This window comes from Apodemus sylvaticus, chromosome 9, assembly GCF_947179515.1.
Source record: "Apodemus sylvaticus chromosome 9, mApoSyl1.1, whole genome shotgun sequence".
Classification (NCBI taxonomy): domain Eukaryota; kingdom Metazoa; phylum Chordata; class Mammalia; order Rodentia; family Muridae; genus Apodemus; species Apodemus sylvaticus.
The window spans coordinates 68,574,200-68,844,295 of record NC_067480.1 but is presented as its reverse complement, the minus strand read 5'-3'; the positions used below and the strand labels follow the sequence as shown (position 1 = coordinate 68,844,295).

At 39.0% G+C, this 270,096-nt stretch overlaps 7 protein-coding genes, 1 non-coding gene and 1 pseudogene across 20 annotated transcripts; 4 read left to right on the top strand and 5 right to left on the bottom strand.

The window, feature by feature from the left end:
• Positions 1-5,021: 5,021 nt before the first annotated feature.
• LOC127692617 (protein-lysine methyltransferase METTL21C) lies at positions 5,022-12,687 on the bottom strand. Its single transcript, XM_052193172.1, has 4 exons — positions 12,603-12,687; positions 9,312-9,463; positions 6,001-6,118; positions 5,022-5,416 (listed from the first exon to the last, which is right to left on the bottom strand). The coding sequence occupies exons 1-4, from the start codon at positions 12,685-12,687 to the stop codon at positions 5,022-5,024; spliced, it is 750 nt and encodes a 249-aa protein (XP_052049132.1).
• A 15,978-nt stretch (positions 12,688-28,665) lies between these two features.
• Positions 28,666-56,669, bottom strand: Ccdc168 (coiled-coil domain containing 168). The gene is made up of 7 exons (XM_052191838.1): positions 56,567-56,669; positions 52,620-52,711; positions 52,459-52,495; positions 52,133-52,175; positions 31,748-48,368; positions 31,071-31,717; positions 28,666-30,953 (listed from the first exon to the last, which is right to left on the bottom strand). Exons 1-7 carry the CDS (start codon positions 56,667-56,669, stop codon positions 28,685-28,687), a joined length of 19,812 nt encoding a protein of 6,603 aa, XP_052047798.1. The 3' UTR covers positions 28,666-28,684.
• A 3,213-nt stretch (positions 56,670-59,882) lies between these two features.
• Tex30 (testis expressed 30) lies at positions 59,883-69,016 on the bottom strand. Of its 6 annotated transcripts, none has more exons than XM_052193031.1 (7): positions 68,845-69,016; positions 65,333-65,420; positions 64,655-64,885; positions 64,445-64,474; positions 61,922-61,973; positions 61,119-61,324; positions 59,883-60,323 (listed from the first exon to the last, which is right to left on the bottom strand). In XM_052193031.1, exons 2-7 carry the CDS (start codon positions 65,345-65,347, stop codon positions 60,150-60,152), a joined length of 708 nt encoding a protein of 235 aa, XP_052048991.1. In that variant the 5' UTR covers positions 65,348-65,420; positions 68,845-69,016; the 3' UTR covers positions 59,883-60,149. The 6 variants fall into 6 exon arrangements, with proteins under 6 accessions (XP_052048991.1, XP_052048990.1, XP_052048993.1 ...); XM_052193030.1 differs by having other exon boundaries at positions 65,333-65,406; XM_052193033.1 differs by having other exon boundaries at positions 65,333-65,352.
• A 3,585-nt stretch (positions 69,017-72,601) lies between these two features.
• On the bottom strand, positions 72,602-84,911 carry Poglut2 (protein O-glucosyltransferase 2). Of its 2 annotated transcripts, XM_052193192.1 has the most exons (10): positions 84,298-84,910; positions 82,954-83,159; positions 80,318-80,523; positions 80,065-80,142; positions 78,613-78,785; positions 78,255-78,492; positions 76,584-76,793; positions 75,822-75,911; positions 73,542-73,649; positions 72,602-72,819 (listed from the first exon to the last, which is right to left on the bottom strand). In XM_052193192.1, exons 1-10 carry the CDS (start codon positions 84,477-84,479, stop codon positions 72,802-72,804), a joined length of 1,509 nt encoding a protein of 502 aa, XP_052049152.1. In that variant the 5' UTR covers positions 84,480-84,910; the 3' UTR covers positions 72,602-72,801. The 2 variants fall into 2 exon arrangements, with proteins under 2 accessions (XP_052049152.1, XP_052049153.1); XM_052193193.1 differs by lacking the exon at positions 80,065-80,142 and having other exon boundaries at positions 84,298-84,911.
• A 419-nt stretch (positions 84,912-85,330) lies between these two features.
• On the top strand, positions 85,331-117,955 carry Bivm (basic, immunoglobulin-like variable motif containing). 6 transcript variants are annotated; one of them, XM_052193633.1, is made up of 11 exons: positions 85,334-85,725; positions 86,193-86,295; positions 92,423-93,015; positions 99,788-99,914; positions 100,903-100,998; positions 101,519-101,623; positions 101,840-101,934; positions 110,213-110,345; positions 111,774-111,860; positions 115,218-115,314; positions 116,309-117,955. In XM_052193633.1, the coding sequence occupies exons 3-11, from the start codon at positions 92,541-92,543 to the stop codon at positions 116,597-116,599; spliced, it is 1,506 nt and encodes a 501-aa protein (XP_052049593.1). In that variant the 5' UTR covers positions 85,334-85,725; positions 86,193-86,295; positions 92,423-92,540; the 3' UTR covers positions 116,600-117,955. The 6 variants fall into 6 exon arrangements, with proteins under 6 accessions (XP_052049595.1, XP_052049593.1, XP_052049591.1 ...); XM_052193631.1 differs by having other exon boundaries at positions 85,880-86,295; XM_052193632.1 differs by having other exon boundaries at positions 85,334-85,975.
• A 3,155-nt stretch (positions 117,956-121,110) lies between these two features.
• Positions 121,111-163,362, top strand: Ercc5 (ERCC excision repair 5, endonuclease). 2 transcript variants are annotated; one of them, XM_052193629.1, is made up of 16 exons: positions 121,111-121,307; positions 128,290-128,465; positions 129,823-129,938; positions 130,486-130,572; positions 132,696-132,756; positions 136,456-136,599; positions 138,576-138,783; positions 144,033-144,652; positions 144,716-145,136; positions 150,968-151,209; positions 151,545-151,664; positions 151,792-152,005; positions 153,431-153,575; positions 159,889-160,091; positions 160,883-160,965; positions 162,640-163,362. In XM_052193629.1, the coding sequence occupies exons 1-16, from the start codon at positions 121,220-121,222 to the stop codon at positions 163,186-163,188; spliced, it is 3,477 nt and encodes a 1,158-aa protein (XP_052049589.1). In that variant the 5' UTR covers positions 121,111-121,219; the 3' UTR covers positions 163,189-163,362. The 2 variants fall into 2 exon arrangements, with proteins under 2 accessions (XP_052049589.1, XP_052049588.1); XM_052193628.1 differs by having other exon boundaries at positions 144,033-145,136.
• A 20,426-nt stretch (positions 163,363-183,788) lies between these two features.
• Positions 183,789-183,847, top strand: LOC127693117 (U7 small nuclear RNA). The gene has a single exon (XR_007979593.1). It is a non-coding gene; the product is annotated as a U7 small nuclear RNA (small nuclear RNA).
• A 3,052-nt stretch (positions 183,848-186,899) lies between these two features.
• On the bottom strand, positions 186,900-203,546 carry LOC127692993 (protein-lysine methyltransferase METTL21E). Its single transcript, XM_052193638.1, has 4 exons — positions 203,436-203,546; positions 191,669-191,835; positions 190,635-190,752; positions 186,900-187,303 (listed from the first exon to the last, which is right to left on the bottom strand). Exons 1-4 carry the CDS (start codon positions 203,482-203,484, stop codon positions 186,900-186,902), a joined length of 738 nt encoding a protein of 245 aa, XP_052049598.1. The 5' UTR covers positions 203,485-203,546.
• On the top strand, positions 192,290-194,067 carry LOC127692990 (eukaryotic translation initiation factor 4B-like; annotated as a pseudogene).
• Positions 203,547-270,096: the final 66,550 nt, after the last annotated feature.

Below are 270,096 nucleotides of genomic sequence, written 5' to 3'. Positions count from 1 at the left end.
GTGTTGGATCTCATTACAGATGGTTGTGAGCCACCATGTGGTGACTGGGATTTGAAGTCAGGACCTTCGGAAGAGCAGTCAGTGCTCTTAACCCCTGAGCCATCTCTCTAGCCCGTGTTTAATTTGACAAGAACTTTAGAGCTTTGTGAAAAAATATTAATATGCTTTAAAATGTTTTGCATATAGTGTCTACAGGATCTAGAGTCTTAACATCCTTCTGTACATAGCTATCTGAGTGCATGAACTCTCATATATGTTTTCACCTGTACACATACAGGCGCATAATGTAGTCTTAGCTCAGAAAGATTATAGCAACTTAAGATCACTTCAGAGTGGCCTGTTAACTAATTTCAGAATCTGTTTTACCAGCCAGGTCTTGCCCCTTCATCTGAAGTACCTCAGGAAGGGTCAGTAAACCATGGCCATTGAACCATATGTAAATAGTTTGATTGGTACAGTTCTGTATTTGGGAGAGTCAGGATGCTACCATGTGTCATTTCTTGTCTGGATCATACTGTGCTTCTTGAGGACAGATGATCTCAAGTAAGCTCTACACTAGACCATATCCTCAAACCAAAAAAAAAAATTGTAGAAAGATGCATGGATGAGGTGGTGACTAAAAGTCATTGTGTCAAATGCCTACACTACTCACAATGAAAACAACTGAAGAACTAGAGAAAGATGACTTCCTAAAAGAAGCATTAGAGCTACAGAGTGTGCTTGCTTCCTGAGGACAGTCCCAGCTATAAGCAGTTGGTCATGGGATGTTCTACTCCTTCTTAATGCTGGTACCTACATCCTAGAATTACACATTCTTTACCTTAGAAAAGGCCAGTTCTATCCACACAAAACTCAAATCTCCCTTGTGGTGCCCATTGCCTTATTGCATTGACCAGAGACTGGATAACTTGACACTACCTACAATTGCAGGCTAATCTGTAAGCACTCAAAAGTGGCCCTTGAATTGACCACCATGTCCCATGAGAAAGTCATGGTGCATTCAGAGTGCTACTCATTTAAAAATTGCTTTATCTGGTTTAACTGCAGCTTTTGTTCCATGTTTTCTTCTCTGCTCTTTCAATAAGCCTATACTTGAAAATACCTGGATCTTCATCCTCTGGATATAAGGTGTGAAAAGCCTCCATGTAGGGAGGTGGGTAAGGGAGCATGCCAAAAATTCTTGAATGGAATTTCTTTTTGAAGAATAAGAAAGTAATAAATAAGCTAGACTTGAGTCCAACCATACTAAACAAAAATAGGAAGACATGAGTACTGCTCTACCAGGGAGGGTTGGTGGAAGACAACTCTCCCTGACAGAATTTCTAACTACCCTCCTAGCCCTCTGAATCCAGAGGGAGAATTGCTCTTACATAGTAATGGCTACTCACTGGCCTACAAAGGTGCTGGTTTAATTTCTTTTAGAACCTTCACTGTTGTAAGAAGGTCTTGAAAAGCTCAGTCATTACATGGTTTATTCAATAAGTCTTGTCCATACACCAATTAATATGTAATGACAGTTCTGCAGTGAGTACAGTATGTGTCTTCACAGCCATGCACACCAAATACATTCAGGAATCAGACTGCCAACTCTAAACAGAAATGTGTACAGAATATAGAGCAGGTTTATAATTCCCTTTGTTTTCATGTGTGACTTTACACGTTATTGCATCGCACATACTGGCAGTGATTCTATGACGTCAGCTGCTTCAAAACTCAGCTTATAGCAGGAAATTTTGTTACTGGCTGATTCCAAGTCTGAGTCAGGAGAATGTATGATTTACAGGAACAGGAGCATATAGACCAGTATGTAGAAATAGCCTAGCCCCTCCCCCCCCCAAAAAAAGAAAAGAATTTGGGAGTCTCTTGAGATACTATGGATACTATGTGGGACAATGTTATTTAATACACTATGTTTTTATTGACAAGTTATTTTATTTAAGAAAAAATATATGTTAGATCCAGGTACTGGTGGCATATGCCTTTAATTCCAGCACTCAGGTGGTAGAGACAGATGAGTTCAAGGCCAGCCTGGTCTACAGAGCAATTTGCAGTACAGCCAAGACTAGACATAAAAGCCCTGTCTTAAAGAAGGTTATATCTCATACTTTGAGACAAATTGAACTTGCAGAAGAAAAGATTTTTCTGTAATTTTCTTCAGATTTGTTACAGTGAAAAAGTAATTGGAGGTTTAGAGAGGAAAAAAAAAAGACTCAGTGAGTTGAAATCCTATGGGGATGAGAGGGCAGGAGGCTATTCTATGTCTAGTGTTATGGTGAGCTCTGTGATGAACTGGCGTTATTCATGTATCTGTGGTTTTTTATTTTCCCATTGAATGACAATAACTTTGTCAGCATTGGTTGGTTATGGGACTTCCTGAACTTTGTTTTATTCCATTGCGGTCGCCGTCACACCTGGCTGTGCCATGGCTCTTTCACACTAGGTACTGGAGTCACACTGAGAAACCAGTGATTTCCACTGACTCAGCAGGGAAACAACAAGGAAAACTATAGTTTTGTTGTAGAGTTCCCAGACAAATAACCCTGTGCTTACCATACATTGTGCAGTTACCAAAAATACTCTGTCCTTTCCTGTTTTTTCCTGTGAAGCTTGATCCTGTAATTTCTGTATCTTAAAGAATGGAACTGCAAAAAAGAAAATCTTCTTTTTGTTAAAAATAGATAAAAGTATAGCTATTGCACTGGCAAAGATTGTTTTTACCATTTTGGTAGAAGTAGAAAATATATTGTGTGTCTGTGTATGCGTGTATGGGGTCCTGGGGAATAGAATCCCCAGGAGGTTTTGTTTTTTTTTTTTTTTTTTGTCTGTGTTTTTTAAGATTTTCAGAATTTTGTGTGTATAAATATTTTCCTGCATATATGCATGTGCACTGTGTGTGTACCTTTGGCCCATGGAGACTAGAAGAATGTGTTGAATCCTCTGCAACTGCAACTACCCTTGTGAACTACCATATGGGTTCTGGGAACCAAACAAATACCAGTCCTCTGTATAAGCAGCAAGTTCTTTTAACCACTGAGTTGTCTTCCTAGCCTGGACACTTTTTGTTATTTTTATTCTTAGAATTTCATACAGTATATTTTGATCATATTATTTCTCTTCCTCCTAGATTCTACCTTCTTACCCAACTTCATATTCTTTCTCCCCTTAAACCTAATTGTGCACACACGTGTATATACACAGACACATACACACTCACACACTTCAGCTACGGAGTCTGATGTGTGTGTTGGTCATCTGCTAAACCCAGTGACTCCATTGAAGAAAAGTGAGTTTCCCCCTCTCAGTAGCTATCAGTTGCAAATCTTGGCTAAGGATAGGATGTTATTTGTGAAGTTTTTATAAAGGAAGCCTTCCCACCATATTCTTAAGGAGTATCCTGACACCTCTTGGTCTTTTCATTTTAGTGTAGTTTGAATTTACAGAACAAATAAATCTCACAGGAACATATATTGGGAATTTGACTGCAAGTGACTTCACATTATCTATTGATAAAACTTGGAAGACTGGGCAGTGGTGGTACATGCCTTTAATCCCAGCACTTAGGAGGCAGAGGCAGGTGGATTTCTGAGTTTAAGGTCAGCCTGGTCTACAGTGTGAGTTCCAGGACAGCCAGGACTACACAGAGAAACCCTGTCTTGAAAAACCAGGGGGAAAAAACTTGGAGAAATTAATCTTTGGAATGTCTTCTAGTATAGGAACTTGCTTTGTCATCCCATTTACTTACTGTCTTTAGTTTTTCTCAGTAATTCTGTAAAATTGGGTAGGATTCTAGCGTATCTGTTAATAGATCATCAAGTATTTGGCTGCTTTTGTAAGGGGAGTTGTAGTTCCTGAGATCTTCGGCTAGAATATATTCTGATGTTTATCTTGGCTAAACTATTAGAAATCCTAAAGTCCTGCTGCATATGACATATACATCCATGGGCTGTCAGGGTGCCCTGAAAGCCACATCTAGCTACATTTTCCTTTTACAAGCAAAAAAACAGTTACATTTTTATAAATGATGGTAAAACAAAAGAGTTTTATGTTTTACTGTTCTACAGAAGTAATATGTAGCATGCTAATTGAAAGTATTATCTGATTCTGACTTAGCGCCATCACATCAGGCATGAATATTGGGGTTTTTTTTGTTTGTATTTAAAGTTTGCTTTGCCACAGAAGCTAAAATCTATACAGACACAGTGCGTGCGTGCGTGCGTGCGTGCATGCGTGCGTGTGTGTGTGTGTGTGTGTGTGTGTGTGTGTGTGTGTGTGTGAATGTATAACCATGTATATATGAAATAATGGTAGAATTGTGTTCCCTTTCTCAAGCTCTGTTCTATAATTGCAATAATGCATGGGAGTAGTGTACATGTTCATGTATGTGCTCATGTGTGTGGAAGCTAGATGTCTTCCTTAATCACTACCTTTGTTTTGAGACAAGTCTCTAATCTTGAAGCTTACCAATTAAGATAGGACTGGCCATCAAGCACCAGGGATTCTTCTGTCCCTACCTTCCCAGCACTGGGAGTTCATGTGCGCAGCTTTTTATGTGTATGAGAATATATGCACCTGTGGTGCTCAGAATCCTGAAGAGACTATCAGATCCACCAGAGCTATAGAGTTCTTTGCTGAATACCAACTTGTTATATGGATATTGAGATCTGAACTCTAGTCACCATGATTGCATACCAGTTAATCTTAACTGCTAAACTATCTCTTCAACACCTCAATGGAGGTTCTTAAGACATCCGTTTTCTCATTCCATCAATTTCCACAGTTTGCACCTTTAGTCATTACCCTCTCCCTGTTATAATCCATATAAACAAACATTCTAGCTCCAGTAAGGCAATCACTGGCACATGGCTATAATCAGGCAGGTGCATATCTATTTCAGAGCTGCCGTGCACTACACAGAGTTGTGTATTGAATTGCATTTATTCATATCATTGCATTTATTTATGGGATGGTGTACCTTCTAATATCTTTACAACACACTGATTGTTTCAAAGGCTCTTTACATTTCAGTCCCATTTTAGTATTCCTTTAAACAACTTGACTGATGATTCTGAATGTTCAGCCAAGAGAGTGGTATCAAAAGCTTGCTTGAACTTATCTAAAAATTCATAATCAGTACTAAATCTGAATTTGTTTGCCCAGAGCACCACAGTGCCTGGGTGGGAAAGGTACACCATGGTAGCGAGCAGCTTATCCAGAAAGTAGTGGTGGTAAACAACATCAGAGGCTAGGACATAATCATAATAAAAGGTTGACTTAGGGAATTTCCGGTCCAGGTCTTCCCCCCATACCAATTCTTTCACTTCAGGTAGATGAGCTGTGCATTCTAGTGTGTTTTTTAAAAGATTGTATTGAAGATTTCCAAGAACATCAGGCAGGTCTGTTGCTGTGACTTGAGCTCCTATGAGAAAAAGAAATGGTGATGCTGCCGGGCAGTGTTGTCGCACGCCTTTAATCCCAGCACTTGGGAGGCAGAGGCAGGCGGATTTCTGAGTTCGAGGCCAGCATGGTCTACAGAGTGAGTTCCAGGACAGCTGGAGCTACACAGAGAAACCCTGTCTCGAAAAACAAACAAAAATAAAAGAAAGAAATGGTAATGTTGCCTCCAGATAAGAGCAGCCACAATTTCCTTTCCTAAGAGATAGACAAGAAACATCTACATGTCTTACTCCTGCCTCTGTTGGTATATATGAAATTAAAAATAGGCAGCTTCCTCCTACATTTGATCTCAGTAGCACCCCAACTTAAACCTCCACCCCACTCATGAATGTCAGCAGGGTTCAGTTTCATACCTTTGAACTCTTGCATGCATGAAAACCAGGTAAATTAAAGTAACTGCTTGAAGACTAATGTCTCCAAGACTATTTGAATAACTAATGATGCATGTCAAGTGACATTTAGAGGCAATTCAGTAAAAATGTGGCCAAGCCACACAAAGAGTTTTTGTTGTTGTTGTTTATTTTATGAGAACAAGAAAAAACAAACCTAAAAGACTGGACACAATGGAAACAAGGCCTGGTCCAGCACCAATTTCAAGTATTTTAGCATCTTGGAGATTTAATTCCTCTGTATGGTCTTCTAAATATCGACACAAAGCTGTAGCCTAAAAGACATTAACAACAATTTTTCTCTTTGAAGTTGGATCATTAGAAACCAGGAGCAAACCATTGTTGCTTGTAGTTGAACATTAAAGCATAACCCTAATTATTTTCCATTTAGTAAGTGTTCTATAAGAACCAATATAGCCAGATACAGTGGCTCCGACCTGTAAGCACTAGGAGCATGAGCAAGCCTGAGCTACTATGTGATTCTTACCCCTGGTTCAAAAACAAGCAAAACAGAAAGGAAAAACTTAATATAATACCCATCTCTATCATGAATGTCATAATTCTAACTAAAGACCTGGAGGATCAGTTCCACTCTTAAATCAGGAATGTGCACTGAAAAAGAGCAAATCTTGTCAGCTTTTTAATGTAAATTACGTAAATTTTAGCACTTTTCTCCCAGCTCCTTGATGAAACTATAGATTAATGAGGTTTGTTCCATTGGACAGCTGACCAGTTTGGATTTCTCCCCCACTTCCTCTCTCTTTCTCTCTCCTTCCTTCTCTTGGATGACAAACATTGCCAAAATAGTAGTTCTCAAGGTGTTTAGTTCATTAAAGATACACATCCTTAGCTTCTGTGGGTCTACATGTTTAGATCAGCCCTGATGATACCAGTCTGGACTACAATATGAATGAGCAAATTAGTTTTTATTCATGATATAAAATATCCTTTTTTTTCCATTTGTATTTTTCATAACTGTTCTTTAATAAGATACAACATTTCATTGATTCATAAAAATGTTATTTATGTTAGCTGGGCATAGTGGCATACACCTTTATTCCCAGCACTTGGGAGGGAAAGGGAAGAAGATTCCTGGGAGTTCAGTGCCAACTTCAGCTACATTGTAAGGCCCAGGACAGCCAGGACCTTGTTGCCAAAACAGTATTTGGTGGGGATGGAGGGCCACATATATACATGTGCAAATGAAATATCAGCAATGTCATGGGAAAGACTAAAAAGGTAAATATCCACAAAACCATACATACACAGACTAGGGTTTCAGTGAAGACATGGAGATGCAAAGCAGTTGAGTTCTCTAGTGCACTCCATTTTTTGTATGGGCTAGGCAGGAAGTTACTGGCCAGGGAATGCCTGAACTCCTCTCACCATTGCAGGTCATGGGGTGAATAGCACAGTAACCCTGTCCCAATCCATCCTGTGTTCTTGTTGAACAGATATCTTCAAGGGTAATAGCAGCTATCTATGCTTCAAGGTACTCTAGTGATAGGTAAGACATGTGAACCACTTATGAATTACTGTTTTGTAGCATAAATGAGGTATACAAGTGGGACTGGGCAGAATAGAGATCACTTGGAAGTCAGTACTGCCTTCCTGATGGAGGGAGAGGTGAGCCAGCTGAGGAAAGATGTATGTGGCCTGCCAGGTGGGAGTAGCAGATACCAGACAGCATCAAAACAAGGGAGGGGATTTTGGTTGGCAAGGAGAAGAAAGTTCTTGTGTGGACCTTCAATATTGAGTGTCGCCTACAGTGTTGCAGAGAACATACTCTGAGCAATCCTGTGAAGATGACTGAAGCCAGCCTCCCTCTGAGCTCTGGAACACCCTGTCCTCCAATAAGTGTCATGTGGAGTGTTATTTTGACATTTCAGTGCACCTACTCTATCCTTCAAAGCAAATTCTGAAGTAATCTCCATGGAGAGTTGCACCAGAAATCATATATTCACATTGTAGAGCTGGCTGCCTGAAACAAATCCCAAGATGCCATTTGGTACAAGACAGAATGAAACCTTAATTTTCTAATGTCTTACCATCACTGTAGTTATGTGTTTGCCTGGTATAATAGTAGGTTTGGTGTTTTCAAACTTCTGGTTAAACAAAAGACCATTGCTGCAAGGAAATCATACCTATATATAAATTACTAGAAGAGCACCGAGACCTAAAGCCCTGACTCCTTTTTTCCCACCTACTAAACAGTCCCCAAGACCACCTGGAGAGTCCAATAGGACTCTCATCATGACTACTCAGTGTTCCACAGTGCCAGCATCATGACTTTCTAGTTTAGAATCCTTTTACCATATATATGTATCAGACAGTTTTTAAGAAAGTCACCTCCTTGCCCTACACAATAATCAAAATACTTAAAGATCTCAATATAACTCCCAAACATCTGCAAACTTCTGCTCTGTACCCTTTCTAATGTGGAATTCCTTGCACTGGAGAAATTGGTAATATTGGGCCTCAGACTACTCAAGAATTGATGTTTCCCAAACCTATGAACCTTTCTGAGTTCTGGTATTCTCAGCTGTGAGGTGGGAATAATGTTGCACCAGTCACTACAGCTAATGTGGGCCTAGGAGTAGTGCCTCATTAATCTTCACAATCGTGTCAGCAACTAATTGTTACCAGTAATTCACATTTTAAATATGGACACAATAAATGGACAACTGCCCGTGATCACACAACCTGAAAATACAGAATTTTGTCTGTTTCAATACCGTCCTTACAAGCATAGGAATCAAGAGGTAGAGACATGACTCCTGAATGTTTCTTCTGAAGTATGTACTGTTTACCATGTGAAAGAGTCTGAAATTCCTGAAATGCCTGAGAATGAGGAGCCCAAAAGTGCCTAGTGCAATTTCTAAACTGTAATTTTTTAACTTTTTCCATATAGTAGTATCAGTTTTATATCCCATTCTACTTATGTCAGTTGAAAATATTTCAATAAATATTGATTAGGATTAGGGATGTGTGTGATGGACCACTTGTCTGTCATGAATGAGAAAGAAGGGAGAGGGCTGGCAAGGAGCAAGAGGAGGAAGATAATGGAATGAGAGAGGAGGATTGCACTTCGAAGTGCTACAGGAAGAAATGCCGTATGTCTGAAGAGCCCAAGTTCCTGGGAAAACAGGCAGTTACTCATTAGGTTCAAAAGCACAGAGGTGGGGCTGGAGAGATGGCTCAGTGGGTAAGAGCACCGACTGCTCTTCCAAAGGTCATGAGTTCAAATCCCAGCATCCACATGGTGGCTCACAACCATCTGTAAAGAGATCTGACACCCTATTCTGGTGTCTGAAGACAGCTACAGTGTACTTATATATAACAAATAAATAAATATTAAAAAAAAAAAAAGCACAGAGGTAAGAAGGTGCAGCCTGTTGTTGTAGGCAACACAGATGTACAAAATATTTTATCTCCAGAAAGCTGCACCACAAATGTAGCAGTTCTCACCCCTGGCCACACCACTGTGCCATAGTTCTCAATGGATTCTTGAATGATGATCTTCTTGCCTGCGAACTGATAATGCTCTTGTGTGTAGCTGGCATAGTCTGTCGGAACAAATTTCTGGATGCTACGAAGAGATGATTCTATCCTGTCAGACTCTGTGAAGCAGAAAAATCAGATGGATTTCAATAACATGGTAATAGTTGAAACTGTTTCTTTAACGGGAGGGCAACCATCAATAGCTATGACTGTACATAGAACATGAAACTGAATTACATAGAGTAATAGGGACATGGAATTCACATGTGACAAAATGACCCTGCTCTTTCCTTAAGAGGACAGAAGAGATGACACCCTACCCATTTTCTTGCCACCAAGAGAAAGTAATGTTATCTGGTTGTCTACAGTGACCTGGGTGAGCGTTCTGAACATGAAGGAGCTAGATAAAGATGCGTATGGCTATTTCTGGATCTTGGGGTGAGATGGCATTCCCACATGTTGGCACGAGCATGTTCTCTTAAATCCACAACTACCCCTCAAAAGGTCTAAGCTACCCACAGTCTAGCCAGCTTTCCAAGCCCCAGGAGGCTAGTCACCAAACTCCAGATATTAAATTACAACTGCTTTAAATACTACTTGAGCCCCATAAACCATAATAGCAGTTCTCACATGTCATAAAGTGGGAAGAGAGCACCTAACAGGGCTAGCATGCAGTGAAACAAATCTTTATAGGTTTGTCAATGTTTAAGAGGAGCAGTGAGGTGAAATGTCAGGGAGGCTGAGGATGCTGAGCACATGATCAGTTGGCTAAGAACTAAAACAGCACCAACAATGGGGATTCTGACTTGGAGCAGAAGGGTCAGGCATGGCCTTTGTATACTGGAATTTGATGGATTTTGACAGAGGAGTAAAATCTGGCCTCTAGAAAAGGAAAAGGGAAAGCAGTTAATGAGCATTTGCTGTCTCTCAGAAGAGCCACTCGCGGTGGAAAAGGAAGGAGGTGAGTTGGGAAAGACCCTCTATAGCTGTAGCTTCCTTCAGGGCAGGCCCTCCAGTGATTCAGGGGACATTGACTATTACATAGAATTTAAGAAAATAAACTGCGGCTCATAGTTTATGTGTCTATATATGTTTTCATTTTTATTTCCTAGAAGTTTGTTGCCTTTTAAGATTATATCAGTGTGGGACATATTAGAAACAGGTTTTTACCAATAGTAAGGGTGATTGAGTCATTTATAGATTAATCCAGGGGAAGCCTTGGTTCCATTGATGGATGGTATCATGGTTGTTAACAAGTAGCAGTTCTCATTTACACCACTCAAAAGAGAGAAACTTCTGTACTGACCCAAAGCTAAACTTCAATAAGCTGGTAGGAACTTGCTCATCAAGAGCCAGTGCAGTCGTTGGTTCACACTCTCCTCTGTAAAGCTATAGGGCACAGACTCACAGCCTTCACAGTGACCCTAGCAAATAAGCCCCATCTTTATAAATGACTAATAAGGTCCACAACCGTGGGGCTGTGAGCTGATACTAAATCTAGTTCAGACATATAGAAAGCCAAGGAACACAATGGAGAATGTCTTACTCCCAGGTTCTACAAGGAAGAAGAGACACTGATTCACAAGTATTTACAAGGACCCTGTATAAACATATTCACCATGAGTGGTGTGTGTTCCAGCAACAGAGAAAATGGAAGTAACATGGAAAGCATGTGTCACAGCGAGATGTGTAAAATTACTAACGGTGAGATTTGAGTATTTTTTTAAATTATTTTCATGCCTGAGTATTTTGCCTTCATTCAGGTATGTCTGTGTGCGATGTGGGTACAGTGTATGCTTCAGTGTCTGCAGAGGCCATAAGAAGATATCAGAGAGTTAAGATGGGTATAAGCCACCTGTGGGTACTGGTAATCAAACCTGGATTCTCTGTAAGAGTAAACCTGTGCTTTTAACCATTGAACGATCCCTCCAGCCTGAGATTTGAGTAGTTGTAATTTTGGTCTTTAATATAATCTAATTGTTAATTATATAACATCACATGTTTCTTAGCCACAAGTAACAACCAGATCCAAAGTTCATGAAATCCACAGCCAGAATAGGCTTATCTCCAACATGCCAGGCCGTCAGGAATTCCTGACAGCCCCATCAGGTTCCTCTGACCCTGCCACAGCCACTGTGTACCTCTATCCTTTTCTCCCAAGGACCACCACTGTGCCAACAGTTTTCTCTCAGTGTTACAAATTTGGTGGGATGATATTGCAAGTAAACAAGTATTAAGTAGTTAAACTATCCCTATCAATATTATTCATTATTATGTATTTACTTATTTTGAGATGTGTAAAACAAGTGGGTCTTGATTTCTTGATTCCTCTGTCTCAACCTCTCCTGTATTAGAAATACTGGTGTGCACCACTGTTCCTTGCTTCAATCAACATTACTTTAAAAATTGATTGCTACAGATTTTTCTCTGACATCTACATGCATACTGTAGCATGCAATACTTGCATACACATAATTAAAAATGTATTAAAAATAAAAACAGGCATTGGGTGCATGAGATAGCTCAGCAATTAAAGGTGGTTGCTTCTAAGCCTGAGGACCTACACTGACTCCTGAAACCTCACGGTAGAAGTAGAAAATGAACTCTGGCAAGTTATCTCCTGCCTTCCACGGGTAGGCCAGGACATGCACAACAAAACATAAATGTAATAGAATTTTAAACACAAGCGTATAAATAGTTTTATGTAAGAATGTGTGGAGGTCTATAAAGAGAAACTTGTGTATTACACTTTAAATAGTTTCACTTAGTAGATCAGAATTTTAGAAACAGTTATATTTTATGAAAACAATGTGGAAAAAATAAGTTAACACCCTCTTTAGCAGAGGTGAGACTTTTTTTTTAACCACTGTAAATGGTTATTTGAAATGGTTCTCAGGAAACCCATGTTTATGTCTTTAATTCTTTGCTTCCTGAATCCATTCCTAGACATAATTCTAAACTTTCACATGGCTCTAAGAGGAAATACCTCTGACAGGGAACCACTGTCAGAAAACGATACCAGGAATATATCTGAGTGAGAAGCAAAAAACAAATCTAAATTTCCTTTTGATGATTTTAAAAGTTGTTCAGATGTATAGCCCTCTTAGAACTGCACACATGATAAAACATTGCAGAAGTGATAATGAAAACTAGAAGGTAATTGATTTTGTTTTCTGCTCTTCTTTATTGTAGTTTTAAAAAATCCTAGAGTTTAAAAGAAACACATTATTGTGGCTGGGAAATGCTGTAAGAACTTACCTACTGAGGGTCCTGCAAAATCCTCGTCCTCCTGTGGAGTCCCTGAGCACAGGGGCGACTGGGCTGTGTGGAGCTGCTGGGCCATAGGCAGAGCCTATTGAGAGGGAAAAGACAATTCAGACTCAGCCATGCAAGGTTCCCAGGAGCACTGCTTACCATTTTATCATTTCCTGAGTCAAAACAAACAAACAAAAAAAACCCTCTTCTTGTCATCTTGGTTCCCCGGGGTGAGTAAGGCAGCCACCCATGGAGCTGGTTCAAGAGGAAATGCAATCCAGAGCAGGTGCACCTGAGAGCATATGTAGCTGCCCCTTGTCACGATCTAGGACTGTATCATTAAGTTCTGGAGCTAAAATTATTTCAAATAACTTTCAGAAGACAATTTCAGTGAAGAAAGCCTGTACAACACTGGGTGCCAGTGGGGACGGCTGTGGATTGTGGTTTATTGAACCATGGACAAGAGACCCAGCTTGGCTCAGACGCTGAGACTGTTGGAACACTCTAGCTAGGACACTGATCTGGTTCCCCACTTTCAGTACGCGGAGTCTCCTTAATCCCCCTCAGTCACATACAGGAAGACTGGTTTGCAACAAAAGATGTATCCAGCAACCACTGATAGGCAAAAGCCACAGGCTTGTTGGACCGGGAAGATCCAGGGCACTTGTATTTGCTGAGTATAAAAGCAGATACTGCCATTTGAAGGACAGTGAGATAAAATAGAAACAGAACCAGCACTAGGAATGTGTATCCACTCACTGTCTTCAAAATCACAGTAACCCCATCACTATCCCACCTACCTAGGAGGCTGAGGCAGATGATTCACAAGTTCAAGGGCAGCCCTGACAATATAAGAGTCCTGTCTCAAACTTAAGACAGCTCAGTGGTAGGTGAGGGGTAGACCACGTGGCTTATACCAAGCTAATGTTCAGTCAACTAAGAGGAGGGTTGGGGAGGAGAATCCCGGATAAAGATGAAGTTGATCAGTGACAGACCCAGTAGTCTAGGTGGACATACAGCTGCAACCCACTTTGCCCTGGGGTCTTCCTATTTCACCATGGCTTTCCTTAAATGACTCACAGTGCTTAGTCTATATTAAGGTCCACACTGTACATTGACATCTTTAATCTTTCTAGCAAGTTTTTCATAGATTTTGTCATCTGCATTTACTATCCTGATTTTATAGCCATGCTCAAGAGCTGCGCCATTCTACCGTTTTAGCTACTGAGGGCACCCCAGCCAAAAGCGCTGCTAGAGAACTTACTTAATTCCAATCACTCGGGTCTATTAATGAGAAATACATGCCAGAGGGACTCCAGCCATGAAGCATTTGTAACTCCACGTGTGCAGAGTATGTGTGCCCCTGAAGTCCCTGTGCATGTCAAATGAGATTGTGGTGGATGTGATGTGGCTGCATGTCCCTGGCATCTCTCGTGAAGGGAGTATCTAGGAAACTAGACTACAGTGGATGGGTGTCATGTGGCTTTTTAATCAGCTCAGGCACTCAAGCCCTCACATTAATTCTCCAGTTTACCAAGCTACCCAAGAGTGTTCCACTCATGTGCCTCACCGGAGCTGCTTTCCCCTTGCAGACACTTTCTTATCTTAGCTTTTAAATTTTCAGCTTTTCAATGACCTTGCAAGTTACTGATTCTGCCTCTAAAAAGTAGCAAACATTGTGAGGGTCAGAAACTATCCTTGATGTGATGAGAAGCTGTATTAGAATGTTGGCTCTAGAATCTGCTTTGAAACTGCTGTTAATTGTGAGGTTGGAGGATTGACAGCTATGATCCAGCAAAGCCTCTCACATGTGCAGTCCCCCACTGCTGTTACCACCTCCAGGGCAACAGAGTGAACGTTCAATATGAATACTTCCAGGGCTATGGAGTGGACATGCTCACTGTATAACCACATCCAGAATATGGAATAAGCATGCAATATAGCCCTGTAATAGCCTGTCTGTTACCATGGGATGCCACAAATGTAATCTAAGACACTTTTATTTCACATGCAAGGGAGGGAGAACATATTTCAGGTAAAGAATAGGTGACAGTTCTTGAGAAATCAAATAACCCCTCCCACCATTGCTCTTGATGTCAACAATTTTTCCCCCAAAGACAACTTGTGCATTGAAAAATCAATCTAGTACAATTACTGTTACATTTTTAGAGTCTTATATTAGTTTGACACATGTTAGTATTTACTGTTAAAGAATTTGATCTTTCTTAAAGCAACTCCTGGTCATCAGCTTCAAATACCTCAAAGTCTTTTCAAACTATCAGTTTAAACATGCCTTTACCTTATGAAGCAGAGATCACAGTTTGTGTGGCCTCAAGTCCCCAGTGTTTTCTATATAGGTCTGCATTTGAAATGATGAGCTCTTTATGACCAAAAGCCAGCTAGTTGGAGTTCAAGTTATTTATGGTAGCATTACCCAGAGTTCTCAGACATTACTAGACTGATACCTCTTTCTCCCTCCCTCCCTCCCTCTCTCCATCTCTCTCCTGCCCCAACCTGAAATGGAATGTACCCCAAAGATCCATAATGTATAAATAGAGACTAGTTCTCTAGTTACTGGTACCCTGTGGCTGGTGGCAGGGTACAATGGAAATTTCTGTTTCAGTTGTAGAAAGAAATGTGAGGTCAGTTGGGGAGGGAATGACTAGGATCAAAGTGTAGCAAATAAGTATGAAAATCCCATAATGAAATCCAGTACTTTGTAGCTAACCTAGAAGAAATTTAATTAAAAGTAAACAGGAAGTATAGCTTGGGTTGTTGGGGTTTCACACAGACCCGAGAACACTCCTGTGGTTCTGGAGGCATGCCTGCCAGGGGCACTGCCCAACGTGCTGAGCCTAGCAGCCAAGAACAACAAGAACCACTACCCAGAATAGAGGAAAGAGTTTCCAGGAGAGAGGACATCTGCTCATAAGAAGGGATGAAAGTTAAAGGTTTAAGCCTGTATTCAGGGTATTTGAAGTTGGGTCAGAGGGAAGAGAACTTTAGAAAGACTTCTGGAAAAAGTTATGGGGAGAAACTCAGGAAAAAGCTCAGGGAGGAAGCTCTGTAACTCTTAAAATAGAATCCAGGTCATGAAAATTAAAGCTGTATGCAGATGGGACTTAATGAAGTATCAAGAGTAAAAGTGATTAACTTGAGTACACATAAAAAAAGAAAAACAATGTTCACTTAAAACACATAAAAACACACTTAAAAAACATGCAACCTTAGTACTCGTTCTGCTATCATCATCATTATTGTACTTTGTCACATTCCCTCAACTTGGGATCTCTGATTGATTCCTAGGGTTCCATGCATGCTGGATCTTCTTTCCTGGAACTTGAGGGGACAAGGTGCCCTAATATTTTCCCAGCCTATGAGGTGGACATTCTCTTCCCCCCAAAAATGCCAGTTTTCTGACTACACCGTTGTTTCTAATACTTATTTTTACCAGTTTCCTTCATCTCCATGAAAATGGTATCAACATGATCACAATTTGGTTTAAAAAATATGGGAAATTTTGGAAAATGGATTGTGTGATGTCACACACCTGTAGTCTGGTTTAAAGAAAGAAGATCAAAAGTTAGAGGCCAGCCTGAGCAATTTAAGGCACTTTATTGAAAAATAAAAAAAGGATAAACGTGTTGCTCAGTGGTAAAGTACTTGCCTAGCTTGCAAACTTTAAAACTGACTACTGTGCATATGTTATAAATAATAAAACATTTATTTTAAAAGTTTCAATATGAAGAAAAGGGAATAAAAGGAAAATTAAAGATACTTAAGTCTAATATAAGAAAATATCAACCTAATTAGTATTTTATTTTTGAATCATCACTTCTATATACTTTTTTGCATAAAATTTTAAAACTACATTAAAAAGTGAGGGGGTTGTTTACTATTTTTGTTTATTTTTGTAAAACTGTAGAAAAACAACTGGATGGGAGTGTGTCTTTTATTTTAGGGTTTGTTTGTAATAATCTTTTTGAAAGCCTCTGGAGCTGCTTTTTTAAATTTATTTATTTATTCACCTTACATCCTGATCATAGGACCCCCTCCTTGCTCTCCTCTCAGTCCCCCTATTATCTATCCTCTTTCCTTTCCTCATCCTCTCCTACTGAGGTGTGACCAGGCAGTCCAGCTAGAAGACAGGCAACAATCAGAGACAACCCCCCCCCACACACACACCACTATTGTTAAGGGACCCACATGAAGACCAAGCTGCACATATAATACAAATCTGTAAGGCCTAGATCCAGCTAATACATGCTCTTTGGTTGGTAGTTCAGTCACTGTGAGCCCCATGGGCCCAAGTTAGTTGACTCTCTAGGTCTTGAGGTGTCTTTGACATCTCCAACTCATTCATTTTTATCCCGTTCTCTTTTCTACAACTTCCTAAGCTCCACCTGGTTTTGCTCTAAGTCTCTCCCTCTGTTTCTATCATTTGCTGGATGAAGTCTCTCAGGAGATAGTTATGCTAGGCTCCTGTCTGCAAGCATAACAGTGTCATTAATAGTGTCAGGGCTTGGTTCTCTCCCATGGGATGTCTGGTGCTAGGCTGGTCATTGTTTGGCTATTCCTTCCATCTGTGCTCTGTCTTTATCCCTGAACATCTTGTAGACATGACAGATTTTGAGGTGAAAGTTTTGTGGGTACTTGGTGAACCCCTTCCTCCACTGGACGTTTGTCTGGATACAGGAGGTGGCTACTTGAGTTTCCAAGTTCCCAGCTCGGGAGCCCCCCCCCCCCAGTTCCAGGTCTCCAACTAGTCCTAGAGATGCCCCCCCCCACTGATTCACATTCTCTTTCCCAACCCTCTCCCACCCCTCCTCTCAGCATCTGATCCCTAACCCTGTTCCCCTTCTCATCCACTGTCCCACCCAGTTCCTCCCTCCATCCACCTAAAATACAGTGAAAATGAAGGCACAGCATGCACTATAGGTGCTTTAAGAAGTAAATCACAACTATTTCCTGGATCTCAAATGACTTACATCAGAGTTTCTTAAACACAAGGCCTTTGGAAACTATGTCAGAAATCTGTGGAAGCTTTAAAATCCCTGGTAGGTCTTGCTCAGAGTCTTGGAAAGGAGCCTGGAGGCTTGACTTTTCCAACCAAGAATTAATCCACTGACCTCCAGGCAGGTGTAGTTGCTATTTTTGCTCTTGAACCTTGGAGTGCCAGGGGTCCACAATGATCTCAGGAGATGACAGGGACACACTATTTCAAGTGCCAACTCATGAAGGATTAGGACTCTGCGGAGCACACAGATGGAGTAAGATCCCTGAGTTGGCTTCAGGCTCAATAGGAAAGAACTTTCTAACAAGTACTGCTCAGAACAGCTGTTCGTGGGAAGCCCTACAAAATGGAAAGTGAGCCACCTCTAGAGTGAGCAGATACTGAAGGGTGACAGGCTTAGACGGGGCAGATAGGCACTGTCACTTGAATCTCTCCCTCAGCACAAACATGATTTTTATTTGTTTTTGTTGTTTTTTTTTTTGTTTTTTGTTTTTTTGTTTTACCTAACCTACCTCTATTACCCCTGGTGCTCCTAGGAATCCATTCTCACTTCCAACAGAGGACAAATGAACAATTTGTAGAGGTATGCTTAGTTGTCACATCACTAGACAGGTGTCCTATTAGCATTGAGTGCCTGGAATCCAGGATATGGCTCAAACTCCCACAACAAACAGGGAAGCACCTAGAACAGTTATCTGGCCCCAAATGTCAATAGGGCCAAATAAAAAAGCTCTACATGGGCCATGGATCAGAACTGGCATATGGGAAAATTGTAGTGGGCATCCTCAAAAAGCCATCTACTGTCTGGGTAAGCTTGGTATCCTACCTCCCCTGCCCCTCAGTATCTTCATGTATGAAATGGAGATGGGTTGGCATTCACAGAGCAGTTAGCATATGAATAGTTGTGAGCTGTCTTCCAAGTATCCAGCATCCCTGATATTCATGAGTTTTCATTCTCCAAGAAGCAAACACAGAGACAGTGAATCAAATGAAAGCATTTTATTTGTAAAATATAATTAACACAGTAAAGAAGGTGAAAATTAATACCATATGAGTGATCTGCAACCAATATAGAAAACAGTACCGAGAGTGGGGTTGTTGGTGTGATAAACCTGACCATTTCCCACCTGGCAGAACTTCCAACTTCTGTAACCAGGTCTAGGTGGAGACTGGTCTCCATGGACCACAGTTGCAGCAGCTTTTGTATGCAGTTGCCTTTTGTTAAGGTATTTTATCACACCAACAGAAAAATACAGTCTTTGCTCAAGATTGTTTTAGCTAACCTGGATCTTTTTCATTTCCCATACAATTGTTAAGATTACTTTTTCCATTTCTATAAAAAAATAGCATTGGGATTTTTAACTGATGTTGCTTTGGATCTGTAGATTATTTTGGTTAGGATGGTTATTTTCACAGTATGAATTCCTCTGATCTATGAACATGGGTTGCTCTAGTTCTTAAAACATACTTCTAGACTTTGTTATAACTATAATAGTAAAACAGCTTGAGTTGTGTATAAATCACAATTCGCAATCACCAGGTTGCATGTTACCCTAATAGCCAAAAATGCCCTGGGACTGAATTATAAGCCTGAGAATTAATTACAAGGAGGATGCCATGATTGAGAAACAGGTTTGAATGAGAAATTCTGACAGAAAATTTTTTCAGTGACCAGCAAGATGCACAAGTACATCCTGAAGACTGCAAATGACCTGAATTTGATCCCTGAAGTTAGAAGACGAGAACTAACTCCTGAAAGTTGTCATCTGACTCTCACACACATACTGTGACATACATACTTGTATGTTCATGCATGCACATGAGTGTGCATACACACATTTGTGTGTGAGCATCTATAATATATAATAATTTTTTAATATTTAAAGGGTTTTAAAATAAGATTGAGTTTGATAGCAATATTTTTCATGTCTTATAGTTTAAAAAAATGGCATGTTTCTGACTTAATCTGAACCAAGCACATGTTGTGCCAAATATATACAAGAAAACACATTTTTTACAAAAACCATTTTTTGGTGAGCTTGAGAGCACAAGTTACTCACGACTCTGATGGGCCAAAGACCCCCAGCAACATCTTTGTTTCCATAATGCCGCCCATGGCTCAGAAGTACAGCTTTTTAAAAGACTTCATTGTAAGTGACGTGGCTCTGATTTTAGCTACATCTCTTGACCACTGTTCAGAAAGATCATTTTTCCCAACAGATTTCTAATAGGAAAGAATGTGTTTATCTGGCAGAACTATCCTAGAATGTTCCATGGTGTGGCATGCCTTCCATTCCCCCCACTCCTTCTAGAGTAGACTTAGTTTGAGAGGCAGTTCTGTGAGATTACACTGTCAGAGCTTGGAGGGGTGTGCTTAGTTTTATTCAAGCACCTATCCTGGCTTTAAATACTGAGAAAGCTTCTGTCCCTTGGAAGCTTTGTCTTCCCACACTCTTACTTTGTAATCCCAGACAAGCCTGTCTCTAAGGCTCTCTCTCCTTCTATCAGAGACATTGTATCTACTCCAAAATGTTCTGACAGGAAACACCTCTGGGCCAATCTCTTGTTTTTCTTTTCAGCCCCAGATGAAGCATGATCCTGTGCAGAGAGGTGATCAGCTCTTTCCACCAAGCTGAGCTGCCTCATGAAGAAAACTGCCCCAAAGAATTAGTTTTGCAACCATCCTCTATGTTCAACACAAAAAATTATGGGACTAATAGAGCCCAATAATTATTATCACAATTGATTCCAGGGTAAAATGACTTATGATTTATATATGTGCAGCTGTTTGTATGGTCTTGTCACTGTGACAATGTGAGCATGAAAAAAAGCAAAAGATATTAGTGGGACCTGATATTCGTGGGATATTAGTGGATATTAGTGGGACCTGATATTAGTGAGATATTAGTGGGAACTGATGAAGAAGAAATTAGGTGGGAACAAGGAAGAAATTAATAAGTGGTCCAAAGTAATAAAAATGATGATGATGATGATGATGATAAAACCTACAGTTATACAAATTATTTGTGGTAAGATCCCATGCATGAATAAATAATAATCCACATGTTAATCCTTATTACATCTGGATAGTTGAATTTTGGGTAGTTTTCTTTGCTTCACTGTCCTAACCTGTGCTCCTCTTGAGGATTAGTTAGAAGTGGTTTTTAGGACCAAGGAGAGAAATATCAAAGTTATTTCAGTATATGGATGGATTGCTACAAGCAATCATAACTCACTTCTGATGAACTTCATAAAATGAACATCAAAAATTAATCTCCCAGAGGACCTGTTGAACAGGGCTATGCCAGGAACAAATCCTGCATGATTCCAAGTTGCTCAGCCAATGGAGCGCCAGCTTCACAAGAGGACAGTTGCATCTAAAGCAACGTGTAGAAGAGCATGTCCGCTGTGCTGATCAATATTAACTATCAACTTGCTAGGATTTTGAACCAACCTAGGAGACAAACCTCAGAAGGTAAGTTCTAGATTGATTCAATGAGCTAAAGGTATCTATATCCTGACCCCAGTGTGGCTGACACCAGTGTAAGGATTGATCATGAACTAATTAAACACGAAGTAGTAAGCTGATCATCAGAATTCTTCTCAGTTTGCTTCCTGGCTACAGGATCAATGTGACCAGCCATCTCAAGCTTCTGCCTCCGTGACTTCTCAGCTAGCATCTGTGCCCTTGAGCTGGGAGCCAAAAAGAAACCCTTCCTTCTGATAACTTGCTTTTATAAGGTGTTTTGTTACAGCCATGAGAAAAGTAACTTCTTGACGTTTCATAGGGCAACCAGAAAGGAGAGAGATGGAGGGAGGTTCTAGGGTCAAGATACACCCTTAAAAAAAAACACGCTCCAAGTAGTGTTATTGTCTGACTATAAAACATCCCCATAAGCTACTGTGTGTTCTCAGCTTACAGTGCCTAGGTAGTAGGTAGCTGGAGGAAAAGGACTTGAAGGTGTTTAACTCTTTCTGATCTTCCATGTTAAAACGAGTCTGAAAGATCTCCTGCAGAAGGCCTCCCCATTCTGATGGCCTGGTAGTACCTGAAACTGAGAGCCAAAATAAATCCTTCTGCCATGTAGAGCTTCTGTCAGGACTTTTGTTGTCATAGTATAAAAGTAACCACCAAACCCATGTAGTTATGAACTTGTCAATGGGTTAATCTACAGATGAGGTCAACACTTTCATGTACCAACTCCTCAATACTGGATACAAAGCTTTCAATGCATGAATCTTTAGAGTAAGCACTTAATAATCAAACCATAACAGGTGGTCTAGAAAGTCAAAACAACAGAGATAACAAAAGAACTATTAGTTGGTAAGTGGGGAGAAGTAGGGACTGGGGGACAAACAGCACAGGGGAACTTTAGGACAGTATAATCACTCTGTAATACTGCAATAGTGAATGGATGTCATAACATTTATCCCAACCCAGAGAATATGCAGCATTGAGAGTGAGCTGCAGTGTGCACCAGGGACTTTAGTCCTTAAGTCCTTAATGATATTAATGTAGACTGATTGTAATAGTGTGCCCCTGTGATACAAGGTACTGTCAGTGACAGCTGTAAAAGGATGTATCACACAATCATGCTGTGACCAAAAACTTCCATTTCTTTTATTTATTTTTTTTTTTTGCTTTTTTTTTCTATATTCTTCCTTTACATTCCAAATGATTTTCCCTTTCTCGGTTTCCCCACCCCCATCCTGCCCCATAAGTCCTATAAGCCCTCTTTCCTCATCCCATTCTCTGATAAACCCCCTCCCACTTCTCTGTCCAGGTAATCCCCTACATTGCTGCATCAAGCCTTTCCAGGACCAGGGCCCTCTCCTTCCTTCTTCTTGGGAATCATTTGATATGTTAATTGTGTCTTGGGTATTCAGAGCCTCTGGGCTAATATCCACTTATCAGTGACTGAATTCCATGTGTGTTCTTTTGTGATTGGGTTACCTCACTTAGGATGATATTTTCCAGTTCCAACCATTTGCCTAAGGATTTCATGAATTCATTGTTTTTAATTGCTGAGTAGTATTCCAGTGTATAAATATACCACATTTTCTGTATCTATTCCTCCACTGAGGGACATCTGGGTTCTTTCCAGCTTCTGGCTATTATAAATAAGGTTGCTATGAACATAGTGGAGCATGTGTCCTTATTGCATGCTGAGGAATCTTCAGGGTATATGCCTAGGAGTGGTATAACAGGGTCCTCCTGAAGTGTCACGCCCAGTTTTCTGAGGAACTGCCAGAGTTAGACTCCAGAGAGCCAAATAACCCTATTAAAAATGGGGTACAGAAGCCGGGCGGTGGTGGCCCACGCCTGTAATCCCAGCACTTGGGAGGTAGAGGCAGGCGGATTTCTGAGTTCGAGGCCAGCCTGGTCTACAGAGTGAGTTCCAGGACAGCCAGGGCTATACAGAGAAACCCTGTCTCGAAAAAAACAAAAATCCAAAAAAGAAAAAATAAATAAAAATGGGGTACAGAGCTAAACAAAGAATTTTCACCTGAAGATTTTGAATGGCTGAGAAGCACCTTAAGAAATATTCAATATCATTAGTCATTAGGGAAATGCAAATCAAAACAACCCTGAGATTTCACCTCACACTAGTCAGAATGGCTAAGATTAAAAACTCAGGAGACAGCAGGTGTTGGCGAGGATGTGGAGAAAGAGGTACACTCCTCCACTGCTGGTGGGGTTGCAAGCTAGTACAACCACTCTGGAAAAACTTCCATTTCAAAAATCAATTTGAAAAGCTTCATAGTCAACAAAAATGGCAAGAAAATCAAGGATTCACTTTTTAATTAAGAGGTCCTCACCATAATAGTACCGTAGATTCTGTTGTAATTTTCCAAGAAAGCAAAACAAAAGAAAACTTTGCAGGTCAATATTCTGTGGATTCTTTTTTCACAATGTTAGTAAAAAACCCTGAGTAGCGATCCAAACTCAGTCATAAACTCAGTGCAAGCTGAAACACTGAGCTGCAGGGCAGCTTAAGTCTTTGCACATGTAAAAAGATCAGCTGAGTGGTTATAGACTTCGTTCTCTGCCAGGCACAGAAGTAGTGGTGGCATTAGCAAGAGTTCTTACAGAGGATCATCTTTTCATTGATCACATATAAGTCACTCTAGATATTGGAATAAAAAACACAGTGGCTTTTCCTAAAAGAAGGGATTGCAGCATACCTTAATACATAGAAAACAAGACCAGAAATACTCAATAGTACACAAATGGAGAACACAGCCCTTATTTTTAAGAGTCTCTTCAGAAGGGTTCCCAATGGAGGAGCTAGAGAAAGGACCCAAAGAGCTGAAGAGGTTTGCAGCCCCATAGGAGGGACAACAATGTGAACCAACCAGTACCCCCCAGACCTACCAGGGACTTAACCACCAACCAAAGAGTACATATGGAGGGACATGGCTCCAGCCACATGGGTAGCAGAGGGTGGCCTGGTCAGACATCAATGAGAGGAAAGGCCCTTGGACCCATGAAGGCTCATTGCCCCAGGGTAGGGGAATGCCAGGTCAGGGAAGCAGGAGCGAGTGGGTGGTTTAGTGAGCAGGGGAAGGGGGGGATGGGATATGGGTTTTCCTGAGGGGAAAGGAGGAAAGGGGATAGCATTTGAAATGTAAATAAAGAAAATATCTAATTAAAATATAATAATAAAAAGAAAAAACACATCAGAAAAAGAAAAGGGAGAGAATAACAACAGAATCTGAGGAACTTCAGAAACTCATCAGATCCTGTTACAAAAGTCTATGTTTAACACAACTGGAGAATCTGGAGGAAATGGACAATTTTCTAGACAGATACCAAATACTAAAGTTAAATCAGGATCAGATAAACCGTCTAGACAGTTCCATAACCCCCAAAGCAATAGAAACAGGCATTAAGTCTTCCAACCAAAATAAACCCAGGGTGCAGAATTCTATCAGACCTTCAACAAAGACCTAATATCAATACTCTTCAAACTATTTCACAAAATAGAAACAGAAGGAGCACTGCCCATTTCATTCTATGAAACCACAGTTATGCTGCGCTCCCTTGGAGACGGAATGGTTTCTGTCTAATCAAAAACTTGTCACAATTTCTTTTCATAAAGGACTTCATAAGAGATTTTTTTTCTTCTTCTTTCATGTTTAGTGCTCCAAATAGTTTTTAAAAACTGGTTGAGTGCATATTACTTTTAGCTTCAGAAGATATTATATATATTTAAGAGGCATTTATTATAAATTATTTTGACTTTAAAATGTCAATACTGAGTTGCATATTTTAAAATAAATTTTATTAGTTTAAAAAGTTTGAACTGTAACCTTCCTGATGTAACCTGTGCCCCTAAGAAGTATAAAAACTGTTTATAATAGCCATATATAACTGTTTATAATAGCAGGGTCTCCTCATTACTTGTCTTGAGGACTAATTGAGGGCTAACCCTGATGTGCCAGAAAAATGAACCTCTTGCTTTTGCAGCAAAAAATAAAAAAGGGGTAGTTCTACACAAATGACTTAGTCCAAAGAATTGTGTGTGGTCTTAAAGATACCAGATATATGGATTGAAAGGAGACTAGGTTTATATATGTCTGTGTCCATCTCTGAGTATATGTAGTGTGTGTGTGTGTGTGTGTGTGTGTGTGTGTGTGTGTGGTGTATGTAAGAGTCAGACAAACAGACAGAGGGAGAGAGAGGATGACAGAGAGAGGGTGGAGAGGGAGAGGGATAGAAATAAAACTTTCAGGACATTAATTTTCTTCTTCACCTGATACTAAGTTTCCCAATTCAAGATTGTGCTTCTCTATGTGTTTCCTAACTTGAGATTGTGCTTGCTAAATTTCATTAGGTTCATTGTTCAAGATGAGGTCTGGCACATAGGAAACTTTTAATCAATACTTGTTGCCAAGATATGGAAATTGATAAACCAATATTATTTTATTTACATAAGCATATATATGATAAATGCTAAAGAAGTTTGAACTTTGGGGACCCTGAAATTTGTAAGTAATATATGTTTCCAGTGTATATAAGAGCATTTTTTTTCTCTCTGACTTATTCTTTGCAGATGTCTTCAGATCCAGTGAGACTGGAGAAGCTGCAAATGCATCTGGGATTGGGATCAGCAGGGGCTGAGTCAGGTTGCATTCTCTCTAGGATTAATGCGCTATTTATGCATATATATAACTGACATTCCCTTCCCATATATTTATGCCTTCCTGGTCTTGTAATAGCTTTCAGAGATCCATATACTCACCATGAAAACAACCCTGTGGTGACATCACCATGAAGGCCAGAATCTAAGTCACAATGTGAAAGCCTCTTATGGTACATGGAACTGGAGAAACTTGAGTGATGGAGAACAAATAGAGGGGAAAGCTATAGCACTGGAAAGTGGGTTGTAGATGAAACTTCCATACATGAAATGTATAAATCATAAACTCAGAAATACAAAAAGGTATAATCTACCTTAGATGATCTTAGATGAATATATATTTTCTATAACTAATGACATAGAAGTCTTGGATTTCTTTCTTGTTGTGGTGATAAAACACACTGACAACCACATCTTAGGGGAAAGAAGGGTTTGTCTCACAATTACGGGTAATAATCCAGTATTGTTAGGAAATCAATGTGACAGACATAGTCAAGACAGGGAACATGCATGTTTGCCAGTGTCAGTGTCACTCTCCTCTTTTTGTTTAGTCCAAGACCTAGGTCTAGGGAATGGTGCAACCCATAGTTTGCAACGCATAGTGGGATAAGTTTTCCCATATCATCTAATCAAGACAATCCCATGGGCCAACCTTATTTAGAAAATTCCCCAGTAAGATTTTCCCACCAGTGATTCTAGACTGTATCAAGGTGCTAATTAAAAGTAACCACCATAAAAGGTCACCAGAATTTTCTGTTGCCCACTACAATCCTGTCTCCAGTACAAATTTAAAAGGTACATATGGGTAATATCACATGCTATATACATTCTAATTCATTGGCTTTCTAGTCTGGAAGTCTTCAGAGTTGGCAAAAGTGACAGAATTTTATAAATTGTCAACAACAATAACAAATAACTTTTTTGTTGGAACACAGTCCATGTATAGCTGTGTGACCAGATTTCTGAGTGCTTTTGAGAAAACTACAAGAAACCTAGACAAGAGCCCGTGATCTCAGTTCCTTCAAAAACACTGAATTTTTCTTGGATTATAATTTTGTACCCCCCCCCCCAGGTGTAGTAGATAGGAGTCAGTTTACTTCAGATCGTTCATTACAATTAGCTACAGTCATTTATTTATATGCCTCTATATTTTTGCTACCTGTTCCTTGTCTGCCATATGCAGTTTGTCCTTGTGATTGATTATTTACTTTTCTTATGTGACTCTTAATCCTTAGGATATAAATCATCTCATGGTCTGAATAAAGCTGACTATGGTGTGAAACTTTAGTCTTCTTTTGTCAGTTCAAATTTTCATATAACTTTTGATCTTTATAAAAATATATTACAAAGTTATTTATGAGGACTAACCCAGTAAAAATTATAGGAAAATATATCAAGTAGGTAACTAAGATGATATTTTTATGATTTTTTTCTTCAATCAGCTTTATAAAATTGGAATGTGATTTTTTTGTCTTTTGTATCTAATTTTGCTTTTAATTTTGTAGTATTTTTGGCATAGTTCTGCATCATGCTTGTACTAATCAGGGTTACCTAGATGAACAGAAGATATAGAATGACTCTATCAATCTATTTGTGTATCTGTCTTTAGAAGGGTGGGTTATTAGAATGGATTACAGGCTGTGGTCAAGCTAGTCCACCATTGTCTTTCTACCGACAGGAGGAGCAAGAATCCTGTAGTTGCTCAGTCCACAAGGCTGGATGTCTCAACTGATCTTCAGTATACTCTGGAATCCCAAAGAAGTAGGTTCTAATAGGACTGAAGGAATAGACTTGCCAAAAAATCAAGAAGGCAAAGAAAGCAAGCTTCCTTCATCCATGTTTGTTATATAAGCTGTCAACAGAAAATGTAGCCCAGATTAAAGGTGTATCTTCCCACCTCAAAAGATCTGGATTTAAAGTGGATCTTTTTATTTCAAATGAATTAATTAAAAAAAGTGCCTCATAGGTGTACCCAAACACTTGGGTTTTAGTAACTTCCAAACATAGTCAAGATGGCACCAAGAATAGCCATTGCAATGCACCTAATCACTCAGTTTCTTCTCCCCTATTGTTCATGAGTACAAGTTAAACTCATGATTACAGGTGTGTTTTGTATTACCACAAGTGGCAGGCAGCCTTTTGAAGCATACATTTTATTTTAAATGTGTTACTACTGTAATCCAGTTGGGTTTTAAGGAATAGTTTACGTTATTTTTAGATGTGACAGAGGCATGTGGTCATCTTAAAAGGCCTTATGCTAATACATAATAAAAATGTTTATGGACCAAATGATGTATTGAGCATTTGTTCCAACATCCTAATCACAGAGGAGTGGGATAACATATAGATGAGGTGGGTTTTCACTAATGGCTGTTTTTCTGGAATGTGATTAGTAGGTATTGGTCTTTGTGCTTGAGTATTCAGAGTTCTCTATTATAAAAAGTATTGAGGTATTCAGTATGACTGTCCAACTCAGTGGGCAAAACTCTGTACTTTCAGTGGGTTTTGTGTTATTTTACAGTGTGGACCTCGTTGTGCTATTTAAAATAGTTCCTCTTTATCTCTATATTCCTCCTTTTCATTTCAGCTACCTATCCTCCACCTTGGCCAAAATAGAATGTTCTTCCTACTCACCCTTCAGCCATGAGGGAAGGGTTGGGAAAAGGCTTCTGGTCTATGAACCTCTCATCTTAGGATTATGAAGAAGCAGCACTAACTGAAGGGAGAGCTTACCTGGTCGGATCGAACAGAGCCATGCCCCACTCCCAGCTTTCAAGAACAATTGCATGCATCAACCTTTACAGGAGATGAGCTGAGTAAACACATCTCACATCTCAAGAAAATATGACATTCTATTATTTTATTTTCATAGAATATCACAGTAGCAACCAGTGGTCCAATTCAGAAGAATCCACGTATAGTTGATATTAACCATAACGGACTGTATTAAAGGCCCCGGTAAGTGACCCCAACAACTTCTTGGATGAACTCCATAAATTCCAAGAATTTGAAATATTTGCCACCTTAGGAGTGTGGAAGTTTCTCTTTTGTAAAATTTTTGGGGGAATAACCCAGCGAATGGTTTGGGGAATAACATCCATTGAATCTGCTGGTACACAAACATAAAAAAAGGGCTGGTTTTCTCTTCTTTCTGAATAGAATTTGATGTTCTGCCAGTGGGCATTTGGCTCTGGCATCTGATTGGTTTGTCTCTTCTTCATTGTCTGTTTCTCTTTACTGTGTAAGTGGCTGTAATGTGAGCTCCGGTAGATACTGGACTTTCTGCATAAATCAGATCTAGTCTTCTTTCTGTCCTTGAGTTGTGGATACATGTGAGACTTGCCATGGTTTTTAGCAAGACTCAATTTAATACTTGATTCCGTTGTTGAAGAGGTTAAAGAGTAGCTTGTTCTGCTCCATGTGGTCTTAGTCCAATGCTTTTCTTCACTGAACATTATGGAAGATGATGTAGACTCAATTTCCACAGTACTGGATGAACTGTGAGACACCCAGTCAGAAGGCTGAGTTTTGGAGTTAGAACTACATTTCCTGCTATTTTGAGACTGATAAAAAGGTTGTGCCACAGGGGAGGTAGGTTTTTTATGGGTTCTAATATGGCTGTCATTTGGATTTTCATAGGAAAATGGTTTCAAATAAGTTGCCTTATCACCTATGTGAATATCTGCCAATGGAATGCTTTTAGGTACCTGAGACAGAAAATTCTGTGAATCCTGAGTTAAGTAAAAATTGGTTTCTATAAACACACATTCTTCACTGTTACTTTCTTCAAGAGCTTGGCATTCTACCAGGTCAGTTGAAGTCTCAGTATTTAGGGGGACATTCATCCAATCACCAGAAATCCAAGATGAATGTGAATGGACTAAATCAGCAGTATTTCGTTGAGTTCCTGAAACAGAATGCTGGTATTCACTGGTTTCTTGAAACCATACATGACATTTTTTATTCTTTTCTGGTGTCGTCTGTAATTTTAAATCTGAAAGAATTATATCATTTTGTTCAGTGCCATGTAGATCAGGGTAAAAGGCAGGCATATTAATTGACTCTTGGAATTTTCTGAAGCATAATGAACTTTCTTGTGGATTTACCTTTGGGAAAGAAACACGTTGGGAAAATTCTTTGTCAAAGGAAAGAGTACTACTTTCCTCACTATCATCTACTTTTTTAGATTCTGAACCTGAACCCTTACTTATCTCGGAAGTGTTTTTGGGAAGTGCATTTGGCATAGAGACCACAGTGACAGAAGGGTTAGGGAGCGAGCGGAGGTATTTGTGTTGCAAATCACAGTCGATTTCACAAAAAGATTTTTCATCAAAAAGTACTAAAACTCGGTTTGTTCGTTTTGGCCCTTTCGTGGCAGAATGGATACACTTAAATAAGGGTTTTGATTTATCCTGGCCATTGGCTATCGCATAAGATTGTGCAGCTATTCTGGGAAGGCGTGTTGTTTGTATCTCCACTGTTTTTGTACAAAGATGCACAAGAAGGTTGTCCTTTTCTTTCTCTGAGAACTTGTGGAGAACATGAATCAAGGGGAGATTACTCAAACTTGCTAAAGATTTTACACTTCGTTGCTTTTTGATGTCCTTTGGTTCTGTCATGGCCTTCTTGTTGCTACTTGAAACATTAGTTGTTGGTGTCTTCATACAGCTGAGAGGACGAAAATTTATTCCATAATTGTTTTTTAAGTTGGCACTTATACTATCAACTTTTGGATATTTAAAATTCATTTTTCTGTCTTTCAGATAAAACTTGTAACTGTAATCTTCTGAAATAGTTCCTTGGGGGTGAGAGTCATACTTTTGTAAGGATGTGTTCACCATCTCTGGTATCTGATTTAGTTTTATCTCAGTTGCTTTAGAAACTAAATGCATAGTAAGCTTATTTTTTAATTCTGGAGTAAGCTGTTTTAAAAGAGGTGTATGTAGCAATGTGGCATATAGTTTTGATGATGTGTCTGGACTCTCTGGCAAAGGAGATGCCTTTGTATCACCAGGCTTGTAGGCTTCTACTTCCTCCAGAATTTCAGAATGAACTTCGTTTTGGATCTTTTCAACAGGGACTTCAAAGACACCTTTAAGCATTTTATAAATGGGAAACAAATGTTCTACAAGTGTTTGGTTTTCATCGTTTTTATCTCGAAATGTTGTGGACACAGTTCCTGGAGCAGCTTCCCCTTGCTTTGAGAGCAAGGGACATTCTCTCATCATGTCAAATAGTTGGGTCCCAGACAGTGACTGCAGTCTTGGAGATGGAACATTTATTCTCATTGTTTTTCTCAATTGAGTTTCTATAGTGTCAAATGAGTTTCTTTGTATTAAGATGTCCTTAATTTTTCTAGCATCTGGTAATTTCTCCTGGGATTTAGAATGACAGACTCTCACTTCCCTTCTTAAATTTGTTTTTGATTCAACTATTCTTTCATTGTGAGGTGGATTTATCGTGGAAACAAAAAGACTTCTGATAATGATTCCTGAAGAGGTATCTTTACTCCTTGGAACTATGGGTTTTGATTTGTTGATGGCATATTCTGACTTCCTCTTCCTGTTTGGGCTACCCGATCCTATGATACCAAGCATCTTTGAAATTGGGTGTTTTGGTATTCTCATAGTTGAATATTTGGGTTTCAATTCTCTTTTCAGATTTATGACTGTGAATCGGTTTTTCTGGCTTTTAGGACAAATAGGAATATAGGCGTACAATGACTTGAGGTTGTTTGTTTGAAGCAATTGTTGTCCTTGAAGGCTTTTCTTTGCAGTAACAATCAGTGGTGAATCTTCCCTTTTTGTGTCACAAAACTCCTTAGCACTCATATGTACCATTGACTGGGTTTGTGGACTGATACTCACCACAGTTTTTTTATCCACATTTATTTGTGAAGGTGTCCACTGATTTCTGCTGGGAACTAGAACATTGAGAAAAGGAACGGACTTTGGCTTAACCTGCTGGCGACCTTTGGCTGAGGGCTTGACTTGCTCTATCATCATCACATTCTGTTTTTCACTGTCTTGAGATTTACTTGAATGGACAATGCTCAATTTTTTAAGTGGTATCTTTTCTAAAGAAAAGAATGGAGAAACTGAAAACTTAGTTTTATAACTTAAATTATCTTTGATTTCACTTTCCTTCTTCCAATTTAAAATTTTAGTTGAAGATTCTTTTTTATATTTTCCTTGCTGACCCTTTTGCCATTTGTAGGACATGTCCAGTACTTTTTCCCCTATTATAGTACCTAATCTTGTGAAATCAATTTTATGATGTGGGAAGGTTGTCTTACATTCTGATTTGATACGTGGCTGTTGACTTATTCGCAGGGCACTGGTCATACTCTTTGATTTCTGTGGCCTGTTTTGTTTCAGTAGCACATTGTGTTGTGTTGCCTTAACAATACACTTAAAATCAATCTCAGCTAGCCCTCTGCTTGCTGTGTCCTGGGCATCTGCTGGTTCTCGGAAATTTTCTTGTGGATGGGGAGATTTTGTAAATCGTGTTGTGCCTGTCTGTATTTTGTCCTGCAAATAACTAGAATCTGCTGATGGTATGGACAAGAAAGTCCGTGATGCAACCACAGTGAGTTCACTTTTATTTTTGTGTACTTTTTTCTCCAGAACTTTCATATTTAGGACAAATTCGTTTGCATTAAGAAGATGTGAAATTGGTGAGACCTTTGCCTTTTTGCAAGGCACCTCAATTGTCAAGTCTACTGTTTTGTCTCTCTGATTTGGGTATTGCTTTCCTTTTCTGACATTAGTACACATGTCCTCCTTGTGTGTCATTTTTTCTGTTTCTGATAATACTGGAACAATTTGTGGGAGTAGAGAAGATTTGCTCTCTAAACCATCTAGAAGATGGTTGACTTCAACTACTTGTACACTTTTACTCCGCGTGACATTGGTTAGAGAAGCTTTGGAAGTGTACATTTTCCTCAAAACGCGAGATTCGCCGTTGTCATCGTGCTTCTCTGGTTTGGGGGCTTTAATGTGCATGTGAAGTTCTGTTCTGTGGAGCTTCTGGGACAGAAGTGATTTCCGGGATTTCAAAGTTACATCTGTGCCTCTCCTGTCTATTATTTCTATTTTTTCTTTTCTATATGTATCTTCTGTCTGAGGGATATGATGTTTTTTAACATCTTTTGCGGTATCACCAACAGTGATACCTACCTCTCTAGGTACTGTTTCTCCTTCAGTTGATATTCTCTGCAAAGCAGGATTTCTTAGTCTTAGTTTTGTGTCACTGAACTCTGTTTCCTCGTGTAATTGGGGACAAGGCAAATCTAGTAATAAAGAAGATTTAGTCAAAACCAAGCCTTGTTCATCTTCAAGTTTCTGCACATTTGTTGGTTGATGTTTATGAGTTATGAGTTTTGCTCTTTGCATTCCAACCTCTTCCTTTTCCTCTGGCACATGTTGTTTTTCACTGTGAAGACTAATTGAAGAATTTCCGGTAATGGACTGAATGTAAATTCCTTCTTCAGAATCTATTGATTTCTGTAAGTATCCCATTGAAACAGAGGGTCTTGTTAACATTGATGAGCATTCGTCTTTGATTCCTGTATTCACAGTAAGAACAGGCTGGGGAGGTGCGGCAGTGGATATCTTAGTTGAGTTTTTACTTAATGTTATTCGTGGCTCACTTCTATCTTCTTTGACCTTTCCTCCCTGCTTTCTAGTTTTCCACTGACAGTCATTCAAACTCTGTATAGGTAAGATAGGCGATCTCTTTGTCTTCAAATGTATGTTATTGGGATGCACTATAACACTGCTTACGCCCGCATGCTTTTTTTTACCTACCTTTTCTTTCTGTGGCACATGTTCTTTCAGTAATTTAATCTCACTGTAAACTTTTCTATCAGTTATCTGTAAACCTGAAAATTTCTTGAGTTGCAATTGTGAGACAGACAATTTTACAATTGTACCTGACAGATCCAAAAGTTTTTCTCCCTGGGTTTTGCTCTGCAATTTTTTGATACTGAGTGTATATGATTGTGGTAGTTTCTTTACCTTTTGATCTATTGATTTGGGAATCCTTTCATCATTCATGTCTTTTCTGAGTCTGTTCTTTCCTTCTTCCTGTATTGGTTCTTTTACGTTGCTTAACATATAATCTGATGATTTCAAGCATGTTTTTATGTCAGAGTCTGATACATCTTTAACCTTTGGTGGTGGAAGAGAAAATAGTGTTTTTCCCAGCATATTTTCCTCTTCACTCACTCTAGAAGGCACAGAAAAATCATTCTTTGTTACAGACACATTAAACTTTCTTGCTTTTTCCTGCTTCTGTCTTATCTTTTTATTTTTCCCATGGGGAATCTTCCTCTTTCTTGGGATACTGTGCTCACTGAGACTGAACACATGAGTAGGTGAAGATATCTTTGCCTTTAAAACTATACCACTAGAGTATGCTGAACCATCTGTAGCTGGGGTTTGTACTTCTTCCTGCACTGAGGGAAGAATTTTCCTCTTTTTTGAATATTTAGAAATTTGCTTTGTGCATGCTATTTGTCCTGTTGTAAGCAATGATATAGAAGCATCACATTTTGTTGCAACTACATTATAGTGTCTTGCTCTTTCTTGTTTCTGTCCTGGTTTTTCATTAGTATTCCACCGATAAGTTCTTTTCTGGCTCAGGGTTCTGTATTTCTTGACACTGGACACACAAGGAGGTGCAGATATCTTTGTCATGGAAATTGGGCCACTGAGGTATGTCAAATTATCAATGGCTGAGGTTTGTACTTCCTCATCCCATGGTGGATGTAGTTTTCTTTTTTTAAAACTGTTGGCAGTGGTCTTTGTAGATCCTACTTGCCCTACAGGCAATGATTTTTGTAGCACAGGGTAGGGCACATGGCTCTGCATTGTTTCTGTTTCAACTTCCTCTGCTATGTCTGATATGTCTGAAGAAGTGATGACAGAACATGTTTCTTTCAGGTGTATGACTTTTCCCCTACTACTTTCATGCTTCTTTTTACTTTGTTCTTCAAGATCCACTTTAAATCTCTTTATTTGAGGTACATATGAAAGAGATGATGTCTTCCTGTTCACATGTTTGGCCGTAGGATGCATTGTGATTCTTTCAAATATATTCACTCCATCCTCTTCTTTATATGACAAGCATCTTGAACTTTCTGGATCACTTAAGATACCATTCAAAGATGCTGAAAAATTTATTTTTTCTGCATCTGAAGATTCCATACTCAGTGAGTGCAGAGAACAGGATCCTATTTTTATCCCTGTTTTCTCCTTGTCTTTTATTTCTATGTCCAAATTACTGTGAGGTAAAGATGCCAAGGCTAAACTCTCACCTAGTTTGCATTTTCTTTCCTGAAAATGATCCAAGTTTTCATTTACATTTGTCTGTGTCCATGTGTCTGTGTACATGTGTCTGTGTCTATCGGTTACATTTAGTTCTTTAATTTGTAGCTCGTGTCCAGGCTCTTTGATGTCTAACTGACTTTTCTGTACGATTAATTGCTTTTCTTTCAAATGTATGTTATTTTCTGTTTTTGTACTCTCTTCTTTATGGATTACAGATTCCAAGGAATGTTTTACATTGTTCAAGACAGGTTCAAAAGCAGACTTTTCATAAACAATTCCCTGTATATCTGATGGTCTTTGGAGCTTTGAGCAATCACTAGAAGATTCGGTTCTTATTTGCATAGCTTCCTCTCCATTTACTCTTGTGTCCACTTGAGAGCAAGAAAGAGAATGTATGGAAGGTGTGTTCCAATTCTTAATTTTTTTATCTTCAGGTATATTTTTTTCCTTTTCTTCAATATTAAATTGTAACTCCTGTGATGCTGAAGACAGTTTCTCTCTCAAAGATAGTCTGCTTGAATGTATCATGTCCTTGGACTGTATCTGCAATTTCTCTTTCAGTGACATATGATTTGCTTTTTCAATACTGCTTAAAACACCATCATTTAGCTCCTGGTACATTCCTATCGCACCTGACAATTCTAACACTGCAGGGGATCCAAGGCAGAACTTTGTTATTCCTTTTAAGTATGCCTCCATTGTTTTAGGATCCCATTCCAGAAAAAGTGAAGAAGGAACAGAATCCCAAGGTTTATTCTGAACTACATCAAGATTATTTTTGTTGCCCTGTATAATTTTTTGTATTTTATTGTCCCACCATAGGTCCTTTCCATGTAACAAAGATTTAGAAGGTGATTTCTTCCCCTTTCGAGCAATATCTTTCAGATGTGGTATATTATTCCTATATTCTTTCTTCTGTGGAAGATAATTTAATTCTATTAGGCCACATAGATTATCTTCACTAAATGGATTTGAAAATGGTAATTTCCTGCCTTTCAGTGATGACAGGGGCTTTAGTGGTGGAAGGCAGTCCTTTAGTAGTTCTGACTTATCTTTTCCTACTTTTATTCTTGAATTTAAATTAGGATGTGATATACATGGTAATGAAATAAAAGATTTTGCTGGTTTCATGTCTGATTTGCTTAACTTTTCTTGTACTCTGCCTTGTTTTGTAGTGTCGAAGCATAAAGTTAATTTGTTTCCACTAGATGAAAAAGACAGTGTTGAGTCCTCTGTCTTTAAGGTAACATTAGAGCCTATTACTTCATCCATCTTCATTTCTTTTATGCCAGTCTCTTCTTCCTGTGATTTGTATTTTTCTTGTCTTATATTACTTGAGATGATCACATCAGTTTTCTCTTTATCCAACTTGAAATGAGGTAAAGGGATGGGTGCTTTTATTTCTACCAAACCTGGTTTATCCTTGCTACGCCTCATGCATATCATTTTCTCTTTTTTGTAACACTGTGGTTCTGCTTTACCACTTTGAGCATAGCCAATGCACCTTCTCGGTGGAAGTTCTAACCTCTTCAAGCTAATGGCTTTTCTTTCAAGGTGTGTTATATCTTTCATAACTCCACATTCTATGTTACCTTTCAGTTTTTCATTTTCATGCAAAAACTGCATATATAATGACAGACAATGTATGAACAGCTCAGGCAGATATAACTCCTCTTGCTTCTTTTTGCTTGCTTTATGTGATAACAATTCATTTTTGCTGACTCTTAGCATGGGTAAGCTATCATTTGACACTGATTTACTTATCTGGATTCCATCAGATGACTGCTTTCTTTTCGACAACAAAAGGCTTGGGCATTTTACACTTTTACTGCTTGACTCCAAAAGCAACACCTTATCTTCTTTTGTTTGCTCTGAAACAACTGAGGGGAACATCCACTCCGGTCTACATTCACACACAGTACTTAGTTGATCTTTAGATGACAAATCTAGCTCCTTTGTCCTGCTTGATATGTTGCCTACTTCTGATGATACTTCCTTTGCCTGAGGCTCCAAATGTGACTGAACATAAGAATAATTTGGGGAGTAAAATATATGTTCCTCCAGATTCTTGAAGGAAAATGACATATGGTGTTGGTTTAATTCTTTTATCCTTCTTTTCTGTTCTCCATTTTCTGTATTTAAAGTGTGAGAGTCCAGATTACCTACTGTTTTTAATGCTTTCTTTACCTGTGGTGGTGTAATCCTATGAATGTCCATCAAAGATGGAGTATTAGACATTGGGAAAGCCTTGGTTGCACTTTCTGGCCAACCCTTTCCTCGCTTAGTATGCAAGCTAACTCCTTCTGAACTTGAAGATTGATCTCCTAGAATGTTTACTTCGTTTGATGTCTTTTCAACCACTGGCTTAAAACATTTTGAATGTAGAGCTGCTTTTGCTGAGATTTGTTTCTGTGTATTTTCAGTCTGAAGTTGATATAATATACAAGATAAAAAAAATTCCAGAATTTGTTCTTTGTTCTGGATAAAAATAATTAAATATTTTGGCCTCAATTTTTTGGAACTGTCCACTTTCTGTCTGTTTAATTTTAATGGACTGTCAGCTGGTTCGGCCTTTTCTTTTCCCTTGAGATCCCTTTTGGGCCCTACACCACTGTCCTTCATTGTTGTACTCAGGATTGGTTTTAAGTAGAAAGGCGCCCTCTTGTGGCACTGTATAGAATTCAGACTGATTCTGGGTTTCTGAATAGACTTTGTATAGTCTCTCTGAGCTGTACCTCTATCTGTGCAGACTGATGACTTTGCTTTGGAACCTAGTTCTGTGTCAGTTTTTCTTAATGTATCTCTTACAGAGAGATGGGAAATATCTTTTATGCTATGATACATACCCACTTTCTTAGGTACCTTAGTGTTTTCTGAGCCAAAGGATTCCTTAACTGGACAGGCAACAGACCCCAAGCCTACCCTGGAAGTGCTTTGTTTAAGCAGTTCTTGCACCTTACATGTCTTTTTCTGGAAAGTATCCAGCTCCATGAGAAATATGTCATGTTCTTTGGAACTTGAAATATTTGCTTCCCTGGGTCCTCTTCTTCTGGGTGGAATTGAAAGTGAATGTTTGATGGAGTCTTTCAGAACTCCTTGCTTTATGCTTTGTGCAGTGGAGAATTCAAAATCTGTAACTTCTCTGAGTCTTTGAATCTCAAGCCTACTGTAATCACTTTCTCTAGTCTCTGGAAACACAACACGGTATGCTTCTTGTTCCAAGGGGGAATTGAAGTTGATATGCCTAAGCTCCTTCACCTGTTGACCAGTCATTAATGAGTCTTTATTTTGTGGGATAATATCTAGTAAAACCATTTGGTGTTCTTTGTGCTTTATAGTATATTGTGTTGACTTTCTGACAGTGCTTGATATTGAATTGTTATCAATTGGCGGTACCGATAACCTTTTAGTTTTATTCATTTTCTTCAGCTTCATCTCTGGAGGAATATATGGCTTTTGTGATTTGCCTTTCCCCTCCCTTACTTCTATAAGTTTTTTTATTTGAGATGCAATGTAGCCAGAAACACACAACTCCTTCCAAAATAAATCTGCCACCATTTTGACTTGTGGCAGCTCCTTCTGTGTCTTCATGCTATGTCGTAGTTCCTTTCTGAAGCTAAGAGTTCTGTATCCTGTAATGTTAAACAGCCTTCCAGAAGTTGTCTTCCTCACCTTCATATTTATCCTTTTTTGATACAGAACACTTTCTGTGAATGCTGTTCTTCTTCTGTTTTGACGAATAACTTTGGAAGAAAACTCATCTGTATAAACATAGTCTAGGCTGATCCCTTGTACACACAGCCTTTGCTCTCTCTGTAGTGTGCCCATTCTCCTAGTAGGCTCTGTCCCATCTCTTTGCATGAACATACCACTGTTCTTTTTTGTGTAGATCAATTGTGTTCTTGACGGTGAATAATTTAGAAATGGAATGGACTTCCTCATTGTTGTTTTTATGTCTTCTGCTACTTCAATTTTTTTACCCCCTCTACTTTTTTTTCTTCTCTTTTCCTGTTCTTTAATAAGCAAGAGTAGTTTTTCGATACTTCTTGGCATGTGATCCATATCAGAAAAATCTTCATTTGAGATTTTCTTCAGCTGTTGGGACAAATTCTTTAAGATTTTATTACTTATTTTCATGTCTTCCTTTGGCTCTTCAATATGAGGCTGATGTGGTACATGAGAGGAAATGGATCCTAGAAAAGGATCTTTGAAAAGATTTTGTTGCTGTACCATAAGCCCGGGAGTAACCAATTGTTCCTTCGAATCTAATGGTTTATCCATTATTTTCAGTCTTCCCATTCTTTGTGGACTTGATGGTTTGATGTCTTGTTTTGTTATGAATTCATTTGCCATTATGAAATGAGAAAACTGTTTCATAGGCTGCAAAACCATTCCTGGTCTACATGTCTCTTTCTTCAGGGAATATTCATGTTGTAGGCTGTCTTGTGGGACACTGTAGACTTTTGTTCTTCTAGCTTTTGAGTTATCTAGCCCAAGACTATCAGTTTCCACTTTCTGTGAAGCTAATTCAGAGTTCATCCCTCTTTGTAAACCAGAAGGTTTGTAAGAGTGTTCTGACTTAACCCAAAATTGTTGCATAAATTGTTGGTTAATGTCCCTGAAAGAGCTATGATCATGTGCCTGTTTAATATTTTCTTCTAGTTTTCTAGATACATCAACACCTCCTGACCATGACATTTGCCTTTGGTTAGATGGTGTCTTCAGAATTATCTGTGAAGGAATGTTCTTTCTCTCTTCCGGCTTGTCTTTTTCCAGTTTTACTCTGGTAAGCTTTTTAACTGGGGATATAAAGCACCCAGGGTCAAAATTAGCTTTTAGAGCCAGGCTTTGTATATTTCTCCTCAGCTCTGATTTGTTCTGGTGCTGCATGCTATGTCCTAGTTCGTTTCTATTGCTTCTGCCCCCATGTCCAAGGAGGAGAGAAACTGGTATTTTCTTTGCCTTCAGCTTTGTTTGTTTGGCAAACAAAGCACTTTTCACATTTGATATTTTTACCTTTTCTTTTTGTCTTATAGTTTCAAGATAGGTATGGTCACTGGCATGAGACCTCCACATAGGTCCTAAGATAGTAGTAGGTTTTTCCTGTTTCTTGAGCAGGGCAAAAGATGAGGATGTTTTCCAACCTGTTTTAAATTCATTGTTCTGCTTTTCAACGTGAAGAGAATGCTCATTACAAGAAAGGACAACCTCTTGGCTAAGCTTGTCTCCAGCTTTTGTGGTTCTTTCTTGGTCTCTTAAATAAACAGCTTTTTTCTGAAGCATGGTGTCTTTGGGGAGCACCATGTTAGCTGAAAAGACTTCTGATTTGAAAGGATCAGGTTGTCTCTTTTGATCTGCTTCAAATGGCTGCACTTTCTGTGAAGCTATTTTAAACAAAATTGGCTGTCCAAACTCCTCTTTCCTCTTCATGATTGCTTTGTCCAAGCAATTTCCTTTTGCAGATTTTCTATAAATATCCCATATTTTATGCGATAACTCTGTTTTTATATGTTGAATTGGCATACATGGATAGACAGATTTTATGTCTGTATTTACCTCATCATTATCTACTTTTATCTTTGGGGTTCTAAAGTCCTGTGTCTCAAATTCTACATGAGGTGACTGTGAATCCGTGGACTCCATTATCTGTGAAGGTGTACCTTTGTGAGCTGACAGCTTAGGGACTCTTATTCCATGAATATGCTTTTTAAATTCTTTGGAAGTCACTAAACTCCTGGCAATAGAAGTAACAATTTCTGTCAAATAAAATGACTTTTCTTTTAAAAGAGACTGGCCAGATTTGTTTTTGCCAAGTTTGGTAGTGCTATTGGCTGGTTCACAGATCTCTAAGCAACTGTGTGATTTCCTCACATTTGAAAGTGTATTTTCAAGGCTTACTTGCATGTTGGAACCATCTTTGTCAACAGAAACATCGTACTCTATGATGTCTTCAACTGATGACATCCCATGTGTTGACTGTGTCTGAGTAAACTTTGATATTCCCAAACCGACCTCTGCTTTGAATTTACTTTTTCTGTTAGTGGTAGTTGACATGAAGTGAATAAGGTTTTGAAGTTCATCAGTTATGTTTTCACTGAGTCCTATGGCTTTCATTTTGGCTCTTAATTTAACTTTCTTATGCTTTGTAATAAAGTATCTATTTATTTTAATTATCTTTGAAACTGATAGCTTCCTTTTTTTCATAGTTGAAAATCTTTGATTCAACACGGTATCACTTTCTGGTAATTTAATCATGTTTACTTGTCTTTTAAAGTCAAATAAAGTAGGTATGAAGCAATTGTAAGGTCCGAAGAAAGTTGTGGCTAAGTTTGCTTGCAACTTTTCCTTTTCCTCTGACACAGATCTTTGAGGTATTCTGCTATAAAAAGCAGTCCTTTCTGCTGTATCAACTAACAGTTCATCAGTCATGAATTCAAGTGGACAAATCTCAGCATCTTCAATAGCATGATACAGTGCCTCTTGCACATGCATCATCTTTCTCAACTGATGCTTATTATTATGGTGCCTTTTTTTTCTACTGACTCTCGTGCTCTGCCTTGCAATATTAAGCAACCTTGAATCTTGTTTTGTCATGGGACTCACCAGTCTTTTGCCTGAAAAAGTGTAGTTCTCACTTTTTTTTCCCATCGACATAAGGCTGGGCTCCTGTAAAGGTTTCAAAGTTCTCAAGTTCTCAAGGCTCCATGCTTTTTGTTCAGCTATGAGGTCGTCACACTTTGTCCTGGGATTTCCATCCCAGGTGTTGTTACATGGTATGGAGCCAGTCTCAGATTCCTCTGTATTTAGAAGTTGCAACATTACACCTCCTGTGCTGCTTTGTTGGGTATTTACATTGACTGGCTGTGCTTGTCCATCATAAACAGCTCTCTCTAACTCAAAACATGTTGCTGAATCAATCAGCTGTAAATCAGATTTCACAGAATTAGGCCCTGCCATATTCTGAGAACTGAAATTGAAGTGCTGGGAACTCAGTGGGTTTTCTTTTTCATCTTGACTTTTTATATCTTTGGTGCCATTTGAAGTAGCATCCTTGTCAGTGGAATGTGCATGACAAGATCTCTCCTCATGTACTGACTGGTTATGAAGTTCACGACTAGATTTCGTTGTCCACATTATATCCCTGTCTTTTAATCCATTACATGTGCTAACATCAAGAGGCACAGGCATAGGAGACAAGATAGCATTTAGGGATGAAACTGCTACAGGTTTTGGTGTTCCACATCCAGCAGTAACAGGTGTCTGAGAAATTGATGCCTTACTTGCTTTAACAGTTAGATAATTGGTATTCATTTCATCTCCCTTGTCCATGAATTTTAAATTCTTACTTTCTTTACATGTAGGTGTGGACAAACTCATAGTCTCTAACTTTATTGCTGCCAAATTCTGTGTTAATCTTTTATTTTTCTCTGATGTCGGGTCTTCCAATATGATTATATTAAGGCTATCAGGTAAGACACCAGAATATATTAATAATTCAGAAATCTGTGATTTCAAGGTTTTTGGAAGTAGATTTTTTCTATGACCACACTGTGGAATAGTCAATACCTTTGAAACAAATGCTTTTCTTCCTTTCATAGTTATACCAGTTGAACGCATTTTACCTTGTAAGGCTTTGTATGTAAATACCTTGCTCTGTCTTTTAGATCTTTGTATATCAAGAGTTGAGAGATTCAAAGACTCTGAGATGGTTGCTTGGAGATAATTTTTAAGCTCATTTCTATCTAATCTATCCCAACTGTTCAATTCCTGTGCCTGAGTTCTATCATCTGGACTGTGATATTTTGTTCTATCAGTCTTAACTACATCTATTTGTGATTCTTCTGATTTCAGGGACTGAGGCTTTGAAATTGATGTATACATGTCATACTCTCGTGTTTTATCTGCTGACTGACTCTGCTGTGTGACATCTTGTTCCACAATGAACAGAATGTCTGTCCCTCTTTGTTTCACTACTTTATGAGAGTTAGGATCCCTGCTTGGATGTGAATAAAATACAAAATGTTGGCTATGCTGTGGGAATGACATTGATAATGTGTCGTCATCATTTTGCTTTTTTTCTTTATCTTGAATATCAATTTCTTTGATATCATCTGAAGTAACCTTCCCTTTATCACACAGTATCTCTTTCATTTGCATAAAACAGGGTACTTTTTTACTCAGTAAATCTTTTTCTATATTGATGCTCATATTAATATCAGGTGCAACATTTTTTGAAGAGGAAGTTTCATCCACAATTTTTTTCTCCTGATATGTGTGTTTCATTTTGGTTGAGTAACATTTCATTTCCCCACCATGGTTTGGATTAATGTATGAAACTGATAGTTCCTTTGCCTCCTTTTCACTGTCACCAGTGTGTTCATTGTGTTGTCTTTCATTAAACAGATCACATTCTCTTTCAGACAATGCATTGTCCTTGGATTCCCCAAACTTTAAAGGGGAAGCACTGAAATAGGCCTCTAGCTTTTCTAATTGAAATTCATCTGGGATAGGACATGTTGCAGAACACAAAATAGCTTCTGTGAGTGATTGTGGTTGTACCTGAGTGGTTGTTCTCCCTAGTTGGTTCAGTTCTTTGTCTGATCTAAAAAGATTGTGGTATTTTTCTTGATTCATACCAAATATAAGGCAAGGACTACTTTTTGAGATCAGGATGTCTTCTGGTTTCTCTGTCCCCTCTTCTTCAAAGTTCTTCATGCTAGAGAAACTACTTGTATCAGCAGAACCTGGGTAGTGTACATTTCTTCCATTTGATGACTTCTCTTGCATTAGTTGCAAATGACCAAGTGTTCTTATTCTCTGTTTTTCTGTCCATAGTTCTGAGCTGCTAATGTTTTTGTTGGGCAAAATATGTACCTTGGAAGGAACAATGTCCAAACAGGCAGCTGCTATGTTAGTCCTTTGCTGTGAATTTTTAATTTCTTTCTTACATTTTAGTTTTTTGCTGTACCTCAAGTTAACTGTCTGTTGTGATTTTATTTCACGCATAGTTCTATGTCTCTGACTCACTGGTGTCTGCTTCTTTGATCTTGTTGTCTTTCTCTCTCCTTTACGTCTAGAAACAAAGTATCTTCTAACAGAGTCAGAAGACTGCAGGAATGTCACCTGCAGATTTGTTGATGTCTCTGAATTGTTTACTCCAGGATACAAATCTAGCTCACTTTCAGCGATTTTATTAAATTCTTTATCATCATCTATTGTGTTTGCAAATTCACCAGGCGAAGAGGTCCCTTCTTTAGGAAATAAAATTTTAGCAACTACAGGGAAGTTTACACCATTTTCTGTTTTGGTAGTTTTCTGAATTCCTTCTGCTTCTAGGGGGTCCATTTGTAGATTAGCCTTTAAAGTATTTTTCAGGGAATCTTTTTGGACTTTTATACTTTGACTGTTAACAGGTTGTTCTTGACTTATAGAGGAGGGTGAGAGGTCTGGGAGAGTTTTCTTCCTCTGATCTTCCTCAGCCCACAGGTGTTGGTCATGCTGAAGTACCTGTAAAAAAGGGTTTTGATTCTCTTCTGGAGGTTGTTTCTCTCTATCATAGAATGCACTATTCTCAGCAATGCAAGCAACACATATTTTGCTTGCTAGTTCTCCTTGCTTTAGTTGAGCATGATGAAACAGCCCTTGTGATCTGCTATGGAAGGTCAAGCAAATAGTGTTTTGACCTTCAGGTAAAAATGCTTTATCTTGCTTTATCTTTTTAAATTTGGCCTTAAGGTCTAATTTTGACTTCTTTATATTGCCTCTGAAATTGAATGCTTTTGAAGCTGGTGGTTTCACCTTATTCATATACTTCAGCCTCACCATACTTATGTTTGTGAATTTTGTTCGGTCTTTTTTCTTTTTAGAACGAGTCAAAACAGGTATGCAGTAACTTAGAAGCCACAACAAAGCTTTTTGGGTAAAACTACAACTAATTTCCCTTGTATCATCTCCATTATTTGGAACATTGCTTTCTCTTGCTTGGCTCAGAGAGTCTCCCATCAGTAATTTTTCTGATGTTGGAGGACCCAACTTTAATTCCTCAGAATTTAGGAGCTCTGCTTGTGTAGATGTTTTCTTTATATTTGCAACATAAAGTGAATCCATTCTTATTGAGTCAACTGGCTTCTCAATTGCATCTGTGAAAGATTCTGCTTCAAACATTTCTTTCTCCATTTTAATCTCTTTCACTGGCTGTGCTTCCCATCCGAAGCGCCTCCTGTCCCCTCTCTCCTGCAGCGCCTGTTCCACCACTTTCACTCCGTGGCACGATTGAACTTCAAGAGCATCTTTGGCTTCATTTTCCTTAGTGAGGGACTCTAAATTGTTTCCTTTCTTTTCAACTTGGGGTTTTGGGTGTGTTACTTTGATATTTATTTTATTATTGGGAATGCTAGACCTCTGAGGATGAACATTCGGAGGCCTGGGTGCCAATGTTGCATTATACAGCATTTGTTTAATAGTGCTTTCAAAGCTGCCTCCCACTTTTCTTCTATGGATCAGAGTGTCATATGCCCTAATACAAAGTCTCTGGAAAAATGCAGATTTCTTCACATTTATAATTTCATGTTTGACACTGAGTACATTTTTTGTTCCTGATGACCTTTTTCTGATTTTGAAAGGTCCTGTGGCAACTGCACATAAGTCTTTTATCCACTCTTCTTTGTCTTCTGTAATATGACCATCCAATGTCTTTGTGGACTTTCTACCAATTGGGATGCCACATTCTGTTGTTTCAATTAAATATTCACTAGTGGGCAAGTTCTCTGGCATTGAAGGTAGGTGAGTGGGACCTGTAGCCTCTTCTCTGTCTGTAGATTTGTCTGTCCTTTGCCACAATTTCTCAACTTGTAGTGGATCTGTTGAAGCACATGAGTCAGTCTTCCATAATGTCTGTGTAGAAATAGCCTGTGACTGTGCTCCTTTACTTTGAATTGTTCTATTTTCTGAATGTATCTGTCCCATTTCAAATTGGACATTTTCAACCTTTTGCTTAAGACATACAATGACTCCCAAGTCTTCTGCCAGTGGTGGAACTGTTTCTTTACTTTTTTCTTCTTTATCCTTGTCACACTCTTGTGGCTTTCTAAATGTGGAGCTCTCATCAGTATGCTCAAGTTCCTGGATTTTCTTTACATCTAGTAGTTTCTCTTGTAGTGCAGAGTGACTGTAATTTATTATTGGTGTGCCTGACTTGGCTTTTAATTTGCTATATATTTCCATACCAAAGGGTTCAGAGATAGTAGTTTGCAGAGCATTATGCGAGGTACTTGACATCCTTTCATATTGATGTCTATTTTTTTTATTGCTTGTAGTGTTGCATTCCAGCTTTCCACTGTCAGTTTGCTTACCATAGTCTGTAATATTATTCATTAATGGTTTCTCTTCCTTCAGATTTATGCTTCCTGTAATCACTTGAACATTTATGTCTTTCAATTCATTTTTTGCATGCTTTTGGGATCCTAGAGAAATAAGTAAATTTATACCCGAAAAGCTCAGAATGATTTCCATTGAATTTTTGGCATTCTGTATTCTTTCTTTTGGAAAGTACCTTTGTGTGTTTGGTGTACTGACTGTTAACTCATCTACATTCTCTGTAGTTTGTATGTCCTTCTGGACTTTTATTCTGTGTGATTCTATTTTGGGAAATGAAACATCTTTCTGTAGAGTTTCTGATAACATTCCTGAAAGCTCCTCATGCTTTGGAATGTTCAGGTCAAGTGTGTGCTGAACTGAGTCCTCACTAGTCCTCTCTCCATTTGCTTCAAATAATGAAGAAGGAGCTGTCAGTTCATTAGTGTTGACCATGGATGAGTGTTCTATGTCTTTAGTAATACTCAAACTTACTCTATCAGTAGAACTTGCATAATTGATTTTTTCTGTATCTTGTGATCTATGTTGCTCCTGCAGAGAATGTTCATAATTTATTAAGTCTGGAAGGACCATCACTAGATTCTTTAAGAAAGACTTTTTAACATGGGGAGTGATGAGCTTAGAGATTAGCTTAGAAATAAGATACAATGTTATATCTGACATTATTTTCCTTTGATGCACTATTTTCTTCTTCTTACATCTTAACTCGATCTTATTTTCTGAAGTATGACATACAATGATTGGAAATACCTGTGAACAAGACGTTTTCTTTGCTTTTAGAGATGGAACTTTAAGGTTGAGTTTTCTTTGATTGTCTGGTATCTTTCTCTTTTGCCTTTTAATGGTGGGTGAAAGAGACATTGAACTGTATGCATAATGCTGGTTTGAATCCAATGAAGCCATGGGTTGCTGGGCTTCTGGCATTATGTTTTGTTGTGACACAGCTTTGGCAAATGAATTTGGACTTAAAGATAGAAATTCAGCATTTTGGAAATCACTATGTTGCTCTTTGACTAAATAGTTACTCTTGTTTGGATCATTAAAACAAATAGAATATTGGGTGTCACTGAAGTGTTCATCAGACTCTTTGCCCTTGGTAGAGTCTTGTATTTCAACAATACATGGGATGTGGATGAAATGTTGGCTCTTATCATTATGATCTATATTTTGGGCCTGGAAGGAGTCTTGCATGCTGCTAGAAAATGGCACTCTCATAAAATCTAGAGGTTGAACAAAACCTCTAGTCTGGTTGCTGACTACTGACTCTTGGTTATAAATAAACTGTTGTGTTTGTCTAGTAAAATGTGCTTCATGAATCATTTGATTCTGTATGGCATTTTGGTCCAGGAATGTATCTTGTGTTTTGGCAGGAATAAATATTTGATTAGAATGTAGATTATAAATCAATGGCTCCTGAAATCTGTGGTGCAGATAATCAGCTTCCCTCACTAACATAGCTTTGGTGTTCACAGGGATTTTTCTTCTTATATTTTCTTCTACTTGTCTAATTTGGTCGCCAGAAAGAAATAAATGGACAAGGGGGCATGGTGTCACATTGAGATCCTTATCTCTTATAAATTGAAAAGTGCTTTGAAAACTAATATCATCAGGAAGTGAGTTTTTTGTACTGTTGGTTTTCATTATTGAAAATAGATTACTAGAAGAAAATTGTATTGCTTTATATTTACTTTGCGTATCTTTTCTCTGGCTTATGAAAATTTTCTTTACTTCTGAGTGAAATACTGACAAAGGTGCATTGGTCCCACCTGAAGATGAGTGACTTTCACAAAAACTGCTTTCTTGAAATTCACAGTCATCATATGAAGAAAAAGCTCTTTCTCTATTGTTATCTCCATTCTCTTCAGATGGAGAAGCAGTTGTCACTCTTCCTGAAAAGGTTTCAATTCTGGAGATAACAAAACAGTGTGAGTTGTAACTTACAATACACATTTTTATAGTGTCTCACTCTAGACTTAAGCAAAGTCTATCATAAATGAAAACAAGGCTGTTTATAAACATGGAGATAAAGGTGAAACTACCACCCACATTGTTAAGGAACGCATCTCATCATAATTTCCTTTAGTAGACCAGTTGCTAAAGTTAAGAAAAAAATTTATTTAAGAGTAAGATAATTTCTCTCTTAATCTAAGAATGTTTTTTTTTAACAACAGTGAGCCAAAGAATGAAGATTATATGCTTTTATAAAGAATATGTTTCTCTTTGTTATATAAAAGTTGTTATAAGGAACAGTGTTATGGAATTTAGTAGATACAACAGAGAATATATCTCATCAAGTGTAGATTTTCTACCAATGGTTAATCTAGTCAGCTATTTATGAGGAAAAGAAACACCTACATTTGGGGGAAGTGCTTCTTAGTAGACCTCTGGATCAGAGCAGTGATTGTAATAATGAACATATAGTAAAGATGTTGCAATTCTATTGTTTCCTCTACTCTGTCAAACAAGAACTCAGACTGTCAACAGTATCTTACATCATCATCTTAGTATGGTGGTTAATTTATATGTCACTTTAGCTGATCTATGGAGTCTAGATACATGCCAATATTACAATGGATATTTCTGTGAGGGTATTTTAAAGATAAGTTTAACATTTGAACTAGTAAATTATAAATGCAACTGTTCTCTCTAATGTTCAAAGAGTCATTTAAATGGCCTTAGGCTTAAACTGAGCAATAGTGACTTCTCCACAGCAAGAAGAAGTTTTCCAAAGATAGTATTTAGACTTACACTATAGATTTTAGATTTGCCAGTAAGCATAACTGCTTAGGCCAATGTTCAAAAGCAAACTGTCTAACACAAGGCTAAACAACAAAAGGCAGAACTATGACCTTAAAAAAGCAAGACCTTAGCAATATATGGTAGCCAACAAATGGTGGTGTTTTCAGCCAAGTATATGCCTGTCTGAGAATATCCTCATTAAGCTTGTTCCTCTAAAACCACTACCCTACCACACTACATTGCTTCCCTTCTCAGGGATCCATTCCCAGTCCCAACAATGCTTCAATCTGTAGATGTCACCAAACACTGGGTATACTATGCTTTTTCTTCTTATAATAATGCTTAATTATTGCCGGGCTGTGGTGGCACACACCTGTAATCCCAGCACTCTGGGAGGCAGAGGCAGGCGGATTTCTGAGTTCTGGTCTACAGAGTGAGTTCCAGGACAGCCAGGACTATACAGAGAATCCCTGTCTTGAAAAAAAGCAAATCCAAAAAACAAACATCAAAAATAATGCTTCATTATTAAATCATGAATTAGTTTTTGAAGTCCTAGGTATTGAACCCAAGGTCTAGAACCTAAGAGGCAAGCACTCACTGAGTTCCCTGGAGTTTGATTTATGTTAGGTAAAGGATTAAAAACAACAAACACTAGAATATTATAATACTTCACAATACAAGTTATATAACTTTTCTATGTCTCAGAAAGTTCTATCTTATTTTCATTTTCACTTAAAGTGCTTTGCAGCTTCTGTTCTGATGTCTGAATTACCTGCACTAATGATGGAATGCATTGGCGCTACAGTTAAGTAAAATAAAGATTATGTGAATACAAGTACAGCAGGTGAAGACAATGAGCCAGAGAATTAGGAAGAGCCAGAATGTTAGAACATACTGTCAAAGTTAGTATGAGGTCAGTCAGAGCAATTCAGTCAGAATCTGAGTGCTAGTTGGAATCAGTCAGATTGGAAAGGTGTTTGAGCGAGGACAACTTTGTTTAATCAGCCGCCCAAAGATCAGAAAGATGGAGAAAGGGTGGGCATATTCAGCAGTAAGTCTCAGAGGCTTAGATAAGATTGTACCAATGCGCTGGGCGGTGGTGGCCTTTATCCCAGCACTTGGGAGGCAGAGGCAGGCGGATTTCTGAGTTCGAGGCCAGCCTGGTCTGCAGAGTGAGTTCCAGGACAGCCAGGACTACACAGAGAAAGCCTGTCTTGAAAAAACAAAACAAAACAAAACAAAACAAAACAAAACAAAAAGATTGTATCAATGCTAGAAGCTTCGAGGACTAGGCCTAGGTAAGGAGAGAGAGGCATTAAGTCTCTGCGATGACAATTACTTCAGACTATTAGATTTTTTTTTTTATACGTTTGAATTCTTCCTAAACATTCTACCAACTGGAAACCAAACATTCAAATATCTGAGCCTATGGGGTCTTTCCTATTCAAACCACCACAGCATATTTCATCATGGTCCTCAGAATGGCAAATAATTTAAAAGTCATGAATTGTTTATTTCTAGAATTTTTAATATTTCCAACTATAGTTGGTCTCAGGTACCTGAAACCATGGGAAGTGATGATTTTGATTAGAGGTGATTGCTGCATCTTTCCTTAAAGTCCCTTAGAAACTCCACCTAAGAATTAGCTCCTGCTTAAGTAGAAAGGAGTGAATAATGGCACACAGAGGGGAACACTGAAAGTCCCTGTCCTCATATTTTTAAGATTTCCTCTTCCCTGTCAATATTATGATGAGCCTTGGAGATAGTGTACACTTGGAGATAGCCTCACATACAAGCCCCAGTGCCTTAGACAGTCCCATGGATGTCTGATGGCACTATGGAGTTTCCTTAGCCTGTAATGGCAATCCTGCTGCGAGCCACTCTTGAAAAGGATTCCACTGATCTGGACCCTCCACACAGTATTTCTGCTTCTTGAGGCATTTACCTTAGGTAAAGTAAGTTCCTAGGATCCAATGGGATAACAAAACAACTAGACTTTAAAATTTAGAAGATTTGAAATATGATAGAAATTAATACTATCAATCTCCAGATTCGTTCTGCACAAAATAATGAGTGATCTCACGGAAAAATAAAACATCACTTATAGCCAGGCATGGTGGTGCACACTCAGTCCCAAAATTCAGGAGGCAGAGGCAGCACCAACCAAACAAACTAACAAATCAATACATAACTGTAATTTTAAAAAGTGAAATCCCAGCTCTAATGTCTTCCTCATGAAATTATCCTCAAAACCCTAGCTTGGTTTAGATATCTTTTAAATGCTTAAATGTTTAAACATCTTTTTGTATACTGGGAGGCAATTAGCCTGTAGCTATATGTCTTTTTGAAATCAGAAACTAGCTTAAGTTTTTGTATTCTAGAATCAAGCAGTACCTATTGCCTAGATGTTTAATAATCATGGAATGAGTTTATAAAACAATTAAGAGAACAATGCAAAGAGTAATGATGATGTTGGTGTTTAATCCACAGCAATTAGGTAATTGTGAGCTGACAGATTTTGATTACTTTCTGAGGTACTTGTAGCCAGTTTATAGATTTAAACTTACATTCTGAATTTCAAAGCAGCCTGTCAGTTTTACAACACCATTGGTGGTTCCATCCACGGTAGATGGTAACTAAGTTTTATCCAACTGAATTATAAGAACTGGTGGTTACTATTTCTCTGTGAGTAGTGGAGGGATTTTTATAGTAAGAACCTGAGCCAATTAACCTCTAGCAGCTTTATCTACTCTAAAGGTCAATTTTACCAATGTATGAAAAGTCCTTATTAGAGCTTGGAACAAAGTAGCCACTTAAAAACAATATTGGAATGAATTACAGTTTACCATGCCTTTAGGGAGAACCTTCTCTTATATTCAGATAAAAGTCTGAACTGAATGTAAACAAGTTAATTTGTTTCACCTCACTTACCTTTCTGCTGAAGATGTGTGGGTAATTGACCATCTCTCTAAAGCTAGATGGGAACAAAAAGTTACAGTATAAGAGGAAGACACTCAGGCTAAATAAATTTATATTAAAAAATGAAATTGTAAACAGAGTTGTGGTGACTAATGCATTTAATCCCAGTATTGGTGAGGGAGGGAGAGGCAGTGGATCTGTATGAGTTTGAAGCCAGTTTTGAACTCCCCTGGTCTACAGAGGGAGTTTCAGGACAGTCAAGACTACACAGAGAAACCCTGTCTCAAAAAGCCTAAATAAATAAGTAAATAAATAAAATGAAATTGTGTGGTATTTACCAAATGTCATGCCTTTTGGGAAACCATCTTCATTCTGCTTCAAGGGAAAAGATAAACATGTTAGAGAAATAAACCAGCTATCAAGTTAGATGTTTTTTTTAAATAAATTATTCTTATGAGCGTTTTTGAAAAATAGGAGAAAGTGGTCAATTATTTCTTACCTTCTGAGAACCTGAACTACCATTTTCCCATAGTTCAAGCTTCTTCTTAAAGAATTCACAAGTTCTTACGAGGATTATCTCAAAAGCAACTCCTAGGAAAATTATGAATAGGATTGGTATCCAAGCATTGCTAAATATCCAGTAGTCTAAAAAGTCCCATAATATGCAGAATGTATTCTCGTCTAGTATAGACTTCAATCTGTTTTTAAAGAAATTAGACGTTTTTGCCATAATGGTTGGTATCTATTTCAGAAGGCATTGACTTCAGAAGTCCCTTAAATACAAAAAGCTTTTCTTTCCATCTATCTCATAAGTTCATGCAAAGCTCTACCAGAAAAAGAAAAACAAAACAAAAAAACACTTCTGGTGTCATTCGGTGCCTGTGTCCAATGGTGCAGTGCTTGCTCTGGGCCTGCATAAAGTAAGGTACGTGTCACAGTGGGTGTTTAACTGAGCTCACAGCAGCTCTTGCAGTGACGAAAGGTCACAGGTGAAACATGTACAGTCCATGTATGTAGGTCATTTATTTATTTAGCAAGGCCTTGCGTGTGCTACATGGCCTGTGCTGGCCTGAAACCCCTGTGTAATCTGGACTGCCTTGGAACTAGAGAGCTCAGCACAGATGTGCATCACTCTGGTGACATCATTATATACTTAGTTTTCTTTCTCTTTTCTTTCTTTCCTTCCTTCCTTCCCTCCTCCTTTTCCTCCTCCTCCTCCTCCTCCTCCTCCTCCTCCTCCTTCTTCTTCTCCTCTCTCTCTCTCTCTCTCTCTCTCTCTCTCTCTCTCTCTCTCTCTCTCTCCTTTGAGACTGAGTCTTCCACTGTAACACAGGGAACCCTGGAACTCTTTATATAGTCTAATATGGCCTAGAACTCATGGAAGTCCTTTACCTCAGCCTCCCTAGTAATGAGATTACAGGCATGAGTCACCACACTTAGCTTTATACTTTTTAATTTAACCAATAATTTTCTATTAATTTAATAAAAGCAACATACACAATTCCTTGACATAATTGATTTGTTACCCTAATGAAAAATATGTAAAATAAAGTTGAAGCTAGAAAGCCATTTTATCTAGTAATTTCTCTTCCTCTCAGCAGTAGTGTACATTGTGTTTTCTTGTAGTCAAGAAACATAGTCCTTTCTTAGAATAAATGTTAATTGACAGGTGTAACATTTAAAAATACTGGATGCTATAGCTAGGCATGGTAGCACATGCCTTAAAGTCCAGTACTCAAGAGGCAGAGACAGGCAGATCTGTTAGTTCAAGGCATTTTTGGACTATAGAGCAAGGTCCAGGATACCAAGGGCTAATAGTAAGGCAGGCACTGTATCAAAAACAAAAATAAAAGCAAAACTGGTTTCCTGAGTTAACTTGAATTTAACATACACCATATAGTTTTTTAGTTTAAGTGTGTACTGTTGCCACTGTCTCTGTTGAACCTGCATGGCTTCTTGGAATATTTTAAATTTCTATTTGCTACAGTGTTGTATTCCATGGCTGCCTGAAGCTATTACGAACTGGGTTGCTGGAACAGAAGCTAAGGGATGAATGGGAGAGGGGTGAAAGGAAGGAGGGTCTGGACAATGTTTCACTGATGGAGGCCAAAACTTTAATGGCGGTCAGACCTTTTAACAATTTGGGCAAACCCTTCCCCCCAGACTCCGGGTTGAGTTCCGGTGGAAGTTGTCTAGTTTCTCCTAGAGGTTCTTTGCTCAACTGCTTCCGGCAGCTGGGTGGGTCACCTGCTTAATTCAGGAATTCGTAGACCTGGAGGAACAATGAGCTTAACCTTCCCTCGGAGCTTCTCCACCCTAGGTGGAGCCGGATCCTGGCTATCTGGGAGAAGTTAACCTTAACCATCCTCAGGAACACTCTTAGCATTCCATCCATGGATAAAAATTCCTGCCTTAACCTACTTCCCTGTTATGCGAGTTGATAGACTCCTGTCCACTGAGCAGACTAAAGATACTTGTGTTTATCTTGGGTTCATTCTGACTTCGGAGTTTGACTTTGCAAAGAGAGTCCTCCAGAGTATGTAGCAGGGATTCCATAGCTCTAAGAAACTTGCAACCACTTTGTTCTTCAAGTATGCTTTCATTTCTGTCCTTCCACACATGCACTGGCAGTGATTTTCTTTTAAAGATTCCTTTTCCTTAGATTTTTAAGTCTTTTAAATTTTTGGGGAGGTGGTGATGGTGGTAGTGGTAGATTTTTCTGATAAAATTTAAAAGCTGAGAAGATAACCTGATTTTTCTTAGATGATTGTTAAAATATTTAATTCAGGCCTGAGGTTTCTACCCTGCCTTTGCTATTTAAGTTCCCAGATGTAAGATACACACAACATATTTACAATAAGCCTTAAGCAACACAAGAGCTGGGCAGATACTGCTCTCTCTGTTGTTAGAATCTACTTTAGTATTGATAACCCGGAGTTATTACTTACTATGGTTCATTTGGGCTGCTCTTAACTTTAACTGGTCAGCCCTCAGGGCCATGTTCTCTTAACTCTTAACTAGTGGTGGCCTCTCCTTTTTCCTGTCCTGCACCTTTCTCCTCCTAGTGGTTCCTCTCCCACCCTAAGACAGGGAAACCTAAATACTATCTATGTCTCTTCTGCTCAGATATTAACTGTTGGCGTCTCTATTTTCCAATCAGAAATAACTTGGAGACAGGGTGATTTAGCATCTACATGTGGACTCTCTTATCTCCGGGGTAACCAATCTTGGAAGCCCAACATTAACATTAGAATACAAGCAACACACTACACATGATGGCACATTTTCCCAAATTCTCTTAATGTTAAATAACTCAAAGGTAATTCGTTTCTGGTCTGTTGTATTCCATGTTACCAAGTTTTATGGTACTGAAACCTGCAGTGTTCTCTTGGTAATTGTGTTACCCCCCAAAACCTGTTTGCAGTGTACCAAATTTAGGCTAAGGGAATTCTGTCTCCAGTTGGCTCTGATTGGGAATAAAGAATTGCTGTATAGCCAATGACTGGGCAGAGGGAGACAGGCAGGGATCTTTAGATTTGCGAGGGCATAGAACTGAGAAAAAGGAGAGAGAGAATCGCTCAGACTAGGGGGAGAAGAATGGGAGCTGCAGGAAAGAAAGCCAACATGCCATGAAGAATTTCAGTGGGTGGCCACTGGCCACTTTCCGGATTGGGCCTGGGGTAGCAGGGGCAGGTTTAGGAGTTCCCAGCCTTTGAGCTAGCTAAGGCATTTAAAAAAAAAAAACAAAAAACAAAAAACTGGCATGCATGCATGCTTGTGAGCTGTGAGAATGTGTTCTTGTGTGCATGCATGTGGTATGGTGTGTGTGTGTGTGTGTGTCTTCTGTTCCTGGGCAGATGCCAGTGCATCCTGCTGGGATGTTGAAGAGGTGCAGCCCATTACCACTACAGAAACCCTAGCTATTTCTCCACTGAGAGCTCCTATACACACCAAACAGGCTTGGAATAGCCTCTAGAACTTTGTGAATTTCTCCTATGTAAATGCCTACTGGTAAGAGACTATTTTGCCACATATATGCTTCCTTGCATAGGAGACTTCTTAGATCAATCATGAGCAGCACAAAAATGCATATATTCTTCATAATCATGAAGGCAAATGTAAAAGAACAGCAGAGAGACAGTCCATTACCAACAGTATTTGATGACACAAGAAGATTCTATTTAAGTTTTAAAACCTTGTCTAAAGATTTCATATTCTTTGAACCTTTTGGACAATGCAAGACAAGACTTTCATTTTAACAAGAACCCTCAGTAATAAATGTATAAAGCAGGGTTTGTTATAATGATAAGAAATAATCAAATAGTTCAACACAATAAATATTGATTCAATATAGTGTAAGGCCAACAAGTACTTAAAGAATGAATGAAACCCTTCTGTGACAGGAGTTTGTAATGGATATGGGATGGTGTCAAAGGAAGTACATACCTTCAGGCTTTGACAAAAGATACTCTGGAAATCTAGGAAACCTGGAAGAATGAGGGAAACTTTTACATTCAGTCCTGGAAGGAGGAATACAATTTGGAAACATATAGATCAACAAAATTGAAATTCAAGTTGGTTGCAGTAGGACTACAGGTTTAGAATTTGAAAGGGGCAAAGACTACAGTGTTCATAGGGTCCTCTCATGAAGCTACCTTCAGAGACTCATGTTTTATTTTTATTTTTTTATTCTTTAATTTTTACAGTTCAGACTTTATTCCCCTCCCAGTCCACCCTCCGACTGTTCTACATCCCACACCCCACACCTTCTCCCTCTCCTCCCCTGAACCCCCAGTCTCCAATAGGATGTCCCCACCCCACCCCTGACCCTGCAAGACTTCCTCACTCCCTGGGGCCCCAAGTCTTTCCCAAGTTAGGTGCATCTTCTCTGAGTCCAGACCCAGAACTCCTCTGCTGTATATGCGTTGAGGGCCTCATATTAACTGGTGTATGCTGCCTGGTTGGTGGCTCAGTGCCTGAGAGATCCTGGGGGTCCAGGTTAGTTGAGACTGCTGATCTTCCTATAGGGTCATGTCTTCCTCTTCAGTTTCTTCCAGCTTTTCCTTAATTCAACCACAGGGGATCACTATCTTCTGTCCATTGGTTGGATGTAAATATTTGTATCTGACTCTTTCAGCTACTTGTTGGGCCTTTTGGAAGGCAGTCACAATAAGCCCATTTGGAAGTACACCATAGCATCAGTAATAGTGTCAGGCCTTGGGAGCTCACCTTGAGCTGGATCTCATTTTGGGCCTGTCACTGGAGGAGGTTCATGTTTTAAAAGCTGAAATACCAACTGATCAGAGCAAGAAGACAATTAAGTGGAAGCACCATTTAAAATACTGCAATTAGTCAGGCAAGAATTGACAGTAGCCTCAACTAGACACAACACATCCCAATCCTTTTTCCTCTTGGACACCTTTGTAGCACCTGACTATTAAGTCCTGACAAATCCTGTTTGACTCAGGTAAGACGCCTGGTCATTGTTGTAATGAAACCCACTATCTTATACACTAAAATAATCACTAGTGTTAAGAGGGTAGATGTCTGTGATGCGTTGATTAGGAATGGCCACCAAAGATTCATGTGTTTGAATGCTTAGCCATAGAGAATGGCTCTATTAGGTGTGGTTTGTTGAAGTTGGTGTGACCTTGTTGGAGGACATACATCATTGTGGAGGTGGGCTTTGTGGTCTTATATAAGCTCAAGCTATGCCCAATATGGTACATAATCTCTTCCTTCTGCCTGTTGATCTGGATATAGAACGCTCAACTTCTCTAGCATGTTTGGCTAGCTTCTTCCAGGCTAGCTTTCGGTCATGGCAATAATGGACTAAACGTCCCAAACTGTAAGCTAGCCCCAATTAAATATCTTTTCTTTTATAAGAGTTGTCATGGTATCTTTTTTATAGCAATAAAATCCTAAGACAGTGTCATTAGTTATTAGGGGCAGCAGGATAACTCTTTAATAGTATTCAAAATAAAGAGAGCTGTTTACTTTCCTGCTAAATGTGGCAGTAAAGAGGGAAGTGTTCAGGGTCGTTCTTTTGATACTCATTTCAACTTTAGAAATGAGTTACATGTTCTTAGCAACCAAAATTAGGCACATGGTTTTCAAATGGCAAGCTACTACATAAAACACCACAGTGATTTCTTATACACCATTGATTTTTGAATGCTTACTATTCCTGTTTAAAGTATCTTTTTGATTGTTGTCTTAGGGCTGCTACTGCCATGATCAAAGAGTATTACCAAAAGGAAGTTGAGGAGGAAAGGGTTTCAGTTTATACTTCAGGTAACAGTCCATTACTGAAGGAAGTCATAGCAGGAACCTGGAGGTAGCAACTAATAAAGACATGGAAGGGTGCTGCCTACTGGTGTGATCCCCATGACTTTCTCAGCCTGAATTCTTATAAAACCCAGGACTACCAGGCAAGGGATGGCACCACCCACATATTTTACCTTTATAGTTTGTTCAGTTTAAGAACTTTATAGCCTTACTACTGATCTTTTAAACCTACTTTATCATTATACTTCTATATGCTGATGATTTGCAAGTTTGCTTTTGTACTGTCATTTCCCTTTTATACTTTTTCTGTGATGCAGATTGAATTCAGAACCTCATTCATGCTAGGCAAAATCTCTACCACTGAGCTATACACCACTTCTTTCTAGTTATTTTAAGTTGTAGTTCCTATTAATTTTCAAAGGATGGCTTGGAGTACATTGGGTTTTTCTTTTTGTTGTTGTTTGTTTTTGATTTTTTGTCTTACAATGTTTTGACACTATATTTTTTTAATTTTAAATATTCTGTTCAAACATTTAAAAAATCGTCTTGTTCAGGAAATGACTTAATCAAAGTTTTATATACAGTGATAAAAAGTTTGAAATTTATCATTACACATCATTTCTACTAAAATATGAATGACCTGAACAGTTACCCAGGATTTTATTTATCTATATCTAAGGTGGAAAAAAGTAATAACTAAAATTGATCTACTCTACCAGAATGGGAGGAATGAAGGACTTCAAAGACACCTGGCTCTTGAGGCTTAGTGCCTAGAGAAGTAACTGATAGAACCATTCCCCATTTTTTTTTTTAAACTTACTACTGAAGCTTTACCTAATAGACATTAAGTATACATTTCATGAATGAAAACTGCTATTACTTCACTCTTAAAAACATTCAGGGTTGTTTGAAATGCACCTCTATGACCTCTCCACCCGTTTCTCTTAACTGTTGTTGAGCCCAGGGTTTGAAGCTATAAGTCTGATCAACCCAACAGTATCCCTTTCACTTTATGTGTGCAAATGAGTATAAATGTAGAGGCTCAAGGCAGACACATTTGTGTTCCACCTTATTTTTTAAGACACTGCCTCTAAAGTTAGAACACACTGACTTGGCTAGACTGGCTGGTCAGCAAGTCTGAGTGCTAGGTTTATAGGGGTATGCTGTTGTACCCACTTCTTTACATTGGTACTGGGGCCTGAATTCAAGGGCTGGCAAGATGCTAAGGAGAAGGGCACTGATCACCAAGCTTGAAATTAGAGAACCAACTGTCCCAAATTGACCTTTGACCTCTGTAATATCCCACCATTCCAAATAAATGAAAGCAAATTTTTTAAAAACTTAAGTACTCATGTTTGCATAACATGCCCTTTGTAACTGAGGAATCTTGCCAGCACTTCTCTCTTTTTAAAAGTGACACTTCTCAAAATGAAGCATTTTCTTATTTGCATTTCAGAGTAAAACAAAGGCACCATTGTAACAAAATGCAAATGTTTAATTTTTCAAAACTTAACTATACTAGTGAAAATAAATTATAGGCAACCTTCAGTATTTGTACATTATCTTCATATAACAGTGCTTTCAAAAGACATCTTGTAAAGGATATTTTCACGATACAATGTTTGAAAAATAGGGCAACATTAAAGAACATTAGTCTGAAATACATCTCACAATGCTGAGAGGTATACTTTATCAAATTAACCAACCGTACTTTTTTTCAAAACATGGCTTTTAATGACAATTATTTCTTGTCCATCTCAGTGATTTCTTGGATCCAAAACAAGATCTGTGTGTTTATTTCTTTGAATACATCATTTGTAGACCGTCCTTTCACTGCCATGGAATGATTTGCCTTCTCAATCCAATGAATTTTACTGGGGGCTTGCATTTTCTGTGCTACTTTCTCCAACAAGTTCTAGAAAGGAAAGAGAAGAGGATATTAGAGGCTATTGATATTTAGTAAGCGATTATGTTTCCTCTATCTCTACTGGACTTACAGACAGCCACTCAAGAGTTTCTACTAAATAACGGCTCTACAGGCAGTTTTATAGACCATGGAATATATAACGAAACATTAACAATAGAGTCAGTCCACTTCTTTCATGCAATCATATCACAGAATACACCAAGAATTTATTGACAAAAAAAAAAAAAAATTAAGCAGATTTGAGTTACTTAAAAAAAAAAAAAAAAAACAAAACTTCTTTTTCCTAAGGAATTAGTAGTTCTCCATTTGGCTAATATTTAAAAGTATATAAATGCTGCCAAAGCTCACTTTAGTGTTAATAACAATCTGTGTAAAATTAAAACAAATGTATATTCTCATATCTTCTAAGTCTTAACAATTAGCTATTAATTCTTCAAATAAAGGATTATACCTATTTATCAAATCCCTTTGGGGAGATGTATTTTGTTAGAATGTTTTTTTATTTTTATATATTCCAAACATTAGACAAATGAATTATTTTTTTTTGTTTTTTTTTGTTGTTTGTTTGTTTCTTGAAAAAGGGTGGATGTAACCTGGCTGTCCTGGAACGCCCTATACATATAACCAAGTTGGTCTTGAACCCACAGAAATCCATCAGCCTTTGTCTCCTGAGTGTTGGGGTTAAAGGTATGGGTCATCACATTCAGAAGCTAAATGTGGCAGGCAATAATCTTGCCCCTAATATGTTTCTTTCACTCATAAAAGTATAGAGTTCCAATTTACCTTTTCACACATTTCATCTGCTGAGCCCGACACAAACAGTACAGGATCCTTTATACGAAAGAGATCTTCGTCTCTGAGTTTATGCTGCTGCTTTGGATGGTGCAGAGGGTAAGAAATACAAATGAGACCTCGAACAAAATCATCAGCATCATCTGGTTCAGTATGACACATCACAGAAGCAGCTGCTCTTGAGCCCATCGAACGACCTAAAATCAATTAAACTCAATTAGAAATATAAACATTTATATATACCAGTAGTGGTCATATGGCAAAATCAGATTTGCTATTCTTCATATTTAAGGACAAAAAAAAAAAATCACAACTCAAAAAGTGTCAACCAACAAATTCCAATTGTTTTAATGGAAACCTACAGTTTTATTAAAAGCCAAAAAATGATCTGGCTTAAACCAAATTTTAAAAAGAAGCAATAAACATTACTGTTTAAAAATAAACAGAGGCTTATAAAACACACATGCTTTAAATCTGCTTTAAGCATATAAAGTATTATAATAAAAGTATCAAGGTTATGTATCAAAACAAAATACTAAATTAACTTCCTGATATCAGTTTTTTTTTTTTTGGTTTTTTTTTTTTTTGGTTTTTTGGATTTGGTTTTTTCAAGACAGGGTTTCTCTGTATAGCCCTGGCTGTCCTGGAACTCACTCCGTAGACCAGGCAGGCCTCGAACACAGAAATCTGCCTGCCTCTGCCTTCCAGAGTGTTGGGATTACAGGCATGCGCCCCCACCTGTTATCATGCATCCTGTTATCAGTTTTAATATTATAATTTATACTGAAGCTTACCTCCAAGAAAAACACCAGCAAGTTTGTATTCTCCTGAGGTCTTCAGGTAATTCTAGGTAAAACAAACAAACAAAAAATATTATGGATTCCTCTCATATCACATGCCACCAGATAGTCTTACCATTACTGATATATATAAAAATTGTACAGATTCTTACAGTTCTTTCCTCTTCTGGTCATATATTTACTATTAATCCTTATATTGGTTAGTATGTCAGGGAAAAATAAATTTGCCTTTATAAAAATATTCAAACAGTATTTTACTGGGATACGATCTGAGAATGGAGTCCTGTGAGAATTCTGAGTGCTTGTGAGAAAACTCTCAGAAAGAAAACAAAGGAGAGTCTTGCGACCTCAGTTTCTTTAAAACAGAATTGTTCTTGGAATGTGTTTTTATGCTCCTCCTAGGTGTAGCAGATAGGAGTTTACTTAAGCAATCATTCATGTACTTCTACAGAAAAGCATGTTTTTACCATGTATAGCTTGTCCTTGTGATTGAACACCTTATTCATGTGATTCTTCTTAACCCTGAAACTATAAATTGCCTGATTCTCTAAATAAAGTTGGTTACTGTATGAGACTCTAGTCTGCCTAATTTAGCTCCTAGTTCCCCCTGCCTCTAGAGTGGTAAATGGCATTAGGGAACTGAAGTCAACTATGAGGTATGAGAGTGGAGACCCTCATAAGAAGGAGGTGAGTATAATGGCAGAAACCAGGGAAAGCTTTGCCTTATGTTGAGGAATCTGTGCTTAATTTCTTAAAGAAAGGAGGAGCCCAAGTATCAAAATCATAATTACTAGATTGCTTGCAAGTTGTTTATGATCATAATCCCTGGTTTCCAGAAGAAGGAACTTTAGATGAAGTATGGGAGAGTTTAAAAGCATATAAAGAAGGTGAAAAGGTCCTTGTTCAATTTTGGGTCACTTGGGCATTGATTCAAATTGTAATGATAAATACTTAAAACTAAAATACTTATGGGTGATAAGGAGGATGTTAATAATTACAAGAGATGGCTGATACCTTGAATGAATATAAACTGGATGACTAAATCTTAAAATTGATAAAAGAGGAGAAAAGGAGGTTTTCCTTGCGGAGACGAATTTGAAAATTATAAAATGACACAAACTAGGCCAGTGAGGGTTCCCTCAGCTCCCTTACTGGAGCTTCCTTTAGTTCTATATCCTCCATTGCCTGAAAACTTTACAACCTAAACAAGTTAGGGCATGGCTGGAAAAAGTATGTGTACCCATCTCTCTCTGTCCTCATTAGCTGTGCTTGGTATTTACAGTGCAATTTCAGCAAAATTAAAATGTTTTCCTAATTATGTACTAATCAATCTATTTAAAATTCTAGACCAAAAGATACTATTGGACAGTCCTTTCACATTATTTTGAGTGGCAAAGGAAGAACTAATTGAATCCAGTCTTAAAAAACCATTTGTGTATTAAGTGTACTTTTTGCTGCCTTTAACTTATTTTCCTCACTAAACTGTCTCCTACAGGAATTATAGCACAGAGGATAAACCTTTGGAATGGATTTATTTATACAATAAAGGCCATAAGATACTAACTGCTTACCTCACTGTTCTTGTTCAATTAATGTCATCAATTAATCATATGGGTCTCTTTTTCAAGCAATTCTCTAGAATTTTCTAATCAATATAATAATTTAATTAATAGTACCATACATAGTTTGGATCTCTTTTCTTGGTGGCAGAGTATTACACACAGTGCTGAATTTCACTCTTTTAATATTATAATTTGCTTGCATATAGGATACTCACTAATTAAATGGCATTAGATTTATCTAAAACATTTCAAATCAAAACCACTCTGGCAGTCCTGCTATTAAAAAATAATACAGGAGGAAATGTCAGAACACAGTTCAAGGATGGAGTCATGTGACAATTCTGAGTGGAAGTGAGAAAACTCCAAGAAAACAAGGTTAAGAGTCTTGTGACCTGCGTTTCTTCAAAAAACGGTTGGAATGTGTTTTTATGCATTACTCCCAGGTGTGGTGGAGAGAAGTATGATTACTTCAGCTTTTGTTATTCATATACCTTTATGAAAAACAGATTTTTGCCACATGTGGGTTGTCTTTGTTATTGAATATCTTACTCATGTGATGCTTAACTCTTAAGAGTATAAACTTAAGAGTATACAGTCTAAATAAAGTTGGCTATTGCATAAGCCTTTAGTCAGCCTCATGTTTAGGTCCCACTCTCCCAAGTTCATGCCACCAACTAAAGAGATAAACAGTAAACCTGGTAACGGACAAATTATCTTTTTAAAGCTGGAAATTTCAAATTTGATGAAAATAGCATCTAATATAAGTAATTTAAAGGAAATTCAGCGTTGTCCTTTTCTCAGGACTTTTAAGTTATGCTTATGAACAACATATAAAGGTGGTATATTTGTAGTATTCATATTACACTACGTTTATCCCTCTAGACTGCCACAACTATATTGTAAAGTTACATTATTTTAGTGAGTTTCTTGAGCAGCAGTGTGAAAGAACACTTACGATGTCAATATTGATCTCCATGAAAACAAACTGATGACAAAAAAAAAAAAGAGAGAAATATGAACATTAAATAACCTCCATGTACTGCCAAGTTTCCAAGGATACTCATTAAGGTATTTTTATCTAAAAGTTAAATAAGAGAACAAAATATCTTAAATTTATGAAGAATTTTAATCAGAACCTGATTATAGGTAAATGTATTTTTCTTACCAAAACTGCTTTATATGCCTTAATTCTATGTACAATATTAAGGCCTTTGCAAGTAAATCTCAGGCAAAAAAACCCGTGAGATGCAAGATGGGATGCCAGTGACATCAAATGAGGAAGATTCATATCTCCTGATGCTCCATGTGTAAGAATTATTCCATATGCTATGTTCTTGTTAGGTACCAAACAAACTGCATCCAGTAATTTATTTCCAAAAGGTATTTTTAATTTAACCTAAAATTTGAGAGAATAAGAGTATCAAATTATTTGTTTGACTATTTAAACACCTGAATAAATATACATATTTGTTTTGTAGGACTTATGACTGAATGCATGGCCTCTAAACAAGTCATATTTATAGTATTTAAGAAATATTTACTGTTATGTGCTTTAAGTGCTAATGTATTAACTTATGCAAGCATTCCTAAGAGGCAATTACTATTACTCCTACTTGACAGATAAGGCATAGCAAATTAAGTAATTTGCTCAAGGTTACATAGTTATTAGCTAAGAATCAAAAGTCAGGTTCTTGTTCTGGAATCTTTACTCTGCAATTCTAATTCTGTACTGCCTCTACTTTGCAAACTGAAAACAAGGCTACTATACAGAAATGATGATTAACCCATTCTCCTACCTCCCAAAAGTAAACCAGAAGACACTGAATATATGAAAATATCTTACCTCTGTATGACTCATTTTCACTGTTGAAAAATAAACACAAGGTGCATTACATCTGAGAAGCAAAGGGCATCTCCCTGAAAAGAAGATTCTGTTGTAAAAGGTGAGTTGTCAGACAAGGATATGACCCCAAAACTATGAATGAACATGTTCAAAAGCTGAAATAAACACAAGTAGAAACTAACTCTTTACACACTGGTATCTCTGTACATATTTATTACTCAATCATGTATTACTTTCAAGATTTTTATGAGCACTCAAAACTAATTATAGGAGCTGGCAGATATTATATAAGATAAAGCAAATTTGATACTTTGACACAGAGGCCTTAAAGTAGTTCATTCCAAAATAAGATGCTGTACCCTTTACAAAAATGTTTTTGAAATATATTTATAAGAATCTTCATTTTCACTGGGCGTGGTGGTGCATGCCTATAATCTCAGCACTTGGGAGGCAGAGGCAGAGGCAGAGGCAGAGGCAGAGGCAGAGGCAGAGGCAGAGGCAGGCAGATTTCTGAGTTCGAGGCCAGCCTGGTCTACAGAGTGAGTTTCAGGACAGCCAGGGCTACACAGAGAAACCCTTACTCAAAAAAACAAAAAGAATCTTCATTCTCAACCACCCCAACTTAATTTCTATGTATTTACTAAATAATTTTCTTCATCACTCCTTTTTGGATACAATCTCAACAATTTTTAATTTAATTTCCCTCAAGCTATTAAATCATTTTCATCAATTCATTTTCTCTCTTTCATATAACATAAGTCCTTGTCATGTGATCCTACCGACTCTGGGTTTGGCTACATTTCAAAGTGCTACTTCTGAGTTAAGCTATGGCAAAGTCCTAGAAAATTTAAACTGATTTTCACTCCGAACCACAGAGAAAATCTATCCTGGGAATTTTTTCACTTTTAGCCAGAATCCCATAATGAAGACAGTTTGAGAAAATTTAAATCCAAATTAAAACCTGGAACCCAGTCTAAGTCACAAATGATCTGAAGAATTTTAATCAGAACCTGATTATAGGTAAATGTATTTTTTTTGTTTTGCTTTTGTTTTTGTTTTGCTTTTGACAGGGTCTTGCCCAGGCTGGCCTCAAACTTAAGCAATAAAAGTCACTATAATTTTTGTGATCTCTTTTTATTGTGAGAGCTTTCATTTTTCAGCATGTTACTGGCACAAAAATTTCCATTATCATCCATATGCTTTCATTGGCATTTGTTTATTCAGTAGGTAACAATAACATGGTTCAAAACTCAAAAGCTACCAAGAATATATATTTTCTCATTTTATTTTTGCCTTGCATTCAGAACCCCTCTTAAGGCAACCTGTATTACTTGTTTCTTGTGACTCTTTTTTATTAGATATACTTACAGGTGTATAGGTACATTTGTAAGAACAATTCACGGGAAAGGAAATGCTGCATCAAATAATGTTTGTAATTTTATAAACTAATTTTCATTTAAAAATAGGCAACACATACATTTATTATTCTTTGTGCAAGTGCACATGTGTGTGTGTGCTTGCATGTGGAGGCCAGAAATGAACATTAGTTATCTTCCTCTATCGTTCTTGTTTATTAAAACAGGGACTCTCACTGAACTTGGAGCTTAACAATTTGAGTAAGCTGGCTGGCCAGCCAGGAAGTCTTAGGTATCTGCCTATCTGGGCTCCCCTAGTCTAGGCTTGGCTTTTAAATGGATGCTTCAGATCCAAAGACAAGATTCTCAGCTTTTATAACAGGTTCTTTCTCAGCTAAACCATTTCTCCAGGTCCCGGTACAAAATTCTAAAACAAAAATGTAAATAGTGAGGTCTTGTCACACTTCCTTTAGCATTAAATTCCTTACTACCTGTCAGAAGCAACCACTGGCTAACTTGTGTACGTATGTGTGTTTCCTTATGGCCTGTTCATCCCACCCCCACCCTGTGGAGCCTGGAGGTTATTAATCTAGTTATTAAAGTTTTGGAAGTTCAAAGAGAAGTGGGTGAAAGAATTATGGCTTTAGGGCTCTTATTTCCATATGTGTGTTCTTACAATTAACTGCTGTGGCTCCTCCAGTTTAAAAAAAATCCTTTGCCAAAATAAGCCTCTTTCTAATTTTTCTCCCTTTCTCCTCTGTGCTCTTTTTAATCTTTTAACCGTGGGGAACACAATCACTCAAGAGAGTGAAATGGGGAAACTAAGAGAAATACCCTACTGCTCCTTAAAAAGACTGAAACGAACATATTAGTCTTCCACCTCTGCCCACATCAATGCACTTTCCCTTCCAGTTCCAAATATATCAAGTACAGCCAGTTTTTCTGTGCTCTGAATTTATTCAGACTAGTTTTATTGTTCCCCCTGCTGGGTTAGCCACTGCTTTTTAGTGTTCATTATTCAACTGTTAATATTTCCAAGGTCTCTTTCCTAGAGACTTTGCTTCCCCCGCCCCCAAAAGCCAGGTTGGGTGGGGCATGGCTATAATTTCAGGATTTGAAAGACAGAAAGGAGAATCGCTGCAAGTTTGAGGCCAGCCTGGGCAAGACCCTGTCTCAAAAGCAAAACAAAAACAAAACTAAACACAACACAAAACAAAAAACCCAGAAACAACACTTTCTTGTAATTTTAATGGGATTTCAGAAAACAGTACAATTAGTTACATGTTTTTAAGTTATTATCAACCTGGGAAGCTCTTCCAGATTACCCTGATATTTTAAGGAAAACTTGGCTCTCCTCCAGACTTCATTATGAACTTGTTCTAGACGGCTTCAGTCACACCGAAAATGTCCCATATGGTAAAAGTTCAAAGCAACTGATACCTCTGGCTTTTTCTCCCCCTTTAGATAAGGGAGGTCTGAAGCCTGGCTCAGCCTCAATGTCTTTTACAGCAGAGGGAGAACATTGCACCAATGCAAGGTGACGAGTGATGACACAAAATAAATATAGCTGATTCCGTACCGGTTCAAACGTCCCGGACAATCAAGTGTTTGGGGGGGGGGGGGAGGGGTTACTTATACTCACAAGGTAGTATGTTATGGTCGCAGCTTCTACTAAGCTCCGAAAACGCTACGGCCACCTGACTTCCAGTTTCCAAAAAATAAACATTTATTCATTGTTACATCTGCAGCACTACCTAGGCTGTCACCGCATCAACAAAATTGTGAATTCTAGTACTGCCGGGTCGACCGACCAAACGATCAAAAAAAAAAAAAAAAAAATCCAAATCCAAACCCGAGGTTAGAGGTCGACGGGAACCGTCGTTTATTCGCTCAACGACCGCGCGTGTCCCGGGCCGGGCGGCTGGGAGGATGCTTAGCTCTCGTCGCCCCCGACAGCTCCGGAGAGTCGCCGCGGCCCGGCTCCACCTGCCCGGCGTACCCAGCCGGTGTCCACCCTCCGTCGGCGGCTGCCGAGCGGGCGGGCGGACGGCAGAGGGCTTCCACCGACGCCTCGGGCGGAGGCCGACAGCCCCCGAGGAGCTGCCCGCCCGGCTCGGCACCGTCGCCCCCACTTCCCGCCGCCGCCGCCGCGCTTACCAGCGAACGCCCGAGTGACCGACCGCCGGCGCCCAACCGCCCTCACTCTCTTCAGCGAGCGAAGTAACACGCTCGAAGCGACCGCCTCGCCGCCCCCGTCAGCGCGTCCCGCTACTGCGCTGGCGCACGCAGGCTTCGCCCGGGGCTCGTGGGGCGCGCCGCGGGGCTCGCTGGGAAGCGGAGTTTTCCGCGGGCTTTAGCTCGGCCCCGCCCCTCGCGGGAGCTGGGTGTTTGTATTCCTGAAGCCGGAGTCTGTCTGCTAGTTCATCCAAGCGCGGGAAAGACTTGCTTGTCGCTGCCTTGGCCTCTTCCGGTCCGATCTTCCCTTCAGAAGACTGGAGTCAACCCTGACAACCCCTTCCTCACATCCCGCCGGGAAATCTTTAGCTGCTTGCATTTCAGGCGCGCATAATCCAGTGCCTCATGGGCACAGGACAGCTATGCAAGTGTCCCCAAACAAAGTCGTGCACTTAAAACATTCTCGCCCTTTGCCCCATCTAGTCTCTTCCTGTCTCTATCTACCTACCTACCTGTCTGTCTGTCTGTCTGTCTGTCCGTCCATCCATCCATCATCTAACCGTCACTTTTTTTTTTTTTTTTTTTTTTGCGACTTGACCTCGTGACTCCCTGTGAGCTTTGTAGATGGCTATGTCAAAACAATGTCTAAAGGTTGGATGTTTCTTATCTGTGCCAGGCAATGGCTGAATGAATTAAATCCCCCTTATGTACTTGGTACCTGCCCTCTTTTCTGATACAGTACATACTAAGAAGCGATTAAAGGAAAACCATTTATCACAAGTGCTTTCTCAAGTTTCAGTTTTCACATTTTAAATTAACACTTCCTTACCGTCTGTTAACCTGTCTTCCTTCTCTCCCTCTTCTGCCCCTTTCCTTCCCCAGACTCTCCTCTTTTCTTTGGGTTCTTGAGTGTGTTACAGTGTTAAAAACCAGGAGCCAACACTAAGATGTTGCAAGGGAAAACATTTTATTTTCTCAGCCAGACCAGACTTATGCTCTCCTCAGGAGTAGGAGACTGCAAGTAGCCCAGACCAGAAACAGAAAGGCCTTTTTATGGCAAATGAGCAAGTGATTTTAAAAAGACAGACAGACAAACAAACAAACAAACAAAACAAAAACCAAACCAAACCAAAACAAAAAAAACCCAAGCCAACAAATGGGATTTTGGAGTTATTTTTATGACCATAGGAAACATAACATTTTATGGTCATCAATTCTCAGAACAATGGAAACAATTTACAATGTATTATTCAGAAGATATTTGCAGAAGACCATGAAAATAACAACAAAACTGACTAACCAACCCCCCTCCCCCAATATCAAGGTGACCTCTAGGCATGGACATGCTCAAAGTCTAACACTGTTTAACTAAAAAGAAAAATGCGCCATCTGTCTCTTAACGGAGTGATGGAATCCATGTTCCCACTGTCCGTTCTCCCACTAATACACATTCTAGCTCATGCCTGCTATTTTTCCACGTTTTATTTACTTTACTTGCATGCTCTAAATTTCAATTTCCAGTAATTGTACAATCATTTGCAGCCATCACCAAATTCTAAGGACATCATTTCTAGAAGAAATGTGTCACTCCCTTTCTTACCTTTAACACCAGACAACCACTAACAGGATTTGTGTCTATTAAATGGAGTCACAGAATGAGATCTTTGATCTGTCATCTTGAACTTGGAAAGTGTACTCTGCTTCTTCTTCTCAAATAATTTCTATCACTGAATCCTATTAAACAGTTTATGTATCCATTTACCAGTTTGTGGACATTTGGCGTATTGTGAATCATTGCTACAGTGTTCACATAGATAGTGGTGCTTTGGTGAGAGAAGCAGAGGGTGATTTTAAGACATGAAGCTGAAGGCTAGGAAGATGGAGAGAGGGTTCTCAAGGCAAGAGATGTTAAGAATATACCATTAGAAGAAAAAAAGAGGCTAGGATATTCCCACCCAATACATCAGATGGATTCAGCCCTGCTAAGTGTCTTAACATTAATTAACCCAGGGAAACTGATTTCAGATTGTGACTTCAAGGATTGTAACAACACATTTATATTGTTTTAGAGGACTAAGCATGTGATGTTATTTTCACAGAAGTAATAGGAAACTAATATAAAACCTTTATTTATGAACCAAAATTTGAGATCTATGTGTATAGGACTATAATTGTTTTTGATGATTTTAACCACTTAAAATGCAGAAGCAGGTAAAACTCTATGAGTTTGAAGCCAGCCTGCTCTAAATAGAGTTCCAGGCCAACCATGATTACATAGTAAAACCATGTCAAAAAAAAAAAAAAGGAAAAATTAAAATACAACATAAATTATTAAATGATCACACTGCATAAAATTCTGAAGAAGTAGAACATGCAAAAAAAATGAATGCCTAAATCAACTCTATAACACTTCAGGCATGACCAAATAAATAATATATAATTTGCATGACTTTTTACATTGTTTCAAAATTAAAATGTTATTAGTATAATTCACTATAAATGAATGCAACAAAAACAGAAAAAGAAAATATGAACAGTTCCAGTAGATATCTGAAAAAAAAAAACATGGGCTATTTAAAGCTCTTTTTATTGGTAAGCTTTTATAAATTAGTATTAGAAGTTTTTAATATTTTGATAGTGGCTTATCATAAGCTATAGTAACAGTCAATTTGTATATTTAGATTAGTGATACGTAGGCACCCATGCCGGTGATGCCATTTTTAGCCACAACCCACACTTATTTTCATGCTTTTTCAGAGAAGACAATGGTTTCCTGCTCTATCTTTGGAGCTTAGTACTATAACTGAATGCATTTTATGTGTTCCATGTTTATTGTATGAATTCCCATAGTAATGGTTAACCTGGTTGGGCCATCCCCAACATAAGGTCAAACATTTTGGATGTTTCACTCAGGGTATTTTTCAATGAGATTAACATTAAGATCAGTGAACTTGGAGTAAAATAGATTGACTGTTGTGTGTGTGGTTTATCTAACTGGAGGAGGAACTTCAGTGGTGGGACTAAAGACATGGACTAGCACGCTTGGCCCCCAGCTAGTTCTTTAATTGCATTTTCAAAGTAACTGTCATTTACTGACCCAATTAAAATTTGTTGTCCCTTCCATGTTCAGGGAAGCTTGTTAGACCCAAGAAAGAATTCAAGATGCTTACGGTCTGTCTGAGGTATAAGGGAGAGCCTACAGGCAACTATGCAAAGTATGGTGACTACATAATATAAAGGATGAGAGGTGTTACACTTCTGAAATGAGCTAGACAAAGTAGAGTGGATCCTGGCTTTTACATAAAGGGAAAAACAAATACCAGGGCAGGAAGGAAACAAGCCCTGGGTGAGCAGTGACAGGATTCGTAATAAGTGGTAGCAGATTTGACTAACGACAGAGGCAGAGGTCAGATAGAGGCAGCTTTTATTAGAAGGATCTTTGGCTGAGACTCAGTGAATAGTTATTCCAAAAGAAAAACAGTTTAGGGGGAGACAGAGTCATTTGCATTTTAAAACAGAGTCTTACTGTCTTCCAATGAACTGTGTAGCTCACACTGGCCTTGAACTCATAGAATCTTGTTTCAACCTCCGAAGTGATGGAATTATAGGCATGAACTACCATAATTGGCTGGGTTTTGTTTTGTTCTTGGAGGTCTGTTTGAATCAGAGCACTTGCCAGAATCAAGGACCTAGACTCTCCTATTTCTACTCATAGATAATAACTGTAACAAAACAGACCTTTAAAATAAAGGCAGTTTTATTATAAAAATTTTTAAATGTGATGTAAAAGGCAATCATGGGAATACCACATAAGAAATGCTGTGAGAAAGTAAATGAGCACATGTAAATTTTACATTGTCTGTGAAACATACTTAAAAATAATCTTTATAATAAAGTGTCTTCAGAGCACCATCATTTGAACAGAAGATAATTTGCTTATCAGAGTTCATCTTTGGTCTGTAATTAAGAAGAAAAATGTTAAGAGCCACTAAAAAAATCTCAGAAATCAAGATCGCCCATACCATCTTTTTTCTTAAAGATGGTGGGTTTGGGGTGGTGGGGGTGGTGGGGTGTGGGTGGTGGTGGTGGTGCGGAATCCAAGTTTCTTTTAGGTGTTCTAAATGTTCAGGACTATTTCTGGAGGACCAGAATCATTCAGGTATAAAATCACCCGCTCACATGGGAGTGAGTGATGGAGATCTTAATACCTAGGGATGGTTATGGGAAGGGATGGAGCAGAGAGAGAACAAGATTGGCCATTCTTTCTCAAACTTCTAATACTTAGTGGAAGGCACTGATTTGGCACCTACTCTCTCTACATCATTAAGAGAATAAGGGAAATGGAACTGCCCCATATTTTGAAGAGCCAAAACAAATATGACATTTATTCCATTTCATTATTGGCTCTTGTGACTTTATGGGTCTTACAGCATAGAAAGGGATTAGCATAGATGGTGTACCCTTTAGGGCTAATGAGTTAGCGATAAATCATTTCTCAAAAAAGAAAGACCTATAAACATGCAACATGTCAGACTGTCAAGGAATAAAAAGTCCCACCAAGCTGATAAGCTACCAATATTTTACCTAGCATTCAGAATTCCTTCATATTTCCCAGACAGTGACCTATCAAATGAGCTGGTTCTGCCATACCAGTAGAGTGAGAATGTGAGTCCTGTTACCTTCCTCCTATGGCATGTGCAAGGGAAGAGGTCATCCTCAGCCTGTGGCTCTACCCTCTTCATACCCTCTCGAATTTGGGGCTCATTCACTTGCAAATTGGCATAGCCCTGTTAAACAGCAATACAAAAACATTTCTTTTCTTGATTTTTCTCTAAAGAATTATTTACTTAATTAATTTTATGAGTACACTTCGTCACACCAGAAGAGGGCATGAGACCCCATTACAGATGGTTGTGAGCCACCACGTAGTTGCTGGGAATTGAACTCAGGACCTCTGGAAGAGCAGTCAGTGCTCTTAATTGCTGAGCCATCTCTCTAGCCCTACAAAAGCATTTCTTAAGCAGCCTTTTAAATATACTCACCAAATACGAGAAGCTGGAAATGATAAGGAAAGCATCCATTTAATGCATCCGCACCTAAGGTGACTCACAGTGCCCTCCATACCTGTTTTCGAGGCTCAGTACTGTTTGTGCTGTGAACACTGGCTACCGAGTCCTAATACAGCCTTTATTAGTCTACTCATGTGTGTATGTACTATATATGTTGGTGTATGAAGATCCAGATCAGACACCATATACCTTGCTGAGCCATGCTCCACATTATTTTTAGAGGTAGGGTCTCTCTCAGAGAACTTGAAGCCCACTGACTAACTAGATTGGCTGGCTACCAGCCCGGGGCAAGCTTCTTGTCTCTGCTTCCCGCTGCTGGGATTACAGATAATTTTTGCCACAAATGGATCTTCTCATGGTGCTAAGTATCCTAACTAGTCTCTTTATGTTTGTAAAGCAAGCACTTTATCCGCTGAGCTATCTGCTTAGCCCCATCTTGTTTTGTATTTTTGAGATAGGCTGTAACTACAGTTGGCCTAGTGATATGTAGGATCAAACCTGCAATAATCCTTTTGTCTTTATCCCATGAGTGATAGGTGTGTCCCACTATATCTAGCATATCTGCATTTTAAAAACATTCTTTTGTTCTTTTTTATTATGTATTTGAGTGTGGGTATGTGCATGAGTGTGTATACCAAGAGATGCCAAAGGTATCAGAGGCCTTGAGGCTATAGTTGCAGGCAATCGTGAGCTGCCCGACATGGGGACTGAATTTAGGTGCTTTGCAAGAGCAGTGTGTGCTTTTAACTGGTGAGCAAATTTATATGACTAAATATTTCCTCCTAACTATCTCTGTTTTAAGTGTAAATAAATATTACACAAAATCCTCCGAAGAAGGAAAATACAGTCTATTTCTTCCTTCGCCACTAAGGCTGCACAACTGAGCCATTACTCTTCTTGATTATACTCTTATTCTGCAATGGGCCCTGTGCTAGGCATGGATGCTATACATTAGCTACGGAAATGACACAGTCCTATCTAGATGTTCAGACAGTAATCGCCCTCGTCTAGTTCATTCATTTACATAGCTCACTCTCTGCATCCCCTATCACCTTCTAGGAAAGATTATAAACTAGACCAGTACTAATGAGAAACAGACCAATCTTGTTCTGTAGCAGATCCCAAGATATGCTATTTGATATCTATAAGTCTGAGACAAGAATACGTTGTTATTACTAGCAAAAATTTTGTTTACTTATACATTCTTTTTTTAGAGATAAGCCTTTTAAATCATCAGATAAGTTGGGATTAAAATGTATAAATTCTTGGTCCATGAAAATAAGTTTCAAAAAAAGGTATGAGTTATTTGGGGCAAAGAGGATGATTATACTTTGTACTTTTAAAACTTTTTTCCTATTTTTATTGACTGCCTACGGTACCCCATTATTGCCAAATACTAAACAGGTCCAATTCTGCTTAGCTCCCAGATTAGATCATCCTGGCCTTGTCTGAGGGAAGAATGACTACAGACCACTTGAACTCTCAACCTGCCAGGACATGGGCCTTTTTCTACTCAAGTTTAGACTTGCTTTCCACACATACAACCCCAGCCTCCAAATGCAGACCTAATATCAACACTTTTCACTTGAAGTTTTCAACTTTGTTTTTCCTTACAGTGCTCAGATCAGAACTGAACCCAATACCTCATGCATGCTGGCTATGTACTCTACAGTAAGCTATGTTCCCAAGCCCTAAATATTTATTACTTAGTAGCTGTATCTAATTTCTATCAAACTGGTACATATATGGACTTATGCTAATATACTTTTAGAACAATTTATGTAAAATATTGTTTGCCTACAACATGTCCAGTGCCAAGCAATATGAGGAATAAGCATGTGTGCATGTGAGTGTGTGAGTGTGTGTGTGTGTGTACGTGAAAATACTAACCTGGAACAGTTTGAAGTAATAACAGAATATATCATCACCCATTAGATTATTTCTCGCAAATTCTTGTCCTGCTTTTGCTATCTTCTTTGCCTATAGGAATTTAAAAACCAGACAAACAAAACACCCTTTAATGGAACTTATTTTTTTTTTTTTGTCTTGAAGACATATGCAGATCTTAAGACTTTGCAGACCTACCCAGTGAGATGACCCAGAAAACATGTCCTTGGGAATAGCCTTTTGTAGCAAAAGGTACATTCACAGAGCATGTTTGTTCAGTTCAGAGAAGTTTGTAACATTTGAAAGTACAAGTTGGCATGTGGGATGTCTTATAGATAAGCCTCCCTTGGAATAGACAGTCAGATCCAAGAAAAGTATCAACAACTTATCAAGTACAGAGAATATGAAGCCTTGCATGCTCTCTCTTTACTTTTCAGCATACCTTTAGTTAAACCTTACTTGTATTAATAATTCCTCATTTTATTCTATAGTAGTTACTGACATCTATTGCCAGATAGGCACTGTTTATGCCCAACCTTACTGAAAGAGAAAATACAAACAAGGCCAGAGTTTGGCACAATGGTCAGCCAATCTAAAATGTTGTTATGTTCACCTAGAGGGGAAGTGCATGCTACTCTTGGTCAGACAGCATCCCGTGTACAGGGAAAAGCTGTATCTGAACATCCCAGTGTCTAGCTATGTTTTCAACACTCCTGTAATACAGAGGTACAAGTGAGAGCAAGCCTTCTTGAAAACTGAACTTACCTCTGCATCATGGTCTTTTGCCCACTTGAGCTTTTCCAGCAGATCACTTAGGTTACTTTTGACTGGAATGTAATGTTTCCAGGGCTGCAACTCATTGTAAAAATGTTCATAGTAGATGGAGTCCTGCTTCAGGACTACACTGTCACCTACCAGTAGATAGGGCATTCGGTATGCTGCCACAGTGCCATCAATATTTATCTGATACTTGTGCTGCAAAACAGGAGTATACAAGAGCCTTTACTAAATTCCCATTTCTACTTATTTTTCTTCCTCCTTCTATGAACCATTTTGCCATCCTCAGACTGACTTTCCTTCTCCATTAAAATTTAGTAAGTTTTCTTATTATACAGCTAAAGGTTCATTTGATATGGCCCCAAATTTCCCAAACACAGCTACATATCTAATACTGAAGCAGCTTGCAGATGAATAATATGGATGTCCTAAGGCTACAACATAAAAAAAAAGGTGGACCTGCAGCTTTTACATCCTCTGCTTCTTTGTTGATTTACAAGTGCAGTTGCTGGCAGCACATTCTGTGCCATGTCAACAGTACTTTTAAAATATGACATGGCTATTTCTCAAGGGAATTAATAAGCTTTGGGGTAGGAACATCTATGAATAATACTATGGAAATCAGTAACTGTAGATGTAGAACATGCAAGTAGAAGCCAAGTGATGCAATACTGCCCTCAGGGTTAGAAGATGGCTCCGGCAGTAAAACTGCTTGCCAAGAAAGCACGAGGACCCGAGTTTGGATGCCCAGAACCTTTTCACAAAAGCTAGGTGTGATCGCATGTGCTTGTAATTCCAGTGCCGGGGAGGGGGAGATAGGTGAGCCGCCGGAGCTTGACGGCCAGTCAGTCTAGTTTAACTGACATGCTCCAGGTCAAATGAGAGACTCCGTATCAAAAGTCAAGCTGTATACTCCTGAAGAGTGACACACAAAGCCCTTCTGGTCTTTATACACAGAGGCTCACACATGCGCATGTACCTATGAGCACATACAACCTTCTGAGAAGGAAGGCTAATCATGTGGCTTGTTACACTTAAAAAATATTTCAATATACATATGTGAAAAACACGAGCATGTGAATTAATAGCATCCTTAAGGTCTACCTACTGCCATAGAACCCATCAAATAACACGTCAGCTAAAGAACTTCAGAAACGTCGTTGGGGGTGGGAGGGTGGGGCGGTACTGCTTGAAAAGTTGTGAGAAGGAGCAATCATTCCATGGAAAATATGAGGAATCTACATGCAAGGTGTAGAAAACCATCGGTCATGCCCAGAGCATCTGGGAGTATTTCAAGTCATTCTTCAGCAGAATGCCTGACAAGAAACACCTCTTTTGTATCTTGTTATGATGCTATGATTTAGGGGAGAAGTATTTCTAAAATGATTATACACACTAATAAAAACAGGATTTGAGCAAACACACATTCAATTTAAGGGTTAGCTGGAAAACAAATAAAGCTTTTTCCAGCCTCTGAATTCCCATAAGGCCTATTCAGTATCAGTGCTGTGTGGTGAATTCAGATACAGGCCAAATCAAACCTCAGTACTTATTGTGTTTTGTGACATCTTCCCATTCTCTGTGACTTATAGACTTTAGTTTCCTTTCCCCAAAGTGCATAAATTGCAAAGCAGAAAGGTATGTCCATAGATTTCATACCTTGAAGAAATCAAAAAATGAAATGTGTTTCACAATGGGCCCATACAGGCTTTCATCGTGTTTAAAGAAGAAGAAATTCGTGAAAGCAGCGTCGATGAGCTCTGGATATTTTCTGCTAAGCTTTACCAACTCTAGTCTCTCCTTGCGGCTGTCTCGGCCCCTCCAGACGGCTGTGGAATTCTTATTTTCCCAGGGAGGCCCTGTGTTAGCTTGCACCGACATCATATCCAGACTTACTCTGGAAGACAGAAAACAGAACATGTCTTCCTCCAAAACTATCAATTCATGAAAGCAGATTGCAAAGAACTCACCAAAGAGAGCAAACCAAGGCTCGGGGTCAACCCTGACCATCTCTCACCGGCCCATGGTTTCTAGAACAGAGTCAGTCAGGTCGTACGTAGGCATCACAATATCCCTGGACTCTGTGGAGCCACACCAGGAAAAGATCGGCTGAATGTTGGAGTTGGATTTCTTTTTTTCCAAAGGCCAGTCTCCCAAATTAACAAAAAATTCCACATCTGGCATCCTCACCTAGAGGTGGGGATAACAAGAGCTTATTCGTGGTCTTTGTATTGCACATGATCATATATTTATCAGTTAAAATTAGCACTTGGAACTAAGTATGATGGTCCTTATCTGTAATCCTAGCATTTGTGGGGCTCAGGCAGGATGATCATGAGTTGGATGCTGGTTTGCTAAATTGGCTAAAAATAAGGCTAGTCTGGGCTACATAGTTCAGAGCTAGTGTGGGCAATTCACTGCCTCAGAATATGAGAAAAAGGGATCTGTGTGTGAGTATAAGCAGATATGATATATTATATATGATATACATATATGAAAAGGTCACAGTGAAACCCATCATTCAATATGGTAATTTAACAATATGAGTCATTGCACAAAAAAAAGGTCAATCTTTCCAATTTTAGGCAACGACTATCACTTCAGGTTAAATGGCCAGAAACCTTTCAGAATATGGCATTCGTATAAGTACCTTCAATTTGCTTTCTGTGGTGTCCAAGTTGGCCATTAGACTTACTACAAAACCAAGAAACTGGCAAAGGTAATTTCTATTCTAATATTGCCAAGAATCTAATGGGATCATAGAGAGGGTGGAGAGAAAAAGGGAGGGAGTATTGCTGGGAAATACAGCACTTGGGGCTTTAGCCCTGGGTTCTTGTTAATGAGGCAGAAGCATTTTCTTTCCTTGTCTACCATTGCTATAGATGACTTATTTCTCCCCAGAAGATATACCTAAGTCTTAAGTCCCAATGTCTTAGATTTGCCTTATTCAGAAACCAGTCATTGCTGATGTAATTAGTTAAGATGAAGCCACACAAGTATGTGGGATGGGGTTGTCAATCCAATATGACTGGCATTTTTGGGAGAGGAGAGGGAAGGGAACAGGAGGAGACCCAAAGACTCAGATTCTTGAGAGCAGAAAGCCATGTGACGAGATGTAGCGATCAGACTGACAAACTATGAACAAAGGAGCTCCCGAGAATGGAGGAGCACAAGCACCAGAAGAGGCAGGGAAGAATGCTACCAGAATCTTAGGAGTGGGACCCTTTCAACACTTTGATTTTTGACTGGTGATTTTCAGAACAAGTCTCTGCTTTTTTAAGGCATTATATATAGCAGCCCCTAATATCTAATACATATATCAGGGGGAAAAATTAAACTTTACAATAGCAATATAGAAGGCACCAGAATAGAGCACTTTATATTGATGTTAATAATATTTTGAAAAATTAAATTAAATGATAAAACCTAGACTGAGATTGCTATCATAATGCAGAGAAGATATACTAACCTTTCTAGTCAATGAAAGCAGTATTGCATCCATGAAAATCCTAAAGCCAACATGCTCACCATGAGTCTTGATATAAACCTAAAGGAGAATTTAGCATTTACTACACGTGTGGAAAGGGACTGGCAGATATGGCTAAAAAAGGGCTTCTTAAAATATGTAAGTAGAATGATGTTTAACAAAAGTAGCTAGATGTAATCAAAAGGTCAAGATACTACAGAGTCCAGAAAACAAGCAAACCTCAACCAAATTGTACCTTATTGTCCTTTACAGTATAGTGACACAGGCTTTGCCTCTGTCCAAATCGCTTTGGGATTTCTGCTGCAATCTTTTCAGGATCAACAGTAGGGAAATGTGCCAGATCTCTCTGAATCTGAGTGATAGTTTCTGGACAGTTCATCTCCCGTAGCCAGGCTGCACTGTCTTCCAAAGGACAGTCACAGTTCTCATGGTAAACCGGTCCTATTTACAGATAGACAGCAGTATGACATAGCGGTGAACAACTAATTCACTAACAACTGAATCATAATAAAGACATATTCCATGAACTATCAGCTTTCTATCTGGTCAGGTTGTCACAGCTCTTCTTCCTATATTTTTCTATTCTAGACCCCTTTGCATAGCTGCAAATCAAGTCAATGGGTGGTGTACATACTCTATGTAGATACAATTCATTTGTCTTTATACTTCACATGATCTTCATGGGACTGGAGATATGGCTTAGCAGTTAAGAGTACTTGTTGCTCTAGCAAAGGACTGGAGTTATGTTCCCAAGATCTATAATGACTTATAACTTCAGGCATAACGGACCCGATAGTCTCTGTGATACCTGTACATATGTATTTATAAATAATTTTTTTATTTCTAAATCTTAGAAAGAATATCAAAATATTGGCAAAAAATTCTGGAATCTGTATGTCTTGAAGGATAAAAGTGATATGAATTACTATTTTACTGGTTTATTATAAAAACAATTTCTTTGGTTGTCTATGGGCTAGAAAGATGGCACAGCTATTAAAGGCTAGGCTCACAATCAAAAATATAATGTGCTTTTCTCAATGAAAAAGCCATTGCCAGTAAAACAGAAAAAAACAAAGGACTCCAACCTTGTTTTTCTTTCTTTCTTTCTTTCTTTCTTTCTTTCTTTCTTTCTTTCTTTCTTTCTTTCTTTCTTTCCTTTTCTTCTTTTTAGGAAAAGATATATAAAGATGCAAAGGTAATCCTATAAACTTGTTATCTCATTAATATCAAAATGAATTAATTATACATTTATAAAAATAATGCTAGCATAACATAAGAATTAAAACAGGAACTGTTATTCCTTTCTGATAGCCTCAGATTTCAACCTGACCCAGTCAATAGATGACAATGGAATTTATATACATTTTAATACTTTGTAGGCTGGACTATACCAAGGAGTCCCAGTGGAATGTAAAAGAATTTATACAGTTAAAAAAAAAAAAACAAGAACCAAGAACAACAAAAAAAAAAAAAACAAATCCAAGCCAGGCAGTGGTGATGCATGCCTTTAATCCCAGCATTTGGGAGGCAGAGACAGGTGGATTTCTGAGTTCGAGGCCAGCCTGGTCTACAGAGTGTGTACCAGGACAGCCAGGGCTGTATAGAGAAACTCTGTCTCGAAAAGCCAAAAAACAAAACAAAACAAAAAAACAAAACAAAACAAAACAAAACAAAAAAAACCCCTGTAATTTTCTTGTGGGCATATCTCCCCATAGAAATGGAAAAATGTTGTCTTTTTTATCACAGAGTTCCCTTCTCATCCCTATGGGAGAAAACAGCAGAGAATGTCTTTGTACTAGTGGCAGGACAATGACAACCAAAGCAATAGTTAATCCCCTCCTCTGCTTCAAGCCATCTGGCTGGCCTGGAATTTACAACACAGCCGAGGCTGGCCTCAAACTAGGAGAGGTAACTTGCTTCTCACCCTTTTCAGAGCACTGGGATTAAAGGCATGTGTCACCACACCTGGCAATCTTAGTGTGGTATGTTACTGAATAGATCATTCCTTCAGGAATTACCTATGAATATGTATTTAACTTGATTATTCAGACAGGAGTTACAGTCAGTCTTGAACGGCAATATGGGTGCTGGGATCCAAACCTTTGGAAAAGCAGTCAGTGTTCTTAATCACTGAGCCATCGCCTCGGCCCTGTAAATTCTTTTTCAACCCTAAGATTTACATAAACATGCATACAAAATAAATAAAAAGTCTGAAGTAGTACAACATAAAGTGGGTAATAATGATTATGAGTTTTTGGGACTTTGTTTCAGTTTCATATGTGCATATACATGTAGAAATCATCATTTTATACAAATATGTATATATCTCATTGTAAGCTATGTTCCAATAGATTTATAAACCTTGTCGTAAATTATGAATTACAAACCTCTCTAACGGCCAAACATTTATTATTATACAGTATGTGTATTGCACATGCTTATGCACACATGAATGCAGGTGCCTGTGTAATACAGATCTCCTCTTCCCTGAAGCTGGAGTTCTAGGTGGCTCTGGGCCTCCTGACATGGGTGCTGGATCCAAACTTTGGTCCTTTGCAAGAGCAGTGTGTGCTTTTCACTGCTGAGCCATCTCCCTAGCTTTTTAACTTGATTATTCTCACTGACGTGTCCTCAAGGAGCAACTTTTCTAGTAATGTTTCTCGGTCTTTAGTAAATTACAATCCCCATGAAAATAACCAATATCTCTCCTTTGCCAAGCTGCCTAACTTAGTTTTCAATTAGAAAAACATGTAGTTTTTTTTTCATTTAGTGAAAAAACTATTTTTTTGATAGAATTCTTATTGATGAAATGACACACATTTTTTTTTTTTTTGTATACAAATCCCATCGTAAAATTTTGTTTCAAAATACCTCTTAAAATGTAAGGAGACTTGGCGACATGTTGCCCATGGTGCTTAACCTCTATCTTCAGATTTTTGTAGCTTGCATACATTCTGTATCTTACTATGAAGGACCCATCCTTTCGATCAAGAACCTGGACACCAACTCTAGTGAACTGCTCATCCGGCGCTGAGATTTTAACCTGGAACACCTTTTCACCTGGAGAAGACGTAAACCTGTTATGGAAAACAATGAGATACGAGGGTTATTTTAAGAGCAAATGCACACTATTCATTCTCTTTAATCTGTGAAGGTTGGACTTTCTGTTTTATCCTCATTCTAAGATATTGCTGCTTGCTTCTCTCTTAGGCTTTTAGTATCAGAACCGATGATGATGTAACAAAGATAAAAAAAAAAGAAGATAATAAGAACATAAAATACTTTCATTAGACAGTTGCCAGGAGATAACATTTAAGACTAGCAATCTATTTGATGCACAAAACAGAGCAATATTCCTATCAGCGTACTATTAATTCATGATCAACACATCTGGCAATTTGTCATTTGTAAAAATGTTCATTTCAAGGATGACCTTATTCGAAAAATTGTTCTTAATGGCTGAAAATAAAATTTAGTATTTGTGGGGCTAGGACAATAGCTGATTGGTTATGAGCATTTACTGTTATGTAAAAGATTTAGTTAGTTCCTAGTTCCTATTGTTCTTAAGGCTCACAACTCTCTGCAGTTTCAGCTCAAGGAGATCCAATGCCCTGTTCTGTCTTCCTTCAGCACCTGAGCATGAGTATATACCCTCACTCACAACATGTTATTAAAATATAAATACTAATAAAAGTCTAACAAATACACCAGTACTCTAAATTATATTTAGTTATGGTGAAAATCAAAATAACCGGTCATCATGTTAGCAACACAAGTGTTTTGGACTGAGTATTCATGCATTTGGGATGCGTTTAGTTTTCCCCGTTGTACTATTTTTCTTAAAACAGCTTGTGGGAAAGCATTTAAAAATAACAGAGATTTATTAAGTCTCGATTCCCATCTAAATAGCCAAGAAGAGAGATGTCATTATAGCAATATTATTTATAGTATACATATTTCAGAAATATTTCTAAAGTCACAGAGAAAAGTTGATTTGGAAGGGAAAGCCTATTATAACCAGATGTAGACAGCACTCAAAAAATTCTGGAATGTAAATTGCCAGCAGAAAACACGAGTCGGGTCATATAAAGATGAAGGAGAAAACCAAAATAAATAAACAACAGGAACCAAAAAAAAAAAAAAAAAACCCAAAAAACCCCTCCAGTTATTTTAAATCGCAATCTCAAATAACTGAGGAGTCATTTCTCCACTTACTGTTCCCCTGAGTTATCCACCGCCCGAATGTAGAAATAGCGGGCAGGAAGGACCACGTGTGCTTTTAGCCCGGGTCCCCATATTTCGCTCTTCTCTGGGCTCAGCCTCCTCTCTCCGCCGGTCTGGGCAAGTGCTGGCACAGTCCCCAGAAAAAGGCAGGAAAGCAGCGAAATGCTGAACATTTACAAGGCCGAGTCTTGGAAGATCCACGGATAAATGCAAAGGTGCTAAGTGGACGGAGCTAGCCTGGCTAGGTAGGAGTACGGTGGTCAAGTCCTAGCAGCAGTCAAGGTCCCTAAAGTGTCGCTTGACGTGCGGGGTCCGCGCGTGGGACTACGCTGTGCACAAGAATGTCACAACCCGAGCGGTGGCATGTCCAGGAGAAGGATGCCACTCGTTCTGCTGAACCTAGTAAGAACCGCAGGCTCCTCTTTCTCCGGACAATGACAAACTTCTATTACTCTTGCCACTAGAGCATCACTTTGGGAACGAATCCGTCGCAGGTTCTAGCCAAGGTGAGAAGAGAAGGATTGGCCTGCGCCATGACCAGTCTTAGTAAAGTCTTCTGCTAGTGGATGAGTGGGTAGACCTCGCGTCCTGAGCTTCCTGGGATATGTAGTCCACCACAGGACTAGCGGAAATCCTGCCAGGAGTCCACCCCCAACTACTTTCTTCCCTTTCCTCTCCCCCCTCCACCCCCCCTCTCTCATAACCCCTCCCTTTTCCTCCCCATCCCTTCCTTCTACTTTCTTTTTTTTTTTCAACTTTGGAGCCCCGGCTTTCTGGCAACCCTTAAATACTACAGTTGTGCAACTGGCATGTCTGGAATCACAGCTGAGATTTCCCAACTTATATTTTGTCCACGGTATCCACCGTAAATGGCGGTTATACATTAAACGCTGAAGGGGAGGCGGGTGTTATCAATGGTATCCAATCACTCGGTGTCAAGGTCCTGGTGCTATTCTTGTGCACTCAATGGGACGAAAGATTCTGGCCCTTGGGTAGGAGACTTGAGGATGTAAATCTAGTGTTGCCTTGCAGCACCAGAGTTCCGGGACCCAACAGGAACAGAGGTATTCCCCAGCGGAGAGCCGAGCCCAGGCACAGCGGTGCGCTCCGCCTCTCCGTAGCGCCGTCACTGCTTCGTAGCAGGACCACCCCCACCCCCGCTCCACCCCCGCCGCGTCCCTGGAAGGATCTGGGTCGAGCTGAGTCTCTAAGGGGAGGTTTAAGGGATAGAAATCACCGGAACAAAGCTCGGCTCGGGGCGCATCCGTGGGTATCCCTGTACTCTCTTCCGGAGCGGGTCTTCACGCTGCGCTAGCGGATCCCAGACATCCGGCCTGCAGTGGCCATCCTCTCTTTGCACCCTCGCTTCTGGGCCAGGGAGGTCAAGAGGAGTAGCAGGCTTTGTCCTCCCTCCACAGGGTAAGGGACGTGGAAAACACAAACTCCCGTGGCTTGGTGAGCTAAAGTCGGCCTGGTTGTGAGCCAAGACAAGGGATTCTTTTTTTTCTTCCTGCTATTGTCATTATTGGTATTATCAACTCATTCATCGCGGCCCCCCCTCCCCCTCCCCCAGCTCTCCTCGGTTTGTCACTGCCTGCGTGCCACCAGCCTCTCCAATCCCTAGCGCGTAGGAAGCAGCTCCCTACAGGCCTGCGCGCTCCCTCTCCTGGTAAACCTTTTCTTCCGGCTGGGGATGAGGGAGCAGGCCGGGAGGAGGTCAGGAGGCTTTAGGTCTGGTCTTGGACAGTGGGGACCAGGGACGCCTAGCTCTGGGTTGGCCACAGCAGGGCGGGAGTGGGAACCCGGCACAGAAGCGCTGCCGCAGTTACACTTGCGACGCCCCTGCTCTCCCGGTTCTCCTCCACCTGCGCCTTCGTCACCTTCAGGTGGCTTCGGAGCCTCAAAGAGGGAGCAGTGGGAAGTCTCCAGGCTCCTCAGAGCCTGAACTCCAAGAGGGCACCATGTTCTGCAAGAATCTCGTACTCACAGGTAGGCCTCCCAGGTTTGGTCTGATGGTCTAGGCAAGGGCGCTGATAGCTAATGGGGAATTGACTGCTGGCTGTCTCAGCGGTTCTCATCAGTCCTCAGCGAAACACTTTTCTGTGTCTCAGTTGCTTTCTGTACAGAATATTGATTATACTATTTGTGATATGTGGAAGTATTTACTGGGATTATGAGATGTCTAGTTCTCTACAGCATTTAGACACGAAAGGCACATAAACTGAAAAGAATATTACTCAGGAGATCGATATCGGCTATGTAAACAGTATGTTTATTTGACAGACAGAACTGTTCATTCCAAAGACTTTCACAAGCCATCCTCTAGTGCTGTCCTAGAAGCTTGGGGTTCGTATTGCTTATGAGATACTGTGAATAAACTGCGGAATTTGAGTGGTATTCCTGCAGTTAATCTCATTACCAAGTCTTAATATGTTAATCAAAATGAGGGAGAACAGTTTCAATAATGCCTGGCACCTAAAAATATTTGTTAGCCCTGGCTTCTACAAAAACTAGGCCTGGAGATACCATTGCTGGGAAAACTAGACTTTCGGGAGTTAGCCATTTGTATACACACACACACACACACACACACACACACACACACACACACACACGAAAGTTTAATCATATTCTAGAGAGAAAAGTTCCTCAATATGGATAGGGTACCTGGCCTAGTTAGAACAGCAAAGAAAAGTTCTCCAGAAAGTGACATTTCAGTACAACTTTGAAAGATGGATGAGAATGAGTAATTAGTAAGGGACTACAGGAAGACAGCATTCAGAAAACCAAAAAGTAATGTGGAAGGACAGTAGGGTAAGGAGTTGACCTTTTGCTTCAATAACTGAGGGCCTTAGGCAGGAAATTTCTAGGAGCATATATGTGAGGCAGACTTTACTATTTGAAGTCTATGTAGAGATCAGACTAGAAAGAACAGCTCAAAGGGTGGGTGGCTTGAAATTATAAGCATAAAGATAAAGGCAGATATAAATCCTAGATAGCTGCAGCTACAGTGATAGACAATAAATCAGCACTTCATAACTCAGTTTTCCCTGAGACTACCATTGCATCTTACTAGAATAATCTATGTCTGTAATGGTCCTGTTTCCAGTAATTGTGGTTTTCTTCATCTTAAGAAAGCAGGCTCTGAGTGAAGTCCTAAGGCTACCACAGCAGAAGCCCTTCAGAGTTTAACTGCAAAGGGCAGAGATGTAGATCAGCCATGGTATGCAAAAAAAGTAAAATACCAGCATAGGTTCCTGGTCATTCTTTTTTATCTTCTGATATTTCTACAATATACTTTACTTGTGTCATCAAACCTATAAATACATGTGTTTTCAGAGATATTCACATAAAAGTGGTGAGGAAATGTTGATACCTTTCAGTTTCAGTGACAACTATGTAAAATATATCTTCAGGTAGATGTCAGGTCTGTTTTTTTTTAAGATAAAATGAGAACAAAGAGATTATTGTTATCCAGTGACCATTGCTTAAAGCAAACAAACCGAAACCACATGGTTGTATGTTTGTTTGATTAATCAAGTGTTTTACTCCTAACAGCTTCATCTTCTAGCAGTTCCCATCATATTTTTCATTCATAAATGAAGCTTTTTTTTTCCCCCTTGGTGATTTTATTTGTTTAGCTTTGGTTATTTGAGCTAGGGTCTTGCTCAGTGTGTACTACTGGCTGGATCAGAAGTAGCCGTGCAGTGTGGTCTCGCATAGATCTTACAGCGACTCTCCTGTTTCTGCTTCTTGAGTCCTGGGATTACAGAAATGGGCTTCCACATTCTATTTCCACCATACTCTTTTTCTTTCCCTATGTTCCAAACGAGCATTGTACTGGTCCTATCGTCAAGATCCCATCCCACTGTATTCAAGGTGAGAAAGGCAGTGATGTCAAGGTGAGGTTAATGTCAGGCTGTGATCAACAAAGGGTTGGGCCTGGGGTACCTGGGGTGTACTGAATCAAGCTTTCCCACTGCCCCAGCTGACCATCAGTTGTGTCCTGTCCTTCCTCACCCAACCACAGACACTTTATGCCCCTCTAACACACGGCTTTTAAAGAACATGAACAACACAGACAGGAAGTGGGTAATGGAGAACTGGAGAAACTCAGTGCTCAGAGCAAAGCAGTGTGGTCTGCAGACAGGCACTATACATCCCTTGGTGTCTTCGTCCACTGTCACCATCACACCATAGAATGAGGAAACAGGAGGAAGCTTGGGCACTGTCTGTAGACACACTAAGAGCTTTTTACCAAACAGTATTCTAAAGGAAAACACTGCAGATGCTGCCTTTGGTGATAATGTACTTGTATCCCATGAGCCACCATTAACTGAAGATGAGACAAGAGCCAACGTGAAGTTGTGAGAAGGTGCACCTCGCCCGTTGAGCTCTGCACAGATGGGAGTCCCTTCCCAGGGGCGTTTCTCCTTAGATGCCATTAATGGTGAAAGTGCCTTTACCCCTTTCATTCGGAAGATGCTGGAGATTCCCCTGTTTATCATCACATCTGTTAGTTAGAGATTCAGACATAGGCTTGTGCCATTCAATGCTTTTATAATGGTTTTTAAACAAATCATTATCTGTGATTATTTTCACTTCTTATGTTTAAAGTAAACAAATGAGATACATCAATAATTAAAATGACTCCCATGGATGGGTTTAGTGTCTCATGCACTGCGAGGTCACTGGATCCTGGAAAGGTGAATCTTGCTGTGTGTTTGGTTTCCTGTGGTATAGTGTCTCACCAAGGGCTTGTGCCTTTGTAAGGCTTTAATGTCTTCAAATGGCCTCTTTGGCTATTCAACTTTACCATTTTTTTCCTCAGAGGAATCAAGTCAGACTTGAAGCCTAGTTATCCCTGAGATTGATCAGAAGTTAGTGGCAGTAACTTTAAATTGTAAATTTTATTTGTTGAACATAATCATTATGATATATGTTTTACCTCTACATACATTTTTATCTTTTGGTCAATACAATATTTTAGGCAATATTATTTAGACTTAATTCACATGCTGTGGTGGTTTGAGTATGCCTAACCAAGGGAGTGGCACTATTTGGAGGTGTGGCCTTGTTGGAGTAGGTGTATCACTGTGGGCACTGTGGTCACAGGTAGCCAAGAGACTGTTCATGTGATATTTTGATGAAGGATGTGGCTGCTTTTTGCCCTTGTCTGAAGAGTCTACCTGAGGCGAAGGTGAAGAGATTTAGATTAATTTCTGTATTAAAGGAAGTCTCAAACCATCCAGATATAAATTCTGTTATGTGGTTACTAAGCTTCTCTCTTAAAAAGAATGTTTTAATGAAAAGAAGCAAGCTGAGAAAGGAAAAATATAAAATATATGGTTCAAGTATTAAAGGGGCGCCAGGAAGTGAAATGGAGCTAAATCTTGTGTTCATGGAATTAAGCCAGTGGTGACCTTGGAGCAAGATTCTACCCAGATAAGTTTAGGTTCAGGCACGGTAGATAAAAGCCTTTAATCCCAGCACTCAAGGCAAGCAGATCTCTGAGTTTAAGGCCATCCTAGGACAGAAATGGTTCTAGGTGAAGAAAAATCTTAAGTGCAGGCATGGCGGTACACACCTTAATTCCAGGAGGCAGAGCCATGTAAATCTCTGAGTTCAGAGTCAATCTACAGAGCAAATTCCAGGACAGCCAAGCTTATGAAGTAAAGGAGTTGGAAAACAGAAAGCTAGTAATAGAATGGGGAGAGGGAAGGATGTTCCAATCCCAGCATGCAGCAGAACTCGGCAGCTTTGACCATGGCTTTAGAGTCTAGAATAGAAGGGACTACTGGGACAACTGATGCTGGTTAGCTGGAGCTAAGAAATTTGTAGTGATTAAGAAGAGACCAGTATCACTGAGATGTAATCTGGTGTTTTCTGCGAGCACAAAGAAGATAGCCAGAGATAGCTAATGTTGTACCTTGTGCTGCAGCTAGACTTAGTAATAATGTGTAAGAACCATCCAAGTTGTATTGGCTATGAAGGTGTGAAGGAGTCATGGAGATCAGCTGAGGCTGATGTGAAAGGGCATGGAAGGCCATTGGTGAAGGTGCAGCATTAGTTGTAGTTGATGGCCCAGGGCTGAAGGGGTCATACAAAGAAATTGAGGCTTGGCACCATGTAGAGAGCCTATGAGAAGCTATTCGTGAATCCTAGTTGCGGTGGAAAACCCCAGGATACTGGAGATGCCAGTACCATAGGATGATCACCAAGAACAGTATCAGCAGTAGAGTGGAGTCAACCAGATCCTAGATTGCTACAGAGGGCAGAGCTGGAGATATGACCCAGCCCCTTTGTAGGAGTCCAGAAGATTATGTGTGGATCCCATACATTGGAAAGAGAAGCTGTAATGTTGAAGTGGCCTTGGATACCCTAAGATGTTCGAGATGCCAGAGTTGTGGAATACTGGCCAAGGAAAGCTGCTAACAGAGAGTGGAACCAGCCTAGGAGAAAATACTTAGTTGCAGTCAGTAAAGATGAAAAGGGAGTAGAGATATGAAGACAACTTTGACATAAGACACGGAGATGCAAAGTTTGGAGTTTGCCCAGCTGTTGACCTGTTTTGCTTTGGGGATCACAGTTAAGTGATTGGATGAATCTCAGAAGAGACTTTGACCTTTGGACTTTTAACATTGTTGAGACTGCTATGGACTATGGGGACTTTGGGAGTTGGAGTAAGTTGTACTTTTTTATTATGCTATGTTTAGGTATGGCTCCATAGACTCATATGTTTGAACAAGCCCATGGGGGCCATGGAGTAGAATGTAGTGGTTTGTGTATGCCTAGGCCAAGGAACAGCACTATTAGGAGGTGTGGCCTTGTTGGAATAGGTGTGTCACTGTGGGTGTGGGCTTTAATACTGTAGTCCTAACTGCCTGGAAGCCAGTCTTCTCCTAGCAGTTTTCAGTGAAGGTATAGAACTCCTAGCTCCTCCTGCACTGTGTCTGCCTGGATGCTGCCATGCTCCTGCCTTGATCATAATGGATTGAACCTCTGAACCTGTGGGCCAGCCTTAATTAAATGTGTTTTTAACAGTTTCCTTTGTTATGGTATCTGTTTACAGCAGTAAAACCCTAACTAAGACACACAATATAAATCACTTACTGCAATGTACATTTCAGTGGCTTCTTAGGATATTCCCTAAGTTGGACCTTTAGTATATTCCTGTGTTAGTTATGGAATATTTCCATTATTTTAAAGAAAAAGCTCATGTTGAATCTTTTATCCCAAGGCAACTGCTAAGGTGTATTGTGCTTTGTAGACTTGTCTCTCCAGGAGATCCTGGACTGTTAAGGGATCAGTTCCTTTGTGATCGGCATGTTTCCAAAGTCCATTCATGTTGTGTTATGATCAGTAGTTCTTTCTATTGCCAAGTAGTATTTTACCAAATGCATGTGGCACTTTTATCCATCAGTCAGTTGCTAGGCTTTGGGTTGCTTTCACTTTTTGCCATTAATGGGCATGGTTTAATGTTTTCAATATGTACCTAGGACAGAACGTATGAAGGATCTGATTTTCTACACATTTTCTAATACTCATTGTTGCCTGTGTTTTTTTTATTATAGACATCTTGGTGGGTATGAGCTGGCAGACCATTGTAGTTTTGATTTGTGTTTCCATAGCAACTAATGGTGATGAACTTCCTTTCATGTACTCATTGTTCATCTCTGTAGCATCTTTACAGATGTGACTTCCCCCTTTTCACTAGGCTATTTATATTTTATTCTTATATTGTGTTTTAAACTAACTTTTCTATGTATGTGTTCATGCATATGTGTGGTATGTGTGTGTTACTGCCTCTCCTTACCCAGAGCTGGCAGTATGCTTTACACAGCTTCTTATTTATCTGTTTTTAATGTGGGTATTGGAAATCCAGCTCAGATCCCCATATTTTCACGTCACACACTTAACCAACTAAGCCATATTCCCCATCCCGAAAGCTATTCTTTAATATAAGATAGATGGTTAGTAATCATAACTCAGGATGTATGGTCATAAAATCAATATGCATTGAGTGCAGGTATATGAATCATACTCATTATAGTGTTTATTGCCATTCATCATATCTGCTGAATAGCCAATCAGTCTTTCTTCTGTCTTTTCTTAGGATCCCATTTGTCAACTCTCAAGCTTTTATAGAATGCTGTGAACATTTGCCAAAGTTGTTTTTTAAAAGAGAGGGTTGAGGCTTCTTCATAGGAACAGAGACATCTGCATTTGCTCTCATGCCTAACATCACTGAAGCTGAAAAAACTACTGATTCTGGACATGGTGAGCACAGATCTGAGAAGAAGTCACCAGAAGAGAGTCTACAAGGTGCTGTGCCATCTTTCTACACAAGTGCCTCAGGAACACCCATAGGCCCCAGAGGAGATGGGCATTATCCTTCGAGTTGTCCAGTCACTCATACTCGAGAGAAAGTTTATGCCATCTGCTCAGACTATGCCTTCCTCAACCAGGCAACATCAGTCTACAAAACTCCTAGCCCAGCCCGCTCTGCTTGCCTCCCTGATAACACCTCGCTTTCTGCTGGAAATAGTACAAGATATATTGGAATCCCAACTAATACATCAGAAATAATCTATAATGAAGAAAATAACTTGGAAAACTTATCTACCAGCATGGGCAAGCTACCTCTTGCATGGGAAATTGATAAATCTGAATTTGATGGGGTGACTACAAATTTGAAACATAAATCAGGTAAGAAGGAGCTATGAAGTTTATAAGTGAGAACAAGCAGAAACAAATGCTATCTATTGCTAAGTTTTGCAATGATGTGTTTTCTGTTGCTGAGCTAGGAGCATCACTGCCTTCTTATCGGTCATTGCAGGTTTGTTTTTGTTTTATTTCGTTTTAAGTAATCCTAGACATAGTTAGTCCCTGACTGTGTTGCCCATGGAAACTTCTAATATCATGTGTGCATTTGAGGAGCTTTGAAAATCAAAAAGAATGAAATATAAGTATTAAAGATAAGAACACAGTAGCTTTGAAAAGGCAACTGACATAGCTGAAATATTACTGTTATTGTGTAGTTTTGCAGAGATGTGATCATTTTTTTTTAAGATTAATTTATTTATTATATCTAAGTACATTATAGCTTTCTCCAGAAGAGGGAGTCAGATCTTGTTATGGATGGTTGTGAGCCACCATGTGGTTGCTGAGATTTGAACTCAGGACCTTCGGAAGAGTAGTCAGTGCTCTAATCCTCTGAGCCATCTCTTCAGCCTCGTGATTATATTTTCTAATGTAGGAGATATTAAGACATTTTTCTTTTGAAATAATTGAATGCAAAAAGAACATCTGTTTTGATCAATATCTTGATTTTTTTTAAAGCTACAATTATGTAGCTCTCTTTTCTAAGCCATATTCTAAAGTTCATTTTATTTCATATGTATATATGTATATATATGTATGTATGTATATGTATGTATGTTTCTAAGGACCTGCTCACATTTCTTCCCATGTGTTATCTGCTACTTGTTTCAAATTTCAAAAGAAAATTCTGTTTGATATCTCCTTCCCTCTTTTTCAGTGATAGTTTTAAAACTTTCAGATGCTGAAGAGTTCATGCTTCAGTTAGATGTGGCACTGATATATTTTTGTGGAGCCAAACTTAAGAAATACTTTTCTTATATTGGTATGAACATGGTAATAGAAGAACAGGGTCAGAAAACATTCAAATTGCTTTAAATTTGAAATAACAGTGACCTTATCAATATAGAATTCTTTGTAATACCAAATTTTTAGCAGGATTATATAAAGATTAAACATATAATTAAACATTCTCTATATAAGATTTAGTGTATGTGTGCAGTGTGTATATATATATATATATATGTATATATATATTTATATATTATCTATTAAACTTACATACTTATATAATACTATTGTACTTATATAATACCTATTATATATAAATATATAGACATAAGAATGGTTATATTTGGAAGTATACTATTACAGAAATATGAAAGGAAAAGTTAAATCTCTGTGCCTAAGAATTTCGTGAATTCATTGTTTTTAATAGCTGAGTAGTACTCCATTGTGTAAATATACCACATTTTCTGTATCCATTCCTCTGTTGAAGGACATCTGGGTTCTTTCCAGTTTCTGGCTATTATAAATAAGGCTTCTATGAACATAGTGGAGCATGTGTCCTTATTACATGTTGGAGTATATGCCCAGGAGTGGTATAGCTGGGTCCTCAGGTAGTAGTACTATGTCTAATTTTCTGAGGAACCTTAAAACTGATTTCCAGAGTGGTTGTACCAGCTTGCAATCCCACCAGCAATGGAGGAGTGTTCCTCTTTCTCCACATCCTTGCCAGCATCCTGCTATCCCCTGAGTTTTTCATCTTAGCCATTCTGACTGGTGTGAGGTGGAATCTCAGGGTTGTTTTGATTTGCATTTCCCTGATAACTAAGGATGCTGAGCATTTCTTTAGGTGCTTCAGAGCCATTTGAGTTTCCTTGGTTGAATATTCTCTGCTTAGCTCTGTACCCCCTTTTTAAAATAGGGTTATTTGACTCTCTGGAGTCTAACTTTTTGTGTCCTTTGTATTCATTGGTTATTAGCTCTCTATCAGATATAGGATTGGTAAAGATCTTTTCCCAATCTGTTGGTTGCTGTTTTTTTCTATTGACAGTGTCCTTTGCCTTACAGAAACTTTGCAGTTTTATGAGGTCCCATTTGTCGATTCTTGTTCTTAGAGCATACACTATTGGTGTTCTGTTCAGGAAAATTTCCCCTGTGCCCATGTCCTCAAGGGTCTTCCCCACTTTCTCCCCTATAAGCTTCACTGTATCTGGTTTTATTTGGAGGTCCTTGATCCACTTGTACTTGAGCTTCATAAAAGGAGATAAGAATGGGTTCATTTGCATTTTTCTACCATGATGGATACCCTGGAACTGGAGTTATAGATGGTTATTAGCTACTATGTGGTTGTTGGGAACTGAACCCAGGTCCTCTGCAAAAGCAGCCAATGCTCTTAACTACTGAACCATCTCTCAGCCCTCTTGCCTATAATTCTTAATCTCTCTGCTTCACTTTTTTTGAGTACTGGGGCTATAGGTCTGTGTGTGCCATTACACACAGCTCTTGTGTTTTCATTTATCATCTTTTCCTCATACGTTTCTGAATACCATGATAGGTGTGTGTGTGTGTGTGTGTGTGTATGTGTGTGTGTGTGTGTGTGTGTGTGTGTGATGGCAGAGGGCTATGTGCCTGTGTTATTGGTAGGGTTAAGAAGGAAGGATAAGGTGATGGTGCAGAGCAATGGGCAAAGGTAAGTGCCATTGAGTGATGAAGAGACAGAGTGTGAGGGTTTCTTTTTTTATTTTAATTTTAATTTTTTATTCAACACAATATATATTTTTATACCAATCATAAAAACAATGGACATGTTATTAAATGAACATAAAAAGATAAAGTCTTTTTGTTTGTTTGTTTGTTTTGTTTTTAGTAGAGCTTAAAATCTTGACTCTTACTGTGGTACAAACCCAAAATAAGAACAATTTTTAGACATTGGAGTTCATTGTAATAAGGCTGTACTTCAATGTCCCTCACATCACCAATGGATTTTACCTCCATTGTAGCTAAGCTGAGAGTTGACAGTTCTGCTGCGACAAGGAATGAATTGTAGGCACAATTATTTGGATATAGATTTCCTGCTATAGTCAAAGTTATTTGACTTGACTTGAGTGATTGTCATCATTCTCAGGCTACAGGGAATAGGTTACATTCATATAAGAAAGGATGTGTGGGTATATGAAGATGGTCTACACATGAAAACATTCATAAACTATTTGAATGAACAATGGTCCTGCTTGGAGTGTGGCATAGACATTAGGTAATGGTAAGATTCTGGTTCATTGATTGTGATTTTGAAGAGCATATATTTCAGAAAAAGAGTAACTTATAAAATCATCTTCTTCAAAATTGATACAATAATTATAAATATCAAGCAAAACATTCAGTCTCACTCTTTGTTGTTCTCTTACAAACCACCTCCCAAGTTGTCTATGTTTCTTTTGGCTGTATAAATAATTTTAAAATATGTAAGCTGTTCTGAAAACCATAGTATAGGGGAAAAACATCAAATAAACAATAGTACTAATAGAGAGGCTGAGATAGGGGAAGCATGATTTCAAGACCATTATGTGGTACACAGCAAAAACATTGCCAAATATGAACAAGTAGAAAGTGTAATGGATTGAACAGTATTGGACATATCTTTCCTATTACCAAATTAGAGATTTTGGTAATTGGGTGACATCCAACAAATTTCTAATTTCTGATATTTTTGAATTTCAATCGATTAGAATGTGTTGGTAATATTAATTTTCATATTAAGAGATATTAAGGAAAAATGATTGTTACTTCCTGTTATTTTGATTGTTAGAAGTGGAATTACATTTGTGTGGGTTTGTTGAAAGATTGCTTTCTTGCTTTTTCTAGGGTGTAGTTTCCCTCCTTGTGTTGGTGTTTTCCATCTATTATCCTTTGTAGGGCAGGATTTGTGGAAAGATATTGTGTAAACTTGGTTTTGTCATGGAATATCTTGGTTTCTCCATCTATGGTAATTGAGAGTTTTGCAAGGTATAGTAGTTTGGGCTGGCATTTGTGTTCTCTTAAGGGTCTGTATGACATCGGCCCAGGATCTTCTAGCTTTCATAGTCTTTGGTGAGAGGTCGGGTGTAATTCTGATAGGCCTGCCTTTATGTGTTACTTGACCTTTTCCCCTTACTCTTTTAATATTATTTCTTTGTTTAGCGCATTTGGTGTTTTGATTATTATGTGATGGGAGGAATTTCTTTTCTGGTCCAGTCTATTTGGAGTTCTGTAAGCTTCTTCTGTTTGTGGACATCTCTTTCTTTAGGTTAGGGAAGTTTTCTTCTATAATTTTGTTAAAGATATTTACTGGCCCTTTAAGTTGGGAATCTTCACTCTCGTCTATACCTATAATCCTAAGATTTGGTCTTCTCATTATGTCCTTGATTTCCTGGATGTTTTGTTGTAGGAGCTTTTTGCTTTTTATGTTTTCTTTGACTGTTGTTTCAATGTTTTCTATGGTATCTTCTGCACCTGAGATTTTTCTCTTCTATCTCTCGTATTCTGTTGGTGATGTTTGCATCTATGACTCCTTGTCTCTTTCGTATGTTTTCTAGCTCCACGGTTGTCTCCCTTTATGATTTCTTTATTGTTTCTAGTTCCATTTTTAGATACTGGATGGTTTCGTTCATTTCCTTAGCCTGTTTGTGTTTTCCTGTAATTCTTTAAGGATTTTTTGTGTTTCCTCTTTAAGGGTTTCCAGCTGTTTACCTGTGCTCTCCTGTATTTCTTTAAGGGAGTTATTTATGTTCTTAAAGTCCTCCATCATCATCATGAGAAATGATTTGAGATCCAGATCTTTCTTTTCCAGTGTGATGGTGTATCCCGGGCTTGCTATGGTGGAAGAACTGGGTTCTGCTGATGCCAAGGAAGCTTGGTTTCTGTTGCTTATGTTCTCAGGCCTGAGTCCCACCATCTGGTTATCTCTAGTGCTACCTGCCCTTCCTATATCTGACTAGAGCCTGTCCTTCCTGTGATCCTGGTTGTGTCAGAACTTTTCAGAGTTAAGCTGTCTCTATAATCCTGTGATCCTGGGATCCTGGGTGTGTCTGAGCTCCTGGGAGTCAAACTGCATCTGCGACCCCGAGATCCTGGGGTTCTGGGATCCTGGGCCTGTTAAAGTGCCTGGGAGTGGAGCTTCCTCTGGGTGTTGTGGACTGGCTGTGGAGTTTGTGCCCAAAGTTTGCTCAGAGCACTGACCCAGCAGACTGGATGGAACCTGAGCCACTGTTCTAGTAGAGTTCCTGCTTGCCTGGGTCCCGCTGGTCCCAGTAACTCTTGATGTTGGGACAGATGGTGTGTCTTTCTCACCTCTGATCCTATCAAGGGGTTTCTTTTTTATGTTATGATCTAGCTTCTACTTTGAAATTGCTTTCTTCCTGCACGTTCAGTGAAATGTTGGCAGTAGAACCAGATCTTGTGGCATTATGGAGTTCTCTGCTCGCTTGCAATGTGTGTGCTCATTTAACCTAAGGAGAATTATAGCAACATACAAAGCAAAAGAAGCACAGGGACAGATTCAGAATCCAGTGAGGAGAGAGTGACCGAGGAGTTGTGACGCATTGAGGCTGCAGACTTTGACGTTTCATGAACCTCACGAGTGTCAGTGGCTGGGAAAACTACAAAGATTTCATCATCAAGAGCCATAGGAAGGAGTCTAAAGAAAATCACTTTTCTGTTTTCTCTTTGAGATTTGTTTTAACCAGGGAGGGATAGTTTAGTGAGATTTAGTTTACATTTGCAAGTGGTTGGTAAGTTCTGAAACATTTTGTGTTCTCTGTATCTGGGAAGAGACAGAAAGAATAATTAAATAGGAGGAGAAACTATATATCTTTATTGTGTTTAGTGTTCATTGTTATGAAACATTACAGATGTCCCTTGTGTGGCAGTATTTCCTGAGTCCCAGCTGGTTGGATGAGCTACATGGTTATTGTGTATAGTACTGAAATAGATCTGCCACAATTCTATAACCAGGTGTGTATCTATATAATCTGTATTTGATAACTCAGAAATAAAATATTAGCCTCAGTGAAGTTTGATTATTTCATTTAAATAGATGATGCCAGGAAGATATTAATGTAGCTGAAAGGAAAGTTAATAACATCAGTCTTGGGTATTATTCATATTTTAATATATGTATACTATTGAGTGGATGAAACATTAGCTCGGTTCATAAATAAATAAATGTATCAAAATTAAACAAGATAAACTTTCCTGTTCATTTCTGCCTGTTTTGTTCACTTTCTCTATCTGTTCTATCCTAGTAAGCAGTCATTCCCTGCCTTTGGGAAGACTGTGTGGGTGTGCCTAGGCAGAGTACACACACATAGCGCTCCATGTTGTGCATTCTGCTTCCTAGTACAGAGTTTTATTTTAATTGTATAACACATGCTTCACTATATGTTCATTGTGAGGTCTCTGGGGCCTGGGGTTATTATTGGACAGAATGTCATCATGCTGGATGTTGTAATAGAATTATGTTAATGTAGGTTTTATTGTTTTATAGAATGGATTCATTTTCAGAAAAGTAGTCTAGTTTAATTCTTTTCCTGTTGGTAACTTGAAGTTGTAGATATGGCTAAAGATCACTGGATTAGTTATTTTAACTGGCTCTAAGAGCCTAGCTCGGAACTTGGATACGATTTTGATAGGAAATACCATTTCTGATGGTTCAGATTGTTTTTAATTCTCTTCCTGCTTTTTCTGTAGGGCAGAGTACTATTCTAGAAAGCACAGATATTACTTTGAGACATTTGCAGATACCATTTTCAGAATACATGGAGTTCCTCTCTAATTCTGTTGTAACTTCTGGCAAGGGACAAATCTGAGCATTTTCTTGTATTATTTCTTTGTTCTGTAGGCAATGCAAAGAAACAAGTTTACAAGAAGAAAACATCAGATAAAAAAGGGCGGCATCAGAGGGAGTGTCTCCACCATTCTCCTCTCGATGATGTTAAACAACGCAAAGTGTTAGACCTTAGGCGATGGTATGTGGCCATGTCAGGTTTTACTTTTTCCAATCTTAAAAATATGTAATTTGACATTAATTTTGCTGAGTACAGGTTAATAAATTATATTTGTTATAAATACTGTGAGTTCCAAAATTGTGTCTAAATACTTTAAGTATATCTCAGATTTTGGAAGTAGTCTAGTTTAGCTCAGCTGGTTTTCTTCTAGACTTGCCTGGCTGTCAGTCTCACTCAATGATCTCTCTTAATGGTAAGCTACATTGAGTGAGACTTGAATTTGGAGTAGTTGTTTACATGGTTGTTCTTTGTTGAAGAATTCTATAGGAAGTGAGTGTTAGTTTACAGCTATTTAAATTGTTGCCATACCTAGTAAAATTAACAATATTTCTTGTGTACACTTTCCAGACTAAATTAACACTTTATAGATTGTTCTAAAAGTTCATCATATACGTGCTTGCTTGTCATGGCCCATGAGTCTCAATTTAGAATCTCCAGCTTTCTTTCTTTATCTCCTTCTCTCTCTGGAGGATTTTGTGTTTCCCTTTTAAGTCCCCAGTGATGATTCTGTTCTGGGGATCTCTGTCCAGGGGTTCATTGCATGTGCTTTGGTCTGAAGAAGAATCTCTGATAAAGAGAAGAATCCTCTCGACAAAAGGAAAGTGATTTGCTTTGCTTCTCCAGTATTTCAGAATTTGCAAATGATCCTGTGCCTACTTACATGAGAATTCACATAGGAATTTGAGTAGTTGGTATCAAAATTCCTTGGTTTGAATAAGACATACTTTATTAGTAGGTTGCTAGCCATAATATCCTGATAAAATAGTGATTTTTACTCTCATACATTTTTATGTGTTTAATAAGTAGGAAATACTTTAAACAAAACAAGATTTTTTACACTGCATTAAAGTTTGTATTATGATCACATTTTAAATCACCCATAAGATATAAATTTCTGTTTTGCATGTTTTGCATTCATTCAAGTGAAGGATACTGTTTGATTTCCCAGGTACTGCATAAGCCGACCACAATACAAGACTTCATGTGGTATTTCCTCATTGATTTCTTGCTGGAATTTCTTATACAGCATAATGGGAGCTGGGAAGTAAGTATGCCAGTTTACTGCTAACACCAAACTCCATCTTTGAATGTAGTTTGAAAGAAACTGAGTATGATGATACACACGTTTAATCTTAGCACTCAGGAGGCAGAGTGAGGCAGATTTCTGTGAGTTTGAAATTAGGCTAGTTTACAGAATAAATTCTAGGACATCTGGGACTACATAGAGACCCTGTCTTAAGAAGCCAAAAAGAAAAAAGAAAAAAAAAAAGCAAAGCAAGAAGAGAGAAAGAAAGAAGCAAAGAAAGAAAGAAAGAAAAGAAGAAGGAATTTTTAGGTCCCTGTTTTATAATGGAAGACTGGGAATTGACTTTTCACAACCTGAAATTGTGTGTACTGTTATAAGCCTTAAGGTTAAAATTTTTGCATGCATTCCTTTCAATAAAATAAATGAAAAATATTGCTAAAATTGTTTCTAAGCTAAATCTATATATTATTAACATTGAGGCATATTTTATTTGCAAATGACTGGAACTGTGAAATGAAAGGAAATGTTTCTTTTATAGTCTCCCGCCTATTACCCAAGAAGAAGCATTACATATTTTGGGCTTCCAACCCCCATTTGAAGATATTAGGTTTGGCCCTTTCACTGGAAATACAACACTCATGAGGTACGGAGCTGCCACTTAGGTACAACACCTTATTTTTAATTCTGTGAAGTGATAACTCTGTAGTGTTTGGGGACAGTACAAGATAGACTTTGCTGCTGGGTCCCAGGCTCCCTTAGATATGCCATGTGTGGGCTATGCTTGGGTTTCTGTACAATTAGGACAGTAGCTTATCTGTGTTGTAAAACTATTGCTATGGGCAAATCTTCTTAATTTCAGATGGTTTCGACAAATTAATGACCACTTTCATGTGAAAGGATGCTCTTATGTTCTATATAAGCCCCATGGGAAGAACAAAACAGCTGGAGAAACTGGTAGGTGAAAATACACACACACACACACACACACACACACTCTAAGCTTTCAGGTTGAGTACATCTCAGAAACTGGCCATATTGCTTTCTGGTACATCAAGTTAACTTTTTGCAGTCTGATGTTTTCATACCTCTTTAAGAGGAAAATCATGATAATATCAGTATTCAGTTCAATTTTTACCTTCTGATATTTCTATGTAGATGTTAGAACTTTAAAGCATGATTATATACACTGCTCTTAACATATTGTTTGTATGGTTTAGGATCTTGTTATGTGTGTTTGTAAGCATGGAATTTGCAGTTTATTTTAAAACAGTGAGAGCACTTGAGGACATGCAATGCTGGACTGGCATCAAACGATAACACAAAATAACAGGGTAACAAACTGGAAAGTGACAACACTGTTGTAAAAAAGTCTTGGTTTTAACAGACATATTAATAAAGTTGATCTTAAGGGTTATTTGTTATATACTAGTTGAATTATTTGTATTGTTTAATGATTTCAACTCATGAATTGTTACAATAAGCTTTGAACATTATGGAGCAGGTTGCTGTAAGGTACTGCTATTAAAGAAAAAATTTTTCTGACTCTCCTTGAAATGGGAGACTTGATTCAAGATTGTTGGAATGGGGTATTGTGATAAGGATTAAAGGATTAACCTCAGCTGCAAAGGTGATGAAGGTGGATGATTGATGGGAAAGGACATAGGATAGTGAGAAACTATAGGTAGTGATATAAATTTAACAACTTTTAAAGTATAAACATATAAAACAATTAATACAATGTAATAAAACAACAAAAGGGCTCCTGAGTGTTGGCTTAGGATTAGTATTCAGAAATTTTATGATTTTTTTGATCAACTCTGCTGTCCATTATGTTTTGGAGCATAATTTTATTAGAGATTTTAGAACAACAGTACTTGGTTTACTTTCTAATGGTCCTGGTTCCTCCAGTTCTTCATGAGTTATTTATATGATGAGTGGATGGATATGAATGCTGTTACGCAGTTTCCTAATGGATTAGGATATGTTAGGGTGCTTGGCACTGGCACACTCTGATTTCTTTTACCTCTCTTTAAACATCCTTGAACATATGCCCAGTTTTCACTTATAGAGTGGAATAAATTGTTTTCCTTTACAAGTTTTAAAACTGACATATATTTATGTATTTATTTCATGTGTGATCAAAGGACTGCCTGAGGGAGTTGGTTCTCTCCTTTCACCATTTGGGTCCTGGGATCAAACTTGGTCAATAGGGCTTGAGAGCAGGTACCTTTATACCGTGAGCCATCTTTCTGACCCCGTCTCTTTTTATCTCCCTCTTTATGCAAAGACAAGATGGTAGTTTCTTCAGATTTCTTCAAATAGGGTTTAATGTCATGTTTTACCAATTGTGTGCTCTCCAACCCCCTCCCACCTCTACGGCTTGGCACCTTTTCTGAAATGTCCCTGGACAGTTTAGCCCCAGAATCCTTTTCTCTCATGTCCATTGGCATCTGTCATTTGGTGTTTGGGATGTACTATCATGCCTTTTATCTTTTTAATGTAAATGTCTTGTTCAGTGCCCATAGAGACCGTCCCAAGAAGTGCTTTGGTCCTGTGTATGATACACATCAGCAAGAGTTACACTCAGGTCTGCAGAGCACTGGCATTCTGCTTCCCTCCGTCAATTTGTCCCTACTCTCTCTTACAGAAGAGTTGCCAAGAGGGACTTTCTTCAATAGTTTCTGAGATATTCAATTGTTAAAAACATTGTCAGCTGGTATTTCTTATTTAATAACTACTTTGAAACATATCTTTTTTTTTTTCCTCTGTTGAGATAGATCTGATTTTCACAGTGTGCTTTCAGTGTCCTTGGGAACTGCATATCCTGGACTTAGTAACTCTAGTTCTTGATGAACCCAGTGCCACAGGGCCCTCAATAGTCACTGAAAATGATGCAACTCAGAGTTTTTTTTTTAAAAAAGATTTAACTTTATCACAGAAGATTGTCATAAAGCTTGAGTTAGTTAAAGATGGAGCCTATTTTTCAGAGATAGGGTTGATCATACTGAAAACTTGTACGAAATGTTGACAATACCAATCCATTCAGTTAATGTCAGAGTAGTGATTCATGGCAAAGGCAGGATTCACTTGGAAATCATACTTAGGCTCAGGAATTTATTTTTCTTTCAGTGGATCCTACAGTTCACTACTCTGCTTAATACAATACTAGTCTCTACTTCACCCTTACATATATCACGCATACTCTCCCTTTGACCACAGCTATTGACTGTCTGGTAGCCTGGTGCACATCTCAGGTATACAGCATGTTGATATTGCTTTCCTCATCCCCAGTATTCTTCGAGTTCCTAGTGAATAGTTTTCTTTAACCTGCAGTATGGTTTTGCCCCTTTCCTCCTCGGGAACTCTCTAGGCTTGCATGCAGACCAAACTTCATAGTACTGATAGCATGTGAAGCCAACAACAACTGGACTTCCACCACTGTCCTCATGTGCCTGCTGTATTTAAAAGGTATCAAATAGGTAGGGGCCTTGCAGGACAATGACATGATGATTGGTTACTTACCATAGTTCCAGAATCATCTCTTGACTTTGAATATATAAAGATGTGTTCTCAGTTCTCTAAGGCTCTTCTGCAGAAGGACTAGATAATTCTAAACCATCTTGAAGAATGTCAGGTGCTGACAATATATTGGAGTGAGAGCTATAATGCCAAAGGGGGCTGAACCCATTGGCAGCTCAAAGTTGTCCATTCCTTTCAACTCTGAACTAATTCACATCCTGTTTGTTAACTGTACAGCTATGGAGGTAGTTGCTTTGTGACTTGGCTTTTGTGTTTTGTTTGTTTGTTTGTTTGTTTAGGTGTCCTCCATTATAGGGTGAACTATACTCTGAACCTAGTTTCACTCAGCAACACATTTGTCTTCTCATCACAGATCATTTCCTTGGGTAACTGCCTTCTGAGTAATGCTGCATTGTCTTTTATTTTAGATGGTGATCTGATTTGGTCCTGAAATTGTGGGGGTGTCTTACTGTAGGCTTTCTCTGTTGTACTCCACATTCTTTTGTTTCGTTTTGTTTTTTTTCAAGACAGTGTTTCTCTGTATAGCTCTGGCTGTCTTAGAACTCTGTAGACCAGGCTGGACTTGAACTCCGGAATCTGCCTGCCTCTGCCTACCAAGTGCTGGGATTAAAGGCGTGCAACACGACCTGTACTCCACATTCTTACCTAGTGTCTTGATGTGTGTTCCCCTGTGCATTTGCTGCTCCTTATGCTCCTTCCTCTATCTAGATTGCAAGTCTTCATTAAGTTCAATCTTGAATGCCATCCCTTCTTGATTCCTCTGACTTCTATACCCATTTGTGACACCTTAACATTAGCTCTTTCATCTTCCATCCTAGAGCTTATCTTGCTTCAGTATGGTATCTGATTGAGTTGCTAGGTACTCATGAGTTAAATTAAAATCTCCATTTACTCTAAACTAGCTGCTTTCAAAATACTGTCTCTGGATGCATCACCTGGTAGTTTGTTAGAAATGCAAATTCTTAGTTCCCAACCACAGGCCAGCCACTCAGACTAGGCTCTAGTAAGAATTTATTGAAATCTTAAAAAGAAATGGTATGTGGCCTCTTTACCAGGAGTTTTGTTTTGCATTGAGAGGAGATGCCGTCATTTTCTAATTTTGTTCATTTGAAGCCTAAGGATTCCATTTAAAGGCTTTGGCCTTTTTGCCAAAAGCAATATACAGATTCAGCGCAATACCCATCAAAATCCCAACTCAATTCTCCACAGAGTTAGAAAGAGCAATCCTCAAATTCATCTGGAATAACAAAAAACCCAGGATAGCTAAAACTATTCTCAACAATAAAAGAAATTCTGGGGGTATCAGTATCCCGGACCTCAAGCAATACTACAGAGCAATAATGTTAAAAACTGCATTGTATTGGTACAGTGACAGACAGGTGGATCAATGGAACAGGATTGAAGATCCAGAAATGAACCCACACACCTATGCCCACTTGATCCTCGACAAAGGGGAGGAAAACATCCAATGGAAAAAAGATAGCCTTTTTAACAAATGGTGCTGGGTCAACTGGAGGTCAGCATGCAGAAGAATGGGAATTGATCTATCCTTGTCTCCTTGTACTAAGCTCAACTCCAAATGGATCAAGGACCTCCACATAAAGCCAGACACTCTGAAGGTAATAGAAAAGAAACTGGGGAAGACCCTTGAGGATATCAGTACAGGGGGAAAGTTCTTGAACAGAACACCAATAGCATTTGCTCTAAGATCAAGAATTGACAAATGGGACCTCATAAAATTACAAAGTTTCTGTAAGGCAAAGGACACCATCAAAAGGGCAAATCGGCAACCAACAAATTGGGAAAAGATCTTTACCAACCCTACATCAGATAAAGGGCTAATATCCAATATATATAAAGAACTCAAGAAGTTAGACTCCAGAAAACCAAATAACCCCATTAAAAAATGGAGTACAGAGTTAAACAAAGAATTTTCACCTGAACTTCGGATGGCAGAGAAGCATCTTAAAAAATGCTCAACTTCATTAGTCATTAGGGAAATGCAAATCAAAACAACCCTGAGATTTCACCTTACACCAGTCAGAATGGCTAAGATTAAAAACTCAGGAGACAGCAGATGTTGGTGAGGATGTGGAGAAAGAGGAACACTTCTCCACTGCTGGTGGGGTTGCAAATTGGTACAACCACTCTGGAAATCAGTCTGGCGGTTCCTCCGAAAACTGGGCACCTCACTTCCAGAAGATCCTGCTATACCACTCCTGGGCATATACCCAGAAGATTCCCCACCATGTAATAAGGATACATGCTCTACTATGTTCATAGCAGCCCTATTCATAATTGCCAGAAGCTGGAAAGAACCCAGATATCCCTCAACAGAAGAGTGGATGCAAAAAATGTGGTATATCTACACAATGGAGTACTATTCAGCCATTAGAAACAATGAATTCATGAAATTCTTAGGCAAATGGATGGAGCTGGAGAACATCATACTAAGTGAGGTAACCCAGACTCAAAAGATGAATCATGGTATGCACTCACTAATAAGTGGGTGTTAACCTAGAAAACTGGAATACCCAAAACATAATCCACACATCAAATGAGGTACAAGAAGGACGGAGGAGTGGCCCCTTGTTCTGGAAAGACTCAGTGAAGCAGTATTCGGCAAAACCAGAACAGGGAAATGGGAAGGGTTGGGTGGGAAAACAGGGGGAGGGATGGGGGCTAATGGGACTTTCGGGGAGTGGGGGTCCAGAAAAGGGGAAATCATTTGAAATGTAAAAAAAATATATAGAATATAAAAAAAATAAAATAAAATAAAGGCTTTGGCCTGAAAGGGAGATGGTAGAAGAGAACTGCTCATACACTTATTTTGGCTACAGCAGCTCTGCTTTAAGAATAAGTTTGCTAATCTTGAAAATATCTGAAGAAGGTTATGTTATGTACCTTGGAGAAACAAGAACAAAAATCCGATTACTAGAAATCATGTGTACAGATGTTATATATCATATTTAACAATACTAGAAACGTTGCTCCATAGAAGAAAAACCCATGTCATGGCATTTGGGAAACTATGGCATGGTAGTAGTGTTTGCAGCAGACAAAACTATGTGATTGCCAAGGAGGGCGGACTTTGTTATCCATCTCATCTGCCCCTAGGATCCTTATTTTTCTTTCTTCTTCCCTCCCTCCGTCCCTCCTTCCTTCCCTCCTTCCCTCCCTCCCTCCCTCTTTTCCTCCCTCCCTCCCTCCCTCCCTCCCTCCCTCCCTCCCTCCCTCCGTCCCTCCCTTCCTTCCTTCCTTCCTTCCTTCCTTCCTTCCTTCCTTCCTTCCTTCCTTCCTTCCTTCCTTCCTTCCCTGGAATCCTGAATTTTTTCTTTGTTTCTTTCTTTCATTCATTTATTTGTTTTGAGGCAGGGTTTCTCTGTGTAGCTCTTGCTGGTCTGAAACTTGCTCTTGCAGAGCTGTAGGCTAGCCGTGAAGTCACAGAAATCCACCTGCCTTGGCCTCCTGAGGTCTGGGCTTAGAGGCATGTACCACTACTGCTGCCATATTGGCTCAATGCCTAGGCTAAAGCACTGAGGAGGCCAAGAGAGCAGGATTGCTCTGTGTACAAGACCAGCCTGGGCTTCATATCGTGTTTTGGGCTAGCCTGAAATACAGAGTAAGACCTTGTCTATGGCCATACATCTCTGAATGAGTTCAGATCTCAGAAGGTCTAGCCTGGTTAGTATTTGGGAGAAAACGTGAGATTCTCTCTTAAACAGTCAATTACAAGAACTAACATTGTACTCAGTGGTAGAGCTTGCCTAACAAAACTAAAGGCTTTGAGTTCAAGTATTATTGCAAAACAGCATTTTTAGTTATCTGAGACAGTTTCTCACTGATTAAATTTAAAAACATTTCAGGAGTTTTCCTACGGCAATGGTGGTAATAGTCATCTTTTACAATGTTTGAGTATACAGAGTAAAGTTATCTTAATTCACCATCTGGAATCTACTTACAATCATGTTCTTTTATAGAAATGACTGTTTTGAATTTATTCTTAAAAATCCTTCATCTAAACTGCCAATGGGGTCAGTTTTTAAGATGTGAGGGAATATCATTAAATCCTGTGGAGTGGCTAATCATTATAGGTCTTTGTGAAGTAGAGATTTTAGTAGAGAGGACTTCCTATCTGTGCTGATCTACCTGGAAGTGAAAATTTATGTTGAATGCCTTGATGGAACTTTAGAGTAGAGACCAGAAACATTAACATAGATAGGCAGAGCTCCCCCCACCCCCCCAAACCCTTGTGAGGCAGTCAGGTTGCCTCTGTGGAGCTGCTGCAGACACCGCCTAGCAGATTTTTTGGTGGTCATTAGCTATTTCAGTGGTCAGAACGTCGATTGCTGTGAACGTACCATGCAGGCTTTCAGCTTGCTTTTTTTAGGGTTTCCAGATTTAATGGACTACTTGTTAATGAATAATTTAAGTTCTTCCAGGAATGGAAGTTAATGAAACCTCAGTTAATGGCTTTGAGTGCTGAGTGCTGATAAAATTATGTTTCTTATGCTAATATTTTGGAAATCATTTGACAGCTTTTACAGTGATGGGCAACAGATGAGGAGAAGCAGTTGTGTAACTCCAGCCTGACTGCAAAGCTGATGCTTTTCATCTGTGTGATGTGTGTGGAAAAGCTGATGACTTTCATCTGTGTGACAGGTGTAGAAAGACAATTGTCTTAGTGTTTCTATTTCTGTGATGAAAACCATGACCAGAGCAACTTAGGGAGGCATTTGGCTGGTATGTCCTGAATTGGAATCTATTGAGTGAAGCTAAAGCAGGAACTTAAAAAGGTAGGAACCTGGAGGCACGACCTCATGTAGAGACCATTGAGGAATGCTGCTTACTGGCCTGTTCCCCATGGATTGCTCAAACTACTTTATAATAGAATCCAGAACCACCAGCCCAGGGATGGCACAGCCCACAGTGGGCTGAGCCCTCCCACATCAATTACCAGTTAAGAAAATGCTCTACAGGCTTCCCTACAGACAAATCTTATGAAGGTATTTTCTCAATCAAAGTATCCTCCTTTCAAATGACTGTAGCTTGTGTAAGTTGACACAAAAACAAGTCAATACAATGATAATATTTGTTATTATATGGCAGGTGTGCATGTTGTTTGTGTGTGTGTATGCATGCACACCATTGTTGTAGTTTGTTGTTATTTAAGGTTTGTGTTTATTCATATGCATTAGTAAACTTTAAGTTGGATGTAGATGTTTCATCTAGACATTAGAATGTCTATAATTTAACCTAATTTGAGGTTCTTTTGCAAATCTTTTGTAGACTTAGTTTATAGGTCCGTATGTTTCACTTGGGCATGCTCATTCAGAAGCTGGTAGTGAGAGATGCCCACAAACACAAAGGCTAAGACTATGATTGGGTTTTGATTGGGACTATGATTGTGCAATTATTGGGTTTTACACAATCACTTCAAATCTTAGACAACTTGGTATATTCTTAGAAAGTTCTGATAAGCAAGGATATGTTTCACTTGTTTTGCTACTGAGTTTATCTATAACTAAAAAGGAATTCATTCATGCTTTTTGCCCCCATTGGTAGCTTCTCATTCCCTAATGAAACTCAGAATTTCAGTGTATTCCAAATTCTTTTAGTTCTTCACTAGTCCTCTGTATTAAATGTGGACATTGCTTTGTGTCCCTCAGTTTGTCTGGTTTTGTCTTTACAGCTCCAGGGGCCTTATCAAAGTTGACCCGAGGATTGAAAGACGAGTCACTGGCTTATATCTATCATTGCCAAAATCATTATTTTTGTCCAATTGGTTTTGAAGCAACCCCTGTTAAAGCTAATAAAGCATTCAGGTAAGCATTTCCATACTTGATAAAGGCATATCACTAGGAAAATTTGATGTACTAAGTAATTTTGAGAATTAAACAGATTCTAGTCTCTTAGAAATTGGGAAGCTTGATATTGTGTTTATTCAAACTGAGTATGCATATGTTTTGCAGGAATGATTGCACTTCAAAGCTGTTGCCCACTTTTACGACTATTATACATAGATGCAGGGGCCTTCCCATGTTATGCCCAGTGTCCTCTCCATTGCCTTACATGTCCTTGTGTCAAGAGTGCTACAACTAAGTACATTAAAAAGCACCTTCTATGCTTATAGTGAAGAACTAAGAAATTGTTAAGGTTTTTCTTCAAGGGAGCTCAGGACCATTTTCATTTCTAACCTTGGTTATATATGCCTCTTGGTTTTCTTAATCCAGTTTCTGTTTTTTGAACATGTTTTTACACACACACACACACACACACAAACGTCTGTCTCTTTGAAGGAGATGTGTAGATGTGTTCAACAGAAGGGTACTGAGTTTGAATGTTACTCTTTTTACCAAGCTCCTTCATAAGGGACCTGAAAACAGAGCTTATTTTTATGAACAGGTGACATGACTGTCTTACCACACTGATTTGCTGGTTGATTCACACTTGGCTTGGTGAAATTAGTGACGAGGGAGGATGGAAAGATTGGGTGGCCCTTGGAAGTTATCTCTTCAAGTGAGGGCCTAGATGCTGGCTGGAGAACATGGCTTTGCCTTTAGGTCAGGAAGATTTTTATGTGCTGGAGGCCATGGATCCCTGGAGTCCAATTCAAAGGTCCTTGGATGTGGTAACACCACATCCTAAGGGAACACCACATTCACCTAAGGGAACCTGATACAGGTGAGCAGAAGTTGGAGGACTCAGGAGGCTGAATCCTGCTTGTGTATGAGGAGCAAGAATAAAACTGCTTTCTCTCTAACGCCTGACATGCTCTTCTGGAGTGAGGGGAACTTTGGCACTTCTTTGATGATTCCAACTTATACTTTTACCTTCCTTCAGGTACCTACCAGAGTAAAACATGCTTTGACTTCTAGTGCTTTGTCCCTTTAGTAGTTGGGCCTCACTCCTATGTCTGTGCCTGTGAACCATCTGATATATTTTTCTTAAAAATTATGCAAATCTCCAGGTTCCTTTCCACACTTGAATTAGAATTTCCAGAGATGGAACTGGAACATTGTGTGTTTAAATTCATCACCATCTTCTCTGATCCAAGGGGGTAATATGTTAAAATGCTTATACGCCTGGATTTTGAATATGGAAGTAATAAGGCTCAACCCTAAATCAAGGATTTCTAGAATGGACCCAAACTTTAATGTTCGTATCTATCCTAGATTAACAAAGCCATCTTTGAGTTCTGAGGGGAGTGAATGCCATTTATCAAGCTGATTGTGAATGTATTTTCTTTTTAGCAGGGGCCCCCTCTCATCACAAGAAGTAGAATACTGGATTTTAATTGGAGAGTCAAGTAGAAAACATCCTGCCATTCACTGTAAAAGGTATGTCTTAGTAGCTTTTATGCTTTCTTTAATTGGGGTAATAGTTCCTTCACTGAAAGAACAGATCAAAATTGTCTAACGAGATACATGTAGATAAATGTGCACACCTGCATGGTCATTACTCTTTATAGTGCAGCCACAGAAAGTTCTGCTACATTCTAGTTCTCTCCAACCCCACAGCTAGCCAGTTCTGTTTCCCATCACCAAAGATGTGATTTTCTTGTTTTGGAATTGGAATTGTTTGAAAATGAAATTCTCTCTCTCCTTTCTCCTCTGTCTCTCTGTCTCTCTGTCTCTCTCTCTGTCTGTCTCTCTCTCTCTCTCTCTCTCTCTCTCTCTCTCTCTGTCTGCTTCCCCATATAAGTAACATATTACGATTTTTTTTTCCTCTAAAAAAATTTAGAATTGGCTCATTTCTGCTAAAAATCCTGATGCATATTTGATTAAAGTAAAATCCTTCGGACTAGTGTGGTGGCTTACCAGGTACAGGTGCTTGCATGCAGGTCTGATGATCTGAATTAGATCCCAGGAATCAACATGATAGAATGAGAGAACCAACTCTGATAGTTATCTTCCAAACTCCAGACTACAGAACGGCATGTGCATGAGCCTGTCTGCCCTTCCTGCCTCCCCGTTTGTCTCTTTTTCACTCCCCTTTTCTGTTTTCCTTCCACTTGCTGAGAGCCTCCTGGCCTGGAGAGGGTTGAGAGAGGGTGTAGAGTAAGGACTCTGGTGTGGCTTTAAAGACTGAAGGTCTCCAGACATTCTCTCTCTCTAACCATACTGAAATGCTGGTGATGGCTTCTAAAAGTCCTAAAATCTTTCTTGCTAAGTCTGAGGGTAAAAAGCTGTTGGCTTAGGTGATTGACACCTGTAGCCTAACAGTGGGGGATTAAGTAATGTGGCCTTTGTTCCATCTCACACATAGCTGTTCTGTCCAGCACAGCTCTAACTTTCAGCCTGCTACTAGAAGTCGCAGGAAGAAAAAGGGACACTTTGAAAAGTGATTATAGCATTTATTACTAAGTTGTAAAAAGTTAACCTATGAAAGTGCTCCAAGAAAAAGGGGGAAAGCAGAAACATCCTAAGCAGGGCAAGAGGAAATTTTTTCTTTCTCATACTCTTCTCTTTGGATCAATAAACTTCTGTTGAACCAGGAGAGGAGAATAATGCTCACAGAAGGAAAAACTTTACATAAGCAAAGCAAATATGCATAAACTCACATGAATTCATATACAGATTGATGCATGCACATTTATACATATCCATTCAAGCCAGTTAGATCCAGCCTGCATACATTCTCACAATTAAATACTTAGATACACATATCCATACTTAGATATGCATTTGAAGCAAAAGACCAGTGCAGAAAGAACTCGCTTATTCTGGATGAAAAATGAGCTCCAAACTTTATTGCATAGAGAAAGAAAAAGCTTCAACCCTTTTAATGCTAAATGAATTAAACCTGTTTGTAAGAAGAAAGCTTTGCTCCTTTTAATAATACTAAGCTTACCTTAAGAATAGACCTGTTGCTGGACGGTGGTGGCGCACGCCTTTAATCCCAGCACTTGGGAGGCAGAGGCAGGTGGATTTCTGAGTTCGAGGCCAGCCTGGTCTACAGAGTGAGTTCTAGGTCAGCCAGGGCTACACAGAGAGTCTGTCTTCTACTCTCTCTTAAGTTCTGTTCATATCTGACTAAAATGTTCTGCTAAAAAGGTTCTCCTCACTTCAGTTCTGACTCTTCTTTTTTGTCGTCAGCACTTAAACACCTTTCAGAATACAAGATCAAATGGTTAAAAGTTCACAAGTTTACAGAAATTCAAATCATAATTAGAATAAGAAGTTTACAACAGAGAATGTTTACATGCATATCCATTAGGAATAATTACTGGCCAAACACCTGTCATAGCCCCACAGGTTCACTGAAAGTTAAAAAACCGTAACTAAGCTATTGGTGAAGTGTTGTATAGATAAATCCTGTCAATATGTTATCTTCTGTCCTAGCACCTATAATAAATCATTAGCTTCCTTTTTATGACCTTGGTTAATGGTTTTACAACCTTTTGGAATGTGCTTTGAGTAGTAAAACTCTAGTTACTATCTAGAAGCAATTAACTGGCAACACTATGGGAGATTGGCGTAATTCTTATTGTAGTTTTGACTATCAGAAGATACCTAATAGCAGTCTCACTATAAAAGAGCTTAATAAATACTGATATAATTTTAGGAATTCTTATAGGATCATCATTAAAAATTAAGAAGTCATCTATTTGTCTACATAGCATTACTACAAGATAGTAGTACGTCTTTGTAGACCTGCAGAGATCTGCTCAAAAGGGTGGACTAATAACTAGTGATTGTTATATATGTTTAATAATAACAGGAGAAACATATTAATAGCGGAAATCTTTCCTAAAATGATTTTCTCCTGGGCCTTGCCTATGGGAGCAAATCTGTTGTGGATTATAATCCGAGGTAGACCATCTCAGGAAGATCAGCTGCTAGTTATTAGTGTGTCCTACGATAGCTCCTGACACACACATTTGCTCTTTCTCCCTAGTGCCTGTGCATACACACAGACTGACACAATCTGAGTATTCATGGTATAGTTCGGGAGAATTGGCATTGTAATGACATGGACTCTTACAAGATAACATCAAGGACTGTACCACCACATAATCAGAACTTTAGTTTCCTTTAGCAGTGATTTTGATTTTTCATATAAACTCACACATGTCCTTTAAATGATTCTTCCTATTGTACATTGATTTAAAATTTTTATTTTATGTTACTGCTGGTAATATAAAGAAAAAGAACCCCCTGATTTTACTATATAGACCTTGATTTTCACATCTTTACCAAATTTACTTATTATTTGTATAAAACTTGATTTTTCTCCATAAGCATTTTATTAGTATATTGTTCTTAGTAATTCTGTCAGAATTTGGCATATAGTGGCACATTGGTAAATGAGGCAAAAGGATCCTATAAACCAAAGGGTTCGAGGCCAGTTTATACAGCATAAAAAAATCACACCCCATGCTGCCGCCCCCCCCATAAGAAAATAAATTGACTTGAGTATAATAGAAAGTGTAGCATGCCACTGCTTTAGCCTGCCAGGTATTATCTGGTATGCTAACAATATAAGAATAGGACCAATTATAAACTGAGAACATTGACAGTAATTGGATAACCACAACTTTCACTCACACAAAAAAGAAGCTTTTAAAGTCCAGTCAGTGGAACAATGCTGACCTAAGAGAACAATCACCAGTTATTGTGGCAGCTTGCTCATGGAAAAAGCTTTACTATAGTGGTACTTTGGACCTAAACAAAACTGTCCTTTTCTTACTATAGATGGGCAGATATTGTCACTGATCTAAATACTCAAAATCCAGAATTCTTAGATATCCGACATCTAGAGAGAGGGCTGCAGTTCCGGAAAACAAAGAAGGTAAGAATACTACTACATTGGAAGTAACTTGTCGAATGACCAGAATGCAGTCTTTTATTAATAATCTTGTCATGGTAAATAACAGAAACCAAGTTCAAACTACTTTAGCCAGAAAAGTAAGATTATTTTAAGGATTCAGACTAACTTTAAACTTCCACCTAAGGATAGTTATAAGGAAATGACACCCAGTACTGCAGCAATGGTAGAATGGCTTAGAATACTAATCACTCTTATGTAGGCTGTGTTGTACTCAGTGATTTGTCTGAAAATAAATTTCTTGCACAATAACTTTCAACTTTTTATTCTCAGGTATAGATTGAGATGTAACATGCCTTGGTTGAGTTCTATAGTCTTGGCCCAAGTTGGGTAAATTATGGTCACTAGACAGAACCAGGTGTTCAAGCATGACTACAGAAAGAAGCTTTCAGAAACAGATAAAATAGAGATTGAGTAGGCAACCTTTTGCTATAAATGAAGCTGGGAGTGGTAGCACATGCTTGGAATCTCAGCTCTTAGGTGAGAGGATTTTCATGCTATCTTAAGCTATTGAGATTATGTCTCAAAAGTCTATGTGAACACACATGTAGACACACACACACACACACACACACACACACACGAGGGAATAGGATAGGGTTTTAGTTGAATGGAGGAGAAGAAAAAAGGAAAACAGAAAACAGAAAAGGAAAACAGAAAACACAGAAAAGGAAAAACATGATCTTAATTTGTGAGTCAGGAGTATGAGGATGTGACTGCTGACTCTGGGCTGTGGAGGGGGATATGGGACACAAGTGCTCTGGTCCCTAAGGGCTTTGCTATAATGTAAAGGCAGCTGTCAGGAAAGGTGAGTATGTTAGTGTTTTCTGACGAAAGCAGAATAGTAAAGTAGTGTTTTTAGACATGTGGAAGAATAACACCATCCCCTCAAGGGAGTTAATAAGGACCTCACAAACTTATTTTCTCTTTATTGTCTCCATCTTTTTCTCCTTCTCAGGTTGGAGGAAATTTGCATTGTATCATAGCATTCCAGAGACTCAGTTGGCAAAGATTTGGCTTTTGGAACTTTCCATTTGGAACCATTACACAAGAATCACAACCTCCCACACATGTCCCGGGAATTGCCAAATCTGAGAGTGAGGACAATATCTCAAAGAAGCAGCATGGGCGTCTGGGCAGGTCCTTCAGTGCGAGTTTCCACCAGGACTCAGCATGGAAGATGTCTGGCATCCATGAGAGAAGGAACAGTGGCTACCACAGCTTTAGAGATTACAATGGCAATGACTGACCATGCCAAAACTTAACCAGTGGTGTCACTCACACAGCTGTTATGTACAGGACTGCATTAAGACATCAGATGGTTTTATTAAGTCTATCAGTAGGAACAGATTTTGTGGTACAAAGCGTACCCTGTAGTTCTCTAGTTAAAAAAAAAAAAAGCCTACATAGGATTACTATGGGTGGCTTCAAAGATACAGGCAGGCAAGCACAGAATTCTGCCCTTCTAAAGTTAAAGGTAGATAAGCAATCTGGAAAAAATCTCACAAAATCCAATACAATCAAAACTGCTTCAAAGCGAAAACACAAATGCACTTAACAGCATCAAAACTTGAACTACTTAAGCATGAAGTGATTGATTAAACTTGATCCCTAGTCACTTATTCCAGATACATTAATTCCTAAGGCACCATCTGTCCTTAAAAAATGGGGGCAGTCAAGGTCTAGTTTTTGCTCATGGTTAAACTAATTTAAAATTATCTTTCTAGTCTAGTTGTTCTTTCAGTGCTAACAGTATCCACCTCACATCTTAAGCTTTCCTGAATAACTCTCAGGATTCTCCCAAAAGAAGCAGAAGATACTCAAGAAACTGACCTTCTCTGTCGGTGCAGATGGAGGTCATCAATCCAGATGCTCTTGATGTGGTACGCGGCTGTGAAATAGTTACAGGAAGAACATAGGTCATGAGCAAAGTCTGGTGTTCTAGAACAAACCTTGTTTTAGGGATATAGTTACAGAGCACTTGGAATCCAAAGTTTCTGTATCCATGGTAATCTGTGCTGTGAGATGTCACCTTTGACTTGTCTCTTTATGGAGTCTTGTGCTAACAACAGCACTGAACACGTCGGCAATGCCCAGCTCACTCTGAGGAAAACTTTGTGTTCTCAACTCTGAGCGGTTTCCTTTTGTGAAACACCCAAGCGATTAGATGTGTGAAGTGCGTGTTAAATATTTTGGAAGTGTGAATTCAATACTTGAGCTCCTTTTTAGCTGCTGTTGGCTTCCTTTAGCTGCCAAGGTGTGAATCATAGACATCTATGATGCCATTCTCTCGTCAAAGGTTTATTCCAGGATTCAAATCAGTAACTTGGTGATTACAAGGTGCTGAGTATGTTGGAACCATATTGCAATACACCTCAAAGGGAGGTTTCAGATTTTGACTTTTTTTTAAAAAATTTTTTTTTATATCCATTTATCCACTCATATATGTTTAGCCTACAGAATTACAAAATGGTCCTGTTTCTGAAGAGATTATTTAGCTTGAAATGTAAAGGACTGAAAGATTTGTAGGTTGTTGATTTTTGTTACGTCACACTGGAACTTTGAAAATGTTTTCATCAAATAAAGTTTTGTTTTCTACTTTTAACCCTATGAATTTTAATGTTTAAGTTAGGGTGTATCCTTGTAACTGTGTAAAGCATATGGTAATTTGTTAATTCCATGTAATTAGTGTTATAAGAAACATCTTACAATTTTCATAATCACTGAAACATTATGAAAAGTCAGTGACTTCCATTCCAAGTACTTCAACACTGATCCTCTAATACGACACAACCTGATCTGGAAATTTTCTTATATTAGTTTCAGAAAATCAAGGTTGGAATTTTTGTGATTCAAGTGTATTTTCAATATAAACTGTTTTTAATAGTTCAATTGAATATTTCAAAGAAATAGGTTTGAAGAGCTAAGAGGAAAGGATACAAATGCAAAAATAAAATATAAACTTTAGGAACAAAGTGACAGCTGGAAAAATCAGATGAGTTTATTTCCTGTATGGTAATCATATGCTTTAATAAAACCCTGACAGACATGTGACCACTTAAAACTTAAGCTTACAAATTTAAAAGTTACTAAGAGCACAGAATGTTTGAATTCAGTGGGAGTTTTTTTTTTTTTTTCAGGGTGTGTAGGTGAAGAGTTCCTGCATAGTTCCGTTTGAAAAATAGTAATATTTCTGTCCTATTTGTTTTGTAGGGAACCTGTCTTAGAAATCTTCATAGATCTTTGAATGAAGGATACTGATTGGCTCAGAAGTTACAAGTTGTGAGATTATGTCCTCTTTGGGAGTGGTTTGCAAGAATGGATATGCTAATGAGCATTATATTCATAATAATAGTGGAAGGCCAGGAAAGCTATCATTATTACTTTTGAAAATGTGTTTTTAATTGATTAGTCTGTTCTTAGCATGGCAACCTGCTATAGACGTGGTAGTGGAGAAGGAGCTGAGAGTTCTACATCCTGATCAGAATGCAGCCAGCAGAGGACAGTCTTCCACAGGCATCCAGGAAGAAGGGTCTCTTTCACACTAGCAGGAGCTTGAGAATAGGACCTCAAAGCTCACCCCTGGTGATGAACTTCCTCTAACAAGGCCACACCTCTTACTAGTACCACTTCCTCCCATGGGCCACATATTTAGAACCACCACATTTATAGAGCCTGTTAATCCTTTATGCACTTACAGTTACAGGGGTATATCCCATCATATCAAGCAGGTTTAGCCACTGAAATGTTTCTCAGGGTGCTTTGTTTCGACATGGAGTGAGCATAGGCAACCACTCCAGAATCTATGATATTATTTAACTCAGTTTCACCCTTAGCATTTCTACCCTGCCAATCTTTCACTTAAAAATAAAGCAAAACAAAAAGCTCTCATCTTAATGTCCTCACTTTCCAGGTGCTTTCATATGAAAATCAGAACAGCTTGGTGGTAGTGACCGGCCAGCTAAAACTGAGGCTTTCTTTGGTGAAGCATCTTGCCTAGGATTATAGAGATTCTTAGTTTGCTAGAGCTTTCTATTTATAATAAAGTACTTGGGTTGCTTTAAAACCAAGTTTGTTTTGTTTTTCCCCTCACAGTTATGTAAACCAAGACGGGGTCTTAACACCTTTGGCTTCTTATCTCTGGGACTTGCAGATGGTCACCCTTTTGTTCTTCCATGGCCTTTCCTTTATTTGTGGGCATAGTTTATATTCCAAGTCCTTCTTATGAGGACAGCAGTTATACTGGATTACAGGCTGCTCCGATAGTCTCTCTGTATATCTATGAGTAGCTAGAAATCATATCCATGGACTTAGACAGATCTTCATGTTTGTGATCTATTACCGATCATGACTCTGTTAGACACAGAAATGGTTTTGTTAAGTTCCGATTCATGGGCCCTTGGGCCCCTAATGGCCGTATTGTTATGGCAATCATTTTCTAAAGATTACTTTGGATACAGGCACATTCTGAAGTACTTATATTCAACATGTGAATTTTGAGTTTAACATGAATACTGACCTGAATACAAAATAATTCCATGGTCCAGATAGGATCGGAACTATCCTCTGCATGACCTCTAATCCAGATATTTTCCAAAGTATGCAAAATGCCCTGGGGAGCATCAGACAGGGGACTTGAGAGGTCATTTAAGCAACATTTATGAACTTCCACTATGTACTATTAAGGAAGGGGTGTAAAAATCATCAAGATTGATACCAATTTCAACAAGTCTATAGTCTACTGCTGGAAGTAATAAAAACTAAACAGGGAATTAAATTGCTTTCAGTAAAATACAACTGTACAAAAATGCACAACCCCATAATTTTACACATTGAGGAAATGCTAAAAGCATTTGTGAGACTTATACCCAGTGGAAAATAAGCCGGCACTAAGACAAGTAAACACAGCTACTCTAAACCACCTGTTTAGAAATAGATATGTTTTGGCTGAAACTTGATTTCTGATAGGCTTTTGCTATAAATGAGCTTTTTTCCCCAGAAATTATCTACTTCTATCCCTCTCCTTTTTTCTTAGACAAGGCCATATGTGACTTGACCTTGTGATATCCCTATGTATCTCCCAGATACCGCGTCTATTCCTGGCTCTACTCTGCCCCAAGTCATTTCTCACAACTGTGGAACTCAAAGTTTCAGATGCTGAAGGAAATTCAAAGCACTGCGTTGTACTGCCACCTAGTTACTTACTGCATGCTGTACATAGTTGTCTTTTTTTTTTTTTTTTTTTAAAGGCAAGATCTTAATCTTTGTTCTTTTCTCGTCGAACCCAATACTGAACACCAAATCGGCAGAAATAGAGAGGCAATGAGGAGACTGATACTGAAAATACTTTCTTAGGAGACTAAGAAAGCCAACGTGCAAACACTTTCTACGCCTACAGCCAGTCCAACAGAGGCACTGATTCAAAATAGAATCGGCACACACAGTGACTTCCGGAGTGCTCTGGCGAGGGATTTATGTGCCAAGTGTCAACGAGGGAATCCCGATCCCCGCATTCACTTGGAAGCCGAGAGGACTCAGTTCGTGTGGTCAGCGGGAGAACCCGGTCGCGACAGGAGGAGGGTTTGGCGCTAGCGCCACCCGTGCTGCCGCGGCTCAGTACTTTTTGGAGTGCCAACTTTTGGGCTGAAGCGTTTCCGCCCCTCCCACCGCCACCATATTTACATTCCTCCGTTCCTTCAGCACGGCAGGTCCGCTCCGGAAGTGCGTCAGCGCCGTGTTTCTCGGTCGAGCCCTCGCGGCCGCGGCTGGAGCTGGAGAGCGGTGGGCGCTGCGCGCGCTGGGGCCCGGCGCGTGCTTTCTCCTAACGCGAAGCAAAGGCGCTGCGAGCTCGGCCGGGAGCGCCTGCGCCATGGGCGTGCAGGGGCTGTGGAAGCTGCTGGAGTGCTCAGGCCGCCGGGTCAGCCCGGAGGCGCTGGAGGGCAAGGTGCTGGCCGTGGGTATCCTTAAAGGCGGCTCCCGAGCGCGAGAGGGGCGCCTGCGGTCCAGCTTGCAGGCGTCTCCGGCCCATTTGGTGTCCCCGTGGTTTAGTTCTCCCAGCAGAGTGGCCGAAGAGTTGTCGTGGAGAATGAGGAGATTTGAAGGATAACATTTGGTATGGCGTCAGGCTCTGTAGTACTGTGAATCTGACGAGTTGTTCTGTGGGAAAGGTCAGCATAGAGTGCCTTTGTGCTTTTTATCTTAGAAGGCACTTTTACATCGTTTTCTTAATGAAAACCAGAGTTTCCTGTAAACAGTTGCCGAGCCTGCGTGCGTGCGTGCGTGTGTGTGTGTGTGTGTGTGTGTGTGTCTGGGAGATGGCTTGCCTTGTCATTCTGTAAAGTACAGCAAAGAGGCCACTGATGAGTCTGTTCTTCACTGTGTTCCCAGCTTATGATTAATGGAGAACTTGCACTTTTGAAAAAAAATCACGTTTTATGCCATATACACCAGTTACAGAAATTAAAAAATTTGTCTTACAAGTCTTTACACCGGGTGCCCCTGAGTCGGGTATTTTTAGGAGCTTTGTAAACGTCCCCCAGTGGTTTTTCAGTGTCACTGCAGTTTAAGAATTTCTTAATTATTAGTGATAAAAGAACAATTTTTAGTGAGAGGTTCTTAAATTCTCATCAAACTAAATTCAGTTTAGTAGTGGTAGAGCACTTTCTGAATATGTATAACATACCAGAGTTCCATTCCCATCTTTGAGAAAATGTATTGCTGATAACACCATCAGGGATTTACGTCATTTTCTTTCAGCCCTTATAAAGAATTAGGAAGTTAAGCATCCTAGCATTCAGGGATGTCAGGAAAAGTAAGCCATGTAGATTATCCGTAAATGGCCGAGTTCTATTTGGGGTGTGAAGTTTATGTTTATGAGGTTATTAAGTTTTTCTGAAATAATGGGTCATTTAAAGAAAATTAAACATATATATGGCCTGCATATAGTCACCTATGTATCACATACTAATCTGATTACTTCTGTAATTTAATTTTCTATGTTTTATCATGAGAATTCTCATATCTGAAATTTAGGTGTTAGAAATTTTTTCGGTTTGCTAATAGATAAATCATCCACAGTTATCTCAAGTTTGTAATTTACTTACTTTTCCAAAGAAACTGACTTTTAGACCATGTGGATAGCTGAGTGTCTTATTTAAACAGTTTATGTATGTGTCAAAAAAATAAGAAATAGCAGATTAGTTTTTTCTCATTACAGACCTTAACATCTGTTAGTGCATTACCAGTGTTAAGGAGACAATACCCTCACTGAACACATGAACAATAAGGATTAGCTTGGTCTTCAGTCACCTAATTCCACGACGAAGGACAAGTCCCTTTTATTTTCAAATGTTATTGGTTCTTTGAGTTTAAACTCTAAAGCAGGTTTTGACTTTGCTTCATACTTTAATTCTTCTAGCCCTTGGGGAATTTAATTTTGTCGCAATTGTGTTGAAGTTTGACGAATCAAATTGTGTAAATACTTTCAGCCTGTCTGATTTTTATCTGTTTTCTTTTTGTTTGTTTGTTTTTACTAAGAATTTCATGTTGGAACTCTAAACTTTCCCTGAGAAGTGGTAAGCTGTGGTTAATTTAAATGTGAAAATGAATGATTTCAATGTGATTTAGTGTTTTAGGAATATGGGGTTTAATCTTTTCTCAGAAACTGTAGGCTCTAGACTCATAGCAGAGTTAGGAGGTATCTTAACTCTCAAATTGAGTTTTCTCAATTCTAAAGTCAAAAGTGATTGATTGTATAGAAACATTTATGGCAGTGTAGCAAGCAGAAATGGACCAAGTAGAAGCAGTTGTCCAGAGCAATACAGAACTGAAACTGTGGAAGGCTTGCTGTAATGGATCCTGGATGGATCCTGGACCCGATCACATGTTTGAGACATGTCGTCACTAGCATCTCCTTTCATGTGGGCTGCTGTAACATTCTTAAAACCATTCTCCTTGCGGTTGGTTTGTCTCCTGAGGCCTTAAGTCATTTTGGAAACTGCTCAGATGTATATGTGGTGTATCACCTTCCATCCCCAAGTGTGGGGGTGGGAGTGGGGGAGTGGGAGTGGGGGGGTGGGGTGGCTTCTTTCCCCCCCCCTCCTGCCCCGCCACCTGGAACTTAGGTAGAAGTAGCTCTGTCCTGGGTATTTGTGCTTGCTCCTCCTTTTCTCCCCGGTGTCTCCCTGAACCTCTTATTCATGCCAGCCCCTTTCTTGACATGGACCTTCTGTAACGATAGTGCTAAACTCATCCATCTCTCTCCTGTCCTATTATTTCTTGGCACTTAATGTGTCAATTTGTTTTAGCTTTCTACAAGGAGATAAAAATAGATCAATTTACATTTTTCTACATGTAGTCCGACAGTTGAACCAGCACCATTTGTTGAAAATGCTGTCTTTTTTTCCACTGGATGGTTTTAGTTTTTTTGTCAAAGATCAAGTGACCATAGGTGTGTAGGTTCATTTCTGGATCTTCAATTCTATTCCATTGATCTACCTGCCTGTCTCTGTACCAATACCATGCAATTTTTATTACTGTTGCTCTGTAGTACAGCTTGAGGTCAGGGATTTTTGGTTTTTTTGTTATTTGAAATGAATTTGAGAATTGCTATTTCTATCTCTGGGAAGAGTTGAGTTGCAATTGTGATGGTGATTGCATTGAATCTGTAGATTTCTTTTGGTAAGATGGCCATTTTTACTATATGAATCCTGCCAATCAATTAGCATGAGAGATCTTTCCATCTTCTGAAGTCTTCTTCAATTTCTTTCTTCAGGGACTTGAAGTTCTTGTCCTACAGATCTTTGCCTTGCTTAGTTAGAGTCACAACAAGATACTTTATACTATCTGTGGCTATTGTAGAGGGTGTCATTTCCCTAATTTCTTTTTCAGCTCATTTATCCTTTGAGTAGAGGAAGTCTACTGATTTGTTAGAGTTAATTTTATATTCAGTCACTTTGTTGAAGTTGTTTATCAGCAGGAGCGCTCTGGTAGAATTTTGGGATTCTATAGTATATGATATATACTATCATATCATCTGCAAATAGTGATATCTTGACTTCCTCCTTCTCAATTTGTATCCATTTGGCCTCCTTTTGTTGTCTAATTTGTCTGGCTAGAACTTTTGAGTACTATGTTGAATAGATAGGGAGAGAGTAGACAGCCTTGTCCTGTCCCTGATTTTAATGGGATTGCTTTGCATTTCTCTCCATTTAGTTTGATGTTTCCTATTGGTTTGGTGTATATTGCTTCTATTATATTTGGGTATGAACCTTGAATTCCTGATCTCTTAAATACTTTTGTCATGAAGGGGTGTTGTATTTTGCCTAAGGCTTTTTCAGCATCTAATTGTTGTTTATATAGTGGATTACATTTATAGATTTCCATATATTGAACCATCCCTGCATTCTTGGGGATGAAGCCTACATGATCGTGGTGGATGATTCTTTTGATGTGTTCTTGAATTCAGTTTGCAAGAATGTTATTGAGTATTTTTACATTGACATTCATAAGGAAAATTGGTCTGAAGTTCTTTTTTTATGTTGGGACTTTTTGTGGTTTCGGTATCAGTGTAACTGTGGCTTCATAGAAGGAATTGTGTAGTGTTCTTTATGTTTCAATTTTGTGGAATAGTTTGGGAAGTGTTGGTATTAGGTCTTCTTTGAAGATCTGATAAAATTCTGCACTAAAACCATCTGGCCCTGAGCTTTTAGGAGATTTCTAATGGCTGCTTCTATTTCCTTAGGGGTTATGGGACTGTTTAGATGGTTTATATAATCCTGATTTAATTTTGGTACCTGGTATTTGTCTAGGAAATCATCTATTTCATCTAGATTTTCCAGTTTTGTTGAATATAGACTTCTGTAGTAGGATCTGATTATTTTTTGAATTAACAGTTACTGTTATGTCTCCCTTTTCATTACTGATTTTGTTAATTAGAATACTGCCTCTGAGCCCTCTAGTTAGTTTTGTTAACTTGTTGATTTTCTCAAAGAACCAGCTCCTGGTTTTGTTGATTCTTTGTATAGTTCTCTTTGTTTCTACTTGATTGATTTTAGCCTTGAGTTTGATTATTTCCTGCTGTCTACTCCTCTTGGGTATATTTGAATCTAGAACTTTCAGATGTGATGTTAAGCTGCTAGTATATGATCTATACAATTTCTTCCCGCCCCCCCCCCCCCCAATTTCTTTATGGAGATACTCAGGACTATGAGTTTTCTTCTTAGCACTGTTCATTGTGTCCCATAAATTTGTATATGTTGTGCCTTAATTTTTATTAAATTCTAAAAAGTCATTAATTTATTTCATTTCTTCCCTGACTAAGTCATTATTGAGTAGATAGTTGTTCAGCTTCCCCATGTATGAGGGCTTTCTGTTCTTTTTGTTGTTATTAAAGACCAGCATTAGTCCTTGGTGGTCTGATAGAATACATAGGATTAATTCAATGTCCTTATATGTGTTGAGGTTTGTTTTGTGTCTGATTATATGGTCAATTTTTGAGACTATACCATGAGGTCCTGAGAAGATGTTACATTATTTTGTTTTAGGGTGAAATGTTCAGTAAATATCTTTTAAATCTCTTTGGCTCCTAACTTCTTTGAGTTTCGCTGTGTCTCTGTTTAAGTTTCTGTTTCCATGATCTGTTCATTGGTAAGAGTGGGTTATTGAAATCTCCCACTGTTATTGTGTGAGGTTCAATAGCGTTTGAGCTTTGAGCTTCAGTAGCGTTTCTTTTACAAATGTTGGTGCCCTTGCAACTGGGGCATAGATGTTCAGAATTGAGAGTTCATCTTGTTGGTTTTTTCCTTTGATGAGTCTGTAGTTTCCTTCATTTTTTTTTTGATAACTTTTGGTTGAAGTCTATTTTATTTGTTATTAGAATGGCTACTCCAGCTTGTTTCTTGGGACCATTTGCCTGGAAAAATACCTGGTTTTGTCACTGAGGTGTGTTTCCTGTGTGCAACAAAATGCTGGGTCCTGTTTATATATCCAGTATGTTAACCTATTTCTTTTGTTTGTTTTTCGAGGCAGGGTTTCTCTGTGTATCCCTGGCTGTCCTGGAACTCATTCTGTAGACCAGGCTAGCCTTGAACTTAGAAATCTGCCTGCCTCTACCGCCCAAGTGCTGGGATTAAAGGCATGTGCCCACCACTGCCTGGCTATCCTATGTCTTTTTATTGGGCGAATTGAGTCAATTGATTTTAAGAGATATTAGGGACCAATAATTGTTGGTTCCTGTTATTTTTGTTGTTAGAGTTGGAATTATGTTTGTGTGTTTATCACTTTTGGGCTTGTTGTGAAAAAATTAATTTCTTTCTTTTTCCTGGCTATAGTTTCCCTCCTTGTGTTGGACTTTTCCTTCTATTAATTCTCTATAGGGCTAGATTAGTGGAAAGATATTGCTTAAATTTGTTTTTGTCTTGGAATATTTTGGTTTCTCCATCTTTGGTAATTGAGAATTTTTCTGGGTATAATAGCCTGGGCTGGCATTTGTATTCTCTTAAGGTCTGCATGACTTCTAGCTTTTAGAGTCTCTTGAGAAATCTGGTGTAATTCTGATAGGTCTGCCTTTATTTTCAATATTTTTTCTGTTCTACGCATTTGGTGTTTTAATTATTATGTGATGGGAGGAATTTCTTTTCTGGTCCTATCTATTTAGTGTTCTGTAGGCTTCTTTTATGCTTATGGGCATCTCTTTCTTTAGGTTAGGGAAGTTTTCTTCTATAATTTTGTTGAATATACTTGCTGGCCCTTTGAGTTGGGAATCTTTACTCTCTTCTATACCTATTATTTTTAGGTTTGGTTTTTTCATTGTGTCCTGGATTTTTTGAATGTTTTGAGTTAGGAACTTTTTGTTTTTTGTAATTTCCTTGACTGTTGTGTTGCTGTCTTCTACAGTATCTTCTACATCTAAGATTCTCTCTTCTACCTTTTGTATTCTGTTAGTGATGCTTGCATCTGTAACTCCTGCTCTTTTCCTAAGTTTTCCATGTCCAAAGTTGTCTCCGTTTGTGATTTCTTTAATGTTTCTATTTTCACTTTTAGATCCTGGACAATTTTGTTCAATTCCTTCACCTCTTTGATTGTGTTTTCCTGTATTTCTTTAAGGGATTTATGTGTTTCCTCTTTCAGAGCATCTGCTTGTTTACCTGTGTTCTTCTTTAGTTCTTTAAGGGAGTTATTTATGTCTTTCTTAAAGTCCTCTATCATTTTCATGATATGAGAATTTAAATCTGAACCTTGATTTATAGGTATATTTGGGTATCCAGGGCTTTCTGTGGTGGGAGAACTGGGTTCTGATGTTGCCAAGTACTATTGGTTTCTGTTGCTTATGTTCATGTGCTTGCCTCTCGTCATTTGGTTGTTTCTGGAGTTAACTGGCCTAGCTGTCTCTGACTTGAGCCTGTCCCTCCTGTGAGCCTGTGTGCCTGTGAGCCTGTGAACCTGGGTGTGTCAGAACACATGGAGGGAGCTGCAACTAGGGTGAGGTCTGAGTGGGTTGGCCTCAAGAACAGAGGCTCTGCTCATGGAGGGCAGGATATCTGTTTCCTGTGGCCATGGTGGTGGTTCCAGTAAAGCTGGGTAGTAGGGAGGGGTTTGGGCGTCTCACCTGTCATCCTGGATGTGTCAGAATACCTGGGGAGTTGAGCTGCAACTGGGGTGAGGTCTGAATGGATTGAGATCCAGAGTAGAGGCTCTGCTCCTGGCACCAGTACAAACCAGAAGACTTTTCAAGGGGTGCCCATGATTCTAAGGTTCAGTATGTGGAAAGTAGTAGGGAGCCAGAGAAGTTAGCTGAGTTTGGGTAGATTCTATCATGGTCAGCTGTCTTTCAACTTCAGAGAATGATGGTGTGTTTAACGCTCTCTTTTTGGTGGTATCATATCTTGGATTTTGAAGTTCTGAAAATTGCAAACTGTTTTCCTTTACCGGTTCTCCCAGATATTAGCATTTGGCTAAACCAAGCACTAAAAGGAGTCCGAGATAACCATGGGAATGTGATAGAAAATGCTCATCTTCTCACATTATTCCACCGGCTCTGCAAACTCTTGTTTTTTCGTATTCGCCCTATTTTTGTATTTGATGGTGATGCTCCACTGCTAAAGAAACAGACCTTGGTAAATATCATGTGATGTGATTTTCTCTTTAGACACCATTAGTAATTTTTAAAATATTAAATTCAGCTACAACATTTCTCCTTTCCTTTCTCTTCCTTCAAACCTTTTCCTATATCCCTCCCCAAGCTCCTTCAAAATCCTGCCATCTTTCTCCCCTAGTTGTTATTGTATACATAAATGTATATGCATCTGTTGCTAACTGCTTGTGTAAGTCTGCCTGTATGGACCTTTTGTTTCTTTTGTGTGGGTGGGGAGTTCAAGAAAGGGTTTCTGTGTAGCCCTGGCTGTCCTAGAACTCATTGTGTAGAGTGTGCTAGCCTCTAACTCAGAGATCCACCTCCGTTGCCTCCTGAGTGCTGGAATCAAAGGTCGCCCCTCAACCCCACAGCTTGTATGTTTTCTTTTATTTTTTTATTATTTTATTTATTTACATCCAAATATTGCCCTCCTTCCCAGTCCTCCCTCCAAGAGTTCTTCACACTCTAGCTTGTATGTTTTCAATGAGCAGTTTTGACATGTAACCAATTTAATCTAAATTATTTTCAAACATTTATCTTTAATAGTTTTCTTTCTTTTTTCTTTTTTTCTTTTTTTGAGACAGGGTCTCTATGTAGCCTGTAACTCCCTATAAAATCAGGCTGGCTCTAAACTCGAAGAAATCCAGTTGTCATTGCCTCCTGAGTGCTGCTAGTAAAGCCTAGCACCACCGTGCCAGGCTTATAACAGTTTCTCTTTTAAAAACTTTTATGAGTCTATTATATATGTAGTGATCAAATTTACCTATTAACGGAAAGTACTGGAATTCTGAAAGTGGTTTCTTTAGAATATCTGTTTAAGTGATCCACATTGGTTCAGTTGGGCTGCTATTGCTCATTGTGGAGCCCCTACTTAAGAGATACCCTTCTGAGGATGTTTGAGTGTCCTTGGTGACAGGGAAACGAAACAAGCAGAACAACAACCGAACTGCAGTGGCGCAGGTGAAGTGGTCTACTCGATGAAGTTGTCTACTCAGCTGGATGTTTATTATTATGTATGTTAAGGATTTCTTCTATTATAATCTTGAATTTGTGGGGACAGAATTACATACAAATAATATATTTTGCAAATAGTATCAAATGGATTTTGGAATAATTTGTATAGTATCTATGTTCTTCGAGGTATTAAAGTATATTTTCAAGAAACTGACAATAGGTCATAACAGAGATTAGGCAAGTGTGTGTGCCCTATGCAGCACAGAATCTGAATATAGTTATTGATAGCAGTGAGAAGGAATCACTAGAGCAACTGTTGTCAGATGATAAATTGTTGTTAGTAGACCACCATCAGACTTGAGACCCCACATGCTTCATTTTCACAGGCAAAGAGAAGGCAGAAGAAGGATTCTGCATCCATTGACTCAAGAAAAACCACAGAGAAACTTCTGAAAACCTTTTTGAAGAGACAGGCTCTGAAAACTGCCTTAAGAAGCGCAAGGCAAGAGGAAGACCATAGTGGCTGCAGATACTCACTGGAGCCTGCTGTTCTCTCTTTTTGTTTCGTTTAACAATAGGTAGATTCAGGAGAGGAGAGAGCAGATAGATAACATTGGACTTGGGGATGAGGAATTGTGGCTAATGAGAAAGAAATGCTGTCTTGTTGCTTCCTCTTTTAATTAGTTACTTTACTGATTTATATGTTTTTTAAGAGTTATGGGCAATGGAACACAGGATTTCCCATGTGCTGTGCAGGTGCTCTCCTATGGGGTTCACTGCAACCCAATTTGACTTTGATAGAGCCCTTCCTGACTGTAGCTGGGGCTGTGGCAAAGGCTGTGCGCAGCTCTAGTGAGTTTCCCTTTCCTTCCCCTTGATTGTTAGCTGTGACAACAATAGCTTAAGGGAGTCCCAGGCTGGGAGGGGAGAGCCAGACAAAGAAAAGTCAGCCACTATCCTTGAGCAGGGTTTGAATAACCAATCAGAGAAGAGGATTGACTCAAGATGCATTTCATATGTTTTTGTTGACTATTATGTGTGCTTTCCAGAAATGAAGCGCTACCCAGTCTTACTCAGGTTCAAAGACAGGATGACATCTATGTTTTGCCACCTTTACAAGAAGAAGAAAAACATAGGTAAATGCTTAACTACCAAACAATATCACTTTAGGGGTTGGGGAAATGGCTCAGTTAGTAAGAGACTTGATGCACAAATATGAGGACTCAGATTCTATGCCTAGCACCCACATAAAAAGCTGGGCATACTGGCATCAAATGCCTATAATCTCAGATTGGGGGATCTATAGGGCTTCCTTGACTTATAGGGCGTATCCTTACCTACACTGAGATTATCATTTAGAATCTCTGTCTTCTATTGTCACAGTCTATTCACGTAGAATATCTGTGTTAAACTCCTATTTTTTTAAAATTATATATTTAAACTAATATAAAGTACTGGGTTTCTATATGAAATTTTTTTACATACTTTCGTTTATCCCACCTGTACCCTGACCTCTCCCCTTACTCTGCCTCTACCCATGCTTCTGCCATTAACTCTCAGTATCTGTCACCTTTCATATTGAACTTGCATGTTTTTGTACTCGTGCTGGTTCTACCTGCTTCTTACCTTCCTTTCATCTCTCTCACTGCCTAGCTAAATTACCACTTACACTGACCTGGCTGCTGGACATGTGGACACTTAGCACTTCTCAGTGTACCTGGCTTCTGTGCCCATGTGGCTGCCGTGTCATTCGTATATGCATTCCTGGCACCTTCCTAGTTGTTCCTTTCCAGGTTTTCCATGAGCCTCTGCTAATAGTTTGTCTTCAAGGTGTCTGCGTAAAGAGTTGATGGACCAGAAGTCTGGACAGTTTTTCTTTGACCTTAGCCTCTTAGACTCTTCGCAAGGGCTCCCTGGCAACCACATAGCTTTTGTATTGGCCTCTTCTTTCTGTACATTGTCATCCCCACTCTCTCCTCTCAGGCATCTCAGTAGTGCTAAAATGTATTTCTGTTTCATCCTTGAAAGATTTCTGTTTCACATCTTTACCTCAACTCTCCACCTCCCAGCTTTGTCCTCTACAATTCTGATATTGTGGTTTTCTTTCTTATAAAACTTAATACTATTTTTTTTCTGGATACTTTTTTTGGTTTGTTTGTTTTTGTTTTTTTGAGCAGAATTTCTCAGTGTAACCAGCTCTGGCTGTCCTGGACTCCCTTGTAGACAAGGCTGGACTCCAATGAGCAGAGATCCATCTACTTCTACCTCCCAAGTGCTAGGATTATAAGCATGTTCTTACATGGCTTTTTCCCCCCTGCGTTTTTTAAAATGACAAATATTCAATATATATATATATATATATCTCCTAGTCTGGCCTGGAATTTGCTATATGGTTCAGGCTGGCTATGAACTTATAATCCTCCTGCTATATTCTTGTCAATGCTGGGGTTCCAAACCTGTTTCACCATGCCTGGCCTAAGTTTGTCATTTCTTCAGAATCAACTTTCAGACCTGTCATCACTCTTCATCAGCCTCACCCTCTGCTCTCCCCACTGCCATGGGCAGGTTTTCCTCTCCTTGTTTGCAGATACCTGTGCTTCCCTATATCCTACATTTGGGTCCTTTGTTTATTCAGTGCAAATCCACCACGGTAGTTGTAGGAGATTTTGGAAAGCTTCCATGACTGTCTGTATTAATCACTTTTATATTTCTGTGATAAAGCACCATGACCAAGGCAACTGATAAAAGTGCTTATTTGGCTTATGGTTCCAAAGGGTTAGAATCTATAATGGCAGAATGAAGGCATGGCAGCAGGAACAGCTACGAACTCATGCCCGGAAGCGTAGTGGAAGGCCAAGAGTACACTGGGGATTCTGGGGACTTGAGGTCTCAAATAATTTTCCCTGTAACATGCCTCCTTTAACTAGGCCACACCTCCTAATCCTTCATAAAGAACTTCACCAACTAGGTCCCAAATGTTCAAATGTATGAGCCTGTGGGTGTTAATCCCACTTAAACTACCATGCTGTCAAAGCTTTTCCTATGATTTACTCTTTAACTTCCCTTCAGCATCCTTTTTCCCTTATGGATGGAGTTAGGGAGTTCAGATTGCAGTTGCTTACTTGCATGTGTCCCTCCCCACATGGAGTCACAGTCTTCTCTCATCCTACTCACTCTTGTAGACCTTGAGCTCAGGACAATATGTTTTTAAGTATTTGTTAAAAATCATAGATGTTAAAATTATATTCTTGACTTACAGTTCGGAAGAGGAAGATGAAAAGCAGTGGCAAGCAAGAATGGATCAAAAGCAAGCTTTGCAGGTACTCACATAACATGGGACTTCACAGTGGGTGTTGTTGCTTGACATGATGAAAATGAGTAATCCCCATGACGTATGATGGTTTGTGAAAGTTCCCAATAAAAAGTTAAGATAGCTGCCTCTTTAACTGTGTATGTTTCTGATTGCACATATGATGTATATGTATGTGTATATGTAAAATCCACACTTAACCTATGCATTCCATGCACTTGTATATTGGATTTTCCATTAATGTACTTTCTTCCCCCCTCCCCCTTTTTTTGAGTGATTTTGAGACAGGGTTTCTCTTATATTTTGGGTTGTGAGCCTCGCCTTTAATGGCTGAGCCATCTCGCTAACCCAAGACAAGGTTTCTCTTTATAGAACAGGATGACCTTGAACTCGCAGAGTTCAGCCTGATTTTGCTGCTTCCTGTGTGCTAGGATTGTAGTTGTGCAGCACCATGTCCCAGTGCAGTATGTGTTCCTGTATATCCAACGTAAGCTGTTTTCTTTTCAAAACAACTGACCATTCAATGTCAGCAATAAATATGCTTCTTGAGAATATAAGAATACTTTCTTGGGGCCAACAATATGTAACTTGGTGACAGAATGCTCATTTTACATGCATGACACCCTGGCCTCAATCCCCAGTGCCATAAATAAATGGAAAACAACAGTCTTTATATTTAAAACTAACTTGTAAATTTTTGCTGTATTTAAGATCATCCCTTGTACAAAATATATATGCATGTTTACATTTGTATATATTTGTACCTGTGCATATGTTCTAATTATCTTTTGCAGTTCAACTTAGTGGTATAAAAGTGGCCATTTTCACCATCCCCTGCCACACTTCTTAGGGTAGATAAGCCCAAGGGGTTGCTTTTCTCTTAAAGTCTTCCTTGTAGATGCTTTCAGGATGTAGCTGGGACTGACATCACTTCATGGCCTCTCTCACCTGAATGACTCCTGGTTGGCTCTGACTATCAGTGAAGATGATTGCTATAATTTCATGTACCCTCCATGTGGCCCCGTGGTGTTATTTACTAGCATGGGGCTGTTCCAAGGGGAAACATCCAAAAGGAGATCCTAGGCATGAACTGTGTTGTGTAGGCTTAGCTTTTTCAAACCCACTTTAATAAGGGTTCTTAAATGCTTCAACCTCCCTTCTAGCCCAGTAACCAAAAGGAAGGGGAGAGGGATAGTTAATAGGAACAATGGGGATGTGGACCCATTCAGAAGTAGTTCTTTGGAGCAATTCCAAACATGAATCAGTAGGAGCAGTCCTGTCAAATTGGCAAACACCAATCATGAATCCATAGTAGCTGCTTGATCCAGAAGAAACTTCAAGGCTCTGCCGAATTTGGTACAAGTCTAGAAGGGTCTAGAAGGGTAGCCGAAATACCACGAGAAGTTCTTTGGTGTGTTACTCTCTATGAAGACACAATAAGAGAAGATCAGCAAAGACTAGCAAAGCATTGCAAGGCTGAACCAATGCAAGAACATCCATTCCCTGTCTGTGAGGTTATATTTATATTCTTTTTAAACAGCACATGCCCTCTCAAGTATCTGCTCCAGCAAAACATCATATGCCCACTCATGTGTCTGCTTCAGCAAAATATTCTGTCATGTGTTTGCTTCAGCAAAACATCCTCTTAGAAGACAACTTCCTGAAAAACACCACATGTCTGTTCTCAGCAAAATCGTCATATGTCTTTTTATGTGACAGCTTCCAGAAAAACGTCACGTGACACAACTGAGTTGTTAGAGAAACCAGAAATTTCCACTTCAGTGTTGCTTTGCTTTGGGAGTTGTATCCTTTCCATCGCTGTTGAGATTTGGTCTTTTTCTATGCTAAATGCTGGTTGTTCCTAGAGACATCAAGTAAGCCCAGCTATGTGATGTCGTCCCCCTAAGTCATCCTCGATTGGTGAATAAGGCTGCTGCCAACCATTAGCTGGGCAGAAGAGACATAGGCTTGGGGTTGGAGCAGAACCAAGAGGAGAGAGAAGAAGCTGGAGAGAGGAGTAAGACGCCAGGGGTTAGGAGTCAAGAAAACATGGCCATAAGGGCTGGCCAGTTGGAGTTAAGAGCAGCCCAGATGAAACATAGTAAGTCATAACTCGAGGTTATTGATAGGAAATCAGTTTCAATACCATAGAGGATAGATATCTGCCCAACATTAGTGCTAATAAAGGCTTATTATAAATTTAAAGGAACTGAATAATCAAAGACATGGTAGAAGCCCCTGATTGAGATTAAATATTTTCTACAACATACCACATTCTTGGCTACATGTTTTCAGGGTAGTACCTACAAGGGAAGAATGTTTAAATAGTCAAAGACTGCTCATGTGATAAAGCTATCATCACACATATTAGTGAGTACTGCCTTTAAACACTGAAGTTACATAGATTGCTACTTTTGTTTTTTGTTTGTTTTGAGACAGGGTCTTGTTAGTAGCCTAGGCTCACCTACAACTTGTAATCCTCCTGCCTCAGTCTCTCAAATGCTGAAATTATAGTATAAAGCATGATTATTCCTGGTTCTTGAACAAGTTTTTGTTTTTTTTTCCTTAGATTTACTTTTTTAAAAAATGTGTGTGGATATTTTACCTGCACGTATGACTGCACCACATGCATGCAGAATCTGTGGGGGTCAGAAGAGGATCAGATCCCAGGGAACAGACCTTTGTGCACAGATATGTGGGCTGCTGGGAATCAAGCCTGGTTGCATTAGAAGAGCAGCTAGTGTTCTGCATTGAGCCATCTCTATAGCCCCCATTGCACAAGTTTTTTTAATGAACATTTTTTTCTCAAGCATATTAAAGTAGTAGAGAACATTCTTTGACTCCTAGTGTCATATGGTTTTGGTTGTCTAGTAGTAGACTTTTCAGCTAAAACTATGCATCAAATGTTAGGAAGCCTGGTTGGTTAAGACAGAGGATCTTGTCATCAGGACTTCAGTGTTCACAGGCTGTGTGATTTCAACAAATTAAATTCTTTAAGGCATTTTCTTTTTTTTTTTTCTTTTTTGTTTTTCTTCGATATATTCTTTATTTACATTTCAAGTGAGTTTCCCTTTCCTGGATCCCCTCTCTCCCCGAAAGTCCCATAAGCCCTCTTCCCACTTTAAGACACTTTCTTAAAAAAATACAAAACTAATGTGATCATTAAAATGGGTCATATCCACAAGTCGTGCCCTTATCTCATGACACACTTTTTCTTCCTCAGCTTAGGCTCCTCATCCATATCAGGTTCTTGGTGATTTTCAAATTCCTGCCCAGAACAATTGTCTGGTAGGGTTTTCTCATCTGACCCATAAGACTTATTTCCTTTTTGTTTCCTTGATTACTCTCATCAGACCAGCCTGTGGGGTGATCTAACAGTTATCTTGCTTATTTACTTACTTGCTGATATACCTTGCTCTACTTCTAAGATTAGGGCATTTACATACATAATCACACAGTACCCCACGTCTTAGAGAAGAGTCTGGCTGGCGTTCTAGTGCCAGGCATGTGGTTTGCTTTGGTGTGAGTGAACAAAGGATTTATCACTCATCTGCTTCTTCACTGTGATGCCTGTCACAGAACATACACTTCTCTGTGTTTATAGATTGTATAGGGCTGTATCATATAAGCACACTGAGTATTTGTAACAGTCACTAGATGTAAGTAGGTAAATATAAACTTACTGTTGTTAACATTTTACTCTTTTTAGGAAGAATTCTTTCATAATCCTCATGCCATAGATATCGAGTCTGAGGACTTCAGCAGCCTGCCTCCTGAAGTAAAGCATGAGATCCTGACTGACATGAAACAGTTTACCAAGCGAAGACGAACATTGTTTGAAGCAATGCCAGAGGTAAGATACCCAGCAGTTCACAGTAGCACACAAATGCTTAGGATTAAGAACTTGAGCAAAGCTTCACAGAAGGAAGAGAAAATTGGGAAGTGGTACTTAGAGTCTAAGCCTCTAATTTAGACAGTATCGCAGTTGCAAGGATACAGCATCTGTGTATCTCAGGACACATGAGACATTGTTTGTTCATACACTTAATGTTTATGTTAATCCATAAACAGAGAAGCCTTCTGCTCTCTGCATCCAAGACTGGGCTGTTTCTCCTGTGTGTTCTCAGTACCCTGTTACATAGTATTCTAGTGCTCAGCCTACATGAGGACAAGCCTGTCCTGAGAACGGCTTCACTCTCAGCAGGTAACTCAGGTTCTCACATAGTAAGTGCCCAGAACCATATGGTTCTTGGGCTAGTTTAGAAAAGTTACTTCACACCACAACATACATTATGTGCAAAAAGTAACTAACATGGAAAAATACTTCCAATTTGAAATTGAGATACAGGACTGTGCGTGTTCATCTCTTTCTTTGTGAATAATAGAAACAGGAAGGCCTGAATGTGGCCATTTCAAAGTCACAGGAAGCTGGAGTGGGTGTGGTGTGCATGGTTGTGTGTTGTTGAATGTGTCCTGTTCATGTTGCTGTTGATTTCTTGGTTTATGCTGCCATTGAGCACTTGGTATTTTTACTTCCTGATGCATGAGTTCCACTTTTCCTTTTGCCACCACCTGCTATTTTCAGCAGTTCTCCTCTAACATGGAGGTAGAATGTAAACTTAGCAATTCATGTAGTTACTTGGTTTTTTTGTTCTTTTAACTTGCTGTAGACTTTAGGATACTTATTACTTTGGTGTCAGAAAGATAAAAAAGATGGATATATCACTCTTTTATTGTTTTCTATGTATTTAGGATAAGAAAATAATAAGGTGCATGGAAATGATGTTATTAGGTTTTTGGGTACAGGAAATAAATTTATTTTTGTTTCGGGAGAAAACAATCTAGGCTCCATCTACTTTTCAGACTTGTGTCTTCACAGATGTGAAGAATCATTAAGTATGACTGGTAAAAATTGTATTTGAGTGGAAAGGAGAAATATAGCCTCTAGTGTTTTTCCCTTTTTCTTTGTACAACCGTGATGTTGCTAGGGCTGTAAGGCTGGGATGGCTCCTAAGTAGAGAAGTTCTGAGTAGCCTAGAATAGACCTTGGTATGACTTATCTATCATGTACATGTGATGTTGATAGGAGAAGATCCATGTCCTAATACCAGGGATATTCATGAGACTAATGATAGACTCAGCTGTAGTAAGTCAACTGTCTGAGGTCTTCCATGTTAATCTAGTATTGAAGTCTCAAGCAGATGGGGGATAGGAAAATGTCTCATTGAATGCCTGTGAAAATAAGTCAAGGTAGTTAATATATAAGTACTTGGAGGTCTTCCATGGGAAAGACTTTATTCCTATTAACTATGATTATTAATACCTCTGGTTGATTTAGTTGGTGTTGTCTGTGGACCAAGGACAGTGCTGGAGACTTCACTTAAATTCTAGAAGGTTATGTTTTGCTGAGCCACCATCATATGTCTTACCACAGCCATGTAGTCTAGTTCAGCAAATTATTTTTAAATAAATGATTAAATAATAAAAGATATTTCATAATTTATTTTGCTTAATTCTTTTTTTTAAAAGTCTGTTATAATGCCATGTATGCTAATTACAGTCCTTTGGAGGCAGAGGCAGAGATTTACAAAATTTCAAGGCGAGCATGTTTTATATAGTGAGTTCCAGGCTAGCGTGGGCTACATATTTGAAGACTATCTCAAAAACCAAAACAACAACAAAACAAAAAATGAAATTAACAGTAGAACCCTCTTAATTTTCAAGTTTTATTTTCATACTACCAAATTATAACTTTTGGGAATAAACTGGACAGTGGTGGTCTTATCTATGTTAGTGTAAAGCAATAATTTTTTTTTATGTTGTCTCTAGGAGTCTAATGACTTTTCACAGTATCAGCTGAAAGGCTTGCTTAAGAAAAACTACCTAAACCAGCACATAGAAAATGTCCAAAAGGAAATGAACCAGCAGCATTCAGGACAAATCCAGAGACAATATCAAGATGAAGGAGGCTTTCTGAAGGAAGTGGAGTCCAGGAGAGTGGTCTCTGAAGACACCTCTCATTACATCTTGATAAAAGGTACCAGGTGCCATCATTGATTTAACAGCTAAAAATCATGATAGGTATGTAGTGTCATGCTTTCCCTGCAATGATGGGCTACATTCTTCTGTACCAGTCAAAGCAGACAGAGCATGTGAGAGCTTCTATCAAGAGAACTGTGCTCTCCTGTGTTATGTTTTATTCAGGTAACTACAGCTGCTCTGTGCTTATAATTCTGATGGGCATCCCATTTTCAGCGCAACATTTCATAGGGTTTCTGTCTATCTTCAGGCTCCCTCAGTCTTTCTACCCCAATCCCACTTTTGAGATGTTCCCTGGGCATGCATTGGTGTGTGTGTGTGTGTGTGTGTATGTGTGTGTGTGTGTGTGTGTGTGTATGTTTATGTGTGTGTGTGTCTCATTTAAGTCTGAGCATTTAGCAGCTACTTGTTCCAGAACTCTGCATTGACTGTTGACTGTCGCCCTCTTCAGGGAGGAGCTTCTCTGGCCCAGGCTAGCAACAACACTAGGCTTTAGGTACAAATGTGAGTGTTTGGGAAGCAGTTAGACTACTAGTCAAGTTTTATAGAGTTTTCAGTCTTAGACATGTCTTCCCTCCTGTGGAGTGGGTCTCAAATCCAGTTGAGTAGCATGTTGACTGACCCCAGCGTATTCTTGGCACTATTGCACTAATCTTGTTTGTTAGGTCAGAATTGTTGTGTCCCGGCTTCACCACTGGGAAGCAGCCTGCCTACTACCTTTTAGTACTGTGCAGAGAGGGGCTTCCTCCCAGCCTCCTTTCTCTGTGTCCTGTGTCTAGGGTGTAAGTGCCATTTGCAATAGGACTTTAATATCTAGTTCTGGAGGAGAACAAAGAGCAACAGCAATGGGCTGTATTGTTTGGGAACTTCATGGGGCCATCTGGTCAGAGACTCATGGGGAGTGTCTTGCAGTTGGAGCTGGGATTTTTGTTTAAGATCCTATGGCTTCTGGCAGCAACATTGTCAACTCATTCAGGGTACTTCAAACTGTTTTGTTTTTTTTTATTGTGTTTTTTGTTTTATATAGTGGTGCATTTCCATGTGGTTTTTGCATGCATCTTTGATTTGATTGACCCTTCCTACCTACAACCTTTACCTTTCTTCTATTTCTCAAACTCCTTTTTTAGTTAAAACTTGTTACCCCTGTATGTCTCCTTTTCATATCATATGGAGAAACACTACTTTTCAAAAATGAGAGGAAATGAAGTAAAACAATGAGTTGTAGTATGATAGAGAAAACAGAAGTTGAAGTCATAGAATTTAGAAGATACCATGGGCTTGATTGTCAGTTCTGCCGCTTAATTCTTGAGCAAGTTGGCTAACCTCTGTAACTCTTTACTTTCATGCCAGGTAGGTTGAGAACCCTGATACAGGCTTGTTCTGTAAGCTGTATCAGGTCTTATTTGTAAAGTGTCCGGTAAGTCATGGCTTCTCTTATTTATCAATTTATTATACATATTAACTACATAAGGTAGAGATTTCTTCCCATTGACACTAGAACATCTCAAACATTTTCTCAGACTTCTGACTTCTTTTTGTGATGGGTTCAAATGTAGTATCTATTTTAAAGTTGGATGTTAGCATTTAAAATATACATCAAGGAGCTTCAGAGGTGGCTCAGAAGTTAATATCTTATCCTACTTTTTCAGTGGACCTGGCTTTGAGGGCAACCATGTGAGTGGCTCAAAAGTGCCTATAACTAACTCAAGGGATCCAACATCCTCTTTTGGCTTCTCCAGGTACCCACAAATACATGACATGGCATTTATACACACACACACACACACACACACAGAGAGAGAGAGAGAGAGAGAGAGAGAGAGAGAGAGAGAGAGAGAGAGAGAGAGACAGACAGACAGACAGACACACAGACAAATAAATAAATAAGCAAACAAATAAAATAATAAAAATTTAAAAAGTCACAATCTATAAAGCCAGGTTTGAATCAAAAGGCCATCTCAGACTACCTCATTACTCCACACTACTAGTAGTTTCAGCAACTCAATAAAATAAATATATTTGTTTTCTTTTTTGTTTACCCTTCCATTTTTATTTTTTATTATATTCAACACAATATATTTTTATACCAATCATAAAAATAATGGGCATGTTATTAAAGGAACATTAAAAGATAGTCTTTTTGTTTGTTTGTTTGTTTTGTTTTTAGAAGAGCTTAGAATCTTGGCTCTTACTTTGTTAGAAACCCAAAATAAGAACATTTTTAGACATTGGAGTTCATTGTAATAAGGCTGTACTTCAATGTCCCTCACATCATCAAAGGTTTTTACCTCCATAGTAGCTAAGCTAAGAGTTGACAGTTCTGCTGTGCCAAGGAATGAATTGTAGGCACAATTATTTGGATACAGATTTCCTGCTTGGGCAAAGCTATTGGACTTGAGTGATTATCATCATTCTCAGGCCACAGGGAACAGGTTACATTCATTTAAGAAATGGTGTGTGTATTTAGATGGTCTATCCATGAAGTCATTCGTCAACTGTTTCAATGAACAATGGTTCTGCTTGGAGGGTTGCACAAACATTAGTTGAGGGAAAGGTTCTGGTTCATTGGCTGTGATAATTTTGAAAAGCATTCATCTCAGAAAAAGAGTACCTTATAAGGTCATCTTCAAAATTGACACAATAATTATAAATAGCAAGCAAAACATTCAGTCTCACTCTTTGTTGTTCTCTTATAAGTCACCTCCCAAATTAATTGCCTACATTTCTTTTGGCTGTGTAAGTTATTTTGAAATATGTAAGTCTTCTGAAAACCATAGTATAGGGTAAAAACATCAAATTAAACAATCCTACTATTAGAGAGGCTGAGATAGAAGAAGCATGATTTCAAGATCATTATGTGGTACACATCAAGAACCTTTCACATACAAACAAGTAGAAAGTGTATATGGATTGTGCAATATTGGATGTATTTCCTCAATTATCAAATTAGAGAGACCACTGAATGACAGCCAAAAAATTTCTAATTCCTCATATTTTTTAATTTTAACTGATTAGGATATGTTGATAATATTAATTTTCACATTAAGAGATACTAAGGAAAAGTGATTGCTACTTCCTGTTACTTTTATTGTTAGAAGTGGGATTATGTTTGTGTGGGTTTGTTGAAAGATTACTTTCTTGCTTTTTCTAGGGTATAGTTTCCCCTCCCTGTGTTGGTGTTTTCCAGCTATTATCCTTTGTAGGGCAGGATTTGTGGAAAGATATTGTGTGAACTTGGTTTTGTAATGGAATATCTTGGTTTCTCCATCTATGGTAATTGAGAGTTTTGCTGGGTGCAGAAGTCTGGGCTGGTATTTGTATTCTCTTAAGGTCTGTATGACATTTGCCCAGGATCTTCTAGGTTTCACAGTCTCTGGTGAGAAGTCTGGTGTAATTCTGTTAGGCCTGCCTTTATATGTTACTTGACCTTTTCCTCTCACTGCTTTTAATATCGTTTCTTTGTTTAGTGCATTTGGTGTTTTGATTATTATGTGATGGCAGGAATTTCCTTTCTGGTTCAGTCTATTTGGAGTTCTGTAGGCTTCTTGTATGTTCATGGGCATCTCTTTCTTTAGGTTAGGCAAGTTTTCTTATATAATTTTGTTGAAGATATTTACTATCCTTTAAATTGGGAATCTTAGGTTTGGTCTTCTCATTGTGTCCTGGATTTCCTGGATGTTTTGGGTTAGGAGCTTTTTGTTTTTTGTGTTTTCTTTTGACTGTTGTTTCAGTGTTTTCTGTGGTATCCTCTGCACTTGAGATAGAAATCTCTTGTATTCTGTTGGTGATGCTTGTTTGCATCTATGCCTCCAGACTCCTTTCCTAGGTTTTCTAGCTCTAAGGTTGTCTCCCTTTGTGATTTCATTATTCTTTCTTCTTCCAGTTTTAGATCCTGGATAGTTTTGCTCATTTCCTTCTCCTGTTTGATTGTGTTTTTCTGTAATTCTTTAAGGGATTTTTGTGTTTCCTCTTTAAGGGCTTCTAGTTGTTTACCTGTGTTCTCCTGTATTTCTTTAAGGGAGTTATCTATGTCCTTCTTAAAGTCCTCTATCATCATCCTGAGAAGTGATTTTAGATTGAAATCTTGCTTTTCTGGTGTTTCCAGGACTTGCTATGGTGGAAGAATTGGGTTCTGATGATACCAAGTAACCTTAGTTTTTGTTGCTTATGTTCTTGTGCTTGCCTCCCGCCATCTGGTTATCTCTAGTGCTACCTGTCCTCACTATATCTGACTGGAGCCTGACCTTCCTGCTATCCTAGTTGTGTCAGAATTCCTCAGAGTCAAGCTGTCTCTGGGATCCTGTGATTCTGGGATCCTGTGATCCTGAGATCCTGGGTGTGTCCGAGCTCCTGGTAGTCCAGCTGCCTCTGGGACCCTCAAGTCCTGGTGTGATCAAGCTCCTGGGATCCTGGGCATGTAAAAGTGCCTGGAGTGAAGCTTCTTCTGGGTGTTGTGGGACTGACTGTGGAGTTTGTACCCAAGGCTGGCTCAGAGCACCAGCCCAGAGAGACCAACTATTTGTTTTCTTAATTGTTGCTCTTCCTTGGGAAGGGGTTTTAGAAGTTTTTTTCATTTAAGATTTTTTGAAGCCGGGTGGTGGTAGCGCACGCCTGTAATCCCAGCACTCTGGGCGGTAGAGGCAGGCGGATTTCTGAGTTCGAGACCAGCCTGGTCTACAGAGTGAGTTCCAGGACAGCCAGGGCTATACAGAGAAACCCTGTCTTGAAAAAACCAAATCCAAACAAACCAAAAAAAAAAAAAGATTTTTTGATAAAGAACGTAGGTTCAACAGCAGTTTTGAATTTTACTAGTCATTAAAATGATACATAGATCATTTTATTAATTTAAATATACATGTGTGAAAACTAACACCAGGATTTGATTTCTTGTTTTCTATAAAAACAAATAAAAAATATCTAAGATAGAATTATGTTTTATAAAATAGATAAAAGTATTTTGCCTTACTTTAGCCCATGTAGTGTGGAAAAATAAAATTTCCAAATAAAAATTAAAATCTAGGGTACTTTGTGGCTCTAAGTTCTATGAAAAGACCTTGCTTAGGTAATAATGGTTGTACTTAGCCACTAATAGATTAATTACTATAGATCCAAGCACTTTAGAATTAGTTATTGGATTTTAATAAAAATGTATCACTGTATTTATGACCCAGGATTCTCTTGTTCATCTTCCCAGAAATGCACTGCCACACTGAATTGCATAGTGAGAAATGTTCTGCTTTCTCTCAGGTATTCAAGGTAACAAAGTCATGGATGTGGATTCAGAATCTCTTCCTTCTTCCAGCAAAGTACCCAGTGTGCCTTTCAACTTGAAGTCATCACCCCATGAGAACGTGAAGCCAAAGAGAGAGCCAGAGGCCACGCCTCCTTCTCCAAGGACTTTACTGGCTATTCAGGCAGCCATGCTGGGAAGTAGCTCAGAAGAGGAGCCAGAGACTGGGGAGGGAAGGCAGTCTAAGGAGAGGAACGCATGGGCCACTGCAGATGCAGGATCCATATCACCACAGACCCGTGCAGCTATTCAGAAAGCTCTGGATGATGATGAAGATGAGAAAGTGTATGCCAGCAGTGATGATCTAGCAGTGAAAATGCTGCTTGGACATGATCTGGACCAGGAGCATGTTGATGAAATGGTAGTAAGAGATGGAGGCATGCCATTTGATACAGCACCTCTCTTACCCAGTGTAACTGAGGTAAAGGAGTGTGTAACCAGCGCCAGCAGCGAAAAAGAACAGACAGCCTCAGCTCAGTCATTTAGTACTGCTTGTCATCAATGTGATACTCCAAAAGAAACAATGCCTCTTGCTCATGTGGTGAATGAAGCATCTCAGATAAGTAGTGAATGTGAGGTCGAGGGTAGGCCAGCTGCCCTTGTGGTGAATGAAGCATCTCAGATAAGTAGTGAATGTGAGGTCGAGGGTAGGCCAGCTGCCCTTTCGTCAGCATTCATAGAGACTCCATGCAGTTATGCCTCTGGAGTCCTCAGTGAAAGGGAACCGACCCAGGCTCCTCCGATAAGAACACATTCTGATCAGAGGATAGGCATACACCCTGAAGAACCTGAGAGCAAGTGTAATTCCTCTCGTCTTTCAAGTGACGATGAAACAGAAGGTGGACAAAATCCTGCTTCCAAAGCATGTAGTACAGTTCATATCCCTTCAGAGGCAATGGGTAACTTAGAAAATGTGTTGTCTTCTAATGCTGAAGAACATGGAGATTTCCAGAAAACAGTCCAGCTATGGGAGATGCCTGAAGCTGCTGCCAGGGAGCTGATTTCAGCCCAAAAGCCCATGGGACCAGTGGAGATGGAGTCTGAAGAAAGCGAGTCTGATGGTAGGTATTCCGTTAAGGGGATGGAATGAGAACTTCATGCCTATAAGGACTGAGAGACTCTGTAGTGTGGCTCTGTTTTGCGTTACAGCCAAGGAACCAGGAAGAAAAGATAAATGAGCTTTCTAGGGATTCACATCTAGGATGGGGATGACTTTGCTGGGCTATCCTTGGGATATTAAGATTTTTATTTTATTTTACATGTATGGGTATTTTATGTGCATGTGTGTCTGTGCACATATGCATGTCGTGCCCATGGAGGCCAGAAGAGGGCATCAGATCTCTCTCCGGCCTCCATTCTGCTGCTCTACTGTGGGTACTCTTCGGCAAGTCACATAACATTCTGAACCTCATAATGAAAGAATGTACACACACAAATATATACACACACATACACACATAAACACATTTATACATATATTCATATATGTTTGTGTATGAAACATATGTATTTGTTAATTTACTATTTGAAATGACTTTATAGACTATACTTCAAGTAGTGAAGATAACTATGCATATGTTTAAATATAATATGTGTTCTGCAATTGGTCAGATTTTTCTATCTGTCCAATAATCCATCTATCCACCCATCCACCCATCCACCCATCCACCCACCCACCCACCCACCCACCCACCCATCCACCCATCCACCCATCCACCCACCCACCCATCCACCCATCCACCCATCCACCCATCCACCCATCCACCCATCCACCCATCCACCCACCCACCCACCCACCCACCCACCCACCCATCCACCCACCCACCCACCCACCCATCCACCCATCCACCCATCCACCCATCCACCCATCCACCCATCCACCCACCCACCCACCCACCCATCCATCCATCCATCCATCCATCCATCCATCCATCCATCCATCCATCTATCTATCTATCTATCTATCTATCTACCTATCTATCTACCTACCTGCCTATCTATCTGCCTATCTACCTAATCTATATATTTGAGACTCATGTAATGTAGGCTAGCCTCATCCTTGCTATATAGCTGAGGCTTGTCTTGGACTTCTGACCCTTCGGCCTCTACCAGCAGAGTGCCAGGATTGTGGGTCTGAAGTATCATGCCTGGCTTGATTTTCACATTTGTACTTTCTCCCTTTGTCAGTGTTTCATAGAAAGGAACTTAGGGCCTAGGAGAATATGCTGTACCCAAGAGAACTTCCAGTGACTTGATTCAGCATCCTTGGTTGGTCTCTGTCTGAGTAGAGGGCTGCTGTGAACGTTGCCAGGTGTTGCTGGCCCACCCCACCCTTCCTTAGACATTGATTAGCTGTATTCTACCATAAGGAAGACCCTTCTCCCACTTGTTGTTATTGCCATGGATTGCTGTATTCAGTTACAGTCTAACACTATAACTTATTTTCTCAAAGATGTCCTTGCTTTGACTGGGGGTGGGGTTGTCCTTCAAGAAAGCTCTTGTGGCTTTTGCCAGTTCCTAAATGTATTTTGATTATTTGTGTACTTAATGGGCAGGTTGTTCAGGCTTTTCTTTTATTGACATTGCTGTAGCCCTGGATTTCATCATGGAACCCTGACTCTTAGTGGAGCTTACAAAGCAGGCACTGGCTTCTGGGTGAGCTTTCTGTTTCCCTCAGTAACAACCATGAAACAAATACGCACTTGCTTGCTCTCTCTCTCTCTCTCTCTCTCTCTCTCTCACACACACACACACACACACACACACACCATGTACATATGCACACTCACACTGCATTTATTTCTGTACCCATCCATCTTTATGCTTATGGCTTTTAGTTCCTCCTTGTCTCCAGCCTCTCTTATGTCCGGATTTTCTACTAAAACTCAGGTTAGCAGGCCTGGCAGTTCACTCTGCTGAAGAGAAGAAGGGTATGGAGGAAGAGGATGTCCTTGTCTTGTTGCTGATTTTGGTAAAGTTGCGTTCAGCTTTTCACCATTTAATTTGGTGCTGGCTATTGGCTTGCTGTAACCTGCCTTTATTATGTATCCCTTATCACTCAGGACTTTTATCATGAAGGGGTGTTGAACTTTGTCAAAGACTTTTTTTCTACGTCTAATGAGATGATCATGTTTTCTTTTTTCCTTTCAGTTTATTTATAATTACATTTACTGATTTTTATACATTGAAACATCCCTATATTGCTGGGATGAAGTATACCTGATGGTGCTGGATATTTTTTATGATGTCTTCTTGAATTTGGTTTTTGAGTATTTTGAGTATTACTTTTGTATCTATGTTAAAAGGGAAATTGGTCTGTAATTCTTTGTCGTGTCTTTATGCGGTTTGAGTATAACTGTGGCCTCATAAAATGAATTGGACAGTGTTCCTTCTGTGTCAATTTTGTGGAATAATTTGAGGAGTATTGGTGTTAGCTCCTCTTTGAAAGCTGAGCCATATGGGCTGACCAAGTGGAGTTAAGAGCAGCCCAGATGGCCGGGCAGGGGTGGTGCACGCCTTTAATCCCAGGAGGCAGAGGCTGGCGGATTTCTGAGTTCAAGGATAGCCAGGGCTACACAGAGAAACCTTGTCTCAAAAACCAACAACAACAAAAGGAGCAGCCCAGATGAAACATAATAAGTACTAAGTAGTAATTTGGGGTTATCGATAGGAAAGTAGATTCTAACAGCATGGGGGATGTTGGTTATGCTTTTTCGTTTCTCTTATCTGGTTATCTTTGGTATTAACTCGCCTTCATGTCTCTGACTGGAACCTATTTCTCCTGAGCCTGGTTGTGTTGAGCCTCCTTGGTCAGACTATCTCTGGGTATAGCAGGGGATCTGGAGAGTCTGTTCCGTTTGTTTGTGTTTTCCTGTTTCTCTTTCAGGGATTTATTCATTTCCTCCAGTTGTTTGTGTTTTCCTGGGTTTCTTCAAGGTTTGTATTCATTTCCTCTTTAAGGATCTTTATAATCTTCATATAGTTGGTTTTAAAGACTTTTTCTCGTGCTTAGCTCTGTTGGAATGAATATTCCTGGCCTGCTGTAGTAGGTAGCTAGGCTTTAGTGCAAGCATATTGTCCTTGTTTTATTGATTGTATTCCCGTGCTTTCATCTAAGCAGGTGTGTTTGGGGGTGATAATAGGTCTAGGTGTTGTTCCTGGGTTTTAGCACCAAATGTTGGGCTCATAAAAAGAGAGAGAGGTTTAGAGAATGGTATATGGCTCTGTGGGGGAAAGGGGGTACCTAGGCAGGCCCATGCCCAGCACCCCTTTCCCCCCCTCCCCAAGGGACCAGACACACACAGACATGGTATAGAATAGAGTTTATTCAGGGCAGAGGATGGGAGTTAATGGGGTAGTGGAGGCAGAGAGAGGCAGAGAGAGAGAGAGAGAGAGAGAGAGAGAGAGAGAGAGAGAGAGAGGGGGGAGGGGAGGGGAGGGGAGGGGAGAGGAGAAGAGAGGAGAAGAGAGGAGAAGAGAGGAGAAGAGAGGAGAAGAGAGGAGAAGAGAGGAGAAGAGAGGAGAAGAGAGGAGAAGAGAAGAGAAGAGAAGAGAAGAGAGTAGAGAAGTGGAGGCCTCCATGAGCACGTGGAGAGCGGGTTGGGGGAGAGCCGGGTAAGGAGGAGAGCCCAAGAGGGGCAGAGAGGAGAGAGTGCCAATAGGCAAGAGCAATGGGAGAGAGAGAGGAGGGGCAAGCAGTCTCTTTTATAGTGGGCCAGGTCTACCTGGCTGTTGCCAGACAACTATAGGGAGGGGCATACCTGGCTATTGCCAGGTAATTGTGGGGTGGAGCTTAGAATCCTAACACTAGGTGCTAATTTTTGTCTTTGTCTTTTTTGGGTGGGTGTTTTGTTCCTGGTTTTTATTTTCTCTGTGTATTTAAAGACAATGTGATAGCTGTGTATTACCTGTTTTGCTGACCTTCTTTCCTTAAAAGTTCACAGGGAATGTCTGGGCAGGAGGCATCTGCTTGAGTTAGGGGCTGGGATATTGTGAAAAGTGTGTGTGTGGGTGAGTTTAGTAGGGGATGGTTTGTTGGATCCATGGAAGAATGCACATGGGTGTTGTTGAAGGAAGGAGGTTGTAGCTGGTTGCATTCCTAAAGTTTTCATTTGCAGAATTCCATCTTTTTTTTTTTGATGCTTTTTCTATTTTCTATTATAGCACTAAAAGGGACAACCTGGGGGACAGAGAAAGCTGAGAACCTCTACTGGCTTTTCTGGAAGGCGTGCTTTAGCAGGGGCAGTCCACCTGAGTTGGGGACTGAAATACAAATGAGTGGCCGGAAGGAGGCCAGGAGGGGATGGTCTGTGGGATCCATTGGCGATATGGGCAGCAGGGAAGGCAGGCTACAACTAGTGTTGTGGCTCTCAAGGAACAGACAGAGCAGAAAAGGTGTGGAGGCAGGTTGCTTGGTCTTCTTTGCCCTGGCTGTTACTAATTGTGTTGTTATCTTGGCATCTAGAATCTGGATTGATATGATTATATGTCATAGTACTGATTTCGGGATTTGTCTTTGTTGGGTAGGTGATTTGTTTCTTGGTTTTTGTCTCCTGTCTGAATTTTGGAGTATCATGGCTGTATGTTGCCTGGTAGGAATTTTTTGGGGGGAGGAATAGAGAACTGATAGTTGTAGCCACTGGGAATTCCAAGTATTTTGTGTTTCTGTATATTAGGAGCGGACATCTAGGAATGGGGATAGTCTAGGGGTCTGAAGGGGTTCACACAAGGGAGGAGAAGATAGTATTCAACCAAGATCTGCCTATTTTATCTCCTTGGAATAGGGGATACAGTAAAGAGAGGTCCATTTCAGAGGGTCTGATTTAGCACTGAGGATGAAACTTGGGGCTTGAATCTAAAGGACCAGTGAGAAAGGGAAGGGTCTACAGACAGCTTATCCGCTTCTCTGGCAGGAGTGGTCTGTGGGTTGGCAAGGAGTGCCTGCTGGGACTAGAGCTGGGAAAAAGTAACAGTTGTGCAGAGGGAGTTAGGAGAAGAAAGTTGTGGGATCCACAGGAGATGTGCACAGAGGGGAAGCAAGACTACAGAAGCTGCTCTGTTGCATAGAGAGGAGACTGGGGAATTGGGCATGGAGGAGAAGAGGCAGTGGTGGAGGTTTTTAGTTAAAACTAACCTGTTTCCCTGGCTTGCTCAGTTGGCATGTGCACAGAGAACGCTTGACTGGGATGAGTGGAGGCAAGGAGGGTTGAAGGTGTTTGTGTACATTTGGGAAGGGGTCAGAGAGGAACGTGAGACAGCAGCAGCTGTTCTGCTATGAGTCGTAGATGAGGCTGAGGGAATGGGACTGGAGGGGAAAATGGACAGGTGAAGACCTGCTCTCAGCCTATCTGCCTCCCTAGCCTTCCATCTGAGTTTTTTTTTTTTAAATCTTACTTTTTTTTTAAAAAGATTTATTTATTATATGTAAGTACACTTCAGACACCCCAGAAGAGGGTGTCAGATCTCATTACAGATAGTTGTGAACCATCATGTGGTTGCTGGGATTTGAACTTAGGACCTTCGGAAGAGCAGTTAGTGCTCTTAACAGTTGAGCGTTTTCTCCAGTCCTGCTCTCTGAGTTTTAAAAACAGCATTAGTCAACAGAACATAGATTTTCAAAGTTAAATGCAAATCTTTGAAAATTTGGTTCCTACTTTTAGTGACCAAAAGCCTAATAGATCAATTTGTGTAATTGAAAAAGCTTAATTGGAAGTGGTAGGTAGGCATTTGTGGTGTACTGTAGCAACTAGTGAGTTGATTGTTTATGGCTATACTTAAATCATTTCCTTCGGGGTTTAACATTTTTCAGGACTGTTGAGAAAGCTTTGATAATTTCACAGTGACTCGAATGTTCCCATTTTAGATGAAGTTATGTCATGATTTTTTTGGACAGGAAGTTTCATTGAAGTGCAGAGTGTGGTCAGCAATGGTGAACTTGAAACAGAGTCATCAGAGGATTCTAAACATCTCTCTGAAAAAGAGGCAGACGAACCAAGAGAAACCCTGGAGAAAGGAACGTCCAGGGACACAGATTGCCTGCTACAGGACAGCTCTGACTTTGATGCAATGGAAGGACACAGAAAAGCTGACAGAGATGCTGAGGAATTTGACAACGAATGGCAAGATGTTGATTTGGTAACACCACATTTTAACTTAGTGACAAGGAAGCCAAGCCTATAGCTTTTGAGATTTTAAAAGTTGCTAGATAAATATCCACTAGCTGTTTTTAATTTATCCTCTTGTTACTCATGGCTCCCTTTTAATATGTAAGTTACACCTGGGGTTTTTAGGTAGGTTCCCATATGATGTAATGAGGCCACTGAAAGGGACAGTCTTCCCTGGAAATCCCAAGTACAAAACACTGTAAGGCTTACTGATCATTTCTGCCAGAGGAAATGCATGCTTTATTGTAACAAATGAACATAATTGGATCATGACGATAATTTTCTGTGGCTGGGAACATGTTTTAGGAGGAACTGGATGCCCTGGAAAGTAAACTCTTAGCAGAACAGAATTCACTGAAAGCTCAAAAACAGCAGCAAGATCGGATTGCTGCCTCTGTAACAGGCCAGATGTTTCTGGAAAGCCAGGTAAGTGTGACTTTAGCTTGGTCTTCCTTAGACTTCTTCCTCTCAGAAGGGTTGTGTAATACTATCACGCCCCCTTGTGGTCAAGCCCCACAGTACATTTCCCTACTTGTTATTTCTCTTACCATAGGAACTCCTGCGTCTGTTTGGCATTCCCTTCATCCAGGCTCCCATGGAAGCAGAGGCACAGTGTGCCATTCTGGACCTCACTGATCAGACTTCCGGAACCATTACTGATGATAGTGATATCTGGCTCTTTGGGGCCCGGCATGTCTATAAGAATTTTTTTAAAAAAGACAAGTTTGTGGAGTACTATCAATATGTGGACTTTTACAGCCAATTAGGTAAGAGTCAGAGTGTGGTCATTTCCCACAGTTCCACACATTCGCTCTCCTGATTTGCCTCATGTGGTTTTTCTTCTCAAGGAACTCATTTGATGCGTGAATGGAAATGGGAGGTCATAGGGTATTAAAAACTGGATTTAAGAAATGAAAATCCTAGCGCCTTTCTTGCAGTTAAGTCATCTAACAAGGTTAGTTGAATTTGACTGTTAGTTACCTGACAGTGAACCAGAGATGTTCTCATTGTGTGGGGAAGAAGCCATTGTGACTTCTGCCACAATGAGTGTTCCTGACACTCACATCCATCACCACACTCTCATTCATCCATTCATTCACCTGGGAAATGCACACAGAATGACTCCTCATATACCAGTCTTTCTTGACAATAGTTAAGAATGAAATATCTTTCTCTAGTGGAAGAGAAAGATGCTGGCCATGTTTAGAAGTCATAATCTGACAGCTAGTGTATACCATGGGGAAAAGAAGCAGAGAGAGGATGAGGTGCAGCTGCAGGAGGGTACATGCTGTTCCTGACAGGGTTGTCATCAAAGAAGGCTTTGTTTGCGGCAGTCTTAGGCAGGCTTCCTAAGGAAATAGGAAGAAAACTGTACCTACAAATTTGAACACGATGGTGTCAGAGGAACCTAAAGATTTCAAAGCCTTGAGGCACCTTGCTTATAAACATGTTCTAGGGAGGCAAGGAGGCCAATGGGAATGGGGGAGGTGGTGATAAGAGTAGTTGACATTGGAGAGAAGAAACTGAAACCTTGTAGTGTCTGGAGCATCAGAGAAAGAGTGTGCTGTCCTGTATGGAGGGTATGGGAAGAAGGGTTTTAAATTCCTGCTTCTGGGCCAGAACTAGAATGGAGCAGAGGAAGGGAGAGTTAAACTGAGATAAGTTCAGTCTGAGAGTCCCACTAGATACACAGGCAAGAGTACTCTGTTGGCAACTGAATGCATATGCTTGTGGTCAGAGGAAGCAGTCTAGGTACCTAGACGTAGAGGTTAGCATATATAGAAAATTTAACATAAGAATGTTTAAAATTTAAAATCTCAACAGAATATTTAACAAAAGAACCTATTTTTAAATAAAATATGTGTCTTTGGATGTTTGTTCAACATATATAGTTTATATAATATTTAATTTTTATAAAACTATTAAATAATGCAGTGGTTTATGCCTTTATTCCCAGCACTTGGGAAGTAGAGGCCCATCAGACCTTTGTGAGTTTGAGACCAGCCTGATCTACAAAATGAGTTCCAGTATAGCCAGGGCTACACAAAGAAACTCTGTCTTGAAAACCAAAACAAACCATCTATCTATCTATCTATCTATCTATCTATCTATCTATCTATCTATCTATCTATCTATCCGTGTGTGTGTGTGTGTGTGTGTGTGTGTGTAAATAAATTTTGCTATTTATACAGGATTGGACCGTAACAAATTAATCAACTTGGCTTATCTACTGGGCAGTGATTATACGGAAGGGATTCCAACTGTTGGCTGTGTAACAGCCATGGAGATTCTCAATGAATTCCCTGGACGAGGCCTGGATCCACTCCTAAAATTCTCGTAAGACTTTTCCTCATGTCTTTAATTCAGGAAATTTATATAAATACTCAAAGTGATACATGGATTATATTTTAACTGAGCTCTTACTGTGTTGTTGCCTAGGCTAAGCTCAAACTTGCGATTCTCCAGCCGCAGCTTCCTATATAGCTGCTACTGTAGATGTGTGCCACCACTTCTAGGAATCTGTTTCTAAAATCACAAGCTGTCCCTAGTCATGGTACATTGAGAGAGTAGTTGGGGATAGGGGGCTGTGGTTTCTAGGGCCTTGGTGAATCTGTTTTTGGCCTATTTTAGTTTTGTTCTGGTCATACCTGCTTTATCCTAGTCCAGGGACACAAAGATAGTCTGCAGTGCTCATTAGTGTGTGAGCTGCCTCTGAGTTCATTTAGATGGTTGTACAGTAGCCAATATGAGTAAGATATGCATGCATAAGTAATAGAAAAGATAAGTAGTTATATTCTACACCCTCACCGTTCCTTGTGGGAGTAAATGGATAGTGTAGAAGCAAATGAAATTGTTCAGTGTTGCTAGTGAAATTTTTCATCACTTGTCTATAAAAGAAGTCAACCATAAATGTGCTTTGAGGTGCAGGGTCAGGAACTTACATTATAAAATCACTATCCATGAAAATCCATGTGCTGACCCAGAGGTATGCTGTACTTAAGTACAAGGTGCATCTTCTGAGCTTTAGAGAAATTGTCATATTCAGGATATGTTATTGTTATGCCCAGGACTCAGGATTCCCAGAGGAACTCTAAGAAATTGCCAACCCAATGCAAGGAAACAAAAGAGCCTTTTATTTGAGTCAGACTCAGATCACAAACCTTCCCACTGCACAGGATAGGAGTGTGACCCTGCCTCAGTATGTCCCTGCATCTAGGGGTTTTATGTTTTTATACAAGTATAAGCAAGATTCTCGGACTCCAGGGTGACAGGGGAGGTGACCAGGAAGTCATCCTTCAAACATGTTATCATTTGTTCAGTCAGCGGGGCGGAATTGCACAACTTGGAGGGAGGACCCTTCTGAGCTGGGAAATAACTTCATGCTGCTATCAGGAATTAGTGTGTTTTTACAAGCTGGCCACAGCTGCCTGGGTGATTGCCCTCCTCTAGGAGGCCCAAATGTGGGACATTTATCCCTTCAAGGATGTTTGGTCTTCCATTCTGCCAAGGACAGGTGCATGGGGGATAAGGGGCGTTGCCAGTTTTCTATTCTCAAGCTGGCATCTGTCACCCCGGGGGGCGGGGGGGAAGAGCTGGTCATCAGGGAATGCCACTGTGAAAATGGGGATAGCAATATTTCTGCTTGAGACCGGGCCCTCTGAAAGGCCAGGAAGGGGAGGGGAGCTCCATATACGAGGCAAGAAGGAGCAGGGGTAGGGGGCGGGGAGAGAAACCTCTGCGAATGTGAGAAAGCACGGAGGCAGGCTGCCTGTGCCTCTGCGTTATTATATCAGACATGGTTGGTAAAGAACTATATAGCTACAAATAACATTTTTTACAAATTAAAAAAGAAACATTGCAAACTATGCATTAAAATGATTATACTTAAGTTTTGGTTTATTCAATTACAATCAGTTGGAAGAAGCTGCAATTACATGCACATTAAACCTATTAGAAATACAAATACATGCATATATGCATGCTTGCTGGTACTTAATTTTATTACATCATTTTTCCTTTTTTTATAAATAGATTTTCCCTTACATAATTTATCCTGATTATTCTTTCTCTTCCCTCTGTTCCTAGCTTTTTTCATCCAGATCAGCCCCCTTTCTGTCCCTCATTAGAGAGCAAATAGGCTTCTATGGGATAAGACAAAATAAATTAAAACAAAACTAATACATTGGAATTGTATAAAACAAACCTAGAGCCTAGAGAAGGCACAAGAAACAGAGATATACCATTTACATGCTCAGGAATCCCATGAAAGCACTAACCTGGAAGCCATAACAGAAAAAGGACAGCCTTCCCAGCTGCTTTTCCCTGGGGTTCCCTAACCCTGAGGGGAGGGACTTCATAGACACATTCTGATTAGGGCTGAGTGTTTCAAGGTCTCACACTTGCTATATGATAATCTGGTTGACAGACTTTGTGTTTGTTCCTCTGGGCTTCATGGGGAAGCTTCTCTGAGGATAGCTAAGCAAGGCACTGATATATAAGTATAGAAGAATGTCATAAGGAATCATTTTATTGCTCTTTTTTTCCCTCTTAAGACTATTAATATTTGGTTCTTTACCTTGGGCTATCTAGTCTCAGGTTCTTGGTCAACAAAGCAGTGTTAGGTGTGGGTTTCATCTCCTGTAGTAGGCCTTAACCCAAACCAGATATTGTTTGGTTATTTCTACAAGCTTTGTACCACCACAATTGCCCAAGTATATCTTGCAGGTAGGACACCATTATAGTTCAAAGGGTTTGTTGCTGGGTTGGTGTTTTTTATATTTCTCTTTTGGTAGCATGCAGAGTAGCTTTCTGTACAAAAGATGCTAGCACATAGGATGAAGGCTCTGTAGGCACCAGTTTGACTTCTCCATGTTCAATAAGTTGTGTAGGTGTTATCTTCAGCAATAGTTCCTTATCAGTTTGTCAGAACAGCCTTGACAACAGCTGGGTTGTTTGGGAATTACTGTGTTAACAATCAGCTAATCTAGATGTAACCCAGTCCTGGAACTGGAAGCTTCATTTGGTGACAAGAGACAGCTATTTGGGACTCTGTCTCCCATTATCTGGCGATTTCAGTTAGATCACCTTCATACATCTATATGTTTTAGAAAGTTTCTACTGTATTAGGCTTCCATACTACCCTTCAAATCGTTCTTAATTTTAGCTGTCTCTCTTTGTCCCCTCTGTCCCTTCTCTTCTCTCTTGCCATGTGATCCTCCCATTCCAGCCCGTCCATAACTATTCTATTTTCCTTTCATAGGGAGATTTATCAGTTAGCTCCTAGTCAGTTATTCTAAATCTAAATCTAAACCTAAATCTAAATCTCTGTGGTTCTATGGATTATAGCTTGGTTATCATTGACTTAACGGCTAATATCTATGTATAAATAAATACATAACCATATTTGTTCTTCTGGGTCTGGGTTACCTCACACAGGATGACTTTTTTCTAGGTCCATCCATTTTCTTGCAAACTTCATGATTTCACTTTTGTTTTTTAAATGGTGATCTAAGTAATACATTGCGTAAATGTACCTCATTTTCCTTATTCATTCTTCTCTTGAGGGACATATAGATTGTTTGCAATTTCTGGCTACTATGAGTAGAGCAATGGAGAACATGGTTGGGTAAGTGTCCTTGTGGTGGAATGAAATGATCTTGAGGTAGATCAGTTCCCATCTTTCTGAGGAGCTGATGCATTAATTACAATTCTGTCTATACAATTTGCAGTCCTACCAGCAATAGATGAGTGTTCCCTTTTCCACATTCTTAACAATATAAGATGTCACTTGTCTTATTGATCTTAGCCATTCTGATGAGCATAAGATGAAATGTTAAGGTAGTTTTGATTTGCATTTCCCTGAGGGCTAAGAATGTTGAAAATTTCATTGTTTCTTAGCCCTTTGAGATTCCTTATTCAGAATTCTCTGCTTAGATCTGTACCCTATTTTAAAATTGGGTTGTTTTCTTGATATCTAGTTTCTTGAGTTCTGTATATATTTTGGATATTAGCCCTCTATTGGATGTGGAGTTGATTAAAAATCTTCTCCCATTCTGCAGGCTGCCACTTTGTTGGAATGACAGTCTCCTTTGTCACACAGAAGCTTCTCAGTTTATGAGGCCCCTTATGTGACCTCATATGTCTGTATATCCTGTGATTTCCCTGATTTCCTGTGTCTGCTCTTATTTCCCCCCTTTCATTTCTAATTTTGCTCATTTATTTCGTTCCTCTCCATCTCTTTGTTAGTTTGGATAGGCATTTGACAATCATTTTTATATAGGCTCTTAGTCCTCTGAACTTCCCTCTTAGAATTGCCTTAATTTTGTCCCATAAATTTGGGTATTTTGTGTATTCCTTTTCATTTCATTCAAGAATGTCTTTAATTCTTATTTCTTCCTTGACCCAGTGGTCATTGGGTAGAGAGTTGCTTAGGTTACCATAGGGTTGTAGGATTTCTATTGTTTCTATTGTTGTGGAAGTCCAGCTTTAATTCATGATGATCTGATAAGATACAGAGGATATTTTATTATTCTTGAATATGTTGAGACTAGCTTTGTGTTCACGTACAGGGTCAAATACAAAGTCACAGAAGACAGTTTTGTGATGTGCTGAGCAAAAGGTATATGCTCTTGTGTTTGGGTAAAGTGATCTATAAATATTTGTTAGTTTCATTTGATTTATAATGTCCATTAGCTCCAACATTTTTCTATTTAGTTTTTGTCTGGATGATCTATCCATGGGTAAGATGATCATGTGTGGCTATTGAGGTCTCCTAGTTTGTTGGGGGGGGGCATCATGTGATTTTAAGCTGTAGTAATGTTCAGGGGTGTTAGAGCTTCTTGAAGGCAGGGTGAGTAGTCCCATATCTGTCTAACTCCAGTGTGGGATGAAAGCAGAGCTAAGGTTTAGAAAGAGGGGTAGGAATATAGCAGAGCCCTCCATGCCACTGTGTTTTATTTTGTTTTGTTTTATCCAGTAGCATTTAAATTTAAGAAGAGATTTTTCACTCAGAATGTTTAGACTTTTTTTAAGAAGAAAAAGAGCTCTAGAGATCCTGGGCTGCTGTTTGCAAATAAGCTCAAGATAGCAGGGGGTGGGGGTGGCTCAGGGAGTGAGGAGTGGGGGGAAGGGTGGGGGAAAGGAGCTAGAGCGATCCTGACAGCAACTCCTCTTCCAGGCATGTGCCCTTCAGTCTGATCATTGTGGCTACTTCTTACTGTTTCCTCACAGCCTGACTGAGAGACTCAGCCCCACTTTTTTTCCATCTTCCTTTGCAATGCCTGGTTCTCTTTCTGTAAGGGGTATAATTGGGGCAGATGCTTTGCCAGTATTATGTTGTAAAACTGGCTAAGAAAACATTTTCCTTGGGACTGTAGAGATGGCCCAGTGGTTTGCATTTGTTGCTTTCCTAGAGGACTCAAGTGCAGTTCCCAGCACCTATTTTCCTCTTAATTTTTGGTATTGACGACCACTGTTAAGGCTTTGAATGGTAGATGGCAGTCTGAAGTTGTTCAGTGACGTAGGCTGTAGGCTGGACCCCAGTTGCTGGTACGAATATATGAAGAAATAGAACTGAAGGGAGGGTAGGCGTTTTCATGAACCACTGAAAGTTGGGTAGGTGAGGAGCATGTTTGAATTTCCATGGTATTATCTCAGTTTCCTGTTGGCACATTGCAGTGACCTACCTTAAACCTCCATAGCCTCCACTAGCAGCACGTGGTATTTTTGTTCCTGACTCTGAAACTTGTTTGGGAGTCTTTTATTCCTGTTCTCTGTCTTAGAACAGCTCAAAGCTCAAGGACCTGCTGAAAGTTTCACATTCCAGGCACTGTCAGTAGACAGATAAAATGCTGCTCGATAGTCTCCATTGAGATCTCTGCAGTGAGCACAGGTTTCTCAAAGAGTGGTGGCTGCTTCCAAGGGCAGCTTTTTCCAAAAAACAGGATGTGGGCAGGCAAGTTTATGCTCTATACCTATAGCTCCTTGATCATTATCCAAAGTCACAGAGATGGACTAATGATCTCTTTATCAGAGGAAGATTAAAAGGAAAAAAAAGTGTCCCATAATAAATTATCATTAAGATGGAAAATAGTTTAAAATGAACTTAATATAAAAAAAATTCAAAATTAACAGTCTAATTTTGCTTAGAACCTTGCCCAGAATGTGAAAGCTATAGTACTTGCCACTGTTTATAATTTAAAAGACCTATTTACTGTCTCTCTTTATGCCTCGACCATCATATCCTACTTGTTGTTGAATTATACATACACTAAATCAATATGTTCTTGACATTTTTGGATGCACTGTACCTTCCATTTCACTGCCTGGAGAAGTTGTGGCTTTGTGCTGTTGTGGTTTGAGCAGGAGCTGTGGGTATTTGTCATCTGAGATTCTAGTCCCGTTTGTGAAATGTTGAGCAAGGTACTTCTGCGTGAGTTTATTCTTTTTTGAGAGGTGAGGGTAATGACAATACACATGAACTACTTACCATGCAGTAAGATCTTTACCGTGCAACTTACTTTTCTACACCACATATATTTGAATTTTGACTTGAAATTACATTTCTGAACTTTGTATTTATTTTTTCCCTCTAGTGTGGCAACTGTAACATCTCCCTGTTTTGTAAGTAATTGCTTCTGTCTTCTTACAGAGAGTGGTGGCACGAAGCTCAAAATAACAAGAAGGTCGCAGGAAATCCCTATGACACCAAAGTGAAAAAAAAATTGCGGAAGTTGCAGCTGACACCTGGTTTCCCCAACCCGGCAGTTGCAGACGCTTACCTCAGGCCTGTCGTGGATGACTCCAGGGGCTCATTCCTGTGGGGCAAGCCTGATGTTGAGAAGATTAGAGAATATCCTTCCTTTCTTAATATTTATGGGGCTATTGAGCCTCTATCTTAGTTAGGCTGCTAGGAGAAGAATGGCTTCCAGGAAGCTAGGATGAGGGTCTTAAAGCCCACACCCACAGGACACACCTACTTCAACTAATAGTGCCATTCCCTGGGCCAAGCCTTTACAAACTATCCCAGCTGCGGACCCATTGGGGTTAAAATTTTGGGACAAGGAACCTGGTTTTTTTTTTGTTGTTGTTGTTGTTGTTGTTTTGTTCTGTTTGTTTGTTTTCCAAGTGCTGGGGAATGAACTCAGGGTTTCATGTGTATGCAGCAAGTATCCTTCAATAGAGATCTTAATTTGAAAGAAGCAACTACAGCATGCATGTCATGACCACATGTTTAACATTAATTATTCTGAAAGATTATGAAAGATTGCTGGCCTTACCATCTGTGTATTTAAATAATAATTTGGTTGACTGTTTCAACATCTATGATAGATTCAACCCAAGTATAACTTCCTTTCTTAAAGAATTACAAAGGATATCTGCCCCTTGCTTTTTATTCTAGGTTAGCCATGCTTTGTATTGAGGAGTCTTCAGTGTGCTAGGATGAGTTTTGAGTGTCTTCTGCCTTTGGAGACTGATCAGAACTTATTGCAGGATGATCTTGTTGGAGTGGCTTGTTTTTCCAGCCTTTAATCTTCGTAAAAATTATTTTAGGAGATATAGGGAATAACAACAAAGGCTGGCTTTTGGATATTATTATTATTATTATTGTCATTATTATTATTTAATCTTAACTGCCAGCACATTTTGTCAGAGGTATTTTGGCTGGAACAGGACGAAGACAGATGAATCCCTGTATCCAGTACTAAAGCACCTGAATGCCCAGCAGGTAATTGTGGATTTTCTTTATGTCCAGAGTGATGACTAAAGTTAGTAGTTATTAATGTCCAGTTAACTCTTATTTCAGGGCAAGTAGCTGAAGGCATGAAATGATGACACCTTAAAAACAGAGTGAGGGGCTAGAGAGATGGCTCAGTGGTTAAGAGTACTGACTGCTCTTCCAGAGGTCCTGAGTTCAAATCCCAGCAACCACATGGTGGCTCACAACCATCTGTAATGAGATCTGACACTCTCTTCGAGTGTCTGAAGATAGCTACAGTGTACTTACATATAATAAATAAATAAATCTTTAAAAAAACAGAGCGAAACGGAAGAAGGGATTGGGTGCTAAGTCTATTTGTTAATGTTAGTGTTGCAGTGTCCTTGTTTTGTTGACTTTGAAAAAATTCTAGTCTAATAAATGACTTCATAGTAAGATGTTTAAGATAAAATATATTACTCTCTGGAGCTATCTTCAGTTTTTAAAAGCCCAGGAAATATTCACTCCAAAATATTTTCTTCAAACACTAACATTTTAATTTACAACTTAGGATCTGGTCTATATAATAACATTTCTACAAGGAAGGTTTTTGGTTAGTAAAATGCCCTTTTGTATGGCCTTCAGTGTTTCCAAATGGGTGTGTGTTCTTGACTTATCCATGTGTCCTGCTCTTATCAGCTAAGCATTCCCCATCTCAGAAGCCATTGATGAAACATATATGCAAATAAAATGAGACTATAGTTTTTAAGACAATGAAATAAGTTTCCATTAAATTTGGGTAATTTAGTTAAAAAAAAACGTCCAAATGGACAGTGATTACAAAAGAAATTTCCTGTGATTACAAACTAAAAACCTACAAAAGGGTTTCCTGTTGTCTGTCTGATGATATTTACCTACCAGCAATAGAAGCCTACTAAGAATAAAAATATTTTCTGGTGACTAGTTATTCCTTAATTTCAGATAAATGCCAGTGTAATATATATTTCCTTTCCAAGATAATTTTTTCTCTCTAAAAAGCAAAGATAGTCTAGAAAGTAACAATAGTAAATTAAAATTGCTACCTCATTTGAGATGTGTTTCCTTTGTGTTTATTTTCCTTTGTTCCCCATGCCAATTTGCTCCTGTGCATAAATCCCTCTTGATAAAGTGGGTCTCCTCTTCCCCTTGACTCATGACTATTTACCATCTTCTGTGCGTTGCATTGCTTTTTACAGTTTCAGAAGCCCAACTTACAGTCCATGAAAGTTCACGCTGGCTGTTTCTATGTTGTTGGGCATTTAGTTTTCAAGTAGTTATGAATAATGCCATAATTCACACTAGGTTTAAGAGTATCTCTACAGTGGATTTTCTGAATTAAAAGTTTGATCTTTGTTTCCTGTGTGACTAGTAATGGCATCTAATGCATCAGCAAACTTATCCCTAGAAGGTACTGTATGATGATAATGATTTTGAAAGAAAGGCATTGAATGACTTAGGCACAGATTCTGGGAAATTCTGTTGCTGCCAAAGAAGAGGATATAATTGTTATGAAAAAAATAAAAGCAAACAAGCAAAAAACAGAGCAAGAATTGCTTTCTGGAGGCCATAATTTCAAATTCTTGAAACTAATAATTCACAGTTCAACTTGTTGATTTGCTGTAGAAACTACTCACTTACTTGATTTATTGCTTTATTTTGTTTTAGACCCAGCTACGGATTGATTCGTTTTTTAGGCTAGCTCATCAGGAAAAACAAGATGGCAGACGCATAAAGAGCCATAGGCTGAACAGAGCAGTGACGTGCATGCTAAGGAAAGAAAGGGAAGAGGAAGCTCCTGAGCTGAAGAACGTGACTGAGACCCTGGATGATGCAAAAGGAAAAACCCAGAAAAGAAGGCTTCCATGCACAACAGAGACTTCAGTCCTCAAAAGAAGGAGGCCTTCGGGAAATGGTGGGTTTCTAGGGGACCCCTATTGCTCAGAATCACCCCAGGAGTCTTCATGTGAGGATGAAGAAGATTCATCTGTGATGAGTGCACAACAAAGAGCAGCTGAGCCATCAGATGTCAGCTGCTCCGCTTTACCTGTCTTAGGGGGAGATTCTCCTCATGGGAGGGATGGCTGTGTGTCCACGAGTAGCTCCAGTGAGGACGGTGAAGACAAAGCCAGGACTGTCTTGGTGACTGCTAGACCTGTATTTGAGAAGAAAAAAGGGAAAAGGAAGAGTATGAGGAGAAGGAAAAAGAAAACCTAATTTAAAAAAGAAAAAAAACAGTCATTTAGAAAAAAATGTGCTTGCAATGACTATGTATTGAGAGTATAAGATTAAGTCTATTTGTATAATCTCTGTTTTGAATGTGTAGTTTTTACTCTCTTAATTTCTAAGGTTTATTAAAATCAAAGAACAGAAAAATTTTACATAAAAATACATCTTTTACTGTCCATATTATTATTCACACAGAAAACTGAAACATGGTTTGTTTTGGTCAAGCTGTTGTATACATATATGTATACAACAAGCTAGGCCAATTCATCTGGTTTACCATTACAGGGATAGAAATGTACCTATACCTATTAGACTATGTGGCACAATCCTGGACAAATCACACCAGCTGCAGGTCTGCAGGTCTCTTGTGGAAGGTTTTATTGGCATAGGTGGCCTCAGGGGAAGGGGGATATGAAGAGGGAAGAGGAGGAAAAGGAGGAGGAGGAAGAGGAGGAGGAGGAGAAGAAGAAGAGTATCTAGGGTTTTACTGCTGTGAACAGACAACATGAACAAGGCTGTGGGTTTAAGGGATGAGGTCCCATGTCCCGCCCAAAGCTTGGGCTGCTGGGCAAGGCAGACACGGGTAGTTGGACTGTGTGCATCCCCACAAAATCACCAGACAAGTGATGGGGTTTGAGAAGCAGCAGAACCCTCCTCTGGAGGTGAAAAAGAGCAGTCCTTGGGATTGACTGGGGATCCAGCAGGGCAGAGCTCAAGGGCGACAGGTCTTGGACACCTCAGATGCTGCTGGATGTCTTGGAAGAGCTGAGATCTGACTGGGCCCATGGGGCTGGGCTCTAGTCCGAGGCTGGAGAGAAAGGGGCAGGGCAGAGCACTGGCTGGGTCCTACGGGGAGGGGAGTGTCCTTGGCTTAGTCTGAGGATGGCTTTGGTTGGTGTTGGCCTGACTGGGAATTCTGGGAAGCCTTCTAGTAGGAGACTAGATGCATAGCTCTAGGGGAAGACCTGCCCCATTGTTCCAGCATGGTGGGTCCAGATGAGAAGAGGCAGTCCATGTTTTTCACGTTTATTGTAGAGAAGTAGAGAGAGGGAGAAGGTAGAGGAATATAGGCTGGCCATGGCCATGTGGAGAGATGGGGGAAGGGAATGTGGAGAGAGGGGGAGCAAGGGGACAAGAGAAAGAACAAAAGAGTAAGAGAAAAGAGAGAAGGGGCAAACATCCCCTTTTCTAGTGGGCTGGGTCTACCTGGCTGTTGCCATGTAACCATGGGGAGAGCATACCTGGATGTTACCAAGAGATTGTGGGGTGGAATACCAGACAGAATACCAGGGGTTTGGAGCATTTACCTACATGACTGATAGCCACAGAATTATGGAGAGTTGAGGGCTCTTGTCAGAAGCCCAGCATGGCCAACAGGTCCGTTCCTTGTAGAATTAATCTGCAGGGTCTCCAGAAGTTAAACCTTGCTCAACCAGAACACAAACTGCCTTTCATGGTCCCACACAAGACAACTCTTGTAAGAACAACATTTAATTGGGGCTGACTTACAGATTCAGAGGTTCAGTCCATTATCATCAAGGTGGGAGCATGGCAGCATCTAGGCAGGTATGGTGCAGGAAGAGTTGAGAGTTCTAAATCTTCATCTGAAGGCTGCTAGCAGATACTGACTTCCACGCAGCTAGCATGAGAAACTTATAACCCAAACACACAATGACACACCTACTCCAACAAGACCACATCTAATCCTGACAGTCCCTGGGCGTCAAACCATCAAAAAGAGGAAGAGGAGGAAGAAGAGGAAGGGGAGGCTGAAGGCCTGGGGATGAACTTCTCTGGCTGTCCATGGATGTACCTGATGCTCTGATGATAACATTAATTTTCTCATAAATAGAGGAAAAGGGCAAGGGGAGGGGGTGGTTGAGTTGGGAATAGGGGTGTACAATCAAACTGCTTCCTGCTATCTAGGGGCATCATCAATTTTGGGGGTGTAGCTGACCTTCACAATCAGGGCTCATTTGATAGTGGTTCATATCAGGTTCCTCTGTGGACAGTGGTTGGTAATCTTATAAAAGGAAATGGTTAATTGGTTAGAAATTATTTAAATTTGTTATTGGAGGAAGGTGGAGACAACATTAAGGAGGCATGGAGCAAATAGTAAAGCCAGAAAAATGATATGAAGTGGGGTTAGGAAAGGCAGTATTCATTTCCATACAGGGTTTTTGAAAACTCAGGAATTAGAGGCCTTCCTTAAACTGTTTCTTTCCCTGTGGGTTTTGGTTGTCTGATTGTAGCTGCTGGAGTTTGTTTCTCACTATGCTGGACTCACTAGGCTGGCCAAGATAAAGAAGTGACATCAGCCCTTTGGAGGAGCCTGGAAGATCATATGTAGATCCAAGATATTGAAACAAGAAGTTTTAACATTGAAGTTACCTTGGAGACCCCAAGGTGTTTGAGATGCCAGAGCTATCTGCTGAGGAAAGCTGCTAACAGGGAGTAGAACCAGCCCTGGAGAAAAAACTTTGAGGTAGTCAACAAAGATGAAGAAGGAGTGGAGATTTTAACTCCACTTAAGTCCATAAGACATGGAGATGTAAAAGTTGGAGTTTGCCTAGCTGGTTTCCTGTTTTGTTTTGGGGAATACAGTTAAGTGATTGTATGAATCTCAGAAGAGACTTTGAACTTTGTAGTTTTAACTTTGAGACTGGTATAAACTATGAGGACTTTGGAAGTTGGACTAAATGCAGTTTTTGTTAAGCTATGTTTAGGTATATTGATATAGTCTTGAATGTTTAGCCGGGCGTGGTGGCGCACGCCTGTAGTCCTAGCACTTGGGAGCCAGAGGCAGGTGGATTTCTGAGTTTGAGGCCAGCCTGGTCTACAAAGTGAATTCCAGGACAGCCAGGGCTACACAGAGAAACCCTGTCTAGAAAAAAACCACCCCCCCCCCAAAAAAAATAAAGACTGAATGTTTAAACAAACCAATGGGGTCCAGAAAGTAGAATGTGATGTTTGTATACTTTTGGTCTAGGGAGTAGCACTATTAAGAGTTGTGGCCTTATTGAAGTAGAGGCTAGCATCGGAGGTCTGAAATTCCTGCTCAAAGGCTTGTGGGGAGGGCACAGATTTTAAGCAATGTAAGTCCTCTGGAGTAGGCTGTAGATCGGTTTTAACAACAACAACAAAAAAGACAACATGCCAGAGATAGCTTGTCCCTCAGCAGTGCTGACAGACACACTAAGCCCACAGGTGAGACCACCATTACTGCCCTAATATTTGGCCCAGGTGAGACCCACCACAGGACTCAAGAACCACCAAGCAGCCAGGCACATGGCCCTTCTAGTGTCCATCTGTCCCTGGAGAAGATCCTGTGCCACAGCATTCCACACACCAATCCTGTGAGGAGATATCTTGTCTCCCAGGAGTGCTGACATACCTAAGATCAGAGGAGTCCTGACACACCCAGGCTCACAGGCTCATAGGCTCACAGGAGGGACAAGCTACAGTCAGAGACACTGCAGTGTCTATTCCTGGTTGTCAACTTGACTGTATCTGGAATGAACTACAGTCCAGAATTGGAAGGTTTACCTGTGATCCTAATCTGGAGGCTGGAGATACAAGTTTCTGACCTGGATCTTGGCTTGGAGATCTTGAGGCATAGTGGGCTATGAATACCAGAAGATTAAGACAGAGAGATATCTCTGAGTTCAAGGTCATCTGGGACAAAGCTAGTCACATCCAGCCATGATGGCACACACCTTTAATTTGGTCCACACCTTCTGCTGAAGACCTATATAAGCACATTGGAAGAAGGAAGATTTACTTTCTCTTCTTCATTTGTTTGCCTTGTGGAACTGAGCAACTTCTAGATCCTTGTACTTCCATCCACAGCTGCTGCTGACCATTGTTGGGGAGTTGGACTACAGACTGTAAGTTACCAACAAATTCCCTTACGGTGTAGAGACTACTCATAAGTTCTGTGACTCTAGAGAACCCTGACTAATACAAACACCTGAAGCTGCCTGTGGATTCTTGAAGAGGTTCCTGAGGGGCAAGACCTAGGGGCAAGAGACTCGAGAAATGGAGACAAGACAGGATTCTGATCAAGTCTAGTTTAATGCAAGTTCACATAGCCATTATATGATAAAGCATTTGGCAGCAAAAAATAAAACAGGATGTGGTAAACAACCAGCAAAGATAAACAACCTGACCTTTACAGAGAATCTAATCTAAAGTATATGTCAGCACACAGAATCTCATCAAGAGCTCAAGGTAATCAGCATGAACAGTCCCAGACTAACCAAACAACTTCTTGTGACTAATGCCCTCACCTTGACCCCGCTCAGGGCTGAGAAAGATGAGTCTGACTCCAACAGTTTCCCGTAAACACCAAGACTGGTTAATACCAGAGATAACCAGATGGTTACAGGTAAGAGCAAGAACATAAACAACGGAAACCAAGGCTACTTGGCATCATCAAAATCTAGTTCTCTCACCATAGCAAACACTGGATACACCAATACACCAAAAAAAGAAAAATTCTGAATTAAAACCACATTTCATGATGTTGGTAGAGGACTTTAAGGCGGACATAAATGACTCCCTTAAAGAAACACAGGAGATGCCAGGCAGTGGTAGCACACACCTTTAATCCCAGCACCTGGGAGGCAGAGGCAGGCAGATTTCTGAGTTCAAGGCCGGCCTGGTCTACAGAGTGAGTTCCAGGACAGCCAGGGCTATACAGAGAAACCCTGTCTTGAAAAACCAAAACCAAAAGCAGTATATATATTTCTCATATATATATATATATATATATATATATATATATATATATATATATATATATATATATATATATATATATATATATATATATATATATATGAGAACACAGGTAAATGATAGAAGCCCTTAGAGAGGAAACACAAAAATCCATTAAAGAATCACTGGAAAACACAATCAAACAGGTGATGAAATTGAACAAAACCATCTAGGATCTAAAAATGGATATTAAAACTATAAAGGAATCACAAAAGGAGACAACTGTGGAAATAGAAAACCTATGAAAGAGATCAGGAGTCATAGATGCAAGCATCAGCGACAGAATACGAGAGATAGAAGAGAGACTCTCAGGTGTAAAAGATACCATTGAAAACACTGACAAAACAGTCAAAGAAAATGCAAAATGCAAAGAGCTCCTAACCCAAAACATCCAAGAAATCCAGGACACAATGAGAAGATCAAACCTAAGGATAACAGGTATAGAAGAGATTCTCAACTTAAAGGGCTGGTAAATATCTTCAACAAAATTATAGAAAACTTGCCTAGCCTAAGGAAAGAGATGCCCATGAACATACAAGAAGCCTACAGAACTCCAAACAGATTGGACCAGAAAAGAAATTTCTCCAGTCACATAATAGTCAAAACACCAAATGTTCAAAACAAAGAAAAAATATTAAAAGAAGTAAGGGAAAAAGGTCAAGTAACATATAAAGGCAGACCTATCCTAATTATACCAGACTTCTCACTGAAGACAATGAAAGCTAGAAATCCTGGGCAGATGTCATACAGACCCTATGAGAACACAAATGCAAGCCCAGGCTACTATACCCAGCAAAACTCTCAATTACCATAGATTGAGAAACCAGGATATTCCATGACAAAACCAAGTTTACACAATATCTTTCCACAAATCCTGCCCTACAAAGGATAATTGATGGAAAACTCCTAACACAAGGAGGGAAACTTCACTTTAGAAAAAGCAAGAAAGAAATCTTTCAACAAACCCAAAAGAAGGTAGCCACACAAACATAAAAATAACATCTAAAATAACAGGTCATAATAAATGTCATAAGAAAATAAAATGTCATAATCTCTGTGGTTCATGCATGCATCAACCCTGTTGTGTCTGAAAAACTGTGTTTCATTAGAGGCACCCACCACTGACTGTTAACAGTCTTTCTGCTTCCTCTTCTATGTAGATCCCTAAGCCTTGTGGGTGAGGGGGTGGGTTCTTAAAGATATCTTATTTCAGTGTGAGTGCTTCAAAGTGTCTCACTCTGCCCTCTTTTTAGTTTTAGGTCTCTGTGCCAATTACCATTTACTTCTCTGACAAGGCTTAACTGGTGCACTGGGTGTATGGATATAACAGTGTCATTAGGAGTTGTTTTATGGCTGTGTTTATTTATCACAATAATAGTAGGTTCTCCTCTAGAGCCTATGACTTACCCAGTCTCAGCTTCTTGTTCCTATTAGCAAGTTCAGTCATAGATCCTGTGATCGAATGAATCTTAAACCCATTTTTTAAAAAGCTGGTTGATTACTTCCCTAACTATTGAATCAATGACAACATCTTACAAATAGGTTGTTATAGCTAGCAGAATTCATAGACAAAATTTATGATTATAGTTCTCCCCTGTTAGCATGCATAGCACCTTCCAGCACTATGAAAACGAACCAGTAGGAGTGAAGCTTCCAGTTGAGGAGTACCAGCTATATTTTTCCATACTATAAGTAAATAGTATAGTATAGTATAGTATAGTATAGTATAGTATATTTTTTATATATAGTATAGTATATGGTGTTTTTAACAATGGGGCTTTAGAATTGGGTTGTGGAGGATAAACAGTAACATAGGCAATAGCATATAATGTTTATGGGGAGTGTGTGCATAAGACTCCTTTGGCAAAAAAAAAAAAGATTTAACTCATTCTTACTACAGGGGTTTTATTTGGTAGCATATGATGTATATAGTTGGGATATTGTCCCCCTCATTATATGGTAACTCTGTTTAAATTCCTTTCATATATATATTAGAAAGCATCTACATTAGTAGGTTTTGATATGCCTTTTCAAAAAGCCTCAGTCTTAGTTGATAAATTCAAATGAAAATATTGGATAGAATATAAGGAGGGATAACTAAAACTATTGGTTTCTAATTAGACATATTAATATATCGCCTCTCATGACAGAGAGGAAAAATACTGAGTGTTCAAAATATGTCATAAAACTAATTTTAAAAAATGAGAGGAAGCCAAACAAATTCACTTAATAGTCAGTGAACTCCTCATGAAGTTCTCTAAATTTCTGTCTGACTTTAAGGGCTCAAAGAAAGCTTAGAGGGAAAAATCTTTAAAGGAAATGGTGAACATCTGTGTGCACAGACACACAACACACATGAACATACTACATACATAAATCTAAACAGGCAGAATGTGATGTTCCACTTAATGTGAAACCTGAAAAAAAAATGTGAATAGAACATGGATAAAAGTGTCTTCTTCCTAGAAACCATTACACCTTCCAGGGTTTTGTTTTCTTTCTCAATTGTAGAAAACAATTCCTATACTTGGATTTTTAATGAATCACTCTAAAAGAAGTGATTTAAAGCAGCACTCACAGTATTACTGAACAGTGTTTTCTTTTCTCTGAAGATAAAATGCCTGGGAGCCTGAGACTCGCACTAACTAGCACAAAGAAGAACTAAAGTAGCAGGGATTTTTGAGAGCACACAAGAAAAAGAATATCACCATTATTTGTTGAATTGCAAGTTTATTAAAAATCTGTTTTTTTCATTTTTACAAAAAGCTGTAGGTTGTACAAACCTTTGATTTTCCGCCCAGAGATCTTCATAGTGTACCCTGTGAGCACAGCCAGGTGATTACAGAAGAGTGGAAGAGCATAGTCCCACACCGCTGTTGAAAGAGCCCCTCACAAAGCTAGACTTGAGCAAACGAGAGCCAGAAGTACGCTCTGTCTCTGATGTATTTGATGCGGCTTTGTGATTTCATTTACGGCTTTCGTCCTTTGAATCCTGGGGCAACTATTAACAAATACATGCTGAAAACGATCCTATTCACCTACAGGGTAGTGGTGCTCACCTTGCAAGGAAATGGTTTTGTGCATCTACAACTATGTGTGGAGATTGTCCATTTCCTCCACATTTTCCAGTTGTGTTGAGTATAGGCTTTTATAGTAGGATCTGATGATTTTTGAATTTCCTCAGTTTCTGTTGTTATATCTCCCTTTTCATTTCTAATTTTGTTAATTTGGATACTGTCTCTGTGCTCTCTGGTTAGTCTGGCTAAGGGTTTATCTATCTTGTTGATTTTCTCAAAGAATCAGATCCTTGGTTTTGTTGATTCTTTGTATGGTTCTTTTTGTTTCTACTTGGTTGATTTTATTCCTGAGTGATTTCATGCTTTCTACTCCTCTTGGGTGTATTAGCTTCTTTCTGTTCTAAAGCTTTCAGGTGTGCCATTAAGCTGCTAGTGTATGCTCTCTCCAGTTTCTTTTTGGAGGCACTCAGGGCTATGAGTTTTCCTCTTAGCACTGCTTTCATTGTGTCTCATAAGTTTGGGTATGCTATGCCTTCATTTTCATTAAATTCTAAAAAGTTTTGGATTCTTTTCCTTATTTCTTCCTTAATCAAGGTATCATTGAGTAGAGCATTGTTCAGCTTCCATGTGTATGTGGGCTTTCTGTTATTTTTGTTGCTATTGAAGACTACCCTTATTCCATAGTGATCTGATAGGAGGCATGGGATTAGTACAGTCCTCTTATATCTGTTGAGGTCTGTGTTGTGACCAATTATAGGGTCGATTTTGGAAAAGGTACCATGAGGTGCTGAGAAGAAGATATACTCTTTTGCTTTAGGATGAAATATTCTATATATATATATCTGTTAAATCCATTTGGTCTAAAACTTCAATTAGTTTCACTGTGTCTTTGTTTAGTTTGTGCTTCCCTGATCAGTCCATTGAGGAGAGTGGAGTATTGAAGTCACCCACAATTATTGTGTGAGGTGCAATGTGTGATTTGAACTTTAGTAAAGTTTCTTTTATGAATGAGGGTGCCCTTGCATTTGGAGCATAGATGCTCAGAATTGAGCATTCTTCTTGGTAGATTTTTCCTTTGATGAGTATGAAGTGTCCTTCCAAATATATTTTGATGACTTTAGGTTGACAGTCATTTTTATCTGATATTAGAATGGCTACTTCAGCTTGTTTCCTGGGACCATTTGCTTGGAAAATTGTTTTCCAGCCTTTTACTCTGAGGTAGTGTTTGTCTTTGACACTGAGGTGCGTTTCCTGTATGCAGCAAAATTCTGGATCCTGTTTACATATCCAGTCTGTTAGTCTATGTCTTTTTATTTGGGAATTGAGTTCATTGATGTTAAGAGATATTAAGGAATAATGACTGTTGCTTCCTGTCATTTTTGATGCTATTTTTATATTTGAGTGGTTATCTTCTTTTGGTTTTGATGAAAGAAGATTACTGTCTTGCTTTTTCTATGGTGTAGTTGCCCTCCTTGTGTTGCTGTTTTCCATCTATTATCCTTTGTAGGGCTAGATTTGTGGAAAGATATTGTATAAATTTGGTTTCATCATGGAATATCTTGGTTTCTCCATCTATGGTGTCTGAGAGTTTTCCTGGGTATAGTAGTCTGGCATTTGTATTCTCTTAGAGTCTGTATGAGATCTGCCCAGGATCTTCTAGCTTTCTAATTTCAAGTCTGCTGTAATTCTAATAGGTCTTCCTTTATATGTTACTTAGCCTTTTTCTCTTACTGCTTTTAATATTCTTTCTTTGTTTAGTACATTTGATGTTTTGATTATTATGTGACAGGAGGTATTTCTGTTCTGGTCCAGTCTGTTTGGAGTACTGTAGGCTTCTTGTATGTTTATGGGCATCTCTCATTTTAGGTTAGGGAAGTTTTCTTCTATAATTTTGTTGAAGATATTTACTGGTCCTTTAAGTTGTAAATATTCACTTTCATCTATACCTATTATCCTTAGGTTTGGTCTCCTCATTGTGTCCTGGATTTCCTGGATGTTTTGGGTTAGGAGCTTTTTGCATTTTCTTTGACTGTTTTGTCAGTGTTTTCTATGGAATCTTCTACACCTGAGAGTCTCTCTTCCATCTCTTGTATTCTGTCGCTGCTGTTTGCATCTATGGCCCCTGATTTCTTTCCAAGGTTTTCTATCTCCAGAGATGTCTCCCTTTGTGATTTAGTAGCTGTTTCTATCTCCGTTTTTAGATCCTAGATGGTTTTGCTCAGTTCTTTCACTTGTTTGTTTGCGTTTTCCTGTAATTCTTTAAGAGATTAAAGAATTAATTGTGTTGCCTCTTTCAATAGTTCTGCCTGTTGACCCAAGTTCTCCTGTATTTAAGTGATTTTTGTGTTTCCTCTTTATGGGCTTCTATCTGTTGACCCATGTTCTCCAGTATTTCTTTTTTTTTAATTTGATATATTCTTCATTTACATTTCAAATGATATCCCCTTTCCTGGATCCCCCCCCCTCCCCAAAAGTCCCATAAGCCCTCTTCTCTCCCCCCATTCCCCAATCACCCCCTTCTGTTTCCCTGTCCTGGTATTCCCCTACATTGCTGCACTGAGCCTTTCCAGGTCCGGGGGCCTCTCCTTTCTTCTTCTCTTTGGGCATCATTTGATATGTGAATTGTTTCATGGGTATTCCGAGCTTCTGGGCTAATATTGATTTATCAGTGAGTGCATACCATGTATGTTCTTTTGTGATTGGGTTGCCTCACTCAGGATGACATTCTCCATTTCCACCCACTTGCCTAAGAATTTCATGAATTCATTGTTTTTAATTGCTGAGTAGTATTCCATAGTGTAAATATACCACATTTTCTGTATTCATTCCTCCGTTGAGGGATATATGGGTTCTTTTCAGCTTCTGGCTATTATAAATAGGGCTGCTATGAATATAATAGAACATGTATCCTTATTACATGGTGGGGAATCCTCTGGGTATATGCCCAGGAGTGGTATAGCGAGGTCCTCCAGAAGTAACATTCCTAGTTTTCTGAGGAACCACCAGACTGATTTCCAGAGTGGTAGTACCAGTTTGCAACTCCACCAGCAGTGGAAGAGTGTTCCTCTTTTTCTACATCCTTGCTAGGACCTGTTTTCTCCTGAATTTTTGATCGTAGCCATTCTGACTGGTGTGAGGTGAAATTTTAGGGTTGTCTTGATTTACATTTCCCTGATGACTAAGGATGTTCAACATTTCTTTAGGTACTTCTCAGCTATTTGATATTCCTCAGGTGAAAATTCTTTTTTTAGCTCTGTGCCCTATTTTTTAATTTCCTGTATTTTTTTAAATTGATTTTTGTGTTTCCTTTTGAAGGGCTTCTACCTGTTGACTCATGTTCTCCTGTATTTCTTTAAGGGAGTTATTTATGTCCTTTCCGAAATCCTCTATCAGCATCATGAGGTGTGATTTTAAATCCAGGTCTTGCTTTTCTGGTGTGTTGGAGTATCTGGAACTTGTTGTTGGGGAACTTTGTTCAGATGGAGCCATGTTTCCTTGGTTCTGTTGGTGATGTTCTTGTGTTTGCCTTTTGCCATCTGGTTATCTCTGGTGTTATCTGGTATTACTATCTCTGACTGTGACTTCTCTGTGCTCCTGGGAGGCTCTCTGTGTACACTGTTATATAAGTACTTCTGTGAGACCTGCTCTCTTGTAGTTGTATTTGGGTATGTAGCTCTGTGGCCCTGATCAACTCTGGGTGCAAGTGGTAATCGGAAGACTCTGGTCCCAGGCTACTCCTAGGCTCTTGTGTCCTCAGTGTTTCAGGCTGTTTCCTCTGGTCCCACTCTACTGCCCGGCCTCTCTGTACTCCTGAGTGGTTAGCTACCTCCGTGTGTCTATGTGTGTCAGATATGGTATATGGGGGCAAAGTGTGGTCCAAGGCAGAGAAGAAAACCAGAGGGCAGGTCTTACCTGTGCTGGTGGTCTCCTCCGCGCCACTGGGTCCTGAAATTCTGTGTGTGTCTGTGTGTGTGTGTGTATCCTTGTATGATTTAGATATCAGAATAATTGTGGCTTCATAGAATGAATTAGGTAGTGTTCCTTCTGTTTCTATTTTATGGAATTGTTTGAGTAATACTGGTATTAGGTATTAGGTTTTCTTTGACAGTCTGGTAGAATTCTGTACTAAAGCCATCTGGTCCTGAGCTTTTTTTTTTTTTTTTTTTTTTTTTTTTTTTTTTTTTTTGGTTGGGAGGTATTTAATGGCTTCTTCTATTTCTTTAGAGGACATAGGCATTTTTAGATACTTTACCTGCTCTTGATTTAACTTTGATATGTAGTGTCTAAAAAAAAATCATCTATTTCATCTAGATATTCCAGTTTTGTTGAGCATAGGCTTTTGTATAGAATTTTGTAGTTTTTTGAATTATTTCCCTTCTGTTGTTATATCTCTGTTTTCATTTCTGATTTTGTTAATTTGGATACTGCCTTTGGGCCCTTTAGTTAGTTTGGATAGGGGTTTGTCTATCTTGTTGATTCGCTCAAAGAACCAGCTTTTGATTTCATTATTTCTTTGAATTATTCTTTTTGTTTCTATTTGGTTGATTTTAGCCCTGAGTTTGCCTATTTCCTGCCTACTCCTCTTGGGTGTGTTTGCTTCTTTTTGTTCGAGAGCTCTCAGGTGTGCTGTTAAATTTCTAGTGTTGGATCTCTCCAATTTCCTTACCAAGGCACTTAGTACTTGCATTAAGCAATCTTAGCACTGCTATCATTGTTTGGGTATGTTGTGTCACCATTTTCATTGAATTGTAGGAAGTCTTTAATTTCTTTCTTTATTTCTTCCTCAAACAAGTTATCATTTAGTAGAGTGTTGTGCAGTTTCTATGTGTATCTGGGCTTTCTGTTGTTTTGGTTGTTACTGAAGACTAGCCTTAAGGGCCATGGTGATCTGATCGGATTATTTAAATCTTCTTATATCAGTTGAGGCTTGTTTTGTGACCAAGTCCAAGTGGATTAAAGACCTCGATATAAAACCAGATACACTGAATCTAATAGAAAAGAAAGTACAAAGAAGCCTTGAACTCATTGGCACGGGGGGGGGGGGGATTTTCTAAACAGAACTTCAATGTCTCATGCTTTAACTACGATCAAAAATTGATAAACGGGAACTTGTGAAACTGGAAAGCTTCTTTGGTAAGGCAACGCACATTGTCCATAGGACAAATCAACAACCTACAGATTGGGAAAAAATATCTTCAATAACCCAACATAGAATAGAGGGCTAATATCCAAAATATATAAAGAACTCAAGAAGCTAACCACTGAAAAAACAAGCAACCTAATTAAAAAAAATGGGGACTAGAACTAAACAGAGAATTCAAAACTGAGGAATCTTGAATGGCTGAGAAATACTTAAAGAAACATTCAAAGTCCTTAGTAATCAGGGAAATGCAAATGACCCTGAGATTCCACCTTACACCAATCAGAATGGATAAGATCAAAATCTTAGGTGACAGCACATGTTGGAGAGGATGTGGAGAACGAGGAACACTCCTCCATTGTTGGTGGGATTGCAAACTGGTACAACCACTCTGGAAATCAATCTGGAGATTCCTCAGAAAATTGGAAATAGTTTTATCTGAAGATATATTCACTTGAACATATACCCAAAAGATGATCCACCATGCCTCAAGGTCATGTGTAACACTATGTTCCTAATGCCCTTATTTGTGATAGCCAGAAGCTGGAAACAACCCAGATGTCCCACAACAAAAGAATGGATACAAAAATGTGGTTCATTTACACTTGGAATACTACTCAGCTATTAAGAATAAAGACATCCTGAGCTTGCAGGCAAATGGATATAACTAGAAGATATCATACTGAGTGAGGTAACTGAGACTCAAAAGGACATGCATGCTATATACTTCCTAGTAATAATGTTATCAAAAAAATGTACAGAATACCCAGGATATAATCCACAGAAGACAAAAAGGTTAACAAGCCAGAAGGCCCAAGTAAGGATACTTTAATCCCACTTGGGAGGGAGAAGAAAGTAATCATGGGTGGGAGGTGGGAGGAAGGGATCTGTGTGGGAAAGGGGACAGGGAGAGAAAGAGGGGAACATGATCAGGTATTATGTGGGGGGAACAGGACTGATGCTCTAAGGGCCAGCAGGAAGAATGGAAACAGGCAACCTCAGGAGGAAGGAGTTTGGGGGACCCTCCAGAATGTACCAGAGACCTGAGAAGTGATAAATTCTCAGGACTCAAAGGGAGGGACCTTAGATGAAATGCCCTACAGTGGGGAGAGGGAACTTGTAGAGCCCACCTCCAGCAGAAAGACAGGGCATCAAGTTAGGGATGGGTTGCCATCCCACAGTTAAATTGTTCCTGTCTGAAAAAGCTACAGGGACAAAAATGGAGAAAGTCCTGAGGAAAAAGAGGTCCAGTGACAGGCCCAACTTGGAATCCAGTTCAAGGGAAGGCACCAAGGCCTGACACTGTTACTGAGGCTATGGTGTACTCACAACTGTTGGAGGACAGTGCTCATGACTGCCCTCCAAAAGTCCAAACAAGCAGCTGAGACAGATGCAGATATTTACACCCAACCAATGAACAGAAGCTGCTGGCCCCTGTTGTTGAATTAGGGAAAAGCTGGAAGAAGCTGAAGAGGGGGGGGGTGACCTCGTAGGAGGACCAGCAGTCTCAACTAACCTGGATCTCTAAGATCTCTCAGACACTGGACCACCAACCAGGCAGCATACACCAGCTGAGGTGAGGCCCCAACACATATATAGCTGAGGACTCATGGTTCTGGGCTCAGTCAGAGAAGATGCATCTAACCCTCCGGACTGGAGGCCCCAGGGAGTGAGGAGGTCTGGTTTGGTGGGGGTGAGTGGGTAAGAGGGGCCATCCTCATGGAGATGGGACATGGGGGGAGGTATGGGATGTGTAACAGTCAGAGGGTGAACTGGGAGGGGGATAAAATCTGGATTATAAAAAAAGATTAAATAAAATTTAAAAAATCTAAAACAAACAAACAAACAAACAAATAAATAAATAAAAATTCAGAGTCTTTAAGCCAGAATTTCAAGAAATTTACTCTTTAGCTTTTGGCTATAACATCATGTCTGTAAGATTTCTCTTAATCCCTCTTCATAGTCTGATTACAACTCTCAAATGGACATAAACAGCATAAGACTATATTTAAGTACAAGCCAAAAAGGGGGAATGGAATAGCTTTTATAATGGTAGAATATAAACTAAAGTTGTCTCCCCAGAAACTTGAAAATGGGGGAATCTCAAGGCATTAACTATACAGGGGTTCAAGAATGCCTTCATGTAAGAGTATTCTTTCTTCTCTAAATTCATCTTCTCAGTGCATCCTAGGGGGAAGGATGCACTGTAAGAGATTTAGCTTCAGATGATGCAGACTTGATGAGTAAAGGGCTAAGCAGAGAGGCAACATGGAGGCACATCCACATCTACCTCAGTACCAAAGTGCCCAGCGTTTAGTGGTTCCTGCTTTGGGTTGATGTGAAATGCATGAGAATGTCAGCAGGATCAGTATCATATATGAACTTAGTACAGATAAAAATCTGTTCCATACCCAACAAGTAAGCAACCCTAGACTGAGTCTCAGCAAATTGGGTTTTAACAAAATTTCTAGTTGGCGCACATATATGCTGACAAATACTAGATTACAAAAAACTGAGGTCAGGGAGTAGGGAGATGGACCAGTGGGTAGAGTAAGTATGGGGAACTGAGTTTGGAGCTCCAGGATCTACATAAAAGCCAAGTGTGTGCCTATTAATTCCAATTCTGGTAGGTTATGTCCAGAAGCAAAGACAGGAAGATCCTGAGGCTTATTATCCAGTTCTAGCTAAAATAGTAAGCTTCAGGCTCAATGACAGACACAGTCTTAAAAATATAAGGTAAAACATGATGAAAAAGTTAGCCAAAGTATCTCCAGTCTCACTCATGTATAACACACACACACACACACACACACACACACATACACAGAGAGAGAGAGAGAGAGAGAGAGAGAGAGAGAGAGAGAGAGAGAGAGAGAGAGAGAGAGAAACAGAGAGAGAGAGAGAGAGAGAGAGAGAGAGAGAGAGAGAGAGAGTCAGTCACATGCAGTTAAATATATGTGTGTTGTTTGACAAACTAGTCTTTATTTTGTCTGTTCTTGGAGCATTTATTTCATACTATGTGCTATGTGCATGGGTAGAATTTAAACAATTCCTAATTAAAAGTGACATTAACAAACAGTGTATTCATCAAAAATATCAGTGCAAGAATCAAATTATAATGTTGGGTATTTACTTCTTGGGATGAATTTATATAAAATTTTTATAATTTAACTCAATCAGTTAAGTTACAACTTTTATTTTTTTCATTAGTTTATTTGAAAAGAAAAGGTCTTTCTGCAGGTCACTGGGGCCTCACCATGGCAAGTCTGTGCAATTTCAACTCAGCTTATTTTCAGAGTTATCACTGGGGGAATAGTATACAAATTTTTGTTTTCGACTAATCAGTAGAAGCAAAAAAAAAAAAAAAAGTATCCAAATGTTTGTTTTCAAATAGTCAGTAGAAGCAACAAAAAAAGAGCAAATAAAAACAAGAATGTTCTAAAGATATGCAATATTCACATTCAAGCTAAAATCTCTCTAGATGTTGGCTTCAGTCTCTTATATTTACCAAACTTCATATATAGTTATTGCTTGGTTGAGACAATAGTCCACAGGCTTCATATTCTGCTGGTCAACTTAAAAACTAATCAGGAACAGGCACAATAAGAATATTGTCAGAAATATCAGGTTTCTCCCACCTTGTCTTGGAAGTGTCTGGGGTAGCCATTAGAAGTTAAAAAAAAATCACCTTTTCCTCTTTTAACTCTGGAGTTTTCTGTAACTATGTGGCCTGGCCATTGCTTTGCATGCACAGGAACTGTCTTTTGAATCTGATTCTCACAGGATAGTTTCTCTGACATTACTGTAGCACATAGCTACCAATTCCTGTATCGGCCTCCCCTGTGAAGGGTTTCAGACAAGTGAGTTTGACTGAGCAATTCACCTTCTAGAATTTAAGTGCCTAATACAGATGGATCTCAGGCTAACAGGCAGTGGGGATGATTTCCATGTGAACTTCCACTGGAACAAGTTCCAGTCTGTTCTGCAGGATACCTCTGTTCTTGTCTGCCTTGTCTTGAATATCAGGCTGCCTGATTAGCAGGAAAAGCTTGCTGAAAGGAGGTTTCTAAGAATTGCTGTCCCTACCTCACCCCACAACTGGGTTCTGGCCTACTGATACAGTGAACAACCCCTCCTAGTACTCAGGCAACAAACGCCAGCATCGCTTGTAGCCGTCCCACAGCCTCGGAGAACTGGGTATACCTGAGTGGGAGGCTGGGAATGAAAAGCCTGGGAATACCAGACAGGCGGGCGAGAGAAGAATGAAGCCAAGACAAAGGTTCTGATCAAGGCTTAGTGTTTAATATCTTAACCCGGAATATATAGGGGGACACTCACCCCCGGTTTGCCAGGATCTGGTTGCAAAACAAGCTCAGTGGTTCAGCAGGTTGTTAGCTTCTTGCAGGAAGCTACGGATGTGGCAGAACAATAAACTTCCCCCGAAGTTGGAAGACTCCACCCAGGTCGAAGGAAGACCAATTGTGGCAATTAAGGTCTCATTAGTTAGCCTGATCAAGTCAGGGGTGGGGGAGTCATAATCACTCACTGAGCCTAGTCACTAACATATCAGGTGAAGTTTGAAAGTTCAGCACTGCCCAACCAGCCTTCTCTGGTGAAAGGTCACCTGAAGTCATTGTACACTTCATTCACATCACTTTCCCAGCTATCTTCCAGCTTTTGGCACATCCTTGGAGTCTTTATATAACGTCTCCTTTGTTTCTTTGAATGACCACAATTAAGGTCATCATATTTCTTTAAGTTGATTATTCCAAGTGTCCAATATTCTTTACAAATAGAAATGTATTTTCTGTTTAGACTCTTCGCTGGATCTATACATCTATGCCGTACGCATGCTCTTTTGTATGGGTATATCTGGAGTACCCCATTTAAGCTAATTTCTTCTCAGGAGACAGGCAAACACAACATTCTTCATTTAACTGGTAGCCCATTAATAAGGAAGACAATTCAAATTCAGATTTTCCTGCAGGGTTCGAGAAAAGAGCACATGCTTCAGGACTGCAGAGGTCAGAGTTCCATCCTAGTGATGACATCTGTGTAACTCTAGGGAAGATGCCCATGTCCACTGGGTCTCCATGCTTTATTATGCACCTTAGACAAATGCCTTTAGGGATCCTAGAAAAGGAACAATGTACGTGATTTCTAACCCAGACCCTAAACCAGCATGCATTCCACTGACGACAGCTTTCATTCAGTACAGGTTAGCAGTAGATCTGACGATTCTCCAAAGGAATAATCCAAGCAGGTCACTCTTCTCCGCTTTTACAGCACAGCACAGCACATAAGGCTGATGTCCCGGAACCTGTCCCTTCCCCCTTATGACCTCATCCTCCAGCTCCTTTGCCGGGTGACAAGCTGCTGCTTAGTGACCTTCACTCCTCCCTGGTAGTGGATTTCATTCCATTTTGCTGCTGTCAGGGCCCTGGCCACCCCCCCCAATCCCCCCACCCCTCACCCCACCCCCCACCTCCCCCCTTGGTTGCACTTCGCCGCCTCCTTCCCTTCCACTGATATCCTTGCTTCAGCTCCTTTGCATTGATCTAGAAGTCTCTAGGGGAACTATCCACTTTGACACCTGCTATGTCTGCAGTCTTAGGCTGGTGTATGGTGAGTTTTTAATAAATAGCGAATGAATTAATAGTAAATGGATGGGTGAATGAATGGCAATCATTAGACAACTTTCTAAAGAATAAAAGCCACACTCCAAGAAAAATGACATATAGTTACATATAGTTGCCAGGTCTGGCATGGCCTTGGTGGGGACAGGGCCAGCAGGCGTGGGCCTCCATGAGTACTGGTGGCTGCCATGGGCATAAGGCTTTTTGTATAACAATGAACATGTTTTCATGTTTCTCTAAGAAATTTCCTTCCTGTAAAATTAACGACTTCATGATACAGCATGCATCCAGGAGGCAAAGATGTGTCTAATGTCTCAGCAAAATGGTAAATGCTGCAAGGTTCAGGATGCTCCAGCATGTAATTAGGACACATGCTCCACTATGTTCATAGCAGCCCTATTTATAATAGTCAGAAGCTGGAAAGAACCCAGATGTCCTTCAACAGAGGAATGGATACAGAAAATGTGGTATATTAACACAATGGAATACTACTCAGCTATTAAAAACAATGACTTCATGAAATTCTTAGGCAAATGGATGGAACTAGAAAATGTTATCCTGACTGAGTTAACCCAATCACAAAAGAACACACATGATATCCACTCACTGATAAGTGGATATTAGCCCCAAATCTCGTAATACCCATGATACAATTCACAGACCACATGAAGATCAAGAAGAATGACCAAAGTGTGGGTGCTTCGGTCCTTCTTAGAAAAGGGAACAAAATACAGAAACAAATACAGAGACAAAGTGCGGAGCAGAGACTGAAGGAAAGGCCACCCAGAGACTGCCTCACCTGGGGATTCATCCCATATACAGTCACCAGACACTATTGTGGATGCCAAGAAGTGCATGCTGGCAGGAGCCTGATATAGCTGTCTCTTGAGAGGCTCTGTCAGAGCTTGACAAACACAGAGGCAGATGCTCTCAGTCAAACATTAGACTGAACATGGGGCTCCCCAATGGAGGAGTTAGAGCAAGGACTGAAGGAGTTGATGGAGTTTGCATCCCCATAGGAAGAACAACAGAATCAACCAATCAGATCCCCCAGGAGCTCCCAAGGACTAAACCACCAACCAAGGAGTACACCTGGAGGGACCCATGGCTCCAGCTGCATATGTAGCATAGGATGGCCTTGTCAGTCATCAGTGGGAGGAAAGGTCTTTGGTCCTGTGAAGGCTTGATGCCCCAGGGTAGGGGAATTGGAGAGCAGGGAGGTAGGAGTGGGTATGTGGGTGGGAAAACACCTTTATAGAAGCAGCGGGCAGGGGTGAGATAGGTGGTTTCCAGTGGGGAAACCAAGAAAGAGGATAATATTTGAAATGTAAATGAAGAAAATATCCAATAAAAAAAGAAACTCTAGAAAAATGAAAAAAAAAAAGACTGGGAAAAATCTCTAAAAACCTCAAGACTGGGAAACTCTAGAAAAATGGAAAAAAAAAAGACTGGGGAAAAAACTCTAAAAACATGAGTTCAAAAATATATAATTTCTCACCTATGCAAAAAATAAGGATGCAATATGAATTATATGAGGGGCTTTATAAATCTATAGGAACAAAGGAGCTAACTTCTCAGAAAGATATGAAGGCAAGCAGATACAAATGCAGGTGGATTCTTGAGGTCAGTCTGTGACAGAGAGAATCCAGGTCCATGTGTGGTAGAAATGGTAATTTCAGGACCAGGTCCCACCCAGTTAGTTTATCCTCTGCTTAACAGAGGCACGTAGATCCCTGGATTCTTTTGCAATGTTAAAAGGAAAGGAGTGCTTGCTGTCTCCTAAGAATTAAGGGACTGGGGTTAGGATAATCAAAAGGGAACCTGGAATAAATAACTGACTTGATATGTAAGTTAAAAAACCTGGGCTTTTGGTCTGCATGAGATCTGCTAGCAGAAAGGGATATCAGTTCTTTAGAATTCTCTAGTGAGAGCTGAGCTATATGGAGATCTTTGGATAGTGAAATCAGCTCAAGAATTTTTTCAAACAGGATTTCTACATCTCAAGACTAACTTAGAAAGTTGATACAGTTCTTTTAGAATTTTTCTGGCTTTCTGATTTTAATTGGAAAATCCAAGTATTACTTTTAGAATTTTTCTAACAGGATTTCTGACTTGGTCCAAAGGTCCAAGAATTTATTTTTTATTTTTTTTTATAGCAACGTTTCTGATATTGGTCAGAAAACACATGAGCCGGCCAGAAAGCTTTTAGAAATTTTACTAGCAGACAGAGCTGTCTCAACAGAGAGTTTTTAGAATCATAAGAAAAAGCTCTCTAGAGCAGAGCAGAACACATACACCACACACCACACACACACACACACACACACACACACACACACAGAGAGAGAGAGAGAGAGAGAGAGAGAGAGAGAGAGAGAGAGAGAGAGAGAGAGAGAGAGAGAAGTCTGGAAAACCATCCATCTCAGCAGAACCTAGGCCACCAGCTTGGTCCCATGACTTAACTTCTATTCCTTTGTTTTTGTTGCTCCCCATTACTCCTCTCTCAGGAACCCTTTCCAAACTGAGGCTGGCCCTTGGCATTTCACATTTGGCATTCTTGTAATCACCTTTAAGTTTTCTTAAATTTTTTACTGATTATTTTACACAAGGAATCTTGTCCCCAGAAATTCTTCGTCATTGCTTCTTTACTCCAAAGGTGTTGAATGGAAATTTTCTCAACCCCTCTTTCCAATGTATAGCTGTAAAATCATGTTTGACATTCTTATAAATGTTAAATCAACTTCCCAGTAGTCACAGAGGTGTTAAGGGAATCTTTGGTTGAAAATATTACTAGTAGCAAACACACTTTTACCCTGAACAGCACTCCTCATGGATTTTAATCTAAGAATTTCTTAAATTTGTTGAGAATGACTTTATCGCTAGGCATCTGTGAATACTGTAGTGAGACAGCCATTACCACTTTCCCAGGACAGATTAAACAATATATAAAGAGCCAAATGCTTTGCTTTAACCAAAAATACCCCCGAAACAGGCCATTCGAAGTCTAGCACTAAATGGGTCAGGAGAAACTGGCCTTTACTCTTTTCTTCAATTCTCCATCACAACTGCACAGCCTAATGAATTATCATACAGTCTAATCAATGGTCTTATAACATAACCAATGATTGCACAGCCTAACTAATTCCCAGAGCCTGGATTTGGGGACCCTAGTCCACAGCATAGGACTTCCATGATCTACTTCCTGCTGCCTCTCTTCAGACCTCACCAATATCTCTGTCTGCCCCTTTGCCACACCTCTTTGATGTTTCTTCAAGTAGATAAGCATGCCTTTGCCTGTAGATTCCTTCATGACTGCTCCTCCTTCTTAAGGCACAACTCTTGTCCCTTCTAGTGCACCTCTTTCCACAAGCCAAGTCTGCTCTGATGTCTCCTACCATAGGTAGAAAGTCTGCAGACAATGTTAAGAGAAGTATGTCTTATTTTTTAATATATATATGTTTTTTTCTGAGTATCTATTTCCTTTTCAAGAATTGACCTCAGCTATTTAAGAGTCTTTGAAAGTTACTTTTCCAATGCATAGAGGCATTATAAAGGAAGACTGTGCTCAAACCTTGGTTTGACTGTTCTTAAATTTCACTGTACAGCTGTGCAACCTAGGCTTTTGTTTTTATCTGTAGAGTGAGAATAACTACATCACTGTCCTGTGTAGGCTGAACACTACATAAACATGAGGCCAAATATCCATTCAAGCAGAAACCTGTTGAGCCATGACACTTAAAAAAAATCCATGTACTAAGAGCAGTGTATATGCATTCCATTTTACAGTACGGGGCCCAAGAGATGATTGTAGATGTGTTTGTTCATGACAATCTTCAGCTAAGAGGATGGAGCTAACTCCGGAGGAGTAAGTATCACCAAGTGCACATGATTGACTAACAGAGGACACTGAAGTGTTGCCAACCAACACAATCCATACAGTACAATGGCATAAAGGTCTAATTCTTTACTCTTTCCACACTGACTTTACTTGCATTAAACCTAATTCTAATCTCAAAGGGTCACATTAAAAAAGCCTAAGAGAATTTCAAATATCTAAGAATATCTGTGCTTATCAGAAGACCTTAAAACAAGCCATGATTGCTTATTCAAGATTAGAAACTTCAATCTTTTTATGTGCTTCCAACCCAAAGTTCCTATAATTATTTCCTTTTCTCTGAAACAAAAATACAATAATTTCAGGAATTCTTTTTGTCTCTCTCTCTCTCTCTCTCTCTCTTTTTTTTTGTTTTCTTTGTATATTTTTCTAGACGGAGTTTTTTTGTGTAGCCCTGGCCATTCTGAAACTTGTTTTGTAGGCCATGCTGGCCTCAAACTCACAAAGATCCACCTGCCTCTGCCTCTGCCTCCCACATGCTGGGATTAAAAACATGCTCCACCAGAGTTCAGTTTAATCTGAGGTATTCTTATGCTCTTTCCATCCATAATAATTTTTTTTATCTATTAGAGGAAAATGTTCTTACCTGAAACCCCAGATCCACACATTTGGTTTATTCAGTAGTTATACCAGAGGTCAAAACTGCCAAGCAGAGATGACAGCCCACTTCTAAGCTTGGACTGGTGGGAACCATAGACATTTAGCATTGACCATTCTATCATATATCTGCCTTTTCAGATTTATTTGTACAATAGCCACTTATTCCCTTTAAATATAGAAATCATTTAAACCTACATTTAAAAGGATTAACATCATGGATGGGCATGGTAATACATACCTGAAGTGCTAACACTTGAGGCTGAGGTAAGATTTCAAGTTCAAGGTTAATCTAAGCTATATTTTTCAAAAGAAATAAAATTAATAACATTCAGTTAGAGATATCATTATTGAAAATTGCTATTTTGCAACAAGAATAGTATGGTGTTGCTGAAAGTTTGTGTTACCATGTAATTAGAAGGCTGAGCAGACAGACTTGGGAAGAAATTATCTTAATCTACACCTACTGTGTGTTTGTAAAAATCCTTGTCTACAATAAGGTAAGTTTAGAGTTATTTTTTACTTTCACAGTAGTGTGTGTGTGTGTGTGTGTGTGTGTGTGTGTGTTCTTTAAAGTAATGATTTACTAGAAACTACCTTGCTATGCTCATGTCTTCATTCACGGTCACGATGCACTATGCACTCCACCGATTTTTCTTCTTAGCTTTGTATAACTTAATATTCAGGCTAGGAAAACTAGAAATTTCTTCCAGGTCAAACAGCTCTTTAAATTTATCTACAAATTTATTTTCTTTCTCCAGCCTGAATCTCATAACCCAGAGGATAATGGTAGTTTCTTTGCAGAGATGATCAAAGGTCATGAGAAGCTCCTCCAGGAATGGATGGGCATAGACAACATCTGCTGCCAGGATGTAGTCAAAGTTATTGGAAGACCTGGGGAAATCCCTGTCTAACGCTACTCCCCAGGATAGTTCTTTGACTTGAGGCAAATGCTTGCATTTCATTTTGGTGTTTCTGGAAATATTATATTGCAGGTTTCCCAGTAATTCAGGTAAGTCTGTAGCAATCACACGAGCACCTGTGAAACAGAGGTTCATATGAAAGGTGATCCTCCTGAAATGTTAGTCAGGTTTCAAACCAACATGCACTCTGCACAACTGCTAGATTCTTCACAACTGCTAGATCCAAAGGAAAGACTGGGAGCACACACAGAAGGACAATGCCTTTCAGAATGGACTCTAAATCACTTCTGTGACCTTTTAAAAACAGGAACAACGTAGAATTTAGTGGTACTTCTGTATCTTGTTGAACCCCTGGAATTTTGTCTAGTTCATAATTGTAATAGCTAAATCACTATTTAGCTATTATGGAACAGGGGGGAAATGACTACAGGAAAGAGAATATCTCATGGCAATAATCTAAGGTCACTGAAAGGTCAACAGATACTTTTGAAAAGAGTCCTAAGATTTTGCATGCTTTGAAACTTGATGAATTATCTAGGGTAGCAAGAAACTACCAGTCCTATGCTGGCTAATTTCCTGTCAACTTGACAGATGCTTCCGCAATACTGTCCTGTGAGTAGATTTGTGGGAACATTTTTTTTTGTTTTGTTTGTTTTGTTTTTGGATTTGTTTTTTTCCGAGACAGGGTTTCTCTGTATAGCCCTGGCTATCCTGGAACTCACTCTGTAGACCAGGCTGGTCTCAAACTCAGAAATCTGCCTGCCTCTGCCTCCCAGAGTGCTGGGATTACCACCCGGCTGCGGGAACGTTTTCTTGATTAAGGATCAGAGGAGGAAGTCCTAGTCCACTGCAGATGGAGACACCCCTGAGGAAGTGGTCCTTAGTTGTATAAGAAAGCAGGCCAAGCAAGCTCTGACTACCAAGCCAATAAGTGGCACTCCTCCCTGGCCTGTTTGTGAGTTCTGGTCTCAGGTTCCTGCCTTGTGTTCCGATGCTTGACTTCTCTCTGATGAAATGTGACCTGAGAGCTGTAAATGAAATGACCCTTTTCCTCCCCAAGGTGTTTTTGGTTGTGGTGTTTATCACAGCAACAGAAACTTAACTAGGACAAGTACCACAGAGGAGCTCCTGGAATCCTTCAGTGCAATTTAGAGGAGCAAATCTAGGTGGAGAAATGAGTCAGGACTTATAAGTAGATCACCCACTAATAAACACCAATGGAATATGATACTGGATGACTTGTAAAGAGTCATTGCTACTCTAGAAATCAATGTAAAGACATATAGAGGGACAAGTAATTCAACAAAGTGAAATATTCCAATACTCTTTGTCTCTAGAGGTATATTCTATTAGTCATCCTTCCACTAAGAGTTGCCTGAAGCACAGGATTTATCCTGTATAAGAAAATAGAAAACTTTGAACAATCACTTGTTTAAGTGTTTAAGACATCTGAAGAGAGGGGTCTGCATGCATGTTGATTTTAGAAATGAACTGATTCTTCTAAAAGTTTATTTATATTTTTATTTTTTTCAATCCTCTGTTAAACATGATCACCAAGAGTCAGAAAGAGGGCTGGAGAGATGGCTTAATGGTTAAGAGCACTAACTGCTCTTCCGGAGGTCCTGAGTTCAAATCCCAGCAACCACATGGTGGCTTACAACCGTCTGTAGTGAGATCTAATGGCCTCGTCTGGTGTGTCTGAAAACAGCTACAGTGTACTTGCATATAATAAATAAATAAATATTTAAAAAAGAGTCAGAAAGAAAAACTTCTGAGCCTTTTATGTAGGACCAAAGAAGTATATGTGATACTGGATATTCTGTGGTTGAACAGGAAGTGTTCATATGAGTAGAGAAAGGAATGAAAACTTTCTCAGTTCATCCCATGAAAAGTACTGTGACATGGATGTTTATGGCCAGCTTTCCCACGCCTCCAGTCTAAGCATAAATCTTCCTAGCAGGAGATATGTATGTGCAAAGCCAAAGGTCCTAGGTGCAGGACAGAGTGCTTTCAGGAGGAAACAGAAGCAGTTTCTGAGGTGTGAGTGAAGAGCGGTGCCCTTTTCAGGAAGAACCTTGGTAGCAGCTAATTTCTAGAAAGTGAGTTTTGAACAGTAACAGAATCTAAACATAACCTATATAAATAAATCTAGACTTGGGCAAAGCCATAGCAACACACAGCACAAACCTGGATAAGGAATGGGAAGCCACAACTGGATGAGAAGTGGGCTCAGAATGAACCAGAACCATTTACCAGTCACCTGTTAGATATCATCAACGTCTCATCAACTGCAGTAATATTCTTGTGGAAATTAAAATGGAGGGGAAATATGCGAGTCATTGATAGAATCCTAGAAAAATTAACCTCCACGTTTGAATGTAGATAAATCTAATTTTCAACAAATCTTTTTAAAATCCCAAGGTAAGGAATGCATCTTGCCCACACTGTGATGAAAGCACCAGCTACTGTACACAATGTCTTTGCTTTTATAGACACAAACGTTACCAATTTCAGGATAGTGACCAAATGAAGCTCATCTTTTTTTATATTTGTCTCAAGTTAAACAAACACATTACAGAGATTAATTCTTTTTAAGGAACTGAATGGCTTCCCAAAATACAGATTCTGCTCCTAGAACAGGAGGGATTCAACAGATATTAAATAGAATTCCTGACTCTAACTGCACTATGTGAAACAGCATCCAGGGAGAGGAGATTTTTTATTTCAGTATTGGGAAGGAAGTCAAGGGTCCTGTATTTCTACAGTGATTACAAAGTTTTAAATTACTAAATCTTAAATTCCTCTCAAAAATTTAAAGCCATAGGTTTGTACTTCTGAAGACCAAAGTAATCAAGATAGATTGGAGTAGCAAACTTCAGAGAAGCAGCCAAATAAAAAGAATGAAATAATATAAGAACAACAAATACTGGGCTAAACCATGAAAGCCATGCCAAAAGTCAGTATTGCACATTCAGTTGGAAAAGATAGAGGTGAGTGAACTGGAGGTCATAAATGGAAACATGTAAATGTAAAAACAAATCCAAGGACAAACCTTTAAAAATCAGATCAGAGCTATGAGCTTCATGTGATTTCTAGTATTTCTTCCTTATTTTAAAAGGGAAGAAATACTAGAACATACTTTTTATAACAAAGACGTGTAGTGCTCCAAGACCACCAAAGGAGTCTAGCAGGATGATTAAGTTTACCTCCACCTAGGCTTTTAAGTTCACATTCCACACAAAAATTTAAAATTACTTAAACATTAAATTCTAGAAAGTAACCGTCAAAGAGACATTAACATTTGTAGCGTTTCTTGATGAAGTCTGTTTTAAACAATTAAATTGTTGCACATAAGCCCAGATCATAATACACTGGAAAGCAGAAGTGACTAATATTTGATCATTGGTTTTCTGACCAATTCCATTCAATAAAAACATACCTACTTACCAAGTAAGCTTGCCACAATGGAGACAAGTCCTGTCCCAGCTCCAATTTCAATCACATTTTTATCAACCATGTTATATTGCTTGGCATGTGTTTCCAGAAAATAGCATAGAACAAGGGCCTATGGAAATCGAGAAGAAAGGACATTTGAAATAATAATAGTAAAATTAAAGCTTATTATGTAAATACCCCATTACTATTATGATCTCTATGTGTGCACATATGGGTAGAAGTAAATTTATGGATTTTCTTATCATATCATCAGAAGTACATCCTCTGATGGGCTCAAAATTTTGACTGGCTAGAATATGTCCTTGTTAAAATAGAAAGACAGAAATGAGTGAAAATACAGAGTGTGATTATGTAAAACTGACCATCTTTAAACTTTAACAAATCTAGAGAATTGTAAGTAATGTGTGAAGTTGGGGGGGTAGTGGTGGTCTGCCACCTTTCATGAGATAACTGGTAAAGGAGTAGTGCTCTTTAAAAGTATCCTGGTTATGAGTTACATGTAGATATGCAACTCTTTATGCTTGCTTAACTCAAACAGAGCCAATAAAATAAGAAATAAAAACATTTACTCCTCTCATTTCTCATCGTCATAAAAACTGAAGACATCTACATTTTCTTTAGCCTACAAATGTTGACTAAGTCCAAAACAAAGTTAACCATCAGAAGCAAACTTCCAACACTAAATTTTAGTGTTATCTAAGATCACAGAATAGAATCTTGCAACCTGTTTCCTTTTTCCAAGTAGAATATAATGATCTCTATGTGTTCACATATGGGTATAAGTAAATTTATGGATTTTCTTATCATATCATCAGAAGTACATCCTCTGATGGGCTCAAAATTTTGACTGGCTAGAACATGCCCTTGTTAAAATAGAAAGACAGAAATGAGTGAAAATACACAGTGTGATTGTGTAAAACTGACCATCTTTAAACTTTAACAAATCTAGAGAATTGTAAGTAATGTGTAAGTAATGAATGAAACTGGGAAATAATCAGGTACAGCAAATTTGTAAGAAATTATACCGATGGCCAGACAAATGCACCATAACAATCTTTGCCTTCAGTAATCTGAATCTCATGGCCAGCAAAATGAAAGCCTTCCCACGAAACAGTCGTTATCAGAGTTGGAATAAAGGTTCTTGCCATGATCTCTGCGACCACCTGCTTGTCATCATCATAGTCTCTAGTCTCTGAAAGAAAAGAAAAAATATCAGTGGTTTCATGGTAAATGAAATAAGCCAGGCCCACGAGTAAATATCACATGCTTTTCCTCATGTGAGGAATCTAGACTTAAGGTTTAATCAAGATTTTCCTAAATTTTTTAGATACTAAAATAGAAGGAGGATTGTGTGGAAGGAGGAAGGACTAATGGGAATGGAAAAGAAAAAAAGAATGAAAGGAAAGGCAGATATTGTATGTTGTTTACTATATGTTGAGTCTCGATTTCAGAATGTAGATATGGAGCTGCTTGGAGGGATGAAAGGAAAGAAATGCAAAGAAGAGAGAGGCAGGGAAGGGTGATGTGGGTGGGTATGGAAATATTATAAAGAAACTCACTAATGTTCATCCTTACAAAAATAATAAAAAGTACTTAAGTCCTATAAAAAGGAAACCTAGGTTTGCTTTCTCTCTCCCTCTCCCAACATGGCAGCCTCAGCAAAAAAGAGTAAGAAGGGGAAGGCCATCTCCCTCACAGACTTTCTAGCTGAGGATGGGGGAACTGGTGGAGGAAGCAGCTATGTCACCAAACCAGAGCTGGGCTGATGAAACAGATGACCAGGAAGGAGATGTGTCAACCACTTGACAATATAACGATGATGATGTGTACAGGGCACCTCCAATTGACCGTTCCATCCTTCCCACTGCTTCACGATCTACTTGGGAGCCCCAATATCGACAGGAGCCTTCTTCCCAAGTCGCCACCCTACACCGCTTTCCTATGGAATCTGCCCTATGATGTGACGGAAGACTCCATTAAGGATTTCTTTAGAGGATTAAATATCAATGCTGTATGCTTACTACATGAACCCAGCAATCTAGACTGGTTGAAAGGTTTTGGCTGTGAGAATTTGAGGACCTGGATTCTCTGCTCAGTGCTCTGAGTCTCAATGAAGAGTCTCTAGGTAGCAGGAGAATTTGAGTGGATGTTGCCGATCAAGCACAGGATAAGGACAGGGATGATCGTTCTTTCCATCGAGATAGAAATCGGGATTCTGACCAAACAGACACAGACTACCCGTCCTGCCACAGATAGCTTTGATGACTATCCACTTAGAAGAGGCGATGATAGCTTTGGAGACAAATATAGAGATCGTTATGATCCAGACTGGTATTGGGATGGGTTAGGGACAGATATGGGGCGGCCCACGCAGAGACATGGACTACTATGAGGGCTGGGATTGCTAATGATGACTGAGGCAGCAGAGAACTATGACCAAGGCTTTGAGTCCAGAAGAGGCAGTGGCAGAAGAGCATTTGGAAGTGGGTACTGGAGGGATGATGACTACAAAGGAGGTGGGAACCGCTGTGAGGACTGATATGACAGACAGATAATCGGTCATGGAGCTTAAGGGATGAATACTCTCAGGACGATTATAGGCGCGATGACAGAGGTTCCTCCCTTCCCCCCCAACCCCCAGACCCAAACCGAGTCTAAAGCCTCGGAGTACTAAAGAAGATGATTCCTCTGCTAACACCACCAAGTCCAGCTGAGCGGCTTTTATCTATGGAAGGGCAAAGCTTGTTGACACAGCTGCTAGAGCAAGAGAAGTAGAGGAGCCGCTACCGAAGGAGCAGAAGCTGCAGTGTCAGCTGGATGAGCGAACACTAGACCCCCGGCCCTGGGAGAGACACCCAAGTTGGCGAAGTGGAGAGAGAAGGGTTGAGGACAGGAAGTGAGTCATTGCAGAGTGGGACCTCGGCTGCACCTGGCAGAAATACATGAAGGAGCGAGAGAAGTCTCTGGGAAATGAAACCCTCAAAAAAGAACAAGACTGTCACTCTCCAACTTCTAAGCTTCCTAAACCTGATCAGCCTCTAAAGGTAATGCCAGCCTGTTTACCAAAGGAGAATGCATAGGTGAAGTGAAGCTCTAACCCTCCTGCTTGATCTTAGAGCTCAGAGCAGCTGTCCCCTTTAAGTGGTGGAGGGAAAGTAGCTCTAGCTCAGTCCTCTGAGGAAGGATCATCAAGGAAAGATGAAAGTAAAGTTACTGAGGTGAGTGCCACAAAAGGTCAAACCAGAAACTCCCGCCATGGTCTCGGGGAGGGAGGGAGCAGACACCACTGGAAGGAGTCGGCTAGGGAGGATGGCCAAAGAAATCTGAGGAGAATCCAGCCTCCAAGTTCAGTTCTGCAAGCAAATATGCTGCTCAGTCTGTGGACGGTGAGAATGAGAAGGAGGGAGACGACTGGTCTGAGTAGACCCCCACAGCCTGTGCTCTCTCCTAGTCTCCATCCCAGAACACTCAAGAGCAAATCAAACCTCTATCCAGACAAGACAAAATAAACTCACCATCTCCTGAAGACCTTTCTAAACTTTTTTTTCCCTTTTTAATGAAATGAAATTCTTTTGCACGCTGCTGCAGCCTTTTAAATTATTGAAGTACCTGGAGAATCACCATTGTAGTCAGAGATGTGGCTACAGTTTTTTGAATGGGGAAGTTGTGTCTGATGATATCTGTGTGACTAGTGCCTGGGGCTCCATTCTGCAGAAATGCAGTGACAGAGAGGCATTCACATCAGTTAGACAGTAGAGAAAGGTGCAAGGGGGAAGTGCAATATCTACCTTCTAATTCTTATCCTAAGGTGGCACCTGTAAATTCCCAAATATTATCTGAATACATTTCACATCCTTAGAAAGATAGTTCTAGTCTCTCAAGCTGTTTAATCTCCAGGAGTTTGTCAGCCCCTCTACTTTAGTTCTGACTTCAATAGGTCCAGCCTAGGGGCAATTGTTTTACTGTTTTACCCCACAAGCAGTAGTTGGGAGTGAGTCTACAGGCCACTAACAAGTAGTACCCCTTGGGGACCAAATCGAATAGGAAACTCAATAGTGGTTTGAAAAGCTTTAGGGAGGTAATTGATTATATTTTATACCAGGTAGTAAGGGAAAGGAGTGGTCTCCAGTAAACACATGAATAGAATGGTTATTTCTGGATGAAGAAGCACTTCCAGGTAGTGGGAAGTTGTAGTCCCGTGTATCCCAGTTTTGGCCCTTCTAAACTGTCCTTTCTAGAGGAATATATCCACATTCTTTTAAAAGCTGTCATTTTGGTCATCTCATGTTCTCGATGGTACTTAGCATGCCAGAGCTGTCTGTGAGGCACACACTTCCCACAGACGTTGTATCTTGGCCACAAAAAGCTGTGGTCTGAGGACTCACTGTTTTTCTCAAGCAAACCAGCTCTGTACTATCTTTGATTCCTGCCCTTATCTCCCTGCTCCTACTGCTTTCATCACCAACTGATGGGCTTGGCTGGCAAATAAGGGCATGTAAACGGGTGAGTCTTGATTGTTTTTTTTTTTTTATCCAAATAAATCCAGTCTTTAAAAAAGAAAAAGAAAAAGATAAAGAAAACTAGAGAAAAATATATTATAAGAAAAATTAGTCTTTCTGATTCAAGGTACTGCTGAATAGTCACTGACATTAGATGAAATAAACTAGCAAGCTACTTATAAATATTGGGATAGCAAGATAGCAAGTTGCCGCCATGCTGAGAACCTAAATCCAACCTGTAGAACCTACATTATAGAAAAAAAGAACTGATTCTCCCAAGTTGTCTTCTTACCTCCACATAACCTTACTCTGTGGCATGCCCTTGTCACTCCTACCTTCAATTTAAAAACAATATAGAAATAAAAATATTTCATAATTCAATGTAACTTTTCATATACCAGGGCTTCACCATCTCTATGATGCTACTGGAGTTGATACCCCCACCATCTATTTCTGCAACACTAAATGAAGCACTAAATAACTGATAGACTTAGAAAACATATCTTAAGGGCCATAACTAGCTTCAACTGGATTAAAAGATTGGTGATAAGAGTATAAGATCTTGACTTCGACAGCAACTACACAGCACAACTCCAAATATCTTGGTAATATTTAGTAATCCATAATTTACAACCTCTGGTTCTTCAGAATATAACAAAGATACTTAATTGTACCCACCCTGTGCTGTTTATAATCTTGTGTTTATATGCTGTTATTTTGGTCCTATGGATAGCACCATGACATCTACCACTGCACTTTCCATCTTCCATAAACATTGGCCCTTGGAGGTGCACAGAAAGCAAAAAGATGAGCAATGGGTATTCTTCACCAAGAGTGGTGTCTTTCAATACGTTTACCCGAAACTCTTCTTAAGAAACCATAACCATTTATATTCAGGGACAAAATAATGCTGGTAATATGTTTTATTTGAACTTTAACTTTCATCTCACTACATACCCTTGGCTTGCTGAGAATGATGTGACAGTATCAACATTTGCTATAGACATTCTTTAGAAAAAATCAGAGATACTAATTGCTTCCTTGACCTTTATCTGAATTTCTCCTCTTGAGCCTCCTGGACTACTCCTTATAAATATCATAGTCCTTTGACAAATTACTTAAGGTACCAGGGATCAGTAGATGTTAGAGCACACAAAATATGAGGGTAGTCTCTAGGAGTTCCAGTCTTTGATATAAAAACTTGACTAGTAAAACTTTACTTGTAGGGTCCAATGTATCTGATTTTAAACATTAGTGTTATTTTATTTTATTTTATTTTTTATTAGTGTTATTTTAAAAGTGAGTTGACCATATTAGTGCTGTTATTTAAGAAGTGAATGACAGCAAATGTGTCTCTGACTTTTCACTTTGTCTTTCTTGAAAAAAAGAATGCATAATTTAATTTTTGATAGTGACATCAACTTTACCTCTACAAAAATGAAATTTTAGCAACATATATGGATGTCCTCTTATATTTAAAAATTAAACTCCAATAATTTTTATAATTAAAAATTAAAATACCAGAGGATCCACAGGGAACACTGGCTAGCCAAAGTAACAATATTATATATGAAAAAAAAACATAATCAAGAAATTGTTTTCCAATTATGTTGTTATCCTAGGTTTATCTACTTTAAAGTTTTTTCATACAGAATATTTGTCTTTGCTGACAGGGATTTAAAATCTACCAGCTGCTCTTGTTCTCCTGAGAACAAAAGAGATTGCAAATGTAATGTAAAAATTTGCACATTTCTGCCACATTTCATTGATGCTTTTCTCTAGAAGAATTCAGCAGTGAATCCTTTATGGTGTAGGACTGCAGCCTTCAGAACCAAAGGTCTGCCTATATCCCCTTTTCTACATTTAAAGTCAGTAGAAACAATAAAATAAAAGAGGGTTAGTGTGACCTCCCCCTGCCCACTGCTCTCAAGAAAAGCAGCCAGCAACCCTCTGTTTTCAAAGCAGATAACGCTGCTATAATCAGCTGTTTATGATATGTGTTCACTGCCATTCCTTGGCAAAAATAATGTTGATATATTTTTTGCTCATGAAATAAAGTTTTTTACATCCTTCAATAAAGATATTGATGTGTTGTTAAAATATTTTAGAGATATTTTAAAGAAATGTTTTAAGAGTCTAATAAAATGTTTATTCCTTGCTTCAAGCAGCAATCAAATTAATTATTAGTAATGGTTGATTTATTACATGGCAAGCCTTTTTAGACAAAATTAATAATTGTTATCCAAAAAATAAGTTGTTACAATTTGCTTTATATTTCTATACATACATCCCATAAAGATTATATCAACTATGGGAATAAAGCTTATATAATTAGATCACACGTCTCTTTAAGTTTTCCCTGCTTCAGCACTTGGGTGCTATAGCAGCTATTTTTAAGATGTTAAAAATCAATCTTTTAATAATAGTAAATATATATAAAGCTCATGGTTTATAATTGCTTAAAATTGTTCTATTTTTAATACTGCTAATTCTTAATTTTTACAATTGTTTATACAAATATAATTCAAATTTCAAAGGATATGTTCTCTAAATTACTATCCTTTAGATATTTATAAGCTAACCCAAAGGCTGGAGAGACAGCCATGGGTGCTAAGAGCTGAACTCTTGTATTTTTATGTTTGAAAGCCTGGAGAGATAGCTCAGCCGCTAAAGGCTAGGTCCTCATTCATGGAGCATGAGAGCTTGAATTCCAGCGACCACATGGTGGCTCATAACCACCTGTGGTGAGACCTAACGCCCTCTTCTGGTGTGTCTGAAGACAACTACAATATACTTATTTATAATTTAATCTTTAAAAAGGTGCCTAGATAGGACCCCTTGGGTCAGGGCACATAAAGTTTGTATCCCAAAGAGGCTATATAGAAACATTCAGATGTACAAGCACATTTATTATTTGTATCATCAAAAGAATAATGGCTTAAATATAATTTTATATTTTTATGTACATCAAATTATAAAGATTTGTTTTTGATGTCCTCAATTTCTACTTCTGCCACATAATGGTGTTAATTCTAGAGGACTTAATTAACATTTACAGATAAATGATACTCATATTTCTAATTTAGAAAATCAAAATATGTGCATATAACTATGATTCATTTTTGGGCATTCTAATTGCAACTGCTCTAGCAAAAGGCAACTAAGAATGCTATGTTTATTTTCTATAGTTACATAGTTATTGCCTATGTTATGGTATATGCTTGATGTTCCAACTTAGACTGGAACAAACAATAAAACTGGCGATTTAATAAATAAAGGCTATTCATTTGAGATATCTTTGTCAATTTGATTCTTTATTATCCTCAAAGATGAGGTAATATAAAACATTTTTACAAAATAAAACAATATATTCTTAAAAAAGAAAAACAGAGGGGAAATGGTATCCCCGTGCATATAATTTGATTATGCATATATATTTTTAAGACATATATATTTTTAAGAAAATTTTAAAATTTGGATGCCAAGAAAATCTTGCTAAATGTATATGGCTTCCTATCACTAGGCATGCCAATGCCTAGATGAGATGGAAGAGTTCACTTATTGGCATTGCTGTTGTCCTTAAGATAGATTAATAATGTTTCTTAGATATACATGAGGTTGTATTTCCTAATATGATCTTTATAGCCTTTGCATAAAAATACTCTTGATTTTCATAGATGGCTCTTCTGAAGGAAGAGCTAGATATCTTATTTATAATTAACAGGTGGTTATAGAAACACCTGGGCCCAGCTCAGTTAGCAGAGCTGACAATGATATTAAATGTTTTTCAACCTATAAATTATACTTTTAATCCTGTTACAATTAGCTTGTATGTTGCAAAATTTGTCCTTTACTGGAGACCTATGGCATGTTTAATTTTAATACACCATCAGGATCTTTGTTTTCACTATTGTAAAACAATGCCCTAACTGCCTTTCCTTCTCTCCAGCTCCTCATTTAGGGGTTAATCCATGTGGCCTTATGCTCTATCATTTTTGACAAATGGATGTAACTTGCTATGCAAAAATTAGAAAAAAGATTTCTTTTCACTTCTCTACATTCGAGAGAAACTTCTAAATGTAATCAATCATTGTTCACAAGTTTTTATACCAAGGGATTGCCATGGTTAAATGGTGGGACATGTTAGCCAATACATGGAACGGTTCAGACCCTGTTTTATTATGGAGAAGATGTTCTATTTATATTTTCTCTCAAAAAGAAGATGGAGCCCGATGGCTGGCAGAAATATTGATATGGTAGGTAAATAGAGACCCTAAATCAGCTGGTAAGTATGACTAATTCAATAATGTTCTTAAGGCTACTTCTCCCATATTGGGAAGGTAGGCTGCTTTTCCTCTAGCCATTAATTTGCAAGCCAGCTTTTATTCCTGAGCTACTAATTTACAACCAAATTAAATACCATGGGCCCTCCAGAGAAACATTCCAAGCAGTTTTTCCTTTTAATTTCTTATTTTGTGTTTCAAGCAGATATATTTCAGATACTGCACTCGAAGGTGGGTTGCTACAACAATGGCTTCCAGGACTTGAAGATGGGCGGCTATGAAAGCCAGCCAACTCATATTCACAGGGCATTTACTTTAACAGTGGATCCCCAGAGCATAGAACTGGATCTTTGCATGTTTGTTAATTTAACAAACATGGGCATCAGTTTGAGGTGTGAGGCGAGGCACTGCAAGGGAAAAGGAAATGTCCTGCTTCCGAGTTTCCCTGAAAAGCACGCCCGGCTGCATAGGGGTTGACATTGAAAGATTGTTCTTAAATTATTAAGGCAGTCTATTTCCCCTCCCCTGAAAAAGATGTCAATTAATGTTTAAGGGGGTTGAGGCCAATGCTTTCCCTCACTGGTCAATGCCCATCGTCTTTTGCCGAATATGTTTATCCACTGGTTTTTCTTAAAATTAAGAAAAAGGGAGGAATTGTGACCTCCCCCTGCCCACTGCTCTCAAGAATAGAAGGGAGGAATTGTGACTTCCCCCTGCCCACTGCTCTGAGAAAAGCAGCCAGCAACCTGACCACCCACCTCCTGAAGAACCAGAATAACCGGTTTCCAGCCTTCAGGGGAGAGGCTTGGTCTGCCTTTGTTGATTGGGAAAAGAGGCATTAAAAGATGGAGACTTGAACCAGAAGCCATGTGTTTTTGTGTCTCTCCATGTGATTTCTCTTGCAACCTGTTCCTTACCCATCTCTCCTTCCAGAAAACCCATGGTTAAAATGTGTGAGCTGGACTCTACAGGTTAGAACACAGAGGCACACAGAAAAGAGAAAAAGATACTAACTCTTCAATAACTATGACAAGTGAGTTCGAACTTCTATTTGAGGGCTGTCATGAAAGCCTGTCAGCAAAATTTAAAGTAAAATACGTCCTTCTAAGTGAAATAGACTGCCATTCAACTGATCTTCTATTCAATGAAGAACTCCATGGGCTTCTATTTAAAGAACTCCATGGCTGCACACATTCTGAAAAGTTATTAAAAATTTATTCAAATTAGTAAAATGTCTCAGGCTAACATAAAAGATATGATTCTGAATATTTTGGCAGCATCAAAATCTTGAGGTTTTTTTTTTTTTATTGAAACAACACCCTCATAAGATTCCAGAAATATTTCCAGTCTTCTGGTCTGCTTATTTCCAATGAAATAGCACAAACAATACTGCATTTTCTCTCTCTCCCTCTCTCCCCCCATCTTTTTCAGCATTAATTTGGGATTTGTTGTTGTTCTTTCATTGACACATGATCTCACTAAATAGTTCAAGTTATCTTTGGACTCAAAATTTTTCTACTTCTGCTTCCTGAGTGTTGGGATCAGACATGGGTCACTGTGTATAGATGTAGATTTACAGACATGTTTTATATATATAAAAACATGCCTAGAATCATACAGTAACCTTATGTTCCACATTTATTTTATTTTTTGTGTGTATCTTTTTTATTGTATATTTGCCTTTACAGTAGAGAAAAAAGTATTTTCTGATTGAGATTATTCAAGATGCAAGTGGAAAACAAAGAAAAAAAGCATTAGAAATTGTTGCCCTAAGACATTGATACTGGGATCAAAAGTGGAAAGACAATAAATAAACACCAATGATATTTGGTAAGTATTATGAAAAAGGCATCTCTGAAGTGTTATGGGAGTGCCCTGATACATTGGATTAATCAAGAAAAGCATGCTAAAGAAAAATGACATTTGTGCTTAGAGAATCCTTGTACAAGACTGGCCTGATTGGGCTTGGGTGTAGTGCTGCAGTCTGGGGCAATATATTTTTTTTACTAGCTGGAGACATACAATGATAGCATGAAAGTTGCTCATAAACACATATTAAAAGTTTAAAAAGCAACCTTAATAAATATGTGCTAAATAAATTAATTTCCCACAATCAACTTATGATGTTAAAAATAAGTTAAATTTACCAATCCAATCCACTTCAGATGCCCCAAAACTCAGGTTTGAATGTCACTATTCGATTCCAGTTGATACAGTTGACAGGTCTTCTCACCCTCTACCCACCTCCCTCTACTCCCACATTCCTTATTTCTGTTCCTTCATCCTTACAACTATTCATCCCGTGTAAATCCCTTGTACGACTAATTCTATTTTGGCATTGCTTCTGGGAAAACCTAGACACAGGCACTGTGCACAATGCCAAGTAAGCAGCTGAAGCAACGTGTTTGGGAATTGTGGTGTACTGGGATCATGAAACATTAGGCAGGCATATGGAGTCTGCTCCACTCCTGAAGATTCCAGGAACTGTCATCTTGTAACACTCTGCTGCCTGTACAAGCATCTTCTGGGACTGTGGCATGTACTTAGAACAGTTAGATTGCAATGTTGCATTAGACACACACAGGGAGGCATTTTTAGTTCTCATCCTAGTCCTTCTTTCAATCTAAATATAAATATGTGGCATCTTAACATTCTCGACTCTTCCTACAAGCACTGAAATATGAGGACCGATCTTTGGTCTTACTCCATCTTTTCCAAGCCCAAGATATTAAGTGTAAAAGGATAGGACAGATAAACATCCTCCAGTACTTGAGAACCCAATGTTCCTCTACTCGGCAGAAGCCTTGCCACCAGGATGTCATCTGGCTTGGCTGCAACAGCACACACTTTATCCCCTCAGTATTCTATATCTGAACATACTTTTACATTTTTAATTGGCTACATAGATGATTATGAGGTGTGTTTTCTACTGTAATAAAACATTTTCATACTTGCTCTGGCTCAAACTCATCTTGACTTCTCATCTTCCACTTCTGCTGTAATTTGTCAAATCAACATGTACACATTTAAAACCAAAAACTGATTCTGATGGCAATGAAAATTACAAAATTCTATTCATAAACCACACAGAAATTACATCTGCACTCAGATTATTTGAATGGCTGAGCTCTCTATGATATTATAATTTACACTTTTATGCTTGCAAAGCATTGACATTTAAACCAGGTAGGCAGCACGCTCTGGGCTTGTATCCAACTCTGTCTGCCGGCAAGATAGGCTCACTTAAGGGAGAAGCCATCTGTGAAACCTGGTGTGGCCATAAAAGAAACAGGTCTGTGGTTATTTGAACACATCTATAGTAAATATAGATAAGAGGGATGGAAAGAAAATAGAAGATCACTTTATATGTACTAAAACTAATCCACAAAAGTTAGTATTTTTATCTCAATGAAGATCATTATATGTAGTAACTTATGCAAAGCAATACTTCATATGCAAAACTGTAAAAATGGTGGGCCAGTCACAAATATTTAAATTTCAACTATTAAATCTAGAATCCAAATTATGTCATATACTTTTTGTCCCTAACCAATAGTCAAAAAGTCAATAAATACACATTGGAGATATTTTGAGGCCTAAATTAATTCATCTTTCATCCAAACATCATTAAAATATGTAGTTTTTATATAGAACTATTTTTGCTCTCTCACTAAAACTTTTTCAATAATCACAATAATGTATTTGGTATATTGCATCTGTTTTAAAATGTTTATTTTTGGAAATCAAAGAAAAACTCTAAAATCTTAAGTCTTTCATAGATTAATTTATTACTGTCCACCAAAATTACACATAATATATCATCAGGATCATTGATGTTTGACATTATTCATTGAGTTAGTAAATACAAGCCAAAATACAATATGTAATTAATAAGCCCTGGTTCCTTTTAAGGCATTAATGAAGACTGCAAAAGAAAGGATTTTTATAGTATATTAATAGTTTGTCTAACCATGATTGTTCAAATTACAAGAAGAAATAAAATTATTTACCTTTGTGGGTTTCTTTGTGAGTAACATTGTGAGTTACTGTGAAGTCCATCAAATGCTGTATTAATTAATAGCAATGTGTTGATACTTTCTTGACTGTGTGTTGAACAAGAAGCAAATAATACTAAAATATCAAATGTCAATAGTTAATTCAAAATATTTAGTAAGTGTAACTATATTTACCTAATAGTTTAACATTTTATGTACCTGAGAAAATTATAGTAAAACATTACAATTAGAATGTCAGCTGACTTACCCACCAGATGGTGGTTTATATACTTTCTACCTTTATAAGTCCACAGTACCCAGGCAAAGATTTACAGTGAGCTCAAATACTGTATGCTGCTCACTTTGAGTAGGTAATTAGAATTAGCTTAAATAAACTTTTGTCTCTGAAAACAACAATTAGCTATTTCTGCTTCTCAATTTGACTTCACATGACAACCCCACTACTTCCATAATAATATAAAACTTTCTTCCAAAGATCCCATGCACTTTTCCCAATAACCAAATTGTCTTTGTAGTATGCCTCTGTAAGTTAGAAACCAAGCTATTTACCTACAGTTTATATACTATAAAAACTAAAGTTACATAATACCATCAAAGTCATAGAGCTAAAAGAATAGCAAGACATTTTCTTCCAAGTATTCCATTTCTCCTATTAAAGGAAGCAGTCTTTATTATACCTGTCTTCTTAGAGGTGAGTATTTGGTCAATATTAAGGCTGGACATACCTAAACGTGTAGCTGAGTTTGTAGAAGGTGAAAACGCATCATCCACAGCTTGTGATTTGCTGCTGAAGCCTCTATTAGTGCTTGCAAGGCTGACGCCAGAGCTCGTAGTCCATTACTGTATACCCTGGCAACAAATCCAAACAGAAAGGGTTGGAGTCTGACAGCTGCAGTTTCTGTGCCTCTGGTTTCGCAACAGTGACATTGCGAAACCTGAAGCAAAGACTGAAGAACAGTAAGAATGTTCCGTGACTGTCTGGGAACACAATTAGAGCTTGTAAATATACACCACTACTGCAGTGAGAGCGTAGGCTACTTAGACGAAGCAAGTTAAGTTTTCTATTCTTATGCCAAGAATTATTTTAAGACTATGTGGTTATGACGTCCTATGAAAGAGACACCATGTGGTTTTCATGTCACCTATCTGGGTGTAAATACAGTTTTTAGAATCCAACAACTACACCAGTATGTGAGTAATATTATTCTCTATCCAATAATCAAATAACCACAATTCCTTCTCACTGGGGCTGAACAGACTAGAATATGGTTCACTGAGCATCTAAAAACCAGCATATAGGCATACATCTCAGGGCACACATAAATTCCCTTTCTCTGATAATACCAGCCTTAATGCTGCAGGAGGAATCAAAGCTAAACTAGACTGCACATTCAGGAGTGTGAGTACAACTTTAAGGAATTCTTTCATACCATGACATACACAGAGCTGACCTGAGGTCTAGGCATCACAAAGCCAAGATTTTATTATTTGTATCAATAACTGCTTATGACTTGGGATTAGTTACCTACTGTATTTCTTACCTTTCCTCATTTATAAAACAGGATTATAAAAATCACATAAGATGTACTTGGGGAATAAATATTATAGGTAAAAGATTCCTGGAATCCCCAAACCATGCAGAATTCATATTGCTATGTATAGGCAGTTAATTTTTGTCAGAGGTCACCCTCCACATTTGACTGTTTAAAATAAAAATGAATAATGACTTGACAAATAAAATTTACATACCTCTTTCAGGGAGTTATTTGAAAGATCACAAAATCCCCAATGCTAGATTTACAAGATGCAGAACTCCAAAGTCAGTTATATTAACCAACATGGCAATAATAATTTGTTACGCTGAAGAGTACATGGAGACTTATGCTCCTCTAGCTGTGCCTTACAGAAGGCTTCTGTGTCTATTAGGAAGGCAAATGTTAAACACATACACAGGTACACATGTACATACATACATACATATGCACACACTTCTGCTTCATAATATCATGGCACTACCAAGGTAGCCAAAAATGCTAGGAATTACTAATTACTGGTTGCTGTGGTTTGGATGTGTGGTGTTCCTGTTTGGTTGATGTCTCAGGCCTGCTCTTGTCTGAGGGCATGTAGAGTGAGGGTAGGTCTGCAGAAGAGGGAAGGTGGGAGTGAGAGACTAGAGGGAGGTAAGAGCAGGGAAACTCCAGCAAGGATGTATTCATAATAAAAGTTGAAAGAAAGGAAGGGAGGAAGGAGAGAAGAAGAGAGGAGAGGAGAGGAGTGGAGAGGAGAAAAAGGGAAGAGAAAATAAAATAAAATAAAATAAAATAAAATAAAAGAAAAGAAAAGAAAAGAAAAGAAAAGAAAAGAAAAGAAATGGTGGGTCGCCATTGGAGGGGTCGATGAGATGGGACTTGAAGTTTATAGCCCAGCTTAACCGCAGCTTTCTCATTAGTTCAGATGTGAGTAAATCTTTACCACCAGGCCTACCCCATCATGATAGACTCGATCTCCTCAAAATCTGAATGAAAGCAAATCCTTTCTGGAACTAGAGAGGTGACTTAGCAATTAACAGCTGCTTCTGGTCTTTCAGATGACCAAGGTTTAGTTCCAGTATCCATGAGCTAGCTCCTAACCATTTGTTTCTCTAGTTCCAGTGCCCTCTATGGCATCTTTGGCTTTAGAATTCATATGGTGTGAATAAAATCACCAAGTCAAACATACATGCCAATAAATAATTCCTCCTGATTCCTTTAAGCATTTTACCACAGCAATAAGAAACATTAACTCCTACTTGGTTGAGCCAGAGAAAGGACAACACACAACTATCTTAGACACCTTTGGGCAACTTCAAAGGACTAGAGAGACAAAAGAATAATAATTAGGGCTTGGAAAGAAACCAGGAACTATTGAAAGTCTAGGATTCTGAAAAGAATGGGTGGCTACAGGAGCTCTCAGTGCTGAATTTACACTTGGAGTTTGCTGATTAAGCTGTTCTGAGAATGCAGCTTATTACCAAAGCAAAAAGGGACAAAAAGAAATACTGAGAAGAGAGAAACACCCGGGCTTCTGGTAGGTTCTACTGAAAGCCATTTCCTAAGCATGTGAAGAAAACAAAAGAAGCTGAAAGGCTGCCTTATAACATATATTGTTGCTGGAATTTCCAACCCCAAGAAGCCCATATAACAACATACAATCTAGTTATTATAATTATAAGCTATAAGCCTAGACTGCACAGACCTAACACTATATTAACTTATTCATCAACTGTAAGATCCCTTTCTACTTGCAGTTTCTCCTGGCCACATGTTTCTGGTCTATCATGGTTTCTTCCTCCTCTTCTTCAGTCCTCTCTACTTCTCCTCTCATCCTCTTCTGCCTCTCTACCTGACTCCATTCTCAAACCTCCAGTCCCAGATTTCCCCTCCACTGCCCAATCGCAGGCGCTGACTTTTATTGACCAGCTAAAATGGGGAGAAGGTTCACTTGAGATCACCTGAATATGTAATGGACTCCTCAACTGGGGCAACCCCTCTTGAGGAAGCAGAATACAGACAACATCAGGACAACCTACAACATTTCCCCCTTTTGTCCAATTAAAAAGGTTCCTTCCCTTATAGTAACAAATAATACATAGTAGGAACTATTTTGAAGCAATTATGAAAACTACTAAGTATGGAATACATTTATAATATCAGGCCATTATACTTGACAATTAAGAAAAAGTCTCTTGGTACACCTGGAGGCAGGCTGGGAGGACACAGAGTGCTCCGGTGGGTCCGGCCCCACAGAGCTTAGGTTCCAGTCCTGAGGCCTCAGGCAGGAGCCTTCAGATCTCCGCTTCAGGATCCAGATCAGCCTGGGCTACAACACGACATCTCCAGGCCCTGCAAGAGGCCAGAGGGGCACGCACCCAGGAGGCCAGCTGGGAGGAGTCAGTGTGTTCTGGTGAGTTCAGCAGGCCCGAGGCAGGAGCCTTCAGGTGTCTGCTTCCGGATCTGAACAGCCTGGGCCACAGCACTCAGTCTCCAGGAAGTGCAAGAGGCCTGCTGTGCACCCAGAGGCAGGCTGGGAAGACACAGCATGCTCCAGTGGGTCCGGCCCCACAGAGCTTAGGTTCCAGTCCTGAGGCCTCTGGCGGGAGCCTTCAGATCTCTGCTTTGGGATCCAGAACAACCTGGGCTACAATACCACATCTCCAGGCCCTGCAAGAGGCCAGAGGGGCACCCAGGAGGCCGGATGGGAGGAGTCAGTGTGCTCTGGTGAGTCCAGCAGGCCCCCCGGGAGGGAGCCTTCAGGTGTCTGCTTCAGGATCTTAACAGCCTGGGACTATGAAACCTAGAAGATCCTGGGCAGATCTCATGCAGACTCTAAGAGAACACAAATGCTAGCCAAAACTACTATACCCAGCAAAACTCTCAATCACCATAGTTGGAGAAACTAAGATATTCCATGACAAAACCAAGTTTACCCAATATCTAACCACAAACCCAGCCCTACAAAGGATAATAGGAGGAAAACACCAATACAAGGAGGGAAACTTCACCCAAGAAAAAGCAAGATAGTAACCTTCTTTCATCAAACCCGAAAGAAAATAACCAATAAAATTTAAAAAATAATATAAAAAATGACAGGAAGTAACAATCACTATTCCTTATTATCTCTTAACATCAATGAGCTCAATGCCCCAATAAAAAGACATACACTAACAGACTGGATACGTAAACAGGACCCAACATTTTGCTGCATACAGGAAACACACCTCAGTGTCAAAGACAAACACTACCTTAGAGTAAAAGGCTGGAAGACAATTTTACAAGCAAATGGTCTCAGGAAACAAGCTGGAGTAGTCATTCTAATATCAGATAAAATTGACTTTCAACCCAAAGTCATCAAAAGAGACTCTGAGGGACACTTCTTGCTGGTCAAAGGAAAAATACAACAAGAAGAACTCTCAATCCTGAACATCTATGCTCCAAATGCAAGGGCACCCTCATTCATAAAAGAAACTTTACTAAAGTTCAAAGCACACATTGCACCTAACACAATAATTGTGGGTGACTTCAACACTGCACTTTCCTCAATGGACCAATCAGGAAAACAGAAACTGAACGGGGACACAGTGAAACTAAGTGAAGCTTTGGACCAATTAGATTTAACATATATGTATATATATATATATATATATATATATATATATATATACATATATATATATATATATATATATATATATATAAAACATTTTATCCTAAAGCAAAGAATATACCTTTTTATCAGCACCTCATGGTACCTTCTCCAAAATCGACCATATAATTGGTCACAAGACAGACCTCAACAAATATAAGAAGATTGAACTAATCCCATGCCTCCTATCAGATCACTATGGAGTAAAAGTGGTCTTCAATAGCAACAAAAACAACAGAAAACCCACATACACGTGGAAACTGAACAATATTCTACTCAATGATACCTTGGTCAAGGAAGAAATAAAGAAAGAAATTAAAGACTTTTTAGAATTTAATGAAAATGAAGATACAACATACCCAAATTCATGGGACACAATGAAAGCAGTGCTAAGAGGAAAACTCATAGCCCTGAGTGCCTCCAAAAAGAAAATGGAGAGAGCATACACTAACAGCTTAAAGACACACCTGAAAGCCCTGGAACAAAAAGAAGCTATTTCTCCCAGGAGGAGTAGAAGGCAGGAAATCATCAAACTCAGGGCTGAAATCAATCAAGTAGAAACAAAGAGAACCATACAAAGAATCAACAAAACCAGGAGCTGGTTCTTTGAGAAAATCAACAAGATAGATAAACCCTTAGCCAGACTAACCAAAGGGCACAGAGACAGTATCCAGATAAAAAAAACTTAGAAATGAAAAGGGAGATATAACAACAGAAACTGAGGAAATTCAAAAAATTATTAGATCCTACTACAAAAGCCTATACTGGAGAATCTGGAGGAAATGGACAGTTTCCTAGACAGATATCAAACACCAAAACTAAATCAGGATCAAATAGATCATCTAAATAGTCTCATAACACCTGAAGAAATAAAAAGGGTCATAGAAAGTCTTCCAACCAAAAAAAGCACGGGACCAGATGGCTTCAGTGCAGAATTCTATCAGACCTTCATAGACGACCTAACACCAATACTCTTCAAACTATTCCACAAAATAGAAACAGAAGGAACTCTACCCAACTCGTTCTATGAAGCCACAATTACGCTGATACCAAAACCACACAAAAATCCAACAAAGAAAGAGAACTTCAGGCCAATTTCCCTTATGAATATTGATGCAAAAATACTTAATAAAATTCTTGCCAACCAAATTCAAGAACATATCAGAACGATCATCCACCCTGATCAAGTAGGATTCATCCCAGGGATGCAGGGATGGTTCAATATAAGGAAATACATCAGTGCAATGCATTACATAAACAAACTCAAAGGAAAAAACCATATGATCATCTCATTAGATGCAGAAAAAGCATTTGACAAAATTCAGCATCCTTTCATGCTAAAAGTCTTGGAAAGAACAGGAATTCAAGGCCCATACCTAAACATCGTTAAAGCAATATACAGCAAACCGGTAGCCAACATCAAACTAAACAGAGAGAAACTTGAAGCAATCCCACTAAAATCAGGGACTAGACTAGGCTGTCCTCTCTCTCCTTATCTTTTCAATATAGCACTTGAAGTTCTAGCTAGAGCAATTAGACAACATAAGGAGGTCAAAGGGATCCAAATTGGAAAGGAAGAAGTAAAATTATCATTATTTGCAGATGACATAATAGTATATTTACGTGACACACACACATACACACACACACACACACACACACACACACACACACACACACACACACACTAAACTCCACCAGAGAACTCCTACAGCTGATAAACAACTTCAGCAAAAGTGGCTGGTTATAAAATCAAATCAAGCAAATCAGTTGCCTTCCTATACTCAAAGGATAAGAAGGCTGAGAAAGAAGTTAGGGAATGACACCTTTCACAATAGCCACAAACAATATAAAGTATCTTGGTGTGACTCTGACCAAACAAGTGAAAGATCTATATGACAAAAACTTCAGGTCTCTGAGGAAGGAAATCGAAGAAGACCTCAGAAAATGGAAAAATCTGCCACGCTCATGGATTGGCAGGATTAATATAGTTAAAATGGCCATCTTGCCAAAAGCAATCTACAGATTCAACGCAATCTCCATCAAAATCCCAACTCAGTTCTTCACAGAGGTAGAAAAAAGCAATTCTCAAATTCATCTGGAATAACAAAAAACCCAGGATATCTAAAACTATTCTCAACAACAAAAGAAATTCTGGGGGAATCAGTATCCCTGACTTCAAGCAATACTACAGAGCAATAGTGTTAAAAACTGCATGGTATTGGCAGAGTGACAGACAAGTCGACCAATGGAATAGAATTGAAGACTCAGAAATGAATCCACACACCTATGGTCACTTGATCTTTGACAAAGGAGCTGAAAATATCCAGTGGAAAAAAGATAGCCTTTTCAACAAATGGTGCTGGTTCAATTGGAGGTCAGCATGCAGAAGAATGCGAATTGATCCATTCTTATCTCCATGTACTAAACTCCACTCCAAGTGGATCAAGGACCTCCATATAAAACCAGACACACTGAAACTAATAGAAAAGAAACTGGGGAAAACCCTTGAGGACATGGGCACAGGGGAAAAGTTCCTGAACAGAACACCAATAGCTTATGCTCTAAGATCAAGAATTGACAAATGGGACCTCATAAAATTACAAAGTTTCTGTAAGGCAAAGGACACTGTTAAAAGGACAAAACAGCAACCAACAAATTGGGAAAGGATATTCACCAACCCTACATCTGATAGAGGGCTAATATCCAATATATACAAAGAACTCAAGAAGTTAGACCCCAGGGAACCAAATAACTCTATTAAAAAATGGGATACAGATCTAAACAAAGAATTTTCACCTGAAGAAATTCAGATGGCCAAGAGGCACCTTAAGAAGTGCTCACCATCATTAGTCATTTGGGAAATGCAAATCAAAACAGCCCTGAGATTTCACCTTACACCAGTCAGAATGGCTAAGGTCAAAAACTCAGGAGACAGCAGGTGTTGGCGAAGATGTGGAGAAAGAGGAACACTCCTCCACTGCTGGTGGTGCTGTAAGATGGTACAACCACTTTGGAAATCAGTCTGGCAGTTCCTCAGAAAACTGGACATGACACTTCTGAAGGACCCTGCTATACCTCTCCTGGGCATATACCCAAAGGATTCCCCGGCATGCGATAAAGACACATGCTCTATTATGTTCATAGCAGTCTTATTTATAATAGCCAGAAGCTGGAAAGATCCCAGATGTCCTTCAAAGGAGGAATGGATACAGAAAATGTGGTATATTTACACAATGGAATATTACTCAGCAGTTAGAAACAATGAATTCACAAAATTTTTAGGCAAATGGTTTGATCTGGAAAATATAATCCTAAGTGAGGTAACCCAATCACAAAAGAATACACATGGAATTCAATCTCTGATAAGTTAGCCCAGAAGCTCTGAATACCGAAGGCACAAATTGCATAACAAATGACTCCCATGAAGAAGTATGGAGAGGGTCCTGATCCTGGAAAGGATTGATCTAGCGTTGGAGGGGACTATAAGGACAGAGAAAAAGGAGGGAGGTGATTGGAGAATGGTGGAGAGAAGAAGGTTTATGGGACATATGAGGAGGGGGGATCTGGGAAAGGGGAAATTATTTGGAATGTAAACAAAGAATATAGAAAATAAAAATATTAAAAAAGAAAAAGTCTCTTATCACATATGTTAACTGAAAGAGTTTACATTTCCATACCTCAATAATGTTTGATTTCAGCTTGTATTACCATGTAAAATCCATCCTTTCAAATCTAGAACATATTATTTAATGTTAAACAACATAAGTTCAATTGTGAGACTAAAAGTAATCTTCACCTATATCAGATATTTGAGAAGGAGTTAAATATTATCTGTGCAGGACGTATAAAATACATAGTTTCCAAAACCTGTAAAATTAACAGACACAGCTGAATTCCTGGACAGTTCCCCAATATTTCTTCTAACATTGGAGCATGTCTTTAGCCTTCTGGCCCAGAACTATCTGACAGACCTTAAGTGAAGCAGAAATTATGAAGGACTAGCTTACCCTGTCTTGACAGAGCTTAGCAGTTGATTATCCTGTCTCTTTTTGTCCTTTTTAGGACAGTATTTTGTTTGTAGATGAAATTGCGCCATTTCTCGCCTAGTGGTTAGCTTGCCACAATTGAAGCAACTCCACCTGGAGGTAATGATGCTCAATATCTTCTTTGAAGTGGAATGGAGGGGGGAGGGTAATGTCAGGATCAGATATGTCTTGTATTCAAAAGTTCTTTTAATAATTAAATAATATTAAATGACATATTCTGTGGATCTCTGATGCTTTGTAAGAATATCTATATATTCAGAGTATAACTAAATTGTCAAACCTTGATTATTCTTAGTGTCACTGTTTAAATAATCTTGAAAACACTTGTTGTCATTAGTTAAATTAGGATTTAAAAAGACAATAAAATTTGCCATCTCACTATTAACTTGAATTATTTAATCATCCTAAACAGTTTGTAATAGCAGCTATTAAAAGGAGTAGATTTAAGTCCTATATTCTTTTTCTGTTAGTTTATGTATTTTATAAACAATTTTACTTAACATTTTCCTCCCAGAAGGCGCATAGTCCTTTTCAATTTCAGCCTTATAATGCACCACACAAAACAAATTCCTCATAATACAAAACATTCCAAAGTTTACAAGAAAGTATTAGATATAATAGTAAGGTTAAGCTTATACAATCAAATGTGTATATTATATGAAACTAATCTAATTTTGTTTAGACAAGTTGGGGTAACTGACATGCTACAAGACATAACCAGTGATTACAAGGCTTAGAAGTGTGGATTTCTTTGGAGTAGAACGTGTTCTATAGTACTCTTTCTTTTCTTCCCCCCCCCATTATTTCTTTTATTGGATATTTTCGTTATTTATATTTCATGTGTTATCCCCTTTCCACCTCTCACTTCAGAACCTCCCTATGCAATCCACTGTTCCCCTGCCTCTACGAGGTCGTTCTCTCACCCACCCACTCCTGTCTTCCTGCATCGGGATTCTGTTACACTGGGGTACCAAGCCCTGTCAGGCCCAAGGGCTGCTCCTCCCACTGATGTCCAACAAGGCCATCCAATGCCACATATGTAGCGAGAGACACGATGTTCCCTCCATGTGTACTCTTTGGTTGGTGGTCCAGTGCCTGGGAGCTCTGGTGGTTCTGGCCTGTTGATACTGCTGCTTCCCTCCATGGGGCTGCAAACCCCCTCAGCTTCTTCAGTCCCTTCTCCAACTCCTCCATCAGGGACCCAGCAATCAGTCCAGTGGTTGGATGTGAGTATCCCTTTGCATTTGTCAGACTCTGACAAAGCCTCTTAAGAGACAGCCATATCAGGATGCCATCAGCAAGCACTTCCTGACATCTGTAATAGTGTCTCAGTTTGGTGACTATATATGGGATAGATAACCAGGTGGGGCAGTCTCTGGATGCCCTTTCCTTCAGTCTTTGCTCCACACTTCATCTCCATATTGCCTCCTGTGAGTACATTGTTCCCCCTTCTAAGAAGCACTGAAGCATCCACACTTTGGTCTTCCTTCTTCTTGAGTTTAATACGGTCTGTGAGTTGAATCATGGGTATTCTGAACTTTTGGGCTACTATCCATTTATGAGTGAATGCATATCATGTGTGTTCTTTTGTGACTGGGTTACCTCACTCAGGATGATATTTTCTAATTCCATCAATTTGCCTAAGGATTTCATTAATTCATTGTCTTTAATAGCTGAGTAGTACTCCACTGTATATACCACATTTTCTGTATACATTCCTTTGTTGAGGGACATCTGGGTTCTTTCCAGCTTCTGGCTATTATAAATAAGGCTGCTATGAACATAATGGAATACATGTCTGTATTACATGTTGGAGCATCTTATGGGTATATGCCCAGGAGTGATATAGCTGGGTCCTCCAGTAGTACTATGTCCAATTTTCTAAGAAAATCACCAAACTGATTTCCAGAGTGGTTTTACCATCTTGTAATCCCACCAACAATGGAGGAGTGTTCATCTTTCTCCACAACCTCAGCAGCATCTAAACCTTAGTTTTTGATCTTAGTCATTCTGACTTGTGTGAGGTGGAATCTCAGTGTTGTTTTGATTTGCATTTCTCTGATGACTAAGGATGTTGAAAATTTTCTTCAGGCACTTCTCAGCCATTCAGTACAGGTTAGGGATGGCGATTCAACCAGAAGTTCTTTTATTGTTGAGAATAGTCTTCCTTATCCTGGGTTTTTATTATTCCAGATGAATTTGATAATTGCTTTTTCTCACAATAAAGAATTGAGTTGGAATCTTGAAGGAATTGCATTGAATCTGTAGACTGCATTGGCAGATGGCCATTTTTACTATATTAATCCTGCCAATCCATGAGCATGGGAGATCTTTCCATCTTCTGTGGTCTTCTTCAATTTCTTTCTTCAAAGACTTGAAGTTCTTGTCAAACAGATCTTTCATTTGTTAGGATAGAGACACATCAAGATACTTTACATTGTTTGTGACTATTTTGAAGGGTGTTGTTTCCCTAATTTCTTTCTCAGCCTGTTTATCCTTTAAGTATAGAAAGGCTACTAATTTGTTTGAGTTAACTTTATATCTGACCACTTTGCTGAAGTTGTTTATCAGCCACAGGAGTTCTCTGATGGAGTTTGTGGGGTCACTTAAGTATACTATCACATCATCTGCAAATAGTGATAGTTTGATTTCTTTCTTTCCAATTTGTATCTCTTTGACCTCCTTTTTGTTGTCTAATTGCTCTAGCTAGAACTTCAAGTACTATATTGAATAGATAGGAAGAGAGAGGGCAGTCTTGTCTATTCCCTGATTTTAGTGGGATTGCTTCAAGTTTCTCTCCATTTAGTTTGATGTTGGCTCCTGGTTTGCTGTATATTGCTTTTACTATGTTTAGGTATGGACCTTGAATTCCTGTTCTTTCTAAGACTTTTAACATGGAAATACACTGAATTTTGTCAAATGCTTTTTCATCTAATGAAATGACCTTGTGGTTTTTTCTTTGAGTTTGTTTATGTAGTGGATTACATTGATAGATTTCCATATATTGAACCATCCCTGCATCCCTGGGATGAAGCCTACTTGGTCATGCTGAATGATCAGTGTGATGTGTTCATGGATTGGGTTGCCCAGAATTTTATTGAGTATTTTTGCATAGATATTCCTAAGGGAAACAGGTCTGAAATTCTCTTTTTTTCTTGGATCTTTGTGTGGTTTTGGTATCAGCTTAATTGTGGTTTCAAAGAATGAGTTGGGTAGTGTTCCATCTGTTTCTATTTTGTGGAATAGTTTGAAGGGTATTGATATTAGGTATTCTTTGAAGGTCTGAAAGAACCCTGCACTAAAGCCATTTGGTCCTGGGCATTTTTTGGTTTGGGAGACTTTTAATGACTTCTTGTATTTCTTTATGGGTTATGGGACTGTTTATATGGTTTATCTGATCCTGATTTAACTTTAGTATTTGGTATCAGTATAGAAAATTGTCCATTTCATTGAGATTTTCCAGTTGCGTTGAGTATAGGCTTTTGTAGTAGGGTCTGATGATTTTTTGGATTTCCTCAGTTTCTGTTGTTATATCTCCCATTTCATTTCTGTTTTTCTTAATTTGGATACTGTCCCTGTGCCATCTTGTTAGTCTGGCTAAGGGTTTATCTGTCTTGTTGATTTTCTCAAAGAACCAGCTCCTGGTTTTGTTGATTCTCTGTATAGTTTTTTTGTTTGTTTTGTTTGTTTGTTTGTTTTTTGTTTGTTTTTACTTGGTTGATTTCAGCCCTAGATTGATTATTTCCTGCCATCTACTCCTCTTGGGTATATTTGGTTCTTTTTGTTCTATAGCTTTCAAATGTGCTGTTAAACTTCTAGTATATGCTCTCTCCCATTTCTTTTTCGAGGCATTCAGAGCTATGAATTTTCCTCTCAGCACTGCTTTCATTGTGTCCCATAAGTTTGGGTATGTTGTGCCTTTACTTTCCTTAGATTCTAAAAAGTCTTTAATTTCTTTATTTCTTCCTTGACCAAGTAGTGTGTTGTTCAGCTTCCATGTGTATGTGGAATTTCTGTTATTTTTGTTGATATTGAAGACCAGCCTTAATCTGTTGTGATCTGATACAAGACATGGGATTATTTCAATATTATTACATCTGTTGAAGTCTGTTTTATGACCAATTTATATGGTCAGTTTTGGAGAAGATAACATGAACTACTGAGAATAAGGTATATTCTTTTGATTTAGGATGAAATGATCCATAGATACCTGTTAAATCCATTTGGTCCATAACTTCTGTTAGCTTCACTGTGTCTCTGTTTATTTTATGTTTCCTTGATCTGTCCTTTGATAAGAGTGGGGTGTTTTAGTCCCCTACAATTATTATGTGACATACAATGTGTGCTTTTAGCTTTAGTAAAGTTTCTTTTATGAAAGTGGGTGCCCTTGTATTTGGAGCATAGAACTCTCAGAATTGAGAGTTCTTCTTGGTAGATTTTTCCTTTGATGAGTGTAAAGTGTCCTTCCTCATCTTTTTTGATGACTTTTGGCCAAAAGTCAATTTTATTCAATATTAGAATGGCTACTCTAGCTTGTTTCCTTTGACAATTTGCTTGGAAAATTGTTTTCCAGCCCTTTGCTCTGAGGTAGTCTTTGTCTTTGACACTGAGGTGCATTTCTTGTGTACAACCAAATGCTGGGTCCTGTTTATATATCCAGTCTCTTAGTCTATGTTTTTTTTTTTTGTGGAATTGAGTCCATTGATGTTCTGAGACATTAAGGAATAGTGATTTTTGCTTCCTGTTATTTTTGATGCTATTTTTATGTTTGTGTGGCTATCTTATTGGATATCTTGGTTTCTCCATGTATGGTGATTGAGAGTTTTGCTCGGTTGGCATTTGTGTTCTCTTAGGGTCTGTATGAGATCTGCCTAGGATCTTCTAGCTTTCATGGTCTCAATGAGAAGTCTGGTGTAATTCTGATAGGTCTGCCTTTATATGTTACTTGCCCTTTCCCTTTTACTGCTTTCAATATTCTCTTTGTTTAGTGCATTTGGTGTTTTGATTATTATGTGCCAGGAGGAGTTTCTGTTCTGGTTCAGTCTGTTTGGGTTCTGTAGGCTTCTTGTATGTTCATGGGCATCCCTTTCTTTAGGTTAGGGAAGTTTTCTTCTATAATTTTGTTAAAGATATTTTACTGACCCTTTAATTTGGAAATCTTCGCTCTCTTGTATATTTATAATTCTTAGGTTTGATCTTCTCATTGTGTATTTCCTGTATTTCCTGGATGTTTTGGGTTAAAAGCTTTATGCATTTTGCATTTTCTTTGACTGTTGAGTCAATGTTTTTTTTCCCCCTATGGTATCTTCAGTACCTGAGAATCTTTCTTCTATCTCTTGTATTCTGTTGTTGATATTCTGTAGGCTTTTTTCCCCCTATGGTATCTTCAGTACCTGAGAATCTTTCTTCTATCTCTTGTATTCTGTTGTTGATATTCTGTAGGCTTCTTGTATGCTCATGGAAATCTCTTTCTTTAGGTTAGGGAATTTTGTTGAAGATATTTACTGACCCTTTAAGTTGGAAATCTTAGCTCTCTTCTGTAATTATAATTCTTAGGTTTTGTCTACTCATTGTGTCTTGGATTTCCTGGATATTATGGCTTACAAGTTTTATGCATTTTTCATTTTCTTTGACTGTTGAGTCAACATTTTCTATGGTATCCTCAGTACCTGAGATTCTTTCATCTATCCTTTGTATTCTCTTTTTGATTCTTGCATCTATGACTCCTGAATTCTTTCCAAGTTTTCTATCTCCAGAGATATCTCATTTTGTGATTCCTTTATTGTTTCTACTTCCACTTTTAGATCCTGGATGGTTTTGTTCAATTCCTTCACTTGATTGTTTGTGTTTTCCTGTAATTCTTTAAGGGAATTTTGTGTTTTCTCTTTAAGGGCTTTTACCTGTTGACCCATGTTCTCCTGTATTTCTTTAAGAGAGTTATTTAAGTCCTTCTTGAAGCCCTCTATCAGCATCATGAGATACAATTTTAATTTCAACCCTTGATTTTCTGGTGTGTTGGGGTGTCCGGAACTTGCTATAGTGGGAGAACTGGGTTCTGATGTTGCCATGATGCCTTGGTTTCTGTTGGTAGGGTTCTTGTGCTTGCCTTTTGCCATCTGGTTATCTCTCATGCTAGTTGGTCTTGCTGTCTCTGGCTGGACCTTGTCCCTCCTGTGGGCCTGTAAGCCTGTGTCTGTATTTCTGGAAGATCAACTATCTTCTGGCAGGATCTGTGCACAGAATGCTGTGGAGCTGCCAGGCTCACTGGTGCAAATGGCAGCCTGTCCCAGCTGCTCCACTGATCGTATGTCCTGTGCGCTCCCAGCTGTTCCCCTCCAGAGAGAAGTTGGAGATCTCTGGAGTGAGATCTCTGCACTCAGAAGTGAAAGAGCTTCTGGGATATCACTCTCTCCCTGCAGGCTGTGCAGAGAAGGCTGTGGAGCCGCCCGGGTCCCTGGTGCAAATGACAGCAGGAAGACTTCTGTGCCAGCTGCTCCACTGATTGTCTGCCCTGTGTGCTCCTAGCTGTTACCCTTCAGAGAAAAGGTGGAGCTCTTACCTCCTCTCTGAGAAGTGAAAGCCCTGCTGAGAGATCATTCTCTCCTGGTGGGCAGTGCAAGAAGACTGTGGAGCTACCAGACTCCCTGGTGCAAATGGTGCTGGGAAGACTTCCCATCCCACGGCTCCACTGATCTTATTTCCTGTGCACTCCTAGCTGTTCCCCTCCAGAGAGAAGGTGGAGATCTCACCTCTAGGCTCAGAAGTGAAAGCCCTCTTTAATTTCTTTATGAAGGCTATGATAATGATTATGAACCTTATTCTTAGTAACACTTTTGTTGTACCCCATAATCTTGGGTATGTTGTGCATTCAGTTTCACTAAATCCTAAGAAACATTAATTTCTTTCTTTATTTCTGCCTTGTCCCATTTTTCATTCAGTAGAGAGTTGTTCAGTTTCCATGAATTTGTAGGCTTTCTGTTGTTTCTGCTGTTGTTGAAATCTAGCTTTAATTTGTGGTGCTCTAATAGGATACAAGGGTTTTTTTTGTGTTTGTTAAGACTTGCTCAAGTTTTACATGGATCCATACATCCTATTCTTGTTTTGCAAAATGATTAAGAGTGTTTCCATGCTTAATTATTTTAAGAAAATGAGGGAATTTTTCCTGAATGGTTTTGTTCATAATGACCTCGTTAGCAGCATACTAAAGTTTTAAGATGTGATGTGTCACTGCAAAATGAATGCTGAGCCAAATCCGTATTCTATATTCGGAGTTGTAAAATTGTGTTTAGATTTTAAATTTATGCATATGTGTTTTTCTGTGTGACCATCTGTAAACATGCTCATTTAATGCAGAAGAGTGTACTGGATCTCCTAGAGCTGGAGGTGTAAGTAGTTGTAAGCAACTTACTAGAAGTCCTTCCAATGAAAGGCTTGTTCTCTGGAAGAGCATTGTTGATTTTAATGACTGAACAATCTCTCTAGTCATTACAAAGAAGGTCCAGCGACAGGTCCAGCGACAGGTCCAGCGACAGGCTCAAAGTGGGATCCAACTCAACAGGTGGTCCCAAGGCCTGACACTATTACTGAGGCTATGGAATGCTCACAAAAAGAGTCCTATCATGCCTGCCATCTGAAAGACCCAACAAGCAGCTGAAAGAGGCAGATACAGATATTTGCACTGACCCTTGTAGTTGAATTGGGGAAAGGCTGAAAGAAGCTGAGGAGGACGGTGACCCTGTAGGAGGACCAGCAGTTGCAATTAATCTGGACCCCAGAGAACTCTCAGACACTGGACCACCAACCAGGTAGCATACACCAGCTCATATGAGGCACCCAACACATATACAATAGAGGACTGCTGGGTCTGGGTTCAATCAGAGAAGATGCACCTAACCCTCAAGAGACTGGAGGCCCTAAGGAGTTTAGAGGTCTGGTGGGGTGGGGGTTGAGAGGTGGGGGGTGGGAACATCCTCGTGGAGACAGGGATGGGAAGGAGGTATGGGATGTGAAACAGTTGGAGGGTGGACAGGGAGGGGAATAAAATCTGGAGTGAAAGAAAAAAACAAATAAGTAAGTAAATAAATAAATAAATAAATAAATAAATAAATAAGTAAATAAAAGATTAAAAGAATAATAAGATTTTCCAAGTAGTAGTTATGTAATTGCCACACTATTGTAATTATTTACTCATGGCTTAGTAATTATGGCAAGCTTGTGCAAAAGTATTTAATATGTTAGTAACTATATATGTAACATGAATCATAAATAACAATATATTCATTTTGTTTTAAAACACTGCAGAGAAAAGAGACAATGTGTACAGTTACTGTGTTATTTCAATCTCACAAATAAATGCAAATATAGTAACTTTTTTATTTTAAAAAAGAAAGACATGCTATGTGACTAAGTATATGGCCAATTTTGGAGAAAGTTCATGATATGAGAAGGTATATTCTCTTGTGCTTGTGCTAAAATGTTCTTGAGATATCTGTTAAGTCTTCTTGAGTAATAACTGTTAACTCTTTTATTTCTCTGTATAGTTTTTGTCAGGATGGCCCGTTGGTAAGAGTGGAGTATTGAAGACTCCCTCTATTATTTTATGGGGTTCAGCATGAGATTTAACCATGTTTCTTTTTTACAAATGTGGGTACCTTTATGCTTGGGACATAAATATTCAGAATTGAGATCTCACCTTAGTAACATTTTCCTTTGATGAGTATGAAGTGTTCTTCCCCATTTCTTTTGAATAAAATCTACTTTTTTAGCTATTAGAATGCCTACACCAGCTTGTTTCTATTTGCTTGCAAAGTATATATTCCAATCCCTTATTCTGACATGTTTATCTTTGATTTTGTTGAGATGTGTTTCTTGTATGCAACAAAAGGATGGATTTTAGTTGCATTTATTTATTTTTTATCCATTCTGTTAGCCTGTGTCTTTTTGTTGTAGAATTGAGTCCACTAATAGTGAGAGATATTAATGACCAATGATTGCTTATATGTTATTTTGTTGTTGTTATGTGTGTGTGTATGTGTGTGTGTGTGTGTGTGTGTGTGTGTGATTTCTTTTCCTTTTGCTGTTGTGAGATTATTTATTTCCTTTATGTTCTTGGGTATAATTTACCTCCTTCAGTTCGAGTTTTCCTTCTACTACCTTTTGTAGGTCTGGGTTTATGGATAGATCTTGTTTAAATTTGACTTTTTTCGTGGGATATCTTATTTTCTTCATCTATGTTGGTTGTAAGTTTTTCAGGTTATAGCTGTCTGCTCTGGCATCTGTGATCTCAGAGTTTTCAAGATATTTGTACAGCCCTTTTGTCTTTTAGCTTCTCCACTGAGAAGTACAGTGTAATTCTAACAGGTCTGCCTTTATATGTTACTTGGCTCCCTTCTCTTGCAGCTTTTAGTACTCTCTGTTGTGTGCTTAGTGTTTGATTATTATGTGGTAGGGCGATTTTCTTTTCTTGTCCAATCTATTTGGTGTTCTGTATGCTTTTTATACTTTTATAGGTAGCTTCTTCTTTGGGTAAGGAAAATTGTCTTGTATAATTTGTCGAAAATATTTTCTCGGCTCTGAGAGGTGGACAACCTCCTCCTCCTCCTCCTCCTCCTCCTCCTCCTCTTCCTCCTCTTCCTTCTCCTCCTCCTTCCCCCTCCTCCTTCTTCTTCTTCCTCTTCTTTTTTCTTCTTTCTCCTCCTTTCTTCTTCCCCCTTCTTTTCTCCTTCCTACTCCTCCTTCCTCCTCCTTCCCCCTTCTCCTCTCCTCCCCCTCCTCCTTTCCCTCCTCCTTCCTCCCCTTCCCTCCTCCTCCTCCCTCTATTTCTATTATTCTTAGGTTTGGTCTTTTTATAGAGTTACAAATTTCCTGGATGTTTTAGGTCAGGGACTTTCTGGATATAACATTTTTTTGGGCTGCTTTTTTGTATCATAGCTTTTATGCCTGATATTCTCTTTTTCACCTCTTAACAAGGTTTTCATCTCCAAGATTCCCTCAGATTGTATTTTATTTATGTCTTCAATTTCCAGTTTCAGGTCTTCCACAGTTTTATTTATTTCCTTAATATGTTGGATTTTCAGAGGAATTCATTCATTTCTTCCAAATGTTTGTGCTTTCCTGTATTTCTTTTATTCAAAAAAGATTTATTTATTTTATTTATATGAATACACTGTAGCTGTATACACTTCAGACACACCAGTAGAGGGTATTAGATTCCATTACAGATGATTGTGAGCCACTATGTGGTTTTTGGGAATTGAATTCAGAACCTCTAGAAGAACAGTCTGTGTTCTTAACTGCTGAGCCATCTCCCCATCCCCTTCCTTTATTTCATTAATGGATACATAATAAAAGGATTTTCTAAGTAGTAGTCATGCAATTGCCAAACTATTATAATAACTATTTACTCATGGCTTAGTAATTAGGAAGGTTTATGCAGAAATATTAATATGTAAGTAATTATCTATATACGTAACATGAATCATGAATAAGAATATATTTATTTTGTTTAAAATCCTATTTCTAGCCTAGGTTTTCTATCTCCAGAGTTTTTCCCCTTTGTGATTTTTTTTTATTGTTTCTATTTCTATTTTTAGATCCTGGATGGTTTTTTCAATACCTTCACTTGTTTGGTTGTATTTTTCTGTAATTCTTTAAAGGATTTTTTATGTTTCCTCTTTAAGGACTTCTAGATGTTTACTTGTGTTCTTCTGTATTTCTTTAGGGGAGTTATTTATATCCTTCTTAAAGTCCTCTATCTTCATCATGAGATGTGATTTTAAATCAGAGTCTTGCTTTTTTGGTGTGTTGGGGTATCCAGGGTTGTTGTGGTGGGAGAACAAAATTCTGATGATGCCCAGTATCTTGCCCTTGTTTCTTGCCATCTGGTTATTTCTGGTGTTAGCTGATATTGCTGTCTCTGCCTGTGGCTTGTCCCTCCTGCAAGGCTGTGTGTCAGTACTCCTTAGAGACCAGTTCTCTCCAGGAGGAATTTTAATATGGAGAGCTGTGGGACAGGGTCAGTCAGCTGCGGGGTGCAGACAGAAATCAAAAGAGGGTTTATCCCAGCTATTCCTTGGTTTCTGTGTTCTGATGACTCTGAGCGGGTCCCTCTTGAGCAAAGAATTTGAATAGAAGTGGTGGTCTTACCTGTGCTCAGGTTTGTTGGCACTCCTGGGAGAACAGCTCTCTCCCAAAGGTATTTATTTGGGTATGGAGAGCTGTGGCACAGGATCAGCTCCAGGTGCTGTGACACAGGATCAGCTCCAGGCACAGACAGAAACTGGAAGGATCCTGTCCCAGGCTGCTCTTTGGTTCCTGTGTCCTGAGGGCCATGATATATAAATTTTAACACGTGCTTATACCATGTCAAACTTTGCAGAATAAAGTTGGCCAGGTAAACATTGACACTATCTGAGGGACTGGCACCCTTGGTTTCTTTCACTGAGTAAAAAAGGTGCTGTCCTGCAGTTGTCATTATATTCAACCAGTCTATTTTTTTTAAGTTTATTTTTTCTTTATTGATATTTTTATTTACATTTCAAATGATTTCCCTTTTTCTGGGTCCCCACTCCCCACAAGTCCCATAAGCCGCCTTCCCTCTCCCTGTTCCTCCATCTACCCCTTCCCACTTCCCTGTTCTGGTATTCCCCTATACTGTTGCACTGAGTCTTTCCAGAACCAGGGGCCACTCCTCCATTCTTTTTGGACCTCATTTAATATGTGGATTATGTCTTGGGTATTCCAAGTTTCTAGGCTAATATCCACTTATCAGTGAGCGCATACCATGATTGATCTTTTGAGACTAGTTTACCTCACTTAGTATGATGTTCTCCAGCTCCATCCATTTGTCTAAGAATTTCATGAATTCATTGTTTCTAATGGCTGAATAGTACTCCATTGTGTAAATACACCACATTTTTTTTGTATCCATTTCTCCGTTGAGGGAAACCTGGGTTCTTTCCAGCTTCTGGCTACTACAAATAGGGCTACTATGAACATAGTGGACCCTGTGTCCTTATTGCATGCTGAAGAATCCTCTGGGTATATGCCCAGGAGTGGTATAGCAGGGTCCTCAGGAAGTGTCATATCCAGTTTTCTGAGGAACCGCCAGACTGATTTCCAAAGTGGTTGCACCATCTTGCAATCCCACCAGCAGTGGGGGGAGTGTTCCTCTTTCTCCACATCCTTGCCAACACCTGCTGTCTCCTAATTTTTTGATGTTAGCCATTCTGACTGGTGTGAGGTGAAATCTCAGGGTTGTTTTGATTTGCATTTCCCTAATGATTAATGATGTTGAACATTTCTTAAGGTGTTTTTCAGCCCTCCGAAGTTCTTCATGTGAAAATTCTTTGTTTAGCTCCATACCCCACTTTTTTTTTTATTTTTTTATTTTTTTATTTTTTTATTTTTTTATTTTTTTTTATTATTCGATATAATTTATTTACATTTCAAATGATTTCCCCTTTTCTAGCCCCCCCACTCCCCGAAAGTCCCGCAAGCCCCCTTCTCTTCCCCTGTCCTCCCACCCACCCCTTCCCACTTCCCCGTTCTGGTTTTGCTGAATACTGTTTCACTGAGTCTTTCCAGAACCAGGGGCCACTCCTCCTTTCTTCTTGTACCTCATTTGATGTGTGGATTATGTTTTGGGTATTCCAGTTTTCTAGGTTAATATCCACTTATTAGTGAGTGCATACCATGATTCAGCTTTTGAGTCTGGGTTACCTCACTTAGTATGATATTCTCTAGCTCCATCCATTTGCCTAAGAATTTCATGAATTAATTGTTTCTAATGGCTGAATAGTACTCCATTGTGTAGATATACCACATTTTTTGCATCCACTCTTCTGTTGAGGGATACCTGGGTTCTTTCCAGCATCTGGCAATTACAAATAGGGCTGCTATGAACATAGTAGAACATGTATCCTTATTACATGGTGGGGAGTCTTCTGGGTATATGCCCAGGAGTGGTATAGCAGGATCTTCTGGAAGTAAGGTGCCCAGTTTTCGGAGGAACCGCCAGACTGATTTCCAGAGTGGTTGTACCAATTTGCAACCCCACCAGCAGTGGAGGAGTGTTCCTCTTTCTCCACACCCTCTCCAACACCTGCTGTCTCCTGAATTTTTAATCTTAGCCATTCTGACTGGTGTAAGATGAAATCTTAGGGTTGTTTTGATTTGCATTTCCCTAATGACTAATGAAGTTGAGCATTTTTTAAGATGCTTCTCTGCCATCCGAAGTTCTTCAGGTGAGAATTCTTTGTTTAACTCTGTACCCCATTTTTTAATAGGGTTGTTTGGTTTTCTGGAGTCTAACTTCTTGAGTTCTTTATATATATTGGATATTAGCCCTCTATCTGATGTAGGATTGGTGAAGATCTTTCCCCAATTTGTTGGTTGCCGATTTGTCCTCTTGATGGTGTCCTTTGCCTTACAGAAACTTTGTAATTTTATGAGGTCCCATTTGTCAATTCTTGCTCTTAGAGCATACGCTATTGGTGTTCTGTTCAGAAACTTTCTCCCTGTACCAATGTCCTCAAGGGTCTTCCCCAGTTTTTTTTCTATTAGCTTCAGAGTGTCTGGCTTTATGTGGAGGTCCTTGATCCATTTGGATTTGAGCTTAGTACAAGGAGACAAGGATGGATCAATTCGCATTCTTCTGCATGCTGACCTCCAGTTGAACCAGCACCATTTGTTGAAAAGGCTATCTTTTTTCCATTGGATGTTTTCAGCCTCTTTGTCGAGGATCAAGTGGCCATAGGTGTGTGGGTTCATTTCTGGATCTTCAATCCTGTTCCATTGATCCTCCTGCCTGTCACTGTACCAATACCATGCAGTTTTTAACACTATTGCTCTGTAGTATTGCTTGAGGTCAGGGATACTGATTCCCCCAGAATTTCTTTTGTTGCTGAGAATAGTTTTAGCTATCCTGGGTTTTTTGTTGTTCCAGATGAATTTGATAATTGCTCTTTCTAACTCTGTGAAGAATTGAGTTGGGATTTTGATGGGTATTGCATTGAATCTGTATAGTGCTTTAGGCAAAATGGCCATTTTAACTGTATTGATTCTACCGATCCATGAGCATGGGAGGTTTTCCCATTTTTTGAGGTCTTCTTCCATTTCCTTCTTCAGAGTCTTGAAGTTCTTGTCATACAGATCTTTCGCATGTTTGGTAAGAGTCACCCCAAGATACTTTATACTGTTTGTGGCTATTGTGAAGGGGGTCATTTCCCTAATTTCTTTCTCAGCCTGCTTATCCTTTGAGTATAGGAAGGCCACTGATTTGCTTGAGTTGACTTTATAACCTGCCACTTTGCTGAAGTTGTTTATCAGCTGTAGGAGCTCTCTAGTGGAGTTCTTTGGGTCACTTAGGTAGACGATCATGTCGTCTGCAAATAATGATAGTTTGACTTCTTCCTTTCCAATTTGTATCCCTTTGACCTCCTTATGTTGTCGAATTGCCTGAGCTAGTACCTCAAGTACAATATTGAAAAGATAAGGAGAAAGGGGGCAGCCTTGTCTGGTCCCTGATTTCAGTGGGATTGCTTCAAGTTTCTCTCCATTTAGTTTGATGCTGGCTACCGGTTTGCTGTATATTGCTTTTACTATGTTTAGGTATGGGCCTTGAATTCCTGTTCTCTCCAAGACTTTAAGCATGAAGGGATGCTGAATTTTGTCAAATGCTTTTTCAGCATCCAATGAAATGACCATGTGGTTTTGTTCTTTGAGTTTGTTTATGTAGTGGATTGTATTGATGGATTTCCGTATATTGAACCAACCCTGCATTCCCGGGATAAAGCCTACTTGATCATGGTGGATGATCGTTTTGATGTGTTCTTGGATTCGGTTGGCAAGAATTTTATTGAGTATTTTTGCATCGATGTTCATAAGGGAAATTGTTCTGAAGTTCTCTTTCTTTGTTGGATCTTTGTGTGGCTTTGGTATCAGCGTAATTGTTGCTTCGTAGAAGGAATTGGGTAGTGTTCCTTCTGTTTCTATTTTGTGGAATAGTTTGAAGAGTATTGGTGTTAACTCTTCTTTGAAGGTCTGGTAGAATTCTGCACTGAAGCCATCTGGTCCTGTGCTTTTTTTGGTTGGAAGACTTTCTATGACTCCTTCTATTTCTTTAGGCATTATGGGACTGTTTAGATGGTCTAGTTGGTCCTGATTTAATTTTGGTATTTGGTATCTGTCAAGGAAATTGTCCATTTCCTCCAGATTCTCCAGTTGTGTTGAGTATAGGCTCTTGTAGTAGGATCTGATGATTTTTTGGATTTCCTCAGTTTCCGTTGTTATATCTCCCTTTTCATTTCTAAGTTTGTTAATTTGGATACTTTCTCTGTGCCCTTTGGTCATTCTGGCTAAGGGTTTATCTATCTTGTTGATTTTCTCAAAGAACCAGCTCCTGGTATTGTTGATTTTTTGTATGGTTCTCTTTGTTTCTACTTGATTGATTTCGGCCCTGAGTTTGATGATTTCCTGCCTTCTACTCCTCCTGGGCGAAATAGCTTCTTTTTGTTCCAGGGCTTTCAGGTGTGTCATTAAGCTGGTAATGTATGCTCTCTCCATTTTCTTTTTGGAGGCACTCAGGGCTATGAGTTTTCCTCTTAGCACTGCTTTCATTGTGTCCCATAGATTTGGGTATGTTGTGTTTTCATTTTCATTGTGTTCTAAAAAGTCTTTAATTTCTTTCTTTATTTCTTCCTTGATCAAGGTATCATTGAGTAGAGTATTGTTCAGTTTCCACGTGTATGTGGGCTTTCTGTTGTTTCTGTTGCTATTGAAGACCACTTTTACTCCATAGTGATCAGATAGGAGGCATGGGATTAGTTCGATCTTCTTATATTTGTTGAGGTCTGTCTTGTGACCAATTATATGGTCGATTTTGGAGAAGGTACCATGAGGTGCTGAGAAAAAGGTATATTCTTTTGTTTTAGGATAGAATGTTCTATATATATCTGTTAAATCTAATTGGTCCAAAGCTTCAATTAGTTTCATTGTGTCCCTGTTTAGTTTCTGTTTTCCTGATCGGTCCATTGAGGAAAGTGCAGTGTTGAAGTCACCCACAATTATTGTGTTAGGTGCAATGTGTGCTTTTAGTTTTAATAAAGTTTCTTTTACGAAAGAGGGTGCCCTTGCATTTGGGGCATAGATGTTCAGGATTGACAGTTCTTCTTTTTGTATTTTTCCTTTGACCAGCAAGAAGTGTCCCTCAGGGTCTCTTTTGATGACTTTGGGTTGAAAGTCAATTTTATCTGATATTAAAATGGCTACTCCAGCTTGTTTCCTGAGACCATTTGCTTGTAAAATTGTCTTCCAGCCTTTTACTCTAAGGTAGTGTTTGTCTTTGACCCTGAGGTGTGTTTCCTGTAAGCAGCAAAATGTAGGGTCCTGTTTACGTATCCATTCAGTTAGTCTGTCTTTTTATTGGGGCATTAAGTCCATTGATGTTAAGAGATATTAAGGAATAGTGATTGTTACTTCCTATCATTTTTGACGTTATTTTTTAAATTTGAATGCTTAACTTCTTTTGGGTTTGATGAAAGGTTACTATCTTGCTTTTTCCAGGGTGAAGTTTCCCTCCTTGTATTGGTGTTGTCCTCCTATTATCCTTTTTAGGGCCGGGTTTGTGGATAGATATTGGGTAAACTTGGTTTTGTCATGAAATATCTTAGTTTCTCCATCTATGGTGATTGAGAGTTTTGCTGGATATAGTAGTTTTGGTTGGCATTTGTGTTCTCTTAGAGTCTGCATGAGATCTGCCCAGGACCTTCTAGCCTTCATAGTCTCAGGTGAAAAGTCTGCTGTGATTCTGATAGGTCTTCCTTTATATGTTACTTGGCCTTTTTCTCTTACTGCCTTTAGAATTCTTTCTTTGTTTAGAACATTTGGTGTTTTGATTATTATGTGACGGGAAGTATTTCTGTTCTGGTCCAGTCTGTTTGGAGTTCTGTAGGCTTCTTGTATATTCATGGGCATCTCTCTCTTTAGGTTAGGGAAGTTTTCTTCCATAATTTTATTGAAGATGTTTGCTGGCCCTTTAAGTTGTAAATCTTCACTCTCATCTATGCCTATAATCCTTAGGTTTGGTCTTCTCATTGTGTCCTGGATTTCCTGGATATTTTGGGTTACAAGCTTTTTGCATTTTGCATTTTCTTTAACTGTTGAGTCCATGGTTTCTATGGAATCTTCAGCATCTGAGATTCTTTCTTCTATCTCTTGTATTCTGTTGTTGATATTTGCATCTCTGACCCCTGATTTCTTCCCAAGGCTTTCTATCTCCAAAGTTGTCTCCCTTTGAGTTTTCTTAGTTGTTTCTACTTCTGATTTTAGATCCTGGATGGTTTTGCTTAGCTCCTTCACTTGCATGTTTGTGTTTTCCTGTAATTCTTTAAGAGATTTTTGTGTTTCGTCTTTCATGACCTCAGCCAGTTGACCAAAGTTCTCCTGTATTTCTTTAAGAGATTTTTGTGTTTCGTCTTTCATGACCTCAGCCTGTTGACCAAAGTTCTCCTGTATTTCTTTAAGTGTTTTTTGCATTTCCTCCTTGTTGGCTTTTGTATTCTCCTGGATTTCTTTCAATGATTTTTGTGTTTCCCTTGCAAGGGCTTCTAACTTTTGATCCATTTTCTCCTGAATTTCTTTATGTATGACCTTCATGTGTTCCTGTACCAGCATCATGACCAGTGATTTTAAATCCAAATCTTGTTTTACTGGTGTGATGGGGTATCCAGGACATGTTGGTAGAGGAGAATTGGGTTCAGATGTTGCCATATTGCCTTGATTTCTGTTAGTGACGTTCCTGCGTTTGCCTTTTGCCATCTAGATCTCACTGGTGTTAGTTTATCTTGTCAGTGCTGGACTCACCAGTGCAAGCTGCCCCTTCCCAGTTGGCCTCTGGTGCACAGCTTACCTCCTGCACTGCTTGTAGACAGTGTGCTGCTGCCCAGGCTGTTCCGATCCCAAAGCAGGCACCCGAAGGCTCCCGCTGGGGCCCGCTGGATTCACTGGAGCACACTGACTTCTCCCAGCTGGCCGCCCGGAAGCCCAGCTAGCCACTTGCAGGACTTGGAGATGTAATGCTGCCGCCCAGACTGATCTGGATCCGGAAGCGGAGAGAGTAGAGCTAAGGGCTTCTGCCTGAGGCCTTGCCCCAGATTGTGTCTGTGGAGCAGATGGAGCCCGTGTGCACTCCCAGGGAGTGCTGACGGTGTATGCTACTGTGACCTCCCCTGTGTTCCGCTCACTCCGCTGGGCAGCCGATCCGCCAACCGGGCTGTCGCACACAAGGTTAGCCTGGCCGCCCAGTCCCTGAGTCCAGGCAAAAGCCTGGGAGGCCAAGGTCCGAGCAAAGTTCCCCTAGGGCTATGACTGTTAATTGGGTTTGCCAGGTGACTAGGATGGCGGGTGTGCGCGCCCGCGCTCCCTGAAAGCGCCGGGAGAGTCTGCTTTGCTAACAATCACCTGGGCGGGTTGACTCACAGATGGCCCACCAAGCCGCCCAGTTCTTGGGGTCAGTCCTGTGCCTTTTGGGGCCTGGACCCCCGCTTTGTTAGCCTTAGGCTATGCCTGTTACAGGTCTGCCCGCCTGAGCTCTCTGTCGTCCTGCAGGCAAAATGGCGGCGGCGCGCTCGCAGGCCTGGGCAAAAAACCTCCTGGTTGGGTTGGCACCCCGATGGCCCCCCGACCCGCCCAGGGCCTGGGTGCAGGCCAACGCCCGTCAGGCTCAGACCACCGCGGTGTTGGCCTCGGATTATGTTTGTGTACCTCAGTCTGTCCGATTCCTGGAGTACGGAACCAAGATGGATGCTCCTCTCCTGACTGGTGGGAGGCCGAGTTCTGAAGTGGCCTCCGTGCAGGAAATCGCCACACAACTGCAGCTGCTTGCTTCCCGGCTGGTCAGCGAAGGTCAGTGGACGTGGGCACAGGGCCTAACTGGTCCCTGTGACGCCTTGGTTCCACTGCTGATGGCCCTTCAGCTGGAGCAGCCACTGCTGCCGCAGCCGCCGCCGCTGCCGATCCAGCTCCATACCCTACTTTTTAATGGGGTTATTTGGTTCTCTGGGTTCTACCTTCTTGAGTTCTTTGTATATGTTAGATATTAGCCCTCTGTCGGATTTAGGGCTGGTGAAGATCCTTTCCCAATCTTTTGGTTGATATTTTGTCCTTTTGACAGTGTCCTTTGCCTTATAGAAACTTTGTAGTTTTATGAGGTCCCATTTGTCAATTCTTGATCTTAGAGCGTAAGCTATTGGTGTTCTATTCAGGAACTTTCCCCCTGTGCTCATGTCCTCAAGGGTCTTCCCCAGTTTCTTTTCTATTAGTTTCAGTGTGTCAGGTTTTATGTGGAGGTCCTTGATCCATTTGGAGTTGAGCTTAGTACAAGGACATAAGAATGGATCGATTCGCATTCTTCTGCATGCTGACCTCCAATTGAACCAGTACCATTTGTTGAAAAGACTATCTTTTCTCCACTGGATGCTTTCAGCTCCTTTGTCGAAGATCAAGTGACCATAGGTGTGTTGGTTCATTTCTGGGTCTTCAATCCTATTCCATTGATCCGCTTGCCTGACATTGTACCAATACCATGCAGTTTTTATCACTATTGCTCTGTAATAAAGTTTGAGGTCTAGGATACTGAATCCCCCTGAAGTTCTTTTACTGTTGAGAATAGTATTAGCTATCCTGGGTTTTTTGTTATTCCAGATGAATTTGAGAATTGCTCTTTCCAGCTCTATGAAGAACTGGGTTGGGATTTTGATGGGGATAGCATTGAATCTGTAGATTGCCTTTGGCAAGATGGCCATTTTAACTATATTAATCCTGCCAGTCCACGAGCATGGAAGATTTTTCCATTTTCTGAGATCTTCTTCGATTTCCTTCTTCAGAGATCTGAAGTTCTTGTTATATAGATCTTTCACTTGTTCGGTTAGAGTCACCCCAAAATACTTTATGCTGTTTGTGGCTATTGTGAAAGGTGTCATTTCCTTAATTTCTTTCTCAGTCTGCTTTGATTTGCTTGCATTGATTTTGTAGCCAGCCACTTTGCTGAAGTTGTTTATCAGCTGTAGGAGTTCTCTAGTAGAGTTTTTTTTGGTCACTTAAGTATACTATCATATCATCTGCAAATAGTGATACTTTGACTTCTTCCTTTCCAATTTGTATCCCTTTGATCTCCTTATGTAGTCTAATTGCTCTAGCTAGGACTTCAAGAACTATATTGAAAAGATATGGAGAGAGGGGGCAGCCTTGTCTAGTCCCTGATTTTATTGGGATTGCTTCAAGTTTCTCTCCATTTAGTTTGATGTTGGGTACCAGTTTGCTGTATATTGCTTTTACTATGTTTAGATATGGGCCTTGAATTCCTGTCCTTTCCAAGACTTTTAGCATGAAAGGATGCTGAATTTTGTCAAATGCTTTTTCAGCATCTAATGAAATGATCATGTGGTTTTTTTTTCTTTGAGTTTGTTTATGTAGTGGATAGCATTTATGGATTTCCTTATATTGAACCATCCCTGCATCCCTGGGATGAAGCCTACTTGATCATGATGGATGATCGTTTTGGTGTGTTCTTGGATTCAGTTGGCAAGAATTTTATTGAGTATTTTTGCATCAATATTCATAAGGGAAATTGGCCTGAAATTCTCTTTCTTTGTTGGATCTTTGTGTGGTTTTGGTATCAGTGTAATAGTGGCTTCGTAGAAGGAGTTGGGTAGTGTTCCTTCTGTTTCTATTTTGTGGAATAGTTTGAAGAGTATTGCTGTTAAGTCTTCTTTGAAGGTCTGATAGAATTCTGCACTGAAACCATCTGGTCCTGTGCTTTTTTTGGTCAGCTATCTATTCTTTTATTTCTTTAGGGGTTATGGGTCTGTTTAGATGGCCTATTTGTTCCTGGTTTAATTTTGGTATTTGGTATCTGTCTAAGAAAATGTCCATTTCCTCCAGATTCTCTAGTTGTGTTGAGTACAGGCTTTTGTAGTAGGATCTGGCAATTTTTTGAATTTCTTCAGTTTCTGTTGTAATATCTCCCTTTTAATTTCTAATTTTGTTAATTTGGATACTTTCTCTGTGCCCTTTGGTCAGTCTGGCTAAGGGTTTATCTCTCTTGTTGATTTTTTCAAAGAACCAGCTTTTGGTTTTGTTGATTCTTTGTATGGTTCTCTTGGTTTCTACTTGATTGATTTCAGCCCTGAGTTTGATGATTTCCTGTCTTCTTCTCCTCTTGGGTGAATTAGCTTCTTTTTTTCCCAGGGCTTTCAGTTGTTCTGTTAATCTTCTAGTGTATGCTTTCTCAAATTTCTTTTTGGAGGCACTCAAAGCTATGAGTTTTCCTCTTAGCACTGCTTTCATTGTGTCCCATAGATTTGGGTATGTTGTGTCTTCATTTTCATTGTGTTCTAAAAAGTCTTTAATTTCTTTCTTTATTTCTTCCTTGACCAATGTATCATTGAGTAGCGTATTGTTCAGTTTCCATGTGTATGTGGGCTTTCTGTTGTTTTTATTGTTATTAAAGACCATTTTTGCTCCATAGTGATCTGATAAGAGGCGTGGGATTATTTCAATCTTATATTTGTTGAGGTCTGTCTTATGACCAACTATACAATCGATTTTGGAGAAGGTACCATGAGGTGCTGAGAAAAAGGTATATTCTTTTGCTTTGGGATGAAAAATTCTATGCATATCTATTGAATCCAATTGCTCCAAAGCTTCAATTAGTTTCACTGTCTCCCTGTTTAGTTTCTGTTTTCCTGATCGGTCCATTGGTGAGAGTGGAGTGTTGAAGTCATCCACAATTATTGTGTTAGGTGCAATGTGTGCTTTGAGCTTTAGTAAAGTTTCTTTTATGAGTGAGAGTGCCCTTGTATTTGGAGCATAGATGTTCAGGACTGAGAGTTCTTCTTGTTGGATTTTTTTCCTTTGACCAGCAAGAAGTGACCTTCCATGTCTCTTTTGATGACATTAGGTTGAAAGTCAATTTTATCTCATATTAGAATGGCAACTCCAGCTTGTTTCCTGGGACCATTTGCTTGTAGAATTGTCTTCCACCCTTTTACTCCAAGGTAGTTTTTGTCTTTGACATTGAGGTGTGTTTCCTGTATGCAGCAAAATGTAGGGTCCTGTTTACGTAACCAGTCTGTTAGTCTATGTCTTTTTATTGGGGAATTGAGTCCATTGATGTTAAGAGATATTAAGGAGTAGTGGTTATTGCTGCCTATCATTTTTGATTTTAATTTTATACTTGTGTGGTTATCTTATTTTGGGTTTGATGACAGAAGCTTAATATCCTGCTTTTTCCAGGGTATAGTTTCCCTTGTTGTAATGGTGCTTTCCCCCTATTATCCTTTGTAGGGCTGGGTTTGTGGAAAGATATTATGTAAATTTGTTTTTGTTATGGAATATCTTGTTTTCTCCATCTATAGTGATTGAGACTTTTGCTGAGTACAGTAGTCTTGGCTGACATTTGTGTTCTCTTAGAGTCTGCATGAGCTCTGCCCAGGATCTTCTAGCTTTCATGGTCTCTGGTGAGAAGTCTGGTGTAATTCTGATAGGTCTTCCTTTATATGTTACTTGCCCCTTTTCTCTTACTGCCCTAAGTATTCTTTCTTTGTTTAGTACATTTGGGGTTTTGATTATTATGTGACGGGAGGTATTTCTGTTCTGGTCCAGTCTGTTTGGAGTTCTGTAGGCTTCTTGTATATTCATGGGCATCTCTCTCTTTAGGTTAGGGAAGTTTTCTTCCATAATTTTGTTGAAGATATTTGCTGGCCCTTTAAGTTGTAAATCTTCACTCTCATCAATGCCTATAATCCTTAGATTTGACTTTCTTATTGTGTCCTGGATTTCCTGGATATTTTGGGTTACAAGCTTTTTGCATTTTGCATTTTCTTTGACTGTTGATTCCATGGTTCCTATGGTATCTTCAGCATCTGAGATTCTTTCTTCTATCTCTTGTATTCTGTTGTTGATATTTGCATCTATGGTCCCTGATTTCTTCCCAAGGTTTTCTATCTCCAAAGTTGTCTCCCTTTGTACTTTCTTAGTTGTTTCTACTTCTGATTTTAGATCCTGGAAGTTTTTCCTCAGTTCCGTCATTTGCTAGTTTGTGTTTTCCTCTAATTCTTTGAGTGATTTTTGTGTTTCCTCTTTCATGTTTTCCGCCTGTTGATCAAACTTCTCCCATATTTTTTTTAAGTGATTTTTGCATTTCCTCCTTATTGGCTGCTAACTTCTGACCCATATTCTCCTGAATTTCTTTAAGTGATTTTTGTGTTTCCCTTGTAAGGGCTTCTAGCTTTTGATCATTTTTCTCCTGAATTTCTTTAAGAGATTTATTTATGTCCTTCATGTATTCCTCTAACAGCAAACTTACCAGTGCTTTTAAATCCAACTCTTGTTTTTCTGGTGTATTGGGGTATCCAGGACTTGCTATTGTTGGGGAATTGCGTTCAGATGCTGCCATAATGCCTTGGCTTCTGTTAGTATTGCTCCTATGCTTGCCTTTAGTTATCTAGTTCTCCCTGGTGTTAGCTGGTCTTATTGTCACTGGCTGGTGCTTCAACCTACTGTGGATCTTTAAGGTTATTTCTGCAACACTGGATGACTGGGTTTCCTCTGGCACAGATTACTGATATGCTGCCTCCTTCTTTTGTGCCTTTGGAGCCCTGCTGAGTCTTACCTCAAGCAATGTTATACTTGTGTTGTCAAGGTGAACCAGGTGTTCTCTGACTGCTCTGTTATGGGGCGAAGATGGTGTGGTGGGGGGGTCACTCCCTCTGTTGATTCTCATGTAGGACACAGGTCCCGTGACCGAACAGCTTGCAGATGAACCGCCTATGTGCTCAGTTCCTGAGTGCAGGCAGACCCCTGGCGGTTTGCACCCCCAGAGATCTAAAGCTCAGGGTGATACAGTACCTAGTGAACCTTTTCTGTCCTGGCAGGCCGCAAATATGGCCGCAGGGAATCTCTTCCTCTGCTGCTCTCTGGGCAGGACACAGGCCCCCACGCCGGGCGGACTGTCAGACAAACTGCTTATGTGCTCAGTTCTTTGGCGCAGGCAGACCCCTGGCAGTTTGCACCACCAGAGATCTAAAGCTCAGGGTGATCCAGTACCTGGTGACCCTTTTCTGTCCTGGCAGGGAGCGAATATCTCAACCAGTCTTAAAACCGTCAGTTCATGTACAGGTGGTCAGAGAAAGCTTCAACAACTTCTAACTGAAGTCATAAATATCTTTTTCAGTTGGCATGGTGTCACATACCTTTAATTCTAGCACTAAGGAGGCAGACAGAAAGCTCTGTGAGTTTAAGGTAAGCCTAGTCTATAGAATGAATTCCTGAATGGCCAGACCTACACATCATGAAAAACAAAACATAAAAGAAAAATAGCTTTTCCTTTGAGGCAAAACTATGTCCTTCAAATTAGTACTTTTAAAAGAAACAAACAACCTCAAAATCTTAGCCTTCTTTCAATTCCTACCAGTAGTTTCAGATTCTGAACTAAAATATAACACCCAGAAGATGACCTTCAACTTCTTCCATAAAATAACATCATAAATGATCATATTTACTCATTGCTTATACCTTGAAAGATTTGGAAGTGTTTAAATGACAGATAATTTGCTGATCAAATTTCTATAAATCTAGTATGACTAAGAATAATTTTCACTCCTAATATTATAACCTAGGCCAGCTAGCCTAGTCCAGATTTTAAGTTATAAGAAAACAGGGATCAATTTTATCATTTATAAAAACAAAATACAATTAAATATACTTTAATAAGTGAGCTTGTATGAATTTGACTAGGTAGGGGAGACTATTTTGCAGAGGACAAGGATCGCAGTTTTTAGTATACCCAGCAGATGGCACCATGAAACCAGACCATCGGGTGTAGATAATTGAGTTGTGGTAGAGGTAGTCTGGATGTGAGAGGTGCAGCAAATAATTTTCAGGCTTGCCCAGATTTCATTTTCTTCTTGCTGTATTTCTCAAATATTTACCAAATAGTGTGATTGTCCCCAACTCCAAATGTACGTCCTTATAATAAGGACTTCAGTTTGATTTTTTGCAACTCTAGCTCTATGGCTGCTGGGGAGAAGATTCTCTATTCAAGGGCACATTTAGAAACTTAGATTGTTTATTTGCATCTGGAATGCTTCAATTTTTATCATACTGCTCATTCTTTTTTTTAATGTGCAAATAATGTTTACTATAGAATCTGTTTAATGATAAAATTGAAGAGAGACTTGGCAAGCTCAGGAAAAAGCTTTCTTAGAGTTGAGAGAGATCACAAAAGTGTTTTTGATGAAGATGGAATGCAGTCAATACACAGAGTGTTCTAAACAATGACAAGTGTCAGGAACATTTCAGATGTAAGACAATATGAACAAATACAGAGCTTCTTGACAGAGTACACTATGCAACTAAGAGACTAAACAAACTGAAAGCACTACCATATCACATTCTTTGGGTAAAGCTGTAGGAAGAAGACACTGACACGAACTTTATGTATATATACCAGGCAGCTCAACTATATCCTTAATCCTTATTGCCTCAATGCTTCTCTGTTATTATGTATTTATTTGGTAAAATTTTTGAAATAGTTATCTTAATATATGTATTTATATTTATAAAATCTCATACAATATCACAATATATTGTCTTTCTGTGTCTTATAAATATCACTAATTGGTTTTACTTTCAAATAAAATAAAAACATTTCTAATATTTTCTTTTGCACACAAATTTATAAATAAATAATAATATATAAAATATATAATGTATAAAAATATAATATTTATCTATCTATAAGATGTGACTGTCTATGTTGTTTGTGGGCTTTATAGGCTAGAGTGAGGAAGTCATCTTTGTCTTTTCAGACCCTCTTTGTTCTCACAGTTGTTAGAGTTGAGATAGAGGATGTGAATGAAAGGCAGAGGAATAATGGAGTATTGAAAGGAATCAAATGTGATAAATTTATTAATTCCTTTTTAGTGAAGTTATAAAGATCAAGTGACAAGATTGTTTGAGAACAAATTGCTAAGAGAATTTCATTTTATTATATTTATTTATATATTTCATTGTATTTTGGTTATATCATAATTTTGACCTATCTTTGTTTGCTACTTCCTTTTTTACTAATCATTCCATTCATTTACATCTCAAATGATATCCCACTTTCTGGTTACCCTCGCCACTAACCCCCTTTCACATGATATCCCACTTCCTGGTTACCTTTCCATCACCCTCCATCCCACATCTGCCCTCCCCCTCCCTTTTGCCTGTGCACCTCCAATCACCCACACTCTCCTGCCCCACTGCTCCAGCATCCCTTACTTTGGGGCATCCAACCTCTCCAGGATCAAAGCGTTCCCCTCCCATTGCTGTAGGGCAAGGCCATCGGCTGCTACTAAGAGCAACAAGCCAGCAAAATCATTGTCTGATTTTTCACACCACATTGTAGAAAATGTTGTACATCTGCTTAATTAAGTAATTTTCAATTATAATTGATTTAAGTTTGAAATATAGTTTCCACTATGAGCCTTTAATATTCTCCAAGCTCTCAGGAGAAGAGTATGAGGAAAGGTTTCAGTAGTTGAAGGTGCTGGTGAATTAGGAGGTACTAGCAAATTATTACTCTGACTCCAACTTCTTAAAACACTCATAATTATACTTCTGCAACTCTAGAACCTCTCCTGTTACTAACTTCTTCATTTTTCAGGGTTCTCTAGAGTCACAGAATGTATTTCTATATTGAAGGAATTTATTATAATGACTTACACTCTTATAGCCCAACTCCCCAACAATAGTCAGATGTGAATTGGAAGTTCAAGAATCTCATTATTGCTAAGTTCCACGAGGCTAGTTGTTTCAGGAAGTCTTTTGTAGAAGTAGATTCCAACAGATATGCTGGTCATTAAATGCAAGCAGGTGAAGAAGAGAGAATCTTTCTTTTTCCAATGTCCTTATGTAGGTCTCCAACAGATGATGTGGCCCAGATTAAAGGTGTGTACCATCTTGCCTGGGTCTGGGACTTTTTTTGTTCTAGGCTGACCTTGAACCCAGAGATCTCCTTGCCTTAGTCTCCTGAGATTAAAGGCATGTGCACCTTTCCTAGGTGCCTAAGCTTTGCATATGCATCAAGATCTCCATCCAAGATCCAGATCAGAAATTTGTGTCTTCCAGCCTCAAGATCTAGATCACAGTTGAGCCCTCCAGTTCTTGATTGTAGTTCATTCCAGATATAGTCAAATTGACGACCAGGAATAGCCATTATACCCATTCTGGTCTCTGTGGGCTGATAAGCACATTCCTACACATACAAATGTGCATATAAACTAGCACAGAAACAGAAATAAAAATGTAATCTATGGGGCAAAAGAATTTAGGAAATCCCATAAGCTATAATCAAAGCCACTTCCCCAATGCACTTTAATTTTCTAAGCTCACCACTTCATTTCATGCAGAAGTAAGGATATTGTCAGACCTGCTTCTTTCTCTAATTGTATCCTTTTTCTATATTTTCAGATATAATGTTGTTGTTCTTTATCATGAAATGCAAGACTATTGTGTGCATACTGTCTGAATGTTAGAGTTGACATTAACAGAACATGCAAAGATATTCTTCAAAAATAAGTATTGATGAGAAGCCAAATCTATTTCATCTCAGGACTGGCCTCCATCTTGAAGAAGAAGAAGAGGAGGAGGAGGAGGAAGAGGAGGAGGAAAGGCCTGAGAACCCAAGCTGCACCCAAGTTCCAGGAAGGACCCATGGGTTGTCCTTGTCCAGAGTTACTCCATAGCTACTTCCTAGCAACAGTTAATCAAAAATTATTATGAATATTTCAGATGTACTTTCAGAACAGTTGTGATTATATATGGTCTTGTTTCAGAGCACACAACTGTTGGATAACAATAGTCATTCAATTTGATTTTTGCCAGGATGAACTCATCCCATTTTCTATAAAACCTTATCCAGACAAAAGTTTGGCGCTGTTTCACCAAACCATCCTGTGGGTTTGTGATAAGTAGGCCCAAACTCAAATTTCTACTAAAGATACCCTAATAGGATTACATTGAAATTAGGTCCTTGGTGGTCTTTTTGGGTTCATGAATTCTTTGTGGCACAACATTTGGTGCATTGGCCATAACTCCAAGGCCAGCAGGACCCAACCAGGGTTTCAATACTCATAATGTCTGTCTGAGTCTATCCATGTGTTTATGTACAGTAATTCCTGTCTGTGTCTGTGGGCCCTTGTGGTGCCAAAATAATTCTATTCTGAATAATTTTGTAATTCTGTTCTGAAGAGGCTTAAAAATCTGTATTTTGTGGCAAGAAATGCCTAAAGTAGGTGAGGAATACTGCTGCAGCATATATGATAGAAGGTTGTAGCCACGGGGCTTGGAAGACATTCCAGAGTCCCTGGTATTAATTTCTGGGAATGATGGACATGGAATCCCACTACAGGCCACCCTGTTCATTTTCTCTGCTGGCTAGCTTTCACCACCTACTTGTAACAGTCCTTTGTGTGTCTCTTTAAGGAATTGTTGCTGTCCACAAAGTTTCTTGTTATGGGGCCTGAGAGTCCTGGACGAAGGTGTGAGTGTCTGCAGCTGCAGCAGGATGGTGCATCTGGTTGTAGCTAGGTAAAGTGCACCACAGGTGGCAGTGGGGACCCTTTAGGGCAGCCCTCCGGTAGCTTTGGTTTCCAGTGCCCACCATTCTGATATTTCCTGTTCCTGACAGGGAGGAAGGGAGGAGTTTCTTTTCTTGTCTGTGAATGCCCCCTTCTAATTATTTCTTGTTCCTGCTTGATAGATAGGATGGGATGAAGTTTTCTTGTGTTTTGTGTTTGACTTTTTATTGTTGAAGGTCTTATGGGGCAACTTTTTGACAGATGATTAACATGAGACAGGTCTCTTCAACTCTACTGGAATTGCTCCTTAGCCATTTTATTGATGTTAAAACTAGGAGAGATTTCTCTGTCATTATTAAGAAAGATAAATAATTACATTTTGCAGGTGGAAATGACTCACTTTCAGCATCAGCTGGCCCCCAGAGAGATCCTTTGGCCTGGAATTGTTTCAAGGGATTGAGAAAATCATTTTCAAGCCCAAATTTAGCAACCCGGACCAAATACATTATGTGGTGGTTTGATGAGGCTTCCTATAGGACTCACCATCTTGGCTTAAATTTTTTTCCCCAGACAATGGACATCCCCACCACAGGAAGAAATTCTTCCCTTGGCTTACAAAAAGCCCAAGGATAGGAAGGAAGAGACACTGGACTGGACCATCCATCTCCACCTGTGTCATCTGTCTACACAGTTCTCTAAGGAGGAACAGAGGAGTATATCTTTCCACCCCCACCCTATTCAAACCCTCAGACAGAACAGCAGCTCCTGCCATAGACAACTCTGCCATGAGCTGCTCTGCCAGAGGCAGCCCCACTGCAGGCAGGGGAAGGAGGACCTGCTGCAGGGACATGAAGCTGACTGGTTTGCCTCCTGAGTCTGACTTCCAGGCCTTGCTCACAGTGGAGCTGGTTGATGATCACAGAGACCAACCTTATCAGTATTGATCCTTTATAATTGGAGAACTCAGAACTCCTCCTTATCAGACAATGCCAGAGATTGAATTAATCTTTTTGAAACAGTCCTCTTTATTCACCAGCTGACTTGAGGTGATGGTTAACAACTTTTGTAGGTTTTCTTCACCACAAAAAAAATGAGGGAGAGAATCCTGACAGAGGCCAGGAAGCTGGTTCCTGTCCCCATAGGGGAACCCACCAATAACCAAACAGATATTGATGATGACTTTCCCTTAACCCACCCAGATTGGGATTTTAACATGACTGCAGGTAAGGGAGGCTTTTGCTTTACCATCAGCCTCTGTTGGCAGGTCTCAGGGAGGCTGCAAGAAGGACCACTAACCTGGATGAGGTGTATGACACTAATCAAGAAAATAATGACAGCTTTCTTAGAAAAGGTCATGAAGACATTCTGATGATATACACCCATGGACCTGGAATTACCAGAGGCAAAAGCAATGGTAGATCTAGGCTTTATTATTCAGGCAGCACTAGATATAAAGAGAAAGCTCCAGAGGGTTGAGAGTTTAGGAGAAAGGAGTTTGAGAGACACAGTGATAGTGGCAGAGAAAGTGTTTAATAAGACAGAAAGTGCAGAGGAGGAACAGATCAAGGCAGAAAAATGAATGTAGGAAAGACAGATGAAAGCGCAGAGGCAAAAGACTCATGAACTAGCTAACACCTCTTGCTAGCCACAGCCAAACCAGAAGACCATAGGAGACATCGAAAACAGATGACTTCTGAAGAAGGAGGTAAGAGGAGTCCTAAGGACTGAGAATGCCCCCACTTGAGAAAGAATCAATCTGCTTATTTTAAAGAGGAGGGTCAGCAAATGCCCCAAGGTGAAGAGGAGGAGGAGGAAGAAGAGGAAGAAAGAATAAGAATAAGAAGAACAAGAAGAAGAACAAGAAGAACAAGAAGAAAAACAACAAGAAGAAAAGCAGCAGAGGAGAAGAAGGAGGAGGAGGGAGAACTTACTTGAACCTTGGTCTTAGAAGATGAAACTAAAGATGAAGAATTGGGAGATGTTGTTCAGATCCCTTCCCTGAGCCCAGGGTAATACTAAAAGTGGAGGGGAAACCCATCACTTTCCTTGTAGATAGTAGAGCTCAACATTCTGTCTTGCTGAAGTTTTTTCAAAGAAATCCTGGGTCCAAGAGGCAAGAGGAATTAACCAGTACTCATGGACTACCTGAAAAACAGTGGGCTTGGGAGTGGGCAGGATAACCCACTCATTCCTTGTTGTATCTAAATTCTCCTACTCTCTTTTCAGGAGGGATTTATTGACAAAAATGAGGGCACAACTGCATTTCTGCCCAGAAGGAGCTAAACTATTAGATTCAGAAGTAAAGCATAAAGCCTATTCATGTACTGACCACTACTCTAGCTGAAGAGTACCAGTTATGTGAGTCTTTCAGAGGATGAAATTGCTACTTGGCTAGATCACTTCCCCAATGCTTGGGCAGATACTGGCAGAGATGGGATGATTAAACATCTGATCCCAATTTGGATTGACCTCAAGCAAGGGGCTTAACCTGTATATGAGTCTGACATGATCCTAATTGATAAGGAAGGTATAACTCCCCAAATCAGGAGGCTATTAAATTTGGGGATCCTGAGACCATGTCAATTGAACTGGAACATCCCCTCCTGCCAGTCAAGAAACCTGAAACCTAATGATTATAGACCAGTACAAGACTTGATGGTGTTAAACAAATGAGTTATGCAATCCACCCAACAATTCCTAATTCCTACACTCTCTTGAGTGCTTTCTTCAGTTTAACCTTGCCAGTAAGAGGCAAGACTGTCAGGAGCCATAATAGGACAAGCTAATAACTATCGGGTGACCTTCCTGATATGGTTTGCTTTGGATTAGTCTGAGACAGATTTCCTTTTATAGGCAAGGACTAAGACAATCCATTTTAGGAAAGATTCCTGCTGTTAATATGCGTTTCCTGTTATTATTAAACATATATAACAATCACTAGGTATTAGCCCACTCCTTTTGTGTGGATCTCTGTAGATCTATGAAGATATACTGTCTTGTAGTGATGCTATATAGACAAATAGATGATTTCTTAAGTCTTGATGATGATACTGTTAGTGTTCTGTCTAAGTTCCAACCCACACTTACCTGGCAACAGCCAGGTATGCCCTGCCCCATAGACCTGGCCCACTATAAAAGGGGCTACTTGACCTTCCTCTCTCTCTCTCATTGCTCTTGCCTCTTGGCACTCTCACCTCTCTGCCCCTCTTGGGCTCTCCTCCCCTCCCCCCTCTCTCCACGTGGTCATGGCTGGCTTCCACTTCTCTACTTTCTCTCTCTCTCTCTCTCTCTCTCTCTCTCTCTCTCTCTCTCTCTCTCTCTCTCTCCCTCCCTCCCTCTCTCTCTGTCTGTCTCTCTAACTCCCATCCTCTCTCTGTCCTGAATAAACTCTATTCTATACCATATCTGTGTCCGTGGTCCCTCAGGGGGAAGAGGTGCCTGGGCATGGGCCCGCCTAGGCACCTCCTTCCCCCACACCACCGTGCCATACTCTCTAAACCCCCCTCTCTCTTTTTATACCCCGTTCAGATAATATAAGAGTTACTAAAATTTTATCAGTGATTATTAAGCTCTTTTATAGTGGGATTGCTATTAGATTCTTTTCTGATAGTCAAAACTGCATTGAGTCTCTGTTAGTCCAGTCAATTGCTCTTAGATAGTAAACATACTTTCTCCAACTGAGAGCCATTCCAAGAGGTTGGAGAACAATTAACCAAAGGTCACAAAAAGGGAACTAACAATTTATTACAGGTGCTCAGACAGAAGATAAAATATTGACTGGGTTTATCTATAAGAAATTTCACTAATAACTTAGTTATGGTTTTTCAACCTTCTATAAACCTGTGGAGTGGTGACAGGTGATGGTTGTTTAGCCAGATAACTACTCCTAATGGATACTCATGTAAACATTCTTTGTTGTAAACTTCTATTTAAATGTATGGTTTGATTTTTTTTTTGTGTGTGAACTTGTGATAAACTTTTTAACATGTGATCATGTGTTCTGAAAGATGTATAAGTACTGAGAACAAAGAGATGAGAAAGAAGAGAAGAATTCTTTCCCTTGCCCACTTAGGATCTTTCCACTTTTCCCCTTAGAGCTTTCATAGGAAATTTTTTACACCTTAGTAATAAACATTATAATCAATTCTCAAAGTGTCCCTTTTTCTTCCTGTGACTTCTAACTAGCAGGCTGAGCTGAGAGGTTCCTGCTGAGACAGTACAAAGGCTATTTACTCCATCCTTTGCTGTTTTAGGAAGAGGTGCTAAATGCCAGAAACTGCAGTTTCTGGTCTCAGAGCATCACAGAAGGCGGGTCAGAGGCAGTAGCAAGGTAACTTAGAGTTAAATAAGTAAACATTTTATTATTATACAGCAACCGTAAATATCTTATAAGACAAAGTCCTACCCTCTGCTGATGCTCTTCCCTATTTGATGCCTTAAGAAGAACCAACAAGAAACAAGACCTGGCTGGGGCTGGCTCCTGGCAGCAAGACCTCCTTTTCTTTGAATGACATGATCCAGAGCTTGGATTAGTGGAGAGATGACTTGGACCCTTCTGCTTCAGGGATTTAAGAACTCTCCTACCATCTTGAGTAAGTATGGAACCCAGCACCCTATTCTGACTCTTTTGAAGTATGTAGATTACCTCCTGGTAGCAGCAGAGACCAAGCAAGAATGTCTGAAGGGAACCCAGTACCTCTAGGAGGCCCTGGGAAATTTGGGCTATAGGGCCTCCACTAAGAAATCTCAACTCTGCCAATCACTGGTGACCTATCTAGGGTACATATTAAAAGATGGTCAGAGATGGCTCTCTGAGGCCAGGATGGAAACTGTCCAGTGCCTTCCAACACCCAAGACTCCTCCACAGGTAAGGGAATTCATATGGTCTACTGAGTTCTGCAGAATCTGGATATCAGGCTTTGCAGAAATAGCTAAGTCACTAAATGAGGCCACCAAATGGCCTCCTGAGACCTTTGTATGGTTGGAGGAATATCAGAAAATCTTCATTGCCATAAAGAAGGCTTTAATTTCTGCACCTGCTTAGGGGTGCCAGATGTCACTAAACCCTTTTATTTTCTCACGGATGAAAAAATCTGGGGTAGCAAAAGGGGTATTGACTCAGACTCTGGGGCCTTGGTGTCGACCAGTGGCCTACCTCTCAATGAAATTAGACCAGGTAGCCAGGGGCTGGCCTCCTTGTTTATGCATCATTCCTCCAACAGCCTTCCTGGTCAGGGATGGTGACAAACTGTCACTGGGCCAGAGCCTATTACGATGCCTCATGATATTGAAGGAATATTTATACATGCCCCCTGAGCTTCCTACTCCCCATTGATGGCTCACCAATTTCAGAAGGACTCATTACCAATGTCTCATCTTAGCCCCCACCCCCAGGATAAACTTTAAGGCTCCAGCTCTCCTAAACCTAGTTACCCTGCTGCCTGAAAATAAACGATCAGACCATTTGATTTAGAGAAAGGCAATTTAACTAGAGCCATTAGCTTCAATTGTAATTGAATCACCTTCCTGGGAAAGCTAATGCAAGGGAAAATGAGTGTGGCCTAATTTAAGGGAGGTGTATGAGAATATCAGAATGTGTAATGCAGTGCAAAGAATAGCACTGTGGCTCATTAGTCATACTTAGAAACTCGTTTTACATCTAAACAGACAACAAACATAACTATAAGAGAAAATAAAGACAGATGTGCATTCTCTTGGCTATGTCCTGTATTAGATAAGTGATTTAAAATGACTAAAACCCACTTTACTCTCTGTAAAATAGCACTAGGTTATTGTCAGTGAAGAAATTATATTTTGAATATTTTTGAAAATGTGTGCACATTGCTTCTTAGACCTTTATAGTTATACCTTTTTTGTAGACAAAGTAAAACATGCAGGTTCAGCTTTTAAGATATCTATGAAAAATTGACTTTTAAATGTTTTACTTTGAGGACTAGAGTGGTGGCTCATTGTTTAAGAGGACTTGTTGCTCTTGCTGAGGTCTATAATAACTCTTACAAGATCAGCTAAATGAATGCCCTTGATTGTACTAACTTCCCCATTTTTCTTTGTGATTCTTTCATTGCCCCGACAGAACAATGTTTGTATGTATATGGGATGTGGTGTCCAGGTCTTGTATCATGAGTTGGGAGTTTCATGTTTTACACATGAAAACAGTGTACCCCCTATGGTAGAAATACATTGGAAACATCATTTAAGAGTAGAGTGATAAGATCTGACTGTGGATTTGTGCACTGTTTTGAGTCAGTAAGGTCAGAAAAAAATTTCCCCTCATGAGACTCTTATAAATGATTAAGACAAAATTTCCTCATTCATTTGCAATATCATATTTGCTATGCTATTCAATGTATAGAAAACATAACTTTTGATAAAACTCTTTTAGATTAGAATGGGAACAATGAAAATTTTCCTAAGTGAATCTGGTCCATTCTTGGTTAAATGCCACCAAGAATTAGTCATTTTCTTCTTTTGTGTGGCATCACTACAATACCTGTCTGGAAATATGGCTAACTGTATCAAAATACTTGGAGTGCAAACAATAGCCTAGTTTGATCACTGGAACCTACAGAGTTTAAGTGGACAACTATCTTCTGAAAATTGTGTTCTGACATGTGCTATAGCATTTATACACCCACTCATTTGAATGCATGAACCTACTGTCATATATACACACACCTTAATCCACTCATATCCATACATAAGTACCCACTCATATAAATGATAGGTACCCACTTATATAAATGATATGCACCCACTCATATGCACACATACATAACCACTTATGCATACACATGCCCTTACTCATATGCATGTAGTTAGAGCTGCTCATGCACACATATTCACAAGCATACACAAATTGAAATTAAAATATAAAAAGTACTGTTTATTATAAAAAGGCTACTTATCTTGTACAATTCTCTGAAATGCTAGAAACATAATATTTGTATAATATTATAATATATATAATATTATAATAATATTTAAATCACACTTCATAGAAGATTGCTTATAGTAAAATGAGTTTCATTACTTTCAGCATCTATGGAAAAATGATGAATAATGGAGATTCAACTGAATTACTTGGAGTCTATACAGGGTAAGAGGTTCTTGTGCACATAGATAAGCACTGGAGAAAACAGAATAGTTAAGCTCGCAGGCATGTCTCTTCAAAGGAAAGAGATGTCTACCTATCTTCTTTGCAGGACACTGGGAAAGTGTGTCATTTATGACCCAGTGATCCTTATCTATAGAGCCAGGCTTTACTTAAATAGCCCAGAATATTATGTTTGTTTATTTCAGAAATTTCCCCTTAAATCTTGAGCATTGCTCAAGCATAAGACCCTCCATTTTGAGTGATGTCACTTTACAGCTTAAGTGACTTCTGTGCTGTTTAAGGTGAGGAGAATTTTGAAACCCACAGGCATTATATTTACCTCAGCCATTCTTTCTAGACTTGTGTCTTGGATGTTGTTTCTAAATCAGTAGAACCCATCTTTATGGAAGAAGTCATATGTACTTTGTAAAGAGTTTCAACACAATTTTTCAAAATTGTGTTGTGTTTAAATATTACTAAATTAAACTACCTGGTGTCAGACATAAGTTTCGCCCAGCAACAGCGAAATAAGTCAGGCTGAACTGAATTTCATTCCTGTTTCTCTGCAAATCATTTCCCTGCAGGCCTTGACACTAGCAGTGCAGGCCTTGACACTAGCAGACTTGCAGGGACCTCCACAGGAGTCAGAGTTGAAGATTTTATTTCACATTATATTCTCTTAACAAGATTAAATAGTCATGACACTGAATAATGTACAAATAGATTAATATTCTCTTCTGAGCAGATATTGTTTACATATAATCTTTATTTTATCAGTAAAGTAAAAGGTAGAACTATTAGTTACTTTTACATTTTCATGCTTAGACCTTGCAGCTGATATTATCTTAGAGGAACAAATGATGATTGACAGTTAATTCTGATAGTGTCATATACACAGGCTTCCCTATTCATATACATGTGTTAAATATTCTGAGTAAGATGAAATAGACTCACAGATGATTATTCTATAAGGGCAATGATATGTTGGGGAAAATATTCTAACAGAAAATGTTACATTCTTATTTGTAAGACTATATCTGGGAAACAAACAAATGTTAGAGGAACTCAGTTGTGAAAGTTTTTTTCAAATATGAGTTTGTCTTTGCAAATAATGTGAAAAGGGTCATTCTGAATACTTCTATAAAAAGAACTGGAAAGTAAACACATTTAAAACATAAATTCCTGAGAAGAAGCTCAAATGATGAAGTCTGGAAACTTCGTGTTGATTAGATAATTAACATAGTTGAGCACTGATAAAGAATATTTGTTTTGATCTGTGCCCTGGAGCAGAACCTGTGCTCTGGATCCCCACTAACTCAGCTCATTCCCAATTCAACTTGACACCCAGGAGTTCTGACATATCCGGGATCACAGGTGAGACTCCAATACCCCAATACCTGGCTTAACTGGGACCCCCTGAGACCAAGGGGACATAGGAACCCCCATCCAGCAAGAGGGTTATTTCCAGCTTGCACCTGAGCCCAGAGGTGGGTGGAAGCTTTGCTCTGGCCTCCCCCAGTGCTCCCACACCCAGAGGCAGCTTGACCTCCAGGAGTTCTGACACACCTAGAATCACAGGCTCTCAGGAGGGACAGACTCCCGTCAAAGACAACAAGGAAAATTAACACCAGAGATAACACAAAGGGAGACAACACTGGAGATGGACAACCTGGGAAAGAGAGCAGGAGTCACAGAATGTAAGCATCACCAACAGAATACAAGAAATAGAAGAGAGGTTCTTAGGCATAAAGGATAACATAAAAGACATTGACACAATAGTCAAAGAAATTACAAAAAGCAAAATACTCCAAACTCAATACATTTCAAAAATTAAGGACACAGACCAAATCTAAGAAGAACAGGACTAGAAGAGAGAGAAAATTCCTAACTCAAAGGGTCAGTTAACATCTTCAAAAGATTATAAAAGAAAACTTCCCTATTCTAAAAAAAGAAATACCCAAAAACATTACCAGAAGCCTACAGAACAGCAAACAGATTGGACCAGAAGAGAAATTCCTCACATTGCACAATAGTCAAAACACCAAATGCACAAGCCAAAGAAAGAATATTGAGTGTGGAAAGGGAGAAAGGTAAGCAACATATAAAGGCAGACCTATCAGAATTATACCAGACCCTAAAAGAAACCCTAAAAGCCTTCTAGAAGATATGATACAGACACTGCCAGCCCAGGCTACTAGACGGTGCAAAATTTGCAATTACCATAGATGGAGAAACCAAGATTTTCCAAAACAAAACCAAATTTAAACATCATCTTTCTACTAATCCAGCCCTACAGAGGACAATAGAAGGAAAGATCGAAGAGAAGGAGAGAATCTACCCCCTCCTCACCAAAAACCCAGGAAATTAATCTTCTTACAATAAACCCAAAAGATGAGAACCACACAAACATAATTCCACCTCTAACAACAGAAATAACAGGAAACAACAATTATTTGTACTTAATATCTTTCAACATAATGGACTCAATTCCTCAATAAGAAGACATAGGCTAATAGATTGAATATATAAACAAGACCCAGTATTTTGCTGCACATAGGAAACACACCTCATTGACAAAGATAGACACTACATAAACTAAACCGGCCCCAAGAAACAAGCTGGAGTAGTCACTCTACTATCCAATAAAATAGACTTTCAACTAACAGTTATCAAAAAAAGATGGGGAAGTACACAACATACTCATCAAAGGAAAATTACACCAACATGAACTCGCAATTCTGAATATCTATGCGCCATATGCATATTTACATTTGTAAAAGAACATAGCTGAAGCTCAACGTATATACATTGAACCTCACATAATAATAGGAGACATCAATACCCCACTCTCAGCAATGGCTAGATCATGGAAGCAGAAACTAAATAGTCACAGTTAAAATAATAGAGGTTAGGAACCAAATGGATTTAACAGGTATCTATAGAACATTTCATCCTAAAACAAAAGAACATAATATTTTTCTCAGCATCTCATGATACTTTCCCAAAATTGATCATAAAATCAGACAGAAAACAAGCTGAACAGATAGAAGAACAATGAATTAACCCATGTATAAGTCCATCATGAACTAAAACTGGTTATCATCATCATCATCATCATCATCATCATCATCATCAACAACAACAAAACAGTCCATGTACACATGAGTTTCTACTCACTGAAAATTTGTCAGGGGAGAAATAAATAAAGAAATTACAGATTTTTTTAGAATTTAACGAAAATGAAGGCATAACATATCCAAACTTATGGGACAAAATGAAAGCAATGTTAAGTGGAAAACTCATAGCTCTGAGTGCCTCCATAAAGAAATTGGAGAGATCATTCATTAGCAGCTTAATAGCACATCTGAAAGCTCTAGAACAAAAAGAAACATATACATACAAGATGAGTATATCGCAGGAAATAATAAAACTCATGGCTGAAATGAATTAAGTAGAAAGAAAGAGAACTAACTATATGAAGAATCAACAAATCTAGGAGCTAGTTCTTTGAGAAAATTACAAGATAAACCCTTTGCTAAACCAACTAGCAAAGAAACACTTTCCAAATTAACATAATTAGAAATGAAAAGGGAGACATAATAACAGAAAGTGAGGAAATTCAAAATACCACCATATTCTACTACAAAAGCCTATTCTCAACAATTTAGATTGGAAAATTTAGATGAAATGGATAATTTTCTAGACAGATACCAGGTACCAAAAATAAATCAGGGTTAGATAAACCATCTAAACAGTCCCATAACCCCTAAAGGATTAGAGGCCATCATTAAAAGTCTCGATGCAGCAGTGTAGGGGAATATTAGGACAGGGAAGCAGGAGAGGGTTGACTGGGGAACAGGAGGAGGAGAGATGGTTTATGGGATTTTCAGGGGGGGGGCTTACCAGGAAGGGAAATCATTTGAAATGTAAATAAAGAATATATCTAATAAAAAATAAAAAAAAGTCTCTCAACCTAAAAAAGTCCAGGACCAGATTGTTTTAGTGCAGAATTCTGTCTGACCTCCAAAGGAGACCTAATACCAATACTTCCCAAACTATTCCACAAAATAGGGAAAGAAGGAACACTACCTAATATGTTTGATGAAGGCACAGTTACACTGATACCTGAACCCCACAAAGGCCCAACAAAGAAAGAGTACTTAAGACCTATTTACCTTACGAATATTTATGTAAAAATACTCCATAAAATTCTGGCAAACTAAATTCAAGAACACATCAAGACTTATCATTTACCATGATCAAATAGGCTTTATCCTAGGGATGCAGAAATGATTCAATATAAGGAAATCTATCAATGTAATCTATTATATAAACAAACTCAAAGAAAAAAAATCACATGATCTTCTCATTAGATTCTGAAAAAGCCCTTCACAAAACACAACACCCCTTCATGTTAAAAGTACTGGAGAGATTAGAAATTCAAACTCCATACCTAAACATAATAATAGCAATATACAGAAAATCAATAACCAACATTAAACTAAACATAGAAAAACTTGAAGGAATTCCACTAAAATGAAAGACAAGACAAGGCTGCCTACTCTTCCCCTGTGTATTCAATATAGTGCTTGAAGTTCTAGCCAGAGCAATTAGACAACAAAAGGAGATCAAAGGGATACAAATTAGAAATGAGAAAGACAAGATATCACTATTTCCTGATACTATGATAGTATACATAAGCCATCCTCAAATTTCCACCAGAGAACTTCTAGAGCTGATAAATAACTTCAGCAAAGTGGCAGAATATAAAATTTACTCGTAACAAATCAGTAGCTGTCCTTTACTCAAAGGATAAATGGGCTGAGAAAGAAGTGGAAATGATGAGTGATCTCCCACCAGGCTTTTGCTTTTGAGCACAGAGGTATGACCTCCACCTTCTCTCTGGAGGAGATCCAGCTAGGAACACACAGGGCCTAAGATCAGTGGAGCAGCTGGGACAGAAGCCTTCCTGCCCGCTGCCATTTGCACCAGGGAGCCAGGAAACTCCACAATCTTCTGTGCATAGCCCGCCAGGAGAGAGAGATCTCCCAGCAGTGCTTTCACTTTTGACTTCAGAGGAGTAAGGACACAGGCTTAAAGGCCCACAGGAGGAACAAACTCCAGCCAGAGACATCAATACCAGCTATATCTTTCTATATACTTCCTCTATTTTATCAGAAATGCTTTCAATGTAAATCTTTGATCTTATCACAAATGTTTCTAATTCTACCTTCAATTAATTTAGAAAGAGTTTTACATCAACCATTCTTTATGTAAAAATTTCCATTAGTCAATTTTAACGTGTTTGTCTATTTATTTCTTGAATTTTACCAGAAATATTTTCCATGTAATCTTCAGTGTTATCTGAAAAGGTTTATAATTCCACCTTTAATCAACTTAGAATTATCTTTATGCCTATCACTTTATCTATATAATTTCCATGGAATCTTTAATTTTAACATGTTTTTCTATATATTTCTACAATTTTATCAGAAATATTTTCCATGTAAATCTTCAGGTTTATCAGAAAATGTTTATAATTTCACTTTTAATCAACTTAGGAATATCTTTATGCCTACCATTATTATATCTATATAAAAATTTTCATGACAATCTTTAATTCTAACATGTTTTTCTACATTTTTCTACAATTTTATCAGAAATATTTTCCACATAAATCTTCAATTTTATCATAAACTGTTTCTGTCCCATATTTCAATTAATTTAGCAATGTTTTACATGTCTACCACTTTACTCTTAATATTCCATGAAAATTGTCAATTTTAACGTGTTTATCTGAAATATTTTCTATGTAAATCTTTAATTTTATTATAATGTGTTTTTACTTCCCTTTACTTCCCTTTTCAATAAATAAAAATAAATTGAAGAAAAAGAAATGGAAGTGACACCCTTTGCAAGAGTCACAAATAAAAAATAAAATATCTTGGTGTAACTATAACTGAGCAAGTAAAAGATCTGTATGACAAAAACTTCAAGTCTCTGAAGAAGGAAATCGAAGAAGACCACAGGAGATGTAGAGATCTCCCATGCTCATGGATTGGCAGGATTAGCATAATAAAAATAGCCATTTTACCAAAAGTAATCTACATATTCAATGCAGTCTCCATCATAATTCCAACTCATTTCTTCACAGAGATAGAGTATTTCCCAAATTCAGGTGGAATAAAAAAAAAATCAGGATAGGAAAAACTATTCTCAACAATAAAAGAACTTCTGGGGGAATCACCAGCCCTCACCTCAAATTGTACTACAGAGCTTTTATAATGATAAAAACAGTATGAAACTGCACAGAGACAGGCAGGTAGATTAATGGAGTAGAATTGAAGATCCAGAAAAAAAACCTGTACACCTATGGTCTTTGACAAAGAAACCACTGCCATCCAGTGGAAAAAAAAGACAGCATTTTCAATAAATGGTGCTGTTTCAAGTGGCAATCAGCAAATTGATCTATTTTTATCTCCTTGTATAAAGCTCAAGTCCAAGTGGATCAAGGACCTCCACATAAAACTGATAATCTGAATCTAACAAAAGACAAAGTTGAGAAGCCTCAAACACATTAGCAAAGGGGATCAATGGCTTATGCTCTGAGATCAATAATCGGCAAATGGGACCTCATAAAATGCAAAGCTTCTGCAAGGACACTGTTAATAGGACAAAATGGCACCTAACAGATTGGGAAAAGGGCTTTACCATCCCTACATCCCATAGAAGGCTAATATCCAATATATATAAAGAACTTAAGTTAGACTCTAGAGAAACAAATAATCCCAAAAATTAGAAATAGGGTACACAGCTAAAGAAAGAAACTGAGAAACTGAGAAAACTCAAATGGTTGAGAAGCATCTAAAGAAATGTTCAACATTCTTACTCATCAGAGAAATGCAAATCAAAATGACCCTGAGATTCTACCTCATGCCAATCAGAATGGCTAAGAACAAAAATGCAGGCGACAGCTGATGCTGGAGAGGAGAAAGGGGAGCACTCCTCCATTGCTGGGGGGGGGGGGGACTACAAGCTGCTAATACCACTTTGTAAATCGATCTGGTGATTCCTCAAAAACTTGGAAATAGTTCTTCCTGAAGACCCAGCTCTACCACTACTGGATAGACGATGCTCCAACATATAACAAGGACACATATTCCACTATGTTTATTGTAGCCAGAAGTTGGAAACCACTCAGAGAAGTGGATATTAGCCAAAAAGCTCAGAATACTCATAATACAACCCCCAAACTACATGGAGCTGAAGAAGAAGGAAGACTAAAATGTAGATGCTACAATCCTATATAGAAGGGGGAATAAAACAATCACAGGGGTTAGAGGGTGAGAGGGACCTGGGAGGGAGAGAGAAGGAGGAGGGAAAAAGAAGGGGCAGATCAGGTATTGGAAGGTATAAGAGAGAAGTACAAAGGGTCAAGGCATCAATTAAAAATACATAGCAGTCTAGAATGAGGAACTGATGGTAGCTACTAGAAAGTCTCAGACTCCAGGCAAGCGAGAAGTCCCAGGACTCAAAGGGATGACTTTAGCTGAATTACCCAACAAAGGGGAGAGAGAACTTGTAAAGACAACCTCCAGCAGAGAGGTATGGCCTCCAGTTGAGGGATGGGACCACCCATCCATCTCAAAATTTTTAGCCCAGAAATGTTCTTGTCTGAGGGAAAGACAGGGACAAAAAATGGAACAGAGCCTAAAGGAAAGGCCATCTGGAGTCGGCCCCACCTAGGGATCCATCCCACCTGCAGAACCAAACCCTTACACTATTGCTGAAGCACTTGCTTACAGGAGCCTGGTATGACTGTTTCCTGGGAGGTTCTTCCTTCACATGACCAATACAGATGCAGATACTCAAAGCCAATGAGAGACAGACCCCAGGGACTCCAATGGGAGTGCTAGGCGAAGAACAATATCAACTAACTGGACCACCAGAGCTCGCAGAGACTAAAGCAGCAACCCAAGGGTACATGGAAAGGTCCATGGCTGCAAATACATATGGAGCACAGGATGGCCATATTTGACACTAAAGGGAAGGGAGGCCCTTGGTCATGTGGAGGCTTGACCATCCATAGGTGGATGCTAGAGCTGTGAGGCAGGAGTATGTGACTGGGTGGAGAAGCCCCTCATAGAAGCAAAGGGGAGAAGAGATGGAATGGGGGGTGGGAAGGGGTAACTGGGAAGGAGGATATCATTTGAAATGTAAATTAGTAGAATGATTAATACTAAAAAGGAGTATTTGTTTTAAAGTACATTTTACATATAACATTTGCTATGAAATACAGTGCATACATTCTCATGAAAGCTGTTTAAAAGTTGTTTGCAATTATACATTTAAAATGTATAGAAATAAAATTTGTATAACTATATTTTGGGAGTAGATAAGGAAATGTTTAGTTGTAAATGTTCTTCACTATGCTACCCCTGACACTCAGGTATTACCTGTTTTATTCTACAACCTAATGATCCCAACTCTTTTCACAGAATGTTCCTTTGATTTTCATCCTTATGAGTCAAATACTTAAATAGAGATAGATTAATAATTTGAAATTTCCCTGTCTTTGCCATAATTTAGGGGGAGTAGTAGGCAATAATTGCCTCCTTAATTTCTTCCAAATTAGCTGGAAAGTTCATTATGAAAGTATGTATTAAGTGTGGCTGTGTATCATGCAAGTGTGTCAGGTCGAGAACTTTAGGCATACATCAAGTAGTGGTACAGCTGGAGTATATGGTATGTTTATTGTTAGCTTTTTGAGGATTCTCCATTCTGATTTTCAGAGTTACTATACCAGTTTGCAATTCCACCAACAGAGAATAAGGGTATCCCTTTCCCCAAATCCCCTCCAGCACTTGAGGTTCATTTTTTGTGTTTGTTTTATTTTGCTATTCTTAATGGGTGAGGTGTTCTCAGTTTTGCATTTGCATTTCCCTAATTGCATCATTCGATCAGGAATGATAATGTTCAAATGGCAGAGCATACATGGTTCAAGATAGCTTGTATTTTGAAGTACAGTCCATATGCATAGTGGAAGTTAGTTGTTTAAAGTGTAAATCATCATTAGTTTATTATCATAGGTTTATAGAAAGTCTCAAGTATGTCATATTTTAGTAATAATGAGAATATTTAGCACTCATAACTGAGGTTTTAATTCTCTACTATGTGAAATAAAGCAGTATTTGATTTGGAGTGCAGTTGTAGCCCATTGCTTTTGAATAACTTGCTCTGCTGGAAAAAGCATATGCCTAAAGAATGAGGGATGGAGGTTTAGAAGGACGCAGAAGATGGCTTGAAGGACTTCTTATTGGTAACACTACAAAAATACCTAATGATGATAGTAGATAATGACTCGCTAAATGACTAAATAATTACTGAATATGTAAGTGCAAACAATGTAAAATTCTCTCTTCCTACAAATGGCTGATTAGTACTTGATAATAACAGAGAGGAAATGAGAAAACTTAAAAATTAAGTATCTCAAAGATTGCATTGCATAAGGTTCAAAAAATTGTCATTCATATTTACTTAGGCTCTGTTGTCTCTTACTCTGGCCTGGAAAAGACTGTCTAAAAATACTGTGAAGTACATAGCCTAATAGATGTCTCTCATACCATACAATAATATATAAGCATGAATATAATTCTGATCTTTATTGTATAGTATTGTCAAATGTACATATAAACTATCCTTGGTAATGCATTGCTTAAAAAAATACCCACACCAGTGTCCTTATTATATACATATAAGAACTTAAATCTTGACAATACTAGACTTATGCCACTTAAAATAGAAAATCAGATAACATGGTCCTATTTCTTTCCTGACAATTTTATCTCAAAGGAATGAACAAAATCTGAGGGAATTGTTCTTGTGAACAGTTCTCACACAGGAAACAAAGTTCTTCTGGGTCAATGCAAGTGATGGAAGCGACCAGAGATATTAATCATGTCATTAACTTTTCTGGTGCGGCTGTGAGAGGCATCATTCGTCATTGCTGGGCCTGCTCATTAAATTTACAAAGGGATACGGTAAAATATTTAAGGTAATTTTCATATTTTTCCCTCATAGAAAATATATAAACCTAAATACAAGATTTATGTTATTTTCCCTTAAAATTTGTCATGCTTCCTGTCATCTACAAGACAAAATTGGAAATTCTTATGATCTCAGCCAAATGTTTTTTGTTATCCTAATCTCTCATTCATCCCAAATAAAGCACATAAGAGCTTATAGAAACAGACTACACATATACAACCACAGGACTTTTGTGTTTGTAACCTTTGAAACAAGTCTCGTTTCACTGTGATATCTCAGAAATTTCTTCTGCCTGAGAGGTATTCCTACTTACCTGACTGACAAAATTTATTTTTCTTAAAAAAATCAGTTATTGAGGGCTTATGGGACTTATGGGGAGAGGGGAACCCAGAAAGGGGAAATCATTTGGAATGTAAACAAAGAATATATAAATAAAAAATCAATTATTTCTCTTTGCAGTATTCATTAACCTCTTCCAAAATTCAGATGAATCATCTTTGCTACCACTAGAGCATGTTCTTGATACAGGTACAGGGATTTCAGAAGCTTGTTTGAAATGTAAATAAACAATATATCAAATTTAAAAAAAGAAAAAAGAAAAATAAGTAAATAAATAAATAGTAAATGAAAATGTAAAAAGTCAAAACATGTCACAGAAATGTTTCAGGGTGCATATTCACAGATTTTTTTTAATTTAGTATATACACTTTCTTGCAATGGTAACAACTGATTTGCAGGGCCTTTGCTTATGTTAGGTAAAAGCTTTATGACTCTGCTTACCATACATGTCTCCCACAACGTGGGCTTCTAAACACTAAGGACTTTTGTTTTTCTTGTGGTTTTCCATTGATGTCCCAAGGATACATTGCAGCAAAATGGATGTTTGCTATTCATCAAAACTAAAATTAAAGCTTATACCATGCCCATATAATTATGAAAATGTAAACTATAATGGACAAAGGACAGCGACTGATAATTTACCCTTTATCAGTTGTTATTGTTCAAATACTAATGTTACATAATCAGAAATGTGATGAACAAGGGAGCAGAACTAGCTTTAATATGCACCCTGAAACATTTCTGTGACATGTTTTGACTTTTTACATTTTCATTTACTATTTATTTATTTACTTATTTTTCTTTTTTTTTCTTTTTTTTAATTTGATATATTGTTTATTTACATTTCAAATGCTTTCCCCTTTCCTGGATCCTCCCTCCCCAAAAGTCCCATAAGCCTTCTTCCCTCCCCCTGTTCCCCAATCAACCCCTTCCCACTTCTCTGTCCTGGTATTCCCCTACACTGTTGCACTGAGCCTTTCTAGCACCAGGGGCCTCTCCTTCCTTCTTCTTGGGCATCATTTAATATGTGAATTGTTTCCAAGCTTCTGGGCTAATATTCATGTAGCAGCGAGTGCATACCATGAGTGTTCTTTTGTGATTGGGTCACCTCAATCAGGATGACATCTCCATTTCCACCCATTTGCCTAAGAATTTCACTAATTCACTGTTTTTAATAGCTGAGCAGTATTCCATTGTGTAAATATACCACATTTTCTGTATCCATTCCTCCGTTGAGGAATATCTGGGTTATTTCCAGCTTCTGGCTATTATAAATAGGGCTGCTATGAACACAGTGGAGCATGTATTCTTATTACATGCTGGGGAATCCTCTGGGTATATGCCCAGGAGTGGTATAGTGGGGTCCTCCGGAAATATCATTCCCAGTTTTCTGAGGAACCGCCAGACTGATTTCCAGAGTGGTCGTACCAGCTTGCAACCCCACCAGCAATGGAGGAGTGTTCCTCTTTCTCTACATCCTCACCAGTACCTGTTATCTCCTGAGTTTTTAATCTTAGTCATTCTGACTAGTGTGAAGTGGAATCTCAGGGTTGTTTTGATTTGCATTTCCCTAAGAACTAAGGATGTTAAACATTTCTTTAGGTGTTTCTCAGCCATTCGATATTCCTCAGGTGAAAATTCTTTGTTTAGCTCTGTACACCATTTTTTTTTTAATGGGGTTATTTGGCTCTCTGGAGTCTATCTTCTTGAGTTCTTTGTATATCTTGGATATTAGCCCTCTGTTGTATGTAGGGTTGGTCAAGTTCTTTTCCTAATTTGTTGGTTGCTGTTTTGTCCTGTTGAGAGTTTCCTTTGCCTTCCAGAAACTTTGTAATTTTATGAGGTCCCATTTGTCAATTCTTGATCTGAGAGCATAAGCTATTGGTGTTCTGTTTAGGAAAATTTTTCCTGTGCCCATGTACTCAAGGTTCTTCTCCAGTTTCTTTTTTATTAGTTTCAGTGTGTCTGGTTTTATGTGGAGGTCCTTGATCCACTTGGACTTGAGCTTAGTACAATGGGATAAGAATGGATTGATTTGCATTCTTCTGCATGCTGACTTCCAGTTGAACCAGCATAATTTGTTGAAAAGGCTATCTTTTTTTTTTTCCATTGGTGGTTGTAGCTCCTTTGTCAAAGATCAAGTGACCATAGGTGTGTGGTTTCATTTTTGGGTCTTCAGTTCTATTCCATTGATCTACCTGCCTGTCACTGTACCAATACCATGCAGTTTTTAACACTATTGCTCTGTAGTACTGCTTGAGGTCAGGGATACTGATTTCTCCAGTTCTTTTACTGTTGAGAATAGGTTCAGCTATCCTGGGTTTTTTTGTTATTCCAGATGAATTTGAGAATTGCTCTTTCTGACTCTTTGAAGAACTGAGTTGGGATTTTGATGGGGATTGCATTGAATCTGTATATTGCTTTTGGCAAGATGGCCATTTTTACTATATTAATCCTGCTAATCCAAGAGCATGGAAGATTTTTCCATCTTCTGAGGTCTTCTTGGATTTCTTTCTTCAAAGACTTGAAGTTCCTCTCATACAGATCTTTCACTTGTTTGGTTAGAGTCACACCAAGATACTTTATATTTTTTGATCTTTGTCATTCTGATTGGTGTAAGGTGGAATCTCAGGGTTGTTTTGATTTTCATTTCCCTGATGACTAAGGACTTTGAACATTTCTTTAAGTGCTTCTCAGCCATTTGAGATACCTCTGTTGTAAATTATCTGTTTTTGTTCTATACCCCATTTTTGATGGTTTTGTTTGGTTTTTGGTGGTTAGCTTCTTAAGTTCCTTATATATTAATGATATTAACACTCTATCAGATGTGGGGTTAATGAAGATTTGTTTCCCCTGGTTTGTAGGTTGCCTATTTATCCTATTGACTATGTCCTTTGCAGTACTGAAACTTTTCAGTTTCATTAGTTCCATTTATCAATTCTTGATTTTTGAGTCTGAGCCATTAGAAATCCCATTCCCCCCGCCCCCCACCCTGTTTTAATGAGTTCTAGGCTCTTTCCCTATTTCTCTTCAATTTGATTCTGTTTATCTGGTTTAATGCTGAGGGTCATGATCCACTTGTACTTGAGTTTTGTGCAAGGTAATAAACATGGACCTATTTTCATACACACATATTTTTCTACATAAAGATAGCCAATTAGACCAGCATAATTTATTGAAGATGCTTTCTTTTATCCATTGTACATTTTTGGCTTCTTTGTCAAAGATTAAGTGTCTATACATGTATGGGCTTACTTCTGGGTCTTCAGTTCTATTATGTTAATCAACCTCTTTGTCTCTGTACCAATACCATGAAGTTTTTATCATTATTGTTCTGTAGTACAGCTTGAGGTCAGGGATGGTGATTCACCTAGAATTTCTTCTATTGTTAAGAATTGTTTTGTTTTTTTCCATATGAAATTGAGAATTGCTCTTCCCATGTCTTTCAAAAATTGTGTTGGATTCTAATGGGGATTGCATAGAGCCATTTTATTATGCTAATTCTACCGATCCATGAACATGGGAGCTCTCTCGATTTTCTGATGTCTTCCTTGATTTTTTTTCTCAAAGACTCAAAGTTCTTGTCATACAGATCTTTCACTTGCTTGGTTAGAGTTACCATAAGATATTTTACGTTATTTGTGACTTTTGTGTAGATTGTTGTATCCCTAATTTCTTTATCCACATATTTATCAATTGTATAAAGGTAGGCTACCTATTATTTGAGTTAAATTTTTTATCTAGCCACTTTGCTGTAGTTGTTTATCAGCTGTAGAAGTTCTCTGGAAGAATTTTTGGGATTGCTTATGTATACAATCCTATCATCTGCAAATAATGGAATCTTGACTTTTTCTTTACCAATTTTTATCATCTTGATCTCCTTTTGTTGCCTTATTGTTCTAGCTAGAACTTCGAATACCATAGTGAATAAATATGGGGAGAGCTTGGATCCTTGTCTTGTCCCTGATTGTAGTGCAATTGCTTCATGTATTTTCCATTTAATTTGATATTTGCTTTCTGTTTGCTGAATATTGCTTTTATTGTGTTTACCTATGGGCCTTGAATTCCTGATCTCTCCAATAATTTAACATGAAGGGCTTTTGTATTTTGTCAAATACTTTTTCAGCATCTAATGAGATGCTCATGTGATTTTATTCTTTGAGTTTATGTAGTGGATTATCTTAATGAATTTTTGTATATTGAACCAACCTTGCCTCCTTGGAGTGAAGCCTATGTGATCATGGTAAATGATGGCTTTGATGTGTTTTTGGATTTGGTTTGTTAGAATTTTCTTGAGTATTTTTGCATCAATATTCTTAAGGAAAATTGGTCTGAAGTTCTCTTTCTTTTTGAGTTTTATGTGGCTTAGGTATCATAGTAATTGTGGCATAATAGAATGAATTTTGTGGTGTTCCTTCTGTTTCTATTTTATGGAATATTTTGAAGAGTGTTAGTATTAGCTCTTTGAAAGTCTGGTAAAGTTCTGCTTTTTTTTTTTTTTTTTTTTTTTTTTTTTTTTTTTTTTTGGTTGAGATGTTTTAAATGACTTCTATTTCCTTCAGGGCTATGGTTCTCTTTGGGACAGTTTACCTGCTCTTGATTTAACACTGGTACCTGGCATTTGTCTAGGAAATCAGCCATTTCATCTACATTTTCCAGTTTTTCCAGTTTTCTTGACTAGAGTCATTTGTAGTCTTATGACTTTTTGAATTTCCTCAGTTTGTGTTGTTAAGTCTCCCTATTCTTTGTTGATATTTCTAATTTGGAAACTCTCTCAGGGCCATTTAGTTAAGTTGACTAGGAGTTTATCTATCTTGCTGATTTTCTCCAAGAATTAGCCTTTGGTTTTGTTGATTCTTTGTGTTGTTCTCTTTGTTTCTATTTGGTTGATTTCAGCCCTACTCTTGGGTGTCTTTGTTTCCTTTTGTTTTAGAGTGCTCAGCTGTGATGTTAAGTTGCAAGTGCAGGATCTCTCAAATTTCTTTACCAGGGCACTTATTGGTATGAATTTTACTCTTAGCACTGCTTTCATTATATCTCATAAGTTTAGATATTCTGTGCTATCATTTTCACTGAATTCCAGGAAGTCTTTAATGACCTTACTTCTTTCCTGATCAACTTATCATTGAGTAGAGAGTTGTTCAGGTACCTTGGATATGTGGGAATTCTGCTGTTTTTGTTGTATTTGAAGTCTTAGTCCATGGTGATCTGATAGGATGCATGGAATTATTTTAATCATCTTACATGTGATGAGGTCTGTTTTGTAACTGGCTATAATGTAGGTTTTGGAGAAGGTACCATGAAGTGATAAGAAGAAGAAGAAGGTATATTCTCTTGTTTTAAGGTTAAATGTTCTGTAGATACATGTTATATTCATTTGGTTCATAACTTCTAATAGTTTCACTGTGTCTCTGTTCAGTTTTTGTTTCAAAGACCTGTCATTAATTAGAGTATGGTGTTGAAGTCTCCCACTTTTATAGTTTGGGTTTCAATATCAGTTTTGAGCTTTAGTAAAGTTTCATTTATGAATGTTTGTGCCCTGGCATTTGGGGCCTAGATGTTAAGAATTGAGTTTTGATCTTCTCTCCAGTGACTGGGAAGGTGGGTACAGCCAGTTGCTCAGTATAGGAAAGAAAACATTTGCTGAGATTTGATTACAGAACAAAATTCTGATAATGTTAGAATTCAATCTAGAAAGGGCTCTATGTCAGGAAACGTTTCTCTTCAGAAAATTCTGAAACCCCTGGTTTCTCTCTCTCTACGGTAATTGAGAGATTTGCTGGGTATAGTAGCCTGGGTTGTCATTTGTGTTCCCTTAGGGTCTGTATGACATCTGCCCAGGATCTTCTGGCTTTCATAGTCTCTGGGGAGAAGTCTGGTGTAATTCTGATAGGTTGACCTTTATATGTTACTTGACCTTTCCCCCTTACTGCTTTAAATATTCTTTCTTTGTTTAGCGCATTTGGTGTTTTAATTATTATGTGATGGGAGGAATTTCTTTTCTGGTGCAATACATTTGGAGTTCTGTAGGCTTCTTCTATGTTCATGGGCATCTTTTTCTTTAGGTTATGGAAATTTTCTTCTATAATTTTGTTGAAGACATTTACTGGCCCTTTAAGTTGGAAATCTTCACTCTCTTCTATACATATAATCCTTAGGTTTGGTCTTCTCATTGTGTCCTGTATTTCCTGGATGCTTTGAGTCAGGAGCTTTTTGCATTTTGCCTTTCTTTGACTGTTGTGTCAATGCTTTCTGTGGTGTCTTCTGCATTTGATATTCTCTCTTCTATTTCTTGTATTCTGTTGTTGATGCTTGCATCCCTGACTCCTGACTTTTTTCCTAGGTTTTCTATGTCTAGAGTTGCTTCTCTTTGTGATTTCTTTATTGTTTATATCTCCATTTTTAGATCCTGGATGGTTTTGTTAAAATCCTTTACTTGTTTCATTGTGCTTTCCTATAATTCTTTAAGGACTTTTATCTGTTTTTCTGTGTTCTTCTCTACTTCTTTAAGGGCATTATTAATGTCCTTCTTTAAGCCCTCTATCAGCATCATGAGCTATGATTTTAAATCCAAATCTTGCTTTTCTGGTATGTTGGGGTATCTAGGACTTGCTGTTGTGGGAGAATTGGATTCAGATGATCACATGTTGCCTTGGTTTCTGTTGTAAACATTCCTACATTTGCTTTTTGCCATCTGGTTATCTCTGGTGTTAGCTGGTCTTACTGTCTCTGGCTGGCGCTTGTCCCTCCTGTGGGCCTACAAGCTTTTTTCAGCACCCCTGGGTGACTGGCTCTCCCCTGGCAAGAGTGCTGTGGCACTGCCCAGCTCCTGGTTGCAGGTGGAACTCAGACCAACCCTGTTTCCAGTTGCTCTGCCACTCCTGTGTTCCCTGAGCTCCTGGCTATACCAGCCTTCTCAGTAGTCAGAAGAAAGCAGCCTCACCTCTAAATCCAGGAGTGAAATCACTCTTTGTAGAGTAGTTCTCCCCTGGCAGGATCAGTGCACAGACATCTGTGGCAATGCCCAGCTCCTGGGTGCAGGTGTGGCCCTGGCAGACCCTGTCTCAGCTCTTCTGGCACTCTGGTATTCCCTGCTCTCCTGGCTGTACTCACCCACACAGTCTCCTGAGAGAAGAGCTACATTGATGTTTCTTATTGCTGCAAAGGAATATGATGGTGGGAATCATCAAGTTTTATAGATTCCAGTTTGGTTTCACATAGCTCTGCACATATTTATTGCTGTTTTATTTCCCCTTATATACCTTATGAAAGAATAGGGAACATATCCTTAATAAAGAGTGTATGATATTCTGCTTCACTTTTTAGACACTTAACAACTTTTTTAGGTTCTCACAACTGGAAAATAAATATTTACGATGGAAAAGTCAGAGATGTTCTGAGAATCCCACTTATGTAAATACATTAAGACATAAAGGCATAAAAATATAATGATACAGTCAGTAAGTCAAATTTAAAAAGAAACATTTGAGCTATATTAGCTAGTTCTTATTCTGGTAGCTAGTATTCAAGTAGTGGAGTAAATGGAAAAGTAGTCAGAAAGCTAGACTTTAAAATACATAAAGCACAATATAATTATTTACTCTAGAAATCAATAGTTAAAAATGTTTAACAGATCCCTCAGTGATATTTTCAGCTTTCAAAATTATAGTGTAATGTTTCTCAAAACATTTCTAAGGGAAATGGGTAATAACATTTTTAGTGTAAATTTATGCTTTGTATTCTTCTCTCTAAATGGGTCACTCCATGCAAAATGGCTCATATGTTACACAAAACTTTTATTTTTGGTATTAGAAATATAGTAAATTGTCCCCCAAACAGGTTATAATTTCTTTAAATATTATTAGCAAATAACTATTTCTATTGCTATAAACTGGCCTTTATTTTCATAAGACAAGAAATTCATTTTGAAATCAAGGAGGCTTTCAAAGAACACCATGGCATAGCTAATGTTTTCTCAGGAGGACTCTGGATATTTTATACCTTTGGAGGGACAATTTTAGGATAATGAGCTGTGAAATCACAGACATTCATCTCCACCTTGTCTCTCAGACAGAAAAGTATTTCCCTTAGGCATTTGATACTGCCAAAGAGCTACTGACTAGTCAGTCCTAAAGGAGGTAATATTTTAGAGGTTATTCTTTGCAAAGAAATATCTCACAGCTTCATGATTTCAGTATAAAAATATGAACTATAGCAACAAGATTGAGAGGACAGATCATCCAGCTTCAAAATGTGCATTTTCAACTTACAGAAAACACATGGCAAAGCAATAACAAAATAATATGATTATCACCAGATCTATGATGTTAATATCTTATACTGGGCTAAAATTATTTAATTAAACTTTTATTCTTATTTTTCTATTCATTTTTAATGCATATCTTACTTTCCTCAGAATTAGTTGTAGCTTCCGTGTATTTCAATTACTTAGCCTCTATTCTGCTTGTTTGACAAATTCATAATCACTTTTCATTTATATATATGCTATAAAGAAGCAATATCTTGTGGTTGCTTGTTTGCCAGGCATTTGAACTCCAGGCCAGCTATACAATATTACCTTTCCCTTTCTCTGCGTTCGTCTTCAACAGACTGCAACTAAGATTTTATAGCTCATCTGCCTTGTGGTTTTTCTTTCTATCTCTAGTAACATTGTCCTGTGCTTCCTTCAATTTGACTCCATTAAATCTGTTATTAAAACCAAGAAGCCCAGTGGAAAAGCTTACTGCTCCTTATAATATTCAAGTATATCAATTGCTTTTATTAAGTGCATTCATTAAAACAATACATTTTGTCTCTACCTGGTCTCTTAAACTATTTCTTGTGTAATTTTGAACACTTGCCCTACAAGATTCTTTGTTAGACTCCTCAGTGTTGTTCTAGATAAAAATAGTGTATTGCTCCTACATGTTGCATAATACACTGTGCACATTTAAAAGAAATGCTTTGCTTATTATTTTTATAATAATTGTTATATCATTGTTTTGCCTGTATTCTGAATATATCCTTTTACACTTTGTCAATGCCTACACAGGCCAGAAAAGAAGTTTGATTGCCTGGGACTAGATTATTGTGGTTACTGTAATTATTATGATGATTTTTGTGAACTTCAATTTTGGGTATTAGGAAATTAATTCAGATCCTCTGAAAGATCAGCCAGTACTCTTTGTGTGTGTGTGTGTGTGTGTGTATATATATATACATATATACATATATACACACACGTATATACGTATATATATATATACACACACACACACACATATATTTTATTTTCTATATTCTTTGTTTACATTCCAAATACTTTCCCCTTTCCCAGTCCCCCCTCCCCCATAAATCCTCTTCTCTCCATCCATTCTCCAATCATTCTCCCTCCCTTTTCTTTTTTTTTTTTTTTTTTTTTTTTAATTAATTTTTTTTTATTATTCGATATAATTTATTTACATTTCAAATGATTTCCCCTTTTCTAGCCCCCCCACTCCCCGAAAGTCCCGCAAGCCCCCTTCTCTTCCCCTGTCCTCCCACCCACCCCTTCCCACTTCCCCGTTCTGGTTTTGCTGAATACTGTTTCACTGAGTCTTTCCAGAACCAGGTCTCCCTCCCTTTTCTCTGTCCTAGTACTCCCCTACAATGTTGGATCAAGCCTTTCCAGGATCAGGGCCCTCTTCTTCCTTCTTCATGGGAATCGTTTGATATGCTAATTGTGTATTCAGTATTCAGAGCTTCTGGGCTAATTAATATCCACTTATCAATGATTGCATTCCATGTGCATTCTTTTGTGATTGTGTTACTGTTGGTTTTCTGCGCAAAAGGTCCGCCTGCCTACTCCTGCAGCACAGGTTAACTGTCTACCCCACAGTGTGCGCAGGCCCTGCGGACTGTGGTGGAGACATGGGCCGCAATGAGATACACCAGGCCAAACAGTTCCACGTGGGACTTTATTTAAGATGGGAAAGGGGTAGCGGGTGGGAAAGAAGAAGAGAAAGAGAGAAAAAAGGGAGGGGGAGAAACGCTGCCCCATTATATACAGGTGATGATGTAATTACAGGTTAAGGTGGGCCATTGAATTCTGGGTATATGGCAGCTGTTGCCTTGGCAACAGACCTATACATTGTCTTAATTGTTGCTTGTATGATGTCACAAGCCTTGCAGGTCTCAGTACCTACATTCCTGCATTTCTTCCATTAAAAAGAAAAGGAAAAGAAAAAGGGGGGGGGGGACCCGATGATGAAAAGGAGTGAGGGCGCTGTGTCTCTTAAACTACTTCCTGCTGTCTAGGGGCATTGTCATTTTCGGGGTGTAGCTGACTTTCATCATCAGGGTCCACTTGGTACATGTTGGCATCAGGTACATCTAGGGACAGTGGTTCTTCCGTGGGCAGCGGCTGTTAATTCTGTAACAGAAGCTGATTAATAGCTTGGTTAGAATTTTTTGCATTTCCGGTTGGAGGAATGTAGAAACAAGATCAATTGGGCAGGGATCAACAATAACACCAGGAAGATGACTAAAAAAGGTGTTACAAAAGGGAGTATCCATTTCCATATAGGGTTTTCGAAAATGTCAGAGCTGGAGGTCTCACGATCTCTGAAGTTCTTTATGTCTGACTGAAGCTCCTGGATTTTGTTTCTCACTATCCCGGATTGGTTGGCATAGAAACAGCATTCTTCTTGGAGGAACAGGCAAAGACCACCTTCTTTAGCTGTCAAAACATCTAGGCCCCATCGGTTCTGAAGCACCACGTCTGCCAAAGAATCAATCTGCTTCTGGATAGTAAGCACAGTTTCAGTCATTCCCTGGAGATCGCTTTTAAACTGGGAAGTGAATGTATTGTATTGGGCCAGAGAAGTCATTATTCCTGCCACACCAGTGCCAACACCTATGGCTATTCCTGTAGCGACCAAGAGTGGCATGATCTGAACTGCCTTCTCGTGTCAAGCAGCTATCATATCTACAACTGGGATTGGCAGGGGATCATTTCCTTGGATCACTCCCAGCTCAGGGAAAAGGAGTACCAACATGCAAACTCCTGACCAGCTGGCAGGTAGGCGATGATATACCTGAGTGCCACAAAGAATTGATGTGTTCTGGATTGCAGGGCATTGTGGCAGAGATGATATATCAAGGCTTACGGTTTTATTACAGTCTAGGGAGCTTAGTGTTCCTACAGAACATGTCCCAGAGGTCTTAAAACAGTTTGCCATGCCAAAGAGAGGGAAAGAGGTAAGGTATGGAGTCATGGTGACATCAGAGTTAGGACAGCTAAAAAAGGTGAGGTAAGGTTA

Bases quoted from the DNA above. Each gene is read 5' to 3' on its own strand.
- LOC127692617 (XM_052193172.1), bottom strand. From the start codon at position 12,687: ATGGCCCAGCAGCTCCACACAGCCCAGTCGCCCCTGTGCTCAGGGACT. The intron at 6,119-9,311 runs GTGAGAACTGCT...AATGTCTTTTAG, and splicing joins GCACAGTGGTGTGGCCAGGG to GCTACAGCTTTGTGTCGATA. The intron at 5,417-6,000 runs GTTTGTTTTTTC...TTTTTCTCATAG, and splicing joins CATTGTGTCCAGTCTTTTAG to GAGCTCAAGTCACAGCAACA.
- Bivm (XM_052193634.1), top strand. From the start codon at position 92,541: ATGCCTAACATCACTGAAGCTGAAAAAACTACTGATTCTGGACATGGT. The intron at 93,016-99,787 runs GTAAGAAGGAGC...TTTGTTCTGTAG, and splicing joins AAATTTGAAACATAAATCAG to GCAATGCAAAGAAACAAGTT. The intron at 110,346-111,773 runs GTAAGCATTTCC...TTTTCTTTTTAG, and splicing joins AAAGCTAATAAAGCATTCAG to CAGGGGCCCCCTCTCATCAC.
- Ercc5 (XM_052193628.1), top strand. From the start codon at position 121,220: ATGGGCGTGCAGGGGCTGTGGAAGCTGCTGGAGTGCTCAGGCCGCCGG. The intron at 152,006-153,430 runs GTAAGAGTCAGA...CTATTTATACAG, and splicing joins GGACTTTTACAGCCAATTAG to GATTGGACCGTAACAAATTA. The intron at 160,966-162,639 runs GTAATTGTGGAT...ATTTTGTTTTAG, and splicing joins AGCACCTGAATGCCCAGCAG to ACCCAGCTACGGATTGATTC.
- Ccdc168 (XM_052191838.1), bottom strand. From the start codon at position 56,669: ATGTTTCCAAATTGTATTCCTCCTTCCAGGACTGAATGTAAAAGTTTC. The intron at 52,712-56,566 runs GTATGTACTTCC...TAATTTTCCTAG, and splicing joins TCTTTTGTCAAAGCCTGAAG to GAGTTGCTTTTGAGATAATC. The intron at 31,718-31,747 runs GTCAAGCCCTCA...GGTCGCCAGCAG, and splicing joins ATGTGATGATGATAGAGCAA to GTTAAGCCAAAGTCCGTTCC.
- Tex30 (XM_052193031.1), bottom strand. The intron at 61,974-64,444 runs GTAAGTGTTCTT...TGTTTTACCTAG, and splicing joins TGGAGATCAATATTGACATC to AATTACCTGAAGACCTCAGG. The intron at 61,325-61,921 runs GTAAGCTTCAGT...AATTGATTTTAG, and splicing joins TGCTGGTGTTTTTCTTGGAG to GTCGTTCGATGGGCTCAAGA.
- LOC127692993 (XM_052193638.1), bottom strand. From the start codon at position 203,484: ATGGACTTCACAGTAACTCACAATGTTACTCACAAAGAAACCCACAAA. The intron at 190,753-191,668 runs GTATAATTTCTT...CGATTTCCATAG, and splicing joins GTGCATTTGTCTGGCCATCG to GCCCTTGTTCTATGCTATTT. The intron at 187,304-190,634 runs GTAAGTAGGTAT...TCTGTTTCACAG, and splicing joins CATTGTGGCAAGCTTACTTG to GTGCTCGTGTGATTGCTACA.
- Poglut2 (XM_052193192.1), bottom strand. From the start codon at position 84,479: ATGTTCAGCATTTCGCTGCTTTCCTGCCTTTTTCTGGGGACTGTGCCA. The intron at 80,524-82,953 runs GTATTTTGAAAC...ATCTGTAAATAG, and splicing joins GTCTCCTTACATTTTAAGAG to GACCGGTTTACCATGAGAAC. The intron at 78,786-80,064 runs GTTAGTATATCT...CCCCACCTCTAG, and splicing joins TGCTTTCATTGACTAGAAAG to GTGAGGATGCCAGATGTGGA.